Raw genomic sequence first — 288358 nt, forward strand, 5'->3', positions numbered from 1 at the left:
GATGATTACAGCTTTTGAAATGTGGCTCTGGCGAAGGGTCCTTAGAATCAGCTGGACAAAGCAACAAACGTGTCCACAAGAAATTCAGAGTCCCAGCATCTCATGGGTTTTTAGCTGATGTGAAGAAGCAGCATTTTTTTCCTTATTGTTCTTTCATGGGATTGTGGGCATCACTAATTGCTCTTGAAATGAGTGGCATGTTCAGACATTGCAGGGAGCAGGAGAGAGTCAGCCACATTGCTGCGGGTCTGGAGTCATGTGTCAGCCAGACCAGGTAAGGACAGCAGATTTCCTTCCTTAAAGGGCATTAGTGAACCAGATGTGCTTTTACAACAATAGTTTCATGGTCACCATTACTGAGACTAGTTTTATATTCTAGATATATGAATGGAATTTAAATTCTACCAGCTGCCAAGGTGGGATTTGAACCCATGTCCCCAGAACATTAGCCTGAGCCTCTAGATTACCCATCCAGTGACATTACCACTACACCACCACTTCACCAGAATTTGAGGAAGTACGACCACTGGAAAAGGTTGATTGTTGGCGAGAATACAAGGTGAAACTTCAGGAAAGAACAGGCCAGGTTGGAGAAGGACTGGGTGGGTGGACAACACTCCATCCCCCACCAGGATGGTCTGAGGGCCCTTAGCTTCTTCCTTAAACAGAGGCCCGAACAATCCCCATCCACCACTACTCTCCTCCGTCTGGCTGAACTTGTTCTCACACTGAACAATTTCTCCTTTAACTCCTCTCACTTCCTCCAAATAAAAGGTGTGGCTATGGGCACCCGCATGGGCCCCAGCTATGCCTGTCTCTTTATGGGGTATGTGGAACATTCCTTGTTCCAGTCCTACTCCGGCCCTCTCCCACAACTCTTTCTCCGGTACATCGATGATTACTTCGGTGCTGCTTCATGCTCTCGTCGGGACCTGGAAAAATTTATTAATTTTGCTTCCAATCTCCACCCCTCCATCATTTTCACATGGTCCATCTCTGACACTTCCCTTCCCTTCCTTGACCTCTCTGTCTCAATTTATGGTGATAGACTGTCCACCGATATCCATTACAAGCCTACCGACTCCCACAGCTACCTCGACTACAGCTCCTCACACCCCGCTTCCTGAAAGGACTCCATCCCATTCTCTCAGTTCCTTCGCCTCCGTCGCATCTGTTTTGATGATGCTACCTTCAAAAACAGTTCCTCTGACATGTCCTCCTTCTTCCTTAACCGAGGTTTTCCACCCACAGTCGTTGACAGGGCCCTCAACCGTGTCCAGCCCATCTCCCACGCATTCGCCCTCACACCTTCTCCTCCCTCCCAGAAACATGATAGGGTCCCCCTTGTCCTCACTTATCACCCCACCAGCCTCCGCATTCAAAGGATCATCTTCCGCCATTTCCGCCAACTCCAGCATGATGCCACCACCAAACACATCTTCCCTTCACCCCCCCGGCGGTATTGCGTAGGGATCGTTCCCTCCGGGACACCCGGTCCACTCCTCCATCACCCCCTACTCAACCCCCACTTATGGCACCTCCTCATGCCCACGCAGAAGATGCAACACCTGCCCCTTCACTTCCTCTCTCCTCACCGTCCAAGGGCCCAAACACTCCTTTCAAGTGAAGCAGCATTTCACTTGCATTTCCTCTAACTTAGTCTATTGCATTCGTTGCTCCCAATGCGGTCTCCTCTACATTGGAGAGACCAAACGTAATCTGGGCGACCGCTTTGCAGAACACCTGCGGTCTGTCCGCAAGAAAGACCCAAACCTCCCTGTCGCTTGCCATTTTAACACTCCACCCTGCTCTCTTGCCCACATGTCTGTCCTTAGCTTGCTGCATTGTTCCAGTGAAGCCCAACGCAAACTGGAGGAACAGAACCTCATCTTCCGACTAGGCACTTTACAGCCTTCCGGACTGAATATTGAATTCAACAACTTTACATCTTGAACTCACTCCTCCATCCCCACCCCCTTTCCGTTTCTTCCCCCTCCCTTTTGTTTTTTCCAATAATTCATATAGATTTTTCTTTTCCCACCTATTTCCATTATTTTTAAATCTATACTTGTAATGCCCTGTCAGTCTTTCCACCCCACCCCCACTAGAGCTGTACCTTGAGCGTCCTGCCATCCATTCTTAATTAGCACATTTTCTTAGATAATATCACCACCTTTAACACGTCTCTGTCCCTTTGTCTGTGACATCTTTTGATTATCTGCTCCTATCACCACTTGCTTGTCCCTACATCCACCACCCCCCCAACTTCTCTCGCCCCACCCCACCCCCCACCTTAAACCAGCTTATATTTCACCCCTCTCCTAACTTTACTCAGTTCTGCTGAAGGGTCATGTGGACTCGAAACGTCAACTCTTTTCTTCTCCGCCGATGCTGCCAGACCTGCTGAGTTTTTCCAGGTAATTCTGTTTTTGTTAACGTCAGAAACTGGACGGAGGGAGGAATGACGGCAGTGCGCAGAATTACAGTGAACCGAGAGAGATGCCCATGCCCCCTTGTGGACTGTGGCTATTTGTGGATGGATGGAATGAACTGACACTCCGTCTACTGCCTTCAGGACGGGCAGGCATACAGGCGGCCCAATCATATGGATCATTCCCTGTGTCCAGTCAGCACTAATGCTGTCCAATTCCTACCCAGAGATGTCTTGGAAGACAGAAGTTTAGAGGTGCAACAGCACCACCACTGGTGGGAGGATTGAAAGGTAATTTACAGATGTAAGAAGGCAATGGGCTTACAAACGTACAGGGATAGGCAGCAAATTAGAGTCGTGGCCACGTCAAATCAGCCATCATCTTATCAAGTGGCAGAGCAGGTTTGGGGGGTCCAATAGCCTACTCCTGCTCCCTGTTCACGTTGCAGTTAAATGCATCACCTCCAAAACACAAACCTTTGCACCTTGGAGATATATTGTCATTTCCCCTTCCACTCTGCTTCAGAATCCTGGAATTCCTTACGAAACACCAGCACGTTAGCACCGCTGCTCCAAAGGTGGCTAGCACCTCGAAGCAACTGGGTGGGGGGCAGCGGCTGAGCAATAAATGGAAGCCATAGCACTGCAGTTGCTGGAAATCCGAAATAAACAGAAAAAATGTTGGAAAAGCTCAGCAGGGCTGGCAGCATCTGTGGGGAGAGAGCAATTTAATGGAGACTTGAAACACGCTGTAACCGAATAACAATTTAAAGAAGAAACCCCAAACTGAGGTCTGCAGGTCTGTTATGAGCCTTTAAAGCTTAAAACCATTTTTCTACCAGAAAATGAAAATACTAAGCTCGTGGAAAAAGTATTAAATGTGTGAAAGTACAGATGTCATCCTATAACCAGCGACAAGCTGGTACAGTAATCAGTAATTCATATGCCCACTGCGCCCCTCCACCCCCATCCAACCCCCACTAGTGCCCCCCCCCTCCACCCCACCCCCCACCAACCCCCAACCCCCACCCCAACCTCAGAATTAGTTGATTTTGTACCAGGTTGGAGGCTGGTGAAATAACGGAAAGTGCTGGAAAAGCTCAGCATCAGTGGAGAGAGAGAAGAGTTAACGTTTCAGGTTCAATATGACTCTTCAACAGAACTGAACAGATCTAAAGTCATTAGCAAAAGAAGCAATAGCAACGCGAGGAAAAAACATGTTTGATGCAGCGAGTGGTTAAGGCCTGGAGTGCCCTGCCTGAGAGTGTGGTGGAGGCAAGTTCAATTGAAGCATTGAAAGGGAAATTTGACTCTGTTATTTGAATAGAAAGAATGTGCTGGGTTGCAAGGAGAAGGCAGGATAATGGAACTAGGCGAGATGCTCATTCAGGGAACCGGCGCAGACATGATGGGCCAAATGGCCGCCTCCTGTGCTGTAACATTTCCATGAGGTAGGAACGTGATAGGTTTTATGCTGTAGAAAAAGGGGGAAGTTGGGTCAGGTGGAACAGGAGGGAAGCTCAGGGTTAAATAACAAAAATGCCATTGATCAAAAGGCAAAGGGAGTGGTAATGGTAGTGATAAAGAAACAAGAGTATTGGTCCGGAGTAGGTGTTAATAGCAGAATAAAGGTCAGGTTTGTCTGAAAGCAAAAACATGAAAACAAGATACAAACTTGCCATTTTGTTCAATGACATCTTTGGGGTTTAATCCTCCCCACCCTCTAATTTATCCCCGATCTTCCCTTTTGTTCCATCTGACCCCCCCCCCTCCGTTTTCAACAGCATAAAACCCATCACATTTCGACCTCTCTCCAGTCCTGAAGAAGAGTCATATTGGACTCGAAACTTTAACTCTGTTTCTCTCTCCACAGATGCTGCCAGAGCTGCTGGTGGGACTATGAGCAGTGAGGAGGGTGTTAAGAGGCTTCAAGGTGATTTAGACATAGTGAGTGAGTGGACAAATACATGGTCGATTCATTGTAACGTGGATAAGTGTGAAGTTATCCACTTTGGTAGGAAAAACAGAATGGCAGAGTATTATTTAACAGGTAATAGATTGGGAAATGCTGATGTACAAAGGGACCTGGGTGCCCTTGTACACCAATCACTGAAAGCAAGCAAGCAGGAGCAGCAAGCAGTTAAGAAGGCAAATGGTACGTTGAGAGGACTTGAGTACAGGAGCAAGGATGTCTTACTGCAGCTGTACAGGGCCTTGGTGAGACCACATCTGGAGTATAGTTTTGGTCTCCTTACCTAACAAAGGATATACTTGCCATGGAAGGAGTGCAGCAAAGGTTCACCAGACTGATTCCTGGGATGGCAGGATTGTCATATGAGGAGAGATTGGGCTGGCTAGGCCTATATTCACTGGAGTTTAGAAGAATGAGAGGAGATCTCATTGTAACGTGTAAAATTCTGACAGGGTTGGACAGACTGGATGCAGGGATGGTGTTTCCTCTGGCTTGGCGGGGTCTAGAACAAGGGGACACAGTCTCAGGATACAGGGTAGGCCATTTAGGACTGAGATGAGGAGAAACTTCATCACTCAGAGGGTGGTGAGCCTGTGGAATTCTCTACCACAGAGGGCTGCAGAGGCCAAGTCACTGAATATACTTAAGAAGGAAGTGGATAGATTTCTGGACTCTAAAGGCATCAAGCGGTATGGGGAGAAAGCGGGTGTTTGGCGTTGAGATAGAGGATCAGCCATGAACATATTGAATAGCGGAGCAGGCTCGAGCAGCCGAATGACCTACTCCTGCACCTATTGTTTATGTTTCTCTGAGTTTTTCCAGCACTTTGTGTTTTTATTTTGGATCCCCAGCATCAGCAGTATTTTGTAGGGGTGTGCCTCCACCTCTCATTGGCCTTCTATCCAGCTTCACCTCCTCCAACCCCCTTAAGCAGTATAACTCCCATCACAGATAGAAGCAAAATACTGCAGAGGCTGGAAACCTGAAACAAAAACAGAAAATGCTGGAAGAACTCAGCAAGCCTAACAGCATCCTTGGAGAAAAAAAAAGAGTTAACGTTTTGAGTCCTTATGACTTCTTCAGAGCTAAAGAGAAGTAAAATGTAATGAAATTTATACTGTTTAAGGGGGGTGGAGCAGATTTAATCACATTTTTACTTCTCTTTATCTCTGAAGAAGAGTCATACGGACTCGACACATTATCTTTGTCTTTCTCTCCGCAGATGCTGTTAGACCTGCTGAGTTTTTTCCCAGCATTTTCTGTTATTGTTTCAGCAGTATTATGCTTTGATTAGATGGAGACTGAGAAAGTTCAGCTCAGCTGTAGTAAAAGGAATTGGCACCAGGGGGCAGTGTGCGCCTGCTGATCAAAGGGAATTTGAAAAAAAATACAAATTGAGCCATTTTAAATTTAAAATTTCACCTCAAACTTTAACTCTGGGATTTTGAACGCCATCTGCAAATTAGCAGTGAGCGATTTTTAAAAAAAATCTAGCGGAGCTAGAAGAACAAAACCTGTTTCCTCGGGAGGTGAATGTTTTGATTGCAAACTCTTGACAGTGAGAGTTCGATGGAAACAGCTGGGCTAATTAAGATCCTGAAATATTTACACAAAAAGAAAAATCCATGAATAAAACACACGTATTCAGCTGTCAGTATTGGCCATTATACGCTCAGCTTGTTCCTGGGATGGATGATGCTAATCCTGTGGTCTGAATCCCACCAGAGAACTGGCCCCCTTATTGTTTTTGTTAATGAAATGGGTTTTATAATCAATTATTGTCCCCCCCACCCCCCCCCCACCCCCCCTAGTGTTGCCACAGTTAATTCAGCACAGGTAGAGAAACAGATTAAAACTGTAATTCTCTGCTCTCTGCACGTTTTGCGCCGAACTGCTCCGGCATTGGAATGCCAACTCTTGTTTAGGGGCGATTCTGGAGTGGTGACCACACCAGTGTTCTGGCCGCATGACCTCTGCAAACATTACTGCAGTCACCTTTGTACAGGTCGGGAGAGCTGCGTGGTTGCATGGTTTTCTTCATGCTTTCACTCCAAGCAGCCGTTGTTCAGGAACCAGGGTGTCAGGGTTAGTTGAATCAATATCACTCAAAGTATCCCCGCATTTTGGAATAACATTCCACGCGTTTAAGCCTCGAGAATCATCGAGCGCCCAAGGAGCTGATTCTCTGGTCGTGGTGTGTTGCAGTTCACTCAGGGAGTCTGCGTTTGGCAACCGACGCTTTTCCTGCACGTTTGAGGGGGAGACGGTGGCGTAGCGGTGATGCCACTGGACTGGTAAGCCAGCAGCCCAGGTGAATGCTCTTGATGGCGTGAGTTCAAATCCCACCACAGCAGCTGGTGAAATTTAAAAATTCAATTCTGGAATTGAAGGCTGATCTCAGCAAAGTTATCATTGAATGTTATTAAAAACCCATCTGGTTCACTGATGCCCCTTTAGGGAAGGAAATCTGCCGTCCTTACCTGGTCTGGCCTACATGTGATTCCAGACCCACAGCAATGTGGTTGACTCTTACCAGCCCTCTGAAATGACCTAGGGGGGGCAATAAATGCTGCCCTTGCCAGTGACACCCAAACCAATGAATGAATAAATAACATTGAGTCTGGAGCTATGGATAATGATGGTAGAGGCTCCAGCTTTCTTTCCATCACACAGCTGATCAGGAATCACCCCTGCTCTTTACCACCTGCCATTGGCATCTGTTAGCAGGATTTGTAAGTTGACACTCAGCCTGTTTGGCCAAATTATGAATGCTCCTCCCTTGGCCATCGGGCCCTGGGGTGGGGTGGGGGGGGACTTGAACCCACAGCTCCCGGTGTCAGAGACAGGGGCACTACCCACAAGAAACTCCTCGTTCTTTGGTCGCGCTGTTCGATCAGTCCCAGTCTGCTGATTAAGTCTATTGTGTTGGTGCTGGCTACACGGTTTAATATACTGACAGGGCCCTCTGTGTCAGGCCAGGAATGTCAGCCTGGATTTTGTACTCAAGCCTCTGTTGCGGGACTTGAATCCACAATCTTTTGGTTCAGTAAGCAGGAGTGCTCTCGCAGGACCACACTGAGCCTCTTTAAATTTGCTTTTAACCACGCCGCACTGCTCCTGCTTCCTTGCCTGTGGGGGGGAAAGGAACCCTTCTGGCTTCCCTCTTCATTCTTCTGGTAATAATCTTCCATCCATGATCATTCGTTATTGGTTCTCCAACCAGTAGGAGCGATCTCTTCAACGATTTTGAACACCGCGGTAGATTTTACCCAGTCAGGGAACAAAAGCACCAAATTCTCCACAGAGAATCAAAATCCTGGGAACCTGAAATGAAATCACACGGGAACCACTCAACAGGTCAGACCACAGAGAGATGGCCCCGCCCACTTATTGACAAGGTGGAGGGAGGGAGCAGTGGGGGGGGAAGGGTGGGGGTGCTATTAAGAAGCAGGAAGCCCCAAAGAGTAGGCTTCCTTCAGACCCTGCCCTCAAATCCGTTACCGTTACCATCTCCACCTCCATTTCCGGCAGGCAAAGAGTGAAGGGCTGTCTGGCCATCGAGTGAATGTAGGCCCTCAGCAGCAAGTGGAGAGCGAGAGGAGGGAGGGAGAGATTTGGTGAGGTGGGGTGGGTGGAGTGGTCATGGATAGGGAGGATGGGGTGCAGAGCGATCAGGGTGGGGGGGGATGGAGGGGAGAAGATCACGAGGGGAGGGCCTGGGGAGATGGGGCGGAGGGATAGTAGATTGTGGGAAGCCCGTGGAGGACTAGGCTGGTTGGTGGGGGTGGGGAAGGTGCAGGCCGGGGAGGACAGCATTGGATAACAGGGGTGGGAGGTAAAGAATTTGTGGGGTGTTTGATCATTGGGGAGGCTGTTAGATTGGTGGGCCAGGGCACAGCAACAGAAATAGGCCTCAGAAATAGGGTCTAAAAAGAATGAGGAAATTATGGAAAAAATATTGGAGAAACCTAAGGGAATAAAATCCAACAAATCCCTTGGGACCTGATGACCTACACCCTGGGTTTCTAACAGAGATAGCTGTAGAGATAATGGATGTGTTGACTATGATTTTCCAAAATTCCTTAGATCCGGGAATGGTCCCATCAGATTGGAAATTGGCAAATGTTACAATGCTTTTCAACTAAGGAGGGAAAGAGAAAACAGTGAATTATAGGCCAGTTAACCTAACATCAGCTGTTGGGAAAATGCTAGAATCTATTATTAAGAAAGTCTTAACAATGCACTTAGAAAAACATCGTATGATTAGAACAAATCAATACGGTTTTAGTAGAGGGACATCCTGTTTGACAGATTTTTTAGCATTTTTTGAGGATGTAGCTAGGAGGGTGGATAAAGGAGAACCAGTTTACCTGGATTCCCCAAAGGCATTCGATAAGGTGCCATACAAAAGGTTAATAGGCAAGATGAAGGCTCCTGGAATTGGGAGTAATATTTTAGCATGGGTAGAGGATTGGTCAATGGATAGAAAGCAGAGAGTGGGCATAAATGGGGCTCTTTCAAGTTGGCAGGCTGTGGAATAGCGTAGTGCCACAAGGATCAGCGCTGGGACCTGAGCTATTTACAATCCATATGAATGACTTAGATGAAGAGACAGAGACGCTGATGACACCAAGCTAGGTGGGAAGGTAAGCTGTGGGGAGGACACAGAGAGGCTGCAAAGAGATCTAGACAATTTAAGCGAGGGGGCAACAAGATGGCAGATGGAGTATAATGCAGGGAAGTATGAAGTTATTCACTTTGGTCTTAAGAATCGAAAAGCAGAATATTTTAAAAAATGTGTGAAACTCATAAATGTTGATGTTCAAAGAGGCTTGGGTGCACTTGTTCAAGGGATGTAGAAAGTTAGCAATTAGGAAGGCAAATTGCATGTTGGTCTTTATTGCAAGGGGATTGGAGGACAAGAATAAAGAAGTCTTGCTGCAGTTGTACAGGGTTTTAATGAGACCACATCTGGAATACTGGGAGGAATTTCCCCAGATTTGCACTCAGTGTGGTAGTGGGCAGGTAAAACGGTGGTTTTACCCACCGGCCGTGATGGCGGGTTTCACACCATATCATCCCAAAGCTGCCACATTATTTATGCGGGATTTATCCCAGGAAATATGCTGTTTCAATGGCGGGCGGGCTTTCATTTGCCTGCCCACCATCACTCCGCCGCTGCATCTCGCCATATGCACCGTATTGGAAGTCTAGCCACAAGCACACGTCTCGGTGCTTCCAGACCACCACTGCTGCACGGAAGACATGGCCCTGAAACTGAAGAGAACTGCAGGCCCCAGGTTCAGCGATGCATCTCTCAAGCACCTTTTGGATGCCATGGAGGCTTGCCAGGATGTCTCTTACCCCCTGCCCTGGCTGCAGGATGGGCAGCAACAGTACTAACCCGGCTTGGGAGGCGGTGACAGAGATGTCCTTCAAAAGAGGACAGCCACCCACTGCCGCAAGAGGATGAATGATCTATTCTGTTCCGCCAGGGTCAGTCACTCTTCTCATCACTCTCAACTCACACACTCACAGACCCATCACACATCCACAGGGCCCTCACTCACTGTCGGCTCAAGGGACATCACCATTCAGTCTCTCTCACACTCACCATCATTGTCCTCAGCTCACCCATGGGACCACTCACCATCCACACTGGCCAGGCATACTTACCATCTGGCCTGGCAGGCATCCTGCTAACACTTTCTCCATCTCTATTCATGCAGGACAAGCTGGCACACAACAAGAGGGAGAGGTCGCAGACCGGTGTCAGAATGCCCGAAATCACGGTCCTCACGGACTTTGAATACAGAGCCATCCAGCTGGCCGGTGAGGATCTGGACCGGTCTTGTGCTGACGGTGAGGTCGGTGGTGCTCTACCAAGTGAGGGTCCAGCAGTGCAACACCCATCAGACAACCATGCTGTGAGTGATGTGTCCTATTTCACAGGCCACTGCCATGCACTGATTATCTCTGCTGGCTTTCACAGGCACATCTGCTATACAGCTGATGGAGTCCATGACCCAGGGCCTCCAAATAAGCCCCAAAGAAACCTCTGAAGAGGAATCTGGAGGCACCCTCCCTGAAATCCCATCACAGCGCTCACCCACACCCTCCAGCAGTGCAGATACACGCACCTCAATGGGACCTAGCTTTAGAGTAGCCTCGGGATCACATACTGGTCAGCACATTGCACCATCCGATCCACAGCAGGTGGAGGCAGGGACCTCCCAGGTCCCCGGCACTCGGAGGACTGCTGGAGGCCAGAACGTTGCTGAGTCTGAGTCAGATGACGAGCCTCTGGACTCGGTCATGTCACAGTTGCTGGAGCTGCAAAGGCAAGCTCGGGAACATCAGGAAGGGATGTCCGCTGCACTCCTCAGATGGCAAGGCTCGATGGACGAGCCCGTCTGCTTTCAGTCTGGGGTGATAGCTCCGGCATGTCAACGCACCGAGGTCAACACTGGCAGGATGGTGGCCGCCATGGAGACCTTGGTCCAGGACTTTGCTCCTGCACTGCTGCACGGGCTCAACTCCATCGCTGATGCCATAGCTGGCCTCCAACAGTGTGTATGCGAGAGGGGCGCCGGGCAGCTTAATCTCAGTGACCGCTGCTCCACAAGGAGCCAGCCTGGGGCCTCCGAGCACCCGTAGGGAGGAGTATCAGTAGGTACACGCCCTGGGTCCATCCATCCGGGTGACTCCGAGAGTGCCCGACACACCCGAGTCCCGTCTTCCTGTGACAGGAGGCAGGCTCGAGAGGCCGTGTAGCCTACTCCTCCTCCATTTCTTGTTTTTGTGTTCTCCTGCCCCGCCTGGCCTGCTGCTAGTGCTAGAAAGGCACTAACTGTTCCACCCAGCAGTCCCTGCCTCCCTTTAGCTGCCAGGTCTCCTGAGGTGCAGGAATCCTATCCGGCCAGCCTTAAGACCAGAATAAAGATTAAGTAACAAATTCTAGCCTCATTACAGTATTGAAATGAAAGCCACCCCTGCCTACACTTGCTGCCGACCCCTGTGATACCCCCACCCCCCGCCATCACTCACCTGGGAGTGGCCTGATTCCCTCATGCGATCCCAGGCGTGGGCTGGGTGCAACACTGGCTGCAGTCACCACCTCTCCACTGCCGATGTCAAGCCATGTAGAGCTACCAGCCTCTGATCGGTGGGACCTCCGCCCCCCACCCGCCGGGTCCGTGCTCCTGAGGAAGGCCTGCCACTGCCCAGTTAAGCACCTGGCTGACCCTTCATGCAGCAGGCCTTTCCCTAATGAGGCGACACAGGGCTCTCATTGGCTCTCCAGCCGGTGGGTGACACCCCCGTTGCCTCCATTAAACTCTGCCCCGGCCCCGCCCCTGCTCATACCAAAATGGCCGGGGCCGAGGTCGGGTTTGAAGTTTTTAAAAATTTCAATTTCCTTCCTGACCCAAACCCAACTGTCTACGGGATTTAAAATGACCCTGAATGTTTCAGGCCAATGACCTTTCGTCAGAACTGGAAGATGGAAAGTGATGGAACTGAAACGTTTAACTCTCCACGGATGCTGCCAGACCTGCGGAGCCTTTCCAGCATTTTCTGTCTTTAGCCTTAAGTCTTGAGTCTTTCTTCCTAATTATAACCTTTCATTCCTTGCATGAATCTAACGAATCTTCAGTGTATCTGATCCATAAATCCGCTATCCTGCTAATCATGGATGGGACGTAGAAATATAGGACCAGAAGTTGGCCATTCAGCCCCTAGAACTTGTTCTGCCATTCAGTGAAATCATGGCTTATCTGTACCTCAACTCCATTTACCCACCTTGGTTACATACCATACCTCAGCAAAAATGCCCAAAGCCCCATGCTGTTTTCTAGCTTAGCAATGTCTTGTAGGAATTCGGCATTCCTTCCTTGTTTGTATATTCAGTTCCCCTATGTTTAAATGTTGAACTCCCTTTCACCTACACTTTCATCTAAGGGTTGTGTCCTAGGCTCAACCATTTTCAGCTGCTTCATCAATGACCTTCCCTTAATCATAAGGTCAGAGCTGGGGACGTTCGCTATTCAGTATTAATTGTGACTCCTCTATTACTGAAATATTCCGTGCCCATATGCAGCGAGGCCTGGACAGCATTCGGGCTTGGGATGATAATTGGCAAGTAACCTTCGCGCCACACGAGCGCCAGGCAACAGCTATCTCGAACAAGAGAGAATCTAACCACCTTCCCTTGACATTCAATGGCATTATAATCATTAACTCCCCAACAACCAAACACCTAAGGACTACCATGGCCGGAATCTGAACTGGACCAGCAAATAAATACTGTGGCGACAAGAGCAGGTCAGAGGCTGGGAATTCTGTGGTGAGTAACTCACCTCCTGACTCCCCAAAGCAAGTCCACCATCTACAAAACACAAGTCAGGAGTAGGCCACGGACAGAGTTTATGTGTTTTCTTATTGTCCATGATCGAAGTATTTTTATGAGGTTAGTGTGTATTCGTAGTCTCAGAGTGGTTTGTTACAACTTAAATAATTTCCAGCAGCAGGCTTTTGTGAATTTGAAAACAAAGATCATTTATTAATAGATACTTGCTCCAGAGGTTTAAAATACAACGTCTCAGACATATTATCACGCACACAAAGATTAGGCACAGATGGAAAAGGTATGATTACAAGTAGTAATTATTTCAGTCTCTTTCATAGAAGGCCTGTCATTTCTTAGATGAATTAATGCTTTGGCTGGAGTAGAGGTCTTGAGGAGCAGAGGATTCTCAGTAATCTGTGAGGCTTCTTGTAATTGTATTGCCAGGAGGTGGGCTGTTGGGTGAACTTGAAAATAGAACAGGTTTGGAGAGAATCCTTCTCCCACTTTCAAGGTATAGCTGTTTTGCCTTGGCTGCATGATTGCCTTGCTGCTAGTTTGATGGCTTTTCAGTCAGTGTTTCAGATGGTATCTGTCACGGCGTTTCCTGGTCACAATAGCTTCTGCTCTTATCTTTAAAAGGACAGGTAACAAACATGGCTGTCTTAACCATGTGATCTGGGGCAAGTCCAAAGTCCTTCTTCCCAAAAAGGTGGTGGGTTGAGTTGATACGCATTCTGGCTTTTGGCCTTTCACACTCTGAGAGTTTGAGGTATTCAAGTTCTTTGTGTTCGGATGAGGGGTCATCACAATACCATGAAAGGTCGATAGGATCCATTTCATATTCATCCACGACCCGTGGAGTTTCAATGTCTCTGCTGTCCCTGTGAAACAAAGAGATGAATTGTCTGCAAACCCCATTGTCTGTAGGTTTTGGTCCATCCTTAAACAATGAGATGTGTGAATCTCACAAGTGACTGTGAGGTCCCTTCACACAGGTCCATATTTAATCGGGTATTGGCCGCTGACTCTACTGTCAGTTCAAATGCCAAAGAAATCAAACAGTATGCTGCAGCCATCTTAAGTTTTTGTGTCCGTTGAAAAAAAAATAGCTTAAAAATTTGTAAAATCTTCATGTCTGTACTAGGCACGGCAAGTGGATGGAATACTCTCCACTTGCCTGGATGAGTGCAGTTCCAACAACATGCAAGAAGCTTGACACCATCAGGAACTGATTGCTTGATCGGCACCCCAACCATAAGCTTAAAAATTCATTCCCTTCACCACCCATGCACAGTGGCAGCAGTGTGTACCATCTACGAGATGCACTGCAGCATCTCACAAGGCTTCCAAACACGTGACTTATACCACCTAGAAGGACAAGGGCCGCAGATGCACGGGAAAACCACCACCTGCAAATTCCCCATAAGAGCCACCACACACCACCCTGACTTGGAAATATATCGCCGTACCTTCACTGTCGCTAAGTCAAAATCCTGGAACTCCCTTCCGAACAGCACTGTGGGAGTATCTACACCACACAGCCTGCCCCAGCTCTAGGAGGGCGGCTCACTACCACCTTCCCAAGGGAAATTAGGGAATGACGACAAATGCTGGCCTTGTCAGTGACACTCACATTCCATGAAAGAAATTTTTAAAAAGTCTCATCTCCAGAGGTGATCCTGGCTGCATCCCCAGAATCGTCTTTGGGAAGACTCGCACTGTCTGTCATTTCTGTCAAAATCTTGAAAGCATTCAAAAATACTTCTGGACTTAATTTGCAGTGCCCCTTTCCATAATGAGGGGCAAGTATTTCCACAGATGTTCATCCAGCTCTCTTGTTTTTATAACATATGTTAATCAGGGCTGCGTTAAGTGGTTTAATTGGAAACTCATCCTGTGCATCCACTGCTCTGGTCTCAAGTCTTGATTAAAGATTGTTCATTTTGTTTAGCTTACCTTTAAACCCAATGAAAATGTTGGGCGAAATTCGGCATTGCGTGATCTTGTTACTGGATTGTTCTTGAACCCAGAGTACACGGAATTGTTACAGCACAGGAGGCCATTTGGCCTGTTTTGTCTGCACCAGCTCTTTGAATGAGCAATCCGCTTAGTCTCATTTTCCACCCCTCCCCCTGCCTTCTCCCATAACCCTGCACATTCTTCCATTGCAGATAATAATCCAATTCCCTCTTGAATGCCTTGATTGAACTGGCCTCCATCACACTCTCAGCAGTGCATTCCAGATGTTAACCACTTGCTGCATTAAAAAGGTTTCTCCTCATATCTCCATTGCTTCCTTTGCCAATCACTTTGCCAATCTATGCCCTCTCACGAGTTCACGAGTGGGAAAAGTTTCTCCCTACCTACTCTACCCAGACCCCTAATGATTTTGAATAACTCTATCAAATCTCCGGCAATGATATAAAAACAAGGTTCTTTGACAAAAAAAAGGGTTTCCTTTTTAATACCAGAGGTTTGTTGACAAAACTAGGGCCTGAATTTTACCATTGGCGGGCGCGAGCAATTGGTTTCATGCTGGCTGGCCAACTAAGGGCCGCCCAGTGTTAAAGGGGTCTTCCCAATGGTCAGGGGGCGGAGGCCTGTCGGGCGCCGGGTCCAATGGCGACTTGGCAGGCGGTTTAAAAACGGCACAGACAGCTCCTCGAAGGCTGCTGGGGAAGAACCATATATTCTGCGTCCTGGGGAGTGAAGCCATGGCCTTAACAACGGCTGCAGACACCAGGCGGGAGGGCAGGTTGGGTGGGCACTAGCCTCTCGGTTTTCGGACAAGTGCCTCATGGTGCTCTTGGGGGAGGTGGCTGCTGGGAGGGGCACCCTGGTCCCCAGAGATGGAAGGAGGAGGCCACTGCACTGGACCAAAAAAAAAGGCTTAGAAGGAGATGGTAGCCCTGGTTAGCAGCCATGACATTGTGCAGTGCACATGGGTGCGTTGCCACAAAAGGTTTAATGACCTGCTGCACGCGGGAAGGGTGAGTACCATGTTGGCATGGATCAGTGTGGTGAAGTGTTAGGGTCTGGCTGTTTCCCCAAAGAGCTCAGGGGTGTTAGAGTCCGAGTGCCAACTCAGCGTCAATGACGCCAGATCTGGCCAAGGAGTTGAGCCCTGACTGCTCGGGCTGAGTGCCTTGTGGCTCGAGAGCCATGACTTGAATGTGCCCTGCGAGGTGTTCCTCAGCTGGGGTTGGCCAGGCTGCAATGGCGCTGCAGGTAGAGAGTGGACTAATCCATGCTCCTCTGTCCTTTCAGGAGAAGACGAGCCAGAACAACACTGTAAGATCGCAGACAGGTGGAGGCCCCTCAAACCTCCTAACATTGACCAGATTTGAGCATGATGCCTTGGAGGTGGAGAGGCGCCATACACCTCGGTCAACTGGCTGCGGAGAGGCTGGGGTGTCAGACAAAGATAAGAGTGCAGAACACAGAGGTGAGAGTTTTGGATGGTGCAAACATTCTTGTGTAGTCTCTTCATTGATGGGAGCCTCAAAACTGGAGTCCCCATTGGTTATTGAAAGATGATGGCACCATGATGCAGATCTCCATTGTCCCACCAGGGTGCCTGGCATGCAGATTGACAGTCTGATGACTTTAACTAATGACATGTCGTTGCTCTCCCTTAGATTCGCCAGCACGTACTCATTGGCTGGGCCCCGAAGAGCCACCCTGACATCAGAGGACGCTGGGTTTCAGCTGCACCTGCGTCACACCTGCTCTCTGAACCAGGCACCAGCGCAGATACCAGCATCTTGTTTGCCAATAGATTTTCAGCTAGAATGTTGGTGCACATCGGTGAGGGCAGTTCACACTTGCTTGAGGTGCAGGCAGAGGCAGAGAGTGCCCAGGGAGCCAGCAGTTGGAGGACTGCTGGAGACCAGGACGATGCTGAGTCGAAGACAGATGATGAGTCTCTGGAGTCGCCCATTAGGCGGCAGATGCTGGAAGTCCAGCAGGATATGCAGGAGGGACTGGCGGGAATCCACGAGGAATGCGTGTCTTGGCCTCTGTTGTGGAGGAGTCCATGCGGAGCATAAGCACTGCATTGACCCTCATGGCCGAGTGCACTGCCTCCTCCATTGAGAGAGTGGTGACTCTCATGAAGAGGCAGCTCCCGGGACAGAATCAGGAGTTCCTGGGGTTGTGCTCGGACCTGCAACCCCTCACATTGACTCTGACCTCAGCTGGTAAGTGCCAGTGTGGGAGATGGATGAGGCACCCAGTATCCCAGCTCGGTGCCTGTCCATCAATTGCGAGCAGGGAGGTCCAGAGTGACCTCACGTTGGCGCACGAGCTGCTTGTCATCTCTGCGGGTTCCTCTCAGGGTGCTGTGAATGACGGCAGTGACTCCTCTACCCCTCTGCCAGTGACTGTGGCATCTGATGAGGCTGCAATGACTGGGGAGATGCCAGGCGTGGTACTGGCTGCTCCTTCCCCGGCGGGGCCGGCACAGGCTCCACTGGCCAGAGGACAACCGCCAAGGTCATCAAGGCCAACCAGACAGCAGGGTCAGCAGCCTGTCTCCAATGCTGCTGCCAGCGAGGGCGGTGGGTGGGACACGAAAACGTAACACTCACAAATGTAAGTTTAAGGCACCCTGAGCACAAGAGGGACTGGTCATGGGTGATCTTCTGTTCTGTAATGTTTTGTTTATGTTTACGGGATTGGGAATGAAGATTGAGAGAGTGCAGAGAAGATTTACTAGGATGTTGCCGGGTCTTCAGGACTTGAGTTACAGGGAAAGATTAAACAGGTTAGGACTTTATTCCTTGGAGCGTAGAAGAATGAGGGGAGATTTGATAGAAGTTTACAAAATTATGAGGGGTATAGACAGAGTAAATGCGAGTAGGCTCTTTCCACTTAGATTAGGAGAAATAAACACGAGAGGACATGGCTTTAGGTTGAAAGGGGAAAGGTTTAGGGGGAACATTAGGAGGAACTTCTTCACTCAGAGAGTGGTGAGAGTGTGGAACGAGCTACCATCTGACGTGGTAAATGCGGGCTCACTCTTAAGTTTTAAGAATAAATTAGATAGATACATGGATGGGGGTGGTCTGGCGGGTTATGGACTAGGTGCAGGTCAATGGGACTAGCGGAATAATATTTCGGCACAGACTAGAAGGGCCGAATGGCCTGTTTTCTGTGCTGTAGTGTTCTGTGGTTCTATCAGAGAAGAATATGTTATTTTGTTTGGATTGTGAAAATGACATAAATTTTGTTTTTGCTGTAATGGCCTGAGTATGCTTCACTTTTTTTTGGTGCAGGGTACGCTTGCACGTGAGTGGCTATAAATTTAATTGCACAGACATTGAGTGGACTTTGGGTTTAAATGAAAGGATCATTTCAGACATCCGGGGTGGAGGCGGCAGCCCTGGTATGAGGTGGAAACAGATCTTTGGCTGCCTAGCTGAGGGAGCGTTGGATCAAGGCTTCTCTGGTGTCCCCGTCTCCCTGAAGGATACAGAGATCTGCCTACACACCCTCAGCGTTCTCCTCACTGTGCTCCTCTTCTAACTCACTACTGAATTCATCCCCTGTGGCCTGTGGAGCTGCGTCAGCTCCTCTTCCTTCAGTGGGTCCCCCCTCGCCAGTGCCAGATTGTGGAGTGCGCAGCATACAACCACTATCAGTGACACCTGCTCTGGGAGTACTATAGTGCACCCCCTGAACGGTCCAGGCCAAGCATCGGAAGTGCATCTTCAGTACACCTACGGCCCTCTCTATCATTGTGCTTGTGGAGGTGTGACTCCTGTTGTAACGCTGCTCTGCCTCTGTTCTTGGGTGGCGGAGAGGCGTCATAAGCCACCTTTTCATTGGATAGCCCTTGTCACCCAGCAGCCATCCATCCAGTCGGGCTGGAGCACGGAAGAGCCTCAGCACCTGGGAGTGTCTCAGGATATAAACGTCATGGGAGCTGCCAGGATACCTTGCACAGACTTGCAGAATCTGCATCCTGTGGTCACAAAGGCACCCGGCTGACCCACTGGTGCCTTGATGGCCACATGTGTACAGCTGATTGCACCCTAGACGTGGGGGAACCCAGCAATTGTGGCAAAGCCTCTGGCTCACTCAGCCTGGCTGGCCTTGTTCATATGGAAATGAATAAATGTGATTAACCGCCTGAACAGATCTCCTGTCACCGGCTTGATACAACTGTGGATTGGGACACTCTACAAAGATCCCCCACTGACCCCTGGAAAGAGCCGGAGGCATAGAAGTTGAGGGCCACTGTGACCTTCAGAGCCACTGGCACGGGGTGTCTACCCACACAGTCGGAGCTGATCTCAGGCCCGATCCTCTGACAGATGGAGGTCACTGTCTCCCTGGTGAGGCGGAGCCTCCTTCGGCATTGCACCTCAGACATATTGAGGTAGCTGCATCGCTGCCTGTAAACCCTGGCAGCAGGATAGTGGCGTCTTCCACAGCCCCTTCCGCCTTGGACTTCCTACTGGCCCTGCGCCCCTTGTGTCTGGCCCTCTCCTCCCACAGGTCACTCCCCTGGAAGCTGCATTGGGACACCTGCCCTCCTCTCCCTTCTGCCCCTCTTTTCCTCCTCAGAGGAGGTGCCACCAGCGGAGACCACAGTCCCCATTACCGGGGTAACAGAAGGCTGTCTGATAACACAGTCTGAATTTTCCGGGGGCCTGGCAGACAGCAATGAGTCCTGAAATGAAGCCTAGAAATGCTAAGAATAAAGCTCAGAACTGAGATGAAGTTGTCCAGTTCAAGTAAGCAACCAGCAGCAAACTATCCCCTAAACTCCTCACTCCTCACACTGGCAATGCTGCTGACCCTTTTTACCCCGCCCTTGGATGAGGTTTTGCAAAATGTGGGCTGCCCACCTGCCCTTTTTGCCCGTGCGACGAGTGCAAAATTGCACGGACAACGTAAAATCAGGATCAGTTGGGTTTTTAATGACCGTAAGTGGCTTTTTAATTGATGGCGTCCGCGGCTCTGACACCCGCGCGCGCCCGCTGACCTGAAGATTGCGCACGTGCGAGATGATGTTGGGACACTGACCCGACATTTTCTCGCACGATTTCACACCCGATCGTGTCAGGCGCGCTCGTACGCCTGCGAGGCATAAAATTCTGCCCTCGGACTTCTTTGACAACCATACGTTATTACCCCATCAAGTCCCATTCACCAATTACTGGCTTTCAGCATTCCCTCAACATCTCTAATTTCAGGCCCATTTCAAAAGGGAATTAGGCTGCTATCTGAAAAGGAAGAATGTGCAGGGCTACAGGGGGAAGATTGGGGGGAATGACACTGAGTGAGTTGCTCATTCAGAGACCCAGTCCAGACACGATGGGCTGAATGGCCTCCTTCTCTGCTGTAAGAATTCTGTGATTCTGATTCTGTGAAATTCTCATCCTTCTGTACAAATCCCTTCACTCCTATACCACTTTCTCTCGCTCTACAACCCTCCGAGATCTCTGTGCTCCTCCACCTCTGGCTTGTCGGCACCTCCCACGCCTTGGTTTGTTTGCGTATTTGCTCCTGGAGTTCTCTCCCTCTTTCCCTCCTGTCATTCTTTTTTTTCCTCTCTGTGCCCTCAGGCACTGTTCTTGCAGTTCACTCTCTTTCTCTCTCTCCCCATTGCTCCTATTACTCTCATCTGTGCTTGGGCCTCCCACTGTCCTTGCAAAACTCTTTCTCTCTCTCTCTCTCTCTCTCTCTCACTCTCCACCATTCCTTTTATCTCTGAGTCAGGGAAGAATTTTCCAGAGTGTTTTTTTTTTTCCTTACTGGCCCTGGGTTTTTGTCTGGTATTCTTTGCCTTTCCCACGTTGCACAGCGGTAGTGATGAGGTGGATGGATTCGACAGGGTGGGGGATTGAAAGAGGGATGAGTCTAAGAAGTGCCTCATCGTGTATATTGGGGGAGGCTCGGTAGAATAGCTGGCGTTTTCTTGCCGTTGTATTTGTATCTTCTAATGGACCAATTTTCCAGAAAGGATCGTGATCCGGAAGGGACTCTAACTGATGTCTCTTTCTCCCTCACTCTCCCATTACCCTCTGCACTGGCATCAATAACCTAGCACCTTCAGGAGAGGAGGAGAGCAAAAAAATAGCTTTCAGGATTAAAATTCACCCCACCAATAATTTCAGGAAGAAGCCACTGAACAGGACTTTCCAAAGCATGACTCCGTTCGGCGCTGAGGTCTAGCTTGGGATCTTCCTGCCCTCTGAGGCCTAGATTAGGGTATCTTTTTTGACAATTGCAAGACAATACATCAGTTCTTCCAAGAGGCACAGCTCGCTTTAGTTAATCTGCACTCTGAGAAGCAAGAGAGAGAGAGAGAGAGAGGAAAACAACATAAACACACACACAGCAGGGAGGAGGGAAAAAAAGAACTGCCACAGCTCATGAAAATAAGCTATCTGATACATCCGTGAGGAATTCCATTTGTTAGGTCAAACAAGGGGTCGGGAAGACAGCTGTGGAGGAGTGAGTCAGACAAATGCTGCATAAGTAACCCAACGAAAGATAACTGTGCACCTGTCTTTTCAGTCAAGTACGCTTAACAACATCCGCTTCCAAATAATTGCAGTATTCAGTTTGATACCCCGCCACCTCTTATTACAATCCTGGTTACATTTTGCAGACCAAGCCATTCGCGCAGCTTGAAAATCCACTGAATCCCACAATGTGGAAATGCTGCATTACTGTTATTACAATGGGTTCTCTGTCAGCAGCGAAAGCTTGAGCGGTCTTGCATCGGGATCATTCACACAATTTTTTCAAAAAATTATTCATTCACTGGATGTGGGTGTCGCTGGCTGGGTCAGCATTTATTGCCCATCCCCAATTGCCCTTGAGAAGATGGTGGTGAGTTGCCTTCTTGAACCGCTGCAGTCCATGTGGTGCAGGTACACTCACAATGCTGTTAGGAAGGGAGTTCCAGGATTTTGACGCAGCGACAGTGAAGGAACGGCGATATATTTCCAAATCAGGATGGCGTGTGACTTGGAGGGGAACTTCCAGGTCATGGTGTTCCCATCTATCTCCTGCCTTTGTCCTTCTAGATGGTGGTGGTCGTGGGTTTGGAAGGTGCTGTCTAAGGAGCCTACGCGAATTCATGCAGTGCATCTTGTAGATGGCACACAATGCTGCCACTGTGCATTGGCGGTGGAGGGAGTGAATGTTTGTGGAAGGGGTGCCAATAAATTGGGCTGCTTTGTCCTGGATGGTGTGAAGCTTCTTGAGTGTTGTGGGAGCTGCACTCATCCAGGCAAGTGGGGAGCATTCAATCGCACCCCTGACTTGTGCTTTGTAGATAGTGGACAGGCTTTGGGGAGTCAGGAGGTGAGTTACTCGTCACAGGATTCCTAGCCTCTGACCTGCTCTTGTACGCACAGTATTTATATGACTATTCCAGTTCAGTTTCTGGTCAATGGTAACCCCCCCAGGTTGTTGATAGTGGGATTTCAGGGATGGAAACACCATTAAATGTCATGGGGAGATGGTTAGATTCTCCCTTGTTGAGGATGGTTATTGCCTGGCACTTGTGTGGCATGAATGTTACTTGCCACTTGTCAGCCCAAGCCTGGATATTGTCCAGGTCTTGCTGCATTTGGACATAGACTGCTTCAGTATCTGAGGAGTTGTGAATGGTGCTGAACATTGTGCAATCATCAATGAACATCCCCACTTCTGACCTTATGATGGAAGGAAGGTCATTGATGAAGCAGCTGAAGATGGTTGGGCCTAGGACACTATCCTGAGGAATACCTGCAGTGATGTTTTGGAGATGAGATGATTGACCTCCAACGACCACCTTTCTTTGTGCTAAGTATGACTCCAATTAGCAGAGACTTTTCCCTCTGATTCCCATTGACTCCAGTTTTGCTGGGGCTCCTTGATGCCACACTTGGTCAAATGCTGCCTTGATGTCAAGGGCAGTCACTCTCACCTCACCTCGGGAGTTCAGCTCTTTTGTCCATGTTTGAACGAAGGCTGTAATGAGGTCAGGAGCTGAGTGGCCCTGGCAGAACCCAAACTGAACATCAATGAGCAGGTTATGGCTTAGCAAGTTCATGATTCCTTTCCATCACGTTACTGATGATCGAGAGTAGATTGATGAGGCAGTAATTGGCCGGGTTGGATTTGTCCTGCCTTTTGTGTACAGGACATACCTGAGCAGTTTTCCACATTGCCAGTGTTGTAGCTGTACTGGAACAGCTTGGCTAGGGGTGCGGCAAGTTCTGGAGCAAAGTCTTCAGTACTATTGCCGGAATATTGTCAGGCCCATAGCCTTTGAAGTACCAGTGCCTTCAGCATTTCTTGTTACCACGTGGAGTGAATCGAATTGGCTGAAGACTGGCATCTGTGATGCTGGGGTCCTCCGGAGGAGGCTGAGATGGGTCGTCCACTCGGCACTTCTGGCTGAAGATTGAAGAATTCGCTTCAGCCTTATATTTTGCACTGATGTGCTGGGCTCCCCCATTATTGAGGATGGGGATATTTGTGCAGCCTCCACAATATGATCCAAACTGAAGCTATGACCAGACCTAATGGGAACACCACCAGTCCCATCTGCAACCAGTAAAAACAAGGCAAGTAAATCTTTCAGGAAGAGAGACTTTTTCAGGACTGGAAAAGGAAGGTAGTTGAAATTTTTCTTCATTTGGTCGTGAAGGCATTGGAGATAGTGCAGAAAAGATTCATGAGAATAGTTCCAGGGATGAAGAACTTCAGTTATGGGGGCAGATTGGAGAAGTTAGGACTATTTTCCTTGGAGAAAAGGAGAGGGGACTTGATAGAGGTGTTCAAAATCATGAGAGGACTGGACATAGTAGATAGGGAGAAACTGTTCCCACTCATGAAAGGATCGAGAATACGAGGGCACAGATTTAAAGGAAATGTCTGCTATGTGCTCTTATTATCTTTTGGTTCCCAGAGGTTGGTAATAACCATGCGTTAAGCCTGGAAAGATCAAAACTCTTTAACTCGCCATGCTGCCTTGTTCACAAGATGGACTAGTTTGAATTGTTCTGTTACACATCGCATCAGTCTCTAGTGTAGCCGTGAAAAATGGTGCCCTGGAGCACTTACACATAACAATCAGTTCCTAGTAAATTAGTCCCTAGCTCTTTATGGATATTTACAGATAATACAAGAATATAAAACAATGGCAACAGAAGCAAAAACGATATGAAAGAAAACTGCTTCATGCAGCAAATGGTTAAAGTCTGGAATGCGCTGCCTGACAGTGTAGTGGAGGCAGGTTCAATTGAAGTTTCCAAAGGCAATTGGACTGCTATTCGAAAAGGAAGCAAGTGCAGGGCTACAGAGAGAATGGGGGGGGGGGGTGGGGGGAGGTGACACTAGGTGAATTGCTCATTCAGAAAACCAGTGCAGGCACAATGGGCTGAATGGCCTCCGACTGCACAATAATGATTCTGTGAACTTGTAGAATGTGAACATGTAAAAAAGGAGCAGAAGTAAACTATTCGGCCACTCGAGCATGCTCCGCCATTTAATAAGATCATGGCTGATCATTGCAGGTTTGTCTGTTCCTGCAACCTTTTAAAATTTAGAATCATACTGTGCGTCGGTGGTGGAGAGAGTGAATGTTTGTGGCTGTGACGCCAATCAAGCGGGCTGCTTTGTCCTGGATGGTGTCAAGCTTCTTTAGTGTTGTGAGAACTGCACTCATCCAGGCAAGTGGGAAGTATTCCATCACACTCCTGACTTGTGCCTTGTAGATAGTGGACAGGCTTTGGGGAGTCAGCAGGTGAGTTACTCGTTGCAGGATTCGTAGCCTCTTACCTGCTCGTGTAGCCATAGTATTTACATGGCTAACCCAGCTCAGTTTCTGGTCAATGGTAACCCCCAGGATGTTGATAGTGGGGGATTCAGTGATGGTAATGCCATTGAACATCAAGGGGCGATGGTTAGATTCTCTCTTGTTAGAGATGGTCATTGCCTGGCACTTGTGTGGCGCGAATGTTACTTGCCACTTGTCAGCCCAAGCCTGGATATTGTCCAGGTCTTGTTGCATTTGGAAATAGGATTGCTTCAGTATCTGAGGAGTCGTGAATGGTGCTGAACATTGTTCAATCATTAGTGAACATCCCCACTTCTGACCTTATGATGGAAGGACGGTCATTGATGAAGCAGCTGAGGATGGTTGGGCCTGAGACCCTACCCTGAGGAATTCCTGCAGTGATGTCCTGGAACTGAGATGACTGACCTCCAACAACCACAATCATCTTCCTTTGTGCTAGGTATGAATCTAACCAGTGGAGAGTTTTCCCCCAATTCCTATTGACTCCAGTTTTGCTAGCGCTCCTTGATGCCACACTCGATCAAATGAGGCCTTGATATCAAGGGCTGTCACTCTCACCTCACCTCGGGAGTTCAGCTCTTTTGTCCATAACCTCAATCCCTTAACCTTCTCTGCTTTAAGAAGGACAACCCCTGCTTCTCCACTCTCCATAACTGAATCCTCTCATCCCTGGTTCCAGCCTAATTAATCTCTTTTGCATCAACTCCAAAATCGTGACATCCTTCCTGAAATTGAACACAATACTCCAATTTGGGCCTTACCAGCATTTTATAAAGTTTCTGTATAACTTCCTTGCTTTTGTATTCTACGCCTCAATTAATGAAACCAAGGATCCCATTTTTTTAACAGCCTTCTCAACTTGTCCTGTCACTTTCAAAGAGTTTTGTGTGAACCCCCAGTCTGTCTGTTCCTGCACCCCTTCAAAATTGTACTGCAGGTAGAGAACCTCAAGCCCAGCAAGATCGGCACCAAAACCGCCTCGGATTTTGGAACTTGCCGGTTCTTGGGACAAAAACAGAACGTCTTAATTCAAATCAGAACGCCTTAATTTAGTTAATAGGGGATGCAGGAAAACCAACTAATATGATTGCAAAGCACCTTAGGTTAATGGCCATGTCTCTGTTGATATTAATTCACTTCTCACCCATTGGCTTTAATAACTCTTTCACGCCTCCCCCAACTTCCCTACATCAGTTTACCCTGTTTAATATGACAAAGGACCAATCAAACTGAAATGATGCTAAAAATACCCAGTAGTTGTCACTGAAAACTTTCCTTTTTATTCATGCAAGATTGCACAGTGCTCTTTAATAACTCCCTTTGAACTGATAAAAGCAAACTACGGCAGATGTTGGAAATCTGAAACAAAAACAGAAAATGCTGGAAAAGCTCAGCAGGTCTGGCAGTGCGGTAATTATAGTTTTATCTCATGTGTAATCTGCCTTTAAGAAGAATGCTGTTAAGGAAGATCACATGATCTTAGTGCCCAGTGGGAGGGTAGTGCGAGCTACCTCTGTAGTTAGTAGTCAGTAGTTAGTAGTTGGGTGTGTAGAGATAGAGTTTGAAGTGAAAGTTTATGTTTAGTTGCTGCTGAGTACCTTCGTAAATAAACGAAAAGTTTCCAGCTAAGAAGTGTCTGCTGATCAACTCTATCAATAGTACCAACTCGGCCACCACTCACGACAAACCGGTGATGAGGACATACAGGATCAAACAAACTGGCGACGAGGATAAAACAAGTTTAACAGAAGAAATCAAGTGAAACTAAATTGGCACTGTACGTCGCGCAGTAACTGTAAGTGGAAGTTCTGTTCAAATCAGTGAAGTAATCCCCTCTCAGAATGCCATAATTTGGAAGTGTTGATCCTTTTGATTCAGCAACAGAAAATTGGTCTCATTACATTGAACGTCTCACATTCTTTTTCTAAGCGAACGAGATTACGGGAGAAGAGAAGATGTGCGCCAGCCTCTTAAGTATATGTGGAAATAAAACTTATGGGTGACATTTTCCCCCTGTTGGGGGGGGGACTTGCGGGAGCGGGCGAGGGCGGGGGGTGGGGTGGGATTCCCTCAGCCAGGAATGCGCACTTTTGCGCATGTGCACATAAGAGCGCACAGGTCTCCCTGAGGCAAAATGCTGCTTCAGCGAGATCGGCTCCCATTCAAAAGCTGACATAAAGGCAATAAAAAGATAATAAAAATCCCACCCGTGGATGAAGTTTCATGCTTTTTCTGAGGCCTGCCTGGGCTCCTGGCCTGACCGCCAACCTTAAGGTTGGATGGGCAGGTCCATCAATGAGGTTAATTAGTTTTTTTAATGACCTTAATAGGCCGTTGACAGTTCGGTGGGCGCGTAGCTGCCCGGCCGCCGGACTGAAAATCTAAATGACACGGGATGACGTCGGGGCGCACGCCCGATATATCCCCGCGTCATTTTACATGTCGGCGAGTGCCCCCACCCCCCCCCCCCCACCCCCACCCCACTCGCCGAGCAGAAAAACCTGCCCCTTTGGCTTTACTCAAAGTTTGATGGCACCCAGTGCCCCAGATTCAAGAAATGTGGATGAATTGGTGGACCCCGTGAAGGGCCATCATTATCAACCAAAGCCCTCAGTAACGATGCAAAGGTTCATGTTTAACTTGAGAAATAGAGACCTGGTGGAGACTGTTGCATGCTAATTGGCGAGTTTGAAGCAGCTAACACCTTTAAACGACATGCTCATCGATCATTTAGTGTGTGGTGCGCATGAGGACACTATTCAGAAGAGATTATTGTCTGAAGTGAATTCTGATTTCAGGAAGATGCTAGAGATAGCGCTGGCCATGGAAAGCGCAGTAAGAGATTCAAAAGCCATACAGGCCATGCCAAATGGTGCCATCCTCCACATCGGGCAGGAAGCCCCAGCCAAAAAGGGCGTGAAAATGCAAGACTCTGCCGAGAAGCGGGAAACAGCCCCCGCTAGCCAAAAAAAATGAGTAAGATCAATTTACTTTTATCCCCGCTCTAGTATTTTAAATGTTTGGGCAAAATGTCTGAGTTTTTTAAGCATATCATGTGTATTTTGCTGAACCACTTCCAGAGGAACTATTCAGCAGCATGTGTTCAGAATCAAGAGGGGGCAGGACAGAGGGAATAGGGAGAAACTGGTCCCATTGGTGGAAGGATGGAGAACCAGGTGGATACTTAAAGGTGGATAGCAAAAAAACTAAAGGCAACATTGGGAAAAACTTGTTTACGCAGCAAATGAGTAGAAGTGACATGAGGAAAATGTTTTCACCCAGAGGGTGGTTGGAGTCTGGATCGAATTTCCTGAAAGGGTGGTGGAGGCAGGTTCGATCGAGGTATTTGAAAGGGAATTGGATTGCTACCTGAAAAGATAGAATGTGCAAGGTTACGGGGATAAGGCAGGGGAGTGGGACTAGGTAGAATGCTCTTTCAGCAAGCCAGTGCAGACTCGATGGGCCAAATGGCCTCCTTTTGCATTGTAAAGTTTCTGTGATAAGTGGTTAAAAAATGACTTGGCAGCAAAAGCAAAGAATAATATGGGTGAAAGCAAGCAATCTTTCAACAATTGGGAGTTTAAAAAAATCGAATGCTTTTAATGTCACAGAAATGGACATATAATGAGACAGTGAAAGGAAAGATTCAAGCGCAAAAAACTGCGGATGCTGGAAATCCAAAACAAAAACAAAAATACCTGGAAAAACTCAGCAGGTCTGGCAGCATCTGCTGAGAGGAACACAGTTAACGTTTTGAGTCCGTATGACTCTTCAACAGAACTAAGTAAAAATAGAAAAGAGGTGAAATATAAGCAGATTCAAGCAGGCTTATAAACAAACAAGAAAACCCAGTGAGATATTCAATTTAGAAGAGCCTGAAACAACAAATTCAGATACTTACTCGTCATTTAATCTGAAAGTTGGAAAGACAGAACCAATCCATGTAACAGTGAAAGTGAATGGTAGACCTGTTAGAATGGAAGTGGACACAGGAGTTTCCACTACAGTAATTGGGGAACATGCCTTCAGATATCTGAATAATGGTGAACATCAATTAAATTTAGAAGAAACAACTGCCCAATTAAAAAGTTACACGGGGGAAAACATCCAAGTCAGAGGCATAAGAAGAGTGACTGTCCATTATGGAAGTCAGTCAGTAAAGCTACCCTTGATGGTGGTAGCAGGCAAGGGGCCAAGCCTCCTGGGGCGAAACTGGCTGAAAAAGATTAAGTTAGAATGGGCTAAAATTTTCCAGCTGAGAGCAAGTATGTTACCAGTGCTACTGCAGAATTATCCCACAGTCTTCAAGGGCGAACTTGGGAAGATCCAGGGGCTGCAGGCAACAATTCATGGAGATCCAGAGGCAACCCCCCCCCCCCGATTCATGAAGGCCAGGCCAGTACCTTACGAGAAAAGGTCAACACCGAACTGGACAGACTAGAAAACTGGACGTTACATGACCCGTGCAGCTCTTAGAATGGGCAGCGCCCATAGTCCCCGTCCTTAAACCCGATCAAAGTGTCCGAATTTGTAGAGACTACAAAACGACGGTTAATAAAGTACCTAAGCTCGGCAGACACTCCATATCAAAAATCGAAGACCTGTATGCCAAGCTTTTGAAGCTTGATGTGAGTCATGTTTATCAACAACTAGAGTTAGATAATGCCTCCTGGGAATTTGTCACAATTAATACCTACAAAGGGTACCATTATACTCGATTGCCTTTCGGCATCTCCTCAGCTTGTGCCATCTTCCAGAGAACAATGGAAAGTTTACTGCAGGAATTGCCCCAGGTTGCAGTCTATTTAGACAATGTATTGATGACAGGATTCACTGAAAAAGGGCATTTGGCAAACTTAGAAAAAGTCTTAAAACACTTCTTGCAGGCTGGAGTGTGTTTAAAAAAAGAAAAGTGCATGTTCCAAGTGAGAGAGGTAATCTATTTGGGTCACCGGGTAAATTCACAGGGTGTCCACCCAGTTGAGGAGAAAGTGAGAGCCATAAGAGTGGCACCTGCACCAAAGAACACCTCCGAGCTCAAATCATTCCTAGGAATGAGCGATTATTATGGGTGGTTCTTACCCAATTTGTCTACTGAACTGGCCCCCCCTGCATTATCTACTCAAAAAGAATCAACATTGGTCTTGGGAGGTGCCCCAGAAAGAAGCTTTCATAAAGGTCAAACAATTGTCGCACTCGTCCAACCTATGAGTACATTATGACCAAAGGAAATAACTGTTGACATGTGACGCATCCCCCTACAGATGGGAACAGTGGTCCCCCATCGGATGGACGATGGCACGGTACGGGCTATAGCATACGTACCAGGAACGCTCACCACAGCAGAAAAAGGATACTCGTGGATAGATTGGTTTCAAGAAATTTCACCAGTACGTACACAGCCGCCATTTTACTATTGTTTCAGACCACAAGCCATTGCTAGGATTGTTCAGCATGGACAAGGTTATACCACCCATAGCCTTGGCAAGAATAAAACAATGGCCTTTAATCCTGGCAGCACACGAGTATGCCTTTGTACATAGGCCTAGAAATCAAATTGCAAACGCCGATGCACTTAGTCATCGCCTTTACAAGAAAATGATGAGGACATCCCAGTTCCACAGGAACTTATTTTATTGCTAAATTCCTTAGATTCCTCACCAATATGTGCTCGACAGATCAGAGACTGGACAAGTAGGGACCCAGTCCTATCTCAAGTAAGAGAACAAATACTTCATGGTTGGTCACAAGAGCCTGTATCTGACGAAATGAAACTGTACTTAACAGAAGACATGAAGTAACCAGCCAGAATGGCATCTTATTGTGTGGAGCATGAGTGATAGTTCCCCCAAAGGGAAGAGAGCCACTTTTAATTGAACTACACAGCGCACATCCAGGAATATCCCGAATGAAGACCATAGCTCGCAGCTATATATGATGGCCTGGGATGGATGGCGAAATAGAGAGGTTAGTGAAGAATTGTGTGCAATGTCAGCAGCTGCAAAAGTTACCTTCAACAGCTCCGCTACATCCTTGGGAGTGGCCAGGAAGACCCTGGGTGCAGTTACACATTGGCTATGTGGGACCTTTCATGGGAACAATGTTTCTGCTTATTGTCCATGCCCGCTCAGAAAGAATGGACATATATGAGGTGAAGTAACCAACTCTTCTGCTACACTTGAAAAATTATGTCAAAGTTTTGCCATCAATGAACTACCAGAAGTAGTCGCTTCTGATAACAGCATGGCATTAACGAGTGCTGGGTTTTCAGCGGCTTATCAGCCTCAATGGTATCACTCATGTAAAAATTTCACCACACCAACCTTCCTCAAACGCACTGGCCCAAAGGGCGGTTCAAATATTCAAGGCAGGTATGAAGAAGCTAACAGGAGATTCCTCAGCAACCAAGCTAGCACGCTTTCTTTTCCATTATAGGACCACCCCTCACACAACAACAGGTGTCACACCTGCAGAATTATTGATGTAAATTACTTACCAGTGTAAATATTTTGCTATCTTGAGAAAATTATACTTGTGAATATAAATTGTCTGTCCGAGTAAAGGGGGAGGGATGTGGTAATCATAGTTTTATCTAATGTGTAACATACCTTTAAGAAAAATGTTGTCAAGGAAGATCACATGATCTTAGTACCCAATAGGAGAGTAGCGCAAGCTACCTCTGTAGTTAGTAGTTAGCAGTTAGTATTTGGGAGTGTAGAGATAGAGTTTGAAGTGAAAGCACATGTATAGTTGTTGCTAAGTACCTTTGTAAATAAACTAAACAGGTTCCACCTAAGAAGTGTCTGCTGATCAACCCTATCAATAGTACCAACTTGGCCACCACTCACAACAAACTGGCGACGAAGACCCGCAGGATCCAATAGGCAGCATCTGTGGAGAGAGAAACAGAGTTAACATTTTGAGTCCGTATGACTCTTCTTCAGAGCCCCTTGAACTGACTTGGTTCTGCTGCAAGATGGCAATCAGTGCCCAGGGAACTTAAAGGCTTTTGGGAATCAAGTGCAATGTTTGAATTTAAGCCTGTGCGCTTCTATTTTGGTGACCTTAATGGCATCAAAACCCAATACAAATTCCCTGTACTAGCTGTAGCAAGAATAGGTGTATGTCCTGATCCCAAGAACAATACATAGCTAAATATTTTACCTCATTGGATTCTGCAAGTGTCTTTTTGTTCCTTCCGGCTGAATTCAACATCTCTGCACTAGATCGGGTAGGATCAAGATTTGCTGGAATGTGGGAAATATCAGGCACAGAGCCAATCAGTATTTGGCAATTCCCTGAACTTTTCCAAGCTGGGTCATGTGGGGTCAAGGTTCATTGGAGCTGGGGGAGAAAATGTCCGGTTTTCAGACACTGCCGATTTTCGGGTAGCCAGATTTGAGGTACTCTACCCGCATTTAGATTATATTGCCTTCTCTGCATTTAAATGCAAAGAGAAGGGGAAAGGGCCCCTTGTGCCTATTTTCTCTTTTCATCTCTCTGCTGAACACTTCATTCAAAAATTGATGTTAAAGACACAGCTGGTTGTGGCAGAATACAGACTGTACTCAACCAGCCTGCTCTTGCAAAACCCAAACAAAATGCCTGCTGTTAGATGTGATTCTGCGATTGGACAGCACTCAAAGAACAACCCTGAGTGTGCTAATAGCTGCAATAACAACCAATTTTAAGATAATCGGTTGAGCTCGTAATTTGGCTCATTTACACATACTAGAAACAACATATATTCATAAGCAGGGACCCGTTCTCTGGAAACAAAGAAATATGTTCAAGCCTTGCATTTCTTATTAACTACCCAGGTGCTTGGAAGGCCTATAGTTCCTCATCTCTTCTCTTTGTTCTCACTTTGTATCTCCTACTGTCTCTTTCTTTACTCTTCTCCAATTGCTCAGTTAGTTGTGAAATGCATTTGGGCATCCTGACATTGTGAAAGGCACTATATAAATGAAAGCTATTTTTATTATGCTTGGCCAACGTCATTTATCCCTCAACCAACCCAGAAAATAGATTTCCTTCTCACTTGGCTCATTAATGTTTGTGGGATCTTGCTGTGCTTCAATTAGCTGCTGCGAGTCCTACATTACAACACTACCTACATGTCAAAAGAACTTCACTGACTGTTAAGTGCTTTGAAATGTTCAGTGGTCATGAAAGAGGCTGAATAAAGTGCAAGACTTTCATTCTTTTTGTTGTGAGTGGTGGCTGAGTTGGTACTATTGATAGAGTTGATCTGCAGGCACTTCTTCAGTGGAAACTTTAAGTTTATTTACAAGGTACTCAGCAGCTACTACATGTGTGCTTTCAACTCCAACTCTATCTCTATACAATTAACTACTGAGGTAGCCTGTGCTACTCTCCTATTGGTTACTATAGATCATGTGATCTTCCTTAACACATATTATTCTTAAAGGTACATTGCACACTAAATAAAACCATTATTACTACACTTTTTGGAAAACATCTTAAGTGATTTGTGGGGAAAAGACAATATGTCATATTCTGATAGTGTTGCAGCGATTGGAACGTTGGTAACCCTGTTGCTATCCATTGTGTTACTAGGAACCACAAAAGGTACATGACAGACAAGTGTTGACATTTCTACTTTGGAATTCCTATTGGAAATGTTTACATATCAATTTTCCATACAGAATGCGACCAGCGTAAGTATTTGAATACATGGATGTTGAGAAATGGAGCTTTCGCACCCCACTGTGTGTGAAAGCTGGGAGGAAAACACTGTCTGAATGCAAAGAGATGAATAGAATGATGTACAGGTGTTGGGAAAAGAGGTAGGTACTTCCCTGTTAAAAATCTATATGGAAAACAAATGTTGAAGGCATGTGCCATCTGTCAGGACAGGTAAGTCTGTACATTGGCAGCATGTTAATCCAGGGTACTGGAATATCTTTTAGGTTTACTTGTGTTGCAGGAAGCTCTTCAATCTCTCCAGACTGCACGTCTCCACCAAAGTCACAGAGGCAGTATTCAGAGAACTTCTGCGTGCAGATGACTGTGTCTGAGATGCCCACATCAAGGAAGGTATTCAGACTGTGGAAAACAAATTCTCGAGTGCTGCCACAGACTTTGATCTCCAACACAGTGCCCCTAATACCAAGGTTTTATTTCAGCCAGGACCATGCACACATTATGAAGCACCAGACATAGCCATTGATGGCACCAGTCTCAAGGCTGTAGAAAAATTCTCATGCCTTGGTAGTGTCCTCTGTAGGGATGCCACTATTGATGAGGATATCTGCACGCACACCCAACAAGTATGTTCTAACTACGACCAACTCCATGATTGTGTCTGGAAACAACATGGCATTAAGCTGCAGACTAAAATCACACTCTACCAGGCCTTTGTCCTTACCATCCTGTTCAATGGCACAGAATGCTGGGTCTGCTACTGGCACCATTTCAAAGTTCTGGAATGCTTTTACCAAAGGCACCTGAGGTCCATCAGCAGGATTTGATAACAGGACAAAATCACAAACAGCAAGATTCTCCATTGTGGCTAGGCTCAACAGCAGAGAGACCACCCTGCAGAAAATTCAGCTTCAATGGGCAGGCCATGTCTCTGGCATGGATGACTATAGAATCCCCAAGCAGATCTTCTATGGGGACTGTCTCAGGTTAAACAACATCAAGGTGATCAGTACAAATGACACAAGCATAAAACAAAAACCTTACAAATCCTGCATTTCAGACCATCTCGCTTGGAAAAACACGGCAGCCAACTGATCCATGTGGAGACAAGTACTGTAATTTTGTTCAGCCTACTTTGAGGACCATCTTTGCTGAACTCACAACATTCAATGGAAGGCGAGATGTGGTGCAGCTGCAGAAGTTCCCCAATCCCCAGCAATGACAACATGAACTGCCAGTTCTGTGGACACCCACGCTGATCTCACATTGGACTCTTAGGGGTAAAAAATGGTATGAATTGAGAATTGGTTAACACAGAAAACTGAGAGTAGGAATAAACGGGTCATTCTCAGGATGGCAGGCTGTTGCTAGTGGGGTACCACAAGGATCAGTGCTGGGGCCACAGCTGTTCACAATCTATATAAGTGATTTGGTTGGGACCGATGGTAATATTTCCAAATTTGCTGATGACACTAAACTAGCTGGGAATGTCAGTTATAAGGAGGCTACAAGGAGGCATCAAGGGGATTTGGGCAGGCTAAGTGAATGGGCTAGAATATGGCAGATGGAATAAAATGTGAATAAGCGTAAAGTTATCCACTTTGGTAGAAAAAACCAGAAAGGCAGAGTATTTCTTAAATGGTGAAAGGTTGGGAAGTATTGACGTCCAAAGGGACCTGGGTGTCCTTGCTCATGAACCACTAAAAACTAACATGCAGGTGCAGCAAGCGATTACGAAGGCAAATGGTATGTTGGCTTTCATTGCAAGAGGATTTGTGTACAGGAGTAAAGATGTCTTGCTGCAATTGTATAGAGCCTTGGTGAGACCGCACTTGGAGTATTGTGTACAGTTTTGGCCCCCTTATCTAAGGAGGGATATATTGCCATAGAGGGAGTACAACGGGGGTTTACCAGACTCCCCCAGGATGTCGGGATTATCTTATGAGGAGAGACTGAGGAAAGAGGGCCTGTATTCTTTAGAGTTTTGAAGAACGAGAGGTGATTTCATTGAAACTTTTAAAATTCTTACCGGGCATGACAGGGTAGATGTGGCTAGGATGTTTCCTTTGGCTGATGTGTCTAGGACCAGGGGACACAGTCTCAGAACAAGGGTCAGACCATTTAGGACTGAGATGAGGAGGAATTTCTTCACTCAGAGGGAGGTGAATCTTTGGAATTGTTTATCCCAGAGGCTGAGGAAGATCAATCCTTATGTTCAAGATACTAATAACATCAAGAGATATGAGGATAGTGGGGAAAAATGGCAGAATTAGATGATTAGTCATGATCTAATTGAATGGCAGAGCACGCTCGATGGGTTGAATGGCCTACTACTGCTTCTATGTTCCTATGTTCTTCAGTCATTAGAGGACCCACAGAAGATGATGAATCACCTACAGTTTGGACATACGTGTACAATGAAGAGTCTACCACCAGTAAAGATAGTGTTGGGACCAGTGTTAAGTATTTTAATTGATTTTTAAATGGCCTTAATAGGCCTTTGACAGTTTGGCGGGTGCGCAGCCGACTCCGGTGCGCGCCCGCCGAACTGAAGATCTGAATGACGCGCGGTAATGTCGGGACGCACGCCCGACATCACCGTGCGTTATTTTATGCGTCTGCGAGCTGGGCCCGCCCCCACACACTGACCCGAAGATTCTGGCCAATAAGTAAATAACTCTTCATTGAACTAATTGTCTTATCCAGTGGCAAAAGAAAGAATTATGAACCGCTAATTTGTAACTCCATAACCTAAACTCTACCCCTTCTTAAACCCCTATACACACACATACAAGACTCATAAGACACACAAAAACATGGATTTTAAGGATGGGATAAAACTGTTCAATAGCACCAATTCTGGAGTACAGGATTCAATGGGTTGATTTTGATAGATGTCTTCCAAATTCCTTTCAGATCTTTGTTGATGACACAAGGTAGTCTTCCAGCACTTTCAGTCTTTAGTTCAATGGTTGAATACTTGCCTTTCAATGTCTCTAACAACGATTTTCCCCTTTGCCTCTTGACAGGGGTTTTCAGAGAGAGAGTAGGTTATAGAGATATGAGGAGAAAAAGCCAGCTACCTATTATTGTAGAATTACTGGAATCTTACACTCACAGGAACAAGAGGTTTTAGGTCTTTTTCCTTTCAGGCTAGGGGCTATTCTGTTGCACTGCTCTCACACAAACCTTTGTCACCTGGTCAAGAGCTAATTAAAACATTGTTGCCAGGCAGTTCCCCATTAGACCAGACTCCTCCTCAGCACCATCCTATCTTTCATGGCACACTCTGTTCCAGGACAGCAATATTGTATATATCCCTCACACTGTTCCAGTAGACATGTCCTTCAAACTGCAGCCATTGTAATTTTAATCCACAGTCCAACAGAAATAAAAAGATATGTTCTTTACATGCCTCCACCCTTAAAAGAGATGAAACATCATTTCAAAAGTGCATTTCATCACAAGGTATGTGACACATGGACAACAAAACACGAGACTTACTTCCATTCATCCTTCCTCCCCCTTATACAATCTTCAGCATTTCTTACCCCTTTAACTTATTTTAGTATTTTACACCCAGGACAATGCATCTGCAATCACATTATCTTTGCCGGCAATGTGAACAATCTTTACATTGAATGATTGAAACAATAGTCTCCATCTAAACAGTCTCGCATTTTGAGTTTTAACTTTTTCAATGAACACCAGTGGATTATGGTCAGTGTAGATTAGTGCTTCTTTGTTCTCATGTCGGACATAAACTTCCAATTGTTGAAGAAACAACAACAATGTTAGAGTTTCTTTTTCTACTGTAGAGTACTCCCTCTGATGTTGATTTAGTTTCTTGGAAAAGTATCCCACTGGCTTCTCGGTTCCTAATTTATCATCTTGTAATAGGACTCACCTACCCCCAAGTCACTAGCATCAATTGCCATTTTGAAAGGTTTGGTAAAGTCAGGGGCGGCCAGGATTCACCAAGGCTCCCTAGACAGCACCTTCCAAACCCACGACCACTGCCACCTAGAAGGACAAGAGCAGCAGATAGATCGGAACACCACCATCTGGAAGTTCCCCTCCAAGTCACTCACCATCCTGACTTGGAAATGTATTGGTGTTCCTTCACTGTCACCAGGTCAAAATCTTGGAACTCCCTTCCTAACAGCACTGTGGGTGTACCTACACCACATGGACTGCAGCGGTTCAAGAAGGCAGCTCACCACCACCTTCTCAAGGGCAACTAGGGATGGGCAATAAATATTGGCCCAGCCAGCGAAGCCCACATCCCGTGAATGAATAAAAAAAAAAGGACTGGTTCATTTATTAAGATTGCCTTCAGCTTTTCAAAGGCTGCTTGGCGCTCTGCTGACCATACCACTTTTGCCTGTTTTCTTAACAAATTGGTGAGAGGTCCAGTTACTGTGCTGAAGTTAGGCTCAAACCTCCGATAAAACCCACACATTCCCAAAATTCTCATGATTTCTCATGCTACTTTACATGCTCCTGTGTGGGTTTCTAGAAACATGGGCATGTAATCCAACATGGAGGATTCATCTTTCTGCTTTAGGAACTTTTCCTTAATCATTTTTAATGGACCTCTTATTTCATGACCATAGTTCAATTCAAATGGACTAAATACAGTAGATTAATTTGGAGAAGCTCTGGTAACAGATAGTAAGAAATCTAATCCTTTGTCCCAATCCTTTGGGTATTCATGGCAATAAGTCTTAATCATGGTTTTAAGAGCCTGATGATATCTTTCTAAAGCTCCCTATATCTGTGGGTGATAGGCGGTAGATTTTGTTTGTTTGATACCCAAACTGCTGACTGCAGCCATTGTGATTTTAATCCACAGTCCAACAGAAATAATAAGATATGTTCTTTACAATACAAAGATAGTTAGGAAAGCAAGTTGTGAGGAGGAGGATACAAAGAGTCTGCGATGGGATATAGATAAGTTAAGTGAGTGGGCAAGGATTTAGCAGTTGGAGTGTAATGTGAGAAAAGGTGAGGCTGTCCAGTTTGGAAGAATAGAAAAGCACAATATTATTTAAATGGAGAGAGACTGCAGAATTCTGTAGTACAGAGGGATCTCCGGAACCCATGAAACCTCATGGCATCAAGTCAAACATGGGCAAGGAAACCTCCTTCTGATTACCACGTACTGTCCCCATGCCACCGCCACCCCTGTCCCTCAGCTGATGAATCAGTGCTCCTCCATGTTGAACACCACTTGGAGGAAGCACTGTGGGTGCCAAGAGCGCAGAATGTACTCTGGGTGGGGGACTTCAATGTTCATCACCAAAAGGACCTCAGAAGCACCACCACAAACCAAGCTGGCTGAGTCCTAAAGGACATAGCTGTTAGACTGGGTCTGCAGCAGGTGGTGAGGGAACTAACAAGAGGGAAAAACATACTTGACCTCATCCTCACCAACCTGCCTGCACAATTTGGTATCCATGATGGTATCGGTTGGAGTGACCACTGCACATTCCTTGTGGAGACAAAGTCCCGTCTTCACATTGAGGATACCCTCCATCATGTTGTGTGGCACTACCACCATGCTAAATGGGATAGATTTCGAACAGGTCCAGCAACTCAAGACTGGGCATCTATGAGGCGCTGTGCGCCATCAGCAGCAGCAGAACTGTACTCAACCACAACCTGTAACCTCATGGCCCGGCATATCCCCCACTCTATCATTAACACCAAGGCAGGGGATCAACCCTGTTCAATGAAGAGCGCAGAAGGGCATGACAGGAGCAGCACCAGGCATACCTAAAAATAAGGTGTCAACCTGATGAAGCTACAACACAGGATACTTGCACACCAAACAGCATAGGCAGCAAGTGATAGACAAAGTTAAGCAATTCTACAACCAACAAATCAGATCTAATCTTGTAGTCCTGCCGCATCCAGTCATGAATGGTGGTGGACAATTAAACAACTCACTGGAGGAGGAGGCTCCACAAACATCCCCATCCTTAATGATGGGGGAGCCCAGCACATAAGTGCAAAAGATAAGGCTGAAGTATTTGCAATGATCTTCAGCCAGAAGTGCCAAGTGGATGATCCATCTTAGCCTCCTCCAGAGGTCCCCAGCATCACAGATCCAGTATTCAGCCAATTCGATTCACTCCACGTTATAACAAGAAATGGCTTAAGGCACTGGATAGTGCTAAGGCTATGGGCCCTGACAATATTCCAACCATAGTATTGAAGACTTGTGCCTATTGTGTCAATAGTATTGACTTGCTGTGCCCTTAGCCAAGCTGTTCGAGTACAGCTACAACACTGGCATTTACCCGGCTATGTGGAAAATTGTCCAGGTATGTCCTGTACACAAAAAGCAGGACAAATCCAACCCAGCCAGTTACCGCACTATCAGTGAAGTGATGGAAGGGGTCATAAACAGTGCTATCAAGCCACACTTGCTTAGCAATTACATGCTTACCAACACTCAATTTGAGATCCGTCAGGGTCACTCACTTTCTAAACTCATGACAGCCTTGGTTCAAACATTGACGTAAGAAGTGAACTCCAGAGGCAAGGTGAGAATGACCACCCTTGACACCAAGGCAGCATTTGACCGGATGTGGCATCAAGGAGCCCTAGCAAAACTGGAGTCAATGGGAATTGGGGGAAAACTCTCCACTGGTTGGAGTCATACCTAGCACAAAGAAAGATAGTTGTGGTTGTTGGAGGTCAGTCATCTCAGCTCCAGGACATCACTGCAGTAGTTCCTCAGGGTAGTGTCCTAAGCCCAACGATCTTCAGCTGCTTCATCAATGACCTTCCTTCCATCATAAGGTCAGAAGTGGGGATGTTACCTGATGATTGCATAATGTTTAGCACCATTCACGACTCCTCAGATACTGAAGCAGTCCATGTCCAAATGCAGCAAGACTTGGACAATATCCAGGCCTTGTCTGACAAGTGGCAAAGTAACATTCACACCACACAAATGCCAGGCAATGACCATCTCCAACAAGAAAGGATCTAACCATTGCCCCATGACATTCAATGGCATTACCATCGCTGGATCCCTCACTATCAACACCTTGGGGGTTACCATTGACCAGAAAAAGAGTTGGACTAGCCATATAAATACTGTGGCTACAAGAGCAGGTCAGAGGCTAGGAATCCTGTGGCGAGTAACTCACCTCCTGCCTCCCCAAACCCTGTCCACCATCTATAAGGCATAAGTCAGGAGTGTGATGGAATACTCTCCATTTGCCTGGAATAGTGAAGCTCCAACAACATTAAAGAAGCTTGACATAATCCAGAACAAAGCAGCCCATTTGATTGGCACCTCACCCACAAACATTCACTCCCTCCACCACTGACGCACAGTAGCAGCAGTGTATACCATCTACAAGATGCACTGCAGCAACTCACCAAGGCTCCTTCGGCAGCACCTTCCAAACCCACGGCCACTACCATCTAGAAGGACAAGGGCAGCAGACACATGGGAACACCACCACCTGGAAGCTCCCCTCCAAGTCACTCACCATCCTGACTTGGAAATATGTCACCGTTCCTTATCTGTTGCTGGATCAAAATTTTGGAACTTCCTTTCCAGGTGAAGGACAGCTGCCCCGCTGTCAATTGGCCATTAATAAGCCGGAGTCAGGATTTCCCTCAGGGACAGGAAGTCCTGCCTCAGAGAGCTGCCAGGCAATCAGATCGCCGGCAGCTCTGCAGTCCCAGCAGCACCAGGCAGGAGCATTGGCCAGTGCTGGGACTGCAGCCTGTCCCCATTGGAGATCATTGTTGGAGATAGACACCAATGTAGGTGGGATGGGATTTTGCCATGGTCACGTAGACAGGCCCCGGGGAAGTGGGTGAGGGTAAGTGGGCGGTGGGCAGGTTTGAGTAGCTGGTTGTGGGGTAGGTTAAAGGGGAAGAGTGATCTTCTGGGGGCCGGTGGGTGTCTCTGATGTGCCTGTACTCCCCACTCGCCTGACACAAGCCTGCCCAGCTGAAGCTGCTGGGCCTCCCTCTGCTAGCGATGGGGGTGGGATGAGGCCCTTAGGTGCCCATCAATTGTTGATTTAAGGACCTCAGTAGGCCCAAGAGCAGACCTCCATCACCTCTGGTAAAACCTTACACAGGTTGGGGGTGAGTGGGGGTGGGTAGGTGGCAGAAAGGCCATGCGCTCAATTTTACAACACCCTCTACCTTCTCACCTGCGAGCGGGGAGCGTAAAATCCAGTCCCACGAATCATAAAAAGTTAGCATGAGGGTACAGCAACGAATTAGGGCAAATGGAATGTTGTCACTTATTGCAAGGGGGAAGGAATATAAACGTTGGAAAGTCTAGCCAAGAGGCGGTGGCATAGTGGTATTATCACTGGACTAGTATTCTAGAGACCCACCATGACAACCATGACAGATGGTGAAATTTGAATCCAATAAAAATTTAGAATTAAAAGTCTGATGATGACCATGAAACCATTGCTGATTGTTGCAAAAACCCATCTGGTTCACTAATGTCCTTCAGGGAAGGAAATCTGCCACCCTTACCTGGCCTGGCCTACATGTCACTCCAGACCCACAGCAATGTAGTTGACTCTTAAAATGCCCTCTGAACAAGGGCAATTAGGGATGGGCTATAAATGCTGGCCTAGCCAGCGACACACATCTCATGAATGAATAAAAAAAAACTGTACAGGGCATTGGTGAGACTATACCTGGAGTACAGTGTATTGGTCTCCTAACTTAGGGAGGGATACACTTGAATTGGAAGCAGTTCAAAGAAGGCTCACTATAGGCTGATTCCTGCGATGAAGGGGTTGTTTTATGAGGAATGGTTGAACAGTTTAGGCTCGTTGGAGTTTAGCAGAATGAGAGGTGATTTTATTGAAACATTTAAGAATCTGAGGGGTTAGATGCTGAGAGGATGGGAACACCGCCATCTTCAAGTTCCCCTCCAAGCTACACACCATCCCGGCTTGGAACTATGTTCCTTCACTGTTGCTGATTTGAAATTTTGGAACTCCCTAACAGCACAGTGGGTGTGCATACACTGGACTTATGGCAGTGGCTCAAGAAGGAAGGCTCACCAGCACCTTCTTAAGGATGATTAGGTATGGGCAATAAAAGCTGGCCTAGCCATCGATGCCCAAATCCTGTGAAAGAATAAGTAAAAAAGGATCTTTCCCCTCGTGGGGGAATCAGTTTAAAAAGAAGAAGTCTCCCATTTAAGATGGAGATGAGGAGGAATTTCTTCTCTCAGAGGTTTGTGTTTGGAATTATCTTCCCCAGAGAGCAGTGGAGGCTGGGTCATTGAATATACTTAAAGCCTAGTAGACAGATTTCTGGTCAACAAGGGTTATGGGAGGCGGGCCGGACAGTGAAGTTAAGGGCGCAAACAGGTCGGCCAGGACCTTGTTGAATGGAGGAGCAGGCTCAAGGGGGCCTAATGGCCTACTCCTGCTCCTATTTCTTATGATCTTATAATCTTCGACCGTGATTGTGCACGAGGCTGCAAATAATCGAGTGCCCCAGAACACCACCACCACCACCTTGGCTCGTACGTAAACAGAAATGGCCACTGGCATGAGGTGATGGAACACATCTGACTCTCATGGAACATGAGTCGGCACCTGCCAGAGGGATCATTGACAAGTAAGTAAAAACCTAAAATTCGGATGACTTACATTGTGAGTGTCAACCAAGCGGAAGAATGCTGCTAAACACATAATAATTTCAGCTACAAGGGTTTTAACCTGTGCCTAAGCCGACCGCAGGATAATTACAGTAATTATAAAAATTACATTATAATTTTTTGTTTGGGTACAGACTGAGGCAGGTGGATTTGCTTCCACTTTGATTCTTTATGCACCATCTGCTTTATTAATTACTTCAAATCCTCAAAGGACTGGCGGACTTAATCCATTTCTGCCAAGAAAGCATATTGTGCTTCATTTATAAACAGGCAGGAACAATGGGGCAGGGGAGGTACATAGGATACATTTTACAAGGCCTTATATTGCTCCCTATTTTCCAATATGTGCTGAGTTTATTCGGTTGCGTGTAGCCTCACATAATGTATCTTTATATCGCTTGTTTAATCTTTGCACTGCTTCATCACTACGTGAGGAAAGATAACAACTGTTCAGGTGATTTTTGCTTAATATTAAGGCTAATCTGCAAATTCAGTGACAAATTTAATTTAAATGGTAAAATCTTTAACTCATGGACAAAAAGATAACAATTGCTCTAGTTATTGTGGCTGGGAGCCAAATTCTGTCATTCTGAATTCTGATTCATGGCTGCCCCTATTTTACTGGAGCTAGAAGTCATTCTTAAAGCAGGTTTTACATGCAGAATAAAGTCATTGCAGCTGAGAGGGTGTTTTTAATATCGTTCACAATGCGTTTCTGTTTTTTGTCATATTCCACACCCCTCCCCCACCCACTCACCCTCTGAACTTCCCTCAATCCTCTCCTGTCTCTCACTGCGGCATAGTTTCACTGGCACAAAAGTGACAATCTCTCATGCCTGTCCAGGAATGCCTTTGACTTTAAAATTCACGTCCTTGTTTTCAAATCCCCCCTCGGCCTCATTCCTCTCAATTGTGTCATTTCCTCCACCCTACAACCCTTCGAGATCCCAATGCTCCTCCAATTCTGGCATCTTGAGTATCTCTGATTTCAACCACTCCACTATTAACTACTGGGGTTTTAAGCACTGATATTCCCTTCTTAAAGCTAGCCCACCTCTCTACCTCACTCTTCTCCTACAAGACCTGTTTAAAACAGATCTTTTGACTAAGGTTTTGGTCATCCTCCCAATGCTAATTTACCATTTTCCATCCTGGTAGCTGCCTCATACAGCAATAATGGAGCTGCTGATTAATCAAAGTGATTAGTAATCAATTTGGAATCTCCTTCGATTGTAACAGACCCAGACGTTACATTAAACAGCAGTGCAAAACCGTTAAGCCAATTTTGCAAGGAATCTTGTGAGGAGTGTAAAGGAGCTGTCACTGGAAACTTTTGCAGTTGCTGACACTGCACACAGTTCTTTATTAAACTCTTTATTTCACCATCCATCCCAGGCCACCATATATAGCTGCGTGCTATGGTCTACATTCGGGAAATTCCTGGATGGGCACTGTGTAGTTCAATTAAAAGTGGCTCCCTTCCCTTTGGAGGAATCATCACTTGTGCTCCCTACAATAAGATGCCATCCTGGCTGGTTATTTCATGTCTTCTGTTGAAGTATGGTTCCATTTCGTCAGATACAGGCTCCTGTGACCAACCATGCAGCACCTGTTCTCGTACTTGAGATAGGACTGGATGCCAACTTGTCCAGTCTCTGATCTGTCGAGCACATACCGGCGAGGAATCTAGGAAATGTAAAACAAATTCCTGTGGAACTGGGATGTGCTCATCATTTTCCTGTAAAACCAAACGACTAAGGGCATTATCGTTTGTGATTTGATTGCCAGGCCTATGTACGAAAGTGTATTCGTATGCTGCCAGAATTAAGGCTCATCGTTGTATTCTTGCTGAGGTATAGCCTTGTCCTCACTAAACAACCCTAGCAATGGCTTGTGGTTGTAAAATGATGGCCGTGTATGTACTGGTGAAATTTCTTGACACCAAAGATGATGGACAGGCCTTCTTTTTCTATCTGCGAGTATCCCTTTTCCGCTGTGGTGAGCGTTCTTGATACATAAGCTATTGGCTGTTCCGTTCCATCGTCCATCCGATGAGGTAGCACTGCTCCCACTCCATAGGGAGATGTGTCACTTGTCAGCACCAATTCTTTCATCTGGTCATAATGCACTGATAGATTGGACGAGCGCAACAACTGTTTAACCTTTATGAAAGATTCTTTCTGGGGCACCTCCCAAGACCAACATTGGTTCTTTTTGAGTAGAGAATGCAGGGGGGGTTGCATGGCAGCAGTGTAGACGAATTGGGCAAGAACTTCCCATAATAGTTGATCATTCCTAGGAATGTTTTGAGCTCTGAGGTGCTCTTTGACACAGGTGCCACTCTTATGGCTCTCACTTTCTCCTCAACTGGGTGGACACCCTGTGAATTTACCCGGTGACCCAAATAGTTTACCTCCCTCGCTTGGAACTTGCATTTTTCTTTTGTTAAATGCACTCCAGCTTGCCAGAAACGTTCTAAGACTTCTTCTTCTAAGTTTGCCAAATGCTCTTTTTCGGTGAATCCTTTCACCAATACATCGTCTAAATAGACTATAACCTGGGGCAGTTTGTAGTCTTCACAAATTCGGACGCTTTTGTCGGGTTTAAGGATGGGGACTATGGGTGCTGTCCATTCTGAGAACTGAACAGGTTGTATAATGCTCAGTTCCTCTAGTCTGTTCTCTTCAATGTTGACTTTTTCTACCAGGGCATATGGCACTGGTCTCGCTTTCATGAATTGAGAGGTTGCTTCCAGATTCACATGAATCTCGGTCTGCAGGCCCTGGATTTTCATCCTTAAAGACTGTGGTGTACTTTCTATGTAGCCCTGATAGCCCACTTGCTCTCAGCTGGAAAATTTCAGACCATTCTAACTTAATCTCCTTTAACCAATTTCACCCCAGGAGGCTTGGCCCTTCACCTGCTACCACCATCACGGGTAGCTATACTGATTGGCTTCCATAATGGACAGTTATTCTGCTTATGCCTTTTACTTGAATGTCTTCACCCATATACGTTTCTAGCTTGGTACCTGTTTCTTCTAAACTTAATTAATGTTCACCATTATTCAGATATCTGAAGGTATGCTCCCCAATTACTGTAGTGGAAGTTCCCATGTCCATTTCCTTTCTAACAGGTTTGCCATTTACTTTCACTGTGACAAATATTGGTTCTGTCTACCCAGCTTTCAGATTAAACAATGAGTAAATGTCTGAATTTGTTATTTCAGGCTCTTCTATGTTGTAGATTTCATTGAGCTTCTTCTTTTGTTTACAAGCCTGCTGGAACCTTTCCTTGCATTGCCTCATTATATGTCCATTTCTATGACAATAGTAGCATTCGATTTTTTTAAACTGCTAATCACTAAAAGACCGGCTGTTTCCATTTCTATTAAAATGATTCTTTGATTTCACTGCTAAGTTATTTTTCTTTACTCTTTGGCTAGCGGGGGCTGTTTCCCGCTTCTCGGCAGAGTCTCATTAGTTCGCGCCACTTTCGGTTCAGGCTTCCCGCCCAATGTGGAGGACAGCGCCATTTTGCGCATCCTGTATTGCTTTTGAGCCTCTTACTGTGTTTTCCATGACCAGAGCTATCTCTAGCGCCTTCTTGAAATCTATATTCACTTCGGACAATAATCTTTTCTGAATAGCGCCCTCTTTCACAACACACACTAACCGATCTCTGAGCATATCGTTCAGAGTCGTACCGAACTCACAATGTTCCGTTAGCTGCTTCATATTTGCCACATAGCATGCAATTGTCTCATCCAGGGCTCTATTTTGTGAATTAAACATGAACCTCTGTATCATGACTGAGGGATTGGGTTGGAAGTGACCCTTCACCAATTCATTGAAATTCTTCGAATCTGGGGCACTGGGTGCCATAAAACATTGAATCAGACTGTAAGTTTTGCTCCCACAAGTACTCAAGAGAATCGCTTGCCTCTTCTCTTCCCCTGTAATCTCATTCGCTTGAAAAAAGAACGTGAGACGTTCTATGTATTGAGGTCAACCATCTGTGGCTGGTTCAAAAGGATCAATTCTCCAAATTTGTGGAATTTTGAGAGAGGATAACATCTTCAATTCAAATGGAACTTATTACTTACAATCACTGGGCCAGGTACTGTGCCGATTTCTGACTGAATTGATTCCTTCTGTTCAACCCTATTTTACCCTCATCCCCAATTTGTTGTAGGGTGACCGAATTGTACTATTAATGATAGAGTTCACCTGCAGACACTTCTTAGGTGGAAATATTAAGTTTATTTACAATATACCCAGCAGCAACTACAGTTGTGCTTTCAACTCCAACTCTATCTCTACACTGACTACTGAGGTAGCCCACACGACTACCCCATTGGTTACTACAGATAATGTGATGTTTCTTAATAAGTATTATTCTTAAATGTACCTTCCCCCCCACTAAATAAAACCATAATTACTACAGAACCAAACAAGGTCCACTTTCAAAATTCTGCACAAAATCTGTCGCCTACAGTGAATCTTAGAGCTTTGCTATGAATATCATGACTCCATTTTTGATTGTTCTGATTCTTCTCTACCTTCCCCTCTAAGTTTGGAAACACCAGACTTAACCTTGTTAATAGGCAGCGTTTCATCGGTAATTCAGACAATGTTGAACCAGTAGTTGCATGAGGAGTTGTATGCTAATTGAGAAGAAAGCGAGAAAGTCAAGCTTCTAGAGTACCTTCTGATGACCTCCTCATTCCAGATTTGAAAGTTTTCACAGCTCTTTCAGCTAAACCATTTGATGAGGGATGATATGGTGCTGTTTTAACATGTCTGATTCCATTTAAACTCATGAATCTCTGAAACTCTATACTGTCAGAAATTATGACTTCTGGTAGGCCACGTATACTAAAACATTGACGCAGCTTCTCGATAGTTGCGCTCGATGTCAGTGATCTGACTTCATACACATCCATCCATTTAGAAATGCGCATCAACGATCAATGAATACATGATACCTAAGAATGGTCCTACATAATAAGTAGCCTAACCCAGAGTCAAGCAGGCCACTCCCACGGATGCAGTGGAGCTGAAACAAGCAACTTCTGTTGTTGCTGACAATGGAGACAGTGCTTGGCCATGCTTTCAATGTCACTGTCAACGCCTGGCCATCAGACATAGCTTCGTGCAAGCATTTTCATCTTCGATATGCCTGGATGCGCACTGTGAAGCTCTGTCAAGAGTGATTCTCTACGACAATTCTTGATTCCCCACAACAAGATTCCATCTTGACAGCTTAACTCTGTTCTTCGGGCATGGAATGGTCTCATCTCTTCAGACACTGGTGAATTTGACCACCCTTGCAATGCAAGATCTCAGACCTCCGACAAAATTGGATCTCTGTTTGTCCAGTTTTTAATTTGCTTCACACACACAGGTGACAAATTCAAGAAATTCAGTGCAAGCACAACTTCTTGTGGTACTGGAGCATGTATAATGGTATCGGGTAACGGGAGACGATTGAGTGCATCCGCATTTGCAATATGTAAGCCTGGATGGTGCATAAAGGCATACTTATATGCAGATAATATCAAAGCCCAACATTGTATTCTTGCTGATGTTATTGGTGGAATGACCTTATCCTCACTGAATAAACCCATTAATGGTTTATGGTCCGACACAATGGTGAAATGTCGTCTATGTAGGTACTTGGTGGAATTTCTTCGTTCTGAATATCACTGACAAACCTCCCTTTTTTAGCTGGGAATAACCCTTCTCAGCTGTGAAGAGGGTTCTGGAGACAAGGCCAATGGGCCTTTCTGATCCGTCTTCCATCCTATGTGATAACACAGCTTCCACACCATAATGAGATGCATCACATGTTAATACCAATTCTTTCGATGGGTCGTAATATACCAATAAACATGCTGAATGTAATAGCTTCTTATCTTCCACAAAGGCTTCTTCCTGTTGTGAATTCCACGACCAACAGTGATTCTTTTTTAACAACAAGTGTAATGGTGCTAACACTGTTGAAATGTTTGGCAAGAAGCAAATAGTTAATCATGCCCAGAAAAGACTTGTGTTCGGTGACACTGGTCGGAGAGGGCACATCTTTGATTGCCCTAATTTTCTCTTCCACCAGGTGCAACCCCATGGCATCCACCCTGTGACCCAGGTAAGTAACTTCTGGTGCTTGAAATGTACATTTCTCTTTCTGTAATTGTAAGCCGACTTCCAAGAATCTTCTTAGCACCTCTTCCAGGTTGGCCCAGTGTTCAGTTTCAGTTCACCCTGTGATCAGAACATTATCTAGGTATACTACCACTCTGGGAAGTCCTTGCAAAAGACCCTCCATTGTCCTTTTGAAGAGTGCACATGTTGACGATACTCTAAAGGGTATGTTGATGGTTACATACCCCTGAGATGTGCTATCCAGCTCTAATTGTTGATAAGCATGGCTCATGTCCAATTTTGTATAGGAGTTGCCTCCAGCTAGCTTTGCATATAAGTCATCTATTGTCAGGATATATATTTGCCTAGTTTGTCTGCCTTGTTCACGGTTAATTTATAGTCCTCATAAATGTGTATAGTTTGGTCAGGCTTCACCACTGCCCATTCCAAAAATTGGGCTGGTTAGATGATGCCTAACTTTTCTAACTGGCACAGTTCTGCATCCACCTTCTGCTTCAACCAGTAAGGCACAGGCCTGGCCTTAAAGAAATGTGTTGTCACCTGAGAATCCACATATATTTTTGCTTGCAAGCCTTTTAACTTCCTTAATTCATGCCAAAATACACTGCCGTATTTCCTTAGCAGTTCAGGAACTCCTCCTGTTCTCAAGTGAAATATTTCAGGCCTGTTGAACTTGATTTTTTTGTAATCAGTCTCGGTTCAGAAGACTAGGTCATTCACCTGTCACTATGATCACTGGAAGCTGGGCTGTCTGTTGCCTATAGGACACAGGTACTGTGCCGATGACCTTTAAATGTATGGATTCTCCTGTGCGTGTCTTCAACTGAGTAGTTGTTTGCTCCAGATTCAGTGGCTGGGTACCTTCATTTAGGCATTGAAATAAGTGCTGTGTTTGAGGCTCCCGTACCTACCTCTGTTATTAGTGGCTTCCCATTAACTTGGATTGTGACAGGAAGAGGTTTGGTTTTTACAGCGGTGACGTTTTACAGGGAATGGATATCGGTGTCGGCAGCTTCAGGTTCCGTTGGTATTATTCAATTCAATCATGTTGGTTTGCTGCTTTATGAGCTGTTTCGACTTTGCCCTGCATTGCTTTATTACGTGACCTTTCTTATTGCAGTAATGGCATTCTGCCTCCTTGAATCTGCAGGTGTCCAGTACGTGGTCACCCCCACATCTATAACAGATTAACCTTGGAGTCGATGCTGAAATGTCTCTACTAGGCCTTTGCTCTCCTAACAGCAGACGTTGCCTCTTGCTTCGCTGATGGGTTTTCATGCCATGCCCGGTGGTAAGTTCTTGTCCCACATGATGAACAGCGCCATGTTGTATGTGTTGTAAAGCCTATGAGTCCCTCGCAGCACTTTCCATGGTGAGTGCTATTTCCAGGATGCGCTTCAAATCGATGTCGACTTCTGCGAGTAAACAGCACTGAATGGTGCCATTGTGAACTTCACAAAATAATCGGTTCCGCAGCATATCATATAGCGTGTCCCTGAAGTCACAGTGTTCTGTCAACTGCTTCAACCTCGCTATATAGATTGCGAAGGACTCCTACCAGGCCTCTAACTCTGCAATTAAACTTAAATAAGACCATAAGACCATAAGACAAAGGAGCAGAAATTAGGCCATTCGGCCCATCGAGTCTGCTCCGCCATTCAATCATGGCTGATAAGTTTCTCAATCCCATTCTCCCGCCTTCTCCCTGTAACCTTTGATCCACTTACCAATCAAGAACCTATCTATCTCGGTCTTATATACACTCAATGACCTGGCCTTCACAGCCCTCTGTGGCAATGAATTCCATAGATTCACCACTCTCTGGCTAAAGAAGTTTCTCCTCATCTCTGTTCTAAAAGGTCTTCCCTTTACTCTGAGGCTGTGCCCTCGGGTCCTAGTCTCTCCTACTAATTTCCATCTTCCCCACGTCCACTCTATCCAGGCCTTTCAGTATTCTGTAGGTTTCAATCAGATCCCCCCTCATCCTTCTAAACTCCATCGAGTATAGACCCAGAGTCCTCAAACGTTCCTCATATGTTAAGCCTTTCATTCCTGGAATCGTTCTCGAGAACCTCCTCTGGACCCTCTCCAGGGCCAGAACATCCACCCTGAGATACAGGGCCCAGAATTGCTCACAGTATTCTAAATGTGGTCTGACCAGAGCCTTATAAAGCCTCAGAGCACATCCCTGCTTTTAAATTCTAGTCCTCTCAAAATAAATGCCAACATTGCATTTGCCTTCCTAACTACCGACTCAACCTGCAAGTTAACCTTAAGAGAATCCTGGACTAGGACTCCCAAGTCCCTTTGCACTCCAGATTTCTGAATTCTCTCCCCATTTAGAAAATAGTCTATGCCTCTATTCTCCCTAACAAAGTGCATGACCTCACACTTCCCCACGTTGTGTTCCATCTGCCACTTCTTTGCCAATTCTCCTAACCTGTCCAAATCCTTCTGCAGCCTCCCCGCCTCCTCAATACTACCTGTCCCTCCACCTATCTTTGTATCATCTGCAAATTTAGCCAGGATGCCCTCAGTTCCTTCATCTAGATCATTAATGTATAAAGTGAAAAGTTGTGGTCCCAACACTGACCCCTGCGGAACTCCACTAGTCACCGGCCGCCATCCTGAGAAGGACCCCCTTATCCCCACTCTCTGCCTCCTGCCAGACAGCCAATCTTCTATCCATGCTACTGCCTTGCCTCTAACACCATGGGCTCTTATCTTACTGAGCAGCCTCCTGTGCGGCACCTTGTCAAAGGCCTTCTGGAAGTCCAAGTAGATAACATCCATTGGATCCCCTTTGCCTAACCTACTCATTACCTCCTCAAAGAATTCTAACAGATTTGTCAGGCATGACCTCCCCTTGATGAAACCATGCTGACTTTGCCCTATTTTACCATGCACTTCCAAGTATTCTGAAATCTCATCCTTAATAATGGACTCTAAAATCTTATCAACGACCGAGGTCAGGCTAATCGGCCTGTAATTTCCCGTCTTTTGCCTCACTCCCTTCTTAAACAGAGGGGTTACATTAGCGATTTTCCAGTCCTCTGGGACCCTCCCTGATTCGAGTGATTCTTGAAAGATCACCACTAATGTCTCCACTATCTCTGCATTATTATGGATGGCTTCGGCTGGAAATGCACTTTCACAAGGTCAACCAATTCATTAAAGGTCTTAGAATAGGGCGCGTTTGGGCCCATCAGGCTGCAGATGAGATTGTATGTCTTGCTACCACATGCACTCAAAAGAATTGCTTTTTTCTTCTCTTCCACGGTAATTTTGTTCACTACGAAATAAAAACCAATGCGCTCTACATACTGGCTCCAATACTGGCTCCAGTCTTCCCTAGTCACATCGTAAGGATTGATTCTGCCCAAGAGTGACATGGCTGGTGAGTATTCTTTTCTTTCTTCTCAAGATTTGATGTACTCATGTTAACAAGGTGAGGTGCAGCGTCGGAACTATTTCACATTGTCACCAAATGTAATGACTTGACATACCAGACAGGTTTCAACAAGAAACAGTTAATTTTATTACAGAGAGCTTTTCAGATGCTACATGCTTGAACCAGGTCCTAGACAAGAAAGCCCCGCACCCCCAGATTACCCACGCTTAGGGCTCATTGGTTGGAACCTCCAAGAACAATCACGTGACCCATGATAGAAAGTAGGAGAGGCTATACCTTCAGTTACTACACAATGGAATCACAGTTTTTAGACTGAAATTTCTCCCATCCTAACATTACCAATACAGACATGTTGGCCTCAATTTCTACGGCCATCATTGAACTCCATCTGCATTTATAAAGTAGAACCCTGCCATTTTCTTGTGGGTATCCTGTTCACCTGCTTAAAAGAGTAAATTAATATCAGGACGCAGGGAATCGGAGGGAGTAAGTGATTCACCTTAATCCATCTCCTACCTCATTCCTGCCAGGCTGAGGCACTTAAAATCAGTGCTGTCATTCTGTTCAGCTTTATTATGATAATTTTTTCACAAATTATTATTTGGCACAATGCTCAATTCTGAACGTGTTTCACTCAACTCAACTGACGAGGAAAGATTAAAGGCAATTTTGGCTGGTTTCCATGCCCTGAAGGTTTTCACTGGATAGACAACAAAACACTTGGCAGATTGTTACAGAGAATGTAGATCACATCTCAACCTATCAGGCGACAGGTATAAACGCAGTATTTAAAAAAAACACTGCATTTTTGTTTCCATTTAGATCACAGGCTTTCAAATTGGAGCCACACATTGAGTATTTTGACCAGTTCTGGTGAAGGGAGTGCCACTTTTGGAGGAGGGCCAAACCAAGCCCTCCTCTCTGCCCTTGCAGGTGGATGTAAAATATCCCAGGTTACCATTTTGAAGAAGAGCTGGAGATTTCTCCCTGCTGCCCTGGCCAATATTTATCCCTTAATCAACATCATTAAAGGACAGATGATCTGGTTATTTATTCATCGTTGTTTGTGGGAGCTTGCTGTGCACAACTGCTTCCAGGTTTCCAACATTGCAACACTGACTATGCTTCAAAAAAATGCTTCATCGGTTGCAAGATGCTTTGGGGCATCCTGAAGGCATGAAAGGCGTTGTATAAATGCAAGTCTTTCTTTCTTACTTCTAGGGAAGGATCAATCATGAGGTCAAAAGCCTAAGTTATATGAGGAGAAACAGCTCTCCTTGACTGCTGATGTCTGAGAGGTGATTTTAATATTGGATCGCAAACGGTATCACAATTCAGAACAATACTTCAAAAATCAACAATAGGACAATTAGGCAACATGAGTTCAAACAAGTGATGGACAGACTTAATACTACTGCCACAAAAATCCTCATCATAGATAAAAACCTTTACAGCAACTTACTCTGAGTCCTATTTGATCTGTCCGATCCTTGTTTGTGATGAGCTAACTAAAAAAAAAATACAAGCATACAAATTAGGAGCAGGAGTAGGCCACTCGGCCCCTCGAGCCTGCTCTGCCATTCAATAAGATTATGGCTGATTTCATTGAGCTTCAGCTCCACATTCCGCCTACCCCTGATAACCTTTGACTCCCTTGTTAGTCAAGAATCTATCTACCTTTGCCTTAAAAATATTCAATGACCCAGCCACTACCATTCCCTGGGGAAGAGAGTTCCACAGACTCACGACCCTCTGAGAGAAAGAAATTCTCCTGATCTCCATCTTAAATAAGAGACCCTTTATTTTTAAACTGTGTCCCCTAGTTCTGGTCTCTTGCACAAAGGGAACTGATCTCAGCCAGGATAGGGATGCCAGTGGACATTACTGTTAGCTGCAATTAACCCATAAGCCAGGATGGGAAATTGTAGCACATCTATCTCTGTCTAGCTGGTAGCATGGATCAGAGGTTAAAGTTGAACCTTCTAGTCTGTATAGCTCAGTACTTTTAACCATGAAGCCAATTAGAAACTCTTTAATTCCTTGAGTTTCTCCATAGTCCAATTTGGGGAAAGTTGCTGCTCTGGACTAATTTACCATTTGCCGTCTTAACTGCTTCCTGTACTCCATGTTAACTTTTTCTGCTTTGTTTACAAGGACCCCCAAATCCCTCTGAATGTCAACGTTGTCGATAAACAACAACGTGTGAGTCTTACTGAAGCACTTTGATCCACAGAAATTAAGAGCGCAGCAACATTAAAAACTGTCCCTGAAGACCTGGCTGGTTATTTCTAAAGAAACCTGAGACTAGACAGCTCAAGGCTTTATTGCACAATGATACAGGCCCCTCGGGAAAGGCTATATCAATGCGCAGCTCGCCCGACTTGTTAGAACGTAATTACTTTATAGATGTTTTTTATATTTGCAGCCACCTGGTAATTATACATCATCCTAGCATACCCTTACCTAAGGGGGAAAAAAAAACGTGCATTCAGATAGCATCTTACACAACCTCGGGATGTCCCAGAGCTCCTTACAGCTAGTGAAATAGCTTTCGATGTATAGTCACTGTTACAATGTAGAGAAGCATGTGAAGCAGATGGAAACTCTTCCACTATCTGAGACTTGGCTTTGCAAATGGGTTCTCTTTGAAACATTTCTATAATGTCTTGGAGCTGTCAGCACTCAGGAAGACACCCGATTTACATTGTGGAGCAATTCGCAGCATCAGTGACAACAGGCTGAGTGCTCATTTGTACGGAGCTTTTTTACAACCTCAGGGCAGTAAAGGGCTCTTGACAGTCAATTATGCTGTTTCTTTTGAAGTGGAGCCAGTGTTGTAATATAGGAAATAGAGCTGTTAATTTGCACACAGCAAACTCCCACAAACATGAGAATGACCAAATAATCTCTTTTTTTTTTGGTGTGATGTTGGTTAAGGGGTGATAGTGGCCAGGACACCGGCAAAAACTCCCCTTCAAATAGTGCCATGGGATCTTATACATCCACCTGAGAGGGCAGACGGGGCCTTGACATTTCACCTGGAAGGCAGCACCCCTGACCTTGAAGCACTCCTTCGGCATTGCTCTGAAGTGTTAAGCCTCCAGAGTGAGGCTTGAACCCGCGACATTCTGAGTTAGACTAAAAGTGCCACAAACTGAGCTACACGTGACACCCGAGGAACATGGTGTTTCTGGGCAAGACAAACGATACGGCAGATGACTTTTGCAGGCCCCGATTTTCTGTCCATTCAGTTCAGGGATTGGAAAACTGAGCAGGTTGTGAATCCAGCACTTTCCAGGCTACGAGGAAAGAGCGAGGAGAATGGCGTTAATTGAATCACTTCCTCAAAGAGCCAGCACAGACATGATGGGCCAAACAGCTGCTTTTTCTGCTGTACGATTCTATGATCCTTATGTGATACTTCAAATTGTCCTTGCAACCCATGCATGTAGAGACCAAGCGTGGGAAAACCAGGGTCACGTGTGCTTAGATATAAAATCTGCCCCACCTCCTCCAGTCCACCGACCATCCCCTTTCTTATCTGCAAGCTACCATATGTCCCGGTCTAAGATGTATGAATCCTTTCAGGTGCCAGGAATTTAACCAGTTTTCATATTTCAAGTCAAAGTCCCTCTGACAACTATAGACAATTACAGGAGGAAGCTAGTTGACCCATCACCTTGCTGACCATTGCCTAAAGCAATCTAAAACTAATCCCACTGCTTAGTCTTGCCCATTTATCAACTGACAATGATCGTCAGCGGGTTGTTCTGCTAAAGGAGGACACCATAGGCACCTAAATGCTCCCTCCAGCTTACAGTGAGAGCTATCATAGCCTGTCTCCATCCCAAGGGCATTGAGGCCAGCTGTAGTGCCTCCTGCTGGCCATTCCAGTTGAGACCCTAGCATTTAACATGACGACTGGCAGGTTTCTTCAGCAATGGCATTCTGATCTGAGCAAAAAACAATTCCCCGGCAAAACTGCAGCTTTTGAGGTAGAGAGACCCTACAAGGAGACACACACACTCGATGGCTATGTATTAAAGATGCAAGCTGTGTGCTGGATTGACAAAGAGGGGGAGGGGGAGAACAGATGCAAACCGAACAGAGGCGGACGTTAAGGCCAGGAATACCTCATAGCAGCCAAGTCGAATAAAAATAAAATTATCCCTAGCAGCTGAGTGGAAGTATGTTTAATGATGCATTTCGACACATTCTGCGACCCTGTCAGATGATGCACAAGGCAGAGCAGACCAGCACTCTGGGTTTAACCCTCTCAAGGCTGCAGTAATTTAGTGTTAAGTGGGACAGGATTCTAATAACCTCTCAGAGAATTCAACCAGCAGCTATTCTATTCTAGAGGAAGTCAATTAAAAACTAGTGAAGTTGTTTTACTCATACAGCACCTTTGATTAGACTACACTTCAATGACTCTTCACAGTTCTGGCCTCCATATTAAAAGAAGGATATAGAGGCACTAGACAGAAAATGCTGAAAAGATTTACAACAGTGTTAGCAAAACTGAATGCTTATACTTATCAGGAAGGTATGAGCAGACTGGGGCTCTTTTCTGTAGAAAAGGAAAGAGTGAGGGATGACATGATAGAGGCATTAAGATCAGGAAGGAATTTGATTGCATAAGATTAGAAAAGATGTTTTCCATTTGTGGGAGAGACCAAAAGTAAGAACCGCAAATATAAGCTAGTCGCTAATAAATCTATTCAGGAATTCAGAAGAGACTTCTTTACCCAGAGAGTGGTGACAATGTAAAAACTGGCTACCACAAGGAGCAGTTGAGGGAAGCTGCATGGATATGTTTAAGGGCAAGCTAGTTAAGTACATGCAGGAGAAAGAAATAGAGGGATATATTGATGAGGTGAGATAACAAAGAGTGGGAGAGGTTTGTGTGGAACATGAATGCCTACATGAATTAGTTGGGCTGAATGGACTTTTTCATTATTCATTCACAGGATGTGGGCATTGCTGGCTAGGCCAGGATTTAATGCACATCCTGAAGTGCCCTTGAGAAGGTTGTGGTCAGCTGCCTTCTTGAACCGCTGCAGTCCATGTGGTGCAGGTACACCCACAGTGCTATTAGAGGAGTTCCAGGATTTGGTCGCAGTGACAGTGAAATGATGGTGATATATTTCCATGTCAGGATGATGTGTGGCTTGGAGGGGAACTTGTGGTGTTCCCATGCGCCTGCTGCCCTTGTTCTCCGAGGTGATAGAAGTCGTGGGTTTGGAAGGTGCTGTCGAAGCATTCTTGGTGAGTTGCTGCAGTGTACCTTGTAGTTGGTACATACTTCTGCCACTGCATGTTGGTGGTGGAAGGAGTGAACATTAAAGGTGGTGTTGGGGTGACAATCAAGTGGGTGGCTTTGTCCAGGATAATGTTGAGCTTCTTGAGTGTTGTGGGAGCTGTGCTCATCCAGGCAAGTGGGGAATATTCCATCACGCTCCTGACTTGTGCCTTGTGGATGGTGGACAAGCTTTGGCAAGTCAGGAGGTGAGTTACTTGTCACAGAATTTCCAGCTTCTGGCCTGCTCTTGTAGCCAGTGTTTATATGGCTGGTCCAGTTTAGTTTTCAGTTTGCTGCTCAATGGTAATCCGCAGGATGTTGATAGTGCTGCATCTATAAAATTCAATCCATGCAGAATTCTCCTTCCACTGGCAGGTTAGAGACTCCATGAAACTGCTGCTTTCTCTGCTATTGCCCCTTTTCTGCATGTGGGGTGCATCAGGAGTAAAGGTGTTTCTCATGGTGTTAGTCTAGCTGGAAGGTAGCAAACACGAATGGTGTTGCAGGATTTAAAAGGTTTCAGCAGATGAGAGCAGGAGGCTTGTTGGAACTGGGGCTCATGTGTGTGGTCAGCAGCAAGAAGGATACCTGATATTCATCCATTAGTTTTTCATAAGCTGAAGTAAGGGTGAGAAGGATTTGAGACTTAGAGTAGAGAGCCCATAAGAAGCATGGATCGAAGGGGGAAAGGATTTTGGAACTCCCATGACAACAACAACAGCAACTACTTTTTGTCACCACTGGAGTGTTGTTTTGGACTGCAGTAGAGTGCTTAAGCTGGAGTTTGGTGACTGAGGGAGCTCGGTGAGGAGGGAGGAGGTGCTCCTTTACTTTCCTACCTTTCCTCAGAAAGAAGAGCGGCGTCCTTGGTAAGTAGGACCTGGTGACCAAATTAGAATAGTGTAATATTTTTAAACATGTAGCCATACTTGGATTTAACTGAGAAGTGCCAGGAACAAGGGAAATTTAGGGCCAATATAATAAAGTAATATAAAGAATCCAAAGTCGAATAAAGTTAACGTAGGGGAAGTAGAGTTAAGACATGGCAGGGCAGCTCAGTCGAGTGGAATGCGTGTCCTGTAATATGTGAGAAGTCATGGACGCTACCGGTGTCCTAGAAAATCACATGTGCAGGAAGTGCTGTCAGCTGCAGAAACTTGAGCTCCGGGTTTCAGAGCTCGAGCAGCAGCTGGAGTCACTGTGGCACATCTGCAAAGCTGAGAGCTAAGTGGATAGCACATTCAGAGAGGTGGTCACACCATAGCTTAAGGGCCTGGAGACAGAAAGGGAATGGGTGACCACCAGGCAGTCCTAGTGAAGTAGGCAGGTAATGACGAGACCCCTGGTGTCCCGCTCACAAATCGGTTTTCCATTTTGGAAGCTGGAGAGGGCCCTGGTTCTTCACAAGTTTGTGGCACCATGAGCGGCTCAATTGTGCAGGAGGGGAAGAAGAAGAATGGAAGAGCAATACTGATAGGGTATTCATAGGTTAGGGGAACAGACAGGCGTTTCTGTGGTCATAGACATGACTCCAGGATAGTATGTTGCCTCCCTGGTGCCAGGGTCAAGGATGTCACAGAGTAGCTGCAGGACATTCTGCTGGGTGATGGTGAACAGAGAGAGGTCGTGGTCCACATTGGTACCAGTGTCTTAGGTAGAAATGGGGATGTGGTCCTGCTAGGTAGCTAGGTAGAAAAATAGTAAGCAGGACCTCAAATCATCAGTAAAGTAATGGAAAGGGTCATTAACAGTGCTATCAAGAGGCGCTTGCTAAGCAATAACCTGCTCACTGACGCCCACTTTGGGTTCCGCCAGGGCTACTCAGCTCCTGACCTCACTACAGCCTTGGTTCAAACATAGACAAAAGAGCTGAACTCCAGAGGTGAGGTGAGAGTATTTGCATTTGACAACAAGCCCGCATTTGACCGAGTGTGGCATCAAGGAGTCATAGCAAAACTGGAGTCAGTGGGAATCAGGGGAAAACTCTCTGATGGTTGGAGTCATATCGAGCACAACGGAAGATGGTTGTGGTTGTTGGAGGTCAGTCATCTCAGCTCCAGGGCATCACTGCAGGAGTTCCTCAGGGTAGTGTCCTCGGCCCAACCATCTTCAGCTGTTCCGTCAGTGACCTCCCTTTCATCATAAGGTCAGAAGTGGGGATGTTCGCTGATGATTGCACAATGTTCAGCACCATTCACAATTCTTCAGATACTGAAGCAGTCCATGTCCAAATGCAGCAAGACCTGGACAATATCCAGGCTTGGGTTGACAAGTGGCAAGTAGCTTTTGCGCCACACAGTGTCAGGCAATGACCATCTCCAACAAGAGAGAATCCAACCATCGCCTCCTGATGTTCAATGGCATTACCATCACTGAATTCCCCCACTATCAACATCTGGGAGTTAGTATTGATCAGAAACTGAACTGGACTAGCCATATAAATACTGTGGCTACAAGAGCAGGTCAGAGGCTAGGAATCCTGCGACGAGTAACTCACCTCCTGACTCCCCAAAGCCTGTCCACCATCCACAAGGCACAAGTCAGGAGCGTGTTGGAATACTCCCCACTTGCCTGGATGAATGCAGCTCCCACAACACTCAAGAAGCTTGACACCATCCAGGATAAAGAAGCCCACTTGATTTGCACCACATCCACAAACATTCACTCCCTCCACCACCGACGCACAGTAGCAGCAGTGTGTACCATCTACAAGATGCACTGCAGGAATTCACCAAGGCTCCTTCGACAGCACCTTCCAAACTCACAACCTCTACCATCTAGAAGGACAAGGGCAGCAGGTAGATGGGAACACCACCACCTGGAAGTTCCCCTCCAAGTCACTCACCATCCTGACTTGGAAATACATCGCCGTTCCTTCACTGTCACTGGGTCAAAATCCTGGAACTCCCTTCCTAACAGCACTGTGGATGTAACTACACCAGATGGATTGCAACGGTTCAACAAGGCAGCTCACCACCACCTTCTCAAGGGCAACTAGGGATTAGCAATAAATACTGGCCCAGCCAGTGAAGCCAACATCCCGTGAATGAATTTTAAAAAATCTCCGGATTACTCCCAGTGCCACGTGCCAATGAGTTTAGAAATAGAAGGATAAGGTAGATGAATGTGTGGCTGGAGGGATGGTGCAGGAGGGAGGGCTTTAGATTCCTGGGACACTGGGACTGGCTCTGGGGGAGATGGCACCTGTACAAGCTGGACGGGTTGCACTTGGACTGAGTCCCTTTGCTAGTGCTGTTGGGAGGGCTTTAAACTAACTTGTCAGAGGTGTGGGAACCAAGAGAAAATGTTAGCCAGGAATACCAGGGTACACAAAATACTGGGAGGGACAGATAGCACTTGTATAGAGAATAGTAAGTTAGTAGGTAAATTCGGGGTAAGAGGGAAAGTAACAAATCCTAAATCAGGGATACATTGCATGTATGTGAATGCATGGAGTATAGTGAATAAGATTGGGGGGTTACAGATGCAGATTGCCATGTGGAAATATGATGTTGTGGTGATAACAGAGACCTGGCTTAAGGAAGGGCAGGACTGGGTGTTAAATATTCCTGGTTACAAGGTGTTCAGAAAAGATAGGAAAGGAAGGAAGGGAGGAGGGGTGGTGGTATTGGTTAAGAAGAGCATTGCAGTGCTGGAGAAAGAGGATGTCCCAGAGGGTTCAAGAACAGAATCAATTTGGTTAGAGCTAAGGAATAAAAAGGGTGCAATTACATTGCTCAGTGTAGTATATAGACCACCAACTAGTAAGCAGGGCATAGAACAAATCTGCATTTAAATTGCAGAGCGATGCAAACATTATAGAGTCGTTAGAATGGGGGACTTTAATTATCCGAATATAGACTGGGACAGCGGGAGTGTAAAGAGCGGAGAGGGGCAAAAGTTCCTAGATTGTGTTCAGGAGAATTTTCTACAGCGGTATGTGTCCAATCCAATAAGAAAGGATGCACTGTTGGATCTGGTTCTTGGAAATGAGGTGGGCCAAGTAGATCAGCTGTCAATGGGGGAACATTTAGGAGACAGTTATCATTGTTTTAGGATGATGATAGAAAGTGATGATAGACAATCCAGAGTAAGAATAATTAACTGCACGAGAGCCGACTTCGCTGGGACAAGAACGGAGCTGGGCCAGATAGACTGGAATGAAAGATTGGTGGAATAAACTCTAGCTGATCAATGGGATACCTTCAAAAAAGAATTGGTTTGGCACAGTCAAGGTATATTCCATCAAAAGGAAAAGGTAGGACAAAGAAATCTAGAGCTCCCTGGATGAAAAAGGAGATAGAAATTAAGATAAAGAAGAAAAATGTGCTTATGACAGGTATCGGGTAGAAAATACAATTGAGAACCAAGAGGAATACGGAGGGGAGGTGAAAAAGCGTATTAGAGAAGTGAAGAGGGATTATGAGAAAAGATTGCCAGCCAACATAAAGGGGAATCCCAAAGTCTTCTATAGGCATATAAATAGTAAAAAGGTAGTTAAAGGAGGAGTAGGGCCGATTAGGTACCTAAAAGGGAATTTACACATGGACAAAGCAGCCATGGCTGAGGTATTAAATGAACACTTTGCATCTGCCTCTACCAGGGAGGTAGATGCTACCCAGGCCATGGTGACAGACGAGGAAACTCTGTCACCAGAAGGGTTCAAAATTGATAAGGAGGAAATGTTGAATAGACTGTCGTACTTAAAGTTGACAAGGCACCGGGACCGGATGAGATGAATCCAATCAAGGATATTGAAGGAAGTGAGAGTAGAAAATGCAGGGGCACTGACCATAATCTTTCAGTCTTCCCTAGACTCAGCAGAGGTTTCAGAGGACTGAAGAATTGCAAACATTACGCTCTTGTTCAAAAATGGTTGTAAAGGTAAGCCCAGCAATTACAGACCAGTCAGTTTAACTTCAGTGGTGGGCAAGAATCTAGAAACAATTATTCGGGATCTAATTAGTAGTCGCATGGAAAAATATGGGATGATAAGGAAGAGCCAGCATGGATTTCTAAAGGGAAATCATGTTGAACTAACTTGCTGGAGTTTTTTGAAGAGGTAACAGAAACATTCAATAAGGGTAATGCTGTTGATGTAGTGCACATGGACTTTCAAATGGCACTTGATGCAGCGCCACACAACAGTCTTGTGAAAAAAGTTATTCCTCATGGTAGCAATGTGGAATCAAAATTGGCTGAAAAATAGGATGCAAAGAGTAATGATCAATCAATATTTTTCGGGCTGCAGGAAGGTTTGTAGCAGAGTTCCCAGGTTTGTAGCAGGATCAGTATTGGGACACTTGCTGCTCCTGATATATATTAATGATCTAGATCTTGGTGTGCAGGGGACAATTTCAAAACTAATGAATGATACAAAGCTTGGGAGTGTTGTGAACTGCGAGGAGGTTGGTGTAGAAATTCAAAAGGACATAGACAAGTTGGTGGAGTGAGCAGATTGGTGGCAGATGAAGTTCAATGCGGAGAAGTGTGAGGTGATGCATTTTGGTAGGAAGAACATGGACAGACAATATAAAATAAGGGGTGAAATTTTGAAAGGGGGTGCAGGAGCAGAAAGACATGGGTGTATATGATCATTGAAGATAGCAGGTGGAGAGAGCAGTTAATAAAGCATATAGTACCCTGAGCTTTATTAATAGGGGTATAAGAGTACAAGAGCAAGGAGGTTATGCTGAATTTATATAAGACACTCGTTAGACTTCAGCTGGAGTATTGTGTGTACAGTTCGGGGCGTCACATTATAGGAAGGACGTGAACACATTGTAGAGAGTGCAGGAGAGATTTACAAGAATGGTTCCAGGGATGAGAAACTACAGCTATGAGGATAGATTGGAGAGGTTGGGACTGTTCTCCTTTGAGAGAAGGCGGCTAAGAGGAGATTTGACAGAGATGTTCAAAATCATGAGACGGCTGGACAGGGAGAAGCTGTTCCTGCTCGTAAAAGGATGAAGAACGAGAGGGCACAGATTTAAAGTGATTTGAAAAAGAAGCAAGTGTGACGTGAGAAAAAACTTTTTCGCACAGCAAGTGGTTTGGGCCTGGAATGCACTGCCTGGAAGTATGGTGGAGACAGATTCAACTGGGGAATTCAAGAGGTCATTAGATGATTATTTGAATAGAAACAACGTGCAGGGTTATGGGGAAAAGGCAGGGCAATGGCAATAGGTCATATTGCTCATTTGGAGAGCCAGTGCAGACATGATGGGCTGAAAGGCCTCCTTCTGTGCCGTTAACATTCTGTGATTCTGTGACACTTGCATCCATATCACTCCTTTAAGATAGAGAAATGCCCTAAGTGCTTTAGTTTTGTTTAAATTTATCAAACAAAATTAGGACCAAGCTGCATGAGGAGATAATAATACAGATGGTGGTTGTTTTTATTCATTCATGGGGTGCGTGTCCCATGACAAAGTTAGTATTTGGTTTCCACCCCTAACTGCCCTTGAGAAGGTGGTGGTGAGCCGCTTTCATGAGCTGGTGAAATCCATCTAGGTACACCCAGAGTGCTGTAAGAGAGGACGTTCCAGCTTTTTGACCCGGCAACAGGGAAGTTAAATAGGGTGATATACTTCCAAATCAGGATGGTGCCCGGCTTGGAGGAGAACTCGCAGGTGGTGGTGTTCCTGTGCATCTGCTGCCCTTGCTCTTCTGGAGATCGCGAGTTTGGAAGGTAACGTTGAAGGAGACTTGGCGAGTTGTATCTTGTATGTAACACACACTGCTGTCACTTTACAGCAGAAGTGAAGGGAGTGAATGTTGAAGGCGGTGGATGGGGTGCCAACCAAGTGGGCGGCTAATTATCCTGGATGGTGTTGAACTCCTTGAGTGTTGTTGGAGCTGCAGTCATCCAGGAAAGTGGAGAGTATTCCATCACACTCCAGGCTTACAAACATAAGAAATCGGAGTAGGAGTAGGCCATTCAAGCATGCTGTACCTTGTAAATGGTGGACAGGCTTTGGGGAGTGAGGAGGTGAGTTACTCGCTGCAGACTTCCCATCCTCTGTTCTGCTTTTGTAGCCGTAGTATTTATATATTTTTTGATATTCATTCACGGGATGTGAACTTTGCTGGCTAGGCCAGCATTTATTTCCCATCCGGAGTTGCCCTTGAGAAGGTGGTGGTGAGCTGCCTTCTTGAACTACTGTAGCCCATGTGGTGTAGGCACACCCATAGTGCTGTTAGGAATAGAGTTCCAGGATTTTGACCCAGTGGCAGTGAAGGAACAGTGATATATTTCCAAGTCAGGATGGTGAGTGGCTTGGAGGGGAACTTGCAGGTGGTGGTGATCCCATCAATCTGCAGCCCTTGTCCTTCTAGATGGTAGTGGTAATGGGTTTGGAAGGTGCTGTCGAAGGAGCCTTGGTGAGTTTCAGCAGTGCATCTTGTAGATGGTACACACTGCTGCAACTGTGCGTTGGTGGAGGCAGGATTGAATATTTGTAGATGTGGTGCCAATCAACCGGGCTGCTTTGCCCTGGATGGTATCAAACTTCATGAGTGTTTTGGGAGATGCTAGGGAGTATTCCATCACACTTCTGACTTGTGCCTTGTAGATGGTGGACAGGCTTGGGGAGTCAGGAGATGACTTACTTGCGCAGGAGTCCTAGCCCCTGACCTGCTCTTGTAACCACAGTATTTATATGGCTAGTCCAGTTCAGTTTCTGGTCAATGCTAACCCCCAGGATGTTGATAGATGGGGGATTCAGTGATGGTAATGCCATTGAACATCAAGGAGCAATGATTAGATTCTCTCTTGTTGGAGACGGTCATTGCCTGACACTTGTGTGGTGCGAATGTTACTTGCCACATGTCAGCTCAAGCCCAGGTATTGTCCAGGTTTTGCTGCATTTGGACATGGACAGCTTCAGAATCTGAGGAGTCATGAATGGTGCTGAACATTGTGCAATCATCAGTGAACATCCCCACTTTTGACCTTGCGATGGAAGGAAGGTCATTGATGAAGCAGCTGAAGATAGTTGGGCCTAGAACACTATCCTGAGGAATAGGAGGCGAGTTACTCACCGCAGAATTCCCGGTCTCTGATCTGCTCTTGCAGCCACAGTATTTATATGGCTCCCTAGGAACTCCTTCACTTGAGATGATTGACCTCCAACACCGCAACCATGTTCCTTTGTGCTAGTTATGATTCCAGCCAGTGGAGAGTATTCCCTGATTCCCATGGAATCCAGTTTTGCTATGGCTCCTTGATGCGGCACTCAGTCAAATGCTGCCTTGTTGTCAAGGGCAGTTACCCTCACCTCATCTCAGGAGTTCAGCTCTGTTGCCCATGTTTGAACCTAGGCTGTAATGAGGGCAGAAGCTGAGTAGCCCTGACAGAACCCAAACTGAGCGTCAATGAGCAGGTTATTGCTGAGTAAGTGCGCTTGATAGCACTGTCAATGACCCCACCCATCACTTTGTTGATGATCGAGATTAGATTGATCGGGCGGTATTTGGCCGGGTTGGATTTATCCTGCCTTTTGTGGGCAAGGTTTACCTGGGCAATTTTCCACATAGCCAGTTAGATGCCAGTGCTGTAGCTGTACTAGAACAGTTTGGAGTGAGGCAAGTTCTGGAGCACAAATCTTCAGTACTATTGCTGGAACATTGTTAGGACCCATAGCCTTTGCAGCATCCAGTGCCTTCAGCCGTTTCTTGATATCACGTGGAGTGAATCGAATTGGCTGAAAACTGGCATCTGTGATGCTGGGGACCTCCAGAGGAGGTTGAGATGGATCATCCACTCGGCACTTCTGGCTGAAGATTGTTGCAAATGTTTCAGCCTTATTTTTTGCACTGATGTGCTGGGCTCCCCCATCTTTGAGGATGGGGATATTTGTGGAGCCTCATCCTCCCATTAGTTATTTAATTGTCCACCACCATTCACGACTGGATGTGTCAGGACTGCAGAACTTAGATCTGATCGTTGGTTGTGGAATCCTTCGCTCTGTCTATCACTTGCTGCTTATGCGGTTTAACATTCATGTAGTCCTGTGTAGCAGCTTCACCAGGTTGGCATCTGTGTTGAATGTATGCCTGGTACTGCTTCTGACATGTTCTTCTACAGTCTCCCTGGAACAAGGGTTGATCCCCTGACTTGATGGTAATGGTAGAGTGGGGGATATGCCGGGCCATGAGGTTACAGATTGTGGTTGAGTATAATTCTGCTGCTGCTAATGGCCCACAGTGCCTTATGGATGCCCAGTCTTGAGTTGCTAGACCTGTTCTGAATCTATTGCATTCAGCACAGTGGTAGTGCCACACAACACGATGCAATGTATCCTCAATGTGAAGATGGGACTTCATCTCCACAACGAAATTGTGCTGTCACTCCTACCAATTCTCTCATGGACAGAAGTATCTGTGACAGGCAGATTGGTAAATTTGAGGTCAAGTAGGTTTTCAACTTGTTTTGGTTCTCACCACCTACCGCAGACCCAGTCTAGCAGCTATGTCCTTTAGGGCTCTGCCAACTCAGTCATTAGCAGTGCTACTGAGTCACTCTTGGTGATGGACATTGAAGTCCCCAACCCAGAGTACATTCTGCGCTCTTGCCACCCTCAGCACTTCCTCCAAGTGGTGTTCGGTATGAAGGAACACTGATTCACCAGCTGAGGGAGGGCAGCACGTAGTGATCGATAGGTTTCCTTGCCCTTGTTGACCTGACACCATGAAACATCATGGAGTCTGGAGTCGATGTTGAGGGCAACTCCATCCTAAATGTTTACTACTGCTCCACCTCCTGTGGTGAATCTGTCATGCCAGTAGGACATGACATACCCTGGGATGGTGAAGGAGGAGTCAGCAGCATTGTCTATAAGTTATAATTCCATGAGTATGGCTGCATTAGGCTTTTGCTTGACTAGTCTGTGAGACAGCTCTCCCAATTTTGGCACGAGTCTCCAGATATTTGTGAGGAGGATTTTTCAGGGTTCACTAGGCAGCAAGTGTCTTTGTTGATACTGGGTGGTCTGTCCAGTATTATTCTTATTTGACTTTTCGGTAAACATTTGATACAACTAGGCCACTTCAGAGCAGAGGCAAGAGTCAAGCACATTGCTGTGGATCTGGAGTCACATGTAGGCCAGACCAGGTAAGGGCGGCAGATTTCCTTCCCTAAACGACATTAGTGAACCAGAAGGGGTTTTACATCAATCTAGTAGTTTCATTATCACCATTACTAACTTTTTAATTCCAGGTTTATTAGTTAATTGAATTTATATCATACAGTTGCCATGGTGGGATTTAAACTCATGCCTCTGGAACATTAGTCCAGGCCTCTGTGTTACTCATCCAGTAACATTACCATTATGCTCCCATTCCCTTCATAGATTTTGAGTCACTTCGAAAGAGAGATAGAGAGAGACAGAGGGTCAAGGAAGCTGAAGGCATGTCCACCAGTGGTGGAGTGATTGTAATCAGGAAAGCAGGAGGCCAGAGTAGTGCAGAGATCCCAAAGGATTGTAGGACTGGATGAGGTTACAGACAAATTTTCCAGCCCTTGCCACCAGCGGGATCTTCCAGTCCCACCGAAATGAATGGACTTCTGAATGGCTCGCTGCATTTTCTGACCCCACCCATGTAGTGCCGGGGCCGGAAATTCCATCACAGTTGTTGCTGGACAGGGAGCCTATAATGTAGGGGGAGTCGAGGGTCCTGACACAAATTTGCCTCAATTTGGTCGTAAATTGCCTGCACTTTTTAGTTTATCCAATGTTAATGGACACCAAATCATATACAGAAATTTAGGGGCAGATGATGGTGTAGTGGTAATGTTGACTAGACTAGCAATCCAACAGCTCAGGCTAATGCTCTGGGGCTGTGGTTTCAAATTCTACCATATGTTGAAATTAATTTAAATTCAATTTTAAAAAAATCTTGAGTTGAAAGCCAGTCCTATCAAAGCTAAAACCATTGTTCATTGTTGTTAAAACCCATCTGGTTCACTAATGATGTTGAGAGAAGGAAATCTGTCACAATTGACCCCAGACTCACACCAATATACTTGACTCTTAACGGCCTAGCAAGGGCAGGAGGAGGAGAAGGAAGGGAAGAAGAAGTGTCTGTGGTATGCATGTTCCTTTAACATTAACATTCTCCCTGAAAAGTTGAAGTTCACACATAATCAGTGCCAGAGGAATTCAACTGGGGGAGGAATGTTGAAAACCCAGAATCTATGTATGCAGGTCATGGAAAGAAAGTAGAGGCTGGGGTGGAGGCAGAGTGGCAAGAGCAGGCTGTTAAAAGCTGGACAAGGTTCCTGGGAGGCAATGTTGGTTTTCTCAAAATGTTGCAGTATCCTGACTTACAGCCATTGTCTCCTCAGGAGTGTGTGTGCTCAGCCTGCATGCTTGTCTGTGTTACTCATCACAGGGAGGGCCTTAAAGAAAAAGGTCTGTCAGCCCAATGACCATGCATTTCTGACGAAAGGTTATTGATCTGAAACATTAACTCTGTCCCTCTCTCTCTCCATAGACCTGCTGAGTATTTCCAGCATTATCCATTTTTATTTCAGAATTCCTGAACTGCTTTGCTTTTTCAACATCAGTCAGTTCCTTTTGGAGTGGAAAAGTTCCAAAAATTGGCAAAATTAGACGGTAATGTCCTGGCTATTTCACAAATGGCATCAAGTGATAATGGAAGAAAGTTTCCTTTGATTGCTATGTGTTATGATACCGACTTAGAGGCTTTAAAGAGGGTTTTGAAGGTGGAAGTGAAGTAGACCGGTGGAGTAGATTTAAGGAGAGTGTTCCAGAGAGTATGGTCAAGATGGTTGAAAACTCACCTGATGATGGTGGGGCACAGCAAGGAGACATCCACAGGAAGAAAGTATTTGGAAGACCATGGATAAGGGTGAGAACTTAGAGCTGGGTCACATTGCAGATGTATCATAGATTCATACAATTATAGAATCACAGAATTTTTATCCATTCATGGGATTCATTTTATTCATTCACTGTGGGATGTGGGAGCTATTGGATGCCTAGGTGATCCAGGACAAACATATCTGCAGAAAGTGATGTAGCGAGAGGAATTCTGGATCAGGATTATTGATCTGGAAGCCGAACTGCAGGCACTGCGCAACATAAGTGAGAGGGAGAACTAGCCGGACACTTTGTTCCAGAAAATGGTCATGCTTCTTAGAATAGCGATGCCTGTTTCGGTCAGCAGTGAGGGACAGGAGGATGTGACTGTCAGTGAGGCAAGTAATGGGACCGGGAAGACTTGTAGTGGAGGACCCTCAGACTTTGCAATTGTCAAATAGGTTTGAGGTGCTCACAAACTGTGTGGACGAAAGTGGGGTCTGCAAGGTGGATGAGCAGTTTGGCCATGGCTCTATGGTACAGGAAACCGTTCAAGTGGAGGGCACAAACGGGAAAGTAGTCGTACTAGGGGACAGTATGGTGAGGGGGATTGACACTGTTCTCTGCAGCAAAGAGAGAGAGTCCAGAAAATTGTGTTGGCTGCCCGGTACCAGGGTTTGGGACTGAGAAGAACTTGCAGTGGTGGGGGGGCAGTGGGAGGATCCAATTGTCATGGTCCATGTAGATACCAATGACAGTCAGGATAAGGAAGGAGGTTCTGCATAGTCAGTATGAGAAGCTCGGTACCAAATTAAGAAGCAGAACCTCAAAGGTAATAATATCTGGATTATTACCTGAGCCACGTGAAATTGGCATAGGGCAAATGAGATTAGAGAGATTAATGCATGGCTCAAAGACTCGTGTGGGAGAAGTGGGTTCCAGCTTGTGGGGCATTGGCATCAGTAGTGAGTAAAGTGGAATGTGTACCATTAGGGATGGTCTACACCTAAAACGTGCTGGGAGCAGTGTTCTAGCGAGCCGTATAACTAGGGAAGTAGAGAAGACTTTAAATTAAACAAGGGGGTGAGGGATCAATCTTGGGTAGACTTGGCAAATTGAGGGGTAGATTCAAGGCAGGAGACCATGATAGTAATAAGGGGCATGAGGATCATAGAATAGCAGGAAGGGACAGAGATAAAACCTCATACACCAATACTCAAGAATAGATGTTACAAAGATAACAAAAAGACAAAACTAAAGGCTGTATCTGAATGTACATAGCATTCATAACAAAGTAAATGAATTGATAGTACACATTGAAGTAAATAAATATGATCTGATAGCTATTTCAGAGACATGGCTGCAGAATTACAAGGATTGGGTTCTGAATATTATGGGGTATATGACCTTCAAGAAGAATTGGAAGCTAGGTAAAGGTGGAGGGGTAGCACTGTTGATCAAGGATGGCATTGGTGCAATAGTTAGAGATGACCTTCGTTCAGGAGATCAAGGTGTAGAATTGGTTTAGGCGGAGATGAGGAATAGTAGGGAAAAGAAGTCACTAGTGGGATTGTTTGTATTGGCCCTCTAACAATAACCACAACTTAGAACAAAGTATACAAGAAGAAATATTGGGTGCTTGTGAGTAAGGAACAGCAATAATCATGGGTGATTTTAATCTACATATAAACTGTAAAAGTCAGCTTGGCAGCACTAGCATGGATGAGGAGTTCATCGAATTTTTTTGAGATAGTTTCTTAGAGCAGCACGTTCTGGAACCAACCAGAGAGCAGGTTATATTAGATTTGGTATTGTGTAATGTGACAGAATGAATTAATGACCTCAGAGTGAAGGTAGCAGTGACCACAATATGACTGAATTTTACATCCAGCTTGAAAGGGAGAATAGTGGGTCTAAGACTAGTATCTTAAGCTTAAATAAGGGCAACTTATTTCATATGGGCATGAAAGCTGAGCTAGCTGAAACGAACTGGGATACTAGGCTAGAGGATAGATCAATAGAGAAGAAGTGACATACATTTAAGGGGATTTTTCAAAATACTCAGAATAAATACATTCTTTCAAAGAAAAAAATAGGAGCAGGAGTAGGCCATTTGGCCCTTTGAGCCTGCTCTGCCATTCATTATGATTATGGCTGATCATCCAACTCAATAGCCTGCTCTTGCTTTCTCCCCATATCCTTTGATCCCTTTCACCCCAAGAGCTATATCTAACTCCTTCTATAAAGAAAAATTCTAAGGGGAGGGCCCAACATCCGTGATTAACTAAAGAAATTAAGGAAAGCATCAAACTTAAGGAAAAAGCATATAACTGCGCAAAGATGAGTGGCAGGTCAGATGTTTTGTCGGAATATAAAGAATGGCAGAGAATGACTAAAAGGTTAATCAGGAGAAAGAAATTAGAGTACGATAGGAAGCTCGCTAGAAATGTAAAAACAGACTGCAAGAGTTTCTACAGGTACTTAAAAAGGAAAAGAGTAAGTAAAGTGAGTGTTGGTCTTCTAAAGAGTGACAGTGGGGAGTTAATAGTAGATAATAAGGAAATCCCTCACTCGCTCCACCACCAACGCAGAGTAACAACAGTGTGTACCATCTACAAGTTGCACAGCAGGAACTCACCAAGGCTCCTTCAACAGCACCTTCCAAACCCATGATCACTACCATTTAGAAGGACAAGGGCAGCAGATAGATGGGAACACCACCGCCTGGAAGTTCCCCTCCAAGTCACTTACCACCCTGGCTTGGAAATATATTGCCATTCCTTCACTGTCGCTGTGTCAAAATCTTGGAACTCCCTTCCTAACAGCACTGTGGCTGTACCAATACCACATGGACTGCAGCAGTTCAAGAAGGCAGCTCACCATCACCTTCTCAAGGGCAACTAGGGATGGGTAATAAATGCTGGCACAGCCAGCGAAGCCCACATCCCATGAATGAATTAAAAAAATGGCAGATAAAACAAACAAATATTTTGCTTCTGTCTTCACCATAGAGGATACAAAAACATTCAAGTAATAGCTATTGCTTTTGCCATGGCAATGCGTCAGCCAATCTTAGTTGACTTGCCAACCAATTAGCACCCTTTCCCCTGTACTCTATATTGCTGTGATCATTTGAAGTTTGGCATTCTTGTATTTATCCTGATGAGTACACAATGAAAAGATTCGGCAACATTTCTCTTTTTGCAGCAATATCAGAGATTCAGTCAGACTCTGGGTGAGGGAAGCAAATAGCTTTCCTGAGGACACTCCCTGTGATCCTAATAGCCTTTTTCACCATGAGGAGGGCACACGCGTAAGGGGAGAAGAGAAGCTATTGGTGACCTCATGAAGGCCACACGAAATCCTGGAACCCACAGAAGGCAAATGAGCCAATTAGAGACAACCACTGTTGCTGACAACATGGATGACAGCTGTCAGATGACAACTTCTGAACAAGTAACCCCACCCCCCGGCACCGTTTCCCCCCTCCACCCCCACACCCACTCACACTATGAGATAAGGCCATGTGGGGAGTAACTGTGTTTATGCGGGTTTACCTGTCAGAATTTATTTGGCAATCCTCAGAACAGCTCAGCTGCTACAATTAGCTGTCAAACCGCTTCCTTTGATTTCCAGTTGTGAGCTGGTCCCTCCCGCTTCTCCCTCTCGCTGTTATGTGGTGGATCTCGACGTCAACATTGTTTTCACAGATGCTACATGTCATCAAAGTAAAACACCTGTCAGTGAGTTAAGATGCTAGGAGTCAGGAACCAGGAGTAATTTGCTTCATTGCAGCTGCTTTGCTCAGCTGTATTTTGAGAGGGAACTGCTGAAACAGAACCAATTACATGTACTACCATTCATGTTTGATTCAGATGCTGCTGTACTCATTGATGGCTTCCTTCTAATGTCCTAATGAACAATTCCTGCGAGGGGAGGCGGTAGTGTGATGGTATTGCCACTCGATTAGTAATCCAGAGACCCAGAGTAATGTTCTGGAGGCCCGGGTTCGAATTTGAATTCAATAAAATATCTGGAATTAGGAGTCTAATGATGACCATGAAACTGTTGTTGATTGTTGTAAAAACCCATCTGCTTCACTAATGTCCTTTAGGGGAAGGAAATCTTACCTGATCTGGGCTACATGTGGCTCCAGACCCACAGGAACGTGGTTAACTCTAAATTACCCTCTGAAATGGGTCTAGCAAGCCGCTCAGTTGTATCAAGCTGCTAAAAGCAAGTCAATAATGAATGAAACTGGACGGACCACTCGGCATTGACCTAGGCACCGGAAATGAAAATAGCAAACTCAGCCCTGTCAACCTTGCAAAGTCCTCCTTACTAACATCTGGGGGCTTGTGCCAAAATTGGGAGAGCTGTCCCACAGACTAGTCAAGCCTAACATAGTCATACTCACAGAATCACACCTTACAATGTATGTCATGTATGTATGTAAGGTATGTCATGTCCCACCGGCAGGAGAGAACGATGAGAGGTAGTGGCACAGTCGAGAGCGAGTTGCCCTGGGAACCTCAAAATCGACCTTGGACCCCATAAAGTCTCATGGCATCAGGTCAAACATGAGCAAGGAAACCTCCTGCTCATTACCACGTATCGCCCTCCCGCAGCTGATGAATTAGTGCTCCTCCATGTTGAACACCAGTGGAGGAAGCACTGAGGGTGGCAAGGGTTCAAAATGTACTCTGGGTGGGTGGCGGGGGGCTTCAATGTCCATATTGACAGTAGCACCACTACTGACCAAGCTGGCCAAGTTCTAAAGGACATAGTTGCTAGACTGGGTCTGCAGTAAGGGAACCATCAAGAGGGAGAAAACATACTTGACCTCATCCTCACCAACCTGTCTGCTGCATATGCATCTGTCCATGACAGTATCAGTAGGAGTGGCAACCGCACAGTCCTTGTGGAGATGAAGTCCTGTCTTCACACTGAGGATACCTTTCATCGTGTTGTATGGCACTACCACTGTGCTAAATGGGATAGATTTCAAGCAGATCTAGCAATTCAAGACATGAGGTGCTGTAAGCCATCAGCAGCAGCAGAATTGTACCCAACCACAATCTATAGCCTCATGGCCCAGCATATCCCCTACTCTACCATTACCACAAAGCCAGGGGATCAACCCTGGTTCAATGAAGAGTGCAAGAGGGCATACAATGAGTAGCACTAGGCCTACCTAAAAAGGTGGTGTCAACCTGGTGAAGCTACAACACAGGACTACTTGCACGCCAACCAGCATAAGCAGCAAGTGATAGACAGAGCTTAGCGATCCCACAGCCAATGGATCAAATCTAAGCTCTGCAGTCCTACCACATCCAGTCGTGAAATTTGTTGGACAATTAAACAACTCACTGGAGGAGGAGGCTCCACAAATATTATTCCCATCCTCAATAGTGGGGGAGCCCAGCACATCAATGCAAAAGATAAGGCTGAAGCATTTGCAACAATCTTCAGCCTGAAGTGCCGAGTTGATGATCCATCTTGGCCACCTCCAGAGGTCCCCAGCATCACCACGCCAGTCTTCAGCCAATTCAATTCACACCCTGTGATATCAAGGAACAGCTGAAGGCACTGGATACTGCAAAGGCTATGGGCCCTGACAATATTCAGGCAATTGTACTGAAGACTTCTGCTCCAGAACTTGCCGCGCCCCTAGCCAAGCTGTTCCAGTACAGCTACAACACTGGCATCTACCTAGCCAGTTTGAAAATTGCCAAGGTATGTGCTGTACATAAAAACCAGGACAAATCCAACCTGGCCAATTACCACCCCATCAGTCTACTTTCGATCATAAGTAAAGTGATGGAAGGGGTCATCAACAGTGCTATCAAGCAGCACTTGCTTAGCAATAACTTGCTCACTGACACTCAATTTGGTTTCCGGCAGGATCACTCAGCTTCTGACCTCATCACAGCCTTGGTTCAAACACGGATAAAAGAGCTGAACTCCAGAGGTGAGGTGAGAGTGACTGCCCTTGACATCGAGGCAGCAGGTGACTGACTGTGGTATCAAGGAGCCCTCGCAAAACTGGAGCCAATGACTATCAGTGGAAAAATTCTCTGTTGGCTGGAGTCATGCCTAGCACAAAGGAAGATGGTTGTGATTGTTGGAGGTCAATCATCTCAGTCCCAGAACATCACTGCAGGAGTCCCTCAGGCTAATGTCCTTGGCCCAACCATCTTCAGCTGCTTCATCAATGACCTTCCTTCCATTGTAAGGTCAGAAGTGGGGGTGTTCACTGATGATTGCACAATGTTCAGCAGTTTTCACGACTCCTCAGATACTGAAGCAGCCCATGTCCAAATGCAGCAAGACCTGAACAATACCCCTCATACCATACATGCCAACTCCATCTGCATGGCCCCTTATAGCCCATATGCCAACTTAATGCCAACTCATGCCAAACCATGCTCCCACGCACCACTCTTTGTCCTTAACCTTCCATACCAACCTACCCAGTATTCACCATGTGCAGACCTCAGGAGCCATGTTAAGATAAATAAAATGAAGTTTCAAATATCCATTACAAACTTTTGCTATATTTAAAAACACCTCCACAGGGTGAAGATCCCACCATTTAGGTATGTTTCTCCCGAGGAGGGTGTGGAAAGCTGGGAGATTTCCCAGCTCCCGCTACCTGACTCAGGAGTGAAAATATAGGCCTTTGTATCTTACTCAATTTGTTTTCGTGCCACTCTTCATATCATCATCAAATTTGGCTACAATACAGTCGGCCCCTTCATCCAAGTTATTAATATAGACTTTAAGTAGGTGAGGCCCCAGAACTGATCTCTGTGGCATAAGAACATAAGAAACAGGAGCAGGAGTAAACCACGTGGTCTATCGGCACGATGCTATTGCCATACAATATGATCATGGCTGATCTTGGGCTTCAACTCCATTTTCCTGCCTGCTCCCCATATCCCTTAATTCCGTGAGAGACCAAAAATCCGTCTATCCCAGCCTTAAATGTTTTCAACGATGGAGCATCCACAATCCCCTGGAGTAGAGTATTCCAAAGATTCACAACCCTTTAGGTGAAGTAATTTCTCTACATCTCAGTCCTAAATGATCAGCCCCTTAACCTGAGACTGTGCCCCTGTGTTTTAGACTCCCCGACCAGCGGAAACAATCTCTCAGCATCTACCCTGTCAAGCCCTTCAGGATTTTATAGATTTCAGTGAGATCATCTCTCATAAGAACATAACATAAGAACATAAGAAATAGGAGCAGGAGTAGGCCATTCGGTCCCTCAAGTCTGCCCCACCATCCAATAAGATCATGGCCAATCTGCTCCAGGCCTCAACTCCTCTTTCATGCCAGCTCCTCATAACCCTCAGCTCCCCGATATTTCAAAAATCTATCTACCTCCTCTTTAAATGCTTTCGGTTATCTAGCCTCCACAACTCTCTGGGGTAAAGAATTCCAGACATTCACTACCCTCTGAGAGAAGAAATTCCTTCGCATCTCAGTTTTAAATGAGTGTCCCCTTATTCTGTAACTATGTCCCCTAGTTCGATATTCCCCCACTAGTGGAAACACCTTCTCAACATTTACCCTGTCAAGCCCCCTCAGAATCTTGTACGCTTCAATAGGATCACTCCTCATTCTTCTAAATCCTAATGAGTAAAGGCCTAACCTGTTTAGCCATTCTTGATAAATCAACGCCTTCATCCCAGGAATCAGCCTAGTGAATCTCTTTTGAACTGCCTCCAATGCCAGCATGCCCTTTCTTAAATACAGGGACCAAAACTGTACTCAGAACTCCAGGTGCGGTCCCACCAATACCCTATACAGTTGTAACAAGACTTCCCTATTTTTAAACTCCAGCCCCCTTGCATTACAGGCCAAAATTCCATTTGCCTTCTTAATTACTTGCTGCACCTGCATGCTAACTTTTTGTGTTTCATCCACAAGAACACCCAGATCTCATTCTTCTAAACTCCAATTTACTCACCTTCTCATCATAGGACAACCTCCTCATCCCTGGAACCAATTTAGTGAACCTTCGCTGTACTACCTCCAATGCGAATACATCCTTTCTTAAATGTGGAGTCCAAAACTGCACTCCACTAGTTACAGTTTGCCATCCTGAAAATGACCCACTTATCATGACTTTCTGTTTCCTGTTAGTTAGCCAATCCTCTGTCCGTGCTGATATATAACCCCCAACAACACAAGCTCTTATCTTGTGTAGTAACCTTTCATGTAGAATCTTATCAAATGCTTTTTGGAAATCCAAATACACTACGTCTACTTGTTCACCTTTATCCACCCTCAGAAAACTCAGAAAAGGTGCTGCTATTACCTCCCTCATAATGGATTCCAGCATTTTCCCAATGTTAGACTAGCTGGCCTATAGTGCAAATCTGGGATGATTCTGCCCTAAGTGTGGTAGCAGGCAAGAAAAACGACATTTTACCTGTCAGCTTCAATGGTGGCTTCTCACACCATATCTTCCCAAAATCTTCGAATTAATTATGCCTTCCTAGGAAACACAACATTTCAATGCCGGGCGGGCTCTCATTTGCTCGCCATGCCATCACCTCATCACGTCAGACGCCATATTTAAAATGTAGCCACGTGCACACCTCCCGGTACTTGTAGCTCACGACTGCTGCAAAGACATGGCCCCGAAAGGCAAGAAGTCTTCAGCCCCCCAGCTTTAATGACATGTCCCTCGAGGGCCTTTAGGATGCCATGGAGGCCCACCATGATGTCCTCTACCCCAACTCTGGCTGCAAGATGGGCATCAGCATCACCAACCCAGCATGGCACGGGGTGGCAACAGTGCCAATGCCCTGCAAAAGAGGACAGCCACCCAGTTCTGCTACAGGATGAATGGTCTCATCTGTGCCACCAAGGTAACTCACTCTTTTCATCGCTCTCTACTCATGCACTCACAAACCCATCACACATCCGCAGGGATCTCACACAACAAAGGACAACACCGCTAACTCTCACACACACCCCCACATCTTCCAAGGGCTCATATCCTCTGGAGCTTGGGTCCTCATCCCATCCATGTCTTCGCTCACCACACAAACATTCCAAGCAATGCCATGTGTCCTGCAAACACTCTCTCCGCCTGTTTTCATGCAGGAGAAGCTGGCTCACATCAGCAGGGAAAGGTCCCAGAACTGGGGGGTGGAGTGGCCCACATTAGGCCCCTCACTCACTTTGAGGAGTGTGCCATCGCGCTGACTGGTGAGGACATGGGCCATGCCTGCGGTGATGGTGAGGTCTGCGGCAAACACCCTCGTGAGGATCCTGCAACACATCATCCCTCTCTAAACACAACTTTGAGTGCTCTCTGTCCTGTTTCTGACTCTGTTGCCATGCACTAATTATCTCTATTTTACTTCACAGTGAGATCTGCCACGCAACCGACACCCCCAACCTCCTCCATTCAAGAGCAGGAAATGAGCCGCCTGGAAGACCTGTCACAGCGCTTACCCACACCCTGCACCAGCGCAGAGACACACAGCTCAGTGGGACCTAGATCTAGAGCAGGCTCGGGTTCACAATCTGGCGGTCACCGCACAGACACCTGTCCACAGCGGCAGGAGGAGACAGGTTCAGCCGAGTTTCCCGGCAGGAGGAGGACTGTTAGGGAAGAGCCAGATGACAAACTTCTGGATTTGGCCTTCCAACTCATCGTGGAGAGTCAGCAGAAGATGGGGGAGCCTCACGCAGAGCTGTTGGAAGTCCTCAACAAAGTGGCATGCGAGTTGGAAGAGTGCGTCCGCCTGCTCTCTGGTGAAGTGGTGCCCACACGTGCTTGTATGGAGGTCTCCATGGGCAGGATGGCAGATGCTATGGAGACCCTGGTCGCACAGAATGAGGAGATATGTGCAGACCTGTACTCCATCACGGGAGCCATGGATGAGTTCCTGTAGTGGTGTTGTGAGAGGGAAACGGGGCACCTCAATGTCCCCCCAGGTGCTCTTTGCCTCAAGGAATCAGGCTGTGGCCCCCAGGCTGCCAAAGGGAGGAGGAGAGGCAGCTGGACACCCCTGGGTCATCCACTCAGGAACCTCAGAAGCTGCCCTCTCACTCCAAGTCCCCTTTGTCTGTGACCCTCTCAACCTCGTCCTCTGTCACCCCAGAGGGAGCAGCTGGCCAACGGGTGGACAGCCAAAGCAAGCCAGGGCCCCCAAGGTCTTAGCTCTCCAGAGGACCCAGGCCGAAAGCATCAGAGGCAACAGGGATAACCATTGCACAGGCTATCTCCACCCCTGCTGCGGATGTCAGGGTAGCACCTAGAAGTCTAAGGCATTCAAAAGTTAAGAAATTCTGATCACAGTTGGTTGCACAGGTGAACACATTTTGTCACTTTACAATCTGGAAATACATTCACTTTCACTGAATAATGTGTAATGGTATCTTTCAGCTTAATTGACAGGCTTCGTGAGCCATCCCACTGCACCCCCCCCACCAAAAGCAATTCATCTGCACGCAGCTGGCCCACAAGTGATTCTGGAGGGAGAAGTGTGTGTGCAGCAGGGCCTTTCGGAGACTCGTGCAAGCACTTTCCCACACACATGGATCCTTCCTGTATCACACTCGCCTGAATGCCTTGAGCCTTTTCTGAGCTGACCTGCATCTCCAACCGCCCACCCACTGATCACACTCTTATGCAGCACCTGAACTCGCCGACCACGACTCTTGCTTCACTTTCGATTTAGCCTGCAGAGTAGTAATAGAGTTTTTCTTTCACTCTCTCATCCTTTCTCCCATCTCTGTCAACCCACCCCCCCACCGGCATCACCTTCCACCTCCCCTCTGTGACCTGCCAGCCACAACCCTTTTCTTTTGGGGATGTCCAAGTGAACGTTTCCTTCCTTCCCAGAAGTCTCACCTCGATCCGCATTAACCTCCCCGACTTCCTTCTTCCCAGCCCTAGGGTCCGTCTCTGCCTCAGAGTCCCCACCAGCCAACCTTGCCGTCCCTTCTACCACTACCGTCGAACCCTCACCCTCCCGGCCTACCGCCTCACTCTGCCCTCGATCATTCTCACCATTCCATCGTTCGACGCCCACCCTCAGTTTGCTCTCCAGGAGGCAGACATGGACTTATCAGAGCCTTCTCTTGCATGTTTCACCTGGACATCCACCCCTTCCAGACTCCTTCCCCCCTCTGGACTCCATCCGCCCCTTAGAACTCATTCCCCACCTCCCCTTAGCCCTTCCCCCACCAGCCCACCCACCAACCTCCACCCTCCAACTACCCCCTCCACTCCCTCCGGGGCCATGTCCATGAGAATCCACCCAGCATGCCATGGACATTCCTCCCATGTGCTATTGCTGTTGGGCTCCAGCATCTTCTGTTCCTTGGATGTCCGCGATGTGAGCAAAGCCCTGGCGTTAAGTCCCGACTTCTGCACGTCACACTTGTCAAGACGTGTTCTGCATTGGTATATTTTCCTGCCGACGTGGGCAGATGATCCAGTGCGTGGGGATGATTCTGACGGGTTGGCCTTATAGTGATGTGCCGATGTATTACAATGAGGTTCCCGACGTCCAAAGGCGAGAAACGCGGCCCACCATTGATGGTCTGAGCGGATGATCGCAAACTGGTTTCACAACGTCGTGAAACCCATTTTTGGCCTTCTCACCACATTGTCCGTTCACGCCACTGAACATGGCCAACGCCAGCGGGCATGGAAAATTCCGCTCATAGTTTCCTGCTTTCTGTCTCCCTCCTTCCTTGAACAGAGGCGCTTTCCAACCCATGAGGACCTTGCCAGAATATAGGGGTTTTTGGAAGATTACAACCAATGTATCCACCTTTTCTGAAGCCACTTCTTTTAAGGCCCTAGGATGCAGGCTACCAGGTCCAGGGGATTTGTCAGCCTTAAGTCCCATTAGTATTCCTATTGCTTAATCTCTAGTTTTAATGATTGCTTTAAGTTCATCCCTCCCTTTTGCCTCTTGATTTTCTGCTATTCTTGGGATGCTTTTTTATGTTTTCTGCTGTGAAGATGGATAAAAAATATTTATTTAAAACATCTGCCATTTCGTCATTTCCCATTTTTAATTTCCCAGTCTCACCCTTGTTATGACTGGTCCCCGGGCGAGGTTCCCCCGATTTATTATGATCCCGGACAAGATACTCCAAATTGTTCTGGTCCCGGGTGAGGAGGAATGAACTGGCTCCCTTTCCTTATTCAACCCCCTTAGTTGGTCACAACAAGGTTAATTTAGAAAGGATCCCTTCCTTCGTGGATACCTTTCCCAGTGTAAATTTATTTATGTTTTAAATTGAGCCAATTTAACCAGGCTTTTTTGAGTCTAAGAAAGAATAGGTTTATCACAATGACATATAAGCAATGTGCACCTGATGACCAGCACTTTGCTCGTGACTTCAAGGTTTGTTCACCTACCTTTCATCGTGCATCCCTTGAAGCACCTCGGCTCAGTGCCAGGCTTCGCAGGCAGCACCTCATCACTCTCAGGGGGGTATCATAGACAAGGCTTTACCTACCAGACAAGCGGTAAGGTAGAGGTGCTATGGGAGGGGTCTCAGGGCATGACCTCCACTGGGGTAGGTGAAAGTGGAGGGAGGCTGTGGAAGGGGCTGAAGGGCAAGACCTCCACCAGGCTGGGGTGAAAGTGGCAAAGGGTGCACTCCGGCACATGACTAAGGGGTGTTTAGGAACTAGAGATAGTTTAAGTAAGTTAAAAATTCTCATCATTTGTATTTGTGGGTGTTAGGAATGAGTTTTAGCTTTAAGTTTAATTTGTATTTCTGTATTTATGTGTTGAGATGCCTGTATTCTAATGAGGTTTTATGACTCTTGAAGGGAATTTAAAACAAACACAACATAGAAAAACTGTGCTGTTGTCTAGCAACAGGGGTCAAGATAGAGGGACCTACACAGACAGAGAGAAACAGAAAAGTAGTTTCAGTCCAGTTGCAAAGAGTTGCCAGGAGAAGCAGCATAGGAGAGGGACAGATAGCAAGTCCAAAACTAAAGAAGAAACCAAAACCAGGGAGCGGAATGGGAGAAAGTCCCAAGAAAATCTTCTAGGCAAAGGAAGAACAGGAATCTGGAAAAGGTCCTGTTAAGTAAAGTTAAGAGTGAGGGGCAAAGAAAAGCCCCAAGCTTAAAGGGAGAAATCTGCAGGGCGCAGACTTAATGCAAAATGGGCTTGCGAGAAGTCAGAAGATCCAAGGTGACAGCCAAAAGTTGGTGACTAGTTGTGAAGCAATGATGTTCTGTCGGCATGGCTGAGTACCTGAGAGAGAGTGCATGGAGGGCAAAGCTTGTGGTGATCCAGGGGAGAGGAATATCAGAAGTAGAATTTAAAACCCTGGAGGTGGACCCTTGTGGAAAGTGTCCAAGAGAAGGGGTCATTTGGGAGAAGATTCCAAAATGGGTTCCTCGAGAATGGAACCTTCTTGTAAAAGTGAGTTCAGTGAGACCAGTTGGCTCACGGTCTGACAAGCGCCTGGGAGGAATTGATGAGAGATCCATAGCATCTGTTTGGGGTGGCATCTGTCACTTGGCTTCAGAGTGTGGTGTGCCTGACCACAGGTCACCTATTGGTTTACATAAATAATGTACTTAATGTGAACATGAGTGTATAAGATATCTTTTGCAACTTGTGTTATCCTTATGTATCTGTTTATGTCTGTAAAGGTATAGTTGTGGGTGAAGGAGAAATGTAATATGGTTCATCTTTTCTTGTTTAATAAATGTTTAATTCTTTTGTTAAAAGTTCATTAGCTGACTCTTGTGACTCTGCTCAGTAGCCACGGGTGGAATCGCCCCAGATTTGCACTAACTGTGGTAGCGGGTGAGATAAACAATGCTTAGTGACACATTCCTTAAGCACCTTTTGGATGCCATGGAGGCCCACTGTGACATCCTATAGCCCTGCTCTGGCCGCAGGAGGGGCAGCAACATTACCACTCCGCCTTGGGAGGTGGTGGCAGTGGTGGTCAATGCCAATGCTGCACAAAAGAGGTTGGCAAGTATAATGCAATCCAATGCAGGTATAAATTGAATGATCTCATCCCTGTCACCAGGGTAAAGCAACCATCACTCTAAACTCACACGGCCATCATACATTCACTGGCATCTCACTCACTGCCAGTTCAAGGGACACCACCACCCATTCTCACACACACCCTCACATGTCCATCTGGCCTCATCTCCTCTGGAGACTGCCTCTTCAGCTCTCACCCTCTTTTTTAATTCATTCATGGGATGTGAGCATCACTGGCTAGGCCAGCATTTATTGCCCATCCCTAATGCCCCTGTTCAGAGGCATTTTAAGAGTCAACCACATTGCTGTGGGCCTGGAGTCACATGTAGGCCAGGCCAGGTAAGGATGGCAGATTTCCTTCCCTGAAGGACATTAGTGAAACAGATGGCTTTTTATGACAATCAGCAATGGTTTCATGGCCATCATCAGACTTTTTTAATTCCAGATTTTTTTCTATCTCAAATTCCACCATCTGCCATGGTGGGATTCGAACCCGAGTCCCTAGAGCGTTACCTTGGGTCTCTGGATTATGTCCAGTGATGATACTACTACACCACCACCTCCCCCATCTTGAGGCCACTTGCACAGATCAACATGTGCCCCCACACACACCCTGGACTACCCCGCTTCCCCAGTACAACCCTCGCCCTACAGCCTCTTCCCTTGCCTGAGGCCACTTCTCCCCCTTCCCCAAGCAAGCCCTAGCCTTGCAACTGTTGAAAAGCCACCCATGCCTTACGGCCGGTCTGGTAGGTAGAGCTGCCCGTGAAACCCCTAAAAGTGATGTGGTGCTGCCTGTGAAGACCGGCGCTGATGGCTGCAAGTGCTGACCGAAGCAAGGCAGGCAAAGTCCTGAGCGGAATGCAGCCTGCCAAGTGCATGCCTTATATACGATGCTGTGAAATGCGTCGGGGATGATTCTGGGGAGCTGGGCTTATAATGAGATGCAGATGTATTACAATAAGGTTCCCGATGTCTAACAGCGGGAAGCAGGGCCCGCCATTGACGGGCAGAGTGGGTGATTGCAAACCGGTTTCACGATGATGTAAAACCGATTTTTGGCCTTGTCACGACACTGTCCGCTCACCCCGCCGGACACGCCCAATACCAGCGGACACGGAAAACTCCAGCCCACGTTTCTAAACAACAAATAAAAGTTAGGATCTATCAAGCCGGGTTCCATCCTGGGATCTGACTTGTCCAGTGGTAACATCAGTTGGGATCATAACAGGCTGGAAGCGTCCTCAGGGCCAGAATGGGGAAGGGTGTCTTAGAGAGGAACATAAGCAAGTTGGGGCTAGAATCGGAAGATGGCAGAGTGATGAGGCGCTTAGCTTTACATTGCTGACCTTGCAAGTATTGTCCCTGTCCTAGACGACGGAGGGGGAGGGCATGTAAGCAAACTGTCATCCAATCCCAGCAGCTTGTGCACAGGGTGTGGTCATTGCAATAGACACCTCGGTGCAGCGTGTTTCTGGTTTAACAATGGGCTGCGGTTGGCACACACAGTCAGGGTAGGCTGTAGATGGTTAAAAGGAATTGTAGGGCCATTCAAGCGTTTCATGGGGTTTGTGGGGGGGGCACTCAAAAGCTCACTATTTAATAGGCCTAAAGGAGTGGTGGGCTTATCTGACAATGGGGCATAGGCACGTTGGTCTCAATGCATTCAAGGGGTTGCACAGAGATATCCCCCACAATCAAAATGGCATAAAGCTTTGGAGGGGAAGGCTTGAGAATCCTTGGAAGGAGGGAAACATGAACATAATGCACCCCCAGGACAGTGGCAGGGATCACCGTACTCACACAAGGGAGAGTCCAAGTTGGTCTGGTAGTGAGGCCTTATCACCAACACCTTGCAACCTGAAGGGATGCTGCAGCATAAAATTAATCTGAGGAATAGCTCAGCTGGAGAGGGGTCTGGGGACTGTTTGGAGGACCCCTTCCTTCACGGCTGAGGGTTTGGACAACCACTTATCGCCCCGTCGACGAGCTGAGGGCCTGGCTGGTTGAGGGCTTTTGGTGCTCGAAAAAAGTAGGAATGAACAGTGCATGGCAGGCGACTCAATAAATGTTCAATTGACTCACAGAATGGTTGTCTGAGGAATGAGCTGCTGCAAGATCCTCACTTTGGTGATTGCCGCTGACCTCACCGTCACCCAGGAACAGTCCAGGTCCTCTCCGGCCAGCGTGATAGCTCGGTTCTCACAGGCGGTGAGGACCTTGATCTCGGCCACTTCACCTCCGGTCTGGGATCTCTCCCTCTCACTGTATGCGAGCCTGTCCTGCATAAGGACAGATGGAGAGAGCATGAGCAGGACGCGTGCCAGGGCAGATGATAAGAATGTCTGCCATGTGTGGGTAGTGAGTGCAGCCATGGTTGGGATGAGGACGCGAGCTCCAGAGGATATGAGCCCAGATGGAGATGCGAAGGTGCATGTGTGAGAGAGTAAGTGGTGAGGTCCCTCGACTGGCAGCATGTGAGAAATGGCTGGTGAGTGTATGAGTTGAAAGTGATGATGTGATTTGACTTACCCTGGTGTAACGGGTGAGATCATTCATCCTCCTTCTGCACTGGATAGCTGAACTCCCCTGTGCAGTGTTGGCACTGACCACTTCTGCAACCGCCTTCCAAGCCGGAATGGTGAGTGTGGCCAGAGCGGGGGTTGAGGACATCATGGTGGGCCTCCTCGGTGTCCAGCAGGTGTCTTCTTGTCTTTCAGGGCCATGTCTTCGGTGGACGAGTCCTGGGCGGCATGCAGTAAGACAGCTGTGCATGGCTGCTCTTTAAATATGATGCTCGGAGGGAGGTAGCGGCGGGCTTACGATGGGGTGGGTGAACCTGAGACCGCCCGCCCGCCTGCAATCCGACGGTTTTCCTGCGTGTGCATAATTACTGAGGCAGGTCCAGCGACACTCACATCCCATGACTCCATTAAAAAAAGACACCAAGTATTTTCAGCATTTTCTGTTTTTCTTTCTGATTTCAATACCCACAGTATTTTGCTTTCATCTTCATATTTTATGTGGTACTTTCATTTTCTTAATCATCATAAAACATTTTTCATTGTCATCATGAAAGGAAAACTTACCTTTATGCAGCATATTTCGCGGCCTGAGGATGTTCGAAAACGCTTCAACACAAATGCAGCTCAACAAGGTGTCTTTATTGTAGATGAAACAACCCAAGGCATTTCTCAAATGTACAATCAGAAAAACATAAAATCATGAGACAAGTTATTGATATAGACTTCCATCATCGGGGGTAGTGGCCAGGAGCAGAAACTATTTTAAAATTCAAGATTAGACTGTGCACACGGATGGAGGAAAGTGAAGTGGAAGAGATATGAGGAGAAAGATGGATAAATGTGATTGAAACTATTTACTCATGTGAAGAGCAAACCACCAAAACTGACTGGTTAGACCGAGTGGCCTGTTTCTTTCCTGTTACTTCTACGTATTTCTATTTTACTATGAAATTCCCTCAGAAATCCAGCCTTCCAAATCACAGATGTCAGTCCCAGCTGGGAAAACTGCAAGCATTTTTTTAAAGATGGATTATTGCCAACTTCCCACCCACAACTCCTCTTACAAAAGGAGCACCTCTCTTCCTAGTTTCTCTGGGCTGTGACTATCTTTCAGATTGTTGTTTGCGGGACCTTGCTGTGCATAAATTGGCCGCCATATTTCCTGTATTATCCAGTTTTTGGGGAACTGGCAGCAGAACTAGAGAAAGTGGGGGCTGTGCTATTGGGACGGTCTACACCTGAACATTGATGTGTTCTTGTGAATTGTATAACTAGGGAAGTAGAGAGAGCTTTAATCTAAACAAGGGGTTGAGGGATAAAGCTTGGTTAGATATGGCAAATCAAGAGGTAGATTTAAGGTAGGACACCATCATAGTAATATGGGAATTGAGGATCATAGAATAGCAGCAAGGGACAGAGAGATAAGACCTAAGAATACACCAATAGTCAAGTCTAGATATTACAAAGATAACAAAAAGACAAAACTAAAGTCTCTGTATCTGAAAGTACATAGCATTCAGAATAAAGTAAATGAGTTGATAGTGCACAATATTGAAGTAAGTAAATATGACCTGATGGCATTACGGAGATGTGGCTGCAAGATGACAAGGACTGGGTCCTGAATATTGAAGGTAATTGATATTCAAGAAGAATAGGAAGCTAGGTAAAGGTGGAGGGGTAGCATTAGTGATCAAAGATGGCATTGGTTCAGGAGATCAGGATGTAGAATCAGTTTGGGTAGAGATGTGGAATAGTAGGGGAAAGAAATCACTAGTGCAAGTGGTCTACAGGCCCCCTAACAGTAACTACAGTGTAGGACAAAGTATACAAGAAAAATACTGGGTGCTTGTGATAAAGGGGCAGCAATAATAATGGGTGATTTTAATTTATATATAAACTGGAAAAATCAGATTGGGAGGAGTAGCCTGATGAGTTCATAGGATGCTTTTGAGATGTTTTTTTTAGGGCAGCATGTTCTGGAACCAACCAGAGAGTTGGTTATGTTAGACTTGGTATTGTGTAATGTGAGAGGATTAACGAATCACCTCAGATATAGGCACCCTATAGGTAGCAGCGATTGAATTTTACATCCAGTTTGAAAGGGAGAAGAGTGAGTCTAAGATTAGCATTTTAAACTTAAATAAGGGCAACTATGTGGGTAAGAAAGCTGAGCGAGCTGAAATGAACTGGGATACCAGGCTTGGGGATAGATCAATAGAGAAGCAGTGACAGACATTTGAGGGGATATTTCAGAATACTCAGAATAAGGACATTCCTACTGTAAAGAAAAATTCCAAGGGGAGGACCGCCATGTGTGGCTAACTAAGAAAGTTAAGGAAAGCATCAAACTTAAGAAAAAACATATAACTGCGCAAAGATAAGTGGCAGGGCAGATTAGTGGTCAGAATATAAAGAATGGCAGAGAATGACTAAGAGTTTAATCAGGAGAAAGAAATTAAGACTATGAGAGGAAACTAGCCTGAAATGTAAAAACAGATAGCAAGAATTTCTATATGTATTTAAAAAGGAAAAGAGTAAGTAAAGTGAGTGTTGGTCCTCTAGAGAGTGACAGTGGGGAGTTAATAGTAGATAATAAAGAACTGGTGGATGAAATGAACAAATATTTTACTTCTGTCTTCACTATAGAGGATACAAAAAACATTCCAGTAATAGTTGTAAATCAGGAGGTGGAAGGGAGAGGGGAACTTGGTGAAATTACAATCATTAGGGGAACAGTACTGAGCAAACTGATGGAGCGGTGGGCTGATAAGTCTCCAGGTCCTGATGGACTACAACCTAGGGTCTTAAAAGAGGTGGCTAATGAGGTAGTATATGTGTTGGTGTTAATTTTCCAAAATCCCCTAGATTCTGGAAAGGTTCCATCAAACTGGAAAGTAGCAAATATAACCCCTCTATCCAAGAAGGGAGGGAGGCTAAAAATAGGAAACCATTTGCCCGTTAGCTTGCTGTTGTCAAGGGGAAGGTATTAGAATGATCATTAAGGAGGTTACAGCTGGGCACTTAGAGAAAATCGAGATAATCGGGAAGAGTCAGTATGGTTTTGTGAAAGGAAAATCATGTTTAACCAATTTATTGGACTTTTTTGAAGGAGTAACATGCACTCTGGATAAAGGGGAGCCTGTAGATATACTGTGTTTGGATTTCCAGAAGGCATTTGATAAGGTGCCACATGAAAGGTTATTGTGGAAAATAAAAGTTCATGGTGTAGGGGGTAAGATATTAGCCTGGATAGAAGATTGGCTGGCTGGCAGAAAACCGAGAGTATGCATAAATGGGTCATTTTCTGATTGGCAGGATGTGACGAGTGGAGTCCCACAGGGGTCTATGCTGGGGCCCCAACTTTTCACAATTTACAATGACTTAGATGAGGGGAGTAGAGGCATGGTAGTTAAATTTGCAGGTGACACAAAGATAGGTAGGACAGTATGTTGTGAAGAAGACATGAAGAGGTTGCAGATGGAAATAGATAGGTTGAGTGAGTGGGTAAAAATCTAGCAGATAAAGTGTAATGTAGGAAAATGTGAAGTTATTCATTTTGGCAAGAAGAATAAAAAAGCATAGACTACTTAAATGGAGAATGGCTGCAGGACTCTGAGGTGCAGAGGGATCTAAGTGCTCTAGTGCATGAATCACGAAAAGTTAGTATGCAGGTACATCAAGTAATTAAGAAGGCTAACGGAATGCTGTCCTTTTTTATGAGAAAAATTGAACATGAAAGTAAGGATGTTATGCTTCAGTTATACAGGGCATTGGTGAGACCGCATCTCCAATATTATGTGTAGTTTTGGTCTCCTTATTTAAGGAAGGATATAAACAAATTGGAGGCGGTTCAGAGGATGTTTACTAGATTAATATCTGGAATGAACAGGCTGTCTTATGAGGGAAGGTTGGGCAGACTGACCTTGTTTCCATTGGAGTTTAGAAGACTGAGGGGTGACTTAACTGAAGTATATAAGATCCTGAACAGTATTGACCAGGTGGATGTGGAAAGGATGTTCGCTCTTGCGGATGAGTCCAGAACTAGGGGGCACTGTTTTAAAATTTGGGGTTGCCCTTTTAGGGGCAGAGACGAGGAGAATTTTTTTCTCTCAGTGGGTTGTGTGTCTTTGGAATTCTCTGTCTCCAAAGGCAGTGGAGGTGGGGTCATTGAAAATTTTTAAGGCAGTGGTGGATAGATCTTCAACGCAAACTGGAGGAACAGCACCTCATCTTCCGACTAGGCACTTTATAGCCTTCCGGACTGAATATTGAGTTCAACAATTTTAGATCATGAATTCTCTCCTCCATCCACTCCCTTTCCTATCCCCCCTTTTCCAATAATTTATATAGATTTTTCTTTTCCCACCTACTTCCATTATTTTTAAATGTATTCCATTGTTTTATCTCTACCTTTTAGCCTATTTCGATCCCTTCCCCCCACCTCACCCCCCACTAGGGCTATCTGTACCTTGCTCGTCCTGCTTTCTACCCTTAATGTCACCTATTAGCACATTTCTTAGCTAATATCACCACCGTCAACACCTCTTTGTCCTTTTGTCTATGACATCTTTTGGCAATCTCCACCTATCACTGGCCCTCTATCCAGCTCTACCTGTCCAACCCCCCCTTAAACCAGCTTATATTTCACCTCCCTTCTATTTTTCCTTAGTTCTGTTGAAGAGTCAGATGGACTCGAAACGTTAAGTGTGTTTCTCTCCACAGATGCTGTCAGACCTGCTGAGTTTTTCCAGGTATTTTTATTTTTGTTTTTGTTGTGGATAGATTCTTGTTAGGCAAAGGAATCAAAGGTTATCGGGGGTAGGTGGCAATGTGGAATCCGAATCACAAACAGGTTGGCCATGATCTTATTGAATGGCCGTGTAGGCTCGAGGGGCCGAATATCCTAGTTCTGCTCCTATTTCGTATGTGTGTACAGTGGTGAGTACGTTTGAAAAGTACCTTGGTTGTAAAGTGCTTCAGGACGTCCTGAGGTTGTGAAAGGTGCCATAAAAGTCTTTCCGCCTTTGTTCAGTTGGACAAGGGAGCTTGATAATTCTGTTGAAGGGTCTCAACTGAACCATCTAGTGTCCTCTTCCAGGAACTGATTGACTGGCCGTACACATTAGATAGGAACGATTCCGAAAAAAACCTGGTTTGTTTTCTGTTTTCAATTGCACTGTCTTCCTCAATGCTGAATTTAAATTGTAGTATCCTTTTAATTTACTTATATATTATTTGGAGGTGAGACTGGTGATGGTTATTTCTATGTGAGTGAAATAGCCTGCTCTCCTGTAGATAGGACTATAATTTCACACAGCAGGAATCTAGCATTTAGATTGTTTCACTGTGGGGGTATGAGGGAAAGCTTAAAGGAGAATTAAAACACAGCAACAGGGAAATTGAGCTGCACACTCATGATGGTAACAAACTATTTTTTTTTGACTGTCACTCATTGTAACCCAGGCTATCAGTAGTGAAGCATATCTGATGTAAGACTGCATCATCGATATCGTCAGGATATTTTTTTTAATGCTTTCATCGGATGTGGGCGTCGCTGGCGAGGTCAGCATTTGTTTCCCATCCCTAAGTGCCCTTGAATTGAGTGGCTTGCTAGACCATTCCAGAGGGCAGTTAAGAGTCAACCACATTGCTGTGGGTCTGGAGTCACATATAGGTCAAATTGGGCAAGGATGGCAGATTTCCCTCGCTAATGGGCATCAGTCATCCAAATGGGCCTTTACCACAATCAATGATGGCCTCATGGTCACCACTACTGAGACTAGTTTTGTATTCCACATTTTAATAGTTGAACTTAAATTCCACCAGATGCAATGGTGGGATTTGAACCCATGTCCACCAGCGCATTAGGCTGGCCCTCTGGATTCCTAGTCCAGTGATATTACCACTGAAATTGTGAACCCTGGTTCTAGACTCCCCTGCATCTTACACCTTACTGCATCTACCCTGTCTATTCCTTTAAGTATTTTGTAGGTTTCAATGAGATCACCTCTCATTCTTCAAAACTCTAGAGAATACAGGCCCAGTTTGCCCAATCTCTCTTCATAAGACAGTCCCACCATCTCCGGAACAAGTCTGGTGAACCTTCTTTGCACTCCCTCTATGGCAATAATATCCTTTCTGAGGCAAGGGGACCAGAACTGCACATAGTACTCCAGGAGTGGCCTAAACAAGCTTCTATATAATTGAAGCAAGACTTCACTACTCCTGTATTCAAATCCTCTTGCGATAAAGGCTAACATTCCATTAGCCTTCCTAATTGCCTGCTGCACCTGCATGTTAACCTTCAGTGACTTATGGACAAGGACACCCTTTGTACATCTGCACTTTTTAATCTGTTGCCATTTAGGAAATACTCAGCACATCTGTTCCTTCTGCCAAAGTGGATAACTTCACATTTTTCCACGTTAGATTCCATCTGCCATGTTCTTGCCCACTCAATATGTCTGTCCAAATCCTCCTGTAGCCACTTTACATCTTCCTCAGAACACACATTCCCGCCAAGCTTTGTATCATCAGCAAACTTCGAAATGTTACATTTGGCCCCCACATCCAAATCATTGACATATATTGTGAACAGCTGGGGCCTAAGTACTGATCCTTTTGGAACCCCACTAGTCACAGCCTGCCAATGCGAGAATGACCCGTTTACTCTCACTCTCTGCTTTCTGCCGGTTAGCCAATCCTTAATCCATGCCACTATATTATCTCCTATCCCTTGTATTTTTATTTTTCTAACCAACCTCCTGTGGGGGGGCTTTATCGAAAATCTTCTGAAAATCCAAGTATACCATGCCCATTGACTCTTCTTTATCAATTTTGTTGGTAACATCCTCAAAAAACTCCAGCAAGTTTGTCAAACATGATTTCCTATTCGCAAATCCATGCTGACTATGCCCAATCGGATCATGATTCACAGAATCACACAGTGCTGAAGAGGCCCTTCAGCCCATCGAGTCTGCACCGATTATCCAAGAATCCGTTTATCACATCCTTTATAATCGATTCTAGCATTTTCCTTATTACTGATGAAAGGCTAACAGGTCTGTAGTTCCCTGTTTTTTCTCTCCCTCCCTTCTTAAATAATGGGGTGACATTTGCTACCTTCCAATCTTCAGTAACCATTCCAGGGTCTATAGAATGATCAGCAATGCATCCAGTGTCTCCATCGCAACTTCTTTCAACACTCTGGGATACAGAATATCAGGTCCCGGGAACTTATCAACTTTCCGTGCCATTAATTTCTCCAATACAACCTTCTTAATTATACTAATTTCCTTCAACTCCTCATTCTCCCTGGTCCCTTGGATCTCTAAATCTGGGAGATTTCCTTTATCTTCCTCAGTGAAAACAGACACAAAGTAATCATTTAGCTTCTCTGCCATTTCTCTATTCCCCATTGTAAACTCTCCTGACTCTGCCTGTAATGGACCCACATTTGTCTTAGCCAAACGTTTCCTTTTTACATACCTACAGAAACTTTTACAGTCTGATTTTATGATTCTTGCTAGATTGCATTCATATTCTATTGTCCCTTTCTTTACCAGTTTCTTGGTCTTCCTTTGCTGTATTCTAAAAATCTCCCAATCCTCAGGTTTACTACTATTTCTGGCTTATCTAAAGAAGAAAAGCTAAAAGAAAGGGCTTATCTTATACAATCCTTAACTTCCTTTGTCAGTCACGATTGACTGACTTTTTGGGGGTTTTTGCACCTTGAAGGAATGTATAGGTGTTGTAAGCTATGTAATAGTCTTTGAAGGCTATCTATTGCCTATGTACAGTCATACCTTTTGATGTATTTTCCCAATCCACCTCAGCCAATTTGTCCCTCATGCCTTCATAATTTCCTTTATTCAACTTTAACACCCTTGCTTCAGAGTGAACTACCTCACTTTCAAACATAATATAAAATTCTATTATATTGTGGTCACTCATCCCTAAATGTTTGATCAATTGATCAATCCTCCTATTCACTAGAATGTAGGACTGGGAGTAATACTCTTGAGGTCCTGCTCTTTAATTCCTTCCTAACTCCCTGAAATCTGCTTTCATGACCTTATCCCTCTTCCTACCTATGTCGTTGGTACCAATGTGGATCACGACTTCTGGCTGATCCCCCTCCCCCCTGAAACATGTCCTGCAGCCGCTCTGTGACACCTTTGACCCTGGCACCAGGGAGGCAACACACCATCCTGGAGTCATGTTTACTGTCACAAAATGCCTGCCTGATCCCCTGACTATGGAATCCCCTATCACTATTGCCCTTCCATTCTTCTTCCTCCCCCACTGTACAGCTGAGCCACCTGGGGTGCCACAGGCTTGGCTCTGGCTGCACTCCCCTGAAGAACCATCGCCCTCATCAGCATCCAAAATGGAAAACTGATTAGCAAGCAGGATAGACTCAGGGGAATCCTGCACTACCTGCCTGGTTCTCTTAGACTGCCTCGCGGTCACCCATTCCCTCTCTGGCTGTACACTTCTGCCCTGTGGTGTGACCACCTCCCTAAACGTGCTATCCATGTAGTCCTCTGCCTCGCAGATGCACAACAGTGACTCCAGCGCAGCTCAATTCCAAACCCAGAGCTCAAGCTTGTACAGCTGGTGACACTTGCTACAGATGTGTTTGTCTGGGATACGATGTGTCCACGATATCTCACCTACCGCAGGACGTACATTCCAATTGGCCAAGCTGACCTGCCATCCGTAATTCTAAAAACTATTTATTACACTTAGAGTAAGTAGAATGAGTAGAGTAAATTACTAGTAACTTTACTATACTTATGCTAATTTTATCTTAACTTTGGTTTACTTTATTATTTTATTTCACTTTGACTTGATTTAACTTTACTTCCCTATTGTTATGTTTTTCTAGTTTTAAGCTATTTAAACAATCTCCCCAACAGCAGCTTGTCACCAACCAATAAACTTGCAATTTTCCTTTGATATCACTCCTGGATTTTTTTTCAAACTCAGCACGTTGCCTGAGTAGAGGTGTCCCACACAGGTCTGGCTGCCTCCACTCCCGGAAGGTCAGTGAAGGCACTGAGCCTCGCCTTCTATTTATCCACTGCCCGAGTAGAAGTGGCCCTCACAGGTCTGGCTGCCTCCATTCCCGGAAGGTGAGTGAAGGCACTGAGCCTTACCCTCTATTTATCTGCTGACCAAGTAGAAATGTCCCTCACAGGTCTGGTTATCTCTGCTCCCGGCAGGTCAACAGGAGTTGGTCATTCAGCCCCTTCAGACTGCTCTGTGATTCAATTTGATCATGTTTGGTCTGCACCTCAACTCCATTTAGCCAACGTTGCTCCATATCCCTCATTAATCTTACCTAACAAAAATCTATCAAGCTGAGTCTTGAATTGATCCCCCCACTCCCCCGCATCCACATGCTTTGGGCGGAAGACTTGTGGGGGGAAAGAGTTCCAGATTTCCATTACCCTTTGTAGGGAAAAAGTGCTTCCTGATTTCCCAGCTGAATGGCCTCTCTCTCATCTTGAGATCATTCCCTCTTGTCCTAGATTTCCACATCGGAGGAAGTCATTTTCCAGGATCAATCCTATCGAACTCCTTTCTCAGTTTACAGACCTCGATAGATTGGGAAAAGTTGAGCTTTGTGGACACCCTGGATTTCACTTTTAAATGGAGTCTGCAGAGAGCGAGCAGGTGGGACTGGACACCCTTGAGTTCACAGGTCTAATAGTAATCAGCTTCCTTATTCCTATAGCTGTACCGCAAGCCCATATTATATGGGCCGCTTGAAATATGGAGGTTAGTCTTAGTTACAATGCTAATATGCAGTCGACAAACCAACAAGGGAATTGAACGAGAGAAAGAGAGAAATAAAAGGCCCTAAATAAGAATTTTTTAAAAACCTCGCATTCCTCATCTGTCAAATGCTGCTGAATGACACATTTGTATCTGCCAAACTGTGAGCTTTCTATTGCCCTCAAGATCTCACTTATTTTTTTTATCATCATCTTCAGTTCGTTAAATTTATTTTGAAATGCCTCTGGACACATCGATTTAATGGATGATATTTTTCATACCATTCATTTGTGGGGAAACATCCGCGAACACTGACCATTTATTCTGCACTATTCTCTTCCCCAAAGGTACAGTTTCCTGCATTGTCATTACTTGCGGAATCTATTTCTCACTCTATGACAAGTTATTACTGAAATTAATATTGGCTGGTATTATGTGACTGACGGACCCCATCCCTCACTCTGACAGTCTGAACTCATGGGTTTTGTATCCACTCTGGTGTACTTGAGTGGAACAAGATATCTATGAAAGCGTTTCTTTCCGACAGCTTCTAAAGGAATGAGAAAACGCATTTGTTTCATTTACTTTTGGTGAAAGGGAGATTTCACGCTGGGGTTATCAATCTGACTGGGACAAGTATGTTTCACACAAGGTTACACACTGGAAATCTGACTGTAATACATTACAAGCAAGTATAGTTAATAGATAATATGGTCCAGACCCCATCTACTCTAAGATAGTAATCCAGACCCCAGCTGCCTAATATATTAATCCCAGATGAAAGCAAAAGACTGCAGGTGCTGGAAATCTGAAATAAAAACAGAAAATGTTGTTTTTATAATAGCAGACCCCATTTCTCTAGTATATAAATATCTGAAATTGGAACCCAACCTGTCTCGAACCAGTTTTAATGGAGGTGGGATGATGGGCGGACGATCAGTCTGCTCTCAGGAGGCAGGCTGAACAATATTGTAATGAGGCTGTTCTTTTTTCACTATTTTTAACTACGGTTCTTCAGTTGTGTTTCCCAAGCCTCCAGAAACCCAGCAAGTGAAAGGATGTGAAAAGTGAGACATGCCTTTACAGCACTGCTTGTGGGCCAGGAGCAGCCATCTGCTCACTCTGACCACCGCCAGCCCTCCCCAGCTCGTCAATCGGAAATCTAACCCAACCACCAACCACTCCTCTCCTCCCCAGCACGTGACCTACCAGTTCTCAGTCTGTCTTGATCCTGGTGCTGTAGGCATTCCCAGTCAACCAGCAGCCAGGCTGCAAATCAACCCAGCTCTGGGCAGGAAAACTACCAAAAAATAAGTTAAAAGATGCCCTGCAGTTGAAAAACATCCTGCAGGGAATTCGGGAAAGCTGCTCTTCCGGGCTTCCAGTTCCCAACATCAGCCCACTGCATGTGGAACAAGCCTCATTGCAAAAATTGGGACTGGTAACTGTTTTTCTCTCCACAGACACTGCCTGAACTCGCTGAATGATTCCAGCGGTTCTGTGTTTTTTTTCCCAGATTCCCAGCATCCACAACATTTTACTTTTCTGGCCAGATAATTGATTGGTTTGGCGGTGTGGATAGAGAAACAAAGAACTTGCATTGATATATAGCTTCTTTCACATCCTCAGAACACCCCAAAGAGCTTTGCAGCCAGTGCTGTTCTTTTGAAGCATAATCACTGTTGGAATGTGGACAGTCGAGGCAGCCAATCAGCACTCGGTAAGGTACCTGACCAGATAATCCACTTTGGTGCTGTCGGTTGAGGAAGGAAGTATTGGCCAGTACACTAGGAAGAACTTCCCTGCTATTCTATAAAGTGTGCCATGGGTTGTTTAATATTGTTTCAGGTCGCCGACCCTTCATCAGAACTGGCTCCCGAAACATTACCTCTATTTCCCCCTCCACAGATGCTGCCAGACCTGCTGAGCGTTTCCAGCATTTTCTGTTTTTATTTCAAATTTCCACCATCTGCAGAATTTTGCTTTTGTATCACGAAACAAAACAGATTATCTGATCATTCTCACATTGCTGTTTGTGGGATCTTGCTGGGTGCAAACTGGCTGCTGCATTTCCTACATTACAACAGTGACTGTGCTTGATTTCTTCTTTCATGGGATTGTGGGTGTCACTGGTAAGGCCAGCATTTCTTACCCATCCCTAATTGCCCTTGAACTGAGTGGCTTGCTAGGTCATTTCAGAGGGCAGTTTACAGTCAACCACATTGCTGCAGGTCCAGAGTCATATGTAGGCCAGACCAGGTAAGAACATCCTAAAGGTCACCAAATATTTTTTTTTTAAATGGCAATCAATGATAGTTGTCATGGTAACCATTACTATGGCTAACTTCATAATTCCAGGTTTTATTAATTGAATTTAACTTCTACCAGCTGCAGTGCTGAGATTTGAACCCATATCCCCAGTGCTTCAGTTTAGCTCCCTAAATTACTACTAGCCCAGTGATGTTACTACTGTGCCATCATTCTCTTCAAGAATGTGCCATTGGTTAAGTGCATTGGAACGTCCTGAGATCACAAAAGGCTCTATATAAATGCAAGTCTTTCTTTTCATCAAATCAGTTCTGATCAAAGGTCATCGACCTAAAACAGTGGATGCAATTTAATTCAGCCGGTTGTGGTGGGAAACATGGTGGCCAGACCCACTTAATCATGGGAGAGGCCATGTGCCAGACTCCCACCAGTGGTAAACCTCCAGTGATTATGTCGGAGGCAAGAATGGGCACATGCGGGGAACTTGCCCGCTCGTGGCGGGATCTCAATTAGGCTCATAAATTATTCCTGAACCCACCAGAATTTAATGGTGGCTCAGGGACTAAATGGGAGTTGCATTGCTTTTCCATGCCTCCCAAAGGCCTGATTGAGGGATCCGACATTAGGAGGGGAGTGCTGACTGAAAGCCAAACTCCCTGCCCTTTCTTTCAACCCCCTCCCTGACCCCCACCCTCTCACAACCCCGTCCCTGTGAACTCCATCCTGCCCTCACTCACCTGAGTCCAGGGATCCAGCGATGATCCCTGGTGAAGTCCCTTGAGAACTACCGACAGCAGGCAGCGCACCTAGTGGTGCTGTTGGCAATGGAGAGCTGCCAGCCTGATTGCCTGGCAGCTCTCAGAGGGCAGGATTTCCACCACTGGGGTCCCAAATCCCAGGGATGACCCGACACTGGCTAGTTAATTGCCAAAGAGGGCATCCCCTACAAAAGCAACGTGGGTTTCCCACCGATTCTTCAACTGGTGGGTTGGACCACATCAGGAACATTAAACCCAGCCTGTTAACTCTTTCTCGCTTCACAGACGCTGCCTGACCTGCTGAGTATTTCCAGCATTTTCTTTTCCCATTTCAGCTCTGTCCTTTACTCGGAGTTCATTTTGTATCATCCATCATGCAAAATATTGTCACTCTTCCACAGCTCTTCCCCTCTGAATTTTCCTGTTTCTTTGCTTGACTGGCGAGGACATTTCCAAAGAGAAAAACTATCCCGGGCGCCACTGGCAAGGCCGGCATTAATTGTCCATTTCAGTTGTTCTTGAGAAGGTGGCGGTGAGCTATCATCTTAACCCGTTGCAGTTCATGTGCTTCCACAATGCTACTATAGAGTTCCAGGTTATTGAACCAGTGATGGTGAAGGGACAGAGATATATGACCAATTTGGGATCGTGTGTGATTTGGAAGGGAACCTGCACCCTGCTGCTCTTTTTCCTCGTGGCTAGTTTTGGGAACTGTTTTCAAAGGGACCTGGGCCGATGTCAGCTGTGTTTCAGAGCATAGCACCCTCATCTCTGAGGTTGAAGGTTTTGGGATCAAATCCCACTCCAGGACTTGAGAACAAAAATCTAGGCTATCACTCCAGTGTAGTACTGAGAGAGTGCTCCATTGTGGGAGGTGCTGTCTTCCAGATGAAATGTTAACCTAAGGCCTTGTCAGCCCTCTCAGGTGGAGGTAAAAGATCCAATGAAACTATTTTGAAGAAGAATTATCCCTGATGTTCTGCTAATATTTATCCTTTAATCAACATTGCAAGAAACTATCTGATCATTATCACATTGCTGATTATGGGACCTTGCTGTGCGCAAATTAGCAGGTGGCTTTCTTACATTAGAACAGTGACTACACTTCAAAAGTACTTCATTGGCTGTCAAGAGCATTGGGGTGAAATGAAAGGTGCTATATAAATGCAGGTCTTTCTTTTGTTTTCCTGTGGTAAATCTTGCAGTTGGTACTCAGTGCAGCTATGAAGTGCCGTGGTGGAGGGAGTGAAAGTTTGAGGCGTTGGATGGGCTACTGATTAAACAGGACGCTTTGTCCTTGATGTTTTGAGCTTCTTGATGTGTTATTGCAGTCTGACCTGCACATGCAAATGGAGAAAATTCCATCACACTCCCAGCTTGTGCCTTGCAAAATTTGCTTTGGGCTTTTCATAGTTTAAGCTAATTGTATTTGTTAATGAAGTTTGTACACACTTGGCCACATGCTGGACACTTCCCACTCTGTGAATTCGTAGAGTATTTACGATCCACGGGTACAATGGACCAGCTGATCTGTTTTTCTTTCACTGTGTTTAGTAAGTGACAGCTGGACTCGACAAGATATTGATGGCAGTTCCAGCATTCAATAAGTGCCTGGCTGCATTCTGCTGTCGTTTGTTGTTCTGCAGATATCAGCTGCTTTCTGTCTAGACTCTTTTGTCTTAGGAACTTGGCTCTGTCCTGATCATCTATTATACCAACTACAATTCTTCATCTAATGAGGCTGACTATCAGTAATCCATAATTGCAAGACTTCAGCCTTTTTGCTTTACAGATCGATTATATATTGATCAATGTGCTCTCCCTTTGCTTGAAGCCTAGGACTAACCACATGTCTTTCATACATAATATTTAGCTGAAATGTGAAACATTACTTAGACCTGACCATTAATACTGTTTGGTCCCATTTACTCTCTCTCTCTTGCCATATGTAGATGTATTATACACATTTATCATTTCCTCACTTGCAATGGCTGTTTGTCTCTGGGGCCTTTTGTTGTTGGATACAATTCAAAGCTGTTTCTATTTATTCTATGCTTGTACCTTATTTCTTTCTGGTGTCAAACGACGAGATTTAAACCCCGCATTTCTGTTCTATTTCTGACACACGGAAATTACTTTAATTCCCAGAAATGAGTAGGTCTGGGACCAGGTAAGTTGTTAAAGTTCAAAAAATCTCAATCCCAACCCCACCCTGCTCATTTCTGGATTGAACAGAGGCAGGTTAGGAAGTGAGTTGACTAATCAAATATTATGAGTGTCGGAGCCTCGCATTTGACTTGCTTTTCAGAAAAGCTAACAGCTCAAGCTAGGTAAAGAGCAACTTCTGGTGAGTACCTTTGACAGCCAATCTTGTGGGCCAGGAGGATCAGGAATGCCTTCCCTTGGCCCACTGCAAGATCACCTCTTTCCCGGGATCAGATTCCGCCAGCAGACCTCCTTTATCCCAATTCCCTCTTGAAAATGGATTGGACAACTCCAGGGTCAGCATTTGGAGCTCCCTCCAGGTGAGAGATTGGACCCCCTGCCAATGGTCTCGCACGGTCAGAGGCCTGCTCTGGAGGGTTCGCTGCCTGACTGGAAGCCAAAGCCTGACAATCAGGGCTGGTTGCTGTGACGTGATCCTGTTAAACAAAGACTTACGGGTTTCCCGTCTGAAACTCCACCCTCCTCCCCTTACCAAACCTGCTCACGATTTAGCGGCTGGCTTTTAACAACTGCACTCTGCAGTACTGTTCAAGTTCTATGCCAAAACACCTTCCTTTATTCTCTTATGGGATATGTTTGTTGCCCATCCCTATTTGCTTTTTGAACTGAGAGGCTTGCTGGGTTATTTCAGAGGGCAGCCATATTGTTGTGAACCTACCCTTAAAGGACATTAGTGAGCCAGATGTTTTTTTAATGACAAGCAATGATAGCTTCATGACTATCATTATTAGTTTTTAATCCCAAGTTTTATTAATTGAATTTAAATTCCACCAGCTGCCATAATATGAGATTTGAACCCAGACCCTCAGTTTAGAGCTATGGATTATAATTCCAGTGATATTACCACTAGACCATTGTTTAGTTTGATGTGCCCTTGGAGTTATACTAGCCCCAAACCACAAGGTGGCATCAATTCCAAGATCCCCCACAGGGTGTTTGCAACAACACCAAAGATGGAAGGGAATTTTGAGCTAACATGTAAATCAGGAACACATCACAAAACCTGCCCCAAGGCACGACAATGCAAGACGTTAGGAACACCACGCTTTCTTGGATATATGGAGTGGATCACTATGTGCAAAGCAGGTTTAAATGCAACATTTCAATTTGAATCACTCTGTGATCAGTTATAATCCCTTGAGGATGTAAACCCCCTACAAGGGAGTGTAATCGAGTCTTGCGCTCCTCCTTGCTCCACCTTTTATTTGACAAAGGTTGCATACTCCTTGGCTGCTCCAGAGGCAGTGACTTCTGTCTCTCAGCCAATGTGGGCTTTCTGAAGCAGAAATCAATCTCATCAGGCAGGCTGATAAATTTATTGGAATAGGCTTGACACCAGGAAATTAGCCAGCGTCAGATATGACATGGAGGTGTCCAAAGTTTCACCCTGCTGAATTTATGCAGTCTCCAGCTGAACAGAAAATCTGCTCCCCTAGTGTTTGTGATGGCAATCCCATCCCAAGCCCACTGGATTCATTCATTCATACACAGCATTATACCACCTACTAACATCTACTGACTCTAATCTATCTCCTACTCTAATGTGATAACCATTATTGACTCTAATAGCACAACTCTCACATACTCTGGTACCATCTGCTGCATACCTTAATAAGAAGATGAAGATTGTTATGAGCAAAAGCCATTTGGTCCATCTAGCCCATTCCTCCTGTTTGAGTCTCTCAATTATGGATATCACTTAAAGTATTACAATCCCTGTAAAGACCAATAACTTTTAGGGAGATATCTGAACCCCAGTAATCAACTTAAGGAACGGCACAACAAGATTTCAAGTTTTAAGACTTATACTGTAACAAACAAACTAAAAGCAACATTAATTAAACAATACTTAGAAAGCAACTAATGCTCTAAACTATTAATAATCTTCATTAATGCTTAAAGTGACTGATAACCTCATGCCACATACATACACATTACACTACGTGCCCCACAGGATTACATTCCTTATAGGAAACAGTCCACAGTTGCTCCCAGCTTCCAACAGGTTCACATCTCACCTGTTCTGCTGAGTCATAATGTTGAGTGACCATCGAAAGGCACTTTGCTCAGTTTTCTGACAAGTCCCAAACTGCCTAACAGCAGCAAGATCCTATCCGGCAAATTTTCCTCCTGACCGCGCCAAGGCAATGCTTCCATTGTCTTTGATTGCCACAGGATACATCTCTTCACCCAGAGACCATCCATGCTCCAACACTCTGGCCTGGTAGCTCACAGATAGGACACACTCTCCCCTCTAGTGACCACGTCAGCTGCAGTTCTTTGTCTCTCTGAGAAGCTTCCCTCTCTCTTTCCCTCTCTCTCTCTCCCTTTGTGACCAAATACTTGGAGACTGAAAGTCTATTCATGGTCAGCACAGGTGCTGTGACCTTTGCTTTCAAGTGTGGAGAGTTTTCATCTTCCTCCTAGTAAGTCTCAACCCTGGGCTTCCCTGTTCCCATAGTAACACCTGGCCTGTCTGAACTCATGGCAGACCACCTGACTCAATTCATTCCTCCATTTTCCCTTGGATTAAAGATACAGTCCCAAAACATAATCATCTTATAAAATCTCGCATTCATAACAAATATGAGAAGGCCAGTTACCATGACTGTTGTATGGTGATGTGATCGCAACTATTCTAATGGAATAAGTCCCCATATACTGCAATCCAATGACTCAGGCTCCATCTAATGTAATAAGCCCAGTCTCCATCCAATCTAATAAGGTAACCCCAGCCTAGCCTATTATATTAAAATAGCAATGTAATCTCTAATGTGATGACCACAGCCTCCATCCATAATAATGCATAGCCCAACCCCCCATTTAAGCTCATATATGACCCCAATCTCCACTGCCCGTTTATTATGTCATGAGATGAGGGTACATATATCGGAGACAGGTGCAAAGGAGTAGGAGTTTAGGTTTGTGGTAAAGCCAATTGGACAATATTACATAGGCCAACCTGTTAAAGACTTGCATCTATTATACACCTGCTCAATATACACCCTGTGCATTACATGCCTGCCCATTATACACCTGCCCGTTGTACACCCACACCCATTATAACCCTGTCTGTTACATACCCGCCCACTACACATCGACCTGCCATACACAAATGCATTATACACACCCATCCATTATACACCCTCCATTATACACCCACCCATTACACGCTCACCTGCGATATGCACCCCATTATTTTACCCCTTCCATCAACATTCACACCCTCCATCCCAATGCACAGTGGCAGAAGTGTGTAAGATGTACTGCTGAAACTCACCAAAGCTCCTTTGACAGAACCTTCCAAACCTGCAACCACTACCACCTAGAAAGACAAGGGCAGCAGATAGATGGGAACACCACCACCTGGAAGTTCCCCTCCAAGTTACTCATCACCCTGACTTGGAAATATATCGCCGTTCCTTCATTGTCGCTGGGTCACAATCCTGGAACTCCATCCCTAACAGCACTGTGGGTGTACCTACACCACATGGACTGCAGCGGTTCAAGAAGGCAGCTCACCACCACCTTCTCAAGGGCAATTAAGGACGGGCAATAAATGTTGGCCTCGCTACCAATGCCCACACCCCATGAAAGAATAAAAAGAACTATATACCCATCCATCATACATACCCATTATACATCCACCTATTATACAAACTTGCGTTATACACACACCCGGTGCATTACACCTCGCCCATTACACACCTGCCCATTACACACCAGCCCATTTCGCACTTGCCTATTACACACCTGTCCAATACATACCCATCCATTATACACTTGTCTGTTATTCACCCATCATTATACACCTGCCGTTATACACCCACTAGTTACATACCCACCCATTACACACTCACTGAATACACACCTGGCTCTTACATATTTGACAATAATACACAGCGCCACGTTATATACACATCCGTTATATAACAGCCCATAAGACATCCACCTATAATGCACAGGTCTATTATACACCTGTCCATAATGCATAGTGCCTATTATACACCCACCTGTAATTCATTGTCCTGTTATACTCATGCCCCTTACATGGTCACCTCTTACGTGCCCAGTCATTACAGACAGCGCCAGTTATACACTCCTCCTGTTATCCACCCACTTCCTGTTCACACCATCTAATATATTCCATTCGATCTGAATATCAGATAGGGTGCACAGCAGGCAGGCAAAGTGGCACCGCTCATTTAGTGCTGCCACACAAACTGAATTTCAATCCCAAAGCTTTCATGATGTTGTGCTGTCTGGGTGAATTACAAAACAGAGAGCAGGCACTCAGAACACCCAATTGTCATTCAGCCCAGGGACCCATTACTTTTACCCAGATTAAACCCATTCAAGCTCTCACCATATACCTTAAACCCTTCCTTCCCAGGAACATAGAGTTGCTGCTCCAACCCATCTATACTGTCTCCATCCTTAGCCTTAGCTAGTCCATGGCTCTTTGTGTCAGTGGGTCTGCTTGACTTCTTACCTGTACACCCTGGTATTTAAATGTGTCACCATTTTTGACAATCAGCCTAATCAACATTGTGGATCTTGTCCTAGTCTTGCAAACTTCAACCAGGCTATGTTGGCCACAATCACCTTAGTTACTTACCTCTGGAGTTTCTCACGAACAGTGATATCCTTCTTCAGGTGATCAACTTTCACACAGCCCCTGGACTGGGAGGGCTTGGAGGTGGCGGGGTGTGGCAGGGGTGTGGCGGGTGGATGCGGAGGCTCTGATTAAATTCTGGTACAGCCTGATATCTAAATTAACTTTTTCTACTAACACCCATATTCATTATCTATTACATATCTTTGTTGAACTACATCTACAGCTGACTGGTTTAGTTATCAACAACAGCCAGCCCTCCTGGGAAATCCCTTAGAAAGGCAAAGTATGGAGGTTATGCAAATCCTTTATAAATCACTGGTTGGGCCTCAGCTGTCCAATTCTAGGCCACACACTTTAGGTAGGATAGCAAGGATTTGAAGAGGGTGCAGAGGAGATTTACCGGGATGGTGTCAGCATTAATGGACTTCAGTTATGCAGACAGACTAGGGAAACTGGAATTGTTCTCTTCAGAGCAAATAAGATTAAGGAGCGATTTAATAGAAATAGTCACTTGAGAGTACAGAGCATGAATGCTGCTGAAAAGAGAGACATGTTGTCAAAGCTTTTCATCTCATTCGCATAAGGACAAACACGAGAATGCCAAATTTCAAACAATCACTACAATTTATACTACAGGAGAAAAGGGTGCTGATTGGTTGGCAAGTTGACTCTGGCTGAAGTGTTGTCATAGAGAAAGCAGTGGGGAACCCATGTTTCCAGGTAACTCAAAAAAGGTGCAAGACTTGAACGTCTTCCTTTTGTTTGCAGAGAATGGGTCTGCCCAATCGCAGAGTCACATCGAACAGTAAATATTTTGGTTTTTTTAAATTACCTGGGAGCTTGGGGAGTTTTCTTGTTCCCCCTTGCTTTCTCCATGGCAACACCTTAGCCAATCAGAGTCGACTTGCCAACTAATCAGCACCCATTTTCTCCAATAGTATAAATATGTTGTGATTGTTTGAACTTTGGCATTCTTGAGTTTGTCCTGGTGAGTGAAAGACTAAAAGCTTTGGCAACATGTCTCTCTTTTCAACAATAATTAATAGACCTGTTAAGAATCATGAGGCACTTTGACAGAATCATGGAGAAACAGTTTCCAGTAGCAGAATTGTCAGGGCCCAGAGGACGCAGATTTAAGCTAATTGGCAAAAGAAGCAGGTTGGGAAGATGAGTTCTTTTTTTAAATATATAGTAAATTATTATGATCTATGAAAGGTTGGTGGCAGCAGATTCAATAGAAACGATGGAAGTGGATATTTGAAAAGGAAAAATTTGCTGGCTATGGGGAAAAAGCAGAGAATGAGTCTAATTAGACAGCTCTGACAAAGAGATGGTGCAGGAATGATGACCTGGATGGCCTTCTTCTGTGCTGCAGGTTTCAATGAGATGTTCCCTCGGATTCAAAGGGTCAAAGCATCATTAAAGCGCAGAAGGCCATTCAGCCTGTCAAGCACATGCCAGCTCTCTGTCAAGCAACCCAGTCAGTCCCATTCTACCACTCTACCCCTGTAGCCTGCAGGTTTATTTCTCCCAAGTGCCCGCCTAATTTCCTTTTTCCTCAGCAAACGTCCAACCTCATGATGGAGGGAAGGTGATTGATGAAGCAGCTGAAGATGGTTAGGCTTAGGACAATGTATTGACTCCTGCAGCAATATCTAGAGGCTGATTCGTTCAGTTGGTTCCAAAAATGACCATTAAGAGTAGCTTTGGGGAAGGCCGCTGAACGTATTGCCTGCCCAATCCCTAATAACTGGATATTTTGGGCAGCCACGGACTCAGAACAGAATCCACAAAATTAGGTTAAGCTCAATGAATTGGTGGGCAACATAGATCAAAGAGCCACAAGCTTAACCTGTGCTGAGTTTGATAATCTGAAGGGGCAATCAGCAAGAGGACTACAATTAGCGTCAGTGTTTTATGTCAGGTAGGTGAGGTTAAAGGGCAGGGGAGATTCCACACCCAATGGCAGATACATGTGGGCAACTGGTGTGGGTATCGTTGTGGATCAAAAGACAATGACATTCAGAAGGAGACCATTCTGCCCATTGTGCCTATGTTGCCTCTTCTCTCGAGCTACCCAATTTGTCCCAGTCTGCTGCTGTCTTCCTCAATTCTTGTTTTCCTTCAAGTATTTATGCAATACCCTTTTGAAAGTTGGACCAGCCTCCACTGCCCTGTCAGGCTGTGAAATCTAGATCACGGCAACTCACTGCATTAAAATAAAAGTTTCCTCATGTCGCCTCTGGTTCTTTGCCAATCACGTTCAAAATAAAGTCTAACCCTCCCATCATAAAATAGCTCATAGTGGAAGAGGGGAAAACATCGTAGAAAAGAAAAACAGACAAGGCCGAGAAGTTGAAAAATAAACAATTTATCACTATAAGCGGAACAAAGACAGCACATCATTATCTGCATAATATTTATTGATACCATGACCTTCAGAGGACTGGTGGTAATTATTGTTTAACAGCATGAAACAAATCATTGCTCTGAATGCCATAAAACGCAAGCTAGAGTCATTTGAAGTGCTCTTTAACTTTTATTTCCAATGAACAAATGCTAATTTAAGAGTTGTCACATCTCCCGGTTTTTTACTCTGCACGCTGCCAGTTTACATAGAATTGAGTTTTTGCCTCTACTGTACTGTCAAGGGCTGTGCTCCCAGTAAATGTACTGCTCAAGGGCACCGATTAGAAATATTGGGATAGCAAAGCAGGTCTGTGGTTCCCTAACACAGTGAGTTGCGGATTTCAATCACATTTGCTGGGGTTAGCTTTCGTCAGCGAGCAAGCATTTTTCTCCCCCCCCTCAACCCCTCCCAAGAAAGGAAGAGAGAAACCATGATTTCTGATACCAAATCTTTCATCCTGACTGTGTGAAGCTTGTTAACATTGTGCCCTAATGGTTTTTATTTTCTGAAGACACTCAACTCGACCTCTCCAGCAGCTCGCTCCACCCGTCCGCTGTCTCTGGCTATCAGGCTGCTTGTCTAGGGAAAACTGGAGTTTCCTCCAGCCCCTCAATGGGGAGACCAAAGTCACTTTCTTCAGCCCACCCTGCACCCTCTCCAATACTCCCCTTTCCCATTCCCCTCACCAACTTTTTGTCAAATACAGACCTGCCGAAAAGGGGTGGCATGGAAAAAACAAAGGAAGAGGTCTACAATAGGGTGGAGGATCTCTCTGTTACCTCATCAAAAAACTCAACAAGGTAGTTAATCATGGTTATCCCTTAACAAATCCATGCCTGCTTTCCTTAATTAATCCACATTTGGCCTAGTGATTATTAATTTTGCCTCTGATGTCAATATATCAGTAATTCCATTGTCATGGTCCAACAGCAATCTTCTTGTTGATTACAAAGCTTTATCTCCGGGTGTGATGTCCGGTAGAGGCAAAGGCGGGAAAGGTCTCGGTAAAGGGGGTGCGAAACGGCACCGGAAAGTCCTCCGAGATAATATCCAGGGAATCACTAAACCTGCCATTCGCCGCCTCGCTTGTCGTGGGGGCGTAAGCGCATCTCCGGCCTCATCTACGAGGTTCTCAAGGTTTTCTTGGAAAATATCATCCGAGACTCGGTCACCTACACGGAACACGCTAAACGCAAGACTGTTACCGCCATGGATGTGGTCTATGCCCTGAAAGGCCAAGGCCGAACTCTGTATGGGTTCGGTGGTTGAGAACTTAACAAAAACAATCTTCTTGTTGACTGGCAATTACATTGTATAGAAATTACATTGTTAATACAACTGTATTGTTAGAACAGGTGATGGGCATTGGCTCACCTATAAATGGGTGCAGCAGTAACACTCCAGTGTGGAAAGGGATTGCGAGAGTTTATGGCATAGCACTCTTGAGAATAGACCTGCTTGAGGTAAAAAACTAGCTTTGGACTCATTCTTCCATGACAAGCACTTAGTGTGATTAATACCTGGGTTATTATTTCTAAAAGCTTTCCTAACACCAAGGTTAAAGTGACTGGCTGGTGGTTGCTGAGTTTATCCTTGAATTCTATTTCGAGCAAGGGTGTAACATCTGCAATTCTCCAGTCCTCTGGCACCACCCCTGTATCTAAGGAGGATTGAAAACTTTGTTAAACATTACATTTCCGTGTCCTTTTTTCAAAAAATTTGTTCATGGGATGTGGTTGTCATTGGCTAGGACAGCATTTATTGCCCATCCCTAACTGCCCTTGTTCAGAGGGCATTTAAGAGTCAACCACCGTGCTGTGGGTCTGGAGTCATGTGTAGGCCAGACAAGGTAAGGACAGCAAATTTCCTTCCCTAAAGGACATTAGTGAACCAGATGGGTTTTTTAAATTGGCAATGGTTATTATTAGACTTTTAATTCCATATTATTATTGAATTCAAATTTCACCATCTGCTGTGGTGGGATTTGAACCCAGGTCCCCAGAGACATTACCCTGGGTCTCTGGGATACTAGTTTAGTGACAATACCACTATGCCACTGCCTCCCCCAGCCACCTCATTTTATGGTTTCCATCCAACTCCTCTCCCCACCACCTTCAAGTCACCGTTGTCTAAGGTATCAATTCCCAACACCGTTCTCGTCTCTCTTGGAGAATGTGTCGGACGTATGTGTTACATTATCTCCTCCTTGGAAGGAAAATGGGTGGAATGGGATAGCAGCTTCTCATGACAGCTGTTCCTGGGCTGTGACTTATATGACACGCTGAACGTAAAGGCAGTGAAAACTAATCAAGCACAAGATGATCCAAGAGAGAAAACCTCAGGACTCAAACAATCACAACCCCTTGAAAAGGAAGACAACAAACTGACCTTCTCTGTGTAATCATCTTCTCCTGTGTTGCACACTGAGGAAAGCTGAAAACACTGAGCTGGGAAAATGAAGCAGCTCCTATGAGTTAAAAGTTCACGGCTGTATCATTTGTCGCTGCTGTGATAACAAAAGACATATCCAAAACCTGAGACATGAATGAATTTGGTCGACAAAAAGAACAACAAAAAAATCCAGAAGACACTGCTGTATATGAGGATAGGAAGACTTCCCTAGTATCTTAGGGCAGGAAATTCACTTTCTGTAGCTAGTGGTATCATTTGCATGCTTGCTTCCGTGAGAGGTTGCTCTGCTGCAGTTAATGGGACCATGGTGTCAGGGGAAGAAAGTAGGACAGGATTGCACCATCATCAATAATTGAATACGCCTCTGGACCTGGACCTGTATGAAGTTCCTGTGTGGTACTCTTCAGCTATAGTTTGGGCCCCTGCTTCTTTACTGAAAGAAGATTTGAGTGCATGCATATCTTGCTGGTGAGATCCAAGTGTGAGCTGTAGCTTACATTCATACAAATTAATAATCTCTGAACCTCCTTTATTGGTTTGATCCAACTTGGAGTTAAGCATCCCACCCGCCCTGGATACCGTTCTGCTGTCTGCAAGCAATTGTTGACACATGTCATCAGTGGGCTCAATGGAATAAGTAGACAAATTCACCTCTTTATTACCTTCTTCAACAAAAGGATGATTCTCCTCAAAAGACATAACAAAGATTTCAGAGGCATTGGCAGTGGAGTCAGGGTGTAGTAATATCTAGGACCTCTTCTTCCAACAGATCCTCTGCACCTGTGACAGCTTCATTCTCTTGAACGAAAACAGAAAATGCTGGAGAAACTCAGCAGGTCTGGCAGCATCTGCGGAGAGAGAAACAGAGTTAACGTTTCGAGTCCATATGACTCTTCATCATTCTCTTGAAATCTCTCTGGAAAGAACCAAGCAAGGTCTAGAAGTTCATCTTGCAGATGGTCATCGTCTTGTTTAGTGTATTCTGTTTCCGCCTCTTCTAGCCTGCCTGCAGATACAAGTAAGAGATCTGCATCTCCTCCTGTGATCTAATGGATGGTGTTTCTGCAATGAAGACCAGTTCACTGCGCAATAATTGGACTTCCGCTTCCGCTGTAGTGTTGGGCTTTACCAGTCCTCGAAACAACTTTGGAAATTTATCCCTGAGCTGTCCCCTATTGTTATCGTTTCCTTTATTCTGTGGAGGTCCGCAGCTCCCTGGGGTAGCTGTCTGCTTTCAGGGAGCTCACCAGGAGCGCTCGCCCTCAGTTAGGTCGGCACCTGCCCTCTTCCTGCCCCCACCCTGGCAACGCTAAGCATTTCTCAGCATGCGTTTCATGCTGGATGGCCACTAATTGGCCAGCCAGCGTGAAATCACGATTGTGGGGGCCGATCGCGGCCAGAGGCCCATTTGCTGCCCGCTTCTGGGCCCGCCAATCGCGCGCACCCAACAAACGAAAAATTCAGGCCCTGGATTCACATCTGAAACTGCCGGAATGCTTATCTATCCCCATGGACTGTAGAATCCCCCACCACTTTTAATGTTCTACATTTCTACTGCGGCAAGTTATTCATCAATAGGTATCTGATACTCCATATATAAATATTCTGAAGTCCTCGAAACATAAGCTGTCCTGACCCTGTAAAAAGACCTCAATCTGTAACTCACACCAGGGAACCTTTTATTCTGCAGTTTATATTAAAGCAAATCACGTAGAACAAATCTTTTTCACAGTATTCCTTTTTCTTTTTTAATACATTATCCCATCAGATAGAAATCTTGTAGATAATAGCAAATTATTAGTAGATCAAGATGATCCAAGTGCCAGAAAGCTCATTACTTGCTGTGATACTTAAGTGTTTTATACATCATTGTTACTTTCAAAAATAGGCACTTTTTTTTTTGGATAAATTGGAACTTAACCCTTCAATATGTTTTCCCTCTCTCTCCCTTATAAAGTTCTCCCACTCCCCTCTTCTAAATCTTTCCTCAGTGGCCTTCATGGTTTTTGCTAGCTCATGTTACCTAACCTCATTGACTCTCTTTCTCAGCCGCCTCATTGCATTCCAATCTTCGACACTCACCACTGATACCCCTTTCCAAATTTTCCACACCACCCTCTTGATGGCCCTCGCAGCCTATTTCAAATTGTCCACTCCAGTCATTCATATGCAAAAGCCTTGCTGTTACTCCAGCAGTTTAGGATGAGCCCTATGAAAGACATTTGGAAGGTGAAGTTAGTGGTTGCTCGATGGTAAAGGAAATGAGTCCTGCAGTGATTTCTTTGCCCAGTAAAGTGATGTGATAGAACCATAGAAATTACAGCAAATAAAGAAGCCAATCAGGCCATTGTGTCCGCACTGGTGGGAGCTCTAATCCCTTCTATCTAATCCCATTTGTCTGTCCCTTACCTGTATCCTCTCTCATGGGGGCATCACAATCTGATGCCCAGGAGTTTATCCTGTGCTAGAACACTCCTGGATGCACTGAGCAGAATTGTAATGGTATTAGAAGGGTTTCCTTTACGCGTTCAGTGGACCAATAAACCGTCTTGTGCAAATCATACAACAACAACAATTTGCCTTTATATCACACCGTTATTGTAGTCAAAATTTCCAAGGCCATTGGAGTATTGTCAGACACAATTTGACAAAGAGCCACATAAGCAAATATTAGGACAGGTGATGAAATGTTTGAGCAAAGAGACAGATTTTGAGTAGTGTCTTAACAGAGGAGAGTTAGAGATGGAAAGCTTTAGGGAGGGAATTCCAAAACTGAGGGCCTTGGCAGCTGAAGGTACCAACCATGTAGCATGGGACTAGAATCAAGGTGGGCTAGACCAGGTGGACTAACAGATTCCCTTCCCTAACAGCGCATTAGTGAACTCGCTATAACTGGTCTTTGCTGGCGCTTATGCTCCACCCAGGCCTCCCATCTCCTCTTCCCCTAACCTTATCAGCATATTCTCCTATTTCTTTCCCCTCATTTACTTTGTCTAACTTTCCCTTAAACTGGTTCACTACAACAATTAGGCAGTTCCCATGGCCACCTTTTTCTCTTATCAACTCATAAATAACTGGATTTTATTAAATTTCATTTCACAGCTTTCCATGTTGGGATTTAAATGTACAAACTCTGGTTTGTCCATCCAGTAGCCTAACCTCAACACCACCAATTTATAGCACTTGTGATGAAAACGTGAACAACTGCTAACAAATATACAGATAACCTTCCGGAAGCTAATTACTTACTCTTTAATGATAAAGCTTGCACCTTGGCCTATGTTCTTCCATTCAGATTGTCCCATTATGAATAGTGCTGAAACAGATGCATTGGACATATCAATAAGATTTTCTGTGGAATGAACAATGATTAGTCACCATGGTCCTAATAGTTTTGGCCAATGTATTTCTACCATACATTCAAACTATCCTTTCTTTCCTTAAAGGCCTCTCTTCCATCCGTTTCCTGTGGGAGCCTGAGGTCAGCTGACAGGCAGAATGTATGGATTTGGGAATAGAAATCCATATCTTTGAACTTGTTCCTCCAGTCAATTAGATCTTGCTGATCTCTATCTCAGTTCCATGAAGCCCACCAATGCTCCATATCCCTTCATACTGCTACCCATCAAAAATCTATTGATCTAAGTCACAATTGCCTACATAGCCAAATACTAGGTGAAGTTCCAAGGCTGGTTTTCCAGTCAATGGGTTGCCAACATTGGTGGAATTCAGACAAGTGGGGATCAGGACATTGGATGTCTGGCACTGCTGTTTGGCCTGTACTGCAAGCATGTTACAAGCAGTTTCCTACTTGGGCTGCGCACTCACATAATTAATTCCACTTCTGTGTGAACGCGATCCCAATTAATCATGCATAAAATCCCAATTAGCCATGCACGGACGCTGATTGCTCATGCAAGTGAGGATCTTTAGCAGGTCTGTTCACGCTTCTGATGACTGGGCAGAAAGCAGTACATTCCAGATCACGGCATCTCATTGAGCAAACCAATTTCTCCTCATTTCCTGGTATTTTTTGCCTGGTTCTTGACCTCCTGCCAGTGGAACCAGTTTCTCCCTATCTGCTCTATTAAAACTCTGAGCACCTTGAGTAAATCTCCTCTTAACTTTCGCTGCTCTGAGATGTATAGCCCCGGTTTCTCTGGTTTCACCAGAGAACTAAAAACCCTCATTCCTGATGCCATCCTAGTAAACCTGCACCTTCTCCATGCCCGTGCTGCGACATCCTCCTTACCAGTTTAGAATCACTTTTACTTACTGGCATGTCTTCCCCTCACTCTTTTTGCTTTGAATTCTCCCTGCCTGTCCTACAAAAATGTGTACAGGATGTGATGAGGGGCTACCCACCAGGCCCCTGCCTTCAATCAACTTTCCCTTACAGAACCTGAATGGTACAACATGCATTTCCAACCTTTTGCGTTTTCATTTCAGTGTTTACATTTTTTGTTCTGCAATTAAAGATGTTCCACGTGTAAAATGGACAGCACTCAGCTCAACTGGCTGAAAAGATTAAGTTTGCATTTAGTCTCTTGGTAGTACAGAACTTGAGTATTGAGTATTTTACGTAGCCCCATGTTTTGGGTGGGGGTGGGCACATAAAATAGGGCAGGTGCCCAGCCCTGAGCTCAGTCCATAATACTGCCAAAATCAGCAGCCCACCCACCATATTCTAATATGTAATCAAGGGTCAATTAGGCTTGTTACCAAGCACTCATGCAGTACTGAACTGCCAGAGGTGCCTTCTTTTGGATGAGATGTTCAGAGATGTCCCGTGTGCCTTCTTTTTAAAAAAAAATATTTGTTCATGGGAGGTGGGTGTTGCTGGCTGGGCTAGTATTTATTGCCCATCCCTAATTGCCCTTGTTTAGAGAGCATTTAAGAGTCAACCACATTGCCGTGGGTCTGGAGTCACATGTAGGCCAGGTAAGGATGGTAGATTTCCTTCCCTAAAGGGCATGAGTGAACCAGACGGGTTTTTACAACAATTGTTTCATGGTCATCATTAGACTTTTAATTCCAGCTTTTTATTGAATTCAAATTCGAACCCGGGTCCCCAAGGCATTGCCCTGGGTCTCTGGATTACTAATGCCACTCTGCCACCACTTCCCCTTCTCGAGTGGATGTAAAATTTTCATGGAACTATTTTGAAGAGGAGGGGCCTTTTTTTTTGTTAATATTAATCCCTCAAACAGCATTACTAACATAAACAGATGATCTGATCATTGTCACGTTGCTGTTGGCTGGGGCTTGCTAAATTGGCTGCTGTGTTTCCCTATATTGCAACACTTCAACAGTACTTTGTTGGCTGCGTAAAGCGCTTTGGGATGTCCGGATTTCATGAAAAACCCTATAGAGCTTGTTTAATGTGGCTCTCACTCTGCCTCTCCCAGAACAGCTGGTACAGCACTTCCAATGCCCTGTACTGCCCACACCACCCAGCAAGAGGGCCCCAAGCTGTAGCTGAGTATGACCCCTCAGCCTTAGCCTGCCCATTCACCCACATTGACAAATGATCAATAAAACCTCTGCGCCTGAGTGGAAAATGGCTTGAACGCAGTTAAAATATAAATTACCATTGACCAAAATTTCTATCACCATCAGTCCCTAATTAAGACACTTCAATTATGATGCCACCTCTTCCTGAGGCACCTGGGTGTAATTTGCATAATGCTAATTGCACTAATTAGAGCAAGTGGGCCGGTGTTTCCAATTCACTCATCGCCTTTTTTTGTGTCTCCAGCATTGATTCAGTCACGAAATAAATCATTGTGCAGTCAACCCCGCATCACTTACTCCTCCACAGAAACTTTGGATCGCAGAATAGCACTTCCAGCAGAGCAGCTCCTCACAATGTCATACTCTCTGTAACAGACACACTTACTCCATGACCATCACTCACACTCAGGCACAGTCAGTCGTATAGAGGCTGCAGCTTCTGCGCTTGTATGACTTGCTGCCGGCCGATTTGCATGGGACCAAGTCATTGCCTGTTAGGTGTGATTGCTTTCTGTAATGATCAGTATATTAGAGAAGTCAGTATGTTGAGTTTGACGCTGAATTAACTACAATACAAGTACTGAGAGGACCATCAAATAATAGAACACAGAAGGAGACCTTGCGGGTCATAACGTCTGTGCTGACTCTTTTTGAAAAAGAGCTATCTAATTAGAAACAGTACCGCCTCCCCGCCTCCCCGCCACCCCTTCCCATTGCCCTGAAAATTATTCCCCCTCGAGTATTTATAGAATTTTCTTTCGAAATTTATCAATGAATCTGCTTCGTCCACCAACAACTTGCATTTTTATAGCGCCTTTACTACATTAACATCCCAAATCGTTTCATAGGAACGTTACTGAGCGAAACTTGACACATGAGGAAACACTAGTTCGGATGACCAAAAGCTTGGTGAAAGAGGTGGGTTTTCAGAAGGAGGAGAGAGAGAGGCAAAGAGCTTTAGGGAGGGAACTCCAAACATTAAGGCGTAAGTCACTGAAGATGTGACAATTCAATCGGGATTGACAAGAGGCCAGAAATGAAGACATATTTCTCCTCATCTCATCCCTCATTCTTTTGCCATATTAAATGGTAAAAGAAAAGCAAAGGATCAAGAAAGGTATTCAGGCCCATTGAAGCTCAGTCTCTAATGTCGAAGGTCAACATGTTAATGCAATGCACCATGTGTTCATGTCAGCCTGGATTTTACAGATTAGATCCGATTAAGGTGCAGACATCATGGGGACTGCAGCCTGAAACCCGACTATGGATGCCTGGCAATGAGGCCCTGCATTGGGAGTACTGTCTCCAATTATTAGCAAAAACAAATGCACACGGAATTGGAGGTAACCTTGTGACATGGGTCGGCAATTGGTTGGGAGGCAGAAATAAGGAAAAAGGAAGACCTACATTTATATAGCACCTTTTGCAACCTCAGGATATCCCAAAATGCTTTACAGCCAATGTGATATTTTTGAAGGCAGTTGCTGTTGTCATGTAGGAAAATGTTGTAATAAAGTGCTCTGGGATGTCCTGAGGCTGTGAAAACAGGTATGTCATTGCATGTTCTACAGAACACAGCATTTGTATGTCCATTTTATATTATGTTCCACTGGCGCCCAGAAAGATTGCATCAAAGTAGCATTTTTAACCTTAAGAGAAAAGCACTGCAGGGTGATTCACGGATGGAAAACAGCAGAGAAACAGGTTCCGATCATCCAGAGACAGATTCTCAACACAGGCCAAAAATAATCCATTTGCTCCCTAAACGGGTGTACAATGGAGCGTAGTTATAGCTCTGTGTGCCGACCCATTCTGGCTTGAGGCCTGAGCCAAATTCAGCGCCTAACAGGTACGCTGCCACAGATCGCCAGCCGGGATGCTGGGAGATTGGCCGCCCTTTAAACAGAGCTGACCAAGTCTGAGAGTGGAAGGGAAAAGGGCTTAAGCCAACCTGAGGAGTTGGTGGGCGAAGACTCCAACGTATCAGCAGCTGGTAAGAGTTTGTTTGGTGGGTCCTGTTGTTCCTGGGCCCACAAAATTAAAAGAGCTGAAACTTTCCTGTCCTTTTTTTTGTAAGCGGCCAGCAGATGTCCCTTTAAGAGTAGCCGCTTAGGCTGCTAAAGGCCGGATACAGCCAGGTGAAGCATGCTTTAACTTTGAGCCTCAATTTTGCCTTTGGTGTCCTGGAGCTATTGCCAGGTTAGGTTAGCCTGTTTTATGCAGATGTGCTAGACGACTAAAATTGCCTCAACCAAAATGTCACGTGGGGCACTCCCAGTGACAGACTGCAATGTGAGATTCAGAGACCGAACATCGAATTTACGTTGAGTTGAACTTCTTTCCCACAGATTTAATTTATAAATTTCCAGGGGCACGAGAGTTGGTAAACAGATTTAAGCTTAACTGAGAAAAGAGCCGGAGGTGAGAAAAATGTTGTTTTTACACTGCAGGTTGTTTTGCTTTGGAATGCACTTCCTGAAAAGATGTTGGGAGTGGGAATTGAACATGGAAAAATTGGCAGAGCTACAGGAAAAGAGTAAGGGGAAAAGTGCAAGTATCTGGATAGCTTTTCCACAAAGCTGGCACAGGCACAAGGGGCTAAATGGCCTTCTTTGGTGCAGTATGATTATAAGTGGTTGTATTACTGCACCCAAAGAAGACTCTCACTCACACACACACACCCACACACACACACACACAAATCTTGTTGGAGTACTACGTGTTTAATCAACAGACCATTAAACCATTTGTACACACTCCTAATGCACAGCAAAGAAAGGAGAAGTCATCAGTGATGGATAGGGTCACTTGATTTTTTTTTTAAACAAAGGTGTCTGTGGCCATTAAAGCAGCGAGCTGTTATAAGGAGGCTGCATCAGTTGGCTCTCACTCCCACTTTGGAGCAGCGTTCAATCACACTGCCAAACGACAGCCTTGTTTCAAAGGCATGAATCAAAGTGCTGAAATGACTGCCGTCCACTAAATAATTGATAAAGGAAGAGAGTAAATATTGAGAGAAAATAACTCAGTTCTCTGTTGGGGAGATTTAAAGTTACAGCGGCCTGGTTAGCTGGACATTGTATGCCCAACTTGGCCAAAGTCAGAAGTCTCCAAATGGCTGAGCTGGCAATTCAAACAATAGAAACAGACAAACAGGCAGATGAGATTTCACTGTTTCTATGATGGTACATACAAACATATGGACGTACACATTAGGAGCAGGAGTAGGCCACTCGGCCCCTCGAGCCTGCTCTACCAATCAATAAGATCATGACTGATCTGATTGTGGCCTCAACTCCACATTCCGCCTATCCCCATAACCTTTGACCCCCTTGTTAGTCTAGAATCTATCTACCTCTGCCTTAAAAGTATTTAGTGACCCTGCCTCCACCAGTCTCTGGGGAAAAGAGCTGCAAAGACTCACGACCTTCTGGGAGAAAAAAAAATTCTCCTCCTCACCCTCTTACATTATTTTAAACTGTGCCCCATAGTTCTAGTCTCTCTCACAAGGGGAAACGTCCTTTCTGCATCCACCTTGTCAATTCCCCTCAGGATCTTATATGTTTCAATCAGGTCACCTCTCAATCTTCTAAACACCAATGGATACAGGCCCGGCCTGTCCAACCTTTCCATCGTAAGATAACGTCTACCATCCCAGATGTCGGTCAATGCTTAAAGGAATGACTTCTTTCCCCTGACGTTCACTTCCAGCAGCAACAGCCTTCATTTACATAGCACCTGTAATGTAGTAAAAACAGTGCAAGGCGCTTCACAGGAGCAATGATTGGACCAAGTTTGACAAAAGTTGACAGCAAGCGATACATGCTGGGCTCTAGTGCTGCTCTGCACACCGCAGAGCAGGGATGGGGTGGGTGGGTGGGAACAGGGTTGCAAAAAGTATAAGAGCCCAAAAAGCCTAAGCAATTGATTGTAGGGTGACCAAGTATACCACACTCGGTCATCCTTTCTTCATGCAAATTTAAATGTTATAGAACAGAAGGATAAAAGGATGGTTAAAATCGAGTAAAAGTAACAGCTATTAAAGAGGAATTAAACCACCTGCACAGCATTCAAGATAAAATGGGGGAATTGGAGGCAATGGTCCACTGTGAGGAACCAGAAGAGGAAGGGATAACTGAAACATGGTTACATAAAGAACAGTTAAGATCAAAGCAAAATACTGCGGATGCTGGAAATCTGAAACAAAAACAAAAATAGCTGGGAAAACTCCATAGCTGGAAATAAAGAACAGGGCTGGCAACTAAATATTGCCGATTATAACATAATCAGAAAGAAAGGAGGCGGTGGTGATTAGGGTTGTGAGGGTATCTGTACTAATTAGAAATAATATTATGGCGTTAAATAAAAAAGGAACATAAGTGACAGAAGGTTAGAAACAGAATCTAAATGGATTAAAATAAAAGGTTAGAAGGGACCCATCCTACAAATAGTGGTAGACTACAGACCGCCTAATAGTGGAAAGGAGGTGGAGGAAGAAATATGTAAGCAAGTATGTAAAATAAGTAAAGGGCATAGAATCATAATCATGGGATATTTTAACAACCCACAAATAAATTTGCAAGAGCAGGTACGGGCACAGGGAAATGGAGTTTTTACAATATGTGTGGGGCTCCTCTCTTATCCAGTAGGTAACAAAGTCCAACAAGACAGGGACACTGCTGGATCTACTAATGGAAAATGAAGCAGAACAGTAGAGAGGCGTTAAGTATTGGGGAACATAGAGGCAATAGTGATTACAACATAATGAGGACTAAAATAAAGATTGAGAAAGACTTAATACAAAGCCCAAAGTAATAAATTGGAAAAGAGTTGATTTTAAGGGGATGAGAATAGAACCAAGGAAAGCAAACCAGAAACATGTAATGACAAATAAATAGCACAGAGGTGGGAAACATTTAAAGTAGTTATCAATAATGACCAGGAGGAATAAAAGAATCAAGAACAAACTAGCCATGGTGAATAAAGAACTAAGGGCAAAATTGAAATTAAAGAAAGAGGTATACACTAAGTACATAGATAATAAAGAAAAACATGACTAAAGGGAATGTGATAAGGTTAGGAAAGGAGACAAGGATTATAAAAAGAAACAGTGAAGTATTCTACAGACACACAAAACAAAATAAAATCAGGAATGGGATAGGGCCACCATCCAGGTAATGACAGTAAAATGGCAGAAATATTAACTATTAAATAAGTACTTACCTCAGCATTTACCAGGAAGGCTAAAGACATTTAAAATAGAAAGGGTGGAGATCACTGAAAAACTAATCAAACTTAGCAAGGATAAAACTAGTCCAGATGGATTGCATTCACACAGATTAAAATAAGTCTGATACTGGGAAGGTTCCTGGCTGGTTTACTTCCTTCCAATGCAGCATGCATTCAGTTTCTGGTGGTAATATTAACTCAGAAGAGAAAGTCATTGCATTTATACTACAGCTTTGATACCTTCAGAATGTCCCAAAGTGCTTGACATCTAAAGATGTGCTCCTAATGTTGTTATGCAGGCAAGTGAACAGATTATTTCTCTACAGCAAGGTTCCACAAACAGCAAAATGAAAATATAGTTAATTTATTTTCGGTAGTGTTAATTGAGAGAGGACTGTTGGGCAAAATCCTGTCCTTTGAATAGTGCCACCGGATCTTTTGTACCCATCTAAGGAGGCAGGCGGGACCTCTATTTATTGCCTCATCCAAAAGCCACGGCCTCTGGTACGGCACTAACATCCTGCCTCCATGACTCTGCCCCCCCTCATACTGCCACTATTGGCTGCCCAAAGTAGTGCGCTGCCTTCTCACACCAATTGTGAAGCAAACAGACTCCTTGCCATTGGTTTGGATGATTCTTGACTCTCATTCAAATAACCTTTTTTATTCCCATCTCCAATGTATTTGTAATTGATCAACAAAGGTGTTCAAAGAAAATGGAAACTAAAAAAAAAATTTGCTTCTTATGTCTCTATGGTTTGCTCATTGCAATGCTCCCTCCGGAGATCTATTAGTAGAACCTCGAAGGCAATCCTGGAGGGTTGGCAACTCAATCACATGATCAAATACTCCATCAGCACTCACTGTGTAATATAATATATTTAGGTACAGCCAGGGAGCGCTGCTGGCCAGTATACTTTAGGTGCAAAGAAACACTCTAATAACAAACTGCTTTTGTATTTCCAGACCCACCATGAACATTTCCATGAAAGAATAACAAAATAATTCAAGGGCAGCTAGTGTAATCACTGCAATATGCCATCTAACTAGCAATTTGCAAGTACCAGAAAGGCCATAACCACACCAAGACAAGTAAGAAAGACCTGCATTTATGACATCAGGATGACCCAGTGTGCATTATGGCCAATGAAGTCGTTTCTGAGATGCAGCCATGCCGTCACTAAGACCACCTATTTCCACCTCTCATAACAACGCTCGTATCTACTCCTGCCTCAGTTCTTTCGCTGCTGAAACTTTCAGCCATACCTTTGCCACCTCGAGACACAATTCCAATGTTATCCTGGCCGACCTTATCCAAAACTCTACCGCTCGGATCGTAATCGCAGCTCACAACTCCCGGTCACCCATCACTCCCGTGTTCCTGGCCCAGCAATACCTCGATTTCAAAACTCTCACCCTTGTTTCCAAACCCCTCCATGGCCTCACTCCTCCCGACCTCTGTAACCTCCTCCATCCCCACAATGTTCCAAATGAGTTCCTCCAATTCGACCTCTTTCTCACTCCACCACTACCGGCCATGCATTGAGCTGTCTGGCTGTAAGCCCTGGGACTCCCTTCTTCAACCTCTCTACCTCTACCTCACTCCCCTCTTTTAAGATGCTCCAAAAAATCTACATCTTTGACCAAGTTTCTGCTCACCATACAGCCATCCCTTTGATGCTACAAAGCTGCATGACCTAAAACAAAGAGAGCGAAACCTCCATCTCGTAGGGAGGCTGTCGCTTGTGATTTTTAAAAAATATATTTGAAAAACCAAGTCAGCTTTCATGGCTTACAGCCAGGAAACTCAGATCTCAGCATCCCAGGTTCTCATTTTGCTGATTAGCGTACTGGTCAACCTCTGTGTACCTTCCCCTGATGTTCCAAGACTGCCCAAGTGCTGTCTCTTTACGCGGACCATTGCTTTATGCTGACTGAATAAGTCAGCTTCTATTTTAATCGCTGGAAATCTTGGATTTGTACCCTTGTTTCGAATTCAGATTCGGTGATTCTCCGCTTTTCTAGGCAAATGCTAAAAGCAGTGACCTCGCCTATAATGTACGAATCGGTCACTACAGTGGTCTTGGCTACTGCTTAACAGTAGCTGTGCAAACCAAATTCTTTATTTGATGTTAGATTCCAGGAATCCTGTTCAGAGTTCTGTGGATCACATTCTGCGATCGTACATATTTTCCCAAGGAAATGGAATGCCTTATTTATGCTTCAGCCACATAGAGCCCTGGTTAATCTGCAACTGGAATACGCATTTCTTGATGCCACACCATCTGGAGGATATACTGATGTTGATGTTGATGATGACGGGGGTGCAGTGTAGATTTGATAGAATGACACCTGAACTCAACGGGTTAAATTATGAGAAGAGATTTAAATTATGAGAAGAGATTACACAAACTACGGTTGTATTCCCCTGAATTTAGAAGATGAAGGGTTAATTTGAATGAAGTTTTCAGGGAAACAGGTAGGTTAGATAAAGGCAAATTATTTCCACTGGTTGGAGAATCTAGGCCTAGCTCTAAAAATTGGAACCAGACATTTCAGGAGTGAAATTAGGAAACACGTCTATACACAGAAAGTGGGAGAAGTTTGGAATTCTCTTCCACAAAGTATTAGGTCAATTGTTAATTTCAAATCTGGGATATCTTAGGCATTTGTTAACCAAAGGTATTAAGGGATATGGGGCAATGGCAGGTATATAGAGTTAGACCGCAGATCAGCCATAATCTCATTGGATGGCAAACTCCTGTTCCTACATTCCTATTCCTTGCTTAAAGGATGTATTGGTTTATATGTGGTTTGGTTATAATAAACGTGAGTGAAAAGGAACAATCCCGCGCTCGTGTTTCTCATTTCCCAGGTACCAAACACTGCATACCTATGGGGAGAAGTAGAAGCAGATCACCCCCCCCTCACTACTTGAATAGTAAAGGTGATCATATGTGGAGTGACGAAGGCTGCCAATTTGCCATGAAGCCATTTTGCACTCTGTCATAGACCAATTTTGCCCTCACTGCACACCCGGTGAGAGAATAGCAAGGAAAGGACTTCAAAAGGGTAGGGTAGGGGCATGGATGGAGGGAGTAGATGGAGGTTGAAGCAGTGAAGATGGGAGGCTGGCACTCAGAGCTAGAGGGATTTCCTGGCCACACACGCACACACACACCCCTACCTCTCGATACAGACATTCACACATGCACACACACAAGCACAAATATCAGACGGACATGCACACAGACACACACACACACACACACACACACGTGCGCTCACAGACACACACACACTTATGTGCTCACACACGCACACGCATGTGCACACACATCCCTACCTCTTGATTCAGACACACACACTCACACAGACTCACAGACACACAGTCCTGCCACTCTCAAGACATGCGCATGGACACGCACGCAGGTGCACTCACAGGCACGGGCACAGACACACACTCACCCACACACTCACCAGATACACACTCAAAGAGACAGACACACACACACAGGCATACATACAAACACACACACACATCCCTACCTCTCGATATAGACAGACATGCACACACACAAACGCACACACACACTCACACACTCACAGACACACACACGCACATATGAACACACAAGCACACAGGCATGCATACAAACACACACACACACTACCTCTCGATACAGACAGCTGGACTGTGGAATGACTGTGGTTTAACATCCGTATAACTAGAAGAGACATCATGACCGATTCTGAAGAAAATTCCATATCCAAACTTAATAGGAATTTCACATTTGAATCAAAATACATTACAGAAGCTGACAATTGAAAAGAACGGAACTCAGGGCAGTCAGGCTGGGCCGAGTTTTAGTTTTGTAAAGTTAATGAGCATTTAATCGACTTTTTTCTGCAGCAAATTTGAATTGAAAGTTAATCTGATAAAAACTTTATTATCCCTACTTGTGCTTCATGTGTTTAATCTGCTTCTCAGGAAAACTGTAAAACTCTGGAGTTCCTTAATTTCCTCAAGTATCTTATAATCTGCAAGTGGATGCAAACCAAGAATGGCATGATTTCATCACCTCTTGATTTGTCTCATCTTCTCCCCAATTCTTTTCAGCCTTGGCAGTGTCCTGTACTGATATAGAATCATACAGCAGAAAAAGAGGCCATTTGGCCCATCGTGCTTGTGCTGGTTCTTTCAAAGAGCCATCCGATTGGTCTTTCCCTATCGGCCTGCAAATGTTTTTCTTTTTCAAGTCCCTTTTGAAAATTACAATCGGATCTCCTTCCGCCACCCTTTCAGTCAATACATGCCAGATCACGACAACTCACTGTATAAAAAAAAATTCCCCTCATCTTCCCATCTCCCGGTGTTTCCGCCAATTATCTTAAATCTGTGTCCTCTGGTTACTTAACCTCTGGTTCCTCTGAATGCCCCTATTAAATTTCCCCTTAACCTCCTTGTAGCATTAGGATGTTCAGGGTTGAAAGGGTTAATGGGTGATACTGGAGAAACAGTGCCACCCACCTGATGATGCAAGAGACATTGGGTGTCCTCGGGCTGGCATGGACAAGATGGGCCAAATGGCCTCCTTCTGGCTGTAACTTTTCTATGGTTCTATGGCTCCATGGTGACCAAGAGTTGAGAGGGAGAAAGCTCATGGCTTAGACTGAGTGATACCTATAGTCTTATATATCTATATAGTTACATTTATCCAATAAACCTGTTATAGTTCAGACATATCTATGTCTCTGCAATCATTCCTTAGCCAGTCACAACCAACATGGAACATGGTCTCAGAGGTGGGATCTTATAACATGGTGGCAGTGGTGGCAGCAGCTTTAAAGGACCATGAAATCTCCAAAAAGCAACTTTCAAAAAGTTTGCATGCCTGACCTGAAAAAAGGCGTCAAAACTGTAGACTTTGGTAAGACAGTTGAAAGTCTCCAAACGAGCTCCATAGAAAACGTGGAGGCAGAGAGGCAGAGAGAAAAAAAAAATCAATTGTTCAGTTTACTAAGAGCTGCACCATAAGCATGTGGTGGGGAGGTGTCAGCTGTGGCTCAGTTCATAGCACCCTCGCCTTTGAATCAGAAGGTTGTGGGTTCATGTCCCACTCCCGGAAAAACCAAGAACTGTGAATGTACTCGAAAGAGTTACAATCTGTGACTGTTGATAACTCAAAAGAGTTACAGTTTGCACTACTCAGCAATAACATAGCATGTGGTGGTCCGTGAAAAATCCCAGTTCAGCAGCAGAGTCAAAGAACCAAACGATGATCAAAGAAGGGAAAGCAAACTGTGAAAAAACCTCAAAATTTTTAATTTAAAGGGGCAATAAGCAGGCAGCACAGGGCAATTCAATTTTCAATGAGAGCGGGTTTTGATACACCCAGCAGTCCAATCTACAGGGCCCAAATCAGGAGTGTGATTGAATAATTTCCACTTCCTTGGATGAATGCAGCTCCAATAACACTCAAGAAACTCGACACCACCCAGGACAATTAGCAGCCTGCTTGATTGGCATCCCATCCACTACCTTGAACATTCACTCCCTCCACCAACAATGCATGGTGGCAGCAGTGTGTACCATATGCACTGCAGCAACACACCATGGCTCATTCAGTACCTTCAAAACCATCACCATCTAGAAGGACAAGGGCAGCAGATACATAGGAACGCAACCACCTGGAAGTTCCCCTCCAAGTCACTCACCATCCTAACTTGGAAATATATCGCCGTCCCTTCACTGTCCCTGGGTCAAAATCCTGGAACTCCCTCCCTAACAGCACTGTGGGTATATCTACACCACGTGGACTGCAGCGGTTCAAGAAGGCAGCTCACCACCATCTTCTCAAGGTCAACTAGGGATGGGAAATAAATGTTGGGCAGAGTTTTCTGTGCCCGCTGGCGTCGAGTATGATCGATGGCGTGAGCGGACAATATGGCACGATCGGTTTCATGATGGCGTGAAACTACGTCGCGATCGTCCGCTCAGCCCGCCGATGGCAGGCCGTATTTTCCACCATCAGACGTCGGGAACCTCATTGTCATATATCAGTATATCATTATCAGGCCAGCCCACTGGAAATGTCCCAAGCCCGCTGGATCATCCGTCCACGTCAGCGGGAAACCACATCGACATATCACACATAACAGCACATAAATGATGTGCACTTGGCGGACTGCACTTTGAGGGGAACTCAGAGGTGAGTGCACAGTAACGTTGTGCAGTGCTCACCAGGACTTCAAGCTTGAGGGGCGCTGCAGGGGTCGGGGTTAAGGGTAGTCCTGCTGTTGAGGCGACTTGTGGAGTGGGGAACCAAGGACAGCCCTGCCGTTGCATATAGCACACGAGTATTTGGGGTGGGGGTAGGGTGGGTGAGGGAAGTGGCCAGGCATTAGTATAAAGTGACCATTCCTCTGCAACTCAGTTCAGGCACAGCCACATTGATATGATTGGGGTCGGGCTTCTAGCTCATATGCAACGCAGAGGCATCAAAGCGCTACCATGTGCTCCAAAGCTTTTCACGCCACCCACCCCGGCACAGACTGCAAAGTCACGAGCGTTTTAGTGGACGGCAGAACACTTGGACAACTGGGCACATTGTACAATCTCCTTGCTAAAACTGGCCATGGAGCAGTCACTGGTGGAGGTGCGCACAGCCCCTTGCAATGTCATCATCCCGGTTTGGACCCGCCTCCCCCATGGTTCAAGCTAACAGCGCAGCCTTGCAGTGCGGGTTAGGAGAATGCCTGCGCCTGAGCTGAGAGCACAGCATGTAGTCCAATGGGCAAAGCGGCTGCCAATTGGTCTGGGGATTGGCATGGAGGAAGGTGGGGTTTCGGGCAGCCATGCAGGCACTGATCTCTGGCCATCTAAGTGGTAGCCAGCACTCCCTGGGAAGCATTAAGGGGCCTTCACACTTAACCAGGACAGGTTCTGAGTATAACCATGCTAACAACGTGTCTCTCTCTTTTATCCTGCAGGAGAAGTACATCAGGATCTTGGAGCTGTATGCCTGTTAGCCTAAAGAGAGCGAAGACGGAGGAGAGGCAGGAGAAGCAACCTCAGGAAGAAGGGGCAGCTGGGGCTCCCACACACGCCACCTAAGAGCCACAACAAGCTGTCTCAGGCCAGCGCCTAGCGACACCCAGGGTCTATTGATGCCGCCTTTCGTTCCCGCAGATGACCAAGAACCAGTGTCGTTGGAGACTGCGCATGTCTAGGTCGGTCACATCTGGTCAGTCACATAGAACGATAGACAAGTTGCAGCACAGAAGGAGGCCATTTAACCCATCTTGTCCATGCCAGCCCGAGGACACCCAGGTGCCCTTTCTAATCCCACCTTCCTGCACCTGGCCCATAGCCCTGCAGCTTACAGCACTTAAGGTGCAGATCCAGGTACTTTTTAAAAGAGTTTAGAGTTTCTGCCTCTACCACCAACTTGGGCAGCGAATTCCAGACACCCACTACCCTCTGCCTAAAAAAGTTCTTCCTCATGTTCCCCCTACACCTTCTGCCACTTATCTTGAGTCCCCTGGTTCTAGAATTCTCCACCAAGGGAAACAACTTTATCCTGTCCACTCTATCTATTCCCCTCATAATTTTGTACACCTCAATCAAGTCACCTCTCAGCCTTCTTTGTTCTAAGGAAAATAACCCCAACCTATCCAATCTCTCCTCGTAGATACACTTTTCTAACCCTGGCAAAATTCTTGTAAACCTCCTCTGCACTCTCTGCAGAGCTATTACGTCCTTCCTGTAATGTGGTGACCAGAACTGCACAAAATACTCCAGTTGTGGCCTCACCAGTGTTTTGTACAATTCCAACATTATATCCTTACTTTTATATTCTATACCTCTGCCATTGAAGGAGAGCATTCCATATGCCTTCTTTACAATCTTGTCTATTTGAACTGCTGCCTTCAGGGACCTGTGTACTTATACGCCAAGATCTCTCACTTCATCTACCCCTCTTAGTATATTCCCATTTATTTTGTAATCCCTGTAACTGTTTGACCTCCCTAAATGTATGACCTCTCACTTCTCTATGTTAAAATCCATCTGCCATTTTACCGCCCACTCCACCAACCCATCTATATCATTTTGGAGATTATGGCTATCCTCTACACTATCCACTACTCGACCAATCTTTGTGTCATCTGCAAATTTCCCAATCGTGCCCCTCACGTTCACGTCCAAATCGTTAATATATAACACAAACAGCAAGGGTCCCAACACCGAGCCCTGTGGAACACCACTTGAGACAACTTTCCATTCGCAAGGGTATCCATCGACCATTACTCTTTGTTTCCTATTACAAAGCCAACCTTTTATCCAGTTTGCCAGATTACCCTGAATCCCATGGGCTTTTACTTTCCTGACCAATCTGCCATGTGGGACCTTGTCAAATGCCTTGCTAAAATCCATGTACACAACATCCACTGTACTACCTTCATCAGCCCTTCTTGTCACTTCCTCAAAGAATTCAATCAAATTTGTGAGGCAAGACCTTCCTTTAACAAATCCATGCTGACCATCCCTGACTAGTCCATGCCTTTCCACATGACAGTTAATCCTATCTCTCAGGATTGATTCTACTAATTTGCTCACCACCGATGTAAGACTAACTGGCCTATAATTGTTTGGCATTTCCTTTGATCCCTTTTTAAACAATGGAACTACGTTTGCATTACATCTACCAGCTACTGCAGGATTTGGCACCACAGGGACATGGAGGGCATCCACTACCAGTGGTTGTGAAAGTGACCGCGGTGCTCAATTTCTATGCCAGTGGCTCCTTTCAGGGCTCCACAGGTGACCTCTGTGGGATCTCTCAAGCCTCCACCCACTAATGCATCCATGAGATCACATACACCATCTTTGCGAGGGCACACAACTTTGTGCAATTTGCCCAGGACCAGGACAGCCAGGATGCAAGAATGATTGGATTCACTCAGACCTCAGGTATCCCACAGGTGCAGGGTGCAATCGACTGCACTCATGTGGTGCTCAGATCTTCATCGCAACACACGGTCAATTACATTAAACTGCAAGGGGGTTCCTCTCGCTGATTATGCAGCTAGTGTGCGACCACCAGAAACGCATCCTGTGGATGTGCGCACGGTTTCCAGGGAGTGTGCACGACATCTACATCCTCAGTCGGTCATAGATCCCTGACATCTTCCAGGGTCCACAGAGGCTGCAGGGATGTCTGAAAATGAGGTTCTGGTGCCTGGACTGGTCTGGTGGAGCCCTGCAATACAGTCTGCAAAGGGTGTCACACATCGTTGTCTTCTGCGCCCTTTACAACCTGGCACTGCAACAGGGAAAGGAGCTGACTGAGGAAGAGATGGAGGAGAAGGAGGTCTACTCTGATGAGGAGGACGGTAACTTAGATGAGGGTGAGGAGGCCCTCAGAGGCGACGATGACAGGAATGAGACCCTCGCACTGGCTAGATGAGGCAGGCATGCTTGGGAGGCCCTCATAGCTGCTAGATTTGTGGAGGATGATGACGACATGCAATGAGGTGACCCCATTGATCCTCACATTGCATCTATGAACTCCAGTCTGGCTTATGGCAGCGCGAATACCCTCCGTGAGAATGCTCCTGTCATGGAGACGCAGTGGAGGCCCTAATAGTTGCTCAATTGCAGGAGGATGATGACAACACGCAGTGAGGACACTCCATAGATCTTCACATAGCCTCTGAGAATGTCTGACTCCTGTCTAGCCGAGGGCAGCTCCCTTCTGCTCTGTGACCAGGGTTATAAAGAGACACAGCCACGAAACTTTAAAAGCATCTGATATTTGTCCGCTTTCAGCACCTGAACCCTTCAGGAGCACAGCGTCACTGGTCTCAGATGCTGAAGAGATGGGGGGCCAGCCCCACCTTAAAGGTGCTGAGGGCACACAGAGAGAATGACTGAACTTCGTGGTGCCTGCCCACAGCATTCTGGCAGCAATGACCAGCACTGCTGAGGCGCAGGCATCAGTAATGTATCCAGTGAGTGTGAGGCTGGACCATCACTGTGGTCTGAAGGCCGCACAGAGCACAGGGAAGAGACCTGGACTGAGACACCTGTCTTTATTTCGTGCAGAAAGGTTTCACATCTGAGTGACATGAACACTGCTCATCAGAACAAGGAGCCATAGACAGGGAGACATTCTTGGGAGTTTATTGACAATAGAGAACAGTATATACAAGTGTTTAACACCCATGCCCAGACTGTGCAACTAATTCTCCTTAACTTTTCTAACCCTGCCATTATATCTTGTTACTCCCTGGACATCCATGGTGGAGGTGGAGGCAGCCTGCTGACTGCGACGCCCTGTCTGTGATGACTTTGGCAGGCATCCTCTGGAGGGCCGAGTCCTGGAGGGCCCCAGCCTGCTTTCGGGGTCCTGCTGTGTGGCAGTGGCACCCTCCTTGGCCTGCAGAACTGAAGCTGCTGGGGTCACAGGAAGAGCAGTGTCGGATGGGCCGGACACTCTGGAGTCACCTGGGTGGATGGCCCCGGGGTGTGCACCTGCTGATCCTCCTCCCTAGGGGTGCCCGGGGGCCCCAAGTGGACTCCTCAAGGAGAAGGGGTAGCTGGAGTGAGATCTAACTCCCCGGCACCCCTCTCGCGTACACACTGTTGGAAGCCATGGCATCAGCAACGGAGTTGAGCCCACGCAGCAGTGCAGGAGCGATGCCCTGGACCAAGGCTCCCATGGCGGCCGCCATCCTACCAGTGTTGACCTTGGTGCATTGGCATGTCGGCGCTATCACCTCAGAGTAAAGGTGAACGGACTCCTCCGTCGTGCTTTGCAATCCGAGGAGTGCAGCGGACATCCCTTCCTGTTGTTCTCTCGCTTGCCTTTGCAGCTCCAGCAACTGTGACATGACCAAGTCCAGAAGCTCGGCATCTGTCTCAGACTCAGCAACGTTCTGGCCTCCAGCAGTCCTCCGAGTGCGATATGCTCACCAGTTTGTGATCCTGACGCTATTCTAAAGCTAGGTCCCATTGAGGTGTGTGTCTCTGCGCTGGTGGAGGGCTTGGGTGAGTGCCGTGATGGTACTTCAAGGAGGGTGTCTCCAGATTCCTCTTCAGAGGTTTCTTCAGGGATTGATTGGAGGCCCTGGGTCATGGGTTCGGTCGGGTATTTGGCAGGTGTGCCTGCAAAAGCAAGGGGAGATAATTAGTGCATAGCAATGGCGTGTGAGAGAGGACACGTCACTCACAGCATGATCGCCTGATGGATGTTGCACTGCTGGACACTCACTTGTAGAGCACCGCCGACCTCATTGTCAACACAGGAATGGTCCAGATCCTCACCGGCCAGGTTGATGGCTCCGTTTTCAAAGTCCGTGAGGACCTTGATTTCAGGCATTCCGCCACCAGTCTGCAACCTCTCCCTCTTGTTGTGTGCCAGCTTGTCCTGCATGGATAGAGATGGAGGAAGTGTTAGCAGGATGCCAGCCAGGCCAGATGGTAAGTATGCTTGGCCTATGTGGATGGTGAGTGGTCCCATGGACGGGATGAGGACAATGAGGGTGAGTGTGAGAGAGTGAATTGTGATGCCCTTGGAATCGGCAGCGAGTGAGGGCCCTGTGGCTGTGTGATGGGTTTGTGAGTGTGTGAGTTGAGAGTGATGAGAAGAGTGATTTACCCTGGTGGAACAGAGGAGGTCATTCATCTCTGCAGCACTGGGTAGTTGTCCTCTCTTTTGAAGGGCGTTGGCACTTGCAACTGCCATTGCCTCCCAAGCCAGGTTAGTGCTGCTGCTGCCCATCCTGTGGCCAGAGAGGGCATAGAGGACATCCCGGCGGGCCCTCACGGCATCCAAAAGGTACTTGAGGGATGCGCCACTGAACCTGGGGGCTGCAGTTCTCTTCAGTTTCAGGGCCATGTCTTCTGTGCAGCAGTGGTGGTCTGGAAGCACTGAGACGTGTGCTTGCAGCTGGGCTTTATATATATGGCGCCCGGCGTGATGCAGCAGTGAGGTGATGGCAGGTGGGCGAATGAGGAGCCCACCTGCCATGGAAACGGCATGTTTCCCAGGAATGCATAAATAATGTGGTGGGTTTGGGACGATACGGCGTGAAAACCCACCATTGTAGCCGACGGGTAAAACGTCATTTTACTCACCAGCTACTGCACTTAGTGCAAATCTGGGAAAATTCCACCCATTGGCCTAGCCAGCGACGCTCACATCCCGTGAAAGAATAAATAAATAATTAACATTTCCTAATCCCTCATGTGTGCGAGGCCTCCTGTGTGCAGCAGGGCCTTGGAAAGTCGCATTTGCAGTCTCTTAAAGGCAATTGTTGCCTTTAGCTAAGGAAGGCAGGGTTCCTTTTGTTTTGAATTACTTTTAGGAGTCAGAAACAAGGACTTACATTTATATAGCGCTTTTAAGATAGCAAAATGCCCTATAGTGTTTCAACAGGAGCATTACCAAACAACATTTGACACAGGACCCCATAGGGCATTTGACCATCTATGGTGGAGCTATTATAATCAGAGATAGGCTAGCGACTGGAATTACAGAAACAGAGATCATGGAATTTTAGGGATGGAGGAAGTTACAGAGATAGGCAAGGGGACGGTCATGGAGGGATTTGAAAACAAGCATGAGAATTTTAAAATTGATGCAATGCTGGACAGGGAGCCAATGTAGGTCAGTGAGCACAGGGGTGATGGGTGAATGGGACTTGGTACATGCTAGGAATTGAACAGAGTTATTTGTTTGCACTCTTGGCGTAATGCATTAAAGTAATAGGTTGAGCAACTGCACTGGAATTTCTGATTTCCGCTTTCAGTTGTCAAGGCTCTAGGCTTGGAGCTAATGACCCTTACTGTCTACAGTATCTTGTATTTATATAATGCCTTTACTGTAGTAAAACATCCCAAGATATTTCACGGGAACGATATCACACAAAATGTGACACCAAGCTGTGTTAGGAGATATTATTGCCAAAAGTTCCAAGATGAAAGATTAGAAATGAGAAACAACAGTGCTTGAAGGATTGGCAGATACAGATAGCACAACAGTGTGAAAGAGAAAGGTATGAGGTGGGGTCAGACTGAGAGGGAATACATTCAAATCAAAATTAGGTTAACAGCGCGTGTGTGTAAACACATGAAGCATGGTAAGGTTGATGAGCTGCACATGCAGATAGCCATGTGAGAATATGACTTGCTATTCAAAAAAGATACTGAAGAAAAGAGAGGAGGAGCAGTGCCAATATTGATTCAGGAGAATATTACAATGGTGGAGAGAGAAGGATGTTCTGGAGTGGTCCATAACAAAATCTATTTGACTCGAGTTAAGAAACATTCACGGTATCATTGCATTACAGGGTGTATTCTATAGATCACCAACTTGTGGGAAAGAACATAAGAACTAGGAGCAGGAGTAGGCAATTCAGCCCCTCGAGCCTGTCCCTCCATTCATTACGATCATGGCTGATCTCATTTCAGCCTCAACTCCAATTTCCTGCCCTCTCCCCATAACTTTTCAACCTGTTACTAATTAAAAATCTGTCTATCTTAAAGTTATTCAGTGTCCCAGCATCCACTGCACTCTGAGGTAGTGAATTCCACAGATTCATGACCCTTTGAGAAAAGTAATTCTTCCTCATCTCTGATTTAAATCTACCACCTCTTAGCCTAAAACTATGGCCTCTCATTCTAGAATGCCCCAGAAGGGGAAACATCCGCTCCACGTCTACTTAGTCTATCCCCTTTAGCATCTTATATACCTCAATTAGATCTCCTCTCATCCTTCTAAACTCTAGCGAGTATAGGCCTAAACTGCTCAATCTCTCCTCATAAGACAAGCCCCGCATCTCTGGAATCAATCTAGTGAACCTCCCCTGAACCACCTCCAGTGCAACTACATCCTTCCTCAAGTAAGGGGACCAAAGCTGTGCACAGTACTCCAGGTGTGGTCTCACCAATGCCTTGTACAGTTGCAACAACACTTCCCTATTTTTATACTCTATTCCTTTAGCAATAAAAGCCAAAATTCCATTTGCCTTCCTTATTACCTGCCATACCTGCATACTAGCTTTCAGCGATTCATGCACGAGGACACCCAGGTGTCTGAAGTTTCTCTCCATTTAAATAATAAGGTGCCTTTTTAATCTTCCGACCAAAATGGATAACCTCACACTTATCCACGTTAAAATCCATCTGCCAAATTTTGGCCCATTCGCCTAGCCTGTCCATATCCATTTGTAAATTTCTTATTTCTTCATTGCAACTTACTTTCCCACCTATTTTGGTGTCATCTGCAAATTTAGCTATAGTACCTTCTATCCCTGAATCCAAGTCATTAATATAGATTGTAAATAGCTGGGGCCCAACTATATGTATAGAGGAGCATATTTTTAAAGAGATAGAGAGGTGCTAAAACTACACAGTGGTGATAAAGATAATCTTCAGTTAACCTAATAGAGACTGGGATAGTAATAGTGCAAAGGGCACTGAGCATGAAGTGTTTCTGAAATTACAGCAGAATTTTATTCATTAGTACTGTATGTTTCTGGCTAATGAGGAAAGAGTCTGTGTAGCACCCGGTTCTGGGGAGTGAGGTGGGCCAAGTTGATTAAGTGTCAGGAGAGGAACATTTAGGGGACAGTGATCATAATATCGTAAGGTTTAGGTTAGTCTTGGAGAAAGATGAAGAGCAATCCAGATCAGAAGTACTTAATTGGAGGGGAGCCAATTTCAATGGGATAAGAACAGATCTGTTCCCAGGTAAATTGGAATCAAAGATTGGCAGGCAAAACAGCAAGGGAGCAAAGGGCTGCTTTTAATGAGGAGATGGTTCAGGTACAAGTGATGTAAATTCCCACAAGGCAGAAAGGGAGGGCAAGCATAGCTATAGATCCCTGGGTGGCAAAAGAGATCAAGAGTCAGATGAAGCAGAAGAAGAACATGTATAACAGACACCAGGTTGGTAATATAAATAATAACCAAGCTGAATATGGAAAGTTCAGAGGGCAAGTGAAAAAAGAAATAAAAGAGCCAAAGATGGTGTATGAATCGAGACTGGCAGCTAATATAAAAGTGAATCCAAAAGTCATCTATATGCATATAAATAGTAAAAGAGCAGTAAGAGGAAAGGTAGAGTTGACCAGAGACTAAAAAGCGGACATATGCATGGAGGCAGAAGGCAAAGCTGAGGCTCTAAACTTTGTACTTTGAATCTGTCTTCAGGGAAGAAGATACTGCTGAAGTTATAGTAAAAGAGGAAGTAGATGAGATACCAAATGGGCTGATGATTGATGAAGATGAGGTATTGGGAAGGCTGGCTGTAATTCGAGTTGATAAGTCACCAGGACCAGATGGGATGCACCTGAGGAAACTAAGGGAAGTAAGGGTGGAAATTGCAGAGGTACTGACCATAATCTTTCAATTATCCTTAGATATGGGATTGCTCCAGAGGACTGGAGAATTGCAAATGTTACACTCTTGTTCAAAAAAGTCTGAAAGGATGAACCTAGAAGCTACCAACTAGTCAGTTTAACCTTGGCAAATTAAGGAAAGCCAGCATGGATTTTCTAGGGACAAATCATGCCTGACAAATTTGATTGAGCTTTTTGATGAGGTAACAGAGAGGGTTGTTAACAGTAATGCCACTGACGTGGTGTACGTGGACTCCCAAAGGCATTTGATAAAGTACCACCCAATAGGATTGTCAGCAAAATTGAAGTCCATGGAATAAAAGGGACAGTGGCAGCATGGATAAGAAGTTGGCTGAGTGACAGGAAACTGAGAGTAGTGGTGAGCAGTGGTTTTTGGGACTACAGGAAGGTATATTGTGGGGTTCCCCAGTGATTTTTTAGTAGAACCACTACTTTTCTTGATATATATTAATCATCTAGACTTGGATGTACAGGGCACAATTTCAAAATATGTAGATTACACATAACTTGGAAGTATTGTGAAATGTGAAGAGGATAGTGATAGACATTAAGAGGACAAAGCCAGGCTGGTGGAATGAGCGAGCAAGCAGCAATGAAATTTAACACAGGGGAGTGTGGTGTGATCCATTTTGTTTGCAAGAGTGAGGAGAGACACTATAAAACAAAGGGTTCAATTCTAAAGGGGGTGTAGGATCAGAAAAACCTGGGCAAATCGTTGAAGATGGCAGGTTGAGAAAGTGGTTAATAAGGCAATGGGATTCTTGACTTTATAAATAAATACATAGGGTACAAAATGAAGAGGTTACGATGAACCTTCATAAAACACTAGTTCAGCCTCAACTAGCATATGTTGTCAGCATGGCACTTTAGAAAGGATGTGAAGGCTTTAGAGAGGGTGCAGAAAAGATTTATGAGAATGGTTCCAGGGATCAGGGACCATGCCAAATCCTAGTTCTCTCTGTTATGCAGTTTTCCTGCCCCCTCCCGCCCTCTACTGATTGGCATTTTTAGCGTTGTGCATTCCATTTCTATAAGGCTTACAGAAATGTCACTTTGTGAGCAGTGAGTGTGTGCGTCCTCCAGTTCTGCTTGAGCTAGCCCGAGACAGACCTGCCAGAGGGAGAGAGAAAAGTCCACTGCTGACCATCAAAATTAATTGCTGCACTCAACCTCTAAAGTGTCAGCCATTTTCCAAATGCAACTTCAGCAGAATTCACCCGAGGATATTCATGCTCATTTTTTCCAGTTGTTTAGTTGACAACTCAAAACATTCAATTAACCTTTCACCCCACCCCACCCCCACGTGGTAATCTTAGCCTCTAGCAGTTGCACACAAATTGTGAGTGAATGAACCACTGCAAATAGAGAGATGGATTCCTTACAGGAGATCCAATTTGCTGATGAAGCTCAGTCTCATTCATTTTCCATACTTTCAAAACTTATCAGTCTTTTCCTGCCCTACAACCTGCAACTTCTCTGCTACACCTCCCAGACTGGCAACCCTCCAAGATATATTTAACCTCCTCAAACTCTACAACCCTCCAAGGTATATGTAACCTCCTCAAACTCTATAACCCTCCAAGGTATATGTAACCTCCTCCAACTCTACAACCCTCCAAGATATATGTAACCTCCTCAAACTCTACAACCCTCCAAGATATATTTAACCTCCTCAAACTCTACAACCCTCCAAGGTATATGTAACTTCTTCAAACTCTACAACCCTCCAAGATATATGTAACCTCCTCAAACAGTACAACCCTCCAGGATATATGTAACCTCTTCAAACTCTACAACCCTCCAAGATATATTTAACCTCCTCCATCCTTAAAATACTCAGATCCCTGTACCATCCCCCAGCCCTACAACCACTCCATGACCTCTGTAACCTCCTCCATCCCTACAACACTCTGAGATCTCTGTACCATTCTGCATCCCTACAATGCTCCAAGATCTCTGTACTATCCTGCATCCCAACAACCACTCCATGACCTCTGTAACTTCCTCCAGCCCTACAATCACTCCACAATCTCTGTAATCTCCTCCAGCCCCAAGATCTCTGTAACCTCTGCCAGTCCTATTTCGTTCTGAGATCTCGGGACCGCTTCAATCTTAAAAATATTCTGTTAAATCTACCACTTTTATGGAATCATAGAATGTTTACACACAGGAGGAGGCCATTCAGCCCACTGTGTCTGTGTCAGTTCTTTGCAAAAGCAGCTCTGCTAGTCTGACTTTCCCAACTTCACCCCATAGCCCAGTATGATTTTTATCTTTAGGTGCTTATCCAATTCCCTTTTGAAAGCCGCGATTGAAAATCTACCTCCACCACATTCCCAGTTAGTACATTCCAGATCCTAACCACTTGCTGTGTAAAAAAGCTTTTCCTCATGTCACCATTGTTCCCTTAACGGATTATCTTAAATCGGTGTCCTCCAGTTCACAGTCCTCCTGCTAACAGGAACAGTTCCTCCCCATTACTCTGCCCAGATCCCTCATGATTTTGAACCCCTCTATCACATTTCCTCTCACCTTTTTCTTGTCTAAGGAGAACAGCCTAAGCTTCTCCGAATCTAACTGAAGTTTTTTTTAAAAATTCATTCACAGGATGTGGGCTTCGCTGGCTGGGCCAGCATTTATTGCCCATCCCTAGTTCCCTTGAGAAGGTGGTGGTGAGCTGCCCTCTTGAACTGCTGCAGTCCATGTGGTGTAGGTACACCCACAGTGCTGATAGAAAAGGACCAGAAGCCTTGTGGAGAGAGAAGAGAGCAAGATTGCAGCCAGGAGCTGGGGCAGCAGTTCAAGGTGAGTCACTACATTGAGTAGCCGAGGCCATGATTACGGTAAAGATCTGAAGAATCGGCCATGAGTGTTCTCTATAAATAGTTTGTTTCTTGAAATTGAGCTTTCCCTCAAGAGTTTGTGCACCTTTGGTGCTGGTGGAATAAAGGAACCTTGTTTTTTTAATCTTGGTGCATTCCATGTGCTTGAATGCAGTGATACATTTGTCAAAAATAAAACATTGTACCCTGTAAGTTGAAATACTGCATTTTCCTAAATCTGTAAGTGAAAGAACTTTTAGGGCAGAATTTTTCGGTTGGCGTGCGGGACGGTCCCGTCGCACCGATGCCCAAAATGACGCGCGATGACGTCGGGCGTGTGTCCCAACATCACCGCACGCCATCGCGATATTTTGGAAGGCGGGCACTATGAGTTCTGAGGTGCGCCCGCCATCGATTAACGGGCTAGTTAAGGCCCTTGAGGCAGCAATTGAAGACGATTTCTCGCAGCCCGTGCAAGTTTCAGTGCATCTCACAGGCGGGTAGGCCACATTTTTAAAAAATCTGCTGGATAAGAGGGGTTTCTGGGCTCGTGAATGCGGGTAGTTAGAAATTCATTTTATAAACTTACTGCTACTTGCTTGTGTGAACAGGAGAACTTCAAATCTCTTCAGAGCTGCTTTGACAGGAATAACAGGCTTCAGTTGAGGATCCAGAAGGAATCATAACACTTGGGGCCTTGCAGGTATCAGGCAACCTTCCCGTACCCTGGGAATGGGGATTGTGGTCTCCACTGGAGGCACCTCCTCTGGGGTGGAAGAGAGGGCCAGAAGGGGGAGGAGGCCAGGAGTCCATATTCAGCCTCCAGGGGAGCCACCTGTGGGAGGAGAAGCGCAGGCACAAGGGGCGCAGGACCAACAGGAAGTCCAAGGTGGAAGGGGCTGGAGAAGACGCCACTATCCTGCTGCCAGGGTTTACAGGAGGCGATGCAGCTACCTCAATATGTCTGAGGTGCAGTGCTGAAGGAGGCTCCGCCTCTCAAGGGAGACAGTGACTTCCATCTGTCAGGTGATCGGCCCTGAGATCAACTCTGACTGTGTGGGTGGACATCCCATGCCAGTGGCGCTGAAGGTCACAGTGCCCCTCAACTTCTATGCCTCCGGCTCTTTCCAGGGGTCAGTGGGGGATCTTTGTGGAGTCTCCCAGTCAGCTGTCCACAGTTGTGTCAAGCTGGTGACAGACGCTTTGTTCAGGCGTGCATTGACCTTCGTTCACTACCGCTCGGATGAGGCCAGCCAGACAGAGCAAGCCAGAGACTTTGTCGCGATTGTTGGGCTCCCACCCCCCCCACCCGTGTCCAGGGTGCAATAGACTGCACACATGTGGCCATCAAGGCGCCAGCAGGTGAGCCCGGTGCCTTCATCAACAGGAAGGGCTTCCACTCCATGAACGTGCAGATAGCGTGTGACCACAGGATGCTTATTCTACAAGTCTGTGCAAGGTACCCAGGCAGCTCCCATGAAGCCTACATCCTCAGACACTCCCAGGTGCCGAGGCTCTTCAGTGCTCCAGCCCGGCTTGATGGATAGCTGCTGGGTGACAAGGGCTATCCCCTCAGAAGGTGGCTCATGACGCCTCTACACCATCCAAGAACAGAAGCTGAGCAGCGTTACAACAGGAGCCACGGCACCACAAGGGCTGTGGTGGAAAGAACCATCGGTCTTCTCAAGATGCACTTCCAATGTCTGGACCGTTCAGGGGGCGCACTCCAGTACCCCCCAGATCGTGTGTCACTGATAGTGGTTGAATGCTGTGCTCTCCACAATCTGGCTCTGGAAAGGGGGGACACAGCGGAGGAAGAAGATGTAGATGCAGATGCTCTGGCTGCAGATGATGAGTCCAGTAGTGAGGACGAGCATGCACAGAACATTGAGGAGATAGACACTGACCTGGGAAACCTTCAGGGAGGCAGGGACAGCCGGGAGGCTTTGATCCAACGCTCCTTCAGCTAACCTACCAAATAAGAACCACCACCACAAGCCAGGGCTGCAGGCTCCATACTCGATACCTGGGAGTCTGGTTAGGAACATTAACTATATGCCTTGTCAATAAAGCTCAATGACAAACAAGTCACTCATAACATTAAGGGTTCCCCTTCACCTCAAGAACTAATGAAATACCCAGAGGCTTGTTGAGAACCAAAACATTTAATGATTGCCAACTTGCATACAGAAATCAAAGTCCATTAAAAGGCATTGAACAGTACACCTACTCAAAAACAACTTAAACGTGGGGCAAAAGAAAACCACCAGTGATAAGCCCAGGGTGTGCCTAAGGTGATTTACGTTTATGCTTGCAGGTGCTCCCCCCTCGCTGGCACCGGCATTGGAGACAGCCTGCTCACTCTGCTGTCCTGTTGGCCTTGATAACCTTGGCGGGCGTCCTCTGGCCAGTGGAGCCTGTGCTGGCCCTGACTGGGAGGGAATGGCCTGTGCCACGGCTGGCATCTCCCCAGTCACCGCAGCCACATCAGATGCCACGGTCACTGGCAGAGGGGCAGAGGAGCTCTGCCTTCATCTAAAGCGCCCTGAGAGGAACCTGCCGAGATTACAGGCAGCTTGTGCGCCAACATGAGGTCACTCTGGACCTCCCTGCTCACCATTGATGGACGGACACCTAGCTGGGATACTGGGTGCCTAATCCATCTCGCACACTGACACTGACCAGCTGAGGTCATTGCCGGTGTGAGGGGGTTTGCAGGTTCCAAGCGCATCCCCAGGAATCCCTGATGCAGCTCCTGGAGCAGTCTCTCCAAGAGAATCTCCACTCTCTCCATGGAGAAGGCAGTGCGTTTGGCCATGAGGGTCATTGCATTGCTCATGCTCCACATGGATTCCTCCATCATTGGAGACCATGGCACGCATTCCCTCATGTATCTCCGCCAGATCCTCCCGCAGACCCTGCTGGACATCCAGCATCTGCTGCCTCAGGGTCGACCCCAGAGGCACATCATCAGTCACCGACTGAGCATGTTCTTGGTCCCCAGTAATCCTCCGACTGCCGGTGCCCTGGACACTCTCTGTCTCCGCCTGCACCTCAAGCAAGTGTGAAGCCCTCACCGCTGTGCACCAAGATACTAGCCGACGATCTTATCCCCACCGAGGTGCTGGTATCTGCGTTGGTGCCTGCCTGGCTGAGAGGATGTGATGCTGGTGCGTTAATGTCTTCTGGGCCCTCAGGGGTCAGCGGCGGTCCCTCTGCCTCCTGAGTCCGGGCCTGCTCCGGAGAGGCTGAAAGAAAGAACAAGGACATTTGATTGGTTGAAGTCGTTAAACTGTTCATGTGCATGCCTGGCACCCGGATCAGGGTGCGCTCCTCCTTCCATTATCAATGGGGATCCCATGTTGGAAGCTGAAATCAACATACAGTCAACATTGGAATGTTTGCACTGACGGACATTGTGACCTCAGTGCACGGCACTCTTACCTCCCAGTGGCACCCCAACCTCACTGCGGCTGGTTGACCCGGGTGCATGGCACCTCTCCAGTTCCAGTGCCTCCTGCTCGTATCTAGTGATGATGAGAAGATGGGGCTGCCCTCCGCCAGTTCGCAGCCATTCGGCATTATTGTGTGCTGCCTTCTCCTGAAAGGAGAGAGGAGCATTGATTAGTCCACCCTGTACTTGCATTGCCATTGCAGCCTGGCCACCCCCACCTGAGTGAAACATTGCAGGGCTCAGCCGATTCGTGACCCTGGAGCTGCTAATCACTCACTGCAAGCAGCCAGGGCTCACCCCTTTGCCCAGATGCTGCCTCCATCGCATTTACCACTCACACTGAAAGATCTTCCAAACCCATGAACACTACCACCTAGAAGGACAAGGGCAGCAGATAGATGGGAACACCACCACCTGCAAGTTCCCCTCCCAGTCACTCAGCATCCTGACTTGGAAATGTTTCGGCGTTCCACCACTGTCACTCGGTCAAAACCCTGGAACTCACCTCCAGACAGCACTGTGGGTGTTCCTGCACCACATGGATTCAGAAAGCAGCTCAGCACCACCTTCTCAGGGGCAACTAGGGATGGGCAATAAATACTGGCCCACCCAGCGAAGGCCACATCCTGTGAATGAATGAATACAAAAACAAAGTTCTGAGTTGGGGGTGGCCGGGGCGGGTGCCTAACTAACTGCTGTGCTAAGTGACCCATGCCAACACGGTACCCAGCCTTCCCGATCGCAAGAGGTCATTAAACCGCTTGCGGCACTGCATCCAGGAGCATCTCAACACATCGTGGGAGCTGACCCGTTCTGCCACCTCCTCCCAGGCACGTTTTGTTATGGCGAGGGGGGCCTCCTCCTCCTGTCTCTCGGCACCAGGATCTCACGGCGTGCTGCCACCTCCTCGAGGAGAGCAGCGAGGCACTCATCCTAGAACCTTGGGGTCACCTGCCCCGCCGACCTGTCCTCCTGCCTGGCCTGCCCTCCAAAGACGCTAAGCGCTGTCGGACATCCTCCTGTCCAACATCAGTGGCGGCCTTAGGACAGCTGCCTGTGCCATTTGAAAACAGGCCGCCGGGTCGCCATTGGACCTGACGGTCATTAGCCTTCTGCCGCCACCCACCCCTTCCCGCTGATCCCGGGAGCTGCGATTTACGCTGGGCAGGCCTTAATTGGTCCACCCGTGTAAAATGGCGACACGGAGCCAATTGCACCCACCCAGCCCGCCCACCATAGGAAAAATCCTGGCCTTAAAATAAATTTTAAAATATAGAGAAATATGCTAACACTTTCTACTTACCTCCCGCTTGCCACCACCTTCACTCACTGATGCTCCTGCTCCCCAAAGCTCTTATAGACTCATAGACTCAGAGATGTTTACAGCATAAAAGGAGGCCATTCAGCCCATCGTGTCTGCGCCGGCCAACAAAGATCTGACTACACTAATGCCATTTTCCAGTGCTTGGTCCATAGCCCTGGAGGCTACGGCAATGCAAGTGAATATCTAAATACTTCCTAAATGTTACGAGAGTTTCTGACTCAACCACCCTTTCAGGCAGTGAGTTCCAGACTCCCACCACCCTCTAGGTGAAAAAAATTCTCCTCAACTCCCCTCTTAGCCTTCTACCTCTTACCTTAAATCTATGCCCCCTGGTTATTGACCCCTCGACTAATGGAAAAAGTGCCTTCCTATCCACTCGATCTATGCCCCTCATAATCTTATACACCTCAATCAGGTCTCCTCTCAACCTTTGCTGCTCCAAGGAAAACAACCCCAGCCTATCCAACCTTTCCTCATAGCTCAGACCCTCCAGCCCAGGCAGCATCCTGGTAAATCTCCTCTGCACCCTCTCCAGTGCAATCACATCCTTCCTATAATGTGGTGACCAGAACCGCACGCAGTACTCCAGTTGTGGCCTAACCAGCGTTTTATACAGTTCCAGCATAACCTCCCTGCTCTTGTATTCTATGCCTCGGTTAATAAAGGCAAGTATCCCATAGCCTTCTCAACCACCTGATCTACCTGCCCTGCTACTCTTGTTTGCTGCCTCGCCCACTTGCCAACCCTCCCACTCGCTAACCATCCCTCTCACTGCCCATCTCGCTCCCCGATCCTCTTGCTCGCAAACTCTCCTGCTAGCCCACCCTCCTGTTCCCCATCCGCCCACCCCACCATCCCTCCCACTTGCCTACCCTCTTGTTCCCCAATCCTTCCACTAGCCAACTCTTCCGCTCCCTATCGCTCACTGCTTCCCTTCTTGAACCGCTGCAGTCCATGTGGTGTAGGTACGCCCGCAGTGTTGTTACAGAGGGAGTTCCAGGTTTTGGATCCAACGACAGTGAAGGAACGGCAATGTAATTCCAAGTCAGGATGTGGTTTGGAGGTGAACTTGCAGGTGGTGGTGTTCTCATACACCTGCTGATCTTGTCCTTCTAGGGATTCGAGGTTGCGGGTTTAGAAGGTGCTGTTGAAGGAGCCTTGGTGAGTTGCTGTAGTGCATTTTGTACGTGGTACACACTGCTGCCACTGTGCATTGCTGGTGGAGGGAGTGAACGTTTAAGGTGGTGGATGGGGTGCAGATGAAGCAGGCTGCTTTGTCCTGGAGTCCATTTGATTGGCACCCCAGAGGTGAGAGATGGAACAGGATACCAAGTGAGGGACAATTCAAATACTTGGGCAGGTAGGGGATTTTTTGAAGTGGTAGTAAGAGAGAGCAGCTTCTGCAAAGGTCAGTTTGGTAAACGAAGGATTGAGGGGAAAGAGTATTATTATAGACTAAGAGGAGACTGGAACATAAAAATGCAGCAGATTAGTGAGATCAGCTGGAATGAGACAGTGGAAAGTTACGAAAATGATAGTAAGGATTTTGACAGTGATTTACTGGAGGACTGGGAGCCATGTATGCATGACAAGTGAAGGAGTAATGAGATTCCAGGACTTAGTGCAGCACAGAGAGGACTCAACCTGCAGAGCTCTGAAATAACTGAAGAGCGGAGGAGAGGTGACTGGTAAAGAGGACATTTGAGACAGCAGTATTGGTGGCATTGAAGGTACAAATCAGGGAAATCAGCAGCCGAATGAGAGAGGTGCAGGCAACAGCAAGCAATGTTCTGGAGTTAGGAGGTTGTGGCCTTGGCAACTCATTGGAAATGGGGGTGAGAAGGTCAGAGTTGAGCAGGACACTAGGGTTGCCCACCACCTAGTTAAACCTGAATGGTCTTAATATTTAAAAGACTTTCTCATTCCATGAGACTAACGCCATATATGAATAACACAAATATTTGGGATTGAGTAATTTTACATTATTCTATTGTTGACAAAGAGGTAACTGATGAACTTCATAGCTTATAATCAAAGCTAAAATGCTGGAACAGGCTGATTTTCAGTTGTTCTTGGGATGTAGGTGTTGCACTTATTGCCAATCCATTTGCTGCCAATGAGGAGGTGGTGGTTCCAGTCCTTAGGGTGAGGATGCTCGCAGGAGGATTTTAAGTATCCAGGATATTGACCCAGTGACGATGAATGACAATATACATCCAAGGATAATGGGGTGTGACTTTAAGGGACGCATGGTGATGATAGTGTTCCCATAACATTGCTGGTTTGTGGTTCAGTGTGGCAGGGATCACAGGAGAGGAACAGAACAAACTTGGAACAGGTCATTCAGGCCCTCGAGCCTCCTCCCCCATTTAATTCGATCTTGGCTGATCTGTACCTTAGTTGCATTTATCCAGCTTAGTTCCATATTCCTTAATTTCTTTCTTTAGGTACCCATGTACCATTCTGGGGGAGGCGGTGGAATAGTGGTATTGTTATTAGCCTAGTAATCCAGAGACCCAGGGTAATGCTCTGGGGACCTGCATTCAAATCCCATTCACGGCAAGTAGTGAAATTTGAATTCAATTTAAAAACAAATCTGGAATTAAAAGTCTGATGATGACTGTAAAACCAAAGACCCATCTGGTTCACTAATGCCCTTTAAGGAAGGAAATCTGCCATCCTTACCTGGTCTGGTCTACATGTGACCCCAGGCTCACAGCAATGTGGTTGACTCTTAAAAATGCCCTTGGAATTAGGGGTGGGCAATAAATGCTGGCTCTAGCTAGTGACGCCCACATCCCATGAACAAATAATTTTTAAAAATGTCCTGAAAGGGCATTGGCGACCATGGACTTCTGCGGTTCATCCATGATTATGCTTGGCGATGTACTGCAGTGGTTTGCTGTTGTCTTCTGCAGACGAGCTGACCAAGAAGCTCACCTACTCTTACCACTGCTTTAGGCACCTCCGAAGGGTTTACGGATTGGTAACCAACATGTTTAGCCGCATTATGAACATGGCCCTCAAGCCCTGAAGTGGGACTTTAACCCAGAGCTTCTGATCCAGAGGTAGGGACATTAACACTGCACCGCAGGAGCTCCCATATTCCTCAATACCCTTGCATAAAGAAATATATGTATATACAAGGTTGTTGAGATCTGAAACACATTTCATGTAGAATTCTTAGTCAGAAAAGAGACTTCCGACTCCGAATGTAAAAGAGATATCTCTCTTTAAATTGCAGAAATTAGCTCCTTTATCCATCTGTTGGATTGACATATCCATAAAATGAAACTCAATATTCCTGGTGTTGGGATAAAAGAGACATTTCTTGAAACATCAAAATGGCTCCTGTTGTCCAAGGTACAAAACCATTAAATGTAAGAATGTTCTCTTTCTTGATCTGAAGCCAGGTTTCAGAGGGTGGAGGCCTGTGCACTATCACCTCCATCAGCCTGTTTACTCAGCACGTTCCTACTGCTTCGCAGTATCTGCATGAACATTGGGTTATGGAAGTCTGTGCAGGCATTGCTCCCAACAGAAACCAAAACACAGGGGAGGATTTTCTCTGCAATACGTGCCACAGAATTATAAATCTGTCTTTGTCAGCAAGAAGCTGATTCTATCACATATAAGGATATAGTTTGTGCATTAGCATCAGCTGTGGCTCAGTTGGTAGCTTCTGAGGCAGAAGGTTCTGGTTTCCAGTCCCACTCCAGGGCTTTGAGCACAAAAATCAGTGCTGACACTCCGGTATGGTACTGAGAGAGTGCTGCACTGTTGGAGGTGCTGTCTTTCACATGAGATGGCACACTGAGGCCCTGTCTGCTCCCTCAAGTGGATGTAAGAGATCTCATGGCACCACTTTAAAGAAGAACAGGAGCAATATTTATCCCTTAATCAACAGCACAAAAAAAAACCCAGAAGCTGTTCATTATCAGATTGCTGTTTGTGGGTTAAAAACAGAAAATGCTGGAAAAACTCAGCAGAAAAAACCCTCTGTTCAGAGAGCAGGGCGGGGCCCGCTCACCAACACGTAAAATAACACGGGGTGACATCGGGCGTGCGTCCCAACGTCACCCCGTGTCATTTAGATTTTCATGTCAGCTGCGCGCCCGCCGACCTGTCAACGGCCTATTAAAGTCATTAAAAAACTAATTGAAATCATTAATGGACCTGCCCGTCCAACCTTAGGGTTGGCGGGCAGGCCGGGAGCCCTGGCGGGCTTCTGAAAAAGCGTGAAACCTCATCCACGGGCGGGATGAGGTTTCATGAGGATTTAAAAACCTCGGAATGTTTCAAAATAAAAGTTATGGACATGTCCCAACTCATGTGACATGATGGAACATGGCAGAGAAATGTTTTTCTCATGTTTATTTGAAGTTTCAAATCTGAGCCGATCTCCCTGCGGCCCCCAGGGAGATCAGTGCGCTATTTCGCGTGCGCGTGCGGGAAAGAGCGCACTCCCGGCTGAGGGAATCCTCCCCCTGCCCACACGGGGAGCGCTTCCTGGCGGACGTCACGCTGGGCGGGCATTAACTGGCCTGCCCACGTAAAATGGCGGCGCGCCCCCCGACTGGGGGCGCCGATCGGATTAACACGCCCACCCACTCCTGCACACCACCCCCCCCCGACGGGGGGAGAACGTTGCCCCAGATTTCCAGCATCCGCAGTGCTTTCCTTTTATTTGTTTGCTGTTTGTGGGGATTTGCTGTGTCCAAATCGGCGGCCGTGTTTCCTATGTTACAGCAGTGACTACACTTCAAAAGTATTTCATTAACGGTAAAGAAGTTTGAGACAGCTGGTGGCCATGAAAGGCGCTATATAAATGCAAGCCTTTCTTTTATATATTGCCTTTCGTGACTTCAGACACCTCAAAGTCCTTTAAAGCCAATGAAGCAATGTTGTAATGAAGGAAACGTGGCAGCCAATTTGTGCACAGGAAGCTCCCACAAACAGCAATGAAATAAATGACCAGCTCCGCTTTAGGAGTTTGTTGAGAGATTAAAATTGACCAGGACACCTGGGAAGACTCCCCTGTCCATCTTTGAAATAGTGCCATCGGAGCTTCACATCTTAGCTCAAGGGTGGCACTTCCGACAGTGCAGCACCCCCTCTGCACTGCACTGGAAGGGTCAGCCGAGATTTTGTGCTCAAGTTTCTGGAGTGGGATTTGTACCCACAACCCAGAGCACTGAGGGCTACCCACTGAGAGACTGTTAATACTTTAGGAAGAAAACAATGCTGACTTCTGTGTTCAAATATCCAATTTGTGACCAGGGAGCTAATGCAGCCGGTGCACAGAAGGAACCTTCCCCCTGCTGTGATTTGTAATCTGAAAACTATGTTATTTGGCAAAATTCAGGTAGGGGGTACAAAGAGCAAGTAGCGCAGGCTTTATTGCCTTAATTATAGCCTGTTTTTTTTTTTGACTATGGGTAATGATCCTCCAGAAAACAGTGTGTATCCACATGCAGTGACCTCTCAGATTAGAAGCTGACTTATATGGAAATATTGGGCTGAATTTTGCAAGGGCACAAGAAGTTATTTCCAATTAAACCCACCAACTTTAAACAAGGTCACCCTGCAGCGATAGCGCAACGCTGACAGCCTTAACAAGTAGAGGGTGGGACGTCTGCCCCTCGGTGAGAGGAAGTCCTGCCACTCGAGAGTTGTCAGCCAATCTGATTGGCCAGCGGCTCTTGTGTTCTCAGCAGCCCCAGAGCCCAGTAGTGGGCGCTCTTGGGACTGCAAGCAGACCCCAGGAAGAAGAGCAATGGATGCCAGACTAAGGTGTGTCTCGGGCCTTTAGGGCAAAAAGGGATGGGGTACCCTAGGGAGGGAGGCAAGGTGAGTAAGGGGACAGGTGTCAGAGACCAGGCGGGGAAGCACAAGGTGGGGTGGTGACATCTTGGGGCGCACAGGGCACCCCCCCTGCACCCAAATGATGTACCCCCATTTCCTTCCTGCTTTTCCAGCTCAGATAGTGAAAAATTGGACCCCCCACTCTCTCCCAGCTGTCCACACTAACCGTATTATGACATGGGCAGCGTATTATTTGGGTCAATAGGCTTGTTAACAAGCTGGATTTCCCATTAATGTTTTTTTTTCAAAATGGCAGGCGGGCTGCCAATTTCGGCTCCCGCCCATCTACGGAGATCGGGTTGGGGGTGGGCAGGAAGGAGGTGGACTCGCCGCTCGTCTTGTGTTACATGGCCCCCCCCCACTGCCAAAAACACAACCGGTGGGGATTGGGGGAAGGGGGTGGGCGGAGGTGCGGAGAGGGGGGTGACATGATATCCAGCCCCTTGTCTCATTTACAGGAAGGGTGCAGGGCAGCGCAAGGGGACGTCTCACAAAGCCAGGCCACTGCCGAATTGAAAGGCAGGCCTCGTATAATTGTGCTTTTCTTCCATTCCCCGCCGGGTGAAAGGTCACATTGACAGGCTGACCAGCTGTCAGGTGTGAAAGCCAGGCCACAGCTGGGGAGCTTCGGGGAGGGTCCCTGGCGATCAGGGCTGTGGAGGAATCTAGATTTCAGAGTTTGAGCATTGACGGGGGGGTTGGGGGGGTGGGGCAAGTGGGGCTGATCGGTGATGGTGAGAGGAGGGAGAGCTAGGCAGAGGGGAGGATGAAGGCCCGACCAAGATTTTCTTTGTCGATAACCCACGAACACCCGGTTCTGCCCTCTTGTGAATCGCCAATTTTCAGCAATGCACCAACAAGAAGCTGAGCTCTCAGCTGCCTAGGCCCCAGGCTGCGGAATTCCTTCCCTCCCTCCCCAAGTAGCCCTGCTTTGCCACCCCTCTCTCCTCCTTAAAGATGTTCCTTAACGCCTAACTCTTTGACCAAGCTTTTGATCAAAATTACATTTTATTTGGTCACAGTCCTGTGAAGCGCCTTAGGGATATGTTACTACCTTAAAGGATCTATTTGAAAGCAAGTGAGATTGTTGCTGATATTTACCACTGGGGGAAAGAAGGCGTTCCTTAAGTATCGTTGTGCAAGCAGAGTGATGTCGCCCACCTCTCTGCTTTATTGTATTTGACTTGAGCAGGTGAGGGATAGGCAGGGAAAGCGTGTTTTCATTTTAATTGATTGGCTGACAGTGCAGGACACTAACTAACTGTGTTTGACATCGACCCGCCCTTTAGCTTTGTTGGCCTGACCTTCTGCTAAGCACACTGAAATCTGTTTGATAGAGATTTAACTTGTAAAACTTCCTGTAACAGCAGATTTCTTTTCATGGCCAACTGATAAGGGTTTAAGCGAGATATTAGCGCCAGAAGGTTCTGATGGATTCGGAATTTGCTTAGTTGCACCAAAGCAAATACTGCAGAATATTGACGTGCTTAAAGAGCTCGGAGCACACGGTGAAGGGTGGGGAGCTTTGCCTCCAGGCTTTTCAAATCAACCTAGGAGACCGAGGACTGAGCGGAGACAAGTGTTTACAGCCCTTAATGGTTCAGGAAGCAAGGACATGAGATTGTTTTAAAAAACCCTTCTCTGCTGCGGATTCAAGTACCAACATTAACAACTCCTATGGAGCTACTGATCATTAGGCAATGATGTCGGAGTTTTCAGGAAAAGAAAAGACCATTAGACTCGACAACCTGTCACCTCTTTGATAGATTTTGAGCCACCTGCCAGAGTCCTTCTCTCTCTCCATACACTCGACCAATTGTCTCATAAATCCATTCATACCGCATGGTTCAATGGCCTTCACTGTAGCTTATTTTTCCACTCTATTATCTTTTGTGGAGAAGTTTCACTTGACCTTCCTTCCAACTTTTTAAGTGTCACTGCTGTCCTGAGCCTTTCACAATATTGAACCATTTACCTGCAGACCTTGAAAAACTCAATGGCTGCGAAATTCATTTGCTCACAGGGCTACCTTGCAAGCTGAAACTGACTGCTTCCCGTGTGGCGACAGGTCACTGGAGTGCGGCGTACAGGGCTGTCCCTCACCCACACCTAAAAGAATGAGCTTAGAACATCAGGGCTGATGTGATGCACAAATATTGAAATTAACCAATGAATGTGCAGGGAAGGCCTGGCCTATTCACTGCTGCAGCCATGAACTTTTAAGAAGTAAGTTGGGGCCTGTGCTAGCTTTAATTAGAGGGTCACTCAAGAAAATAATGATGAGCTGCTTTTGACTGTGAAGTTAGTGGAAGCGCTGTGGCGAGTTACTGGAGGAGTTTGAAGATTTCTGCTGATCACAGGAAGACAGACAATACATTGCCTTGCAAAGGTATGGGAGCAGTTGTTGCAGTGCCACTTGCTCTGGAGCACGAGCAGAACATAAGTACATAAGAAATTGGAGCAGGAGTAGACCACGCAGCTCCCTGAGCCCGCTCCACCATTCTATATGGTCATGGCTGATCACCAGCCGTAACTCCACTTTCCACCCACTCCCCATATCCCTTGATTTCCTGAGAGACCAAACACCTGTCTATCCCAGCCTTAAACATGATCAATGATGGAACATCTAGAACCCTTTGGGGTAGAGAATTCAAGATTCACAGCCATTTGAGTGAAGAAATTTCTCCTCATCTCAGCCTTATATGATTTGCCCCTTATCCTGAGACTGTGTCCCTGTATTTTAGACTCCCAAGCCAGGAGAAACAACCTCTGAGTGTCTGCGCTGTCAAGCCCCTTCAGAATCTTGTATGTTTCAATGTGATCATCTCTCATTCTTCCAAAGTCTGGAGAATATAGACACAATTGACTCAGCCTCTCATCAAAGGGCAACTCTCTCATCCCAGGAACCAGCCTAGTGAAACTTCACTGTACTGACTCCAAGGCAAGCATATCCTTTCTTAAATATGGAGACCAAAACTGCACGCAGTATTCTGAGTGTGATCCCACTAAAGCTCTGTACAATTGCAGCAAGACTTCCTTAGATTTGTACTTCAATCCCCTTACAATAAAAAGAAAGGAAAACAAGATTTGTTTCATAACCATTGGGCAACCCAACACACTTTACAGCCTATGAAATACTTCTGAAGTGTAGTCACTGTTCTAATGTAGGAAACATGACAGCAGCACTATTGTCATAAAAACCCAACTAGTTCACTAATGTCCTTTAGGGAAGGGAATCTACTGTCCTTACCTGGTCTGGTCTATGTATGGTTCCAGACCCACAGCAATCGGATTAACTCTTAACTGCCCTCAGAAATGGTCCAGTATGCCACTCAGTTGTACCAAACCGCTACAGAAGGGTCAAAAAGGAAAGAAACTGGATGGACACTTGGCATCAACATAGGCAAGAAAAAAAAACAACAGCACACCCAGCCCTGCTGACCTTGCAAAGTCCTCACTAAGACCTGGGGGCTAGTGCCAAAGCTGGGAGTGGTGTCTCACAGTCTAGTCAAGCAACAGCCTGACTTAACCATCCTCACAGAATCATATATTACAGACAATATCCCAGACACCACCATCACCAACCTTGCAGAGGTAGCGGCACAGTGGTATACATTCAGGAGGGAGTTGTCCTGGGAGTCCTCAACATCGACTCCAGCCCCCATGAAGTCTCATGGTATCTGGTCAAACATGGGCAAGGAAACCTCCTGCTGATTACCATGCACTGGCCTCCCTCAGCTGATGAATCAGTGCCTCTCCATGTTGAACACCACTTGGAGGAAGCACTGAGGGCGGTAAGGGTGCAGAACGTACTCTGGGTGGGGGACTTCAATGTCCATCACCAAGAGTGCCTCGGCAGCACCACTACTGACTGAGCTGGCCAAGTCCTAAAGGACATAGCCGCTCGACTGGGTTTGCGGCAGGTGGTGAGGCAACCAACAAGTGGGAAAAATTGACTAGACCTTTTCCTCACAGATCTACCGGTCGCAGGTGACTATACATGGGAGTATTAGTAGGAGTCACCACCACACAGTCCTTATGAAAATGAAGTCCCATCCCCATTGAGGATACCGTCCATCGTGTTGGTTGGCATAACCACTGTGCTAATTTCAAACAGATCTAGCGGCTCAAAGCTAGGCATCCATGAGGCGCTGTGGGCTATCAGCAGCAACAGAATTGTACTCGGACACAATCTGTAATCTTGTGGCCCGGCATATCCCCCCACTCTATCATTACCACCAAACTTGGGGATCAACCCTGGTTCAATGAAGAGTGCAGGAAGGCATGCCAGGAGCCGCACCAGGCACACCTAAAAATGAGGTGTCAACTTGGTGAAGCTATAACACAGGACTACTTGCGTGCTAAACAGCATGAGCAGCAAGTGATAGACAGAGCTAAACGATTCCACAACCAGCAAATCAGATCTAAGCTCTGCAGTCCTGCCACATCCAGAATGGTGGTGGACAATTAAACAACTCATCGAAGGAGGAGGCTCCACAAATAACCCCATCCTCAGTGATGGAGGAGCCCAGCACATCAGTGCAAAAGATATGGCTGAAGCATTTGCAACAATCTTCTGCCAGAAGTGCTGAGTGTGTGATCCATCTCGGCCTCCTCCAGAGGTCCCCAGCATCACAGATGCCAGTCTTCAGCCAATTCAATTCACTCCATGTGATATCAAGAAACAGCTGAAGCTACTGGATACTGCAAAGGCTATGGGCCCTGACAATATTCCGGCAATAGTACTAAAGACTTGTGCTCCAGAATTTGCCACACCCCTAGCCAAGTTGTTCCAGTACAGCTACAACACTGACATCTACCCAGCAATGTGGAAAATTGCCTAGGTATGTCCTGTACACAAAAAACAGGACAAATCCAACCCAACCAATTACCGTCCCATCAGTATACTCTCCATCATCAGTAAAGTAATGGTAGGTTTCATCAACGTGCTCACAACTGGATCTTACTTAGCAATAACCTGTTCACTGACGCTCAGTTTGGGTTCTGTCAGGGCCACTCAGCTCCTGGCCTCATTACAGCCTTGGTTCAAACATAGACAAAAGAGCTGATCTTCAGAAGTGAGGTGAGGGTGACTGCCTTTGACATCAAGGCAGCATTTGACCGGGTGTGGCATTAAGGAGCCCTAGCAAAACTGGAGTCAATGGGAATCGGGGTAAGCTCTCCGCTGGTTGGAGTCATACCTAGCACAAAGGAAGATGGTTGTGGTTGTTGGAGGTCAATCATTTCAGTTCCAGGACATCATTGCAGGAGTTCCTCAGGGTAATATCCTAGGCCCAACTATCTTCAGCTGCTTCATCAATGACCCTCCTTCCATCATAAAGCCAGAGTGGGGATGTTCGCTGATGATTGCACAATGTTCAGCACCATTCACGATCCTGAGAAACTGAAGCAGTTCATGTCCAAATGCAGCAAGACCTGGACAATACCCAGGCTTGGGCTGACAAGTGGCAAGTAATGTTTACGCCACAGAAGAACCAGGCAGTGACTGTCTCTAATAAGAGAGAATCTACATTTCCCCCATAATATTCAATGTCATTGCAATCGCTGAATCCCCGATTATCAACACCCTGGTGGCTACCATCAACCAGAAGCTGAATGGATTAGCCCTATAAGTACTCTGGCTACAAGAGCAGGTAAGAGGCTAGGAATGTTATGACAAGTAACTCACCTCCTGACTCCCCAAAGCCTGTCCATCATCTACAAAGCACAAGTCAGGAATATGATGTAATACTCTCCACTTGTCTGGATAAATACAGCTCCCACAAAACTGAAGGAGCTCATCACATTCCAGGATAATTAGCAGCCGGCTTGATCGGCACCCCATCTGCCAACTTAAACTTCACTCCGTCCACCGCTGACGCGCAGTTACAGCAGTGTGTACCATCTACAAGATGCACTGCAGCAAGTCACCAAGGCTCCTTCAACAGCACCTTCCAAACCCATGACCGCTACCACTAAGAAAGATAAGGGCAGCAGATGCATGGGAACACCACCACCTACAAGTTCCACACACCATCCTGGCTTGGAACTATGTCATCGTTCCTTCGCTGCTGCTGTGTCAAAACCGTGTAACTCCCTGCCTAACAGCACTGCGAGTTTACTTACACCACATCAAGAAGGTAGCTCACCATCACCTTCTCAAGGGCAATTAGGATGGGCAATAAATGTCGGCTAGCCTGCGACACTCACACCCCATGAAAGAGTAAAAACAAAGCATCTTAGGCCTTTAAAAATCATTCTGCTTTTCTATCCTTACTCCTAAAATGAATACCGCCAAACTTCCTCACATTATACTCTACCTGTCACCTTACTACCCACTCATTTAACCTGTCACTTAACCGGTCAGGAAGCATCAGTGATGCGTACATTCCATGAATGCATTTTTAAAACTCCAGATGGAGTTCATGCAACAATTCTACACCAGTACAGCAAATGAACTTACTGCAATTTGTATTCCATTGCTCAGCTAATGACAGGGTGTGAAAAGTCAACCTTGTTATTGCAAGAAGCTGCAGTGATCATTGTATTTTCTTTCATATCAATATTTGGTTTTTTTGCACTGCTTAGAAGTTCGTGATGACAGGCTAAAATTATTTAGGCCATGCTTAGAACTATGCCGGTGTGAACTGGATTGGAAAATCGTGTTTCATGTGGTAAAACCTTCTGAGAAAGTCAGATATGATTAAACTGTATGCATGTTGGGATGAAGCTATCAGTAATTATCCCCCACATCATGCAGCTCCATGCTTATTAGAATCTGTCAGTTGTGGCTCAGTTGGTAGCACTCTCAGCTTTTAGTCAGAAGGTTGCTGGTTCAAATCCCACTTGAGTGTACAATCCAGGTTGACATTCTGAGTGTGATACTGAAGGTGTTCTGCAGCCTTCCAGATGAGACCTTAAGCTGAGGTTTTGTATAGCTTCTCAGATGGAGGTGAATAACTCCCATGGCACTGTTTCGAAGAAAAGCAGGAGAGTTCTCCCTGGTGTCCTGGCCGATATTTATCCCTCTACCAACATCACTGAAACAGATTGTGTGGTCGTTATTGCATTGTTGTTTGTGGGAGCTTGCTGTGCACAAATCGGACGCTGCATTTCCTACATTACAAAAGTAGCTACGCTTCAAAAAGTAACTCAGTGACTGCAAAGCACTTTGAGATGTCGTGAGGTGGTGGAAGCTGCTATAGAAATGCAAGTCTTTCTTGCTCTTGAGACTTTCCTAGCCATGATTCTGCTGTCACCAACTGGTACTGGGACGGTTCAGCACTGGAAGGAGTATCAGTGACCTGGGGTTGAAATAGGGTGTATTGTTATACAGATCCAAGCTAGATGGTGAAGTATGAAACTAGGCACAGAACCTTTTCTTTATAGTAGGTTTATTCACAGAATGCAGCATTACATACCTCTGCCTTCCTACCTACATACATCCCAGCGACCCAGCAGTCTATTTTTATACTCTTTTGAGTAGACCAGATAAACTGATTAACTAAAGAGCCACCTCTTAAAGGGGCACTGTAACGAAAACCAAAGCTTTATAGTAAACTTATCAAACCTAAATTAAAATACCATTTTTGGGGTAGATGATGCACTCCAGCCCCCATGGTGCCCAACGATCACAGGGAAGGTCTCAAACGTATCGGGGGACTCTAACTCATCAGGGACATCTGGGCACAAATTTAGCTGCAGACTATTTTTATACTCTTTATATAAACCAAACGAACAAATCCAAATTAATTAACTAATTGGAAGCCCCTTAAAGCGGTACTGTGACAAAACACAAAATTTTTAAGAAACATTATCAAATTAAATTAAAATATAGCTTTTGAGGCTGATAATGCACTCCAGCCCCTGTGGCATCCAAGGGTTGTGGAAGGTCTCAAGCGTACTGCTGGACACTGTGTGCTCCTTCTCCGGGAGCATCCAGACACAGGCGTGGCCGCGGACAATCCCTTTTTATTTGTTCTTTTTAATCAAACCCTTAAATCAGTAAAAGAACTAAACTAATAAGAGGAGGTGACAGCCCCTGGTGGGGCACTGTAACCACAAATCAAACTTTAAAAGGAAGCTTACAAAATGACACCAAAACGTCATTCCCAGGGCTAACAATGCATTCCAGGCCCTGTGGCGCTCACCTCAAGCATACTGGTGGGCACCATGTGCTCCCTCTTTGGGGACACCCAGGCACAAACACAGGTATGGATAATTCCTTTTTATACGCTCTTTTAAACAAAGCAAATGATCAACATAGGAAAATGGAGGTGACAGCCCCGGGTGGGGCAATGTAGCAAGAATCAAACCTTAAAGGAAACTTAACAAATCAAGTTAAATTCATGCTTCCGGGGCTGACGATTCACCCCAGCTCCCACCAGTCACGGAAGTCCTCAAGCGTACCAGTGGGCAACCTCTTCAGGGTCACCTGGACAAAAACATAAGCCGCAGAAAGTCCCTTTTTATATGTGCTCAAGATACTTAATCAATCAATACCCTCTACCTGTTTAACTTTAACCTTAACAATACAATTAGCATATTGTCAACATGCATGTGCATGTTAGGATGGCACCATCACAGCGCGGCTTGCTTTTTAAAAATTAGGCCTCCTCTTGCCTGGAGTGGGCAATCGTCTCGAAACAAAGCTTCAAAGAAACTGCTGGTTAAAATGGAGGCCAGAATGAACAGTTGAGAACAATGCAGTATGTTGCAAATCCCAATTTTATCCCTCTTCTTGCTGCCAGGGTTATAATTGGGGCTGATTTCTCTCCCTCCAGAATTTCCAATAATTTTTGTTATCTAACTATAAATAACATTATAAAAAAGAAAGAATTACATAAAATAAGGAAAGATTATGGTGCTTCCACTTGAGGTTAAATTACATTTGATTGGCTTGTTTCGTTTATTCCCCAGCCTATAAGCCTGCTTTCACTTGAAGGCTGGTTAGGCTTGACATCCTGTGATAGATTGACTAGTTATGGTCTGAAGGTACTGTTATGGGAATTCAACAATGTAATAGGTTAGAGAACTGGCCTGTCAAACCCAGCGTGTTCTTTCTTATGGGGCTTATTGGGATTGAAATGCATTTTTGGTGGTGGCGCAAAACTGTCATTATTCCAATTAAAATGGGCCCCTGATGCTCAACGTCTGTTTTGCATTAATACCTGAGACAAATTTCTAGCCCATTGTTGGAGCAGATAATGTGAGCTATACTCTGCATCGAGGCACACAACATCTGATTCGGGTGTGCTTGATACTGTTGCTACAAAAGTAGGTCAAAGGCTAGAAATTCTGCAACGAGTAACTCACCTCCTGACTCCCCAAAGCCTGCCCAACATCTACAAGGTACAAGTCAGGAGTGTGATGGAATATTCTCCATTTGCCTGAATGAGTGCAACCCCCACAACATTCAAGAAACTCAAGACCATCCAGGACAAAGTAGCTCACTTGATTGACACCCTATCTACCACCTTAAACACTTACTCTGTCCACCATATAAATGCTGTGGCTACAAGAGCAGGTCAGAGGCCAGGAATCCTGCGACAAGTAACTCACCTCCTGACTCCCCAAAGCCTGTCCACCATCTACAAGGCACAAGTCAGCAGTGTGATGGAATACTCCCCACTTGCCTGGATGAGTGCAGCTCCCACAACTCTCAAGAAGCTCAGTACCATTCAGGACAAAGCAGCCCGCTTGATTGGGACCACATCCACAAACATTCACTCCCTCCACCACTGATGCACAGTAGCAGCAGTGTGTACCATCTGCAGATGCACTGCAGGAATTCACCAAGGTTCCTTCGACAGCACCTTCCAAACCCACGACCACTGCCATCTAGAAGGACAAGGGCGGCAGATAGAGGGGAACACCACCACCTGGAAATTCCCCTCCAAGTCACTCACCATCCTGACTTGGAAATATATCGCCGTTCCTTCACTGTCGTTGGGTCAAAATCCTGGAACTCCCTTCCTATCAGCACTGTGGGTGTACCTACACCACATGGACTGCAGCGGTTCAAGAAGGCAGCTCATCACCACCTTCTCAAGGGCAACTAGGGATGGGAAATAAATGCTGGCCCAGCCAGCGAAGCCCAAATCTCAAGAATGAATAAAAAATAAACACTGACACACAGTGGCAAGATGTTCTGCAGCAACTCACTGAGGCTCTTTTGACAGCACCTTCCATACAAGCGACCTCTACAACCTAGAAGAACAAATGGGCTGCAGCAGTTCAAGAAAGTTGCTCACCATCACCTTCTCAAAGGCAATTAAGGATGGGCAACAAATGCTGCCCTTGTCCCATGAGAGAATAAAGAAAAGAGAATGGGCCTATATTCTTTGGAGTTTGGAAGAAAGGAGTGATCTCATTGAAATATATAAAATTTGTGGAGAGATTGAGAGGGTAGATGTTGAGAGATTATTTCTCCTGGCTGGAGTTGGGGAAGTAGGTTCTTAAAACAGGTCAGGGGCGAGGTCAACGTTGGAGGTGGGTGGACGCACAATTTGCTGTCGTTGGCCTCCGTGCCAGTTCCCCATCACAAAGCAACTCTGAGCCATTTTGGAAGTGGCTGGTTGGTCAATGATAGGTGGCCAATTTAGGTGAATTGGAGATGTTTACGGGGACTCTTAAGGCCCTGTTGCTGCTCCGACTGGTATTTTCAGTTAGCAATGCAGATAGTCCAGGAGGCAGGAAGTGGGGTGAAGTGGGCATGCTAGGTCACCCGAGGGACCACCCGCTCCCCTACACCAGATACATAATGGCCACAGGGTCACAGCTGAGGCCAATGGGTTGTACCTCCAGGGTGGTTGCCAGGCAGCTACGGCATTTATAAAAAATATAGGGGAGAATGTTTCCCTCGTTGGGGGGGGGGGGGGGGGGGTTGTGCAGGGGCGGGCTTGAACCAGATCAGCGCCCCCGATTGGGTCCACGCCACCATTTTATGTGGGCAGGCCAATTAAGGCCCGCCCAGCGTGACGCACGCCTGGAAGCGCTGAACGGTTCCCTGAGTCGGGGCAGAGGTGCCTCAGGGAGATTAGTTTTAAGTTTTAAAAAGCTAAATAAAGAAAAGAAAAAAATTTAAGACATGTCCCCTCATGTGACAGTGTCCCATGAGCTGGGACATGTCAATGAATTTTTATAAAAATTTTTATTCAATTTATAAATACTTCATGAAACTTCATCCCGCCCGTGGATGAGGTTCCATGAAAAATGCAAAGGCCGCCTGGGCTCTTCGCCAGCCTGCCAACCTTAAGGTTGGATGGGCAGCTCAGTTTATTGGTTTAATTAGTTTTTAAATGGTCTTAATAGGTCTTTGACAATTCGGCAGGTACGCAGCAGACTTGGCTGCGCGCCCGCTGAGCTGAAAATCTAAATGACGCGCGGTGACGTCGGGACGCACGCCCGAGGTCACCCCGCATCATTTTAATGCCTCGGCAAGCGGGCCCCGCCCCCGCTCGCCCAGCCGAAAATTCTGGCCATAATGGACTTACCTGCCCTTGTCCCTCACTGTCTGCATCCTCACATCCGCAGCACTCAACTCAGCCAGGGAGGCTCCTGAGTGCTGGAGGACCTCCCATTGGCCATCTAGCATCGGGAGCCTGCTCTCTGTCCCTGACTGGATGGTGAACCTGCTCCTTGTCCTTTAATTAGCTGAAGCTTTGAAAATAGCGGTGGGGGTGTCTAAAGCACAACGCACGGGGTCAAGACCCGGAACCAGCCCACATTTCCAGTTCCGGACCTCTGATTAAAAATCCAGCCCCAGGCCTAGAGGTCTTAGGCTCAGGATTAAGTTCATTTGGAACTGAGATGAGGGACAATTTCTCCACTCAGAGTTCGGCGAATCTTTGGAATACTCTACCCCAGAGGACTGTGGATACTCAGTCATTGAGTATAATCAAGATTGATGGGTTGTTAGCCACTGGGGGAATTAAGAGATATGGGGCTCAGGCGGGAAAGTAGCTGATGTAGACAATCAGCCATGATCTTATTGAATGGCGAAGCAGGGTTGAGGGGCTGAATGGCCTACTCCTGCTCCTATTACTTAAGTCCTCATGTAAACGAAGCTGGTTTTCTCTGAAGTGAAATGCTGTTTCCTTTCTCTGTTACACAGCATGTCACTTCGATAAATCACTCTCACTGCACTCTTGGCCACCCCGACCGTACTTGCTTAATGCTCGCATTATTGGCGGAAGTAATTGATTGACTCTGCCGCCTGCTTGCACTGTGTAGTTAGTGAACATTCACTTCCCTTGTAAAATTTCCCTCCCTTCAGTCTCTTGAGGATTAGCTCCCTCCCCACCCGCCAACCTCCGCTCGGACTGACACTGTAAATCACATCCCCTGTTTTCTTGAGCTTCTTGTGCAGGAGACTGAGGGTCATTCATAAACACTAAGGGTTCCTCTGCCGGCCCCAGCACTCCCCTGCCAAACTCAACCAGGTTTGAAAAAAAAGAAATCTGACAGTGGCCTCACTTAGGGGGTCAGAGGTCAAATCCATGGAGACCAAGACTTGAGGTGCCAACAGTCCATGTAAAAACCATTGGCAAAAAGATAGTGAGAAAGGATTAAGAGAGGAGAGTTGGAGTGTGGGAGAGGGTGATACTGAGTGAAACTTAGCGTAGAATAGATCAATTGTGCTGTTGCAGATCAGACTACAATCTCTCACTGTGATGCTGCCCGGTGAGGTATGGTGACCTCTGACGTGACGTGTTTAGTTTGCAGCTCTCATTAATAATGAAAGCACATCAAACACCATCTCAGGTCATGTCACTCACATTGCCACCCCGAGCCAAGGCTGCAGAGAGCAATGGCTCTTTCTTAAACTACGTCGCTTAGCATAAGTCAGGCTCAATGTCAGATACTATCGTTCTTCTCGGGTGATGAATTGACAGCAGTTCACAGCGGTGAGAAAGTGAGTGCATGGGGTGGTGGGGGGGGATGGAGACTGAGTCTGTGAGGAGAGGGAGAGAGCGAGTGTGCGAGGGGGAGGAGTTAGTGAGCGTGGGAGGAGGGGGAGGAGAGGGAGTGAGTGTATGAGGAGGCAAGGAGAGAGTGTGGGTATGGAGGGAAGAGGGGAGAGAGCGACTGTGTGTGTGTATGGAGGGGGAGAGAGTGAGTGTGTGGGGGAAGGAAAAAGAGTGAGTGTGAGAGGAGGGGAGAGAATGAGCGTGTGAGGAGGGGGAGAGAATGAGTGTGTGTGTGTGCGTGTGTGTGTGTGTGTGGAGGGGGAGAGAGTGAGTGTGTGGGGTAAGGAAAAAGAGTGAGTGTGAGAGAGGGGGAGAGAATGAGCGTGTGAGGAGGGGGAGAGAATGAGTGTGTGTGTGTGTGTGTGTGTGGTGGGAGAGAGGGAGTGTGTGTGTGTGGAGGAGGAGAGCGTGAGGTGTGAGGGGAAAGAGTGTGTGGGTGGGTGAGGAGAGGGAGTGAATAAGGAGGTGGGAGGGGAGAGTGAGTGTGCGTGAAGAGGGGGGATATAATGAGTGTGTGTGGAGTGGGGGGAGCATTTCAATTCTTCCATTAGTACAGTTGTGAGGAAACTCAATTTGCCAGCCATTTCCCAATGTCCTAGTAGAACTTTAATTTAATTGAAAATATTCTCACTCCACTGTCCAATACATGACATCTTGTAAGCAAGGCAGCAGCTTTGACAGTGAACCCTCAGTACTGCACTGGAATGCCAGCCTCTGCATTGGAGCTAGAATCTAGTTCAGAAATGATACCAACACCATTGAGCCAAGGCTGACGACTTTTGACCTTTGTTACATTGTGGCACATCCATTAAAGGTGGAATTTTCCACCCTCGTTTGTGGTGGGCGTCATGGTGGGCGGGGGGTGGGGGTAGAATTTACTGGGAGGGGCAGAAATTGGTTTCACACTGGCGTGAAATCACAGCGGGATCATCCAATAGTGTCGCCAATCCCACTGGAGGTTGGCATGAAACCAATTTGCATCCCGCTAATGGGATGTAAAGTCAGGCCCGCCCGGAATCGCCCCCCCCCATGCTGGCTCAGAACATGTCTGGACAAGTGTGATGTGTAGAAGTTGGGACTTACCCTTAGGACCTTGCTCAGTTCGCGGACGTTCGAGGAGCAGGAGATGCTGGAGGCCTAGAGCTGCTGGGCCCTGGAGGAACACGTGATTGACAAGGATCCGCCGTGAAGCAGCTCACGGAAGGTGGGAGGTCTCTACACAGCAGCTTCAACTTCGCTGACGCTTCAGAACCTCAGGGACTTTGCCATGGGCTCACACCATCTTCCAGGGACTTTGCCATGTGCAGGTATGGATGAACGGTGAGGGAGCCGGGGTGGGGGTGGGTGTTGGGGACAGGAAGGGCTAGGTATGTGTGGGAGAGGGGGCTGTACCAGTTGAGAGAGTGAGGTTGAGGGGGGGGTAGGTGGGTGCGGGCGAGGGGTGTTACGTAGTGGGGGGTTAGGAGGGGCAGGGGCAAAGGTGTCGGGTGGGTGAGGTTGGGAAGGTGGGGGGGGGGGAGAAAATGTCAGGGAGGTGAGGTAGGGAGGGGGTGGCAAAGATGTCAGGGGAGTGAAGTTGGGGGGAAGGTATAAGGGGGGAGGAAGGTGTAAAGCGGGCGTGGAATGACTAGGTGAATGTGCAAGGTAGAGTCAATGCCAGCTGCCTGGGGAGCAGACTCAGGGTGGGCATGGTAGGATGGAATGGTGAGTGTGAGAAGGGCAGAGGGAACTGGTGAGTTGGGAGGTTGACGGCGCGTTGGTAGTGGTAGGAGGGGTGGCGAGGGTGGTTGCTGGTTTCACAGAGGCAGAGACGGACCCTGGGATTGGGAAGGAGGAGATCAGGGAGGTCAATGTGGATGGGGGTGGGATTTTCAGGAGGGTAGGGAATGTGCACGTTCACCAGGCTATTCCTGAAGGAAAAGGGTTCGGCCTGTAGGGTAATGGCGGGGCACTGGAAGGTGATGCCAGTGGGGAGGGCTGTGATGGGGGAGAAAACATGGGTGACTGGGGGAAGGGAAAGGACGAGAGGGCTTATCAAAAACTTAACGACTGCTATGCTGTGCAACTTGAAAGTGAGCGGAGCCTCGTGTTGGACGGGCACAGGCACTGCAGGGGAGGGTGATCAGTGAGTGGGTAGGGATGCAGAACAGCTCAGATGGGCAACTGAAAGTGAACCCCAGCATGCAGCATTCAAAATGCTCAGGGTGGTGAGATGAATGTGATGGTGAAGGCTCCGCATGCTTGAGAGAGTATTTGTATGAGGCTCCGAAATCCCTGCCGCACACACACACCTCTCCCTCCAGATTCACTCCTGGTCCAGCTGTGAGTCAGTAGGTGGGGTGGGTGGGGAGGGGTGGATGTAGAGGGAGGACTCGTGAAGCCTGTCAATGAAGCTGAAAGACCCCATTACACATTATTCAGTGAAAGTGAATATATTTCCAGATTATAACGTGACAAAATGTGCACCATTTGTGATCAAAACTTCTTAATTTTTCTAGGCCTACCACTTCTTCTAGGTGCTGCCCTGACATCCGCAGCAGGGGTGGAGACAGCCTGTTCAATGGTTGGCCCTGTTGCCTCTGCTGACTTCAGCATGTGTCCTCTGGAGAGCTGAGGCCTTGAGGGCCCCGGCTTGCTCTGGCTGTCTTCCTGTGGGCCGGCTGCTCCCTCTGCGGTGACAGAGGACGAGGTTGAAGGGGTTACAGGCAAAGGGGACTTGGAGGGAGAGGGCTGCCTCTGAAATTCTTCAGCACATGACCCAGGGGTACCCAGCTGCTGCTCCTCCTCTCTTTGAGTGCCCAAATGCCCCAGCCTGACTCCTTGAGAGGAGGATCTGGGAGTTGTCAAAGTGCCCCATTTCCCTCTTACGTTGTCACTGTAGGAACTCACCCATGATGGAGTGCAGGTCTACGCGCATCTCCATGTCCTGCTGGACCAGAGTCTCCATGGTGTCTGCCATCCTCCCCATGGAGACCTCCATACGCACACATGTGGGCACCACTTTATCAGAGAGCAGGCAGACACACTCCCCTGACTTGCGTGCCACACTGTTGAGGGCTTCCAACAGCTCTACGTGATGTTCCCATGCCTCCTGCTGACTCTCCAGGATGAGGCAGCAGGCCAAATCCAGAGGCTCATCATCTGACTCAGACCTGACAGATGCCTCTTCCCCAGCAGTCCTCTTGAGTGCCAGGGCACTCGGCTGAACCTGCCTCCTCCTGCTATCGATATGTGTACGTGCGGTGACCACCAGATTGTGAACACGAGCCTACCCTAGATCTAGGTCCCACTGAGGCATGTATCTCTGCACTGGTGGAGGGTGTGGGTAAGCGCTGTGACGGGTCTTCCAGGCTGCTTATTTCCAGCTCTTCAATGGAGGAAGTGTCCTCTTGGCTGGAGGTGAGGACCTGGATGGAGCTGAGGGACTGGCTGACTGAGGGTGTCGGTCACTTGGCAGAGCTCCCTGTGAACTAAAATAGAGATGATTAGTGCGTGGCAGCAGAGTCAAAATCAGCAGAGAGAGACACTCACAGTTGCGTTGAGAGAGGGATGATGTGGTGCAGGATCCTCACGTGGGTATTCACCGCCAACCTCACTGTTACCACAAGCACGATTCACATCCTCACAAGTCAGCGCGATGGCACACTCTTCAAAGTGAGTGAGGGGCCTAATATATTGGCCACTCCACCCCTGGTCTGGTAATTCTACCTGCTGATGTGAGCAGGCTTCTCCTGCATGAAAACAGATGGAGAAAGTGTGAGCAGGACACATGGCACTGTGTGGAAAGTTTGTGTGTTGAACGAAGCCATGGACAGGAATGAGGATGTGAGCTCGAGAGGGTATGAGCCTGATGGAGATGTGAGGGTGTGTGTGAGAGTTAGTGGTGTTGTCCCTTGAAGCGTGAGATCCCTGTGGATGTGTGAAGGGTTTGTGAGTGTGTGATGAGGTGGTTGGCTTACCCTGGTGAAGCTGATGAGATCATTTATCCTCTTCTTTCACTGGATGGCTGACCTCTGTGCTCTGTTGGCACTGACCACCGCAGCCACCACCTCCCAGGCCAGAGTGATGACTCTGGTAGACGTCCTGCGGCCAGAGGGGGTGCAGAGGACATCACAGTGGGCCTGAACGGCATCCAAAAGGTGCTCCAAAATATGCCAGTGAGGCATCACTAAATTTGGGGGCTGCAGTCTTCTTTGCTTTCAGGGCCATCTATCGCCTGGAGCAGTCCTGGTCTGTAGAGACAAAGTAAGCTGCACTCTGGTGTTTGCTTTAAATATGGTGAGGAGACACTGAGGTCACAGCATGGCGGGCAAAACTGAGCCCACCTGCCAGCGATCCAGCGTTTTTACCGTGACTGCATTATTAATGAGACAGGAGGCACCGGGAAGCGGACGATGCAACGTTAAAAACCCCTGGGAAAAATGACAAAAATGTTTTTCACGCCTGCCACTGCAGTTAGTGCAATTCAGCAACAATTCTGCCCTAAGTGCTTTCATTGGGTCCCTTGCCGTTTTAAGGGCCTTTTTCCGGGCAGTAATATCTTTCAGCATTCTTGGTATCAGCAACGTTTCAGTTGCGACGTCCTCTTACCCGAATCTGAAAGTTGTGTGTTCAAGTTTCAACCTTGGGTCTTCAGCACAAAATCTAGGCTGGCTCCCTCCAGCGCTGAGGGAAGTGCTGCACTGTCACAGGTGCTGAATTTCAGATGCAATGTTTGAAACCGTCTGCCCGGTCAGGTAGGTGGAAAAGATCCCGCAGCACTATTCGGAAGTAGAGCCCCAGCGCCCAGGCCAATTTATTGTTCCAGCAGCATCACTGAGACTGATAATCTGGTCATTATGAAATTGGCACTTTTGGGAGCTTGCTATGCGCAATTTGGCTGCCATGCTTTCTCCATTACAGCAGTGACTTCATTGGCTATAAAGCGCTTTGGTATATTCTGTGAAAGGCGCTATACAAACGCAGGTCTTTCTTTCTTGCGTTTGGTTGTTGCAGACATTTAAGTGGTGAGCATGAGTGTTAAAATGCCACTTCTTTTTCTCTTCCTGTTGGGGGAGCACTGGCATTCTGGCCAGGGTCTGGTGAGAGCCGGTGGAGGCAGGAGCTGTGCCCGGCTCCGTTATTTCCGAGCTTTGCCAGAAGCTTGGCCCATCCCTTACAATCCATCGACCTCAGCACCTCGTTTCCGGATCGGAAATTGAAAGTGACCTGGAGGGAGGGGCCCCGATTGGAAGAGAGTGAGTGGGACAATCAGAAAGGGGAGGGGGTAATCAGGAGGGGGGTTAGCGTGATTGGGAGAAAGAGAATTTGGCAATCAGGAAGGGAGGGAGAGATCTAGAAAGAGGAACCAGGTCACCTCTCAATCTGTCTTAACCATTTCTCAGTCTGAAGAGATGTCACGGACTGATGTCACCCACAGAATGAACATACGAGCATATGAATTAGGGACAGGAGTAGATCACTCAGCCCCTCGAGCCTGCTCTGCCATTCAATAAGGTCATGGCTGATCAAATTTTAACCTCAGCTCCACATTCCTACCAACCTCCGATAGCCTTTCACACCCCCTTGCTTATCAAAAATCTATCTACTTCTGCCTTAAATTGTATTCAAAGACTCTGCTTCAACCACCTTTTAAGGAAGAGAATTCCAAAGTCTCACAATCCTCTGAGAGAATATTTTTTCCACAAGTAAATGGGTAGACCCCTTACTTTTAAACTGTGACCCCCTAGTTCTAGATTCTGCCACAAGAGGGAACATCTTCTCCACATCCACCCTGTCAAGTCTCCTCAGGATCCTAAAGGTTTCAATTAAGTCGCCTCTTACTTTTCTAAACTCCAGTGGATACAAGCCTAACCTGTCCAACCTTTCCTCATAAGACAATTCGCCCATTCCAGGTATTAATCTAGTCTTCTCTGAACTGCTTCCAATGCACTTACATCTTTCCTTAAATAAGGAGACCAATATTATACACAGCAAACAGAATGGCAATGGAGTTGGGTGGGGATCTATAGCACCATCTAACATGGCAATTGACAACAGCATAGCATCACTAAGAATGGTGCCCTTAAGAACTTACCATTATAACTAATTACATAGGTAGTTCCAAGGTTCAAGGTGACTATAAAGAAGGACTTGCAATTATATAGCACCCCTCATTACCTCAGAACATCAAGCTCTTTACAGTCACTTTTGTAACGTAGGAAACACAGTAGCCAACTTGTGCACAGCAAGCTCCCATAGATGTGATAACGATGAGGTAATCTATTTTAATGCTGTTGATTGAGGGCTAATTATGGGACAAGTCACTGGATAAGACTCTCTGCTCTTCTTCCAAATAGTGCCATGGGCCAAGGGTCATCTACTCAAAGCTGAGGGGGCAGATGGGGCATTAACCCATAATTTTCTGTCTCAGGTGTGAGAATGCTAGCACTGAGTCCCAGCTTACACCTACATAATTGCGACAAAGAGAACTGATGTTTATGGAGAAGACTTATCATTGTTCTGGGATGTGGGTAATGGTTGGCAGGATCACAGTTATTGCCTACCCCTAGTAACCCCAAAAAGCTGTCCTTTTCCTTGGATCACGTTGTTCTTGCAGTAATGATATTGCCACAATGTTGTTAGGTGGGGAATGTCAACGACGATGAAGGTATAGAGATATATCTTCAAGTCAGTTTGGTTTGTGACTTGGAGGAGAGCCCGGGGGTGATGGTGCCCCTATGATATGTCTGCTCCTTGCTCTCTCCAGGGGTAGAGGTCACAGAGTAGATACGGAGAAACTATTCCCTCTGGCGGGGGGAATCAAGAATGAGAAAGCAACATCTTAAAATTGGAGCGAGGCCATCCTGGAGTGAAATCAGGAAGCTCTTTTTCACGTAAAGGGTAGCAGTCATCTGAAAGTTTCTTCTGTAAAAGGCTGTAGATGAAACATCTATTGGAATTTTCAAGATTGACAGCGATATATTTTTGTTAGCTAAGGGTGTTAATTGCATATCAGTTGTGTTTAATTGTAGGCAGTGGCTGTTAATGATTCACTCAAGCCCCTATGAACAGACACAGACCGAAATTTTGGTTGTTGGATCATGATGTCAGCAGAAGGCAAGTGAGTAGCTGGTGAATCTTTCCTTTTAAGTAGTAAGCTTTATTATCTAATAGACAGAGAAATGGCATGGCTCCTCTGATCTCTCAGGTGCAGATCCTGTGCCACGTGGGAACTCCAGGAAGCTTTCCGTGACCATATGCACGGGAAGTGTTATCAGCTGTAGCAGCTCCAGATCTGGATTTTGGAACTTGAGCAGCGGCTGGCGTTGCTGCGGTGCATTCGTGAGGTTAGCACATTTATAAATGCGGTTACCCTGCAGCTTAAGAGTGTGCAGGAAGAGAGGTAATGGCTGACCACCAAACTGCCAAAAAGAAACAGGTAGTGCAGGAGGCTCCTTATTGCATCTCACTGTCCAACCAGTATTCAGCTCTGTATGGTGATGGGATGGTAGCTCAACTGGGGAGCGCAGCAAGAGCCAAGTCCATGTCACCATATGTGGCTCAGCTGTACGGTGGTGGGGGGGGCATGAAGAAGCCTGGAAGAGCAATTGTGATGGGAGATTCGGTAGTAATGGGAACGGGAAGGTGTTTCTGCAACTGCAGATGTGAATCCAAGATGGTATGATGCCTTCCTCGTGCCAGGGTCAAGGATGTCACTGAACAACTGTACAGCACCCTGAGATGGCAGGGTGAACATCCAGCAGTCATAGTACACACTGATATGAATAATGTAGGCAGATAGATGGATGTGGTCCTGCAGTCAAAATTTAGGGAGCTAGGTAGGAAATTAGAAAGCAGGACCTCAAAAATACTAATCTCACGCATCTGAGTATAGAAATAGGAGGATAGAGCAGATGAATGTGTGGCTGAAAAGATGCTGCAGGAATGAAGGCTTTGGATTCTTGGAACATTAGGAGCAGGTTTGGGGGAGATGGGAGCTAAACAAGCCAGACAGGTTGCACCTAGAGAGAGCCAGGGCCAATTTCCTTGTGTGCATTTTGCTAGTATTATTTGGAAGGCTTAAACTAACTTGGCAGGGGTGTGGGATCCAGGAGGAATACCAAGGTGCACAGAATACTGGGAGAGACACATAGCACCAGAACAGGAAATAATAAGGTAGTAGGTGGGTTCAGCGTAAGTGTGAAAGTAATAAAGTCTAAATGAGGTTGCAGTGCATGTATGTGAATGCATGCAGTGTGGTAAATAAGATGGGATAGTTTCAGGTGTGGGTAGCTACCTGGGAATACAATGTTGTGAAAACAATGGGAACCTGTCTCAAAGAAGGGCAGGGCTGGTTATTGAATATTTCTGGATACGAGGTGTTCAGGAAACATAGGAAAGAAAGGAAAGGAAGAGGTGTAGAGGTGTTGATTAAGGAGAACATTGCAGTGCTGGAAAGAGAGGTTGTCCCAGAAGGGTCAAGGACCAAATCTATTTGGCCAGAGCTAAGGAACAAAAAGAGTGCAACTACATTGCTCAGTGTAGTCCAGAGGCCACCAACTAGTGGGAAAGATGTAAAGGAAAAAAATTGCAAGCAAATTACACAGGAGTGCAAGAATTATAAAGTGGTTATAATGGGGGAAATTTAATTACCTGAATAAAGTCTGGAATAGTAGTGGTATAAAGTGCAGAGGGGCAAGAGCTCCTAGAGTGTGTTGAGGAGAATTTTCTACAGCAGTATATTTCCTGTCCAACGAGAATGGAGGCATTCTTCGGAATGAGGTGGGCCAAGTGGATCAAGTGTCAGTAGGAGAATATTTAGGGGACAGTGATCATTGTATCATAAAGTTCAGGTTGGCTGTGGAAAGGGATAAGGAGCAATTCAGAGTAAGAACTGAGGGAAACACAACTTCAATGGGGTGGGAATAATTCTGGCCCAGATAAATTGGAATCAAAGGTTAGCAGGCAAAATTGTAACTGAACAATGGGCTGCCTTTAAAGAAGATGTAGTTTGAGCACAGTCGAGGTATATTCCCACTAAAGAGAAAAGTCGGGCAGACAAACCCAGAGTTCCCTGGATGGCGAAAGAGCTAGAGATTGATATTAAGTAGAAAAAGTGTGCTTATGGCAGATGTCGGGTGGATAAGATCCAGAGGAGGTTCACGAGAACGATCCCAGGAATGAAAGGCTTAACATATGAGGAACGTTTGAGGACTCTGGGTCTATACTCAATGGAGTTTAGAAGGATGAGGGGGGATCTGATTGAAACTTACAGAATACTGAAAGGCCTGGATAGAGTGGACGTGGGGAAGATGTTTCCATTAGTAGGAGAGACTAGGAACCGAGGGCACAGCCTCAGAGTAAAGGGAAGACCTTTTAGAACAGAGATGAGGAGAAACTTCTTTAGCCAGAGAGTGGTGAATCTATGGAATTCATTGCCACAGAAGGCTGTGGAGGCCAGGTCATTGAGTGTATTTAAGACGGAGATATTTAAGTTCTTGATTGGTAAGGGGATCAAAGGTTACGGGGAGAAGGCGGGAGAATGGGGTTGAAAAACTTATCAGCCATGATTGAATGGCGGAGCAGACTCGAATGGCCTAATATCTGCTCCTATGTCTTATAATACACTAAGAACCAGGCTGAATATAAGAGGTTCAGAGGAGAATTGAAAAAGGAAACAAGAGAAGCAAAGAGAGATGATGAGAAGAGATCGGCAGCTAACATAAAAGGCAATACAAAAGTCTTCTATAGGCAAATTGTTATGATCTTGGTTGAGATCAGTAACTTTTTTTTTAAAAGAAAAATACAAAATCCCAGTTATTTACTGAAAGAATGAAACCACAAAATTCCATGGTTTAAAGCAAAATGATGTTTACTATACAACAGTTAGACAAAGCAAACACTAAATATTATCTTGGATAGCCACCTATACACTAAAACCCAGCAGCAATATAACTTAAACATGAATTAACAAGCAAATTGTGGTTAATTTTAAACTATAACTTATGCATTAAATGGCATACACAACTAAGACAAATCTTACAAATTGGTTCGGCAGTTCACTTAACATATATGTCATCAACCTCAGTCACAAAGGCCAGGATCTTCCATTCCCACCATGAAGGATGCAGCTAGCCAGCCAATAGGCCATTAACTTTGGCAGGACCAGAAGATCCCGCCAGCAGGCGGGGCTGGAAAATCCCGGTCAAAGTCCTTCAAAACTCAGTCTTCCTCACGAAGAATTTCAGCTCCTCCTCTCCTACAGTTTAGCCTGATCCCCAGCCGACAGCAGTGCACAACCAAGCCGAGTTCTATGAGACACTCTTCACCAAAAATGGCACAGGTCTGCAGAACCTCCTCAGCTGTGCTTACAACAGTCTGGATGGTGTAGTTCCATCAATTTTATTTTTGAGTAACAAAAACAACCTCAAAACCTGTATATTTGTCTATTCTCAGCTCCTGGATCTTGCCTCTGTTTTCTTCAACCTGCCTGTACTGCACCAATGGAATCATCATCATTTGAGCTCTGATGGCTCTGTCATTTTTTTGGTGTACAGGGCACAATTAAAACATTTGAAGATGGCACAAGATTTGGAAGAATTATGAACTGTGAAGGGAATAGTGTAGAACTTCAAAAGGACTTAGATTGGTGAAATGGGCAGAAAAGTGGCAGATGAAATTTAATGCAGAGAAATGTGAAGTCATTCATTCTGTTAGGAAGAATGTGGATAAACAATATAAAATAAAGGGCACAATTCTAAAGGCTGTGCAGGAGAAGACGGAAGAGGGTGTACATGTACACAAATTATTGAAGGAGACAAAACAGGTTGCGATCACGGTTAATAAAGCATACGTCATCCTGGGTTTTATAAATAGAGGCAGAAGTTACAGAAGCAGGGAAGTTATGTTAAACCTGTATAAAACACTGGTTTGGCCTCAAATGGAGTATTGCATCCAATTCTGAGCACCACACTTTAGGAAGAATGTAAGTGCAGAAAATATTCCCAACAATTCAGGGGTGGGGAACTTCAGTTATGTAGATAGGTTGGAGAAGTTAGGGCTGTTCAGCTTGGGAAGAGAAGGGAGATTTTATAGAGATATTCAAAATAATGAGAGCTCTGTACAGAGTAGATCATAAAAACCTATTCCCAGTGGTGGAAGGATTGAGAACCAGAGGACACAGAATTAAGGTAATTGGCAATAGAATTAATGGTGACATGAAGAAAAATTATTTCATGCAGCAAGTGGTTAGGATCTAGAATACACTGCCTGAGAGTATGGTGGAGGCATGTTCAATCGAGGCACTCATGAGGTAATTGGATCATTATCTGTTCCAGTACAGCGACAACACTGGCATCAACCCAGCCTTGTGGAAAATTGCCCAGGCATGTCTTGTAAACAAAAATCAGGACAAATCTAACCCGGCCAATTACCGGCCCATCAGTCTACTCTCAGTCATCAGTAAAGTGATGGAAGGGGTCATCAACAGTGCTATCAAGCTGCACTTGCTTAGCAATAACCTGCTCACTGATGCCCAGTTTGGGTTCCGCCAGGGTCACTCAGCTCCTGACCTCATTACAGCCTTGGTTCAAACATGGACAAAAGAGCTGAACTCCAGAGGTGAGGTGAGAGTGATTGCCCTCGACATCAAGGCAACATTTGACTGTGTGTGGCATCAAGGAGCCCTAGCAAAACTGGAGTCAATAAGAATTAGGGGGAATTAGGGGGGAATTAGGGGGAAAACTCTCCACTGGTTGGAGTTATACCTAGCTGTGGTTGTTGGAGGTCATTCATCTCAGCTCCAGGACTTCACTGCAGGAGTTCCTCAGGGTAGTGACCTTGGCCCAATCATCTTCAGCTACTGCATCAATGACCTTCCTTCCATCATAAGGTCAGAAGTGGGGATGTTCACTGATGATTGCACAATGTTCAGCACCATTCACAACTCCTCAGATACTGAAGCAGCCCATGTCCAAATGCAGCAAGCCCTGGACAATATCCAGGTTTGGGCTGAGAAGTAGCAAGTAACATTCATGCCACACAAGTGCTAGGTATTGACCATCTCCAACAAGAGAGAATCTAACCATCGCCCCTTGATGTTCAATGGCATTACCATCACTAAATCCCCCACTATCAACATCCTGGGGGTTACTATTGACCAAAAGCTGAACTGGACTAGTCATATAAATATTGTGACTGCAAGAACAGGTCAGGTGCTAGGAATCCTGTGGTGAGTAATTCATCTCCTGACTCCCTAAAGCCTGTCCACCATCTACAAGGCACAGGTCAGGTGTGTGATGGAATACTGTCCACTACCTAAATGAGTGCAGCTCCAAACACAATCAAGAAGTTTAACACCACTCAGGACAAAGCAGCATGCTTGATTGGCACCTCATCCACAAACATTCACTCCCTCCACCACCGATGAACAGTAGCAGCAGTGTGTACCATCTACAAGATGCACTGCAGAAACTCACAAAGGCTCCTTAGACAGTACCTTCCAAACCCACGACCACAACCACATGGAAGGACAAGGGCAGCAGACACACGGGAACAGCACTACCAGCAAGTTCCCTTCCAAGCCACTCGCCATTCTGACTGTCGCTAGGTCAAAATCCTGGAACTCCCTCCCTAACAGCACTGTGGGTATACCTCTACCACAGGTACTATAGCAGTTCAAGAAGGCAGCTCACCACTACCTTCTCAAGGGCAATTCAGGGATAGGCAATTAATGCTGGCCTAGCCAGCAACACCCACACCCCCTGAATTAATTTTTAAAAATCTGAAGATGAAGAATGTGCAGGGCTACGGGGAGAAGGTCCTAGGTGAATTGCTCCTTCATAGGGGCAGTATTGACTCGATGGGCTGGATGATCTTCTTCTGTGCTGTTGTCATTTTATGATTCCATGATTCTATGAAGCGTTTGCCAGTAACTTGCAACTGTGCAAATAAATGGTTATGAAAGTGTGGAAAGTTTGGCTCCAGTTGTATCCTTCACCAATTGTCTTTTTGGTTTATAACAGCAGGCATTAAGGGATGTAGTGCTAAATGAGATAAATGGCTTTGAGGTATAGATCAGCCACAATCGAATTAAATGGAAGAGTGGCTCGGGGTTGAATGGGCTTCTGTTCATATGCAAGGGAGTTGTTGCTGAAGTATGGATCGGTAGATGGTTTGCCTTAAGAAAAATTGTGTTTTACAACTTAAAGTCTTGTACCTGGAGTCCATGAATTCTTTCTTCTCAAAACACCAAGACGGCAGAGGAGTAATCTGCATTAGCGCTCCTCACCATCACACCACTGTCTGCCCTTTCACACTGAAACAAAGTTAATCTTTTCATTACAATTCTAATATTAAAGAAAGCCTTTCATTTTAAGGCAGGATTACTGAGGCTAATTCCACGCATCCTTTTATTTTTTTTTTTCCTTTTTGTAGTAAGGGAAGCTAAACTCATTTGAATTAAGTTGGCATCTGGTATTGTTTGGCCCTGTTTTTGTTTGATAGGATTCACCAGGGACGTGATATTATATTTATCAGAAAGGAGAATTCTGACTGTCTGATACTGAGTGATAAGTAATATCTTAAACCTTCATTAATATCATAAACCTTCATCTGAAATTCTTGTACCCCAAATTGAAACCGCGTAATGTTCTTGCGATTAAAGTTGTATTGAATTCACCTTGAAGATTTTTTTTTTCATTTAAGCATGATGCAGAAAGGACGGGGATTTGTTTTCCTTACTTTCTTCCCCTCATGATCCTGATTCGTGTTGCTATATCGTTCCTTGAGTGTCAGTAACCCCATTATAGCTTGCCCAACTATCCCTTCGTCATGAGATTTTCCAGGCTGTTGGACAGTGGAAGACATCACGCCCGAGCTGGCTTTATCCTGTTTTCATCCACATACATATGATTTGGGACAAGAGTTATTAAATTGTTATCAGGAGCTGGAACCGCCTGCGCCCCCTGCTGGTAGATTCCTTTCCCCCGGTCCAAGATCCATTTTCTTTCAATTTGGTTGATCAGAGGATGTGGACACCGCTGGCAAAGTCAACATTTATTGTCTCAGGCTAGCTGTTGCTCCATTGCAATCAGCGTGTGACCTGAAAGCAAACCTTGTGTTCAAACGAGCCCCCGCCCCACCTCGCCGCCCCCTGCCATGTCCTCCCCAGTCTCTGTCACCTCCTCCATCCCTAGAATCCTCCCAGATCTGTGCGCTGTTCCTATTCCGGCCTCTTCTCCATTCCCTTCTGCTGTCTAGGACCTAAGTTCTGGAATTCCTTCCTAAACCTCTCCGCCTCCCTACCTCTCTCTATTACTTTAAGTTACTCCTTTAAACCTATCCCTTTGATCAAGCTTTCAGTCACTTGTACTAATATCTCGTTATGTGCCTTGGTATCAAATTTAGCCTGATAACACTCCTGTGAAGCATCCTGGGAAAATGTGCTACATTCAAAGGCACTATATAAATCAAAGTTGTTGTTTGAACCCCATATGGCTGAATGCTATGTACAATGACAACTTTAATCACTGGAGCATATGAAGGGGTTGACAAAAATTTAAAATTTTATTTTTGTCATTTTGTTTCATCGTGGGAACCTATTTTAATCAATTTTTGTGCTTCTCTTTGTTCTGAAGAGTCCAGTTGAACTCCCCTCTCAGCCACCATCCAACAGCTCAGTTGGTAAGTGCCTCATACAGTGCTTTACTGGGTCATATACAATAAAGGGGCCACAGTTTTGATCCCTGGATGTGTTGAAGAGCTGATCTTAGTCAAAAAACAGGGGTATGACAAATGATCTTAATAGATCTGGACCAGGGAGTAAAGCAATAACCCAGAGTTCCAACTCTTGATATGTTACCTAGTGATTCCTGTTAAAAACTGCATGAAGGGTTGCATTTATATAGTGCCTTTCACAATCCCAATATACCCCAAAGCACTTTACAACCAATTAAGTACCTTGGAAGTGTTGTCACTGCTTCAATGAAAGAAATGTAGCAGCCAATTTCTGCACAGAAAGCTCCCATAAACAGCAATGTGGTAACCTCTTCCTTAATGATTTTGCCTTGGTGATAAATAGGGGAACGCTCTCCTGTTCGTCTTTGAAATAGCGTCATCGGATCTCTTACATCCACCTGAGAGGGCAGACAGGGGCTCCGAGTAACGCCTCATCCGAATGATGGCACCTCCTACTGGGCAGCACTCCGTCAGTAGTGCACTGGAGTGTCAGCCTAGAGTTTGTTCTCAGGCCTCTGAGGTGGGACTTGATTGCAGGAGCTTCTAACCGAGAGGTGAAAGTGCTACCGTTGAGACGCAGCTGGCACTATGTGTATATTGGCGGTGATGTTGGCTGTGATGCCCCACCCCTCCCCCACCATCGCCATGGTAAATTAGCCTGCCAACGCCGCCTAAGGCCACAACCAATGGGTGAACCATCAATGGAAACCAATGCTCATTGGACCGCGCTCCACTGAATTACATAAAATTGAAACAGGCCCACTTGCCCGCATGGCCTGAGCCGGTGCTTTTATTCTCCTCTTTCCACCTCCCTTCGTCTAACCCTGTCAGCACATCCAGCTAGTCCTCTCTTGCTCTGACGCAAGCCGGCGCAGGCAAGAGCAGAATATTAAAATAAAAGTTCCGGGTTTTTTTTCCAGCTTGAAGGAGTTAAAAGCTGCAGAATGTCCTCTAAACCTCCCGATGCTAGTGACGCGGCGAAGGGAGAGATGATAAGAGAAATGCTATTATACTGCAACACAGGCAGCATTCATCTTCCCTCAAAGTTGCAGGATTTCTTTCAGTTTCTGGAAAAGTCTTCCAGTAATTTTTTTTCCCCCCCCACCCTGTTATAGAGGAAGTTTCGTCACCTGAGCCTCCTAAAATCCCAAGGAATTTATGAACATCTTTATTTTTTTTAAAATTTGACTTGAAGTCCAATGAGAAAAGAAAATCAAACCTAACAATTAATCGTCAGTGGATTTTCCTTCATTAACAAGACGTGAGATTTAGACGGCAGGTGGGGTTAACAGAAAGATGGGCTTTTCAATGAGCTGAACCTGCTTGTCGAGTTTGAGACACTGTTTGTTTGCTTCTATTGAACCGTCTATTTAATGTTTGGTTTTCTCTCCTTTTAAATAGATTGAAGGCCACAGAAATTGACATGGTTACGATCCGGAATGAACCGGCTGGTGGGCAGCAGGTTCAATAATAACTTTCAAAAAAAGGAATTGGTATCAAGAAGGAAGACAAAAGGCTGTGAGAAGAAAAATGGGGGGGAGGGTGTAGCGGGGGGACGGGGGAGGGAGGGAGTGGCACTAATTGGATCAATCTTTCGAAGAGCCGGCACTGGCGCAATGGGCTGAATGGCGTCCTTCTGTGCTGTCGGTGATTCAGTGAAACTGTGGCGTGAGCTGAAACATAGCCTCATATTGTTATGTGGTTGTGTGTGGTTGTGCTGACAGTGGAAAGGATTGTGAGGTTTACCCCCCCCTTTCTAACTTTCAATAGCTCTCTGGTCGTGATAGAATGGAGGCATTAGAATGGGTCAATAGAATGATTCGCTCAGGGGTGGGAAAGAAAAGCAAGCCAGCAGCTCTTATAGGGCTGCTGTTCACCCTTAAAGACTTGGCGTACTCTCCATCTGCCAAAAATTGTCTTGCCTCTGTAAAAAAAGTAGTGGTTACTGATTCCATTGTGGCCAGGGGGATGTTGGAAGACCTGATCATTTACTGAGGATATCTTGCAGGTCATGCTGTAGCGGCTGTAGCAGATGAAGGTGTTGTTTTTGAAGAGGATGGGCACCTGGCAGTGACAGCAGAGATGTGAGCGGATTTCCAAGACAAGTAGATCCACCTTTCTATGCACCTTAGGGATAATTTTTGACTTGAGTCCCCTGAGTGTTGGGAAAATTCGCACAGATGCTTTTCACAGTTTCGCATCCAATAAGGAAAGAAAAGAACTGGCATTTGCAGAGTACCTTTCACAACCACAGGATGCCCCAAAGTCGTATACAGCCAGTGAAGTACTTTCGAAGCGGTGAAAAGAAAGACGTGCTGCTAAAAGCATCTTGACTTGCACTCATCAGGACAAAGGCAAGAATGCCAAATTTCAAAGGATCACAACAATTTATACTGCAGGAGAAACAGGTGTCTATTTGGCATTTTACTGATGAGTGCAAGATGAAAAGCTTTGGCAACATGTCTCTCTTTTCAGCAATACTTTTGAAGTGTTGTCGCTGTTGTAATGTAGGAAATGTAGCGGCCATTTTACAGATGGCAAACTCCCATGAACAGCAATGAGATATTAACTAGATAATCTGTTTTAGTGACATTGCTTGAGGGATAAATCTTAGGTCAGAATTTTGCCCTTGGGTCATGCGGGCTCGGTGGGAGTGGGTGGGGGTGGTCGGGAAGACAATTTCACACTGGTGGGCCAATTAAGGCCTGTCCAGCATGAAACATGAACGGCAGTGCTCAGTGCTGCCTGTGCGGGCAGTGGGAGGAGTGCGAGCCAGCGAGTGAGTGCTACCTAGTTTCTCTCTGCCTCAGGGAGATGAAGGGATATGAAAAACAAAATTTAAAAAATTAAAATGTAATGAAACATGTCCCCCTCATGTAACTCTGTCACCTGAGCAGATGTTATTAATGGCACATGTTATTAATGAAAAATTAAAGTTTTATTTTATTTTTATTTGCTTTTGGAAGCCTCATCCCGACCGTGGATGAGGTTTCCAAACAGGTTCAAAGGCCGTTTGGGGATTTCGCCTGCCCGCCAACTGTAAGGTTGGACGGGCAGCAAGAAATTTATTTTAATTCACTTTTCAATGGCCTTAATAAGCATTTTAATTGTCGGCGGGCCCGCTGCTGACTCTGACGCACACCCGCTGACCGAAATATCGCGCGGGTGCACAATGACGTCGGGACGCTCACCCGGCGCCATTTTACATCTGGTCAGGTTGGGCACACGCCTGCCCGCTGTGCGAAAAGCTTTACCTTTAACCTGGACATTGGCGATAATTCCTCTGCGCTTCTTCAGGTAGTGCCCTGGGATCTATTACGGCCACCTGTGAGGGCAGCCAGGGCCTTTGTTTAACGCCCCATTAGAAAATCAGCACCTCAGGCAGTGCTGCGCTCCCTCAGTACCCGACTAGGGTGTCAGCCTGGATTTTGTGATTATTCCTCTGGACTCTGAACCTCCAACCTTCCCGTTCAGAGCTGAGAGTGCGAATAACTGAGAAATTGTTGACACCACAGCCATCTCAAATTATTTTTGAACTAATGCTTGATTGTGGCATCCGAAACGTCAGAACTTAATCAATCATTAACTTAATTGTGGTTGGAATTGATTTACTTCACATACTGCGTTTTGTCTCAGGAGATGAATGGGCTCCACTTTCACCTTACGATCAGCCAACAATGTGGCAATGCAGCACTTGTTTAAAGACGCACTTAAGGTGTGGTGAGGAGACTTGCACCAAGCGTTGACAAAAACCCCCAGTCATGACATTGAAGTATAGGTATTCTTTCACTGGGATATTGTGCAGCCTATGCTTGCTTTGTGGAAGAGCTGGTGTCACTATTCATTGAATAATGAAAGGCCGGACGATTTAAACAGACTACATTGTATTTTATTTGATATAGGCACTTTCATTGCTGGGGCCTACAGATCTACTTGCTAACTTGAACTGTGTGAGGTCATTGTCAACATTAAAACTCATAGCTGTGGACCAAAAAGTAATTCTACTCGTTAGATGTGTTAAATTCCAGTTCCACAAGGTGCACACTGCACAATGTTGCATGCAGGTTGAGATCTGCCCATGATAGGGCTTCTCCTTAGGTGGATCAGTGCAGATGTTCTTTTTTTAATCAAAGGTAATATTTTGATCATCAATGAGGGGTCATTTTCTACCCTTCATCCTCCATATGAAGTCTCATTAAACAAGATCATGGGTCTCAGAATCAGCCCATTATCTTATACAGTCCTATCTCTGGCCCAGCAGATACCACTGAAATAATTCCTTTATGTTCCTAGTGCATTTTTTGAGGCCCTAGGGAGTTTGAGCAACATTTGAAATGTTTGTATGCTTTTTTTTGTTTGGCCAATGATGGGCCCTGACCTGGCCCTGCTCCTATGCTCCTAACTGAACTAATCGTCCTTAATGGAATGTATATGGCCCAAAAACAGCGGAGGCTTCATTCGCTGCAGTGAAACGTGAGGCTAGGCCTGAGGTCCACTCCATATTGGGCCTCGGAGTCTATTCACATCAGGCTGGCACCTGTTGGACATCTTTAGGCAGCTCGCTGGCAAACAACGTTTGAATTTAGGGCTGCTATATCACCGCAAGGTCTTGGGAAAAGGCTGGAGCACCCAGGAGAGGAGGTATATTTGTGATCGGGGTGGCGTTTGAGGCGATCATCACTGGCAGGCAATGGTCAAGTTTTTTATTTATGTAACAATATTTGAGCACTTTTTGCCTGGGTGGCAGCCCTTTAAGGATGACCGATTATATTGTACACAGACGTGGATTTAACGGGTAAAATTGACATAGCAATCTGGTAAAGTGGGTATCAAACAGGCGTGAGACTTCATATTTGTAAAGGCAAAAGGTCTAACACTCATTTCAGACTGGGTACTGATTGCTGTTTATGATGCATTTACCAATATGGCGGATATTCCACCCCTTGTTATGACACCTGTAAAATGGCCGTGGCATCATTGAATTTCTAGGCCACTCTTTTTATTTACGCTGAAGAAGGCTCTTTGTAATTTATAAATTATTTATAGGCACCTTGAAGGCCACCATAATGGTCCGATAAATCTCACTTCTACCTCTTGTGCATGGTGGAAGAAAAGTTTTTTACATAAATCAGATGGATTGTTTTCTGTCATAAGGAAGATATTTTTACAATTTGCAAACGATGTCTGATTGGAGATCCATTTTCTGTTAGGACACATATTACAGAGAATTTCATAGAAGGCACAGAACAGGAAAAGGCTATTCGGCCCTACTAATTGTAATGTTCATTGGTTCAATTATTCTGCGTTTGATTATGTGAATCCGGTAACTGATCTATGTTCAATGTGCTTGATTGGTTAAGCCTGGTTGCTGACCCAGAGATAAGGCACACGGAAGCTACTAGAAGTTAAGAGATGTTGACATTTTAAAGCATTGTAAAGAACTCTGTAAATAAAATTCCAGCACACTTAGAAACTAGTGTCATCTCTGCATGGCTCTGAGGCTAATCAAATATATAACACTAACCTATGCTAGTGTTTATCCTCCGCCCCGCCTCCCTCCCAACTTTATCTGATCCTTTCAGCATATCCTTTTATTCTTTTCTTCCTCACATGTTTATCAGTGTCCCCTAAAATTCGCCTCACCTATTCCCCGTGGTACCAAGTTCTACATTCTTTAATGCTTTTTGCTGTTGTGAATTGCAAAGGACAACAAAAGAGCCTTTGAATTGGTTATAATATTCACTTTTGGGATGTGGGCATCACTAATAGGGCCTGTCTCTAGTGGCCTTTGTGCAGCTGAGTTACCTACCGGCCGCTTCAGAGGGGAGTTAAGAGACAACCATTTTGGTGTGGGACCAGAGTCCCATATAAGCTATACCAGGTGAGGATGGCAGAGTTTCCTCACCAAAGGTTGCTGGTGAACCATAAGACCAAGTCGCTTCTACTGACAACAGCATTTATTTCCAAATTCAAACTCTTAAGCTGGGATTTGGAACTGTGCTCCTTTTTTTAAAATAAAATGAAGTAATTTACCTTTTTAGAACAGTGATTCCATTTAATTCAATTGAATAGAATTCTTTATATAAGTCATTTTTTTCCCCAGGACCAGAAGAACCTAAGAAGTAAGAGCAAGAGTGGGGCCCCTCAAGCCTGGTCCACTATTCAATAAGGTTATGTCAGAACTTCCACCTTATCTCCACTTTTGTGCCCTATTCCCCATGACTCCTTTGGAGTCCAAAAATCAATCAATCCTCAAAGACTGAATAAATGCAATTAATAAATATAGAATATAAAGCTAGCCTCAGTAATGGTGACCACGAAACTATTGTTGATTGTCACAAAAACCCATCTGGTTCACTAATGCCCTTTAGGGAAGGAAATCTGTCATTCTTACCTGGCCTGGCCTACATGTGACTCTAGACCCAGAGCAATGTGGCTGACTTTGAACTGCCCTCTGAAATCGCCTGGTAAGCAACTCAGTCTAAGGGCAATTAGGAAGTTGGGCAACAAATGCTGACCTTGCCAGCGATGGCCCACATCCCACAAACGAATAAAGAAGGGGAAAAAAATATCCACAGCCCTCTGAGGTGGAGAATTTCAAAAACTTACAACCCTCTGAGTGCAGAAATTTCTCCTCATCTCAGTCCTAAATAGTTGACCTCTTATCCTGAGACAATGCCCCCATTTCTAGATTCTCCAGCCCCTGTCAAGCCCCCGAAGGATTTTATGCGTTTCAGTGAGATCGCTTCTCACTTATATAAACTCCTCTTCATTGCTCTCTCCTTCAGCGTTTGTTGACTGTCAGTTGAGAGGGAAGATATTTAAAGCTCCCTTAATTGCGATGGAATAATTACTCTGACAATTTATCCATTTCGCACAGCCCAGCACTCTGGGAGTCCAAATCTATTTAACTGCGAAAAACTGTCAAAACTTTCCAATCACTTGAATTGAGTGTAATTTAAGATAGTGCTAATCAATATTGCAATTCATGGGCTTGAGACGTTATTACTCTAGAGGCACTGAAGCTACTTTCGACCTGTGGCTGTAACCAAGTTGGCATTTTTAGCTTCCATTTGATGTGAGCGCGAGTAGTTTTTTAAATCTGTAGTCCTCCACGTACACCAGGTACACGTGCTTTTACTGGGTCACTGTTTACCACACGGACCATGTGATGCCCTCGCTGTGATCACCAATCTCTTATTATGCGGAAACCATCAAAATCTTCCAAACAAAATGTTCTGCGACTCCCATTCCTGTTCCGTATCGGGCCTCCACTCTGAATTAGCGAGGCACTCTGAGCTGAGCCTGTGGCGTGGAAACTCCGGGGGGGGAAGATAAGTGGGGAGGTGTGCACAGGGGATCACCCTTGTTTCTGAATGATGAGGCCCAAAGCGCATCAATCATCAAGCCAGCCAATATCACGCTGTTGCAATGTCAGCGGTGGCCCTCAGGTAAGTGGTTAAAGGAGACCAAGAAATGGGACTGATTGATAGGGGACAGCATAATGGCCTGGGGCAAGTAGGTGAGCAGGTAAGGTGGTGGGGGAGGTGGGAAATTGAGGGACTTTTGCTAGTATTGTACACTGAAACCTCTGGGGCCTCTTAACCGTTTCAGCCCTTTCCATTGCCAAGTGAGCCAATATGAAGACTTGTACCTTACTGACTAGAAACCCCTCCCATGCCTCCTTTCTGCTTGAAGTTGGGCAACACCGGTGTTACAATTGCCCTCAATGCCTATATGCTAGTGAAAGAAAGAAATAAAAAGTTCTTAGGGTTTCAGATCCTGATCTCGATCCCATGAGCAATGAAGATGTTGGGTGTAAAATAGGGTTAGGGTTAGCTTCCAGAAGACTATCAGTGTTGGAGAGACATCAGGCTCCAAACTTTCAAGAGTGGAAGGGACAAAATGAAGAAGAAGAGGCTGACATTGCCTATCACATTCACTGTATCAGACTGTTTGCAGCCACGTCCAGTACCAGCTGTAATGAGGTTGAGGCTCACACTACAGGGAAATTAGCTGATAAAATAAGTCTACCTCTAGCCACCGAAACACAATTGGAATTCTGCCCAATGCATTCATGTTCTCTTTCTAATTCAGACTGCCAGTGACTGAAGCTAACAGTTCAATCCAGTGGTGCTCTTGTTGAGTAACCATTATTGACTCTCAGGGAATACTCATCTAGCCTCTTGCCATTAAAAGTTCTTCTCCAAAGCTATTCTTCAAATTCATATTTCTGATTAAGTTTCAAAGTCCTCCCATGTAGATCAACCTACACTGCAACACGTGCAAGAAAAACCCTGGGACTCACCTTCGAGTTGTCCCTGGCGAGGTCAACGGCCCAATATTCATTTTCTTCAAACAAACTGCCCGTGGAGATGCCTATCAATTCTAAGGAGGACTGAGGCCCAATTTCAGGCCAGTTTCAGGCCTCCAGGTTGGGGGACAAACTCGGCCTGTGACTAGGGTTGCCAATTTTGGTTAGAGTTACTCACATGATATCCTGCCTCCATCCACCCACACCTGCACTGAAGCCACTGATTGCCCGACAAGTCCAGCCTTGCCCTGCCAGGCCTTTCCAAGACCAAATGCCTGACTGTGGGTCAAACAGTCTTTTCCTTCCCTCTCCAATATTTTTTCAACTCATAAACAAAGGAAATGATGAAGTATTGATTTAATTTGATGATCTTTCTCCTGGGTTTTCCTTGCTGCAGTATCCTGGAGATCAATCTCTAATTCCCGGAGACTCCAGGGCAATCCCGGAGGGTTAGCAACTGGACATTAGGCTTGAAAGTGAGCCTAAAAGAGTTTCAACTTCAAAGGCTTTTTTTTTGTCTGCCTTTTGATTCATTTACTATCAAATTATCCAGACAGGAAGGAAACCCCAAGAAATTACCAATAGCATGGCCAAAATATATCATCGTTGTTAAGATAATCTGGTCAATCATTTCTCATACTGGTTGAAGGACTTCCCATCAGTCTTTCTTCTTGTCCAGCTAATTTTCAGCAGATGTCCATGGTAACGTAACCCAAACACCTCCATCCTTCCCGCTTATAATGTGCTTCATGTACAGTTTTCACATCCAAACATTTTTCTCCAGAACAGTATTTCCTGAGGATCATATATCAATGTTGTAGCAAATTAATTGAGTTAATGATAACATTGGACATATCCCTTGAATGCAGATGTTGTTTTTAATGACTCTAAGCTCTGGGAAGGCTAACCCTCTGAGTGTAATCTGAATGACCATCTCGGTCAATAATGCTTGCTATGGAATCTTCGAGCAGTTTAATGAGGTTCTTTACATGAGGTTATAGCAAGATGCTTGAAAGATTTTTTTTATCAAAACTTGTATTCAGCAAGGTCGATTTCAGTCAAAGAAACTGAACAATTCTAAGAAAGTAAAAATGACAAGAGTCCACCTGTACCTTTGCAGTCAGAAACTGACAACCATGAAATTGACGATCCAGTTGATTTCTTGCACCTCTTCTCTATGACTCAAGTGCATCTCTTGGGTGGTCACTGAAGAGCTTGTGCTGAGATGTAAATGTACCCCGATATAGGAAGAAAGAAGAGGGACTTGCATTTATATAGTGCCTTTCATAACCTCAGGCCACCCCCAAAGTGCTTCGCGGCTAATGAAGTTTGTTTTGAAAGAAGGTCACTATTGTTATGCGGGAAATGTGGCAACCAATTGGCAAGCAGCAAGTTTCCACAAACAGCGAACGTGAAAATGCCCAGATAATCTGCTTCCGTGATGTTTCGGTTCAGTTAAAAATATCGGGAAGGAAACCCATTCTGTTCTTTGGAGTCGTGATGTGGGTTTTTATTTTACAGGCACCTGAGAGGGCAAACAGGGCCTCAGGTTAATATCTCATCCAGAAGGTGGCACCTTTGACAGTGCAGCCCTTCCTCAGTGCAGCACAGAAGTGTCATCGTAGATGATATGCTCAAGTCTCAGGAGTCGGAAATTGAGCACTTGCTGATATGTAGACTTAGGGCACACGTCAATGTTGTTTATACATTGTTTTTTTTAATTAATTCATGGGATGTGAGTGTCACTAGCCTGGCCAACATTTGTTGCTCATCCCTAGTGTCTTTTAACTGAGTGGCCTGCTAGGCCATTTCAGAGGGCACTTAAGAGTCAACCACATTGTTGTGGATCAGGAGTCACATATAGGCCAGGCCAGGCAAGGATGGCAGATTTCCTTCCCTTTCCTTACAACAATTGATGGTGGTTTCACACTCACCATTACTAGTTTTCAATTCCAGGTTTTATTAATCAAATTTAAATTCTCCAGCTGCCATAGTGGGATTTGAACCCATGTCCCCAGAGCATTAGCCTGCTCCATTAATTAGTCTAGTGGCATTACCATTATACTACCGCCTCCCCTAAATGGTGAAATAGGCTCGATGGGCTAAATTCTTATTCAAGTTGTTTGTGGCAGCCTTGTGAGTCAAACCAACCCAATCTGTGGGTACGTAGAATGCTCAAGACTAGGCACATGCTTAGAAGCAGCAGCGACATCTGCTCTGCTCGCTGCCAATCACGGAGCTATTTAAAAAGTGTCCAATTTAGCTTCTGAGGAACCGCACGGTTGAATAATTGTCTTGCAGCGTTTGTTTGCAAGGCTCCTGCTTGACATCCTGTCAATCAGTAACCATGCACAGAATTCTATACGAGAGGCACTCACAAAAGCCATTAACCCCATCAGTGACTGATTGTGCTGTCTGAAAAGCTTTTTATTTCAGCACCGTCATCCTGGCCACTAGGTCGTTATGTTGAAATCTTACTTGTATTATTTGTCTGATTGTTATTGTGCTCAGGTCTTTATTGCGGCTTTTTATATCTGCTCCACTTAAAGGATTCACTGCAGGTTCAGAATTCAATTGGAAATACAATGCAAGCAGATTGTAGGTACAAATTTGTATAAAGCTTAATGGTGTCCTGGCACGGAACTATAACGTGCTATGAACGAAGAGGTTTAACAGCCTGTCTGAAGTGTTCAGAGGCCATACATTTCCATCGTAATGCTGGAGGGAAAATAAATATCACCCCTAGACATTAGGTGGAGGTCAGATTGGCGCTTTACCTCTGTAAATCATTCCAGATTTATTATCAGCGTGAGATTGCAATCCAGCCTTGTGTTGTTTCTCATCCTCCCTTTCCCCGCTGCTTTCTAACCAGGAATGCTCAACCTCACTCGAAAGCAGGACAATCCAGCCCAATTAAAGAAAGAACACATTTTCCTCGATAAGGCTGCCTTCAAAACCTCAGGACAAGCCAAAGTGCTTCACAGTCAATGGAGTACTTTTGATGATGAGTCGTCGTAGCGCAGCGGCCAATTCGTGGGCATAGGTCCCACAAAGAGAATGAAAGGGAAAGTAGGCACTTGGATAAGAAATTGGCTGAGTGACAGGAAACAGAGAGTTGTGGTAAATGGTTGGTGTTCAGATTGGAGGAAGGTTTGTAGTGGAGTTCCCCAGGGGTCAGCGTTGGGACCTTTGCTCTTCCTGATATATATTAATGACCTAGACTGTGGTGTGCAGGGCATGATTTCAAAATTTGCAGATGATGCAAAGATTAGAAATGTTATCAATTGTGATGAGGATAGTCTTGAACTTCATAAGGACATAGACATGTTGGTGGATTGGGCAGACAAGTGGCAGACGAAGTTCAATGCAGAGAAATGTGAGGTGATTTATTTTGGCAAGAAGAATGTGGAGAGACAGTGTAAAATAAAGAGAGAAACTCTAAAGGAGGTGCAGGAACAGAGGGACTTTGGTATATATGTACATAAGTCATTGAAGATGGCAGGGCATGTTGAGAGAGCAGTTAATAAAGTATATCGTATCTTAGGCTTTATTAATAGGGGCACTGAGTGCAAAAGTGAGGAAGTCATGTTGAACTTCTATAACACACTAGTTAGGCCTCATCTGGAGTACTGCGTCCAGTTCTGGGCCCCATACTTGACAAAGGATGTGAAGGCATTGGAGAGAGTCCAGAGGAGATTCACAAGAATGATTCCAGGGATAAAGAACTGTAGCTGTGAGGATAGATTGGAAAGGTTGGGACTGTTTTCCTTGGAGAAAAGAAGGCTGAGAGGAGACTTGATAGGGGTATTCAAGGTCCTGAGGGGTATGGACAGGGTAAATAGTGAGAAACTGTTCCCACTCAAGAGTCCATCAAGAACTTGAGGGCACAGATTCAAAATAATTACCAAAAGGAGTAAAAATTTTATGAGGAAAAATGTTTTCACCCAGAGGGTGGTTGAAGTCTAGAACGAACTTCCTGGGAGGGTGGTGGAGGCAGGTTTGATTGAGGCATTCAAATGGGAATTGGATTGCTACCTGGAAAGAGAGAATGTACAAGGTTACAGGGATAAAGCAGGGGAGTGGGATGAGATAGAATGCTCTTTCAGAGAGCCAGTGCCGACTCAATAGGCTGAATAGCCTCCTCCTGCACTGTAAAAATTGCGTGAGGAGGGAGAAATTGTTTCCTCTACAAGGAGGTCGATAGGTTTGAACTCATTGGCAGGAGAGCTAGAGGGGAAACTAGGAGAAATTATTTCACACAGAGGGTTGCTAAGACCTGGAACGCTTTACCTGAAAGTGTGGTGGAATCAGATTCAATTGGACAAGTATTTGAAGAGAACTTCCAGGCTATGGGGAAAATGCTGGGATGAGGAGCTAAATTGGACAGCTCTTTCAAAGGTGTGGTGGGCTGAAATGACCTTCTTCTGTACAAAATCTAAAATCTGTTTCTGTGAAGTTAGCTGGGGCGTGGATATTAGGCAGAACACTGGAGATAAAAGAAAAATACTGTGGATGCTGGAAAGTGGAAATAAAACCAAAACAATGATGGTGATTCACACGGACTCAAAACGTTAACCCTGTTTCTCTCTCCACAGCTGCTATCAAACCTGTTGTGTTTTTCCAGCATTTCCTGTTTTTATTTTAGAACACTGGAGAACTTCCTTGTTCTCCTTAGCAGAGTGCCAAGGAATCTTTCCTTATATACCTGAGAGGGCAGATGAGGCTTCAGTTTATCATCTCATCTGAAAGATGGTACATCTGGCAGCTCAGCACTCTCTCATTCCTGGACTGAAACATCTGCCCATAATATCTTCTCAGGGTTTCTCCTAACTTGCTGCCATACCATTACTTTTTTTAAATTCATTCATGGGATGTGGACTTCGCTGGCTGGGCCAGCATTTATTGCCCATCCCTAGTTGCCCTTGAGAAGGTGGTGGTGAGCTGCCTTCTTGAACCGCTGTAGTCCATGTGGTATAGGTACACCCACAGTGCTGTTAGGAAGGGAGTTCCAGGACTTTGACCCAGTGACAGTGAAGGAACAATATATTTCCAAGTCAGGATGGTGAATGGTTTAGAGGGGAACTTCCAGGCAGTGGTGTTCCAATGTGTTTGTTGCCCTTGTCCTTCTAAATGGTAGTGGTCGTTGATGTGGAAGCTGCTGTCTAAGGAGTCTTGGTGAGTTCCTGCACTGCATTTTGTAGATGATATACACTGCTGATACTGTGCATTGGTGGTGAAGGGAGTGAATTTTTATGGATGAGGTGCCAATCAAGCCGGTTGCTTTATCCTGGATGGTGTCAAGCTTCTTGAGTGTTGTAGGAGCTGCACTCATCCAGGCAAGTGGGGAGTATTCCATCACATTCCTGACTTGTGTCTTGTATGTGGTGAACAGGCTTTGGGGAGTCAGGAGGTGAGTTGCTTGCTGCAGGATTCATAGATTCTGATCTGCTTTTGTAGCCACAGTATTTATATGGCTAGTCCAGTTCAGTTTCTGGTCAATGGTAACCCAGAAGATGTTGATAATGGGGAATTCAGCGAAGGTAATGCCATTGAATGTGAAGGGGTGATGGTTAGATTCTCTCTTGTTGGAAATGGTCATTGCCAGGCACTTGTGTGGCATGAATGTTACTTGCCATTTGTCAGCCCAAACCTGGATATTGTCTAGGTCTTGCTGCATTTGGACATAGACTGCTTCAGTATCTGGGGAGTCATGAATGGTGCTGAACATTGTGCAATCATCAGCGAACATCCCCACTTCTGACCTTATGATGGATGGAAGGTCATTGATGAAGCAGCTGAAGATATTTGAGCCCAGGACACTACCCTGAGGAACTCCTGCAGTGATATCCTTGAACTGAGATGATTGACCTCTAACCAACACAAGCCATCTTACTTTGTGCTAGATATGACTCCAACTAGACTCTGACTTCAGCAGAAACCTCATTTACCCACATAACCAGGATTCTGCTGAAGTCATGGCAGCAAAGCAGGCAAAGTTTTAAGAAAATTCACTCTCCAAGGAATGGGGCTTGAAGCTATGACTGACACAGAGGTACAAATGGTACCAAGGCCAGCACCAAACTCCTAGCGCCTGATAATTTCAACTTGACTTACCCAATGTTCTGAGACTTTAGTTACATAATCCAGAATGCACCGATCTGCTGGCTGATGACAATTACCAGCATGAGGAACTGCCTGTTAAACACATAGAAAATCATACTGTGTTGTTCTATGTAGTTACAACTGGGCCTCCTTCAGTCTCGAGGTAACAATCTAGAATTTCCTTGGGAACCTCAGAAAGTGTTCACTTATGATAACACAAGCACTTACTCAATTGTAACACCCAGATTCAACCTCATTTACATCGAACTGTATTGAATTCAAAGCACAGAAACAGGCCATTCAGCCTAACTGGTCTATTCTGGTGTTTATGCTTCACACGAGCCTCCTCTCACCCTGCTTCATTTCACACTCAGCCTATCCTTCTATTTGTTTTCTCCTTCAGGTGTCTTCTCTACCTTGCCCTTAAAAACATCAATGTTATTTTCCTCAAGTACTTCATGTAGTAGGTTTCCACTTTGAACCTGTGGGAAACCTCCAGGTGTTGGAAATACTTCTCAATGGCAATAGGTCCACTTTAGGGGAGGGGATTGCATTCATTTGTTCGCTCTCGGGATGTGGGGTGGATTTACACCTGATAAACAAGTGCAATGGGTACCAACTTTAGAGATTAAAATGAGATTCATGGCATCATATAGCTTAGAAAGAGGCCATTTGGCCCATCATGTCTGTGCCCTCTCTTTGAAAGAGCTATCTAATTAGTCCCCGTCCCCCTGCACTGCCATAATAGCCCTGTAATTGTTTTCCTTTTCAAATATAAACCCAATTCCCTTTTGAAAGTTACTATTAAATCTGCTTCCACTACCCTTCCAGGCTGTAGTATAAGGGTCTGGCACATATAGGGTTAATGTGGGATTGAGTACAGTACCGCCCACACAGTGATGCCAGAGAATACATGACCCGCACGCAGGGTCAGTTGAGCATTGGACAGAGCCTTGTGTACCAGCAAGCATGGAAACAGTTCCTAGCTCTTACCTTTTAGTGTATATTTGTAAATAGTTCTAAGAGTGAATAAAGACTTACACTTAACCTATGTATGACTATGACTTCTTCAGACCTACCAAAGCATAACCAACAACCTACAACACAGACACCTGCATTCCAGATCATAACACTGTCAACAATATTTAAGCAAGTTTTTTCTCAGCTGAGATTTAGAAACAGCATCATTCGAAATGTTAGCTGTTGCCTGAAAATATACGAACATACGAATTAGGAGCAGGAGTAGGCCTCTCAGCCCCTCGAGCCTGTTCTGCCATTCAATATGATCATGGCTGATCTGAATGGAACCTCAGCCCCAGATTCCTGCCTACCCCTCATAAACTTTCACCCTCTTGTTAACCAAGAATCTATCTAGCTCTGCCTTAAAAATATTCAAAGACTCTGCTTCCACCACCTTCTCAGGAAAAGAGCTCCAAAGACTCACAACCACTTCCACAGGGTTCGGTGTTGGGACCCTTGCTGTTTGTGTTATATATTAATGATTTGGCCTGAACGTGGGGGACACAATTGGGAAATTTGCAGATGACACAAAGATTGGCCGAATAGTGGATAGTGTAGAGGATAGCCATAATCTCCAAAACGATATAGATGGGTTGGTGGAGTGGGCGGTAAAGTGGCAGATGGATTTTAACATAGAGAAGTGTGAGGTCATACATTTAGGGAGGTCAAACAGTTACAGGGATTACACAATAAATGGGAATACTAAGAGGGGTAGATGAAATGAGAGATCTTGGCATACAAGTACACAGGTCCCTGAAGGCAGCAGTTCAAGTAGACAAGGTTGTAAAGAAGGCATATGGAATGCTCTCCTTCATTGAAAGAGGTATAGAATATAAAAGTAAGGATATAATGTTGGAATTGTATAAAACACTGGTGAGGCCACAACTGGAGTATTGTGTGCAGTTCTGGTCACCACATTACAGGAAGGACGTAATAGCTCTGGAGAGAGTGCAGAGGAGGTTTACAAGAATGTTGCCAGGGTTAGAAAAGTGTAGCTACGAGGAGAGATTGAATAGGTTGGGGTTATTTTCCTTAGAACAAAGAAGGCTGAGAGGTGACTTGATTGAGGTGTACAAAATTATGAGGGGAATAGATAGAATGGACAGGATAAAATTGTTTCCCTTGGTGGAGAATTCTAGAACCAGGGGACATAGATTCAAGATAAGTGGCAGAAGGTGAAGGGGAGACATGAGGAAGAACTTTTTTACACAGAGGGTAGTGGGTGTCTGGAATTCGCTGCCCAAGTTGGTGGTAGAGGCAGAAACTCTAAACTCTTTTAAAAAGTACCTGGATCTGCACCTCAAGTGCTGTAAGCTGCAGGGCTATGGGCCAGGTGCAGGAAGGTGCGATTAGAAAGGGCACCTGGGTGTCCTCGGGCTGGCATGGACAAGATGGGCCGAATGGCCTCCTTCTGTGCTGTAACTTTCCTATGGTTCTATGGTTCTAATTGGAGAGGTCTCTCTGAGACCGGCACAGACCTGATGATCAAATAGCTGAACTGAACTGAAATGGGAAAAATTATTTCCCATTTGAAATAATGCCATGGGATCATTTGCATCAGGCAGGTGAGGCCTTGGTTTTATATCTCATCTGAAAAATAACCCCTCCGACAGTGCCGTGCTCCTCAGTCCTGCGCTGGACTGTCAGAATTGATTTTTTTTTGGCCATGTTGAAATTGTGTTATTATAACGATATAATGCTTAATCACTCATAAGGGATTGTGTAAACATGCCATGGGTTCACTTATTAAGGCTAGGCACATGAGCTGAAGACCTCAGAGCTGTGTGCCTGTGCTCTGCTCATAGCAAAAGTGAAACTTAGACTGAATCACAGGACGTACTTCCCTTCTCACTTGGGTTGTAGCTGAAATAAACCTAAGGGCCTTAGCAAATCCAATGCCAAAGATGTCCTAACAATGCAAAGCGTAATCAACAAAATCAGTATGTTGAAGTACCAGACCACAACATGAATCTCCTGCGCCACTCCCTGTATAGCAAATTCCACATTCTCACCACTCTTTGGGTAAAGAAGTTTCTTCTTAATTCCCTATTGGGTTTCTTGGTGGCTATCTTATTCAGATGACCTTTAGTTATGGTCTTTTCAAAAGTTTAATGACTTCTATCAGGTCACCCCTTGGCCTTCTTTCTTCAAGAGAAAAGAGATCCTGTATACTCCTTCCTGGTATGTATTCCCACAGATTTTCATGTTTTCCTTGTAAATCTTCTCTGCACCCTCTCCAGTGATTTGATATCCCTTTTATAAAATAGTGACACAGAGCGCATGCAGTACTCTAAATGTGCTCAAACTAAAGTTTAATACTGCTTTAAAATAATGTCCCTACTTTTCAATTATATCCCTCTAGAAATAAAGCCTAGTGCTTGGTTTGATTTTTATATTGCATTGCTAACCTGTGGCTTAGTGAAGATTGTCTTTGTCCTCCATGACACCTTTTATCTTCTACCCCATCTGTGCAAGCAAAACTGAAGCCAAATGAAATCAGGGCGAAAATTCTCCACTGGTTGGAGTCATACCTAGCACAAAGGAAGATGGTTGTGGTTATTGGAGGTCAGTCATCTCAGCTCCAGGACATCACTGCAGGGTTGTGTTCTCAACCCAACCATCTTCAGCTGCTTCATCAGTGACCTTCCTTCCATCATAAGGTCAGAAGTGGGGATGTTCGCTGATGATTGCACAATGTTCAGCACCATTCGCGACTCCTCAGATACTAAAGCAATCTATATCCAAATGCAGCAAAATCTGGACAATGTCCAGGCTTGGGCTGACAAGTGGCAAGTATCATTCGTGCCATACAAGTGTCAGGCAAAGACCATCTCCAACAAGAGAGAATCCAACCATCAGGCCTTGATGTTCAATGGCATTACCATCACTGAATCCCCCACGATTAACATCTTGGGGGTTACTATTGACTGAACTGGACTAGCCATATAAATATTGTGGCTACAAGACCAAGTCAGAGGCTGGAAATCCTGCGATGAGTAACTCACCTCCTGACTCCCCAAAGCCTGTCCACCAACTACAAGGGAAAAGTCAGCAGTGTAATGGAATACTCCCCACTTGCCTGGATAAGTGCAGCTCCCACAACACCCAAGAAGCTTGACACCATCCAGGATGAAGCAGCCCGCTTAATTGGCACCACATCCACAAACATTCACTCCCTCCCCCACCAACACACAGTGGCAGCAGTGTGCACCAGATGCACTGCAGGAATTCACCAAGACTCCTTAGATAGCACCTTCCAAACCAAAATCACTACCATCTAAAAGGACAAGGGCAGTAGAGAGATGGGAACACCACCACCTGGAAGTTCCCCTCCAAGCCACTCACCACCCTGACTTGGAAATATATCACCGTTCCTTCACTGTCGCTGGGTCAAAATCCTAGAACTCTCTCCCTAACAGCACTGTGGGTGTACCTACACCTCATGGACTGAAGCGGTTCAAGAAGGCAGCTCACCGCCACCTTCTCAAAGGCAACTAGGGATAGGCAACAAATTCTGGCCCAGCCAGCGAAGCCCACATCCTGTGAATGAATAAAAAACACTTGGACATTCCAAATAATGAGAGATTGCTGCAGAAAGGTCACAGACCTGAAATGTTGGGCAGAATTTAACGCTCCACCTGGAGTGGGTTCCAAGGTGGGGGGAGTGCACATGATTGGGCTGGAGGGTACAGGGAGGGGCCCCGCATCCTAACTGCCTCCCTCATGATTAAGGACGGGGCGGGAAGGCTTGTTTGCAACAATCCCTCCCTGGCAACACTTGAGGCCCTTAAGTGGGCAATTAATGCATATTCAGGTATTCAACCAGTGGAGGGCAGGGGTCTCGCCGTGCACTTGAGGCCAGATAGTGGTGGGAGAAGGGGTGGAGATCCCTCGTTCAAAGTCATTGGATACTACAAAGGCAATGCTCCCTGACAATATTCCAGCAATAGTACTGAAGACTTGTACTCCACAACTTGCCGTGCCCCTAGCCAAGCTGTTTCAGTAAGGATAAAAGACTGGCATGTACCCGGCTATGTGGAAAATTGCCCAGGTATGTCCTGTACACAAAAAGGACAAATCCAACCCAGCCAATTACCGCCCCATCATCTACTCTCCATCATCAGTAAAGTGATGGAAGGGATCATCAACAGCATTTGCTTAGCAGTAACCTGCTCACTGATGCCCAATTTGGTTTCCGCCAGGGCCACTCAGCACCTGACCTCACTACAGCCTTGGTTCAAACATGGGGAAAAGGTGTGAACTCCTGAGGTGAGGTGTGAATGACTGCACTTGACACCAAAGCAGCATTTGATAGAGTGTGGCATCAAGGAGCCCTAACAAATCTGGTCTCAATGGGAATCAGAGGGAAAACTCTCCGCTGGTTGGAGTCATACCGAGCACAAAGATGGTTGTGCTGGTTGGAGGCCAATCATCTTAGTTCCAGGTCATCACTGCAGGAGTTTCTCAGGGTAGTGTCATTAACTCAACCACCTTCAGCTGCTTCATCAATGACCTTCCTTCATCATAAGGTCAGAAGTAAGGATGTTCGCTGATGATTGCACAATGTTCAGCACCATTCGCGATTCCTCAGATACTGAAGCAGTCCATGTCCAAATATAGCAAGACCTGGACAATATCCAGGCTTGGGTTGAGATGTGGCATTCGTGCTGCACAAGTGCTGGCCAATGAACATCTCCAACAAGAGAATATCTAGCCATAGCCCCATGACATTCAATGGCATTACCATTGCTGAATTCCCCACTATCAACATCCTAGGCATTACCATTGACCAGAAACTGAACTGGACGAGCCATATAAATACTGTGGCTACAAGAGCAGGTCAGAGGCCAGGAATCCTGCGGCGAGTAACTCACTTCCTGACTCTCCAAAGCCTGTCCACCATCTGAAAGGCACAGGTCAGAGTGTGATGGAATACTCCCCACTTGCCTGGATGAGTGCAGCTCTAACAACGCTCAAGAAGCATGACACCGTCCAGGACAAAGCAGCCTGCTTAATTGACACCACATCCACAAACATTCACTCCCCCCACCACTAATGCACGGTAGCAGCAGTGTGTAGCATCTACAAGATGCACTGCAGAAACTCACCAAGGCTCCTTAAACAGCACCTTCCAAATCCACGGCCACTACCATCTAGAAGGACAAGGGCAACAGACACATGGGAACACCACCACCTGGAAGCTCCCCTCCAAGACACTCACCATCATGACTTGGAAATATATCACCGTTCCTTCACTGTTGCTGGGCTAAAATCCCTCCCTAACAGCACTGCAGGTGTATCTACATCACATGGACTGCAACGGTTCAAGAAGGCAGCTCACCACCACCTTCTAAAGGGCATTAAAAAAATTCCCTGTCCTTCCCTCTGACCCCAACCCTTTTCACCAGCTCCCCCTGCTCCCCAATTCCATTGTCATTTCTCCAGGGATCCAGAATGAACAGTGCCTGTTACAGCCTGCCAACCTAAGAATGACCCTTTTATTCCTATTCTCTGTTTTCTGCCTGTTAACCAGTCCTTAATCCATGACAGCATATTGCCCACAACCCCATGTGCTCTAATTTTTCTTACCAATCTCTTGTGTGGAGCCTTATTGAAAGCCTTCTGAAAATCCAAATACATCACATCCACTGGTTCTCCCTTATCTATTCTGCTAATTACATTCTCAAAAAACTCTAACAGGCTTATCAAACATGATTTCCATTTCAGAAATCCATGTTGACTCTGCCCAACCAATTCATTATTTCCTAAGTGTCCAGTTATCACATCCTCTATTATAGACTCTAGCATTTTTCATACTTCTGATGTCAAGGAAGTTGTGTTAAACTTATAGAGATCACTGGTTCTGCCTCAACTGGAGTATTGTGTCCAGTTCCAGGCACCATACTTGTAGGAAAGATGAGAAGGCATTCAAGTGATTGTAGAAAAGATTAATGGGAATGATTTCAGGGATGAGGAACTTCAGTTACATAGATAGGTTGGAGAAGTTAGGACTCTTTTGCTTGAAATAGAGAAAGTCAGAGCAGATTTGATATCAAAATCACGAGGGACTGGATGGAGCAGGTGGGGAAGAACTGTTCCCATTATTGGAAGGGTCAGAAAGAAGACGGCACAGATTTAAGGTAATTGGCAAAAGAAGCAATGGCGAGATGAGGGAAAGCTTTTTCATGTAGCAAGTGGTTAGGATCTGGAACACACTATCTGAGAACATGGCCAGGTCAATCAAGACATTCAAGAGAGAATTGGCTTGTTATCTGAAAACAAATAATGTGCAGGGTTATGGGGAGAAGGCGGGGGAGTGACTCTAGATAAATTGCCCCTACGGAGTGACATCGCAGTCACAATGGGCCAAATGGCCTCCTTCTGTGTTGTAGTAATTCTGTGATTCTGTCTATGATTCTGGAAAATGTTGCAGGGTCAGTCGTGGAGTATTGGGGTGGAAAAATGGGTTCTGGGTTCAATGGAGAGATGTGGTGGGGATGGGTTACTTCGTATTTTGGTAACACTGGGAGAGTAATCTTATGGTTTGGTGGGACTACATGAGAGTCCTGGGCTTCCGCAGAACTGCAGAGGGTCCTAGAATTGGATAATACTGTGGGGGGTTGGGGTCGCTGTGGAGATTGGGGGCTGTGTGTAGGGATGATGTAGGAAATTGGCAGAATGGAAATTTACACATGGAGGCAGAGTACAAGACTGAAGTATTGAATGAATACTTCGCATCTGTCTTTACCAAGGAAGAAGATGCTGTCAAAGTCATAGTGAAAGGTAACTGAGACATTGGATGGGCTAAAAATTGATAAAGGTGAGGTATTAGGAAGGCTGGCTGCAGAGTTGGTAAGTCACCAGGACCAGATCCAAGGACACTGTTGGAAGTGAGGGTGGAAAATGGGGAGGCACTGGGCTATAATCTTCCGATCCTCCTTAGGCTCAGGGGATGGTACCAGAGGACTGGAGAATTGCAAATGTCAAAGCCTTGTTCAATAAAGGACAAGACCAGCAACTACAGGTCAGTCAGTTTAATCTCAGTAATGAGCAAGCTCCTGAAATGATAATCTGGGACAAAATTAACAATCGCTTTCGCAAATGTGGCTGAATTAAGGAAAGCCAGCATTGATTTGTTGAAGACAAATTATGTTTAACTAGTTTTCTGATGAGATAACAAGAGGGGGTTTGATGAGGATAATACGCTTAATGCTATGTGCATGGATTTCCAAAAGGCATTGATTAAAGGCCATGGAATAAAGGGATCAGCAGCAACAGATATATGAAGTTAGCTGAGTGACAGGAAGAAAAGATTATTGTGAAAAGTTGTTTTTCAGACTGGAGAAAGGCATATTGTGGCTTTTGCCAGGGTTGGTATTAAGACCACTACTTTCCTCAATCGATGCGAATAACCCAGACATGACAGAATTAAAGAAGACATGGACGGGCTTCCAGAATGGGCGGAAACATGGCAGAGAAGTGTGAAGTGAAATATTTTGATAGGAAGAATGAGGATAGGCAATATAAAATAGAGGGTACAATTTTCAAGGGGACATAAGAGCAGAGAGACCTCTCCACAAATCTATTGAAGGCATTCGGCTAGTTGAGAAAGCATTTAATGAGGTGTACAGGATGCAGGGCTTTATAAATAGAGGCATAGGCCCAGATTTTTGTGGAGTCATGGAGGCTGAACAGTGTATCCAAAATGGTGGGTGGACTCCGATCCAGACATCCCACCCCCATATCCAGCAGAAAACGTTTTCACCAGGTGGGCAGGGAGAAATGGGGGGGGTGGGATGTGACTCCCACATGTGGGAAACCCAACTCAGCAGGGCTATTTGAGTTCAAACACACCTCATTTTCTTTTCGTTTTCACCATAACAAGTGTGAGAGTTAGGAATCTTTAGACAAGTTGTACATGCTCTTGAAGGGTGGGTAAGGTCTGAAGAACTGTCAGCTGTCAAGTTATTTAAATGATTAATCCTGTAAAAATTGAAAAAAAAATGCTGCCTGTCTGTGTCAGTGAGAGTTGAAAAAAATCTGCTCTAGCAGTTTCAATAGCTGTTTGTTGACATATTCCTAAATGCTTTTATTATAACATTATTACTGCTTGACTGCTTTCCACAGGCCATTATTATCACAGTACAAGGTGTAAGTTCACAATTTGATTGACAGCTCAAAGAGATTATTAAAGAATTAGCTGTCTTTGATGTGGGGTTATTTTTTTTATAAAGGATTATTTATTTTTATAAAGGATTAAGTCCTCGAAGGTATTTAAAAGTATTGAATGGGCTTTCATGAATGATAATGTTGCTAGGGCATGAAAATTGCAGCAATGAGGAGAGATTGGATAGGCTAGGGTTCTTTTCCTTAGAACAGAGGAGGCTAGGGGATGACCTAATTGAGATGTACAAAATTATGAGGGTCCTGGATAGGGTAGAGAGGAAAGACTTGTTTCTCCTAGCTAAGGATCCAATTACTAGGGGGCATAGATTTAAGGTGATTGGTAGAGGGATTGGCGGGGACATGAGGAAAAACCTTTTCACCCAGAGGGTGGTGGGTGTCTGGAATTCACTGCCTAAGTTGGTGGTTGAGGCTGAAACGCTCAACTCATTTAAAAAGTACCTGGATCAGCACCTGAAGTGCTGTAACCTGCAAGGCTACGGACCAGGTGTTGGAAAGTGGGATTCAAATGAGTGGCTAGTTTCTTTTTTCTCTTTTTTTGCTGGCGCACACACGATGGGCTGAATGGCCTTTTTCTGCACCCTAACGTTTCCATGGTTCTACACTGTTTTTGAATATAGTGAGGTCTGTATTAGACACTTGGAACTTTATTCTATTTCACCTCAGCATGGCTACTGAGGTCTGTCCATGGTGGATACTGAGTGAATTGGCATGGAAGCTGTAAGGGCAAAAGGTGGTGGGTGGGGGCAATGAGTTGGTACTAAGTTGGCATAGGTGCTATAAGAGGTCATGGGGGTGGGTGGGGAGCACGGGTTAGCATGGAGGGTATGAGAGGCCATTGGGGGTGGATGGGGGTTGGCATGAATTGGCACATATGGGCATGGGGAGTGGGTGGGGTAGTGTGAGGGTGTGCAAGGTGAGAGCTACAGGGCCTAATGTTTAAGAAAACAACCGGGAATAAGCGGTCCTTTTAAACGGTACGGCTTGTGGCTGCCTCTGATCTGTGTGCATTGGCGGCGGGCCTGACTCTATCCCAGTAAAAAGATCCTGCTATTTGGGATATTTTTTCCTGAGATGGGTGCGGTGAACCAAGAGACATCCTCAACTCGGTGCACCCCTCTTGGGAGTGAAAATCCAGGGCGTAGATTACAAAAGCAAGGAAGTTATGACGAGCCTTTATAGAGCGTTGGTTCAGCCTCAACTGGAGTGTTGCATCCAGTTCTGGGTGCGTCACTGTCAGAAGGACCTGAAGGCTTTAGAGGAGATGCAGCATAGATTCACAAGAGTCCAGGCAGAAGAGACTTCAGTTCTGAGGTTTGGTTGGGGAAGCTGGGGTTGTTTTCCTTGGCAAAGAGAAGCTTGAGAGGGGATTTGCTAGATGTTTTCAGAATCATGAGGGGTCTAGACTGGGTAGGTAGGGGTAAACTGTTCCCATTTGTGAAAGCATTGAGAACTAGAGGGCACTGATTTAAGGGAATTAGCAAAAGAGCTAATGGGAAAGATTTTAATGCAGCAATTAGTTAAGATCTGGAATGCACTGCCTGAGAATGTGGTGGAGGCAGATTCAATTGTGGCTTTCAAAAGAGAATTGTAAATCACCAAATCATATGAAATAGGTGCAGGTGAAGGTCATTTTGCCCCTCAAACCTGCTCCGCTATTCGATAAGATCATGGCTAATCTGATTGTGGCCTGAATTCTATATTCCTGCCAGTCCCCCATAACCTTTGACTCCCTTGTAGATCAAAAATCTCTCTGACTCAGCCTTGAGTATATTCAATGACCCAGCCTCCACTACTCTCTGGGGAAGAGAATTCCAAACACTAACAACCCTTTGAGAGAAGAAATTCCTCCTCATCTCTGTCTTAAATGTGAGAGCCATTATTTTGAAACTGTGGCCCATTGTACGAGATTCCCTCAGGAGGGGAAACATTCTCCTCAGAATCTTATCTTTCAATCAGGTCAGCTCTTTGATCACCTCTCATTCTTCCAAACTCCAATGGGCAAAGGCCCAACCTGCTCAACCTTTCTTTATAAGACAAACCCTTCATTGCAGCAATCAGTCTATTAGATCTTCTCCAAACTGCTTCCAAAGCAAACATATCCCTCTTTGAGTACGGTGATGAAATCTGTACACATGGACAAACATTGCAGGGCTCCGGGGAAAAGGCAGGGGAGCGGGGCTAGCTGAGTTGCTCTTATAGAGAGCCAGCACAGCTAAGATGGACGAATAGCTTCCTTTTGTGCTGTAATCATTCTGTGATTCATTCTACACTGATCTGTCAGCCCGAATATGTGCTTAGAACACAACTTCTAACTCAAAGGCATCTGTGCTACCGGATAAGCCAAGCTGTGATGTGATCAACATTGCCAGTTTCAGCCTAGGCTTCTCAAACACCTTTTTTGTCCTTCAGCCTTTCAAACTTAGTGCCTTGTCCTTTTCCCACATGCCCCACAACCTCTGAGTCAACAGGACCATCAGACATGATGATGAACTGCTGGACAGTCTTCAGATGCTGGACTTTGACTCTGCTGTCAAGATCTCCTGTGCTGATTGCCAGGAGCTGACTGAAATATCACTTCAGATTTTGTCAAGGCTGATGTTAAGGCTGGAGGTGATCAGTGGGAGGTCAATGCTCTGACTGAAGCATCAGAGAAAAGGTCAAAAATTATCTCTCTGCAGTCTCTCACTTTCCTCCCTCCCAGCTGATTCGTCTGAACAGATTTTCCGCTCTTTTTGAACTTGACAGTAAAGAACAACATGAGAAAAGTTCCGTGCCTTCTCATCTCTTAGCTCTGTTCTGAATTTGATGAGGTGCAAAAGAGTCAGTGAATTGTGCAGTGGTTGCTACGGATCATGAATTGGCTTACATGCAGACTCTCTGTGGCAAAGAATGAAGAACATGAACTACAGATATGCATGTTAAAATCTGTTTCCATTCCCTCCACCCCCACTGTGAAAATGGGGGAGGCTGAGTTCAAGCGTAGCTCTTCCAGATCTGGACCTCCGCTGCCATTTTCTCAAAGAAGGAGAACCTCTCTGTCTGTGTAATAATTCTGGCTCTAGATTCTGGAAAGGTCCCAGCGGATTGGAAAACCACAAATGTAACCTTTCTGTTCAAGAAAGGAGAGAGGCAGAAAGCAAGAAACTACAGGCCAGTTAGCCTAACATCTGCCATTGGGAAAATGCTAGGATCCATAATAAAAGAGGGCATTTAGAAAACTATAATGCAAACAGGCAGAGTCAACATGGTTTTGTGAAAGGGAAATTGTGTTTGACAGTTTTTGTTATAATTCTTTGAGGATGTAACAAGCAGGATGGATAAAGGGGAACTAGTAGATGTAGTGCATTTAGGTTTCCAAAAGGCATTTGATATGGTGCCTCATAATTAGAGCTTATGATGTTGGGGGTGATATAATAGCAGGCATAGAAGATTGGTTAACTAACATGAAACAGAGGGGTGAATTTTATGGCCCCCTGCTTGTGTTTGAAGGTGGGGGCCTCGTAAATTAAAACGGGTGGCCTGCCTGCCACCATTGACCTGCCTCTTATATTACGGTGAGTGAGTAAGGTGTCACACAGCCTGTCTGCCCTTGGGCCTATTGAGGTCCTTGAGTGACCAATTCATGGCCAGTTAAGGATCTTATTCCACCCCCCGCCGCTATAGTACGTGGGGCAGAGGAAGACGGAAGCAAGGTGAACAGCCTGGCAGATTTACTACACATGCTGCTGGCAGGCAGGAAGAGCAGGGGGAGGGGTTACCTCTTTTGGGAGAGTCCCCTGTGCCTACTGATGGCATCCTTTGCCGAAATTGTACCTTTGCTTTAGCCTCCTCCTCTAAAACATACCCCCACCCCCTCCTCCCCCACACCACTGCTTCCCCCCACTTCCCTTCCCTGGGGGTCTGGCAAGCAGGCCAGAAAATCCCTGGACTTACCTGAATTCCAACACCCCTGACACTTGTTCTCCTGGGATTGCTTGTAGTCCCAGCAGCAGCCACTACTTGATCCTGGCGTTGCCGGAACTAAAAAGCTGCAGGCCAATCAGATTGTAGCTCTCTCGGACAGGACTTCCTCCCATATAAAACACTTCAGGCTGCCCCCAGCGCATTATCACTGCAGGGCAGCCAGGTTTCTGGTCCGCATGTTTCCAACGGACTTTTTGCTAGAGAATTGGGATAAATGGGTCACTTTCAGGGTTCAAACTATAACTAGTGGAGCGTCACAGGGATCAGTGCTGCAGCCGCAATTATTTACAATCTATATTAATGACTTGGATGAAGGGGCCAATTGTATTGTAGCCAAAAAACATGTTGTGAGGAGGACACAGAGTTTGCAAAGGGACACAGACAGGTCAAGTGAGTGGGCAACAATTTGGCAGATAGAATGTAATGTGGGAGCTGTGAACTTCTCCACTCTGGCAGGAGGAATAGAAATGCAGCATATTGTTTAGATGGAGAGAAACTGCAGAATGCTGCAGCAGAGAGGGATCTGAGTGCCCTTGTATTTGAATCACAAAAAGCGAGCATGTAGGTGCAGCAAGTAATCAGGAAGGCAAGTGGAACGTTGGCCTTTATTGCAAGGGGAACAGAGTATAAAAGTAGGGAAGTCTTATTACAACTGTACAGTGGATTGGTGAAACCACACCTAGAATATTGTGTCCAGTTTTGGTCATCTTACTTAAGGAGGGACTTGTGCGCATAGGAAGCTGTTCAGAGAAGGTTCACTAGTCTGATTCCTGGGATGAAGGGGTTGTTTTCTGAGGAAAGATTGAGCAGGTTGGGCCTATACTCATTGGAGTTTAGAAAAATGAGGGGTGATCTTATTGAAACATAGGGCACCATTTTCCCCCCATCGGGGGGGGATTGTGCAGGTGTGGGAGCGGGCGCGGGCGGGCGGGTTCCCGATCAATAAGATCACCTCTCATTTAAGAGCTGGCATAGGCACAACAGGCTGAATGGCCTTCTTCTGTGCTGTAAGATATGATTCTATGAAGACCTGTACAGAGGCATGAGCACATAGTCTAGGCTGACACTCCAATGCAATACTGATGAAGTGCAGCACTCTCTGAGGCACTGTTGAATATTGAGTCATGGGTAAAGGTACCAATGGATACTCTCGGTGCAGACAGAGAGTGAAATCAAAATTTCAAATGAACAGTCTGAGTGAGCCTGGCGTAGTAGTGATAATACTACGATTGTTTTAGGTTTTATTTAAGGCATCTTAAAAATGTCACTGGCTAGACCAGCATTTATTGCCCATCCCTAACTGCCCTTGAGAAGGTGGCGGTGAGTTGCCTTCTTGAATCACTGCAGCCCCTGTGGTGTAGGTACATCCACAGTGCTTTAGGAAGGTAGTTCCAGGATTTTGACCCAGTGACAGTGAAGGAACCGCTATAGATTCCCAATTCAGGATGATGGGTGGCTTGGAGGGGAACTTCCAGGTGGTGGCGTTCCCATGTATCTGCTGCCCTTGTCCTTCTAAATGGTAGTGGTCGTGGGTGTGGAAGGTGCTGCCTAAGGTGAGTTCCTGCAGTGCATCTTGTAGATAGTACACACTGCTACCACTGTGCTTCGGTGATAGAGGGAGTGAATGTTTGTGGATGTGATGCCAATCAATCAGGCTGCTTTGTCCTGGATGGTGTCAAGCTTCTTGAGTGTTCTGGGAGCTGCACTCATCCATGCAAGTGGGGAGTATTCCATCACATTCCTGACTTGTGCCTTGTAGATGGTGGACAGGCTTTGGGAAGTCAGGAGGTGAGTTACTCGCCACAGGATTCCTAGCCTCTGACCTGCTCTTGTAGCCACAGTATTTATAAGGCCACTCCAGCTCGGTTTCTGGTCAATGGTAACTCCCAGGATGTTGCTAGTGGGGGATTCAGTGGGGATAATGCCATTGAACATTAAGGGCATTAATTGGCACTTAAAGGCCTCAGTAGGCAGTGGGACGGGAAATTCAAGCATGGGCCTTCCCACCCAGAACTTAATTCTGACAGAGGCAGGAAGGTGACGGAGTTCGGATACGCCACCATCTCGCTTAATTACATGCCCTTCCCACCTCCAACCTCACTACCTGCGGGAGCAGAAGATTCTGCCCCAAAGGACTTGAGCACAAAAGTCAGGCAAGGGAAGGGCAGCCTGCAGTTCTGAAGTTGCATATGGCTCATTAAGGACTCATGTGTGGCTCCTGACCTTGATCAATTGAACCCATTTTTTCTCTCTTCTATTTTTTGAAAATAGTTATCTTGATGTGTTTCTAATTTAAAAAGAATACCAGATATCTAAAAATCTGCTGAAGGATATTTTATCAGATAACAGCTAGAACTTGTGAAAAGTTTAATCACAAAAATATGTAGTCCTGTAGCAAACTTGCTTGGGTCCAAAGTCATTACAAGCAGAAGAGTTTGCTGATGATTGCACAATTTTCAGTACCATTCGCAACTGCCCAGATACTAAAACAGTCCATGTCCAAATGCAGCAAGACCTGGCTTGGGCTGCTAAATGAAAAGTAATTTTGTACCAAACAAGTGCCAGGCAATATCATCTCCAACAAGAATCTAACTATCGCCTCTTGACATTCAATGGTATTACCACTGCTGAATCCCCACTATCAACATCCTGTGGGTTACCATTAACCAGAAACTTAAGCAGACCAACCACATAAATACTGTGGTTACAAGAACAGGTGAGACTGTGAATTCTGCAGTGGGTAAACTCACCTCCTGTCTCCCTAAAGCCTGTCCACCAGCTACAAGGTGCAAGTCAGGATGGAATACTTTCCATTTACCTTGATGAGTGCAGCTCCAATAACACTCAAGAAGCTCAACACTATGCAAAACAAAGCAGCCCACTTGATCGGCACCTTACCCACCACCTTCAACATTCACTCCCTCTACCACCAATGCATGATGTAGAGTAAAGGGTTAACATTGAAGCACATGATGCTGGTGTAATGATGATGATTGAGTAACAGATTGAGTATCATGATTGAGTAACAGAGACCTGGGGGGAGAAGTTCCAACCTCATGCAGATGTCCCAATATGTACAGAGTAGCTGTAAATAAAGAATAAGGGTTTTAATAAACTACAGTCTTGAGCAGCTTACTTTGGGAGAGTAGATAAGCCCCAATGAACCCCATCTAGAGCCAGAACACATGACAAAACATGGTGGCACCTAACAGTGACTGAAAGACCTGGCAAGTCAAGAAATCCTTGGAAGAAGGATGAAAGGAACAGATTCAAGACCCACCAAAAAGTCAGGCTGAGAAACAGATCTGGAGTCCAGACTGTAGTGAGTGCAGACGTGTATCAACAAGAAACACCAGTGAAGTAGCAACAATTCTAGGGCTCAGTAGAAGCATGGATCCCACACTACCACTCCCAGAACCACTTTGGAGCGCTGAAGGCTCACAACAGGTCCTGAACCAGAACAACTAGAGAAAGAGTTTCATGAGATATAGGAATGTTTCTGACTTACCCAAAAAAGATCAAAAAGACCAGGTCAGTACGCTACTTTATGCAGTTGGATCTATTTCCAATGACCTGATGGCAAGGCAGGGAATTGATGGGACTTAATTTCTTACAAGGAAGTCCTGCAAGCATTTGATTCTTTTTCAGCAACTACATAAACTTAATTAGAGAAAGGGCAAAGTTTAACAAGAGAAAGCAAAAACCTGGTGAAAGCATGGATTCATTGATCAACAATCTAAAGAGGCTGGCAAGGAACTCTGATTATGGAATCTTAAGGGATGAATTAATTTGTGAAAGAATCATAGTAGGGGTCCTAGATGAAGCAGTACCAGATCTCTTATAGACAAAAGGGGATTTATCACTAGTCGGGACAGTTCAAATTGTGGGGCAAACTGAGCTTAGAAAACAAAATTAGGTGTTTTTTTGCAGAGAAGGCAAGATCCCATGGAGAAGATCGAGTGAGACCATTGATCTGTAGTCCATCAGAGAGAAGGTGCGCCGGAGCCTAATCACGCCAAAATGGAGGAAAGTGCACCAACTGCCATTTTGAAATGTCTTAGGTGTGGCAGGAACAAACCGCACAAGTGAGATGAATGTCCATCAGGGAGGGCAGAGTGCCACAACTGTGGAAAAATCGGCCACTTCAAAACTGTCTTCTGCCCAAAGACGCTGACAGCCTGTAAAAAGAGGGAGAAACTATTAAAGCAGAGCCATCTACATTACATCCTTGTTCAAGAAAGGGTGTAAAATTAAGCCCAGAAACTACAGGCCAGCCAGTTTAACTTTGGTGGTGGGGAAACTTCTAGAAACAAGAATACAGGACAAAATTAACAATCACATGGGCTTCCAAAAGGCATTCGATACAGTGCCACACGACAGATTTGCGAGCAAAGCTGTAGCTCATGGAATAAAAGAGACAGTAGCAAATTGGATATGAAATTGGCTGAGTCATAGGAAACAGAGTGATGGTTAATGGATGTTTTTCAGGCTGGAGGAAGGTTTGTGGTGCAGTTCCCCAGGGGTCAGTGCTGGGTCCCTTGGGCTTCCTGATATATATTAATGACCTAGGCCTTGGTGTACAGGGCACAATTTTCAAAATTTGCAGATGATACAAAACATGGAAGCATTGGAACTGTGAGGAGGACAATATAGAATTTCAAAAGAACATAGACAGGTTGGTGGAATGGATGGACATGTGGGAGATGAAGTTGAATGCGAAGACATGTGAGGTGATTAATTTTGGTAGGGAAAACATGAAGAGACAATATAAAACAAAGGGTACAATCCTAAAGGGAGTGCAGGAACAGAGAGACCTGAGTGCAGAAGTCATTGAAGGTGGCAGGACAGTTTGAGAGAGCAATAAATAAAGCATATAGTATCCTAGGCATTATTAATAGGGGCATAGAGTACACGAGCAAGGAGGTTATGCTGAACTTGTGTAAGATGCTAGTTTGGCCTCAGCTGGAGTACTGCGTCCAGGTCTGGGCACAGCACTTTAGGAAGGATGTGAGCGCATTAGAGTACAGAAAAGATTCATGAAAATGGTTCCATGGATGGGGAGCTTCAGTTATGAAGATAGATTGGAGATGGACTCTTTTCCTTGGAGAAAAAAAGGCCGAGAGTAAATTTGATAGCAGTATTCAAAATCATGACGTGCCTGGACAGAGTAGATAGGGAGAAACTGTTTTTTTTACTCATTGGATGTGGGCTTCGCTGACTGGGCCAGCATTTATTGCCCATCCCTAGTTGCCATTGAAAAGGTGGTGGTGACCTTCTTTCTTGAACTGCTGCAATCCATGTGGTGTGGGCACACTCACAGTGCCTAGGTTGATGCCAGGTGGTTTGTCTGGTTCCATTCCTTTTTTATGACTTTGTAGCACTTTGATACTATTGAATGGCTCGGTAGGCCATTTAAGAGTCAACCACATTGCTGTGGGTCTGGAGTCACATGTAGGGCCAGACCAGGTAAGGACATTAGTGAACCAGGTGGGTTTTTACAACAATCAACAATGGTTTCATGGTCATCATTAGACTTTTAATTCCAGATTTTTATTCAATTCAAATTCCACCATCTGCTGTGGCAGGATTCGAAGACGGGTCCCCAGAGCAATACCATGGATCTCTGGATTACTAGTCCAGGAACAATACCACTATGCCATCACCTCCCCACCTGTTCCTACTTGTGAAAGGATCAGGATCATAAGAACACAAGAAATAGGAGCAGGAGTAGACCCTGTGGCCCATCGAGCCTGCTCCGCCATTCAATATGATCATGGCTGATCTTGGGCTTCATCTCCACTTCCCTGCCCATTCCCATATCCCTCGATTCCTGGAGAGACCAAAATTCTGTCTATCCCAGCCTTAAATGAAACAATGATGGAGCATCCACAGCCCTCTGGGGCAGAGAATTCCAAAGATTCACAATCCTTTGAGTGAAGGAGTTTCCCCTCATCTCAGTTCTAAATGATCCACCCCTTATCCTGAGACTATCCCCAACCAGCAGAAACAATCTCTCAGTGTCCATCCTGTCAAGCCCCTTTAGAGTCTTGTACATTTCAATGAGATCACCTCTCACTCTTCTAAACTTCAGAGAAAATAGACATAATTTGCTTAGCCTCTCATCATAGGTCAAACTCCTCATCCCAGGGACTAAGTTAGTGAATCTTCTCTGTACCTTCTCCAATGCAAGTATGTGGAGACCTAAACTGCACACAGAATTCCAGATGCGTCCTCACCAAAATCCCCTACAACTCTGGCAAAACTTCTTTATTCTTGTAATCTAATCCCCTTACAATAAAGGCCATCATGCCATTCACCTTCCAATTACTTGCTGTACCTGGATGTTAACTTTCTGTGTTCCTTATTCAAGCACAGCCAAGTCTCTTTGAGCATGCACACTTACAAGTTTCTCACCTTATAAAGATATTCAGCTTTTCTATTCTTTTGACCAAAGTGAATAGCTTCACACTTCCCTACACTATAATCCATCTCCCATCTTGTTGCCACTCAATTAACCTGTCTATATCTTTTGCAGCCTCTCTGTGTCCTCCCCACAGCTTACCTTCCCACCTCACTTTATATCATCAGCAAACATTGATACATTACTTACTCTCTGCCTCTTCATCTAAGTCATAAAAAAAAATTGTAAATAGCTGAGGCCCCAACACTAATCCTTGCGTATTCACTAGCTGCCAACTTGAAAAAGTCCGAGTTATGCCCACTCTCTGCTTCCTATCTGTTAATCAATCCTCTACCCATGCTAATATATAACCTCCAACTCCATGTGTACTTATCTACCTATTAAACTTTCATGTGGTACCTTATTGAAAGCCTTTTGGAAATCCAGCTGTACTACATCTACTGATTCTGCTTTATCTACCTTACTGGTCACATTCAAAAAACTCCAATAAATTTGTTAAACAAGATTTCCCTTTACTAAAACCATGTTGACTTTTTCTAATCACACTATGAGTTTCTAAGTGCGTTGCTAACACTTCCTTAATTATAGATTCCAGCCTTTTCCCCACAACTGTTGTTAGTCTAACTGGCCTGTGGTTCCCTATTTTCTCCCCATCTCCTTGCATGAAAAGTAGAGTCATTTTTGCCAACTTCCAATCTGCTGGGGCCATTCCTAAATCCAGTGAATTCTGGAAAGTCACAACCAGTGCATCCACTATCTCTGCAACTATCTCCTAAAGAAACCCAGGATATAGGCAATCAGAGTGTGGGGACTTGTCGCATTTTAGTGTCTTAAGTTTCTCCAATGCTTTTTCTCTGTTGATATTCATTTTCCTAATTTCCTCACCCTTTTTAACCTGTGATTTACCATCTATTTCTGGACTGAAACTTGTGTCTCCTACTATGAAGACAGACACAAAATATTTATTCAGTGCCTCTGCCATTTCCGCATTCCCGATGATAATTTCCCTTGTCACTGATTCTTATGGACCAATGTTAACTTTAGCTACTCTCTTCTTTCTTATATACTTATAAAAGCTCTTACACTCTGTTTTTATATTACTGGCTAGTTTACTCTCACTTCTATTTTTTTTCCTTTTTTATTAGCTTTCTGGTGGCCTTTTGCTGGTTTCTAAAACACTCCCAGTCCTCAGACTTGCCACTGTTTTTTGCAACATTGTAAGCCTCTTCTTTTAATCTATTATCACTAACTTCCTGAGTGAGACACAGATGTGTCTTTCTTGCTGAGTATTTGTTTTTCATGGAATGTATTTGTTGGCCATTTTGAGTTGTTTCTTTAAATGTTTCCCACTGTTCATTTATAGCTATACCTTTTAGACTATTTACTCAATTTACCTCAGCCAGTTCTCACCTCATTGCAATACAATTGGCTTTATTTACGTTTAAGATTCTTGTTTGTGATTGGAGTAAGTCACTTTCAAGTTTAACCTGGAATTCAATGGTATTATGATCACTATTTCCCAGTGGATCTTTTAGCATGACATTACTAATTAACCCTGCTTCACTACACATAACTAGATCTCTAAGATAGCTTCATCCTTAATTGGTTCCACAATGTACCAGTTCAAAAACATTCCACAGAATCATCTTCTAGACCACCGTTGTCAATTTCATTGTCCTGGTTCCTAGGAAGATTAAAGTCCCCTACAATTATTACATTGCCTTTTGTTATAAGCTCCAGTAATTTCTTGTTTAATGCCCTGTCGAATGAACGGGCACAGATGTAAAGTAATTCGCAAAAGAGGTAAAAGCGATATGAGAAAAAATCTTTATCACACAGTGAATGGTTAAGGTCTGGAATGCACTGCCTGAGAGTGTGGTGGAGACAGGTTTGATTGAGACTTTCAAATGGAATTAGACTGTTATCAGAAAAGGAAGGACATGCAGGGTTACGGGGAGAATTCTCTCTAAATGAATTGCACATTCGGAGAGCCTGTGCAGACACAATGGGTAGAATAGCCTCCTTCTGCACTGTTACATTTCTGTGATTCTATGGAATGCAAGTCCTTTTTTTTTCCAGAACTGTGCACTGAGTTAGAGGGTATTATGAGAGAGAGACGATTTGTTCTGACAGGGATTTTTTTGTTACAAGGCTTGGTTGTTGGCCTTGGAGGTGTATGGTCCTTTATGACTCTTCACACCTCCACACTGCTGACGTAAGCTGCGAACACTTTTCCTTTGCTTTTACACTTGTTGTTTTCTTTAAGAGATAAGTGAAAGAAAAATAACTGCCTTAGTCAATTCCTGGTAGTTTACTTACACTTCCCATTCTATAATCCCTGTCCTTTTAAAGTAGTGATTACAAGTAATAAATTAACATGGGTATTGAGTGGATTGAACGCTACTTGCGTCAAAGCCCATTATCAGGCTATCTTTGCCAATCGGTTCAATTGCCATTGATTATTTCCACCTTCCATTGGATTTCATCAGCTTTGGGGCTTCAAATGCAAATGAGCTATAATGCAGTTTTTAGACTGCTTTATTTTATTTTCCCCAGCCCATGATGTTCCTTCCTTGTGTTCTTATTCTCATCCTTGCTTGAAAGTTTCTCCACAGCCTCACTCCTCCCTGTCTCTTTAACCTCTTCAAACCTTCTTAGATCCCCATGCTCCTCCGCCTCTGGCCTCTTGCATCTCCCTGATTTCCATCGCTCTGCCATGGGCAGCCTGTCTTCAGCTGCCTGGGTGCTAAGATCTGGAATTACTTCCCTAAAGCCCTCTGCTTCTCCACTGTCCTCCTTTAAGACATTCCTAAACACATACCCTATTGACCAAGCTTTTGGTCACCTGCACTGATATCTCCTTATTTCTCATAGGAAAACCCAATTAAGCCCGCCCATTATACCGTGTCTGATATTATCTTTCTAGCAGGCCTGGTGGAAGCAGATGGGATAGTAGCTGGAATTGGGTACAGACATGGGGCAGGATCTTTAGGTTAGCGGGGGGTGGGCGGGGCCTGCTCGCCGACAAGTAAAATGACGCGGGATGACGTCGGGCGGAACTCCCGACATCACCCCCGCATCACCTCCATTTTCAGGTCGGCGGGGGCACAGCTGAATCAGTTGTGCGCCCGCCAACCTGTCAACAGCCTATTGAGGCCATTTAATAAGTCATTAACCTAGTTAATGGACCTTCCCGTCCAACCTTAGGGTTGGCGGGCAGGCCGGGAGCCCTGGAGGGCTTCAGAAAAAGCCTGAAACCTCATCCACGGGCGGGATGAGCTTTCATGAGGGTTTTTAAATATTTAATAAAGGTTTCAGTTTAAGTGATGGACATGTCCCAACTCATGTGACAGTGTCAGGGAAATTTTTAAAACATGTATGTTAAAAGCTTTAATTCTGAGCCGATCTCCCTGAGGCAGCACTTAGCCTCAGGGGGATCTGTGCGCTCTTTCGCGTGCATGCGTGAAAGAGTGCACTGCCGGCTGAGGGAAACCCCTCGCCCCGCCCTCACAGGGAGTGCATAGCGCTTCCTGGCGGAAGTCATACTGGGCGGACCTTAGCTGGCCCCCAATAGGAGGCGCCGATCGGAGGCGTGCCCGCTCCTGCACTCCCCCCCACCGACGGGGGGAAAATCCTTCCCATGAAAACAAACAAAAAATTGCAGGCCTATAGGGAAAGAGCTGAGTGAGTGGGGCGAGTTGGATGGTTCTTTGTAAGTGCTTGCACAGGAATAATGGGCCAAATGACCTCCTTCTGATCTGTTAGATTCTACAATCCCAAGCCCCAATTAGAATGGCTATAGCAATTTTAGCAATTCTGAACTTGCGACACAAATCATGTCCTTGTTCCATCATTTCATTCTCCCCATGTTTCATAGAAAATTAAGGTCGACAACCCAAGCAACTGTAGTCAGCACAGCCCCTCAGGTAACGTGACTTGCTGTGTGTCAGCAGAACATCTAATTGGCTTGATCATTTCAGGCATGTGTAGATGAATAGAGGGCTGTATGCTTATTTTAAAAACTTTGCAAATGTTATGTATTAAACATTTAAACTCAAAATTGGTATATTTTAATATAAATCAGGTTGGTACCAGTTGTTTGCAATAAATAATTCTTTCCCTTTGAAGTTATTTTCTGTTCACCTTGCCAGAGGCAATTTTATTTTGACTCAATCATTCTTTTCCCTGTTAGTTGGAACCTGTGCAAGACTGTTGTGCCATTTCTCCGCAAAAATCTTTAATGAAAGAGAGGTGTATTTCTATAGGGTTTTTCACAACCTCAGGCAGTTGGAAAGCGCTTTAATGCCAATGAAGTACTTATTTTTTGACACTCATGTAACATACGCCCTGTCCGATATCAACCTTTTACCATTGCACAATCTCTAACTTCAGTTGTCACTGAAGATGATAACAAAAATCACTTCAACAGAGGATGAACTGAAAAAGGATAGAAATACAGTGGGGATAGAAAGGGACATAATAATTGACAAAGTAGCAAAACTAAAAAGATAAGACTCCAGGTCCGGATGGTATTCACCCACGCATACGCAAGTAAACGAGGAAGGAGAAAGAAGAGGCACTACTTTTATATATATATATATATATATATATATATAGTTTCAGAGAAGAGGGGTTAGTGCAAGAAAGCTGGCAGAGAGCTGGCATCCATGTCTTGTGAGACAATGGTTTGCGCCTTGGTAGTCATCTCTGTGTCCAGCGAAACCATGTGTACTCTCCAGGGCACATGACTGGGCAAAATTTATGGAGACCCTGGGCTGCCCAAACTGTTCTCTCAATCACCCAGTTGGAATGCAGAGCACGACATTTGTCACCCACTTGGTTTCAGGAGTTGCTGGAAAAGTGGAAAGTTAGGCATCAGTCCGCCTTTGTGCCCCAATCCAGATTTTCTGTCAGAATTTACTCCCACAGCCTTCATATCCCCCAATTTATCTTACTGCCGCTCCTATATACAAAAAGGAGGTAGAACAAAACCTGGGGGCTATTGACCAGTCAGCTTAGGGCCAGTGATAAGAAATATGCTGAAATCTATACGAAAAACAATAGCAAAGCATCTAGAAACAGAAAATATAATAAGAAAATAGTCAGCACGGATCCCGAAAGGCTAAGTCATGTTTAGCTAACCTGATGGAATTCTCTGAGGAGGCAATGGAATGAGTAAACCAGGATAATTAAACATTTAAACAGGAAGCAGACTATTCTAGACCTGGTAATGTATAATGAGACAAGATTAATCAATAACTTTGTGGTAAAGGAGCCTTTAGGTGACAGCGATCGTAACATGATAGAATTTCATGTTCTGTTTGAAGGGGTGAAGTATGGGTCTAAAGCTAATATCTTAAACCTAAATAAAGGTAATTGTAAGGCAGAGTTAGCTAAAGAGAATTGGGCAACTAGATTAAAATGTAGGACAGTCAGAATGCAGTGGCGGACTTTTAAGGAGATATTTAATAACTCTCAGCAAAGATTTATCTCATTAAGAAAGAAAGACTCTTTGAAAAGGATGCATCATCCGTGTCCAAATAAGCAAGTTAAGGATAGTATCAACTTGAAAGAAACAGCGTACAATTCTGCAAAGATTAGTGGTATGTCAGATGATTGGTCAGATTTTAAGAACCAGCACAGAATGACTAAAAGAAAATTAAAGAGGGAGAAAGTAGATGGTAAATTTTAACAGTTTCTACAAGCATTTAAGTAGAAAAAAGTAACAGAAGTTGGTCCTCTAGAGAGTGAGTCTGGGGAATTGATAATGGAAAACAAGGAAGTTAGCAGATGTGTTAAATAAGTGTTTTGTATCTGTCTTCACTGTAGAAGACTTAGAAAATTTCCCAAAGATACTTGGACATCAAGAGATAGAACCATAGAACCATAGAACACTACAGCACAGAAAAACAGGCCATTTGGCCCTTCTAGTCTGTGCCAAAATATTATTCCACTAGTCCCATTGACCTGCACCCAATCCATAACCCTCCAGACCTCTCCCATCCAGGTATCTATCCAATTTATTCTTAAAACTTAAGAGTGAGCCCGCATTTACCACGTCAGATGGTAGCTCGTTCCACACTCCCACCACTTTCTGAGTGAAGAAGTTCCCCCTAATGTTCCCCCAAACCTTTCCCCTTTCACCCTAAAGCCATGTCCTCTCGTGATTATCTCTCCTAATCTAAGTGGAAAGAGCCTACTCGCATTTACTCTGTCTATATCCCTCATAATTTTGTAAACTTCTATCAAATCTCCCCTCATTCTTCTACGCTCCAAGGAATAAAGTCCTAACCTGTTTAATCTTTCCCTGTAACTCAACTCCTGAAGACCCGGCAACATCCTAGTAAATCTTCTCTGCACTCTTTCAATCTTACTGATATCCTTCCTGTAGTTAGGCGACCAGAACTGCACACAATACTCCAAAGTTGGCCTCAGCAATGTCTTATACAACCTCACCATAACATCCCAACTCCTATACTCAATACTTTGATCTATGAAGGCCAGTATGCCAAAAGCTTTCTTTACAACCCTGTCTACCTGTGACGCCACTTTCAGGGAATTATGTATCTGAACTCCCAGATCCCTTTGTTCCTCCGCACTTTGTCCTTCCAAAATGCAACACCTCACACTTTTCTGCATTAAATTCCATCTGCCATTTTCTGGCCCATTTTTCCAGTTGGTCCAGATCCCTCTGCAAGCTTTGAAAGCCTTCCTCGCTGTCCACAACGCCTCCAATCTTAGTGTCATCAGCAAACTTGCTGATCCAATTTACCACATTATCATCCAGATCATTGATATAGACAACAAACAACAATGGTCCCAGCACAGATCTCTGAGGCACACCACTAGTCACAGGCCTCCAGTCTGAGAAGCAAACATCCACTACCACTCTCTGTCTTCTCCCACACAGCCAATTTTGAATCCAGTTTACAACCTCTCCATGGATACCAAGTGTCTGAACCTTCTGAACTAACCTCCCATGTGGGACCTTGTCAAAGGCCTTACTGAGATGAAAGGGAAGGAGGAGCTTAAAACAATCACCATCACTAGGTAAAAGGTGCTGGGGAAACTATGAAACCTAAAGCCTGACAAGTCCCCAGGATCAGGTGGTCTGCATCCCTAGGGTCTTAAAATAAGTGGTTCCAGAGATAGTAGAAGCATTGGTTATAATTTTCGAAAATACCTTCAATTCTGGAAGGGTACAGGTGGATTGGAAAATAGCAAATGTAACTCCTCTATTCAAGAAACGAAGACAACAGAAAGCAGGATGTTATAGCAAGATACTTTGAAAATCAAAATGGGATAAGGCAGAGTCAACATGGCTTTGTGAAAGGGAAATCATGTTCAAGTAATTTATTAGAGTTCTTTGAGGAACTACCAAGCAAAGTGGATGAAGGGGAACCAGTAGATGTGGTGTACTTGGATTTCCAAAAGGCATTTGATAAGGTGCAACATCACAGAATCACAAAATTTTAACGGCACAGAAGGAGGCCATTCAGCCCATCGTGTCTGCACTGGCTCTCCATATGAGTATCATGACCTAGTGCCACTGTCCTGCCTTTTCCCAGTACCCCTGCACATTGTTTCTGTTCAAATAATCATCTAATGCCATCTTCAATGCTTCAATTGAACCTGCCTCCACCACACTTTCAGGCATTCCAGATCTGAACCACTCGTTGTGTGAAAAAGTTTTTCTCACGTCACATTTGCTTCTTTGGCAAATCACTTTAAATCTGCACCCTCTCGTTCTTGATCCTTTTACGGAGCGGGAACAGCTTCTCCCTATCTACTCTGTCCAGCCCCCTCATGATTTTAAACATCTCTATCAGATCTCCTCTTAGCCTTCTTCTCTCCAACCTCTCCAATCTATCCTCATAGCTGAAGTTTCTCATCCCTGGAACCATTCTTGTAAACCTCTTCTGCACTCTCTTCAATGTGTTCACATCCTTCCTAAAATGTGGCGTCCAAAACCGTACACAATACTCCAGCTGAGGTCTAATGAGTGTCTTATATAAATTCAGCATTACCTCCCTGCTCTTGTATTTTATGCCCCTAGTAATAAAGTCCAAGGTACTATATGCTTTATTAACTGCTCTCTCCACCTGTCCTAGCACCTTCAATGACCTATGCACATATACACCCAGGTCTCCTGCACCTCCTTCAAAATATCACCCCTTATTTTATATTGTCTGTCCATGTTCTTCCTACCAAAATCCATCACCTTACACTTCTCCCCATTGAACTTCTTCTGCCACCTATCTGCCCACTCCACCAACTTGTATATGTGCTTTTGAAGTTCTACACTGTCCTCCTCACAGTTTACAACATACCCAAGCTTTGTATCGTCCACAGACTTTGCAATTGTCCCCTGCACACCAAGATTTAGATCATTAATATATATCAGGAACAGCAAGGGTCCCAATACCGACCCTGCTACAAACTTGGGGAACTCCACTATAAACCATCCTCCAACCCAAAAAAATCCATTGACCATTACCCCCTGCTTCCTACTTTTAAGCCAATTTTTTATCCATGTTGCTACTGTCCCTTTTATTCCATGAGCAATAACTTTTCTCACAAGTCTGTTGTGTGGCACTGTATCAAATGTCTTTTCAAAGTCCATGTACACCCATCAACAGCATCACCATCATCAACCTTTTCTGTTACCTCTTCAAAAACTCCAGCAAGTTAGTTAAACACAATTTCCCCTTTAGAAATCCATGCTGGCTCTTCCTTATCAACCCATATTTTTCTATGTGACCACTAATTCTATCTTGAATAATTGTTTCTAGAATCTTGCCCATCACTGAAGTTAAACTGACTGGTCTGTAATTGCTGGGCTTATCCCTACAACCTTTTTTGAACAAGGGCATAATGTTTGCAATTCTCCAGTCCTCTGGCACCACCCCTGAGTCTAGGGAAGACTGAGAAATTATGGCTAGTGCTCCTGCAATTTCTACTCTCACTTCCTTCAAAATCCTTGGATGCATCTCATCTGGTCCCAGCGCCCTGTCAACTTTAAGTTTTGACAGTCTATTCAACACTTCTTCCTTATCAATTTTGAACCCTTCTAGTGACAGTAGGTTGCTACACAAAATAAGAGCTCATGGTGTAGTGGGTAATGTATCAGCATGGATAGAGGATTGCTTAGCTAACAGGACATAGAGAGTAGAGATAAATGGGTCCTTTTTGGGTTGGCAAGCTGGAACTAGTGGAGTGCCTCAGGGATAAGTGCTGGGGAATCAACTATTTAAAATCTATATCAATGACTTGGATGAAGGGATCAAATGTATTTTAGCTAAATTTGTCGATGACGCCAAGATAGATAGGAAAGTGAATTGTCAAGAGGAGGTAGAGAGTCTGCAAAGGGATTTATATAGGTTCAGTGAGTGGGAAAAAAATTGGTGGATAGAGTATAATGTGGGAAAATGTGAACTTGTCCCCTCTGGCAGGAAGAATGGGAAGCAGTATACCATTTAAATAGAGAGAAATGGCAGAACTCAGCGGTACAGAGGGATCTGGGTGTCCTTTTGTATACTAATTACACTGCAGGTACAGCAAATGATTAGGAAGCCAAATGGAATGTTAGCGTTTATGTTAGCGAGGAGAATGGAATATAAAAGTAGGGATGTTTTACTGCAGCTGTACAGGAGCTTGGTGAGAGCATATCTGGCGTACTGTATACAGTTTTGGTCTCCTTATTTGAAAAAAATATATAATTGTGTTAGAAGCAGTTTGGAGAAGGTTCTCTCGACTCATTTCTGGGATGAAGTGCTTATCTTATGAAGAAAGGTTGGGCCTATACTGATTGGAAATTAGAAGAAAGACACGTGATCTTATTAAAACGTATAAGATCCTGAGAGGCCTTGATAGAGTGGGAACTGGGAGGATGTTTCCTTTTGTGGGGGAGACTAGAATTAGAGTACACAATTTAAGGATAAGAAGTCTCCCTTTTAAGATGGAGACGAGGAGTTTTTTTTTTCTCTCAGAGTGTTATGAGTCTGAGATTCTCTTACCTAGAATATTTTGGAGACTGGGTCGTTCAATTTATTCAAGGCTGAGTTAGATAGATTTTTTGATAGACAAGGGAGTCAAGGGTTATGGGGAAAGTGGAACTGAGACCACAAACAGATCAGCCTTGAACTTTTTAAATGGCAGAGCAGCCTCGAAAGACCGAATGACCTATTGCTGCTGCTAAGTCCTATGTTCCTACGTCATTTATTTGGACTTTCAGAGGGCCTTTGCTAAGGCACTATAAAGTAGACTCATGGCAAAGGCTAGGGCATGTAGAATCAGGACAAATACCTGAAAGGACAGCTAATTGGTTAAAAAAAAGTAGAAAGCTCGGTTTGGGGGTGTAGGGTAATTATTCAGGTTGGAGGAAGGTGGAGAACAGTGCACCACAAGGATCAGTGCTGGGAATAATGTTTTTCATAATTGACGCTAATGATTTCGACTTACAAGTAACTCAATATCAACATTTGAAAACGATTCCAAACTGGAGGATGATGCTAACACTGAGGAAGAATGTAACATGAGGTAAAAAGATGTTAGAAAACTTGCAGGCTGGACGGTGAAGAGGCAAATGAATATTCACACTGATAAATGTGAGGTGAAGCACTATGGTCAAAAAAACAGAAACATCACACGAACCTTAGGAAAATAAGACACTGGAGTGACCTCAAAGGCTACGGGGAGAAGGCGGGAGAATGGGGTTGAGAAACGTATCAGCCATGATTGAATGGCGGAGCAGACTCGATGGGCCGATTGGCCTAATTCCTGCTCCTATGTCTTATGGTCTTATGGAATGGGGTAGAAGGGATTTGGGGATACTGGTGAATAAATCATTAAAAGCAGCATCACAGGTCGGCAAAACAATTAAAAATGCTAACAAATCATTGGGATTTAATTCTAGGCATATAGAATTCAAACGTAGTTAAAATATGTTGAACCTGGTTAGGCCACACTTAGAATACCTTGCCCAGCTTCGATGTCCAAACTATAAAAGAAGGATATAGAAACACTTGAGAGAGTACTCCAGGTGCAGTACCAGGACTTGTGGTATAATGAAGCATGTTAGACTAAGTCCCACAAAGGGTTAACTGTCTGTGATGTCATAGAAGGAAATGACATATGCTCACGTGATCTGGGAGTCTGGGAGAAAGCTGCCGGAAAAGAAGCTAGCTTTTTAAAATTCTTCCGTGGGATATGGGTGTCACTGGCAAGGCCAGCATTTGTTGTTCATCCCTATTTACCTTTGAACTGAGTAGCTTGCTAGGCCATTTCAGAGGGCAACTAAGAGTCAAGCAAATTACTGTGGGCCTGGTGTCACATTTAAGTCAGACCAGGTAGGGATGGCAGATTTCCTTCCCTAAAGGACATTAGGGAACAAGAAGAGCTTTTGTAACAATCATTTCATGGTTACCTGATTACCAAATTTATTAATTAAATTCAAATTTAACCAGTTGCCATTGTGGGGTTTGAACTCCTGTCCCCAGAGGCCTGGGCTTCTCAATTGCCAGTCTAGTGACATTATCACTACACCACCATCTCGCCCAGTATAAGCGTTTATTCTCATAACCCAACAACACACAATATAAAACTGAGGGATTACTTAGAGGTTACGGGAAAGATTGAAAAGGTTGAGGATTTTGTTCTTAGAGAAGAGAAGACGTAGGCCATAATTTTATGTCCCGCGAGCGGGCAGGCGTGTGCCCCGACCCGAAAGGGCGTAAGATCACACAAGATGACGTCAGGCAGGTGTCCCGACGTCACTGCGCACACGCATGCCATTTCACTCAGCGGGCGCGCGCAATAGTCAGAAGAGCGATCGCCGACAATTAAGCGGGCAATTAAGTTCATTAACAGCCCGATGGGAAGTGATTTTTCTCGAGCCATCCAATCTTAGGGTCGGTGGATGGGCCAATCGGCCAGGCAGGCTTTACATTTTTGATGAAACCTCATCCAAGGGCTGGATGAAATCTCCATTAGGATTTAAAATAAAGAGAAGTATCTGGGGGCTGTTTGTTTTTTAATGAGGCCTGCTTTCAGCTGCTTGATTGTGCAGCATGAACATATTTTTTGCAGCATTTTTGTGCTTTCTTTTATTATTGGGAGGTCTGCGGCTCCCTGAGGCATCTGTCTGCCTTCAGGGAGTTCGGTGGAAGCGCTCACCAGCACCCGCAGTGACGTGGGCACCTGCCCTCTTCCCACCCCCACCGAGTGCGCGGAGTCTTTCTCCGGTGCATTTCATACTGGCCGGCCATTAATTGGCCAACGTGAAATTGCAGTTGGGGGACGGTTTCCCGTTCACTCCTGGGCCCGTTGCTCGCATGTACCCGATGAGTGCAAAACTCAGACCACAGAGGTGACCTGATAGGAGTTAAATTGTTATCCAACTTATTGGAGTACTTTGAAGGAGCCACATGTGCTGTGGATAAAGAGGAACCGGTGGATGGGCTGTACTTAGATTTCCAGAAGGCATTGGATAAGGTGCCACCTCCAACATTATTGCAGAAAATAAAAGCTCACGGTGTATGGGGTGATGTATTGGCATGGATAGAAGATTGGCTACCTAACAGGAAGTAGAGGGCAGCCAAAAGTGGGTCTTTTTCTGGGTGGTAGGATGTAATGAGTGGTGTGCCACAGGGATCAATGCTGGGGCCTCAGTGTTTGACAATTGATACAAATGACTTGGATGAAGGGACAGGTGGTATGGTTGCTAAATTGGCTGACGACACAAGGATAGGTAGGAAAGTAAGGGCAGAATTTTTGGCCTGTGGGGCAGGTGGTGCGGGAGTGGGCGTGGACCCAATCGCCACCCGCGATCGAGTCCGTGCCGCCATTTTAGGCGGGCAGGCCAATTAAGGCCCACCCAGCGTGAAATGCGGCTCCTGAGGACAGTGGGAGTGGGCAGGCGGCGGCCGGTCTGCAATGATCACCGGGTCCATTGACGACCCGGCGGCCTGTTTAAAAAGGCTGCTGCAGCCTTTCAAAGGCTGTGAATCATGGCCAGCGGAAGGGCTCCCCAGAGTGCTGCTGGTCAGCAGGCCAGGCAGGGGGTAGGGCAGGGGGGCACTGTGCCCCTCATTTTCCTGACGATTGCCTTGCTGCCCTCCTCGAGGAGATGGCAGCACGGCAGGAGGTCCTCGTACCTCAGGATGGAAGGAGGAGGCCCCCCCACATGACCAAATATGACTGGGAGGAGGTGGCGGAGATCATGAGCTCCCACGACATGGTGCAATGCACCTGGATCCAGTGTCGCAAGCGCTTCAACGACCTGTTGCACTCAGGAAGAGTGAGGACTATGTTGGCATTGGTCAGCAGTTAGGTTTTCCCCCCTGGCGCACCCCCTCTCCAAGTCTGAGTGCAGTGACTGCATTGAATCATTGACGGCAAGTGTCCTTTGCTGGGTGGGCCAGCGGATATTGCCCATGCCGAGGTCACCCTGAGAGGGTGGTGAAGAGATGGGTTCTGCACCCGCAGCATGTGGTACACTGTGACCCACATTATTGTTTTGGGGGCAACCTGGAGGAGCTGCACCTAGACGCAGTGCTGGAACTCCAGGACATGTCAAAGTCAGGGTGATGACATGCTGGGAGGGGAGCTTCAAGGTGGCGTGGCACTGATCGATTTGCTGCCCTCTGCGCTCCACCTCCTTGTGCCTCCTTGCTATGGAAGGTTAGACCGTGTGGTGCCTAATGTGATGTAGGCAGCATTTGGCCAAGGGGGTGGGGAACAGGCCTGGCATCTTTGTGTGAGTGTTCGGCAGCAGCGGGGTGAGGAGGCACTGGAGCCCTGCAATGTCCCACTCTAGTTGGGGTGGGCCGTCCTCAAAGAGAGTCCAGGTACAAGTAACACTAACCAATGCTCTTCTCTCATTTTCAGGAGAAGAATGCACATAATGGCACCGAGCGGGTGAGGACTGGCCCAGTTGGTGATTCTTAGTCGCTTTGAGCAGTAAGCCCTAGATTTGGAGAGGCGCCATGTGCCCAGGTCCACCGGTGAAGCTGGGGTGCCACGGGCAGGTATGTTTGCCCAGCAGTGAGGTCAGCATTGTTCTCCCAACAGCCATGGCTGTGCTGAATGTTCAGTGATTGAAGTTTGCAACATGGCTTGACCATTGCTTATGGAAGGATGAGCGCATAATGATCTGGGGGACAGGGATGCACATTGACATTGTCTCCACGTTAACTGATCCAATGTCCTTGTTCTTCCTTTCAGCATCAGCGGAGCAGGGCCGGGAGGAGGAGCAGCAGAGGCCCCTCTCACACCTGAGGACGCTGAAGTCACGGACTCACCAGTGTCACACCATTTCTGCCAGGCAGGTACCAACGCAGATGCTAGCACCTCAGTGGGACTTAGAATATAGGCTAGCGTCCCGGGGCACAGCGGTGAGGGCACTTCACAGTCGCTGGAGGAGCTGACAGAGACAGAGAGTGCCCATGGCGCCAGCAGTTGGAGGACTGCAGGGGGCCAGGCACATGCTCAGTCGGTGGCTGATGATGTGCTTCTGGAGTCGTCCATGAGGCAGCAGATGCTGGAAGTCCAGCAGGGTGTGCGGGAGCATCTGGTGGAGATACATGTGGCTATGCTTGGCTTGATCTCCGTGATGGAGGAGTTTACGCGGACTATCACTGAAGCAATGAGCTTCATGGCCGAGTGCCATGCATCCTCGATGGAGAGGCTCCTCCAGGAGACCATCAGGGCTTCCTGGGGACGGGCTTGGACCAGCAAGCCTCCACATCGGCATTGACCTCAGCTGGTCAGTGCCAGTATGCGAGATGGTCTGGGCACCAAGTTTCCCAGCTCAGTGCCCAGCTATCCATGGTGAGCGGGGAGGTCCGAAGCGACCTCACGTTGGCGCAGCAGCTGCCTGTCATCGCTGCGGGCGCCTCTCAGGGTGCTTCAGATGAGGGTGGCAGCTCCTCCACCCCTCTGCCAGTGACCGTTGCATCCGATGGGGCTACGACGACTGGGGAGATACCAGCTGTGGAACTGGCAGCTCCTTCCCTGGTGGGGCCAGCACAGGCTCCACGGGCCAGAGGACGGCCGCCAGGGTCATCGAGGCCAACAGGACAGCACAGTCAGCAGGCTGTCTCAGATGCCACTCCCAGTGAGGGGGCAGCACCAAGACGTAACACCTGAAAACGTAAACATAAGGCACCTTAGCCACACCACGGGTTTATCACTGGTGCTTTTGTGTTGGCCCGAGATGAGGTCTTTATGAGTTGGTGTGATTTTTAACACCTTTGTCATTTTGTTTTCTCAAGTTCATCTGGTTGTAATATTAAATTCAGACTTGTCACCATGGCTGAGGGTGCCTCTTTTCTTCTGCAGGTGGATGGTTACCAATAATGTAATGAGTGTTTTGTGGGACATTCAGCTTTATCAACAAGGCCCTTAGTTAATGTTCCTAACCAGGCAGATTTTGCACGTCGGTATCAAGTATGGAGCCTACAGCCCAGGCTTGTCCTGGAGGTCCATCTGTGGTGTGCTATCTGAAGGTTCTTTGGATCAAAGCCTCCCGGGTGTCCCTGCCTCCCTGCAGTATGTCCGGGTCAGTGTCTACCCCCTCAGCATTTCCCTGTGTGTGCTCATCCTCGGACTCACTGCTGGACTCATCATGTGCAGCCGCAGCCACTGTATAAACGTCTTCATCATCCACAGCATCCCCCCTTTCCAGCGCAAGATTGTGGAGAGCACAGCATGCAACCACTATCACCGAGACACGATCTGGGGGGTACTGGAGTGCGCCTCCTGAGCGTTCCAGGCATCGGAAGCGCAGCTTGAGAAGACCGATGGTTCTCTCCACCGCAGCCCTTGTGGTGCTGTGGCTCCTATTGTACCACTGCTCAGCTTCTGTTCTTGTATGACGGAGAGGTGTCATGAGCCATCTTCTGAGGGGAAAGCCCTTGTCACCCAGCAGCCATCCATCAAGCCGGGCTGGAGCACTGAAGAGACTCGGCACCTGGGAGTGTCTGAGGTTGTAGGCGTTGTGGGAGCTGCCTGGGTACCTTGCACAGACTTGTAGAATCAACATCCTGTGATCACACACTATCTGTACGTTCATGAAGTGGAAGCCCTTCCTGTTGATGAAGGCACCGGGCTCACCCGCTGGCGCCTTGATGGTCACATGTGTGCAGCCCATAGCACCCTGGACACGGGGGAAGCCAGCAATGGCCGCGAAGCCTCTGGCTCGCTGTGTCTGACTTGCCTGGTCCCAATGGAAGTGGGTGAAGGTCGATGCCCATCTGAACAGAGCGTCTGTAACCTGCTTGACACAAGTGTGGACAGCTGATTGGGAGACACCACAAAGATCACCCACCGACCCCTGGAAGGAGCCAGAGGCATAGAAGTTAAGGGCAGCTGTGACCTTCAGAGCCGCTGGCATGGGGTGCCCACCCACACAGTTAGGGGAGATCTCAGGGCCAATCAACTGACAGATATAGTTGACTGTCTTGAGAGACGGAACCTCCTTTGGCACTGCACCTCAGACATATTGAGGTAGCTGCTTCACCGCCTGTATACCCTGGCAGCAGGATAGTGGTGTCTTCTGTGGCCCCTTCAGCCTTGGACTACCTCTTGGCCCTGCGCCCTTTGTGCCTGCGCCTGTCCTCCCAAAGGTGGCTCCCCTGGAGGCTGAATGTGGACTCCTGGCCTCCTCCCCCTTCTAGCCTTCCCTTCGACCTCAGAGGAGGTGCCTCCAGTGGAGAGTTCAGCTCCCATTCCCAGGCTAACGCTTCCTGAAACCTGCAGGCCCAAAAAAGATTCCTCACTGCAGAGTGCTGACCTGAAGGTTAAGAGTCCAGACAAAGCAGCTGGTAGGCGTTTTGAAGTATTGCAGATTGCACAGGCAAATATCAGTAACTTTGAAAACTCAATACTTGAGAGACCACAGTCGCGACCTCCACTGACCCCTCTTGTCCCGCCCATGGATGAGGTTTATACAAATGTGTCCTACCCGCCTGCCCATTGCACCCGTGCACAGGTGCTGAAGAATTGCTGTTGATTGGTGCCTCAAGGGCTTTAAGTGGCCCGTAAATTAATGGTGGGCGCGCATCGGATATCATCGCGCGCCCACCCAACGAAATATCGTGATGGTGCGCGGTGACGTCAGGACGCTCACTCGGCATCACCACATGTCATTTTATGCGTCGGCGTGCGGGCCCCGCCCCCACACACCAACTGGAAAATTCTGCCCTGAGTTGTGAAGAGGATGTAAGGGGGCTACAAAGTGACACAGACAGGTTAAGTGAGTGGGCAAAGACCTGGCAAATGCAGCATAATGTGGGAAAATGTGGAATTGTCCATTTTGGCAGGAAAAATAAAAAAGAAGCCTATTATCTAAATGGTGAGAGATTGCAGAGCTCTGTGATTCAGAGGGATCTGGGTGTCATAGTGCATGAATCACAAAAGGTTAGTATGCAGGTACAGCAAGTAATTAGGAAATAGAATGTTATTGTTTATTGTGAGGGGAATTGAACACAAAAGTAGGGAGGTTATACTTCAGGTATACAGGGCATTAGTGAGACCGCATCTGGAGTACTGTGTACAGTGTTGGTCTCCTTATTTAAGGAAAGATGTAAATGCGTTAGAAGCAGTTCAGAGAAGGTTTACTAGGCTAATACCAGGAATGGGCACGTTGTCTTATGAGGAAAGGTGCTTTGTATCCACTGGAGTTTCGAAGAGTAAGAAGTGACTTGGTCGAAACTTTTGAGACCCTGAGGGGTCTTGACAGGATGGATGTGGAGAGGATGTTTTCTCTTGGGAGAATCTAGAACTAGGGGTCATGGTTTAAAAATAAGGGATCGATTGAAGACAGAGATGAAGAGAAATTTTTCCTCTGATTGTAGTGAGTCATTGGAACTTTCTTCCTCAAAAAGCAGTGGAAGCAGAGTCTTTGAAATTTTTAAGGCAGAGCGAGGTAGGTTCTTGATTAACAAGGGGGTGAAAGGTTACTGGGGGGCCAGGTGGGAGGTTACAATCAAATCAGCCATGATCTCATTGAATGGCGGAGCAGGCTTGAAGGGCCGAGGGGCCTACTCCTGCTCCTAGTTCGTATGTAAGTCAATTATGAATTGGTTGGAAAAGCAATTGTTTGCATGTTTACTAGGCTTTAGCCTGAGGGGTGCCCACACTGCTGGCTGATTGTGTGCTCAGCCAGTGTATGCTGATGTCACATGGTGTAGCCAACCTGCTCCATTTGAAGACAGCTTTTCCCTCTTAAAATGGAGCTGTACTCCGTGGAGGTGAGCTGGCTGTCTGCACTGACACTGGCTGCATGTAGGAGCTGCACAAATGGAGCAACGGGGAAGGGAGAGGGTTCCCAGGCTAACGAATGAATCCTTACTGGCCCCCAAGAGCTCCCTCCCCCCCATCATTGAGTTGGTTTCTGAGGCCTCCTTCCTGGCTGCTGCTCCAGACCCCCTGCAGTCCCAGCAATGTTCAGCACCCGTGGTGGTGCTGCTGGGACCGAAGATTGGCGGGCAGCTCTCAGAGGTGGGGTTTTCACTTTTAATTGCCCAGTAGCCCCAGTGGTAGGCAGTTAAATGCCAAGTGATTGGCATCTAACCCCATCAGGCATCACGGAAATGGCAACAGCAAGAGAACGGGGTCACTGCTGAGGCCATTAAATTTAGCCCGGAGCATCACCAGATACAGGCGGGCTGAATCCAGGCCGGGGCGTGTGGGGGTGGGGGGAGGTGGCGGCAAAGGAGACTTTGTGTACCAGCTCACCAGAGGGAGAAGTGGCAGATGAGTACCGCTAGAGGGGACCTAACTGAGGACGTCAATGGGCTGGTGTACCGGAGAACACTGATGAGCATGCGCATCGTGATGATGGGTGCATTGGCTGGCCTGCCAGACAGCCTCCTGCCCACTGCCAAGAGACGTGGCGGACTTCAGCTCCAACTTGGCGGAGGGCATGATGCAGAGCTTGTCCTCTCTGCAGCGTCTGCCCCATCTCCCTGCCAATACTGCCAGAAACACTACAGAGTACTTCCAGGGACTTTGCAATAACAGGAGTCAGCCTAAATCACTTTACCTGTAAGTTGGCTCATTTCCTCTTTAAATAATTCTATTAGGGTTGGGTTCCTCTTATAGCTGACTGCGAGATCTTTGGTGAGTGAAAGGTGAATATGTTGAATATACATAGGAAAATGTGCAAATCGGCCAGAACAGCTGTTTGATGTCACAACCCAGATAGTTGGGAAGCTTCCGGACCTGGCAAACATAGAAACAAAGAAAATAGGAGCAGGAGTAGGCCATTCAGCCCTTTGAGCCTGCTCCCCCCATTCATTATGATCATGGCCGATCATCCAACTCAATAGCCTGCTCCCGCTTTCTCCCCATACCCTTTGATCCCTTTCGCCCCAAGAGCTATATCTAACTCCTTCTTGACAACATATAATGTTTTGGTCTCAACTACTTTCTGTTGTAACGAATTCCACATGCTCTCTGGGTGAAAAAATCTCTCCTCATCTCAGTCCTAAATGGTCTACCCCGTAACCTCAGACTGTGACCCCTGGGTTTGGACTCCCCCACCATCAGGAACATCCTTCCTGCATCTATCCTGTCTAGTCCTGTTAGAATTTTATAGGTTTCTATGAGATCCCCCCTCATTCTTCTGAACTCCAGTGAATATAATCCTAATCGACTCAATCTTTCCTCATATGTCAGTCCCGCCATCCCAGGAATCAGTCGGGTAAACCTTCGCTGCACTCCCTCAATAGCAAGTACATCCTTCCTCAGATAAGGAGACCAAAACTGCACACAATACTCCAGGTGTGGTCTCACCAAGGCCCTGTACGATTGCAGCAAGACATCCCTGTTCCTGTACTCGAATCCTCTGGCTATGAAGGCCAACATACCATTTGCCTTCTTTACCGCCTGCTGCACCAAGGCACACTAACCTGAGCGCCCTTCCCTGCTTGACTCCAACAGCACTACTGAGCTGAGTTTCTATCTCATTGTCATCACTTGAGAGAGAATCTAAAACTAACAGCCATAAATACGAGATAGTTACTGATAAATAGGGGAATAAGGAGATATTTCTTTACGCAGCACATAGGGAATATGGAACTCGCTACCACAGCAAGTAGTCGAGACGAATAGCTTAGATGCTTCCAAGAGGAAACCTGATGAGTACATGAGAGAACAGGGGGTAGAAAGATCTGCTGAAATGCTGAGATGAGAGAGATGAAATAGGAGGAAACTCAAATGGAGTATAAACACCAATATTGACCAGGTCAAAGGGCCTGTTTCCATGTTGTATATTCTATATAATTCAGCATAATATTAAAAGAATCCTCAATACAAATCTAAAGATTAAAAATTTAAGGTTCAAGGGAAAGGATGTGGTTATATTGAACATCAGGGTGTCTGTATGAGCATTAAGTACTTTCCTTTACATTAAAAAGGCACTATTAAACACCCTGACCTATGCACAGCTTAGAATTTATTTTTCTAATTAGTTCAAGGGACTGAGAATATTTAATAAGTAATGTTAATGGATTTTGAGGCATCTGTAAATGTACCAATTAACAATAGGAGCTCCAGGAGAGAGAGTGGAATAGAAATTTCAAATGAACATTGTGAACAATGATGCCAAGTATGATAGCATTAACAATGCTGTCATTGTTTCTCCTGTAAACTAATGCAGCTTTGTGCTTTTCAACTAAAGAGCTATTAGCACTACCCACACTGACTGTAAATAATCTTATGATCCTGTGCAAATTGACTGCTGTGTTTGCCTGACACCTGAGTACAATTCTGAGGGAACGCTGCACTGTCAAAGGTGCTTTCTTTCAGAGGAAACGCCTATCCCCTCAGGTTGATATAAAAGGTTGCATGGCACTATTTGTGGAAAAAGCACGAGTTCTCTCCAATGCCCTGCCTAATATTTACCCCTCAACCAACACTAAAAAAAAAACCTGAAGAAGAGTCTTACGGACTCAAAACGTTAACTCTGTTTCTCTCTCCACAGATCCTGCCAGACCTGCTGAGTTTTTCCAGCATTTCCTGTTTTTATTTCAGATTTCCAGCATACACAGCATTTTGCTTTTATCTAAAAGAAAGTCTGGTCATTTATCTCCTTCCTGGGAGCTTGCTGTGCACATATTGTGTTTTCTACATTAAAAACAGTGACAATAGCGCATTTGTACTTCATTGGCTATAAAGTACTGCGGGAGAAAGGTGATATATAAATGCAAGATTTTCTATCAAAAATCTGGTCTTGTTGGGCCTTCCCTTGTTCCTATAAATCCTCGAGTTCAACACACAAGATGGTGAGATAGTGAGGGAGGCCATTCAATCCATCTTAATTCTTCCAGTCAACATGACCCCACACTCCTCGCTTGGTAGCATCCAACTGTTTCTTAAATGATTCCAGGACATTTCGCCTCCATTACTCTATCTGGAAGTCCATTCCATTGCTTACCTAACAGGAAGCAGACAGCCGGCATAAGCGGGTCAGTTTCGGGTTGGTAAGACGTGGCGAGTGGAGTGGCACACGGATCAGTGCTGGGGCCTCAACTATTCACAATTTATATTAAAATGACTCGAATGAAGGGTTTCTAAATTTGCTGATGACACAAAGATAGATAGGAAAATAAGTTGTGAGGAGGACATAAGGAGCCTACCAAGGGATGTAGGTAGGTTAAGTGAGTGGGCAAAAATTTGGTAGATGGAGTATAATGTGGGAAAATGTGAACTTATCCACTGCGCTAGGAAGAATAGAAAAGCAGTACACTATTTAAATGGGAGAGATTGCAGAACTCTGAGGTACAGAGGGATCTGGGTGTCCTGGGACATGAATCGACAAAAAGTTTGTCTGCAGGTACAGCAAGTGATTGGGAGGGCAAATAGAATGTTGTTGTTTATTGCAAGGGGAATAGAATATAAAATTAGGGATGTTTTGCTGCAGCTGCACAGGGTGTTGGTGAGACCACATCTGGAGTACAGCGTACAGTTTTGGTCTCATTTAAGAAAGGATATAAATACATTAGTAGCAGTTTGGAGAAGGTTCACTCAACTGATACGTAGGATGGGGAAGGGGTTATGAGGGAAGCTGGGACAGGCTGGGCCTGTATCCATTGGAATTCAGGAGAACGAGAGGTGATTTTATTTAAATATATAAGATCCCGAGGAGACTTGACAGGATGGATACTGAAAGGATGTTCCCCCTTGTAGGAGGCTAGGGGCGGAATTTTCTATTTATGGGACTAAGGGCAGTAGCGATTTGGTTTCGGCAGTGCCCACCTCGCTGCTCCCAATGGCCGGAACTCGTGCCTGATTCCACTTGGAAGCTCATTATTTATGGACAGGTGAGCAGGTCTGGCCGGCTGCCTCCACCTCTGCTGCGGATGATGGGGCTGCACCCAGGCATAACTGTAGAGTTAGGCAAGTTAAGAAACTTTGATGTCGCTTTTGGGTGACGGGTGTGCTATACATGTAAAGAAATTGCACTTTAGTGAGTATGTTTGGTGGTTGTACGAATGTTCTTGGCAACTGAAGGCGTGATTTGTACTTTGGAATCCTCTTATTTCGAGGTTTAACCTTGCTCCCACTCAGTGATAGTGTCCCACTGTGAGATTCACATTCCTGGGATGTCAACCTCAGTTGAACCAGTCTCCGCACCCTTGTGTGATTTCAGGGAGTGTTTAAATCTTTATTGGAAATATGTGATGTAAGTGTTTCTCACCCTTCTTCCTCAAGGAACACCATCGAGGGAGGGCAGCTCATCAGCATTGATATTTTAGTGGCATTTGTGTCCCCTCAGTGGTAGTGGCAGGAGAAAAGACACGCACAGGAGGAGGAGATCCCCAGGCATGTCCACATCTCAGTGGCAGCAGTGTCTGCATCATTATATGGCAGAGAACGCTTCAAATCTTCTCTCGCATCACTCTTGTTCCTAAGTAAACTCTCAGTTCCCAGAGTGAGTGCATTCACAGGGTCTCTCAGACCAAAGCAAAGATCATGGTCTGGCGATTCATGAGGCAAGTATGAATGTGGGGCTCGTTCTCACTGCAAGTGAGTGGACACCCCCCGAGATGAAAGGCAATGGCATTGAGGGCTAGGAGAGATGTGGCCATATGCCCACCCTTAACTTGACTCTTCCTGGAGCCTGTCAGCAATTAATGTATCACGGGCATGTCTCCCATGCCTTTTTCCATGATGTGTTCACGCTCATACTGACCCTTAGCAGCCTCCTGAGGTTCCTGGGCCTCCAGACCTTCATTCTCCGATGAGCTCTCATTCTCCTCCAGCTCATTCTCTGGCAGGGGTTCCCGGCTTTGCATTGCCAGATTGTGTAGGGTGCAACACACTGTGATGATGTGGGAAACCCTGTCGGGAGTGTATTGTTATGAGCCTCCTGAGCGGTCCAAGCATCTGAAATATATCTTCAGAAGCCCTATGGCCTGCTCTACAAGGGGGTGTGTTTTGCTGTGAGCAGCGTTGTACCTTCCCTCAGAATGACTCTGAGAGTGACGCATTGGTGTCATCAGCCAGCGTTTCAGTGTTACCCTTCATCACCAAACAGCCACCCCTGCAGATGTAATGGCTCCTCAAAAACCTCAGGCACCTGGGAGTGACTCAGGATGTAGGAGTCATGGCAACTCCCAAGGTACCATGCACAAAGGTGCAGTATGTGCTTCTGGTGATCACACACCAGTTGTACATTGATGGAATGATAGCTCTTGCAGTTTATAAACATTAGGGCCTGCTATGGAGCCCGTTTAGCCACATGGGTGCAGTCTATTGCATCCTGCACTCTTGGGAAGCCTGGAATGGTGGCAAAGCCGATGAATCTCACAGCCTGGCTATCTTCCTCCAGAGCAAACATGACATAATGATGGGCCTTCCTGTAAAGGGCATCTGTGACTTCTTTTATGCATCGATGTGTTGTGGACTGTGATGCTGCACAGGTCCCCTGTTGAACCCTGGAAAGACCCAGAGGCAAGGGAATTGAGTGCTGGGTTTACCTTCAAAGCCACTGGCAGTGGATAGCCTCCAACTCCATGTGGCATCAGGTCTTCATGAAGAATGTGGCATATGTGCTCAAGGACAAGCTCAGACGTTCATGGCATTGCCTCTCACTCATTTGTAAATAGGACACTCTTCTACTGTATATTCTAGGTCTGGCTATTTGCCTCCATTGTTTGGGTCTCTCCTCCTGACCCTCCTGTTCATGCTCGGTTTCAAGTCCCTCAGGCAGAGCCTCCTGCTGGATCTGGGTGTGAAGTCGCCTCTCCCTCCTTGGCATCCTCCATTGCAGTAGGACCGTAACAAAGGTAGCATTGAGCCCTGACTCCTTCTGTGCTTTTGCCTTCTCGTTGAAATGAAACAACGAAGATATTAATGATTAAAGGGTCAAGAAAGTGAAGCTCAGAACATGAAACATATGGCCACTGCAAGGGCCTGTATTTTTTCCTGCCCTGCTTGCGTGGTGGCTGATGCAGCCTTGTTCCTGGGACACTAGCACACACATCGAGGAGACCAAGATGGCGTCCCAGATATGTAACAGCTGGAGCCCTGTGTGGGATGATAAGGTGTAAATGAGATGAGTGACCCAACCTAGCTCTGTGCTCCAATCTCTGATGTGGCATAGTAATGACCAATCAGTTGCTCATGGTCAATGAGTGGATGCCCTTTAGCCCATTAGTATTGTCAATTCTGGTGGACACTTGACAGGCCTTCATTGATGGAATGCCATATGTGATACAGCTGTGCCTCTTTGACTATTACCTGCATTCCCAAATTCACTGGCACTTCAATCTGACACAGCACCATTAATGTGGCACAGCAAGATGGTGGTTGCCCACTATGACTTCGAAATGCAGTTTGACACTCCCTCTCTCACTGTGGTGAACATTCCTACCTGTCATGCCCACCCCCACCCCTCTCCCCACCCCGGGCCCATCACTTGTAGTGTGCCCGTGCCCCATGCTGAACTCAGTTCAACCTCCCTGGAGGCTGTGTGCATTGTCACCAATGAGGTGAACCACCCCTCCACCCACCAAAGCCCAGGAAAGCTTCACATACCACCCCCCCCCACCCCCATTCCTTCATTATGTGTTTCCCAAATACAGGCTGCAGATGCCTGCAGTTACCATCACCATTCCACCTGCAGCCCAGTACAGAGACAGCCAAGACCAAGGACAGTGACTGTGAGACAGGCCTGTACACCAAGCTGTGCTTTTTCCCTCTGGAGCACGCAGCCCTTGCCCCTCCCTGCAGCGGGCATACACCATGCTCCCAATGACTCCCCCTGCTTCATGCCCGCTGCAGGCCTGGACTGTCTGCTATCTCTGACCTCTGATTATGAGGTCCACAACCCTCCTTCCTATTCCAGAGCCTGTGTGCATCCCCTTCCTGTCAAACATGTGTTATCCCTTTGACCCCCTTGAATGTCAGCGTTTCATGTTCACTTGTCAGGGTCCAGCTCCCCACCCGTCGACCCACCCTCTGCCTTCCATTGTTCCCCATCCTCCTCCACCTCCTTGCCCCTCTGCCTTCCATCATGGCCCCTTCCCCTCCTCACAGCCCTTGCATAGCCTTCCTTCCCCCACTGCCCCCCATTGTGTTTGTCTTCCCCACCCTCCCCTCGCACCCCACCCCTGGTTGATATGCTCGTACCTGAAAGCGGAGTTCTGCCTGAGCACCACTGCACAGTGGTGTCATTGTGGACAATGGTGTTAGCCACCGGGAGCAGAAGACCCCTGCACTTGCCAACCCAGGCCGCAGCACTGGTCAGGGTCTGAAAGCGGAGGCCTGCACGAGTACCGCAGCGCCGTGGTGTCCTTCGGGACAACGTAGACAAAGAGCAGGAGCAGGCCAACCCTACAGCCCCAGCAGGGCGGTGTTCATCGCTACAAGACCCAGCGCAGCGCTCTGGCAGATAGGCCATGGATGTTGATCTCACCTTGAAGTCATGAGTGAGCCGAGGTGCGACATGTGCGCGGCACTCTTTTTCAAACCGATTTCGGGCTGACGTAATTATCCGCTGGCCTGACGCACGATTGGAAGGCATTGCGAGATTCCGGAGAGCAGCTGCTTAAATGAGCATTCACGCGACGGTAATGAATGCAAATGGCATTCACGCCGTTAGCCAGAGGGAGAATTGACCTGCCATTCACCGGCCATTGGCAGAGTCACAAAGTGCTTTTCCGCTAGCGGGTTTCCAACTTTTTGCCTGCCGCTGGATTCTCCGCACCCACCGGCCACGAAACCCGCGTCGGGAAGGATGGGAAAATTCCGCCTAGAACTAGGGAAAACAGTTTAAAAACGAGGGGGTCTCCCATTTAAGACAAGGATGAGAAGACATTTTTTTTCTCAGAGGAAATTTGGAATCTCTGGAATTCTCTTCCCCAGAGGGCGGTGGGGGCAGGGCCATGGAATATTTTTAAGGCGGAGGGAGATAGATTCTCGACTAACCAGGGAGTCAAGTGTTATCGGGGTTAGGTGGGAAAGCAGAGTTGAGGCCACTATCAGATCAGCCAAGGGCTTATCGAATGGCAGAGCAGGCTCGAGGGGCCAAATGGCCTACTCCTGCTCCTAAGCCGCATGTCCGTATATTCATTTGGGATCTCTCCACGTAGGAACTTAAGAATGGGAGGAGATCATCAGCCCCCACCTCGAGCCGGTTCCGTCGTCTAATTGAATCATCATGATTCTCGCGTGAGCTCCTCGGTGCCAAAGCAGCGCGTACTGTTTTGAACTGAATGCAGTGAACTCGCAGGTGTCTCGAACGATTAAAATGATCTTTGGCTCGGGCGTTAAACAGTTAACAGCTTTCCACTGCAGAAAGGTGACTCCAAATTAATTCATAAATTTATAATTTTTGTTCCTGTCACGGCTCATTATTAATCTAGTTGGTTTGCAAAATACCCGTCATGGAGAGGCCAAGGTTTAACAGTGTTGGCTAGCATTAAGTACATTAACATGAATATTTCAGAGCCCCTCAGAATCTGCGGCCCAACCAATATCGCGAGCAAGTCTAACGCAATAAAATTTGCCAGGGGGGATATTATTTATCGTTGATGAAATCTGTGGCACCCCAGAGATCTCACATGATATTTCCTACATGTATAAAGTGTCAGCATGAAGGTTACAAAGCACTGAATCAATTATAGCTCATTTATGTTGTCCATTTTCTGTTAATATCCCATACTTTCTTTTATATTATTAAGCCCTTGAGTTCAACCTTGATTAAGGCTATCTAAAATGGGGTTGTATAATAGGAACTCTTTGCTTTTTTCATTACTTGGATATCAGTTCCAAGTAGTTCTGTGGAATGTCGTGTCACTGAGTAACAGCATGAGGAGGCACTAGCCTTTAAGGAAAGAATGAATCACGTTTATAGAGCACATTTCAAAACCTCAAGATGCCTCAATGCGCTTCCCAGATAATCAACAACAGCAACAACTTATATTTATAAAGCGCCTTTAATAAACACAACTCCCAAGGCTCTTCACAGGAGCATTGTAAAACAAAATATGACACCGAGGCAGATAAGCAGATATTAGGTCAGGTGACCAAAAGCTCGGAATGTTCGAAGTAAGCCTTCAAGGAAGAAAACGAGGTAAAGAGGTGTAGGAAGGGAATTTCAGAGCTCAGGGCCCAGGCAACTGAAGGCACGGCCACCAACGGTAGAGCAATTAAAATGAGGGATGCTGAAGAGACCAGAACTAGGTGAGCGCAGGTGTGTCGGAGTGTTGTGGGGCAGGAGGAGATGACAAAGATAGGGGCGGGGTCATGGATGGATTTGTAGACAGGGATGAGAATTTTAAAATCAAGACGTTGCTTGACCGGGAACCGATGTAGGTCAGCGAGCACGGGGGTGTTAGGGGAACAGGACTTGGAGCAAGTTAAGACACGGACTTGAAGTATAGCCACCGATGTAATATAGGAAATGTGGCAGCCAATTTGCACATGGTAACATCCCTCAAAAATCCAGAACTTCCAATCTCCGGATGGCCATTCCCGGAGGAACCCCCCAAAGATGCGCTGTGAGGACCCCTCAAAAGCCCCCACTTAGTGACTACATGGGAATTGCCCGTGAAGGTTGGACTTCCGATGGGCAATTCCGTACATCTGGCACCCCCCGAAATTCTGAGTTAAAGTCAAAGACTTTGGATGGTTTGAATTTAACAGAATAGTTGTCCAGGAAAAGGATTAGAACCAGTTCTAACTCCTGGGATAGAAACAGAAAATGCTGGAAAAAAACCCAGCGGGTCTGGCAGCATCAGTGGAGAAAGAAGCAGAGTTAACGCTTTGAGTGTAATATGACTCTTCATCAGAAATAATTCCTGACCCACCCCCAACTTCCCACTGGACCCCCTCCCCCGACTAACCTGCCCAATTACCCCTCCAACCCAACTCCCTCCCCAACCTGACTACCACTTGACCAACCAACATCCCCTCCCCCACCAATCCAACTCGAGCAGCCCCCCCGACCCAACTACTCCCCTGAACTACCTCCAACCTGACTCCATAATCCACATTTCTGAGGAGGACCAGCTCGGAAGTCTGGGCAAGAAATATGGAGCTCCGGTGCAATAGGAGCAGAGTGGCAATCCGATGGTGAGTGCCATTCCTTGGAAGATTTGGCCCTTCGAGATGCATGATCAGATAGTCTGCTTTAGGTGTTGGGTGAGGGATAAACATCGACCAGGACATGGGGAGAACACCCCTCTGCTGTTTTGGGAAAGCGCCTTTACAGTCAATAGAGCAGGCAATCAGGGAATTGGTTTAAACAGTTCGCCCAAAAGAAGGCACCTCTGTCAGCGTGGCATTCCTTCAGTATTACACTAGCGGTGACAGCCTGGATTATATGCTCAGATCTCCGGAGTGGGACCTGAATCCACATCCTTCAGACTCGAAGGCGTGAGTGCCAACAACTGAGTCATGGCAAAATTAAACTGTGCACGGGAGATGGACAAGTTTGCAGGGCAGATCAATTAGGCAGGTTTATATTGCAAAGGTAATCTCGGGCAAAGCTCAGGAGCAGTACCGAACAAACGCTGCATTGCTAGAGGCGCTGTCGCCTGTATGAAGTATTGACGTGAGTGTCTACCGCTGAATTAAAAAAGAACTACAAAGCTGGGAAATCTAAAAATAAAGCTGGAGCTGCACAGCAGACCAGTCAGAGTCTGTAGAGAGGCAAAGACCAGGTTACGATGACTGAGCACAGCTTTCTTCAGAAGGTTATAATGCTGGCCTGAACAACTGGAAATGTTCCCATGGAGTGAATCAGATAATAGCAGAGACTTCTCCTTCTGCTCTAAGGCAACCTTCCACCCTCAGCTAACAGCAGAAAGTATAAAAAAAAGATGTCTTTGTTCACCTCATGGCTGTTTGTGGGATCTTGCTGTGCATAGCATATCCTCAGCCGTTCAATCCATGAAGGAAAGCTGGGGAGGAATGTGGCAGTGTAGAGGGGTAGCTGCATGACCGTGACACTGGTGCCACTCAAATGCTTTTTTTAAAAATTTGTTCACAGGATGTGGGCTTCGCTGGCTAGGCCAGTATTTATTGCCCATCCCTAACTGCCCTTGAAAAGGTAGTGGTGAGCCAACTTCTTGAATGGCTGCAGGCCCAGGTGGTGTAGGTACACCCACAGTGCTGTTAGGGAGGGATACAAGCAAAATACTGTGGATGCTGGAAATCTGAAACAAAATCAAAAAATGCTGGGGAAATCAGGGGGAAAACTCTCCACTGGTTGGAGTCACACCCAGCACAAAGGAAGATGGTTGTGGTTTTTGGAGGTCAGTCATCTCAGCTCCAGGACATCACTGCAGAAGTTCCTCAGGGCAGTGTCCTCGGCCCAACCATCTTCAGCTGTTTCATCAATGACCTTCCTTCCATCATAAGGTCAGAAGTGGGGATGCTCACTGATGATTGCACAATGTTCAGCAATATTCGCGACGCCTCAGATACTGAAGCAGTCCTTGTCCAAATGCAGCAAGACCTGAACAATATCCAGGCTTGGGCTGACCAGTGGCAACTAACATTCACGCCATACAATGTGCCAGAAAATGACCATCTCCAACAAGGGAGAATCTAACCATCACCCTTGACATTCAATGGTATTACCATCACTGTATCCCCACTGTCAACATCCTGGGAGTTACCATTAACCATAAACTGAACTTGACTAGCCATATAAATACTATGGCTACAAGAGCAGGTCAGAGGCTAAGAATCCTGCAGCGGGTGACTCACCTTCTGACTCCCCAAAGCCTGTCCACCATCTACAAGGCAGGAGTCAAGAATGTGATGGAATAATCTCCATTTGCCTGGATGACAGCAGCTACAACAACACTTAAGAAGCTTGACACCATCCAGGACAAAGCAGCCACTTGATTGGCACCACATCCACAAACATTCACTCCCTCCACCATCGACGCACAGTAGCAGCAGTGTGTACCATCTACAAGATGCACTGCAGGAATTCACCAAGGCTCCTTAGACAGCACCTTCCAAACCCACAACCACTTCCATCTAAAAGGCAGAAGGTACATGGGAACACCACCACCTGGAAGTTCCCCTCCAAGCCACTCACCAAAATGATTTGGAGATATATCGCTGTTCCTCCACTCTTGCTGGGTCAAGTTCCTGGGGTTCCCTCCCTAACAGCACTGTGGGTGTATATACTCCACGTGAACTCCAGCGGTTCAAGAAGGCAGCTCACCACCATCTTCTCAAGGCAATTAGGGATGTGCAATAAATGCTGGCCCAGCCGGCGAAGCCCACATCCCGTGAATGAATTAAAAAATGTATATATTCCACCAGTTGCTGTGGTGGGATTTGATCCTGTGCCCCTAGAACATTAGCCTGGATTTCTGGTCCACTGACATGACCACTTTGCCACCACCTCCCCTGGAGTTGTCACTGAGGATGACAGCACTCTTGCTGCCCTGCCAACCTCTGACTCAGTGGTTAAACAATGAAGTGTCAGCAAACTTCAACATTCAGACAGAACAGACACAAACTTGGCTCCTGCTGCAGTGGTCTAAGCCAACAGTCCACAGCCCTACCTTAAAGGAGGTGATCATTCCTTTAAATTGTTTTGCGGCAGCTGTCTACCTGATTGTTGTTGTCATGTGGGATTAAGAAGAATCGAATCATACTCCCCTGGCACCCAAAAGGCTGCTGAAAACAAGTGCTGTTTCAATATTTTAATGAACCCTGTGTTCATTTCACGTGACCTCCAGGGATACCTAAAGAGTGTCTTAAACAAATAGCAGCCAGCACAAATCATGGCTCCCTTCCAGCAGGGAACATTCCACCTTGAATTACATAGGATTACATAGGATATATGGCCCAGAAACAGGCTATTCAGCCCAACCATTCCCTGCACTGGAACCTTCCCCCATTTTGCCTCATCCTATCTACCATCCATCTATTCCCTTCTCCCTTATATTCTGATCTAGCTTCTCCTTAAATGCATCTAGATCACTCATTTGAATCATTCCCGGTGGTAGCGTGATCCAACTTCTCACCACTCTTTGAGTAATTCTGTTTGGATTCCATATTGGATTTCTTGGCGACTATCTTATTTTGATGGCCTCTTGTTATGCTCTTCTTCACAAGAGGAAACATTCTCTCTGTATCCACTCTATCAGAGCTTTTCGGAATTTTAAAGACCTCTATTAGGGTCTGTTGGGAATTGTGCATCCCAGTTGCACGCTTGTTGTGGGGTAACCGAGTTGGTACTTTAGATAAAGTTGATCAGTAGACACTTCTTAGGTGGAGCACATTCTGTTTATTTACCAGGTACTCAGCAGCTACATATGTGTGCTTTCATATCAAACCTTATCTCCATATTTCTGTCGCTCACTACAGACTACTAACTACTGAGGTAGCCCGCGCTACTCCTTTATTGGTTACAGGAGATCATGTGATTTTCCTTTATAATATCTCCTTAAAGGTACACTACACATTCAATAAAACCATAATTACCACATCCCTCCCTCTTTACTCAGAAACATATTTTACATTTACAATTACAATTTTCTCAAAATAGCAAATTACTTACACTGATAAGTAATTTACAAATTCAGTCTTTCTGGCGGTTTCCTTTGGCGTGTAGAACGTCTCAGCTCCACAACTTCAGATGCCTTGTTAGGAACCTTCTTTTCTGGAGTTGTCTGAACATCAGGTTCTTCGGTAGGTACCTGTAAATCTATATCCTCAACTCCTGTAGGTACACCAGACACTTCAGACACATCTGTACTCGGTTGAGTTCTCTCAACAGGAATCGTTGACCCGTTCGTGAACATTTGTGTAATTATTTCTTGGTGATTTGTTTCTCTCTTCCTTAGATGGTCCACAAGTCTCCATATGACTCAGTCTTCTACCTTCACATGGTAAGATAGAGGTCCAGTCACTGCACTAATTTCACCCGGTAATCACCTTGGTCCTCCTCCAAAATTCTTCATTCTTCACATATACCGTCTCTCCCTCAGTAAATTTCCTCTCATGACTATGCCAGCCATGTCTAGTTTTCTGACTACCCTGACTCCTTCACACCTTCCCCTCTAAATTCGGCATTGTTAAGTTCAATCGTGTCCTGAGACGGTGTTTCATCAATAATTCCGCAGGTGCGACACCTGTTGTTGTGCGAGGGGTGGTCCTACAGTGAAAAAGGAAGTGTCCTGGCTTGGTTGCTAGGCAATCTCCAGTTAACTTTTTCATGCCTGACGTGAACGTTTGACCCACATTTTCAGCCAGTCCATTCGATGAAGGGTGGTACGGTGAAGTTTTTACATGAGTGATACCATTGAGGCTGATAAACCGTTGAAACTCAGCACTCGTAAGTGCCATGCCGTTATCAGATACACCCACTTCTGGTAGTCCATTAATTGCAAACCTTTGACGTAGCTTCTCAATTGTAGCAGAAGATGTTGGCGACTTCACCTCATATATGCCCATCCATTTTGAATGGGCATCAATAGTGAGCAGAAACATTGTTCCCAAGAAAGGTCCCACATAGTCAATGTGTAATCATACCTATAAGACCATAAGAGACCATAAGACATAGGAGAAGAAATTAGGCCATTCAGTCTGCTCCACCATTCAATCATGGCTGATAAGTTTCTCAACCCCATTCTCCCACCTTCTCCCCATACCAGTCAAGAACCTATCTATCTCGGTCTTAAATACACTCAATGACCTGGCCTCCACAGCCTTCTGTGGCAATGAATTCCATAGATTCACCACTCTCTGGCTAAAGAAGTTTCTCCTCATCTCTGTTCTAAAAGGTCTTCCTTTTACTCTGAGGCTGTGCCCTTGGGTCCTAGTCTCTCCTACTAATGGAAACATCTTCCCCACGTCCACTCTATACAGGCCTTTTAGTATTCTGTAAGTTTCAATCAGATCCCCCCTCATCCTTCTAAACTCCATTGAGTATAGACCCAGAGTCCTCAAACGTTCCTCATATGTTAAGCCTTTCATTCCTGGGATCATTCTCATGAACCTCCTCTGGACCCTCTCCAGGGCCAGCACATCCTTCCTGAGATACGGGGCCCAAAATTGCTCACAATATTCTAAATGTGGTCTGACCAGAGCCTTATAAAGCCTCAGCAGCACATCCCTGCTTTTATATTCTAGTCCTCTCAAAATAAATGCCAACATTGCGTTTGCCTTCCTAACTACCGACTCAACCTGCAAATTAACCTTAAGAGAATCCTGGACTAGGACTCCCAAGTCCCTTTGCACTCCAGATTTATGAATTCTCTCCCCATTTAGAAAATAGTCTATGCCTCTATTCTTCCTACCAAAGTGCATGACCTCACACTTCCCCACGTTGTATTCCATCTGCCACTTCTTTGCCCATTCTCCTAACCTATCCAAATCCTTCTGCAGCCACCCTGCCTCCTCAATACTACCTGTCCCTCCACCTATCTTTGTATCATCTGCAAACTTAGCCAGGATGCCCTCAGTTCCTTCATCTAGATCATTAATGTATAAAGTGAAAAGTTGTGGTCCCAACACTGACCCCTGCGGAACTCCACTAGTCACCGGCCGCCATCCTGAGAAGGACCCCCTTATCCCCACTCTCTGCATCCTGCCAGACAGCTAATCTTCTATCCATGCTAGTACCTTGCCTCAACACCATGTGGTCTTATCTTACTGAGCAGCCTCCTGTGCGGCACCTTGTCAAAGGCCTTCTGGAAGTCCAAGTAGATAACATCCATTGGCTCTCCTTTGTCTAACCTACTCGTTACCTCCTCAAAGAATTCTAACAGATTTGTCAGGCATGACCTGCCCTTGATGAAACCATGCTGACTTTGCCCTATTTTATCATGCACTTCCAAGTATTTTGAAATCTCATCCTTAATAATGGACTCTAAAATCTTACCAACGACTGAGGTCAGGCTAATCGGCCTGTAATTTCCCTTCTTTTGCCTCACTCCCTTCTTAAACAGGAGGGTTACATCAGCGATTTTCCGGTCCTCTGGGACCCTCCCCGACTCCAGTGATTCCTGAAAGATCACCACTAACGCCTCCACTATCTCTTCAGCTATCTCCTTCAGAACTTTGGGGTGTAATGCATCTTGTACAGGTGATTTATCCACCTTCAGACCTTTCAGTTTTCCCAGCACCTTCTCCTTGGTAATGGCCACCATACTCACCTCTGCCCCCCGACTCTCTTGATCTTTGGGGATGTCACTCGTGTCTTCCACCGTGAAGACTGACACAAAGTACCTATTCAGTTTCTCCGCCATTTCTTTGTTCCCCACTACTACCTCTCCAGCATCATTTTCCAGCAGCCCAATGTCCACTTTTGCCTCTCCCTTACCCTTTATATATCTGAAAAAACTCTTGCAATCTTCTTTTATATTACTGGCTAGTTTACCCTCATATTTAATCTTCTCCCGCCTTATTTTTTTTTTAGTTGTCCTCTGTTGGTCTTTGTAGGCTTCCCAATCCCCTGGTTTCCCACTGCTCTTTGCCGCATTGTATGCTTTCTCTTTAGCTTTTATGCTGTCCCTGACTTCCCTTGTCAGCCATGGTTGCCTCGTCCTCCCTTTAGTGTGCTTCTTCTTCCTAGGGATGAATTTCTGCTGTGTCTCCCAAATTACTCTGAGAAACTCCTGCCATTGCTGTTCCACTATTTTTCCTGCTGGGCTTATCTCCCAGTCAATTCTGGCCAGCTCCTCCCTCATGCCTCTGTAGTTGCCTTTATTCAACTGTAATACCATTACATCTGATTCCAGCTTTTTCCTCTCAAATTGCAGGGTAAGTTCTATCATATTATGGTCACTTCCTCCTAAGGGTTCCTTCACCTTAAGCTCCCTTATCAAATCTACCCATGGCCTTTATGGCCACTCCCAAGGGTGTAACAGAGCTTTTGAAGGTAACTTCTGCAGTTGCTGACACTGCACACAATTCTTCACTAAGCTCTCTATTTCACCATCCATCCCAGGCCACCATAGATGGCTGCATGATATGGTCTTCATTTGGGATATTCCTGGATATGCGCTGTGTAGTTCAATTAACAAGACTTTCTTCCCTTTGGAGGAACAATCACTCGTGCTTCCCATGAAAAGATGCCATCCTGACTGGTCATCTCATATCTTCTGTTAAAGTACAGTTTCATTTCGTCAGATACAGGCTCTTGTGACCAACAATGAAGTATTTGTTCTCTTACTTGAGATAGGACTGGGTCCCTACTTGTCCAGTCTCTGATCTGTCGAGCACATACCGGCGATGAATCCAAGAAATGTAATAATAAAACAAGTTCTTGTGGATCTGGGACATCTTCATCATTTTCTTGTAAAGGCAAACAACTAATTGCATCAGCATTTGCAATTTGATCTCCAGGCCTATATACAAAAGTATACTCGTATGCTGTCAGGATCAGGGCCCTATTTGCGTTTCTGTGTCTTCTTTCAATGGGCCTTCTTTTTAACACTAACTTTAATCTCGGTCTTATTTTCAACTTCCATACTGGCCAGACTTCCCTCAGATGTGAACTCGACTTGAGTGAGCTCAGTGGTTGAGCCTCCCAAAATTTCATCATCTGTCTGCTTCTTAGAAAATTCTGCGCCTTTTGCCTCCAAAACTCCTTTGGCCTCCTGTAGCTGATTCTTCAGCCCTTCTGTCTCTTTTTTGTGTTTGTTTGCTGCCTCCTGGAAAATTGAGCATTGTTGCCAACTCATTCTTCAGTTTGTTCAGAGAAGTGCTGAATTCTTTCTATTTCTCTTCGTGCTTTTCCAGAGGTACAAACTTAGGCCTGAGGGAACCTTGTAGCGTGTGACGGTCTTTCAGCAGGTTTTCTTTTTCCTTTCGAAGGTTACTCACCTCATCTCAAACTCTGTCACTAAGCCTGTGATCTCTTTGAGTTCCTTATGCTATTCTATCATGTTTTGGCTTAATACAGCCTGCTTCCCTTCAGGCTGTTGACTCCTTTTCCAAAACAAGGATATTTTCAGCTTCCTTTTGGAATCTCCGTGACAAATCAAGGTTGATTTCCCTCAGCCAGTTTTGCCCTAGGAGGCTTGATCCTCTGCCTCTCAATACCAACACATGTAGTTTTACCGATTGGCTTCCGTAATGGACAGTAGGTAACTCTGCTTATGCTTTTGACTTGGATGTCTTCACTGGTGTATGTTTTTAATTTGGCATCAGTTTCTTCCAAATTTAATTTATGTTCACCATAATTCAGATATCTGAAGGTGTGTTCGCCACTCACTGTAGTGGAAGCTCCTGTGTCCATTTCCATTCTAATAGGTTTGCCATTTATCTTCACTGTTACATATATTGGTTCTGTTTTTCCAACCTTCAAATTAAATAATGAATAAATATCTGAATTTGTTGCTTCAGGCTCTTCTACACTGTAAATCTCATGGGGTTTTCCCTTTTGTTTGAAAGCCCGCCTGATTCTTTCCTTGTACTGTCTCATTATGTGTCTGTTTTGATGGCAATAAAAACATTTGATTTTTTTTAAACTGCCAATCATTATAAGACTGCTTGTTTCCATCGCTGCTGTAATTATTCCTTGTTTTCACTGTTAAGTTGGCTTCTTTTTATTTTTCTAGTGGTGGTTGTTTCCCGCTTCTTGGCAGAGCCTTGCATTTTCACTCCTTTCTTGGCTGGGGCTTCCCTCCCAAAGGTGGAGGACGGCGCCATTTTGCGCTCCCTGTATGGCTTTTGAATCCCCTCCTGCACTTCCCATGACCAGCGCTATCTCTGGCACCTTCTTAAAATCCAAATTTGTTTCGGAGAGTAACCTCTTCGGAATCGTGTCCTCATTCACACCTCACCACTAAGTGATCTCTGAGCATATCATTTAAAGATGTACCAAACTCGCAGTGTTTCAGATTCGTGACATAACAAGCAACTGTCTACCCCCAGAGCTCTATTCCTTGAATTAAACTTGAAATGTGTCGTCGTTACCGAGGTCTTTGCCCGGTAATGACCCTTCACGAGGCTCACCAATTCATCAAAATTTTTCGAAGTTGGGGCACTGGGTGCCATCAAACTTCAAATTAAGCCTTAGGCTTTATTCCCACACGTAGATAAGGGGATCGCCCGCCTCTTCCCCCTGTAATCTCATTTGCTTGAAAATAGAACATGAGGCTTCAATATACTGAGGCAAATTGTCTCGATCGAAAGGATCAATTCTTCTCCATTGCGGCATCCTGTGAGGGGATTACTTCGACGATTTGTAAATTCTACTTACAATTACCGTACGAGGTACAGCCCAATTTTGTTTCTCTTGATTTCTTCCGTTATGTGATTTTACTCGCGACTCTAGTCTGTTGTATTTGTGTTCTGTCCCCACTCTTCCCTGCTTTCTCCTTGTCAGCAGTTTGTTGCACCTTCATCGCACGTTTGCTGGGTCTTCACTTTATCCCCGTTTTATCCTCGTCGCCAGTTTGTTGGAACTTGTGAATCCCAGTTGCACGCTTGTTGTGGGGTGGCTGAGTTGGTACTATACAGACACTCCTTAGGTGGAGCACATTCTGTTTATTTACCAGGCACTCAGCAGCAACACATGTGTGCTTTCACATCAAACCCTATCTCCGTACTTCTGCTGCCCACTACAGACTACTAACTACGGAGGTAGCCCACGTTACTTTTCTATTGGTTACAGGAGATCACGTGATATTGCTTTATAACTTCCTTCTTAAATGTATACTACACATTACATAAAACCGTAATTACCACAGGGTCACCCCTCTTTTTTTTTGAGAGGATAGAAACCCAGCCTGTCAATCCTTTCCTGAATTGTACACCCACACATTTCTGATATCATCCTTGTCAATCCTCTCTGCACCCTCTCCAGTGCATCTCTATCTATTTTATACTACAATGACCAGAACTGCACACAGTACTGTAAGCGTGATCTAGACACATAGGAACATAGGACTTAGTAGCAGGGGGAGTCCATAAGACCATAAGACATAGGAGCAGAAATTAGGCTAATCGGCCCATTGAGTCTGCCCTGCCATTCAACCATGACTGATAAGTTTCTGAACCCCATTCTCCCGCCTTCTCCTGTCCATTCAACCCCTCGAGCTTGCTCTGCCATTCAATAAGATCATGATGGGTCTGGCTGTGGTCTCAGTTCTACTTTCCTGTCTGCGCCCCCTCCCCCATAGCCCTTGACTCCCTTGTCTATCAAAACTCTAACTGTGCCTTGAAGGAAAACGATGCAGCCTTTCTGTGGAAGAGAATTCCACATACTAATGACCCTCTGAGAGGAAAGAAATTCTCCTCATCTCTATCTTAAATGATAGTGCCCTTATTCTTAAACGGCTCTCTGGTTCTAGTCTCTCCCACAAAAGGAAACATTGGCCAGGATTTTGAGGTTGGTGGGCGGGCCAATTAGGGCCCATCGAGCGTGAAAGGTGGCTCCTCACTAATCGGAAGGGGCAGGAGAGGGCAGATGTCTGTCGGCCGCCGGGTCAGAAACGGCCCAGGCAGCCCCCGCAAAGCTGCCACGGAAGAACGTCTCCTCTGTGTTGTCAATATTCAAGTTATGGAGTCGAGTCCAGCCGGACATGGCAGGCGGGAGGGCAGATCGGGTGGGCACTCGGCCACCCGCTTTTCGGATGAGTGCCTTGTGGTCCTCCTGGAGGAGGTGGCTTCCAGAAGGGACACCCTTGTCCCCAGGGATGGGAGGAGGAGGCCACCACACCTCAGAAAGAGGGCATGGGAGGAGGTGGCACCACTGGTTAGCAGCCATGACGTGGTGCAGCGCACATAGGTGCAGCGCCAGAAGAGGTTCAATGAGCTGTTGTGCTCAGGAAGGGTGAGTACCATGTTGGCATGGGTCAGCGTGCAGAAGTGTTAAGGTGTGGCCATCCCCCCATGGACCTCAGGGGCGCTAGAGCCTGAGTGCCAACTGTCAATGACGCTGGGGCTGGCCAAGGGGGGTGAGCCCTGGCTGCTTGGACTCAGTGCCTTGCGGCTCAAAGCCTTGACTCTGATGTGCCCTGCAAGGTGCATCTCAGCTGGGGTTGGCCAGGCTGCAATGGCGCTGCAGGTAGAGAGTGGACTAATCAATGCTCCTCTGTCCTTTCAGGAGAAGATGAGCCATAACCAATTGGAGAGGTCACGGACAGGCAGAGGCCCACTCAACCAGCTGCTGCTGACCAGGTTCGAGCAGGATGTCCTTGAGCTGGAGAGCCTGCACGCACCCCTCTGCAACCGGGCTTGGAGGGGTGGGGGTACCAGATGAAGGTAAGAGTGCAGTGCACAGAGGTGAGACTCTCAGACTGTGCAACCATTCTAATTTAGTCTCTTCATTGATGGGACCATCAAAACTGGAGTCCCCATTGATCATTGAAAGATGAGGGCACCATGGTGCAGATCTCCATTGTCTCACCAGGGTGCCTGGCATGCACAGTGACAGTCTGATGACTTTAACTAATGACATGTCCTTGTTCTCTCTTTTAGATTCACCAGCAGACACTCGCTCTCCGGACCCTGAAGGGCTACCCCTGACACCAGAAGACCACCGGGCTTCATTTGCACTTGTGTCACACCCGCTGTCTGAACCAGGCACCAGCGCAGATACTAGCACCTCGGTGGGCATTAGGTCGGCAGCTAGGATGTCAATGCATGTTGGTGAGGGCACTTCACACTCGCTTGAGGTGCAGGTGGAAGCAGAGAGTGCCCAGGGTGCCAGCAGTCAGAGGACTGCTGGAAACCAGGATGATGCTGAGTCGAAGGCAGATGATGAGCCTCTGGAGTCGTCCATTAGGCAGCAGGTACTGGATGTCCAGCGAGATGTGCAGGAGGATCTGGCGGAGGTCCATGAGGATATGCATGCCATGGTCTCTATTGTGGAGGAGTCCATGTGGAGCATAAGCACTGCATTGACCCTCATGGCTGAGCGCAATGCCTCCTCCATTGAGAGAGTGGTGACTCTCATGGAGAAGCAACTCCAGTGACAGAATCAGGGGTTCCTGGGGTTGCGCTCGGACCTGCAAGCCCACACATAGGCAATGGCCTCAGCTGGTAAGTGCCAGTGTAGGAGATGGATGAGGCACCCAGTATCCCAGCTAGATGTCCATCCATCAATGGTGCGCAGGGAGGTCTATAGCGACCTCACGTTGGCGCACGAGCTGCTTTTCATCTCTGCAAGCTCCTCTCAATGTGCTCCGGATGATGGCAGCAGCTCCTCTGCCCCTCTGCCATTGACCGTAGTATCTGATGAGGCTCCGATGACTGGGGAGATACCAGCCGTGGTACTGGCCGCTCCTTCCCGGGCGGGGCCAGCACAGCCTCCATTGGCCAGAGGACGACCACCAAGGTCATCAAGGCCAACAAGACAGCAGGGTCAGCAGGCTGTCTGTCCAATGCCGTTGCCAGTGAGGGGGGTGGGGTGGGGGGCACCAAGATGTAGCACTTGGAAACGTAAGTTAATGGCACCATGAGCACAAGAGGGACAGGTCACAGGTGATTTTTTGTTGATGGCCTGGGTATGCTTCACCTTTTTTTTTCTGGTGCAGTGTACGCCAGTATGTAATGCTGGTTCAATATTTTATTGCATGGGCATTGAGTGGACTTTGGCTGCAAACAAAAGGGTAATTTCAGACATCCGGGATGGAGGCAACAGCCCTATAATGAGGTTGAGGTAGATCTTTGGTAATCTAACTGAAGGAGTGTTGGATCAAGGCATCCCTGGTGTCCCTGCCTCCCTGAAGGATACAGAGGTCTGCCTCCATACCCTCAGCGTTCTCCTCACCATCGTCCTCTTCGGACTCACCACTGGACTCATCATCTGTGGCCTGTGGAGCTGCGTCAAGATCCTCTTCCTCCAGTGGGTCCCTCCTTGCCAATGCCAGATTGTGGAGAGCGCAGCATACAACTACTATAAAATCCACTCAATGCCTATGCAATAAAAATATTGAACCACTCAATGTCCAACATTACATACTGGCACAACCTGCACCAGAAAAAAAAAGGTGTAGCATACTCAGGCCATCAGAACCAAAGCAAATTCAATGTTATTGTCACATTGAAAGCATAATCACATGACCATTACTGGTGTTGATGTCTAGACCACTATCTGTGACACCAGCTCTGGTGGGTTTGTATTCCCCCCCCTGAACAGTTCAGGCATCAGAAGCGCATCTTGAGAAGACCTCTGGTCCTCTCTACAACCTCCCTTGTGGAGACATGACTCGTATTGTAACATTTCTCTGCCTCTGTTCTTGTGTGACAGGATGGCGTCATGAGCCACCTCTTCAATGGATAGCCCTTGTCACCCAGCAGCCATCCATCCAGTCGGGCTGGAGCACGGAAGAGCCTTGGCACCTGGGAGTGTCTCAGGATGTAAGGGTCATGGGAGCTGCCTGGGTACCTTGCACAGACTTGTAGAATCAGCATCCTGTGGTCACACACTGTCTGCACATTCATGGAGTGGAAGCCCTTCCTGTTGACGAAGGCACCCGGCTGACCCACTGGCGCCTTGGTGGCCACGTGTGCAATCGATGGTAATTTGGACTCGGGGGAACCCAGCAATCGTTTCAAAGCCTCTGGTTCACTCAGCCAGGCTGGACTGGTCTGTACGATAAAGAATAAAGGTCAGTACCTGCCTGAACAGAGCTTCTGCCACCTACTTGACGCAACTGTGGACATCTGATTGGGAGACTCCACACAGATCCCCATCGACCCTTGGAAAGAGCCAGAGGCATAGAAGTTGAGGGCCACTGTGACCTTTGGAGCCATTGGCATGGGGTGTCCACTCACACAGTCGGAGCTGATCTCAGGCCCAACCCTCTGGCAGATGGAGGTCACAGTCTCCCTTGAGAGTCGGAGCCTCCTTCGACATTGCACCTCAGACATATTGAGGTAGCTGCATCGCCGCCTGTGAACCCTGGCAGCAGAATAGTGGCGTCTTCTGTGGCCACTTCTGCCTTGGACTTCCTGCTGGCCTTGCGCCCCTTGTGCCTGCACCTCTCCTCCCACAGTTCCCTCCCCTAGAAGCTGCACTGCCCTCCTCTCCTTTCTGCCCCTCTCTTCCTCCTCAGAGGAGGTGCCACCAGTGGAGACACAATCCCCGTTACCAAGGTAAGGGAAGGCTGTCTGATACCTGGAAAGGTCCACACGGTCTGAATCCTCCTGGGGCCTGGCAGACAGCAATGAGTCCTGAAATGCTAAGAATGAAGTCCCAAACAGAGATGAAGCTGCCAAGTACAAATAAGCAACCGGCTGCAAACTATCTCCAAAACTCCTCACTACTCTCACAGGCCGTGTTGCTGACCCTTTTTATCTCGCCCTTGGACGAGGTTTTTGAAATTTTCGTTTGCCCGCCTGCCCGTTTTGCCCATGCGATGAGCGTGAAATCGCACAGGCAACGTAAAATACAGCTTACTTGCCTTTTCAATGGCCCTAACTGGCCTCGTAATTGATGGCGGGCGCGGCTCTGACTCCCGCTCACGCCCACCGAGCGAAATATTGCGCGACTGCACGATGACGTCGGGACGCTCTCCCAACATCATCACGCGCTATTTTACATTCGAGCGTGTCAGGCGTGTGCCCCACGTGTCGAGCGAAAAATTCTGCCCATTCTCCTGATACCCATCTTGTCAATTGCCCTCAGGATCTTATATGTTTCAATAAGGTCATCTCTCATTCTTCTAAACTCCAATGGGTATAGGCCCAACCTGTTCAACCTTTCTTCATAAGATGAGCCCTTCATCCCATGTTTTGAGAGAAACATCTCTGAGCTGCTTCTAACACAATTATATATTTTTTCAAATAAGGAGAACAAAACTGTATACAGTATTCCAGACGTGTTCTCAGCAAGGCCCTGTACAGCTGCAGTTAAAATTTTTTAAGTTCGTTCATGGGATGTGGGCTTCACTGGCTAGGCCAGCATTTAATACCCAGCCCTAATTGCCCTTGAGAAGGTGGTGGTGAGCTGCTTTCTTGAACCATGGTGCTCACCACCACCTTCTCAAGGGCATTTAGGGATGGACAATAAACGCTGGCCTAGCCAGCAACACCCACATCCTAAGAATGAATAAAAAAAATTCCCTACTTCTATATTCCATTCCCCTTGCAATAAACACCAATGTTCCATTTGCCTTCCTAATCACTTGCTGTACCTGCATAGGTAACTTTTTGTAATCTCCCAGGGCACCCAGATCCCTCTGTACCACTGGGTTCTGCAATCTCTCTCCATTTGAATAGTATACTGTCTTTCTATTCTGACCTAGTCTAACCAAGACTCAATAACAGGTTTAGCATAACTTCCCTACTTTCCCATTCTATAGGTAGGTTGGCATTGGTAGGTGGAATGCCAATTTATTACCCGGGCGCTGGGAGACACACAATCAGATTTCTACCCTTCTCTGCGGAGTTTCCTAGAACTTTTCCTCCCTTTAAATTCAGCCCCAGTGAGACTAAACTCTTTAAAGTCTGGCAAAGCTGTTCTGATACAGGGCTATACAGGACAGAAATGCAATTAAGGAATTCTATTATGGCATTTGTGTAACCTCTCACCGTGCTATGATTGTGGTGTGTAATACTGTAACAACGCAAATAATAACAAATCAATTCATGCAGCATAAACTCATTACCATGAGAGAAGTGATGTGAGAAAGATTTTCTCGAATAAAGCACTGCCGATTTCATGCTTCCAATATTAATTTTGGCAGCAGTGTTTGGAAGGTACAGGATCGCCGAAGTAAAGCTTTTCAAAAAAAATATTAATCTTAGAATGCGGGTGTCACAGGCCAGGCTGTTCCCAGTTGCCCTTGAGAAGGTGATGGTGTTTGACATCCTCCTGGAAGCCCTGAAGCCATTGCAGCAATCAACATTGGCCAGAAACTGAGCTGGACTAGCCAAATAAATACTGTGGCTACAAGAGCAGATCAGGGGCTGTGAGTAGCTCACCTCCTGACTCCCCAAAGCCTGTCCACCATCAACAAGGCACAAGTCAGGAGTGTGATGGAATGCTCCCCACTTGCCTGGATGAGTGCAGCTCCAACAACACTCCAAGAAGCTTGACACTGTCCAGGACAAAGCAGCCAGCTTTTGATTGGTACCGCATCCACAACTATTCACTCCCTCCACCACCGTCGCACAGTAGCAGCAGTGTGTACCATCTACAAGATGCACTGCAGGAACTCACCAAGGCTCTTTAGGCAGCAACTTCCAAACCCACGACCACTACCATCTAGAAGGACAAGGGCAGCACATAGATGGGAACACCGTCACCTGGAAGTTCCCCTCCAAGTCACTCACCACCCTGACTTGGAAATATGTCATCGTTCTTTCACTGTCACTGGGTCAAAATCCTGGAACTCCCTCCCTAACAGCACTGGGTATGCCTACAGCACATGGACTTTAGCAGTTCAAGAAGGCAGCTTGCCACCATCTTCTCAAGGGCAATTAGGGATGGGCAGTAAATGCTGGCATAGCCAGCAATGCCCACATCCCAAAAATGCACAATAAAAAGGTTTGTGTGTGGAACGTGCTCACAAAATGGTATTAGGCAAGGAATTCCTGTCCTTTGATCCACATCAAGTAAAGACTTTGGACATTTTTTTGAAAAACAGCACTGCGTAATTTTGACTTTTGACTGTTTTAATATTTCTTTAAGTGGGTATGTCCATGATCTTTATATATCATCAGACAGGATATTATGTCATCTGTCAAGTGTCACAGTAGTTGGAATGTGTTAGTAGACCAAGCAAGACGTACTAGTAAGAGCTCTCCAGCAATGTGTATGTACTGCTATAATCTTTAAATAAAGAACTCATAATATAGTTTACCAGTTCTACTTGAGTGACTTGTAAGTTTGTTTCAGAAGGATAGAATGAAACACAACATGGTGGCAGCTAATGGGATTTTGAAGATTTTGTGCTTTTAAAACACACCTTTTATAACTTGGTAGCAAACTTTGGACTTCGAAGGTTTGGAAGAATTGAAGCTCCACAGATGCGGCATTGTTGTAACTTTGATGACTTTTCAAGATTCTACATACTTGAAGATTGCCACATGCAGCACAATAACAGCACATCGAGTTTAGAAAAGAAAACCCACAGCTTGACGAAGTTGGGAACCTCAAACAAGCAAGGAACATCGAGAGGGCATTAGCTTCAGCTTGGGACTACACCAGCAATCTGTGAGGGAAGCAGAAGGTGCCAACAGAGCTCCAAGAGGCGAAGCATTGGGAACAGTGAGTAAATGTACAAAGGGGCCACTGATCAGTAGCAAAGGGGTGCAATAAGTTGATTTTAATTGGGCCAGTGTAGGTTCATTCAAAGGCAGGCTTTAAAAAGACTGATAAAAGCCATCGCAACCATTACAGCCATTTGGGTGTTGTACTGTTTGTGCCAAAACACCACTTCATGGGTGAGGGCCTGAAAAAGCATGCAAGCTGTTTTGTCCTGGATGGTGTCGAGCTTCTTGAGTGTTGTTGGAGCTGCACTCATCCAGGCAAGTGGGGTGTATTCCATCACACTCCTGACTTGTGCCTTGTAGATGATGGACAGGCTTTGGGGAGTCAGGAGGCGAATTACTCGTCGCAGGATTCCTAGTCTCTGACCTGCTTTTGTAGCCACAGTTTTTACGTGGCTGGTCCAGTTCAGTTTCTGGTCAATGGTAACCCCCATGATGTTGATATTGGGGGATTCAGTGATGGTAATGCCATTGAATGTCAAGGGGTGATGGTTAGATATTCTTTTGCTGGAGATGGTCATTGCCTGGTATTTGTGGGGCATGAGTGTTACTTGCCACTTATCACCCTAAGACTGAATATTGTCCAGGTCTTGCTACATATGGACACAGACTGCTTCAGTACCTCAGGACTCATGAATGGTGCTAAACATTGTGCAATCATCAGCAAACATCTTCACTTCTGACCTTATGATTGAGGGAAGATCATTGATGAAGCATTGATGAAGGTAGAACCCAAACTAGGCGACTAGGTTATTCACAGGATCACAGAATCACACAGTGCAGAAGAGGCCCTTCAGCCCATCGAGTCTGCACCGACACATGAGAAACACCTGAACTACCTACCTAATCCCATTTACCAGCACCTGGCCCATAGTCTTGAATGTTATGATGTGCCAAGTGCTTATCCAGATACTTTTTAAAGGATGTGAGGCAACCCGCCTCCACCATCCTCCCAGGCAGTGCATTCCAGACTGTCACCACCCTCTGGGTAAACAGGTTTTTCCTCACATCCCCCCTAAACCTCCTGCCCCTCACCTTGTACTTGTGTCCCCTCGTGACTGACCCTTCAACAAAGAGGAACAGCTGCTCCCTATCCACCTTGTCCATGCCCCTCATCATCTTGTACACCTCGATCTGGTCGCCCCTCAGTCTTCTCTGCTCCAATGAAAACAACCCAAGTCTATCCAACCTCTCTTCATAACTTAAATGTTTCATTCCAGGCAACATCCTGGTGAATCTCCTCTGCACCCCCTCCAGTGCAATCACATCCTTCCTATAATGTGGTGACCAGAACTGCACACAGTACTCCAGCTGTGGCCTCACCAAGGTTTTATACAACTCCAACATGACCTCCCTACTTTTGTAATCTATGCCTCGATTGATAAAGGCAAGTGCCTCATATGCCTTTTTCACCACCCCACTAACATGCTCCTCCGCCTTCAGAGATCTATTGCATATGCTAAGCAAGTGCCACTTGATAGCATTGTTGATGACCCTGATGATCGAGAGTAGGCTAATGGGGTGGTAATTGGTTGGGTTGTTTTTTGTGTACAGGACATACCTGGGCAATTTTCCACATTGCCAGGTAGATGCCAGGGTTGTAGCTGTACTGGAACAGCTTGGCTAGGGACGCGGCAAGTTCTGGAGCACAAATCTTCAGTACTATTGCTGGAATATTGTCAGGACCCATAGGCTTTACAGAATCCTGCAGCCTGCAGCTGCATCTTGATATCATGTGGATTGGATCAAATTGGCTGAAGACTGTGATGCTGGGGACCTCAGGAGGAGGCCAAGATGAATCACACACTCGGCACTTCTGGCTGAAGATGGTTGTAAATGCTTCAGCCTTTTCTTTTGCATTGATGTGCTGGTTTCCCCCATCATTGAGGATGGGGATATTTGTGGAGCCTCCTCTTTCAGTTAGTTTAATTTTCCACCACCAATCATGACTGGATGTTACAGGACTACAGAGCTTAGATCTGATCCTTTGGTTGTGGGTTTGATTAGTTCTGTCTATCGCATGATGTTTCCGTTGTTTAGTATACAAGTAGTCCTGTGTTGTAGCTTCGCCAGGTTGACACCTCATTTTTAGGTATTCCTGGTGCTGCTCCTGGCATGCCCTCCTGCACTCTTCATTGAACCAGAGTTCAACCCCTGACTTGGTAGAGTGGGGCATATGCCAGGCAATGAGTTTGCCTCATGGATATCCAGTTTTGAGCTGCTAGATCTGTTCGAAGTCTATCCCATTTAGCACGGCAGTAATGCCATACAATATGATGGAGGGTATCCTCAATGTGTGGATAATGGATCAGCAATTCGTTACATTGCTAAAATAACACTGAAATGCAGTCACAATCAATTGGCATGGTGACCATAGATTTTTATCTCCTTGATACACAAAGTCCAGGTACAGCAAGCCTTCTAGTGTGTGGCGAGCTTAAGCTCATTACTATCATTACTATTCACGGTGCCAACAACTAGTTGGGATACCAGCTATCAAGAACAACCCCACTGAGTCAGTCCTTGACTGGAAATCTAAATACCAGACTGGTTCGATACAATCGCCAGTTTTAAATGGAGAAGAGGAGGCAATTCTGTTAATAGACCCTCCGAGAAAATGTAGGATTCATATCCAAGACACGTTAAAATGAAGCAGGATGGTACTATCCATAAAGTACAACAGTGCACGGACTGGTGCGGTTCGGTAACGTGCGTGGTAAAGGACGGAACGATTAGGGTATGTCTCAGAGCACTGAAAAGATGCCCACACAAGATTCGCTGGTGCAACATTCTTCTCCAAGTTGGATGCTAAAAACAATTACTGGTCTGTCCAACTGACAGAAGGCTCACAGGGGTTGACAATATTTCAGACACTGTTTGTAAGGCACTGTTGGATTATCAATCAGTCAGGACTTGTTCCAACAGCACATGGACTGAACCTCTGGAGAAATGCAGGGATGTATTTGCATTGCCAATGATATTGCTGTGGTAGGCAAGATGAAGGAAGAACACGATTTCAATTTACACCACTTAATGGAGGCATCACATATTGAAGGTCTTGTCTTCAATAGTCAAAAATGTGAGGTGAATGTGCATCACATTAACTTTCTCAGTTCTATATATCCGAGCAATGTTATTAAGTGCAAATAGGAGGACATACACTCCATGCCTATGCCACAGGACAGGGAGGATCTACATCATTATCTGGGATTGTTTAACTTCCTTACACCATACGTTCCCAACTTTGCTCAGAAGGCATCATTGCTGAGGGAATTAATAATGAAGGAAGTACCACTCACATGGCGAGAGGACCATCAGCACATGTTTGAGACATTTAAAAAGCCATTGTTAGAGGAAACGCTCTCACTCCACTTTTACCTCCCGAGTAAAGAAACCACCTTGGTGGTAGACACATCGCAGGAGGAATCGAAGCTAATATTCTGCAGGATGGAAAAGCCATTGCGTTTGGATCGAAGACATTATCACCCAGCACAAGTGAATTATTCAAATATACAGCGGGGGATGCCAAGTCTAGTATTTGATATGATACAATTTAGTACATATCTGTTAGGAAAGAGATTCATTGTGAAAACAGATCACAAACCCCTTGAAATGATATGGTGGGAACCATTGGAATGTGCACCACCTTAGTTGCAACGTTTGCTGATCAAAATTCAAGGACACGATTGCGATGTTCACTATAAGCCGGGTAACTTGGTGGTTACTTCGGGCAACTTGAGCAGGTTGCTGAATCCAACAAAGAATGCGGGTGCTTCATTGGATCTGCAAGTTGATTCAGCAGATACAGAAGTCGAAATGTGTTACAATTCAATTTGATGAGTTTTGGGCAACACAAGTATCAGCCATTGCAAGAAGATACATCCCAGGATCCAGTACTCCAGGCACTACGGAAAACCATAAGCAATGGTTGGCTTGATGCACTGCAAGATATCCATGATACCTTAAGACCATTTCAGTTCTACTGAGATGAATTAGGAATATCCAGAGGTATAGTATTAAAGGGTAGACAGGTTCTGATACTTGAGTCACTTTGACCAGACATTCTCATACAATTACACCAGGCTTACATAGGCATTGAGTGCACTGAACATCTGGTGATAGAAACCCTATACTGGCCAGTGATCAGCAATGATATAGAGAAGACTTTGAGGGTGTGTGGGGGTCAGACACACCATGAAATCAGCACAAGGAGCCATTGATACCTCAATAGATTACATCGCACCCATGGACCAGAATTGCTACAGACCTAATTAGTGTTCGCGGTGATGATTTTCTACTGTTAAAGATCTATTTTTCCAAGTTTCCAAGGATTCGACATCTACACGATATACTGACTGCAGCCAGTACACTGAGTGCTATTGTCAGTTTGTTTGGGACAGCACAAGGAATTGTCTCAGACAATGGTCCTGGGCATTTCGAAATGTGTGTACAAAGTGGGGCATTGATTACACCATCGGCACATTATCACTGATCAAACAGCCTAGTGGAGTGAATCGATCACACTGTTAAGACCTTTATTATTAAGTGCTGGGATACAAGGCAGGATTTCTAGATCGCAATGCTACACCTAATGGCAACACCATTGAGTGCCAGTTACCCTCACTGGCTGGGCTTATGTTTGGGACGCAAGTCCGAATGACCTGCCTTCCAAACATAAGCTCAGCCAGTGGCCATAACTCAGTTAGATTCAGGATAGTTATGGAAAAGGATAAGGTTGGGCCGGGAATAAAAGTTCTAAACTGGGGAAAGGCTAATTTTACTAAGATGAGATATGATTTGGCCCAAGTGGACTGGGAGCAACTACTTGCATATAAAACTGTGTCAGAGCAGTGGGAGATTTACCAGGATGCTGCCTGGGCTGGAGGATCTGAGCTATAAGGGAAGATTGGATAGGCTGGGGTTGTTTCCCTTGGAGCAGCGAAGATTGAAAGGGATCCTGATAGAGGTATATAAGATTATGAGGGGCATAGATAGGGTGGATAGGAAGGCACTTTTTCCATTAGTAAAGGGGTTAATAACCAGGAGGCACAGATTCAAGGTAAGAGGTAGAAGGCTAAGAGGGGAGTTGAGGAGAAATTTTTTTCACCCACAGGGCGGTGGGAGTCTGGAACTCACTGTTTGAAACGGTGATTGAGTCAGAAACTCTCAACATTTAAGAAGTATTTAGATATTCACTTGCGTTGCTATAGCCTCCAGGGCTATGGGCCAAGCGCTGGGAAATGGGATTAGTGTCGTCAGATCTTTGTTGACTGGCATGGACATGATGGGCCGAATGGCCCCCTTCTGTGCTGTAAACGTCTAGGAGTCTATGACTCTTCCAGGCCATCACCTATACTAGTTTCCAGTTGTATACGACAAACTGCTTGAGAAACAGGGGAAGATGAAGGACCTGCATGACCGACGTTCAGGTGAAGAATTGCCAAGTTTGACCATAGGACAAAAAGTTTGGGTTCTACATCCAACAGATGCAAAGTGGTTTGCAGCTGGAATAGCTAAGATTTGTTGAGAGCCCAAAATCATATGAAGTGGTGACACCAAATGGAGTGGCATTACGCTGCAATCAACTCAGGGGGAAGGCCAATTATGCAACACCCAGCAATTCTATTGCAAAAGGAACATGTCCAACGGTGAGATCTGAATATGTTGTTGTACAAGAAAGCAACACACTTATGAATCAAGGTCACTATGATAACAGTCAGAGATCTCAAAGGAGTTTCACTATGACCAGATCGGGTCATATTAGCAAACTACCTTTACATTTCAGAGATTCGTAAAGTTGCAAATTCACAAATTGCAAACATGTTGCTGTAATGTAAATAGTGTAATGACATCCTTGTTATTATCTGTTTATTTATAATGAGTGTGACCTTAACTTTGGAAAAAAGAAGGATGTTGCAGTATTTCTTTAAGTGGATATGTCCATTATCTGTATACGTCATCAGACAGGATATGACGCATAGTTGAATGCATTGGTTGGCCAGACAAGATGTACTCGTAAGTGTTCTCCAACAATGTACGACTGTAATATTCAAATAAGTAACTCACAATATAATTTTCCAGTCCTACTTGAATGATCCGAAAAACCCAATGAAATACCATCAAAGTGTGGTCATTGGTGTAATGTAGGAAACACAGCAGCCAATTTGTGCACAGCAAGCTCCCACAAACAGCAGTGAGGTAATGACCAGGTGACCTGTTTCTACTGAGTTTGTTTGAGAGATAAACACTGGTCAGGACGGTAGATTTGATAGAAGTTTACAAAATTATGAAGGGTATAGACAGAGTAAATGCGAGTAGGCTCTTTCCACTTAGATTAGGAGAGATAAACACGAGAGGACATGGCTTTAGGGTGAAAGGGGAAAGGTTTAGTGGGAACATTAGGGGGAACTTCTTCACTCAGAGAGTGGTGAGAGTGTGGAATGAACTGCCATCTGACGTGGTAAATGCGGGCTCACCCTTAAGTTTTAAGAATAAATTGGATAGATACATGGATGGGAGAGGTCTGGAGGGTTATGGACTGGGTGCAGGTCAATGGGATTAGCAGAATAATATTTTGGCACAGACTAGAAGGGCCAAATGGCCTGTTTTCTGTGCTGTAGTGTTCTATGGATCCATGATTCTATGGACGGCAGGGAGAGTTCCACTGCTCTTCTTCGAAATAGTGCTGTGGGATCTTTGACACCCCACCTGACAGGGCAGACAGGGCCTTGTCTTCTTCCTCAGAGGATGCAGTTCAAACATCAGTAGCTGAGTGAGAGATAGTGAGGCAGGCAAGGTGGTTTGGAGAGCCTTGAACAGACTGGTCAAGGCTAGATCTCCATCTTTGATGCTGGCAAAACCCAACTGTTGGGTATCAAAAGCTGAACTCCAAAAGCAATCTCCTCAGCTTAGCACTTTGTTAGTGCAAGAGATATTTCTTGAATTTTAGGGCAAAACTTGCATTCTAATTAAACTTATTAGCATAATCTATTTATCTCTTTTGCCTCCAATGACATAAATAGGCCACTGAGCTTCATAAAGACAGTACTCAATTTTATTGAGCTGCTGGTACTTTTAAGTTGTGTAATTTATCTGATGTGAAAACACAAATCAGCTCTAGTTAGCGTTATTTATTAATAATATTCTCCCTTTTAATAGAATTGGTGGCTAATTTACTTTTAGTTAATAAAGTTGTACAGAAAGACTGTCCTGCAGATAATTTTATTTTCAGTACATGCAGTGGATTAATTAGCAATATTTCAGTCCAGTACAAGCTAATTAATATGCTTGATTCACACAGTCTTGGGTTTTAATTTAATTAATAGTCATCGAAGTGTAGATGTCGGCATTATGTTAAGAATGAAAATGCAGAGATGTTCAGTGCAGTTTGTATTCTGGTCCAACTTCCAAGCTTTGTCTTCATGCCACGGTGAAGGAAAATCGGGGTTGTTTTTGATCGAACAGAGGTGATTTGATAGAGGTGTTTAAAATTATGAAGTGATGGGGTTGCCGAAAGAAGAATAATTATAAGAGATTTCGGACAAGGAGCAGAAAAATGTGCATTTTTTTTTTACACAGAGGATTTTGGGAAGCTGCGAAATAAGTGAAGGAGAGAAATAAGCCAGAAATCAGTTCATGAGGCAACTGTTTTTCGGGTGTCATTGATATGTAAGGCCTCAATATCCAGGCAGGAAGCACGCACACTGCAGCAGTCCACAGCACCCAGCACCTCCCACCTTCCTCAGTAACCCCCAGTACCTACCCACGTTATGGAAACCCCAATTCCCAGTGCCACTGATCGGCTGATTGTTGACGCCCACACTCCACCCCTCCCCACCGATTTTTGGATCCTCTGCTCCCCGGTTCCGAGTTCCGTGGATCCCCTCCCGCCGCCACCCCCCCACCCCCTTCAATCCAATTACATGTGGGGGTCATTGCAATCTAACAGTGGCATAATTCTTTTACTAACTCTTCATAGTCCCACGCCTGTTCCATTATAATGAGGCCTGAGGCCTAGTACCTGATGACTTTCAGGCTTCATCATTCTGGTGAAGGGCTTGTGCACCCCATGTGCCTGAACCTCTGGATCACAATGTCAAGACTTATAAATAGGCGAGATAGATGGTTGAAGGAAGGGGAGCAAAGAGGTAATGAGAACAGTGACCACATGGAAATATAGCTTGTGTGGAGGATTATTTGGGCGGAGTGGCCTGTTTTCCTTTGTGATAAATTCCAAGGTAAAGCATGCCAGGTTTCCCTAGAAATGAACTCCACATGCGTATGCCAAAATCTATTAAGAAGAAGAATAGGAAATATTCATGAGGGTGTTATTATCATTATAATGTCATTGTTCCAAGAAGTAATTTCATTTCATCTTACAGAGACAGCCTGCTTTGTCTCTTTCAAATTAGGTGCCCTTAGCATTCTCTTTCCTATAACCCAATCCCTTTAAACATAATTGTCCAATTTAACTGAGTTACTTTAGACAAGGAAGATATCATAAAATATCATAAATAAAGTAGCCATTAAGCCACATCAAAAAGTTTGTTTTATTTCATTTGTCTTTGTAACTAAATGGGATCTCTGGCTTGTCATGGGATGGGGGAAAAGAGGAACTCGTACAGGAGCGCGATGTCCCTGTGACAAAGTTGTCATGTGTGGACATGCGGGTAGACTTCTCCCACTTGAATGGGTATGGATGTATAGTGGTTCTCTTGCTGGATTTATAGTCCAGGGAATGTGAGTTCACATCCCTCAGTGGCAGTTTGAGAATTTTAACACAGTTACAAAATCTGGAAATTGGAAAAACTGTTACCGGCTGGAAGAAGTTGTCTGATTGTTGTTTAAACCCAACTGGTTCAGGAAAGGAAATCTTGCCGTCTCTCACCTGTTCTGGCCTACATATGTCTCCAGTCCCATCCAATATGGTTAACTCTTAATTACTCTCTAAAGTGGCCAAGCAAATCTCTCAGTTGGGCTGTTACTCAAGGCAATATAGGGATGGGCAATAATTTCCAGGATGTCCACAGACTAAATGAATAGAAAAAGTGTGTATACATTGCCTCCTTTCCAATTTTGCCTTAATTCTTTATCATCTGTGGATCTCCCTGTTGTCACAACAGCACCTCCCAACCCTTTGGATTCAAGGATGAGAACATCAATATTATGAAAGAACAAAACAAAAAGGACATGTAACATCCTAAAGCACTTTACAAGGCTGAAACACATCTGAAGCAAAATCTCTGTTATAACGTAGGGAAGATGGCAGCTGACCTGCGTGCAAACCACAATGTAATAATGACCGGTTAACCCCTTTTACTGATGTTGTTTGATGAGTGTATATGTCCAGGACACCAGAGAGATCACCCCAGCTTTTCTACGAAATAGTGCCATAGGAGTTTTTAAAAAATCAGCCTGACAGAGCAGGCATGATCTTGGTTTAATGCCTCACCTGAAGACTGCACCTCTGACACTGCAGCGCTCCCCCAGCCCTGCACTGTCAGTATCAGCCTACATTTTATGATCAAGTCTCTGAAGTGAGACTTGAACCCACAACCTTCTGACTCAGAGGTGTGAGCTGACATGGCCGACACCTATTGGGAACACGATTGCCTCCAAGTTTGCCTCTGATTCACATGCCACCCTGACTTGGATATAAATCCACATTCCTTCATAATATCTGAGGGAAAATCCTGGAATTCTCTATCTAATGTGTGCGCCTTCACCACAAGGGCTGCAACAGCTCAGGAAGAAGGCCGAGCACTACCTTCACAGGGCAACTGATCATGTATAAAAGCTATAGTTCTGCCAGCCACATCATGAGAGCAAATATGAAATACATTGAAAACACTATTTATCGACAAAGTTTAGTTTTGTTTTACAGTTCCTGCGCTCAGTTTTAGTCTGATAGTGATGCTTTAGTAAAATTGAATTGCTTTGTGTAATGTCTTACACCATTTGTTGACTATTCATGGAGGTATTGGAGATAGTGTAGAGAAGATTCACGAGAATGGTTCCAGGAATGAGGAACTTCAATTATGAAGATAAATTGGAGAAGTTGGGACTATCTTCCTTGGAGGAAAGAAGGCTGAGAGGAGATTTGATAGAGGTATTCAAACTAACGTGGTTGTCCGGACAAAGTAGTTCAAGAATGAGAGGGCGCTGATAAGAAGCAAAAGTGATATGAGAAAATTCTTTCTCACACAGCAAGTGGTTAAAGTTTAGAATGCACTGCCTGACAGTATGGTGGAGGCAGGTTCAATCAAGCATTCAAAAGGGAATTAGACCATTATCTGAAAAGGAAGAACGTGCAGGGCTACAGGAAATGGCACTAGGTGAGTTGGTCTTTTGGAGAGCCGGTGCAGACATGATGGGCCAAATGGCCTCCTTCTGCACTGTAATAATTCCGTGATTCTGTAATTTGCTTCTTATGCTGATGGCACCTTGAATGGAGGATGCCTGGAGTCCAGGATAAAGCAGTCTGCTTGATTGGCACCCATCCACCAACTTAGACATTCACTGCTCCGCCACCAAGGCACAGTGACAGCAGTGTGTACCATGTAAAAGATGCGCACAGCAGGCTCCCACAAACAGCAACGTGATGATGACCAGCTAATCTGATGTTGCGATGTTGATTGAGGGATAAATATTACAGGCCAGGACACTGGGGATAACTCCACTGCTCTCCTTCAAAATATAGTCATACTATCATTTCCACCCACCTGAGAGTCTCAGTTTAACATCGCATCTGAAAGGCAGCACGTCCAAAAGTGCAGCGCTCCCTCAGTACTACACTGGAATGTCAGCCTTGATCTTTGCGGTCAAGCCTTAGAGTGGGACTTGAACCCGTTACATTCTGACTGAAGGTTGTGGTTCAATACCAAATTTTGCTTTATAGTAATCCTGTGGAGCGTCTTAGGTCTTATTATGTTAAAGGTTCTAGATAAATACAAGTTGTTGCACTGTAAATCCTTAGTGATGCTGTGAGGAAAAGAGTGCTTCATATTGGAGAGATAGGGAATTCATCTAGTGGAATATACATGGAGACAAATGTGAAAACTATCTCCTCATAGGTCAATGCATTAGTACTAATCTCTGTTTGATACCAATCCATATGTTTTGAAATGTATTTACTCCTTATGCTATTGCTTTTTTTTTCTCCACTTAATGATTAAGAGTATTTCAAAACAGATATTTCAAAGTGCTCAGCCATGTTAATTTTGATTTTATGATCCCGAGATGCTGCATTGAGTCAACCGCTAAGGACTAATTTCAATATTCGACAAGGCTAAAAGTTAAATAAATAGCAGATAGCTGACAAATGTACGCACACTTATCACTGATCTATACCTGCTCACCCCAAATGATGCAAGTACTTTTGTGTTGAGAAATGGTTAGAATTGATAAGCATTATGGCAACATTGCTGTGCTACATGACTGAACATCCTTCAAGTTTGTTATCTCGGGGTGAGGTTAACAAATGCACTCAAAACTCTGAATCCTCTGTGGGAGAATATTTGTGAAATTCTGGTGCAACACTCCGCTTTTTCTCCATTTCATACCAACGACAGAATTGTTTAGCAGAGAGAAAGGCCATTCAGCCCATCGCATTTGAGCATGTCAGAACAAAGTAGACTCTCCGTTCCTTTCCTCTGATTTTACCCTATTCCTTTAAAATATTTTAATTTTCAAATATCTTTCCAATTCTCTTTTAGAAGCTATTATGGCTTCTGTTTCACTTATTTTTTTCTGGGTGGGTTTTCCATATCCCATCAACCCATCGTACAAAAGAAAAACATTTTTCCTGGCTTCCCCTTCATTTCATTCTTAAACTTACGCCCTTTCATTATTGACTCACCAACCAGTGGAATACATTTCTCCAAATTTACCTCAGTCACAACTTTCATGAGAACATAGCACTTATGAGCAGGAGTAGGCGTTTCAGCCCTTCAAAATTCAATAAAACTATGGCTGATCTCGTTGCGGACTCAACCCCACTTTGACGGCCGCTGTCCATAACCTTGACTCCCTTGTCTATTAAAATTCCTAATTCTGAACGTATCTTCGCATGTGGCACCCCAATGAAAAAAGACCCAATTTTCTCGTCTAGCACCTGTATGTGATTGGGTGTGTCAACTGCTTGTTTATGGGCCGTATCCAGGATTTGGATGCAATGAGATAGTAACCAAGTGATCTGTTTTTTAAGCATTGCTTGAGGGACCAGGACACCAGTGAGAGCTCCCCTGGAGTGCTCTGGAATTGTCAACATCTGCCAGAGAACGCAGATGCAGCCACGGTTAAAAATCTTATCTGAAAAACGGCAGCTTCGAAGGTGTAGCACTCCCTGGGTCCATTCTTCTCATCTTCTTCTGTAGCTTATAAAATAGAGACATTATGTTTAAAAATTATATTCAGATACAATTAAAACTGGACAAGTAATTCAGAGGCCCGGTTAATGCTCTGGGCATACGGGTCCAAATCCCACACGCCAGCTGTTGGAATTTAAATCAATTAATAAAATCTGGGAATTGAAAGCACAGTAATGATGCCCATGGAACTATCATCAACTGTCAGTGGGAGATCGTGGAGTAGCGGTAATGTCACTGGACTAGTAATCCAGAGGCCCATGCCTAGCACAAAGGAAGATGGTTGTGGTTGGTGGAGGTCAATGATCTCAGTTCCAGGACATCACTGCAGGAGGTCCTCAGGGTAGTGTCCTCGGCCCAACCATCTTCAGCTGCTTCATCAATGACCTTCCTTCCATCATAAGGTCAGAAATGGGGATGTTCACTGATGATTGCACAATGTTCAGCACCATTCACAACTCCTCAGATACTGAAACAGTCCCTGTCCAAATGCAGCAGGACCTGGACAATATCCAGGCTTGGGCTGACAAGTGGCAAGTAACATTAGCGCCACACAAGTGTCAGGCAATGACCATCTCCAACAAGAGAATCTAACCATCGCCCGTTGACATTCAATGGCATTACTATCGCTCAATCCTCCACTATTGACATCCTGGGGGTTACCATTGACCAGAAACAGATCTGGACTAGCCATATAAATGCTGTGGCTACAAGAGCAGGTCAGAGGCTGGGAATTCTGCAGTGAGTAACTCACCTCCTGACTCCCCAAAGCCTGTCCACCATCAACAAGGCACAAGTCAGGAGTATGATGGAATATTCTTCACTTGCCTGGATGAGTGCAGCTCATGGCGTAGTGGTATTGTCACTGGACTGGTAATCCAGAGACCCAGGGTTATGCCCTTGGGACCGGGGTTTGAATCCCGCCATGGCAGATGGTGCCCGATGGGATAATAAAAATCTGGAATTTAAAATTTTAATGATGACCATGAAACCATTGTCGATTGTTCTAAAAACCCATCTGGTTCACTAATGCCCTTTAGGGAAGGAAATCTGCCATCTACCTGGTCTGGCTTACATGTGACTCCAGCAATGTGGTTGACTCTGAAATGCCCTTTGAACAAGGGAAATTATGGATGGGTTATAAATGCTGGCCTAGCAGTGATGCCCACATCCCATGAACGAATAATAAAAGAAGCTTGGCACCATCCAGGACAAAGCAGCCCACTTCATTGGCACCACATCCACGAACATTCACTCCACCTCTGATGCACAGTGGCAGCAGTGTGTACCATCCAAGATGCACTGCAGGAACTCACCAAGGCTCCTTAGACAGCACCTTCCAAACCTATGCCTGCTACCACCTAGAAGGACCAGGGCAGCATATACAGGGGAACACCAGCACCTGGAAATTCCCCTCCAAGCCACTCACCATCCTGACTTGGAAATATGTCGCCATTGTTGCTGGGTCAAAGTTCTGGAGCTCCCTCCCTAACAGCACCGCGCATGTATCTAGTCCACAGGACTGCAGCAGTTCAAGAAGGCGGTTCAGCACCATCTTCTCAAGGGCAATTAGGCCCAGCCAGCAATGCCCACATCCTGCAAAATGAATTAAAAAAAACAAGGGTTTAAATCCCACCATGGTAGCTGATGGAATTTAAATTCAATTAATAAATCAGGAATATAAAGCTAGTTTCAGTCATGGTGACTATGATCATTCATTGCTGTAGGAAAAAGCCCATCTGGTTCACTAATGTCCTCTAGGGAAGGAAACTTGGAAGTACTTTCCTGGTCTGGTCTACATGTGATTCCAGACCCACAGCAATGTGGTTGACTCTTAACTGCCCTTTGCAACAGCCTAGCAAGCCATTCAGTTCACGGGCAATTAGGGATGGACAACAAATGCTGGCCTTGCCAGTGTCGCCCACATCCCATGAAAGAATGAAAAAAATTATGGTTTTGCAGGCTGAAATGCCCCAAAGTGCCTCTCACAGTGAATTTATGGATGCAATAACAATGGCAATAGAACAAAGGCACTTTGAAACATTTCAACATGAGAAGCTGCTGCATAACTGCAAGAAGATAATTACCTCTGAAAAGTGGCGTAGGCAAATAAAGCAGCCGCTATGCACCCCACAAATGGCAATGAGAGGAATGATCAGTGCATGATGAAGTGTGCGTTCACCCCCATTATTAACAGGTGCTGGAACCATAAGGAGTCCATGGTGGCAGCCAGTTAGTCTCCCAAACTGTGATCGCAAGTTCCGCTGATTGAGTAAAATAAGCAAGGTTATAAAGCCCAGTCAGTCGTCCAGATCAGGTATGGTCATCAGAAGAGGTCTGTAATGCTGGCATTAACATTAACAATGTATTTAATGAACTAGGTTGAATTGAAAATTGAGAACATGAGGGGTTACTAACCATCTTGCAAAGGGTCATTTGATCACATTAGTTAATCTATTATTAGTTGAGTGCCAAGCTTCAGCTCCTTGCTCTTCTTCTGACTTTTAATGGCCTCCTGAACATTTGTGACAAAGCTATAGTCCCTTAGTACTACATTGAAGTATATCACCTCAAACCTTGTGACCTAATGTTATGATTAAAGTCTACTGGACAAGATGGTAAACTGAGCTCCTGTTTGCCAATTCAAGTGGCTGTAAAAGATCCCATGACAATCATTATTGAAAGCTCTCTGTCCTTGCCAACATCCATTATTCTAACAGCACCATTGAAAACAGATTATCAGGTCCACTTATTTTACTCAGACATAAAAACAAAAAACTACTGCGGATGCTGGAAATCCAAAACAAAAACAGAATTACCTGGATAAACTCAGCAGGTCTGGCAGCATCGGCGGAGAAGAAAAGAGTTGACGTTTCGAGTCCTCATGACCCTTCAACAGAACTGAGTAAAGTTAGGAGAGGGGTGAAATATAAGCTGGTTTAAGGTGGTGGGGGGTGGGGGGAGAGAAATTGGGGGGGGGTGGGGGTAGGGACAAGCAAGCAGTGATAGGAGCAGATAATCAAAAGATGTCACAGACAAAAGGATCAAAGAGGTGTTGAAGGTGGTGATCTTATCTAAGAATATGTGCTAATTAAGAATGGATGGCAGGACACTCAAGGTACAGCTCTAGTGGGGGTGGGGTGGAAAGAATGACAGGGTATTACAGTTATAGATTTAAAAATAATGGAAATAGGTGGGAAAAGAAAAATCTATATAAATTATTGGAAAAAACAAAAAGGAGGGGGAAGAAACAGAAAATGGGTGGGGATGGGGGAGGGAGTTTAAGATCTAAAGTTGTTGAATTCAATATTCAGTCCGGAAGGCTGTAAAGTGCCTAGTCGGAAGATGAGGTGCTGTTCCTCCAGTTTGCGTTGGGCTTCACTGGAACAATGCAGCAAGCCAAGGACAGACATGTGGGCAAGAGAGCAGGGTGGAGTGTTACAATGGCAAGCGACAGGGAGGTTTGGGTCTTTCTTGCGGACAGACCGCAGGTGTTCTGCAAAGCGGTCGCCCAGTTTGCGTTTGGTCTCTCCAATGTAGAGGAGACCGCATTGGGAGCAATGAATGCAGAAGACTAAGTTAGGGGAAATGCAAGTGAAATGCTGCTTCACTTGAAAGGAGTGTTTGGGCCCTTGGACGGTGAGGAGAGAGGAAGTGAAGGGGCAGGTGTTGCATCTTCTGCGTGTGCGTGGGGAGGTGCCATAGGTGGGGGTTGAGGAGTAGGGGGTGATGGAGGAGTGGACCAGGGTGTCCCGGAGGGAACGATCCCTATGGAATGCCACCAGGGGGGATGAAGGGAAGTTGTGTTTGGTGGTGGCATCATGCTGGAGTTGGCGGAAATGGCGGAGGATGATCCTTTGAATGCGGAGGCTGGTGGGGTGATAAGTGATGACAAGGGGGACCCTATCATGTTTTTGGGAGGGAGGAGAAGTTGTGAGGGCGGATGCGCGGGAGATGGGCCGGACACGGTTGAGGGCCCTGTCAACGACCGTGGGTGGAAAACCTCAGTTAAGGAAGAAGGAGGACATGTCAGAGGAACTGTTTTTGAAGGTAGCATCATCAGAACAGATGCGACGGAGGCGAAGGAACTGAGAGAATGGGATGGAGTCCTTACAGGAAGCAGGGTGTGAGGAGCTGTAGTCGAGGTAGCTGTGGGAGTCGGCAGGCTTGTAATGGATATTGGTGGACAGTCTATCACCAGAAATTGAGACAGAGAGGTCAAGGAAGGGAAGGGAAGTGTCAGAGATGGACCATGTGAAAATGATGGAAGGGTGGAGATTGGAAGCAAAATTAATAAATTTTTCCAGGTCCCGACGAGAGCATGAAGCAGCACCGAAGTAATCATCGATGTACTGGAGAAAGAGTTGTGGGAGGGGGCCGGAGTAGGACTGGAACAAGGAATGTTCCACATACCCCATAAAGAGACAGGCATAGCTGGGGCCCATGCGGGTACCCATAGCCACACCTTTTATTTGGAGGAAGTGAGAGGAGTTAAAGGAGAAATTGTTCAGTGTGAGAACAAGTTCAGCCAGACGGAGGAGAGTAGTGGTGGAAGGGGATTGTTGGGGCCTCTGTTCAAGGAAGAAGCTAAGGGCCCTCAGACCATCCTGGTGGGGGATGGAGGTGTAGAGGGATTGAACGTCCATGGTGAAGAGGAAGCGGTTGGGGCCAGGGAACTGGAAATTGTTGATGTGACATAAGGTGTCAGAGGAATCACGGATGTAGGTGGGAAGGGACTGGACAAGGGGAAAGAGAAGGGAGTCAAGATAATGAGAAATGAGTTCCGTGGGGCAGGAACAGGCTGACACGATCGGTCTGCCAGGACAGTTCTGTTTGTGGATTTTGGGTAGGAGTTAGAAGCGGGCCGTCCGAGGTTGGGCGACTATCAGGTTGGACAAATCACTTATTTTTCTGCCAGCTGTGGCTCAGTTGGTAGAGCTCTTGAGTCAAAAGGTTGTGGTTCAAGTCACACTCCAGAAACTTGAGTAAACAAATCTAGGCTGATGCTCTAGTGCAGTACTGAAGGATCACTACACTTAAGATGCGATATTAAATCAAGGCCCTGTATGTTCTCTCTGATGGATGCGTGAGTCTTGAGGCACTATTTTGTAGAAGCACAGGAGAGTTCACCATGGCCAATATTTATCCCTCAACCAATATCAGTAAAACAGATTATTTGGTTATTATCTCATCGTTGTGTGTGGGAGTTTGCTGTGTGCAAATTGGCTGCCATGTTTTCTACATTAGAACAGTGATGACACTTCAAAAGTATTTCATTGGCTGTGAACCACTGTGGGATATCCTGAGGTTGTTACGTAAAGTACTATATAATGAACAGTGTTCTTTCTTTATCAAGTACTAAATACTGCATGAGCTGTCCTGATCAACATTCTTTTTATTTTCTCACCCTGGATGCAATAGTTGGACCTCAATTCCGTATACACACTGAATGTTTTAAGTAATGGGATACATCTTTCCTGAGCTCAATTTAATAACTTCACATCAGGTTTACAAGGCACAGCTTGCATCAGCATGAAATCAAAATGTATTTTCTATTGATACAAACTGTGCTGCAACGAATCTTTAACTGCCTATTCAATGGAAACTATAGGTTGGTAGCCTTGCCTATCAGGTGCACAATAGTGTGGATTATGATGACTGATATTATATTGCAATGAGAAACATATTGTTGGCAGATGCACCATACTCATCTGCCAGCTAATAAAATCTCTATTCACCAACCAGTTATGAAAATAGAATTAGCCACTTAATCAATCAATTCATTAGGAAGCCTCAGCATAATGCCATGGAGCTGCATCTGTCTGGCAACGCAGCTCAATGCCTGCTAGGACAAATTTGAGGTATTTAATTGGTGGCTGGCTGTGCTTTTGGGATCCTAGTTCAGCACCAACACTTGAGCCAATTAATACATGCATAGGGACGGACAGTTTAGGTATTCCATCAGCTTGTGGTACTATTAATTACATTCACAATCGTGAATGAGAGGCAGTACCAACAATTAGTGCATTACAATTATACTCTTAATGACTAACACTCCTTTTGATTTCCATATCACATTAGGAATTGCATGAACAATACTCTCTTGTGTTGAAGTAGCCCAACAGTCCAGCCCTTTGTTCCAAATCAATGTGGTCCAGGTTACAGGCTGAATTATTTCATTCATCGACTAACCATTTCATTACTCATGATTCCCCAGAAGATCCAAAAAACTAAATAAGTTGATCCTTTCACCACCAGTCTGTGGCTTTCTGGAAATATGATCTTAGAGTTTTCCTTGGAACCCACTCAGCTCTGATTTGTGGTGAGTTATTGCTCCAATTGCAGCTGCAGTGCTCTCCTCTGTCCATCGGGCGTGTGGCTGGTTCCTCTTTCTGACAAAAGAAAAGAGGTCGAAGAAGGATTGGCTTTGGACATTCCACCTTCTTTATGCTTCTCTGGAGTGCTAAGTATGAGAGTGGCTTGATAACAGGTCAATGCCCTGTCCGTTGTACAGGTATAAAACATGGTGGGTGGTAGGTGCATGCTCGTTCCCAACGAGAAGTCAGCTGGCTGTCAGGTTGTGAGATGTCCACGGCAAGTGCCTGAAACAGATGTTAGTGTCTTTTGCATTTGCCAACAGGGGACCAAACATCTATTTGAAGCTCCCTTCGTAAAACTGGGTTGTGGCTGACTGTGGTCAGTACACTTGGTGCTTTGGATTATTATTGGCTAAAAATACCAGGATCTTTGACATCCTCTTGAGAGAGCAAATGGGGCCCTGGTTTAATACCTCATCTGAAAGACAGCGTCTCCAACAATGCAGTATTCCCTCAGTACCACACTGGACCATCAGCCTGGATTTCATGCTCAAGTCTCTGGAGTGGGAATTGAACCCACAATATACCTGACTTGGATGTGAGAGTGCTATTAACTGAGCTACTGCTGACACAATGCAAGCTACAACACAGGACTACTTGCCTGCCAAACAGCATAAGCAGCAAGTGATAGACAGAGCTAAGCGATTCCACCACCAATAAATCAGATCTAAGCTCTGCAGTCTTGCCGTTTCCAGTTGCGAATGGTGGTGGACAATTAAACAACTCAATGGAGGAGGAGGCTCCACAAATATCCCCATCCTCAATGATGGGGGAGCCCAGCACATCAGTGCAAAAGATAAGGCTGAAGCATTTGCTACAATCTTCAGCCAGAAGTGCTGAGTGGATGATCCATCTCGGCCTCCTCCAGAAGTACCCAGCATCACAGATGCCAGTGTTCAGCCAATTTCATTTACTCCACGTGATATCGAGTAATGACTGCAGGCACTGGATACTACAAAGGCTTTGGGCCCTGATAATATTCTGGCAATAGTGCTGAAGACTAGTGCTTGATAACTTGCCGCGCCCCCAGCCAAGCTGTTCCAGTACAACTACAACACTGGCATATAACCGGCTATGTGGAAAATTGGTATGTCCTGTACACAATAAGCAGGACAAACCCAACCTGGCCAATTACCCCGCCCAGTCTACTCTCGATCATCAGTAAAGCAATGAAAGAGGTCATCAACAGTGCCATCAAGTGGCACTTTTTTTAACAAAAAACTGCTCACTGATGACTAGTTTGGGTTCTTTCAGGGTCACTCAACCCCTGGCCTCATTGCAGCCTTGGTTCAAACATGGACAAGGAGCTGAACTCCCAAGGTGAGGTGAGAGTGACTGCCTCTTGACATCAAGTCAGCATTTGACCAAGGGTGGCCTGAAGGAGCCCTAGCAAAACTGGGTTTGATGCGAATCAGGGGAAACCTCTCCACTGGTTGGAGTCATACCTAGCACAAATGAAGATGGTTGTGGTTGTTGGAGGTCAGTCATCTCACTCCAGGAGTTCCTCAGGGTAGTGTCCTAGGCCAAACCATCTTCAGCTGCTTCATCAATGACCTTCCTTCCATCATAAGGTCTGAAGTGGGGATGTTCGCTGATGATTGCACAATGTCCTGCACCATTCGCAACTCCTCAGATGCTGAAGCAGCCCCATATCCAAATGCAGCAAGACCTGGACAATATCCAGGCTTGGGCTGACAAGTGGCAAGTGACATTTGTGCCACATAAATGCCAGGCAATGACCATCTCCAACAATGGAGAACCTAACCATCACCCGTTAACATTAAATGGCATTACCATCACTGAATACCCCACTATCTGGGGGTTACCATATTGACCAGAAACTGAACTGGACTAGCCATATAAATACTGTGGCTACATGAGCAGGTCAGAGGCTACGAATCCTGTGGCGAGTAACTTAGCTCCTGACTCCCCAAAGCCTGTCCACCATTTACAAGGCACAAGTCAGGAGTGTGATGGAATACTCTCCACTTGCCTGGATGAGTGCAGCTTCCACAACACTCAAGAAGCTCAACACCATCCAGGACAAAGCAACCCGCTTGATTGGCACCCCATCCACCACCGACGAACAGTAGCAGCAGTGTGTACCATCTACAAGATGCACTGCAGAAACTCACTAAGGGCCCATAGATTGCACCTTACAAACCCACAACCACTACTATCTAGAAGGATAAGCACAGTAGACCCATGGGAACATCGCCACCTGGAAGTTCCCCTCTAAGCTACTCACTATCCTGACTTGGAAATATATCGCCCTTCCCTCACTGTCACTGGGTTAAAATCCTGGAGCTCCCTTCCCTACAGCACTGTGGGTGTACCTACCTCACATGGACTGCAGCGGTTCAAGAAGGCAGCTCATCACCACCTTCTCAAGGGCAATTAGAGATGGGCAATAAATGCTGGCACAGCCAGCGAAGCCCACATCCTGTGAACGAATAAAAAAAACAACTCTGAGCATTTCTGAAAAGCCCTCAAATTGTAATTCTTTGACCTTGCCTTTGGTCATTTCCTTCTTCAATTTCTTGCTCAACATTGATGCGGTTCAAATTCAAAATTTCTGACAATGTTCTTTCTTTGTATAGATGTTGTCTGCCTGCTGTGAATTTTCAATATTTCCTGTCATATTTCTAGTATGTGAAATGTCTGCTTGTTTTCTTTTTTTTTTTACTTTTATCAGTTCATTCTACTTTTGTAGAGAAATGTTGCAGAAGTTTTTATTGTGGCACAGGCTCTAAGGTGATAAACTGAGACATTTTCTGCTCCTGTCGTATGTGTAAAACTGAATGGATGTTCTTTTTGACACTTAAGTGACTTGTCAAGTATTAAAAGGATCATTATTGCCGCTGTGCTGTTTTAGTCTTTCATTTTTTTAACTGGCACTAGCAAAATTCTCTTTCCCAGGACTCGCATTTCAAGAATCTGTATTTCCAAGTCTAAATTAGTTGCTTATTAAATATGAAGAAAAGGCAAATTGGCATTTTTTCCCCTTCTCTGTTAATACTATGAATGACTCCCATCATGTGCCAGCTGGATTGTAATAACAGGCAATAAGAACAATATTACATTTGTATTGTACATTCGATGCACTGAATCCTCCTGTTTGGGCTTAGCTCATTGTCACCACAGTGTTTGGCCTTCACTCAGAGATAGCCCTCTTGCCTGAGTCAGAAGGCTGTGGGTTCAAGTCCCACTCCAGAGATTTGAGTGCCTACTCTAGGCCAATACTAACTCAGGGAGTGCCACAATATCAGAAATCCCGTATTTCTGATAAGACATTAAACGAGGCCCCTCTTGGGCGCATATAAAAGATGCCACTGCAAAATGTTAAAGAGCAGCGAGCATCCGTGTCCCTGTCCTGGCCAATATTTATCCAACAAACCAACAGCAATAAAAACAGTAAAATAACCTGGATGCTAGAGATCTGAAATAAAAACAGAAAATACTGGAAAAAATCAGCAGGTCTGGCAGCATCTGTGGAGGTTGTTTGGTCATTGATGTTTGTGGGAGCTTTCTGCGTATCAATTGGATGTTGCATTTCCTACAATGTAACAGTGCCTACATGTTTTGACTGTGAAGAGCTTCAGGACATCCTGAGGTGAGAAGTGTGATATAAATATCTATTCTTTGCAATTTGCAAGTCCTGTTCAGGACGTAGGGTAGTCGGTGTATTGGTGCAGCAGCTGCGTCCTGTTATGAATTTGTAGTGGAGTACTGTGATACCTCACTTGTTATCTAAGCTGACCTGGGTTGCTTGATTTCAGAACATAGAATCATGCAGCACAGAAGGAACCCATCATCCCATCAAGTCTTTAAAGGCTCTTTTGAAGAGCACTCCACTTATCCCACTCCCCTTCTCTTTCCCCATAATCTTTGTAATCTTTTTCCTTCAAGTATTTATCCAACTCTTATTTGAAATTGTTTCCATCATCCTCTCAGGCAGTGTGGTCCAAATCCTAATCACTTGTATGAAAAAAAGTTCCTCCCCTAGTCATCAACCCTTCAGCCATTGGAAGAGGTTTCTCTTTATTTACACTAGCTAAACAATTTATGCTTTTAAACACCTCTATCAAATCTCCTTCTTTGCTCTGAGGAGAACATTAGGGCTTTGCCAATCTATCCACATAGATGTAGCTCTTCATCTCTGGAACCATTCTAATAAATCTCTCCTCTACCCTCATAAAAGTGTTCTAATATCCCGCACTTTGACGATCACAACCACATCCACTCCAAAAGTATAGAAAACAGTCACAAAGATTGGTGAGTATGGAACTATTTAGTGGGGTAGTGACATAGTGGTAGTTACTGGGCTAGTAATCCAGAGGCCTGGGCTAATATTCCAGAGACATGGTCCATAGTCACCATTCTCTGGGTTGCCATGCCTGTGAGGACTCAGTCACAGATTGTCCAACCTGTGCAGGGGCAATCTTGGTTGTACAGACAGGAATTATGGTTTGTAGTAATTATGGTTTTATTTAATGTGTTATGTACCTTTAAGAATGATACTCGTTCGGAGAGATCGCATGATCCATAGTAACCAATCGGAAAGTAGTGCGGGCTACCTCAGCAGTCAGTGTGGAGATAGAGTTGAAAGCACACATGTAGTTGTTACTGAGTATATTGTAAATAAACTTAATATTTCCACCCAAGAAGTGTCCGCTGATCAACTCTATCTCTAATAGTACAACTTGGCCACCCTACAACAGGGAGCAGAACATATGTCTCCATTAAAGGGGACAGTGGGCCGACTTGTGACCATGCGGTGGCTTGTGGAAGTGCCCCATCACCAGAAGGACTGCTGGCTTTAATCCTTTCAGGGTACAACAGCACTTGGGTGCTAGGAAGAAGTGGGAGAGCACCTGGCAGTGCTTCTGTGCATCCATGTGCCATCGCTACAATGGAACTATCAAGGCTACTGAACATTGCAGACATGTCGTGAAGGCTGTTTCACTGCTCCTGCATCTGACATTGACCTGGCCTATATGAGTCTCTCTGAAGGTGGTCACTCTTTCAATGGAACTGCCCATGCAGTCATTGGACTGGGAGACAAGGAAAGTCATGGCATGGATATTTTTCTGCCCAACTGTGCACACAGCCTCAGGGAACTCTGCCAGACATCCACACATCTCCCTTTGCTGCACAACAGGCACCCGCTTTGTGAGTGACCTCTCAGCATCTCCGTTAAGCTGAGCATGGCTGGGGCTATCCCCTGCCCTCTGATGGGGGCGGCTCACAGCTTTCACTGCCTCCATCACCTGCTCACATGTGACATTTTCCTCACCCTGTGACAAACATTCCTGACCCAGGGCAGGTCCCATCGAGGTGTCTATATCTGGGTTGGCAGACGGTGCATCTGCCAAATGTCAATCTTCCTCTAACCCAATTTGCATCTCTGCATGACTGCCTCTGCGCAGTGATATAGTGGTCACAATTTTCAATGTCTGGGCTTCAGATCAAATATGCAGAATCTGGTCCAAATCCATCTTTTAGGCATTAGACGTTCACCCCCTCTCAGGTGGACATGCAGCTATGGCAAATTCTGTTGAGGCTGTTGCAATTGCCAGGGCCTCCTCTTCCATTGGTGTCAGGACTGAGGCGAGGGCCATTCCATCCCCAATGCACTTCGTCTCCTTTGTGTTGTGTGCCCTCTTTTCCTGCAAGCTGAAGGACAGGAGTGTGATGAATGCTAAGGTCCCCATTGGCCCCTGAGAGTACATTGTGCCAAGTAATACTTTTGACATCATTCATGTACTTCTTATGTGGGTGACCAAGCTGCTACCGCTCCCCTCCTTCCCCCCTTTGCTGGTCACTGAGTGGCCCAGGGCACACAAGGCTCAGTACTGGTGGGACTCTTTATATCTGGACATCTGCAGTGCAGAAGCCAAGGAAGGTCAACAACCGCTCACGCCTGGCACATGCGGAGCTGATGCCACTTGCCTTGCCAGACCTCAGCAGGTCATTAAACCTCTTGCGGCACTGGATCCAAATCCTTCTAACGACACTGAGGCTGGCGACCCTCCTGTGCCACCTAGCCTGCTTCATCATATCGGCTAGCCTCTTCCTCCCAATCTCTGGAAACAATATACATGACGGTGGGCCCTCACCACCTCCACCATTACCTCAGGGGAATCAGTGAATCGTGTAGCTGCCCTTGCAGACCTTCTCTCAATTCTCCTTTTCTTGGGTCCTCCTCCCAGTCAGCAGGTAGAAATTACAGGCAGGCACATAGCAGACTGGTGGGTCCCCTTAAACTGGGCCATTTGACTTTCAGGATCAGCCTCCTGATCACATCCGCCCATCCCTAATTGGATGGTGAACGGGGATGTGGCATGGTAATTGGTTACCTCCTGGAAGATTCTCCTGTCAGTGCACCTCTGACCCCTACGGGGTCATGACCCAGAAATAGTTCTAGCCTCTGAATATAACATATTCAGAAGGCTCCACCCAATACTTTAGCTGAGCCCTGATTTATAAAGGGTTAGTGTGACTTCCTTACCCATATATCTCTTTTTATAAAACCAAAAGTCATAAATGTTTTTTTTAACATCCTTACCAACTCATCCCACCATCTTAAAATTTGTAGATGTGAACTGCCAGCTCGCTGTGCCCGCACCCCTCTAAAATTGCACCGTTTAATTTACATTGTCTTTCCTTACTTTTCCTACTGAACTTCAGGCTTCACTGCATTAAATTTAGTCAGCCCCGTGAATACTCATTTCACCAGTCTCCTGAAGTCTACTACTATCCTCCTCACTGTTGGCTACATTTTGAAGTTTTGTGTCGTCTGCAAACTTTGAAATGATGCTTCTTGTATGCAGCAGGCACATGTAAATAAGGTCAATCAGAAGAAGCAGAAACCTGGGCACATAAATGAATGACAGGTCATTATGCGTGCAGATAACCCATTACAGATTCCTGTAATGAACATCTTTCTCCTGAGGACTCACTAAGCCACACACTACACAAACAGTCTAGACCTCATTAATAAATAGCACTCAACTGTGACTTTAAGACAGCACTGCTCTGCAATATGACAGTTACACAGAATGTCAGGGTTATTTTACGGAGATTTTCTTGATATAATAACATGTCAGGAGATGAAATATTAAGGTCGCTTGTGTTTTAACCTATTGCTAGAAGCACGTTGGATGGTTTATGACATGTAGAGGACGAGCTTCCGAACCTGTCAGGTGAGGTTTGCACACAATCCAGTGAATTCAGAAGCATTAATTTAAAGAGTCAGGATGTAGGATACTAACAGTTTAAAAAAAAACTTTCAGTTGGGTGGGTGTCCCAAAGCACTTCACCGCCAATTAAGAACTTTCTGAAGTGCCGTCACTGTTGTAATAGAGGAAAGGTCCAATAGCAAAGTGATAATGATCAGATAACCTGTTTTGGTAATGCTGGTTGAAGGATAAATATTGGCCAGGATTTCGGGGAGATCTGCATTACACTTTCTGTTCAAAGTGGTGCCATGGGATCATGTACATTCATCTGAGGGGGGAAAAGGGACCTCAATTTAATGTCCCAGATGGGAGACGGCACCTCCGGCAGTACAGCACTCCCTCAGCACTGCACTGGAGTGACAGCCTAATTGTTATGCCCAGGCCTCTAGAGTAGGATAAAAATGACAATATTTGAGAGAAAAAAAAGGCGAACTGATGTTTCTTTTTGCAAAATGAATTGAGGCTAATTTTCAATTCTGCCTGTTTTTATAAACAAAGTGACAGGTAAACACTGATTGGGTGGTCCATAGTTTTATATGGAAGATTAAGTTAGATGGGCTGAATGGTCCCTTCCAGTGTATTTGTCTTTGTGATCACAAAAAATGTGTCTCCTTTTGCTTTACCTCAAGTGAATTGCAGTGAGTGTTACATAAACAAGCATAATGGCTATTTGGTGCACAACAAGATGACAGAAATATCAAGGACATGAGTGACAAGTCAATCTGTTTTTATGTGGGATAATGCCGGGTGAAGAAGGAATGCTGACCAGGATACCAGGCAAATTCCCATGGAATCTAACCTTGGGAGCAGGCAGAGATCTTGGCTTAATATTTCAGCAGTAATTTTATTCCAAACCACTTATTTTGTGTCCTTTAAAATTAATGGAAAGAAAATAATCAGGAATGCATCCTGGAGTTCCTGATGGAGGTAAGGGTATGTGCGGACACTGAGGTCTGAGCCTAGATCACAACAGCAGCTTGCATTTACGTGGCGTCCTTTAATGTTGTAAAACATCCCAAGGGACTTCACAGGAGCAATTACCAAACAAAATTTGAGACAGAGCTACATGAGGAGATATTTAGACAGATGACCAAGAGCTTGGTAAAAGAGGTAGCTTTTAAGGAGTGTCCCAGAGGGGTGGGATGCAAGGGTTTAGGGAGGAAATTCCAGAGCTTGGGGCCTAGGGAGCTGTAAGCTCAGTTGCCAATGGTGGAGAAGGAAGAATTGGGATGCTTAGAAGGCCAGGTTTGGAGGAGTACAGATAATTTAGCAGGTTTTAGGGCTGGAGGAAGTTAGAGATTAGCGGTTCAAAACCTGGCATTAGGCTTTATGGGCATCAGCCCATTAAGGGGCGATCTGATTGGGTACGGTGTACCAGCTTCCAGAGCTGCTGGCCCAATCAGAGGACTGGCAGCTCTGCAATGCCACCAATGGAAATGGTCGGCGCTGAGGCAGTAGCAAGAAGACGGCGCCTCCTTGCTGATCCGCCCTTGAAGGCAAGGTAAGTTATTTTTAACTTAGGCAGGCAGGTCCCGGGAGGGCACGGTCTCCAGCTGTGGCACCATAGCCATTGCCAACGGGGAACCCCTCCCTGTGCAATGGAGCAGCCATAATGGGGGACCCTGCTCCCCGGGAACACTCTCGGCGGCAGCCAGGCTTTACCTGACAGTCTTCCCGCATGGCAGCCGCTCCTCCTGAAGCAGCCAAATGATGACCGGGGCAGAAAGCAGCGCCTAATTGTTTTCCTTGACTGCACAGCTCCAGTCAGAGGTGTCCGTGCTGCTGAGGTTGCTGCCCTTGACAATATTCCCGTTGTGGCGGGAGGACATCAGGCGTACCTCCCGGAGCCTTCCACCCTCACGTCAGGAGCATTCCAGGCTCCCAGCCCATCTCCAGAGGGCTCATAAAATCCAGCTCCTGGAGTGCATGTTCAGAAATCTTTGGAGGTGGCAGGGATAAAGTTGATAAGAGGCAGAAACCCAGATTGGCAAGAAAGGAAGAACTTGCATATGTATGGCAACTTTCGCATCCTCACAACAAGGCAAAGCACTTTGCGGCCAGTGGCATACTTGTGAAATGGAAATGCAGGGAAATGTGAGAATCAATTTGCACACAGCAAGCCCGGCACACAGCAGCAAGTTAAATTAATTTGTTCTTTGGGCTCAGGGTGAAGCGGGGGCCAAGAGACCAGAAGAACTGCTCTTCTAATGATGCTGTGGAATCTTTTATCCACCTGAAAGGGAAGCCAGGGCCTCAGTTTCGCGTTTCACCCGCAGTGTTGCACACCCTCAGCATTATACTGAGGTGCTATGAACTGCGCCAAGTCTGACTGGAAGCTTAACCAGACCCGCCATACGAACAGCATGGCTGCAAGAACAGGGTAGAGGCTGGGTACGTTGCAACGAGTGGCTCACTTCTTGAGCACTCAAAATCCATTCACTATCTACAAGACCCAAGTACGATCGAACACTCACCACTCTCCCGGGTGGATGCCTCACTCAAGAAGCTCGACATCATCTGAGGGCAGAGCAGGTTGTTTGATTGGCAGAGGTGAGTTGAGAAGAATATATTTTTACACAGCGAGTTGTGACGTGGACTGCAAAGGTGAGGGAGTTCTGTTACGCAGAGAGACCGGGGAAGCTGAGATTGTTTTACTAAGAGCACAGGAGGTTAAGGGGAAACATAACAGGGGTACTCAAAGTTACGAGTGATTTTGATAGAGTAAATAAGTATAAACCATTTCCACTAGTGGAGGGCGTCGATAACCAGAGGGCACAGATTTAAGATCGTTGACAGAAGACCAGAGCTGAGATGAGGAGATTAAATTAAAATACCGGATGCTGGAAATCTGAAATAAAAATAGAAAATGCTGGAAAAGCTCAGCAGGTCTGGCCGCGCCTGTGCAGAGAGAAACAGAGTTAACGTTTCGAGTGCGCATGACTCTTCAGAGATGAGGAGACATTTTTTAATGATCTAGAATGTGCTGCCTGAAAGGGTGATGCAAGCAAATTCAATGGCAACTTTCAAAAGGGTATACTTGGAAACATTTGCAGGGCTATGGGGAAAGGGGAGAAGAGTGAGACTAAATTGGATTGTTCTTCCAAAGATCCAGCATGATGGGCCAAATGGCCTCATTCCCTGTTGCATGACCCTAAGATTCTATGATCTTGACTCTTTTAGGTAGCTGACAGTCTGTGCGTATTTTCAGCCTTTCCTATTTCCATTTCGCTCAATATTGAGTGACTGTGGGAAGCACACTGGGCTTCTCCTAACTGCATTTAAATGCTGCTCAACTCGGAGTTAAGGTCACGCCTGGAAATACTCGCTCGCCCGTAGAGAAGTTCACAGCCGCTGCCTACCTTCAGAGGAGAGAAACAAAAGAAGAAATTCAAGCAGTAAGATGGATTGCCTAAAATCTCTTCCAGTCGCATTCATTTAAGAGAGAGGCCGGCTACCAGGCTGAGTGCTGGCTCCCGGCTAATTATGACTGACCCAGGGAACAGCAGTCATCCCTATCAAATGCTTCAGTAATCATTGGCAGCGACAGTTGGTGATTGGGGGTAATCTGGTGTTTAATTATACAATGCTATTGTGGAGAATCTGAAATTAGCAATTACCGTCTGATTCTGACTGTACGAGATATGTCTATCCAGAGCACAGCACCTTACAAAGCTACTTATTCTAGAGTTACGGTGAATGGCACAATTCTATTATATCTACACCAAGTTTAAGTAGCGTTTGAGGGAGTCCTATTATTCACTGATTAGAAAGGCAGAGGGAGAATAACAATACTTAGTCGGATGTCAAGGTGCACTTGCCTACATATTAAAACATATTAACACAATTATATTTTCAAGAACAAATATTTGTTTGTTTTGACAGTTGTCCCTGAAGCCTGCCACAAGCGAGATCCATTGAATACATTACTGTCTGTACCCATTTTATTTTCCATTTTGTTTGGCCATTATTTAAAGGAGTATGCTCTATTGAAACTATACTGGTAAGCATTCAGGCAGCTATCGAGCTCTGCACCCAAACTGGTTTTAGCCAAGTAGACAAATCTACCCGGGAAATCTGTGACTGAGAAGGAACATAGGAACAGGAGGAGGCTATTCAGCCCCTTAAGCCGTTCCACCATTCAATCAGATCATGGTTGATCTGTACCTTAACGCCACCTTTGATTCTATAACCCTAATACCCTTGCTTATTTCTTTAGTGATTCATGGGATGTGAGTATTTATTGCCCATGCCTAACTGCCTTTGAGAAGGTGGAGGTGAATCTTCCTGAACTACTGCAGTCCATGTGGTGTAGGTGCACTCACAGTGCTGTTAGGGAGGGAGTTCCAGGATGTTGACCCAGCGACAGTGAAGGAACAGCGATATATTTCCAAGGCAGGATGGTGAGTGACCTACAGGGGAACCTGTAGGTTGTGGTGTTCCCGTGCATCTGCTACCTTCGTTCTTTTAGTTGGTAGAGGTAGTGGGTTTGGAAGGTGCTGTCGAGGGAGCCTTGGTGAGTTGTTTAAGTGCACCTTGTAACAAAAACCCCAGCCTCAGGCTGAGTTTTGACATTTTCATTTGACCAGCATCCAGGGCTTATTGGGAAAGAGAGTGCTAGATTTCCACCACCCTTTTGTGTGTGCTTCATGACCACACCCTAGCTCGAATTCTAAGTTTATGCAACCTTGTTCTCACTAGAGAAAATGGTTTCTCTTTATCTACCCTATCCTTTAATGATGAAGATGCACCCAAGTACCTTAGGAAAAGACTGATA

This window comes from Cetorhinus maximus, chromosome 1, assembly GCF_964194155.1.
Source record: "Cetorhinus maximus chromosome 1, sCetMax3.hap1.1, whole genome shotgun sequence".
NCBI classification, from domain to species: domain Eukaryota; kingdom Metazoa; phylum Chordata; class Chondrichthyes; order Lamniformes; family Cetorhinidae; genus Cetorhinus; species Cetorhinus maximus.